Genomic DNA, 278,387 nt, shown 5'->3' with positions numbered 1-278,387 from the left:
CCATGTAACTAATGTCTGTGGTAAGCAAATAACTTTAATAGTAATAAATAGATCAAATACATTGCATCGTGATGAGGCTAGTTTTTAGAAACAGATGAAGATTTGCTTAAAAAAAGAACAAAATGGTTTAACCTTGGCAGTGAATAAAACTTTTAAGCCAGCCAGAGAAGATGGGCAAGAAGTTATATTCCCAGATACCTATGTCATTTTGTAAAATGCCTGACACGCAAGGGAAAGCTGTGCCAGCATCAAAGCATGAATATAAACCAGTAGCAGTTGAAAAGGAATGTACAGGTATATGTGCACATACTGATCTGGGGCTTTCTTTGGTCATTCAACTATATGAAGACAGGAACTTGAAACGACATCTGCTCCTGGGAATAACTGCTCTACATGGTGCTGATATTCCTCTGGATGCCCAGGCTAACCTACTTCACTGGACCACTCATCTTTTTATATTCTCCTTGAAGAGAAGAAGTCCTCTGCCACTTTTACAGGGTTTTAGTTTCATATGCCTCCACCTTCCTCAATATATGCCTGTTTAAATAAAATTTCTGTGTGCATTTCCATCTAATCAAAAATAAAAATCTCTTATCTTCCTTCCTACAGAGCGCTTTAAATGCTTCGTCCCAGCCCAGCATTTATTTATAAAGACAAAATCTACTGACAGTTTATGAGCCTCTCCCCTTCTCCTGGAAGATACTTTCTCTGAGGATGCACTAAGGCCATCTGGGTGGTCCCCTGTTATTGTATGCCCTCCTGGAAGAGAACGGACAACAACGGTGGGCAAAAAACAATGCAGAAAGAGAGCTCTTGTCCATGTTCCCCAAAGCTGCACAGCCCTATACCTATATCCCCATGTCCAAGGGTTCCTTCATGGGTTGTCCTCCCCGGGAGGTCTGGCCCACCACTTCTGTTCTGTCCCTTGGCCTGATCTGTGTTTGGATACGGTCTATCCCTCCCTGCTTCTCCCCACCCACGGGGCTGGAGTCATTATGTCCTATCTTTCTGCATTTTTTGATTCTGTGCCATGTCAACACTCTTTTCTGCAAATGGTTGGTATTTGCAGATTGTTTTTTCCTCAGCATATTGAAAGAGCTGCTAGCCTTGTGGAAGACATCAGCTCAGAACATAGGAACATCTGATAAAATGTGCTATTAAGTCCATTAAGCTTCCATCATGGTTTGTTCTCTGTCGTTAATAAGGTTGTTATGGCATCTCATGTTTATCATCACACTCTAGAAAGACCTGTCTGGAAGCACTTGATGTTTTTACAGCTCATCTCTAAGATTTTTTTTTTAGACCGTATTCATCAGCTATTCAATCCTAGTATTTATTGTAGTGCAAGAAAAGGGTCCTCATCACAATTTCCCAAAGGATAAGTGTAAGAATAAAAGTTGGATGTCAAAGGATATTCACCTCTAGCTACTAGGGAGCAAGCAGGATTTATTCTGTTATTAAGTTGGGTTTTCTGGTTCTTGGGTTAATGACAAGACCATCAGATCCTGCTGCTCACCAGAAGCTATAATTAGAAACAAAAACTAGGTGAGGCCATTTCTATCATTCTATATTTGTGTAAGGTAGTGTTTGTACTCTGAAATAATTCTCGTTTCATTTCTATAGGATTTTAATATCTTTGCCTCAATGTAAAACGTATTATATCCATTCACTGAATACCTTAGTAATTATGTTCTTGTAGCTTAACACAAAATCATCCACTTTTTTTTTTTAAAAAAAAAAAACACAACAAAGCTAAGGTAATGAATAAGAAAGGATAATTCAAGTTAGGCTTTTTGTTTCTTACTACTCTGGCATCCTGCCCTCTACTCTCTTCTCTTTAGCTTAAGTGACTTGACTTCCTAAGCCAATTCTTTAGCTAAAGTAGTGCTCTAATTTTAGATTTATCATATGGCTTACAAGACATTTTCTTTGTGTGATTCTGCAATGTGGTTTCCATATAGTCATTCTTGTGCTGGGGGTCAGAAGAAGAAAGAACATTTAGACTCGTTTTCTCATTCATCCTGTATATATTCACAAGGAATTTCGTTCCAAAAAAGCTCTAAATAATAAAATGTATGGCCTCACAACATGCTGCAAAGTGCTCATTATTTTGCTATCCTAATACACTCTGACTGCTTTTGCAAACAGATGCTCCAAATACTGTTCTTAATTAAATATCAAGGGCTGGATTCAAATGTTGGTCCATGCCAGCAGAAGATAGCACAAATCTTGGCACCAGGCCCCAGTCCAACAAAAGGATGGTTGTGAATGCTTGAAACACTTGCAGGCTCCCCTCTCTCATGGGCAGACTTGCCAGACATCAGGATATGATGCAAGCAGCCTGGATTTTGGGGTGTTTCTCAGTTTTCAGGGTGGTAGTGCAATCCAGATTGACAGCATGACTTTGGACAGGGGACATTTTGTACTCCAGTTAGGCTGGAGAGAGCTGCTTGGTCATATTCTTAACAGTCACCAGTACAAATCCTTTGAATCTTTTAGTAAATAGGGAAAAAAAAAAAAAAAAACAGCTGGAGGAAGAACTATGAACTGAGCTTTCATTTAATGCCTCTCTTTCCCTTATCGCCTTATGGGAATTTTTGTGTTTAATAATGGATGTGCAATAATTTTTAGGTAATAATGGAGATGGTAAAAGATTTATTTTGGGGATAGGGAATGGTTTTAACGCCCAGAGTTTTTGGTGTTCTGTCTTGTCAATGAGAGGAGATAAAACGCCTGGAAGGAAATGTATAGCACAGGTAGCAAAAGGACATTTCCTTTGAGCTGATGATTTCGAAACCACACTGACATTACACAGCATAACCTTTCTCAAGAAGACCAAGTAGCTTTGAAGAACACTGTAACTGTACAGCCTTACTGCTCTGGTATCAGAGGTTTCAGAGATTTCCAAACAGCCCCACACTGTTAGCATTTACCTGCGGTGTTGGGGATGAAGAAAAAATCAGTTTATTCAAAATTCCAGAACATAACAAGAAGGACAAGGACATAACACATTTGGATCATCCATTGCATTATAACTACAAATGTATACTAATCTGGCTGAAGCAGAGAGAATAATAATAATTATTATTGTTGTTGTTGTTGTTATTATTATTATTGTTTCAGATCATTTCTTGTCATGGGTTCACAGCTCTGTTGGAAAAAGATATCTTAGGCAGCTAGGCTAAACCCTTTAAGCAAGATGGACACACAAAATGAGAACAGAAAAGGAGCATGAAATGAAAATAAATAATAGAGAAAGAGGCAGAAACTTAATTTTGCTAGCTGTGTTGCTTCTTGGTTCCCTTCTCTAGCTCACTGGTCAAGTTATTTCTTTGGATTACCTGGATACCTTGGGCTCAAAGTCATCGATAGCCTGGGGCTCAGGAGCTAATAGACCTAGAAAACTTTCAAGGCTGCCTGTTCTCCCAGCCAGTGTCAGACTCTAAACCCCTCCATGGTCTATTACCTACATTCCAACACACATTTTAGTGAACTGATTAACACGCAATGCTTTTTTATTTAAAATTCATAGTGTTCCCACTGTCCTTTGTGTAGTGTGAGGTAGGGTTTTATTTATTTCTAGCTTTGCTGTCTTTTATGCATAACTTTGTAGAGCAAACTGATGCAAGGTTTTGTTTGCTTTGTAGGCCTATATCCAAAACTGGGGCCCCTCGGTCTACCACCTGCCTTTCCTTATCGTACAGACACAACTTCTAGAGCAGAGAGACCCACGTGGTGCCGCTTCTCCCCTCACCAGAGAGTCTTAGAGGAAAGCTCCCAGGAGGTGCCAGCTGGTTAGAGCAGCCAAAGCAAGGCGTTTGGGATGCTCAGAGAACATTTTACTTCTGTATCCCTCTCTGCTGTGCTGACGGGTTCTGGTACTGCCTCTCTTGTGACTGTTTCACTTCTGTATCTGTTCTTTTCCCATATTTCCTCTTTTCCATTCAGTCATCCTCATTTCACAATTTTCTTTCTGTTTATCTGATTTTCTCCTAATTCAACTCTTCACAAAGGAGAGAGGAAGAATGCCTGTGGAGCAACCATCCTATTTTTTTGTCATCATCCCAGTGAACTTCATTGCTTATCCATTATACCCCTTTCCTCACCCCACTTATGTCTCACCTACCTCAGTTTCAAGCAGTGTACAAAGCCCACGGATTTTCATTTACACAAGGATGCCTCACTCTTACTTGGTCCGTAGTCAGCATTAGAATGAGCATGCTTAACCCTGACAAGTAGACTCCAACAAAGTAGGACCAGCACCTCAGGGTTTCAAGACATTATAAAGAAAAAGAACTTGTGTTCTAATCCCAATTATACTTTATTAGCTCCTTAGTTCCAGGCACTGGGTAAATCTTCAGGATGCATGGCTGGGTATTTTCTTGCTGCAAAATTTGCACTGATCCAGTCGCCTTGAACAGAAGCATTCACAAAAGGCTCACAGACCATTCCTGCTTAGAAAAGGCATCTCTGCCTTCTCCTCACCAGATCTATTGTGAAGAAAACTAGAGGCATAGCACTGAGGCGGTCATCCCTTTTCTCCTGTATCTCAAGCATCTTTGAGCATTGTCCCAGGCAATTTTACCAAGGCCATCTGTTCTACTTTATGCCACTTCTCTTCAATGAAAGAGAACTGGAGGGCTTTGACTGGGAGACAAAGCAGAGTACAATAATCCTCTTACAGTATCTTCACAATAACCGTCTTCGGGTGCAGTTTGTTGCCTGGCATCCTAGTGGATTTTCCCCCTGGGTATGTGTTCAGTAGTCTTCAGGGCCAGCACACTGTCCATGGGTAACTCCCAAGCAGCAAAATACACGTGGTTAAGGAATGGAGGAGATCCATGCTTGGAAGACTTTTTACAGCAAACATACAAACGAATGTGCAGACCTGATAGATGGTGTGGAGGGAACAGCGACAAGACAGGCTGGGTGCCTGTCTTGTCAGCATGCAGGGCTGCTACAGCTGGGCTTGGACCCCCCGACTGAAAGGGCCTCCAGTATCCAGGGTGATATATGTCCACATCAGGTTGCAAATGCTAAGCAATATGAAGAGGGAATCAAAGCATAGACACAAATTTACAAAAATCCCAGTGTGATTATGCAAAATGGAAGGCACAGCTAGGTATATGTGTTTTTTCATCAAGATAACTTTCACGTGATTACAAGCAACCAGTCAGAGATAAATCTGTCATTGCACACTCCATTTGTCATACCTTTGTCCCATTTTGCTTGTGTGTGTGTGTGTATGTTTACCTGCAAAAGGGGAAAATTGAGTGAGGAAAAAAATCTATCAAAACTGACTATATCCCCTAGAAAAAAAATTCCCTTAAGAGAGAGAGAGAGAGAATTGTGTTGATATGCAGCTTATTACTACCACAGCCAGCCAAAAAATGGCATTCCTGCCAGGCATGACAATACCATCCCAGAGAGCAAACTCTTCTTCATATCCAGCTTCATGGTATCTTATCAGCAATAAATTGCATTCTTAATGGATCAATAAGGAGTTTTCAACATGCCAGAATCAGGACTGGTTTTTACAAGTCTACTCAGTGGGCAAGTAAAACCAAGACAATCAGTGCGAGCTGCTTTGAAGAGTCAATTATGTAATGATGAATTTTAAAATTGTGAGGGGTTGTTGTATGCACCTTGACAAAAATAAAGCTGTTGCTTTGTATGCCAGTTATTTCTGATTGTACTTTTATCCTTCTACCCAATTGGTTTGCATTCCTGGCAGAGTGCAACTAATTGCCTTTTTGACTATAAACAAGGTCTTAAACAAACACTGAATTTTTTTCTTTCTGTGCAGAAGTGAAGAAAAATACTTATTATATCAACTTGGAGTCACAAGAATAAACAACTTGACTGGCATAAAGTTTAAAATGAATTGTGACATTTTTGGCATCAAAGAGCTAAAGCAATCACAGAATCACAGCACACTGGAAATGACCTAAGAACTTTGGAAGGACTCAACACTTTCATCCTTGCAGTACATATCCAAAAATATTGAAAACCTGCTAAACAGACTCCTATTCATCTGAAAAAATGCATTACTCAAGTGGTAGCAACAGTACTGACAGAGTATTCAAGTGTTTTGTAGTACTGTCTCCAATTCTTTTTGGATGAGAAAAGTAAAATGTGATTCATTTAGTGTGTCCCATTCCCCAAATATATACTGTGTTATCCAGTTGTTTTTTCCAGTGCAATATATAGAAGACCTAATCCCAGTGAGGTAGTTTCAAGAATTTATCACTTGCAGCAGCAGATATGGTATATTGTGGCAATTAGCTGTTTGTAAGAATAAGGTTTCTCTCCTTCAGAGTGCCACGGTCATGACAATGCATCAACTATATGACTACATTACACACTTTTATAGGCACAATTAAAAGGACTGAATGAGTTTGCGGAGTGTATTCTCTGCATGGGGTAATGCTTAACTGTAATAATGGTATATTGAATGAAGCATGCAAGTTATCTTGCGTGACCTGATTAGTCAGAAATAGTACTTCCACTCTTTGGAATGAGATTGCTATCGGTTGCAATAAAGCAAGCAAGACTACACTTGATGTGAACTGTGTGCTGCTAATGTTGTTCAGCCTTTGAACATGTATAGAGAACATCTGAGAGGCTAACTCGGAGGAGCTGAAATGGAGGTAAAGCAAACAGTTTCAGAACCCGATTGCAATGACAGCAATGAAGGTGTGAGATAATTAACTAGTTTTAGGACAGCCAGTAGCAAAACTGTTTCTGAAGGAAATGAGAAACGTTGATTTTACCTGTATCCTAAAGCAGGCCAGTTTCAATCTGATTTCTCTGTCCCCCATCTGAATTGATTTCTGTAAGGTATATGGCACATTCTTCCATCAGGAATTTGCTAGACTCAAATGTGCTTGACCATATGACTATGTTTGCTCTATGGAGGTGCTCCCCTGCCAACCTCTGATCTTAGCTTTTGCTTTGCTTCAATTTATCCATATGTAGCAGTTACCAGAAGCTCAAGCCTACCTCCTGCAGGGGTTGGGGTGGTGCATCTCTGGCTGGGGCTTCCTCCTCAAGCTCTGCCTTCGCTGGAAGCCTCACACTTCTCACACCTGGCTGCAGTCCTTCCAGTTTCCCCATTCTCTAATTCCAGGGAAATGTTTATTCCTTGGAAGAGGCATGTCCGTCAGCTGTCATTCCTTCCTCTTGTACAGGGAGCTGGGCAATAGCAAGCACAGTAAGACACTTATTCTGCCCAGAGGACTCCTCACACGCGCTCCTTTGCTTCTGCCTTTATCCTCCTTTGAGGGTCTTCTATCAAGTCACCAAGGAGGCACATCATAGTGAACTCTGTCCCCTCAGATCAAACCTCTTTCCCAAAGTTGATGTCCGTTTTTTTGACACAGCTTCTCCAATTGTCTAGTTTGGTTGCCCTGTCCCCCTTCTTTCTGTCTCAGTCTTTCTGATTTGTGGGGTTCAAGTACTTTCTTATCCCAAAGGCTTTATCTAACCTGAGCTATTCTACAGTTTCACAACTTTTCAGCCGGTACTGCTGGTTTTCCATCCAGTCTGTCCTCCTGCCTCCCCAGATATCTTCAGGATTATCTCCAACCAGACTAGTACAAACACACACAGCATCTAGGATACCCAGGAATTGGACTCAGTGATCCTTGTGGGTCTCTTCCATCTCAGATATTCTATGTTTCTATGATACTGGGTGCCATATGTGACACTCTATCCAGGACTTCTCTTGTCCTTGATGCGAGGCAGTGCTTTCAAACTGATCAGTGAATGCTTCCAGGCCACTTTACTTTGCTGCCATTTTATTCCTTGGTATCTCTTTCCCCTGGAAATCCCTGCTGTGGTCACTATTTCTCTGTCTGCAGGCCCAACATTTACCACCACAGCTTCTTTGCTGTATTTCCTCTTACTATTTCTGCAATGCCACTTACATCTCCAGGCACATTTCTTTGGGTAGGGCTGACTGAAATACCACTGTTTGGAGCTATCCTTGCGAGCAGGAGTGTATTATTCAAATATGGTGCCCTTTGATAGTTCAATGTTTCAGTAAGGTGAAAATTCAACAGTTTCAGTAAAGCAAAGCCAGCTCCAGCATCACCTGTTCATTTTATTCCAGGATCCTTTTTTTTTACAAATTGACAAATCTCTCACTCTGTCGGGCTCATGGGTCCCAAGATTTTGCCTTCTGCCCATCTGCTTTTCCCAGAGTAGTGTGCCAAGGACCCAGCCTTCATTAGAAGTCCACCCAAATGTCTCCCAATTTCTCCTTCTTACTTGGCTTCTGACTATTTCGTTACAGCTCTTGACATGTGGTTGCTGTCAGGAGATCATGCAGCACTGCCTTCCTGAACCCAGAGTCCCACGGCCATGTACCTCTTACCTAACTCCTGGTCACACACTTCCCAGGGGTGGCACTGGAGTCAGGCAGCCACCTTTCAAGGAATCACATCTCTAGTGGAGAGTTTTCTGGCCCTGTTAGCAATATTAATAAACCAGTAAAGGAAGAGTCCTCTTTAAAGATAAAACTGATTAGAAAACTGCTGTCACAGATGTGTACCACAAACAAGACTGAATTCTCTGTCATAGGAAAATGGAACGCTAACACTTATTCACTAAGTTCACAAAGAATTGAATGAATGCAAAAAAAATAGCCAAAAAGAGCTAGTTTTCTCAGAGCCAGTCTGCAGGTGAGGAAGTCCCTGCACAGCCCATTACTGGTTCCTATGCGAGTATTTTGGGGAAACGGTGCAATATCGTTTTCCTATTACATTCACCCCTAGGACTGCATTATTGCCGGCAGTCAGGAAGAAGACACTGAGCCAGCTGGATCTTTGCCTGATCATCAGATAGTATTTTCATTTCGTATGTTACAAGGTTGTACGTACAAGCATTAAATACTTCCAGGAAGCTCTTGGATGTACTGAGAAAGCAAGAAGTTTCTAAGATGTCTCCTAGTTAAAACTTGAATGGCGGAGCTGTTGATTACACTGCCGATAGTGACGAAACAGAAAGGGCAGGTGAAGATTTTGAAGGAAGAACGTCACCATGTTTGGTCACTGTAAGCTGGAAAGTCATTTAGGAGTAGCTTCTCTATTTCTGGGTTCTGATATTGAGATCTTAAAATTTTGAGAGTTGCTTCTAATTAAGAACTTGAGCTAATACAGAAATAATCCCCAGAAATTGCAAGGGAATTTACGGATTTTGCAGCTGCCCCTCCCTTGTTACGTCCCTGAGACAAACTCAGACAGAAGGACCAGGAGCCTGATACTGAACAAGCAATGCCGCAGAGATGAGCGTGCTGTAGGCACGAACAAGCACTTTGTTCAACATGAACCGAATGAAACACAATGATGTCGAGAGGAACCCTTTGTTGAGAGGAAGAGACGTGGCAGTTTGTGACAGCCTGACAGCCCGGGTTACACGGCTTTGCCGGCTTAATTAACACACTTGTGCTCATGGGGAGGAGGGAGCCGCTGCGGTGATGGGGAGAGCCACAGAGCTGCCGGCTGGTCCCAAACCTGCCCAAGTGCCGTCAGCTCGGATGCTTTGCCAGGGTGCTAGCTGGCATCCCCAGCTACAGCTTTCCCTCCTGACTTATTGAGTGCCTCGGTGGGGAAAGCAAATCTGTTTCCTAACGAAGGATGACTCACGCAGGCTGTTTGGCTTCCCGTTGTAATGTGGGTGGTGGAGCAGTTGGCAGTGTGTTACGGTGCACCTTTTGTGTACAAAATACCCTATATACACGTGTGATTTGGCTTTGCTCTCACACAGGTATGTGCGAGAGCAAAGAGCAAGAGCTCATCAGGTGTTGCTAGAGATCACCAAAAGAAATTAACTTGAGGTCATGCATTCATGTCCCGAGTTCATGTATTGTCCAAGTTCAGGAGGAAAACTGGAAATGGGGGTTCCCAGAGCCTAGACCAGAGTGCTGCTATGTGCTTGAGCTCAGGGGTGCCTAGCAGAGGGCACAGCAGCCAAGGAGAGCCAAGAAGAGCCTGGCCAGCCCTTTCTGTCCCACCTGTGCACATCAGCTCTCCTGGGAGAGCCCCACGGCACTGGGAGGGGACCGCGGGAGGTGTGGGGCTGCCCCACCGTCTGGAGAAGGGGCTGCTGGTGCTGGCACATGGCTCTGCTATCAGCTGGGGTTGCCTGAATTAAAGGAATTTTATTGGGTTATTTTGTTTTTCTGCACAGAGGATGCATTCATTTGGTACTTTACCTGGGAACAAAACAAAGAGTTCATATATCCCTGCGAGAGGCCACTTGTTATGAAAAAAATTCCTTGATTGCTTCTGTGTGCTTGAGGCTGTTGTTGTGTTTTTAATTATTTTCATTTCAACAGCACCTCAAAGACCCTACCACAAACAGGGCACCATTTTCCTAGCAATACGCAATGCAAAACAGCACCTTCCCCAAACAGGTGACGATCTCAGTATGTCTTAGAGGCTAAGAGAAGTTGCAAGGGAGCAAAAGCACAATGCAACAAGGTGTTTGCTCACAGGCATCCATCAATTTAATAGCCAAGTGAGGACTGGACTCTGGGTTTCTTGATGTGGTGGCACATTCCCACTTTTCTAGTCACCCCAGTCATTATATCTGCCCATGTCTTTTCACTGTGAGGGCAGTTTGCAGAAATCTAATATTATCTGATGAATCTTACATTGTAATGTGTCAGCCATTGTAACTGCTGACACAGCACCTGCCCCTCCTGCTCTGCAGGTGTTGGAGCTGTGCTCCCCCAGGCACCCCTGAACTTCGGGTGATGGACATGGATTTGTCCTCATGCACATGGTGTGCAGGAAAGGCAGACCTTGGTGACTGTGCAAGCTGCCTTTTTGAAGCACGTCAGATTTACCCCACTTACTGCCAGGACATCACCTCCCATGCCAGAACCAGTCCAGAACTACCAGGAAAGAGAAGGAGCAAGTTAAAGCCAGGTCTGAATTAATAACCCTCACCAGATAAACGAGCCCAGATCTACAACCCCTACAAACTGCAGTGAATATCATTAAAAAGATGACAGCTAGATCTTGAGAAGAATTTGGGATGACTGCAGTGGAAATTTCCTTCCTCAACAAACCAGGCGGGGGAGAAGAGGAGATGTGTGGCATAGGCAACAACTCTCATTAACAACATTTCTGCCACCTTCTTCCCCAAAGTTTTGACCTCAAAAAGCGAGAAGTGCCAGACGCTCCTAAAATACTCCCCATATCGTGATTTTGAAGGAGTGCTCAAACACTGTGGTGACGGACAGCGTTGTAACATACCCAAGGTTGCGTTGTGAAATGAATTGCTTTTAAATGAGGAACCGCCGCGTGAACTGGCAATCACATCCCATTCAACATGCTGTTATTTATCTATCACCAGAACCACACATGGCGCTTAACAAACAAAGGAAAAAATAAAAGCCCTGGAGCACGAGTTTGCTAATCGTAATTAGACATAATCAGATTGGAAGATATTTTGTCAATTATTTTTGTTGTACTGTGCTGTGTTACATTTGTAATAATATGCCAATTTATTAAAAAGGAAAGATTTTGCAGGGAAAAATTTACATAAATGAATTTCCCATTCAACTGTGTTGAAAGAAAATGTCAATACAAGGAAACGCTGTAGCCATCTTCCAAATGAAAACATTTGCATGTCAAATTAACCTTTTGCTCTTACGTGCGGGTTTTAACTTATGTTAAAAATACACCATCAGTTTCAACACAGAAGCCAATGAAAGGCTGCAGAATAATCACAAGGGAGTGTCTTGAAAATTTCTCTTACAGTAAACTTTAAGGATTTCTATTTCTCCCCCTGCTTTGCTGTACAACACGTTCTGTAAACTCCTTAGTGCTGGAATTTTTTTGACAGCGACAGTGGAGCATGAAACCATATCAAGAGCGGGGGTCAGGCTGGTGCTCGGCGGCAGGAAAAAATCGCACAGCCTTAGAAATGCAGACAGGTTACAGACGGCACAGGTTCAGAGCAACCCAGGCAGAATATAAGAAGCATCTCACCCCGTGAGTGTCTCAAGGAAGGAGACCAAAGGAGCCCCGAGGCCGGGTGAATTGACGGGGCTTGGGGGGAGGCAGGCGGCAGGGGAGCACGGCGCGATGCAGAGTGTTGCAGAGGAATTGGCTGAGCCCAGAAAGGATTCACTGTAGGGAAATGTCAGCATGAATATTTCATATGTTGACCCTTTTTGTAGCTTCAGCGTCTTAAAAGGCAGCGACTGTAATTGACGGTAGACTCCGGGTAGGTAATTCCTATCCCAGAAGACTGACATATATTACCCCAAAAATGCAGCTCTTGGCTGTGTGCTGCAAGGTGACATGCATTGCCACACAGATTCACTGAAGAAGTATCATCATTATCTGCCTGAACCTTAATTTCCTATGGAATATTGCTCATGTGCTTTTTTTCTGTCTAGCTAACATTCGGTTTCATACAAAAGGGCACAGGAAGGTATAATAAGACTCAGTAGACGCAGGCTGAAACCAGACAAGTTCAGACTACAAATTAGGTAAGGCATTTTTGCCTATCAGTGAAGGTAAGTAAACATTAACGAGAGCTGAAGTGGGTTTTCCACAATTGGAAAGCTTAGCCTTGTAATCGGCTGTTTTTCCAGCACCAAACTCTGCTAACAAATTGTGCGCAGGAATTAAGAGAGGGGCATTCTTTGGTCTGTGCCCTCTCCGAGACTAGACTGGTCCCTTCTGGCCTAGGTTGCTGATTACCCTACAGCAAACTCTCCTGCCCTCAATAAGAGGAAATTTGTGAACTGAAAGCTAACTGCATATGCCTCAGGTTCCAGCAAAACCCTTTTATACTAAAAGCTATTTCCCTGGCTACAGCCTCTATAAAAGATCATCCTGGGCATAGGTTATGCATCGGAGCCCCTTAAATTATATACCCTCTGGTAGTCGATGCGGTGTCTAATGGACTCCTCTAGTGTAGAAGTGAAAACTATACATGCTATGAAAAGGTTTATGCACAGACCTAGGTCAGTATGGCTTCTTTTCCATGTTTCGAGATCTCAGTCCCTGCTGGCCTTACCCATGAAATCTCTGGAGCAGAGCTCCCATCTGCCTGTACCCAGGGCTCCAGGGAGGTACCAGCACCTCCTGTTTTTGGAGTGGAGGACTGGGGCTCCTGCTGCTCTCTAGGCTGACTGTGCCTGAGCCGTCTCTTTCTTGGAGAAGACTTTCAATGAGGACCTGTTACCAAGACTGGGCTCATGCCCCCCAAGGCATGAAGTTCATGTGCCAGAGGCTCCTAAGCCGAGCTCTGCATGCCCTGAGAGCGTGCAGCCCTCTTTGTGAAGGGCTGTGCAGAGAGACTCTTCCAGCTGCCCCTTCATCTGACCTGGAAGAGAGGGGTTTGCCAGGCCACCTGTGCCATGAAGGCATGCCTTGTTAACCACGAGCAAGGCTGTGTGCTCTTCCCAGCCACCCAGCGGGCCCTAGGTGCAGCTCAGAGACGAATCACAGAATCACAAAGCACTGAAGGACCTGGAGATCACTCTTGTTGCTGAAAGTAAGGCACTTATTGAAGTGCTTTCCTGGATCAAAGCCCTTGGACTAGAGACTTCTTCATCAAATAGTAAGATATCTTGGTCTCATGTGGCACTCTACACCAACCTGTACAGCCTGTTTCTCTTTCAGGGCTAGAATGAGAAGTCAATATGTATCATGTAGGAGATGGAAGAATAAATCCCAAAGTTTACCTTTGCTTTGCTTTGGTTTCTTCTGTTGTCATCAAAGGAAAGCTGTTCCAGGGGAATTTAAATATTAATATGGGCTAAAATGGAGGATAAACCAAAAAACACAAGGAAAACATTTTACTAATCTATAAACTAGACAGAGCAAACTGCCAGCTGGGAATAATGCTAAGTGGGCACTTTAAGTTACTCTGTGGAATGTGAGTTTGATCAATTCACTCCAAGCCACATTAGTCTCATAAAAGCTGAGAGGAGCATTTTCTCCCAAGGGTTTTCTTTGAGGTATATGCCTCTCAGAGTGCAGCATCACAGAGGCAATTAAGGATGATAATGTTTTTTGCATATACTAAGGAACTGATGAGTCAACATTGATCAAGACATGCTTTCATCATTTTTTAAATGCACTTCCAAGTTCACCATATAGTTGTTACTGAGCTGACAGAAACAGTAATGAGTAGTCAATATTATTGTATCATGACCCTGTGAACTATTTTTGACAAGCAAATACCTTCCAGGACACCAGTAGGGAAAAACAGTGTTCGCATTAATCGTGTGTGCTCTTATTCAGGTGGAAAAGAAAGTGCTTGGATATGTTACAAGACTTTGTAGCATCATTGGCGCATTCTTACTCTTCCCTCCCAGATTAATTGGCATTAATGTTCCCAGGTCTCAGTGACGGCTGCACACTCATTACAGGTGCTGCTTTGTTTGTATATCATTACTGTTCCACAAGCATGTAATTTATTGCCTAGAAAGGATTTCTGGATATTTTCCCAGATGTAAAATCACAGAGGCTTATATTTTGTGCTCCGACTGACAACAACCCTACCTGCATACATTCTCTCTCTCTCTCTCTCACACACACACTTGACTTTGAACTCTGACATTTTTCTCATGACATAAATTCCTTCAATTAACCAACACAATGCATTAGTACATTTCTTAGTCCTAGCCTCAATTCTCTTTTGGAATAGCTAAGCAGAGTTGTAGTAATGTTGTCATAGTTCATTTTGTATATATATTTTGCAGCTAGGCATTTCAGGAGTTATTGGTGAATGTCCTGCTATGGTAATGGTCTTAATTCAAGGTTATTTATAGGAAAAGGTGTCTAGTCTTTGTAAAAACTGTACTTGACTCTGTGCTTCCTGCACAACATGACACATTACCTTTCCCTCTGAAGTTATCATCATGCCTTTCCTATATAAATTTTCAGTCCATTAGTACAATGCAAGACTTAAAGGAAGTGAAATTGTACATTCAGTGGTGCTCTTGGAGGTGCAGGGCCATAAAATGGAAACAGAAAAACAGCGTGATCAGAAGCCTTATAGTTCTAGGCTCATTTGCTTATTTCAGACTTTTTCAGACACCAACTGCAATATGATCCACTATTAGCTAAAGCTTGGGAAACCCATGGCACCACCCAGAAGCGTGCAGTCTGGAGGAGAGTGAAACTCCCATCATGTTCCTAACTATCCTGTCCAACTTTGCAGAGAAAATTTTTTTTCCTCCTGAAATATGAGGGGACCTGGAAGGATCTGGGAATGTGACCAAGCATCACTGGATCACAAGGTAGGACTTCCATCAGCAACATTGCCTGTTGGCTGGTCCTAAATGGTCTGCGCTAAGTTACCATGCAGGACTGGAGTGCCCACACAGCTCCTCGGTTGTTGTTGGAACAGAGTGTACACCAGTTTTGTCACTTTTTTTGACAAGGAGCTGAGATATCATTCTTCACATTTGCTGGAGTGAGGATTTTCAGAGCAGCAGAGTTCATGTCTCCTGCCCTAACTCATGGCAAGGAGAGCCTCCAGGCTCATTGCAAGAGGTCTCCAGGACTCTGACTCTTCATTGTGTTGATCCCTGCTGCAGCAAACAGGGCAGGGAGATACCTTTAATTAAATGATCACCCATACTCAAGTCCATTGGGTGTTACCGAATTGCAGCTGTTTTAACACTAAAATGATGTTTTATCAGGTGTTCTCAACAGTCTTTTCCAGACAATCCAGCGTTGTTTTGCATGGAAAGGGCAATGGAGCTATGTGGTTATAGCGACTTATTCTAGACGTGGAGTATTCACACCCGTAGCAACATTTAACACTCCCTCGGAAAGCACGGAGGGCTGGGAGCCTTCCCATTGCTCTGGATAACAGCCTTAGTCACACTTTGCAGTACCGCGCCATTTCCACACATTTACCCGTAGCAAATCGCTTGTTTCTGGGGTGATTCACAGCCACGGCTGCTTCCCGTCCTCCCGGGGGCTTTCTGCAGCACGAGGCTTCCCACAGGCTCGGCAAGACCCATGCCCGAAGTGGGCTGGCATCGGCGTCCAGCCCAGGCTTCTTTTGTAGCAAGAGCAGAACAACGGGTGCTCCTCCATGAGCAGATTAGCCTGGCCCTGCAGAGCACCGTGTCTCTCCGAAGGGATGCTGTCAAGAAGAAAAAGGCAGGTCGGAGCCTCGGTGGGAGCAAATTAGCCCAGCTGCCTCAGCTGCACCGCGGTCGGTGGGGCAGTGCCAGCTGATGCTGGCCCGGGAGCTGACCCCGTCTGTCTAGGAAAACCAGCGTGAATCTGGGGCTGGAACAGCGCTTGAGAAGGGATTACCGAAATCAAAAGGAGCGCGGGGGTTTTGCCCACTTCTCATCACTCGGGCTCTTTCCCATACACTGCTGGAGCGCTGAGGCTGGGCTTTTGTGAATGCGTTTTTGGCACTCTCGGGGTTGCAAAATGTTGTGGTGTGGCTTTCTTACTAAGATTAGAGGAAGCTGCAAAAAGCTTCCCAAGCATGCTGAATGTCTGTTACGTGTGAGGCTGTATCCCATCCCTTCCATCTTCAGGTGATAGGAGCTGACACCTGGGAAGCAGCGAGAGCAGAATTTGCCACCCTGTGTCACCCCAGGCCCCTGGCACCCCTGGAGCCCCAGGCGAAAGTGATGCTGCCACGGTTCTTTTTTGTTTTGGTTTTGTTTTTTTTGGTCACTCGAGCCTTAAATAAAAGGTCCAGCTAGCCGGAACCTGTTGCTTCAAGCACAGCTTCATTTGCTGGAGTTTTGACAGAGCTCAAGCAGGATTTCTCTAGCTTTCATGGGTTGTGGCTAAACTTCGTGCACAGTTTGTCCTTCAGGAGTTCCCAGATGTCTCAGATGACACCTCCCTGGCATATATTTCAGGGGAAGAAAGATGTAAAAGAAGCTGTCACACATCTGATTGGATTTTGTCTTCTTGCAGTGTTATAATAGTGTTGGTAAATACAGAGGAAAATTGGCATCAGCTCCAGTTTTCTTCCCAAGTACCAGGACAGGTCCCGCTTTGATTCCCTGGGTGATCTGCAGACTTGGAGGATGGGTGGCCTTTATGCTTTTGTCCACAGCTTTGGCCTTTTCACATCCATTTTACCTCCAGAACCTCCAAGGTTTCCCAGATGTTACCTTTGCTTCCGCGCCGCTGGCAGCCGGTGCACTGGCAATCATGTCTAAATGGCAGGCTTCTGAGTAATGCTTCTTCCTCAGGGATCCAGTTGCCAAAGGCCTTGTTTCATTAATTCTGTGGGAAATCATCTTGATCATTTGCCCGGATCTGTTTGGTACTTAAACTGGGAAATCGATTTTAATGAGATTTAAGGTATGCATATATAACTTATCACGTGTCTCCAAATGTATCAGATTCCCGGACAAGCTAAATCAGGCCCATTAGCGTGTGGCTAACACTTAGCCTGATAAAGTAGACATCGTGCCGTTGTGAAACAGCCCAGGGAACAGAGTGCTTGATGCCCCTGTGCTTACCAAGGACCCTACAGGATAGCGTGGAGACACAGAGGCTCGTCCCACTGCATTTGGCCTAACATTTTTCTCCTCACTTTTGTTACCCACATATTTGAGCCTTGAACTGCTGGGATTAGCAACCACCCTCTGCTCCACTTGTGGCACTGCCCAGCACGACCCGGACTTGATGTCTGGCTGGAAATCTTACACCCTGCTACTTAGGTGCTTCCCTAATTTCCGCGTTGCCTGGCTGAGAAGCTGAAGCTGCCCTTTAAGGTAGTTCAGGATGAGAGATGCTGACAAACTGAGATTGCACTTGTTACACAGCACAACTGAGAGGGCTTAGTCAGAGGAAGGCACCCAGCTACAAGCGTAATTATTTTCTGTTATCTCTGTAGTCTTTGTGTTTGCAGGCTCTCCTGGGTTCCACGGTTACTTTAGTTTGTATGTGCTTCCTCCTCCAACATGATCAGCAGGAACACATCTTTTTTGGAACTGGTAATCTGGTTAGAGCAAGAAGGCAGGCAGATGCACACGGGTTTTCTTTTATCAGTAGCTTTTGAAGTGATCAGTCACAGTTTTCTTAAGACTGCCTCAAACGAGCATCAGTCCCACTGTTAATAATCTGATTTCAAGGTGAGCTCATGGGCATGGCAAGTCCCCAGCACAGTAATTATCTGGGGTGCTTAGAAGCAATGAGAGCTCCTCACAGAATACTAATTATATCAGAAAGGTTTTTAATGATTACTTTCTGTTCAAAGACAGAATAACAAAATATGGCATACTTTCCACATACATCCTGTGTACCTGTGAATAAATATTCCTTGTGTGGGGGCCACACGGATGCTCTGCTAAGAAATATCTCAACCCTTACAGGAAATCCAACAAAGTCAGGGTCAACATGCGACTGCACCTTGGTTGTGCCTGAATTCTGTACGTCTCTGCTTTCAGAGCCTCAGTTTCCCTCTTTTCATATATCAACACCAGCAGAGCACCTATCTTTTTTAAACAACAATTCCTATGCCAACTATCAACCTATCAACCTTCTAATCAAAAATGTTCATGCTGGTATATTAAGTATAAATGTGGACAGGCTTCCAGGATCAAGGGCAAAATGATCTTCATACTCCAGATGAAGATTACTTGTTACAGACTATTTTAAAATAAACAAACACTTATCACCCCAGTAGCACAAACTCAGGACATTTCTTTGACTCTTTTTACATTTTTAGTGCTTTGCTGCTACATGTTTCATATTTTCAACAGTTGAGAATACCTGGCTAATAAAACCAGAATCAGACTGCTATAATTAAAATGGAACAGTGGATATCATCGCGTAATATCAGGAAATGAGCCAATACTTCCATTTAAATTTTGCACTGAAATAAATGTATTCCAATAATATTATCAAAGGTAAACCACAGAGGTGCTTGGATGTGATGAATTTATTATGATACACCATGTACTTTTTATATGAAAATATCCTCTAAAATTGGTGAAGTTTAACACATTCTTGCATTACAGAAATAAATTATTCATAAATAATTCCACTTAAAGCTTTGACACTCCATAAAGCATAATTTCCAGTAAGATGAGCATTCTGAGAGGATCTTCTCTTTGAAGAGAAGTGTAAATAGTCATATGTTGACATTACAAAACTGAAAGTCTTTCATTATAATAGAACCAAGTATTTGCAGTCAAGCACAGAGATTTCTGCAACATAGAAATAGATATTTAAAAATTAATAAATATCTTTCTGAGTAATCTGAAATCTGAATTAAGTGTTCCTAAATTTGCCCTATGCTTCAGACGGATAAGGAATATATTCCTATCAAAGAAATTAAGATCTTATTTCTAAGCCCCTTTTTAAAGTTAATAGAACTCTTCCCCTGCCTGAGGACATTTGGAGATGGGTGATAATCTAGCCACTTCACATCTTCATTCCCCCCAAAACTCCTTACTTTGATGTGATGTTTGTTGCTGTGTTCATGGCATTTGGTAAATGGTAAGACCAAAGAGGTCCGCGCTCAGTCTCCTGTGCCCAGGTACCTCAATCAGTACGAGCTGCCCAACCAAACAGCCTCCTCTGCACTAGTGCTGAGCTCAATGTGCTGGTGCCACAGGCAACAGCAGCAACTCCGTTGCTTCAAGGCAATTAGGAAATATTGAGCCTCTTCTGAAAACTCAGACTGCTTGTATCCAACACTTATGCACAGGTTTGGACATTTTGGCCAGAGTGCCTGACGTTGTTTTATTCACCTGCACCTGATCTCATGTAACCCGTGAGATTGTGTCAACGAGCAGTGCAATTGCATGAGCCAGTGCACATTTGTGCAAGTACAACCACAGGAGGAAACACCTGGATACCACCACTCCCAGAGAGCCGTTTCAATACCATCTGTGGGTTTTTTGAGACTACAGATGGACTGTGATTTTTAACAGAGTTCCTTCTTCCCAGGCAACAGTATTTGAAATTCTGCCTGTAACAGCACTTGCTTGTCCACTGCTGTAGAGCACGTTATTGATCAGTGCACTAACATGGCCCTTGTTTCCTAGAGCAATTTTGTTTGTATGGACATTTCTGCCCTACCATCTTCTAGCAAACTTGGGCAATGTGCAAGGCAATTGTAGCAATACCCCCTAAAATTTAAAAAGCAATGTGAACTGCATGTTACAGCCACAAGAAGCCTGCTCATTGTGAAGAGGGGAGATCTGGCGCAGCAGGAAAGAGCAGACCCTAATGAGGTGCCCATTCATGCACCAGGGAGGGACAGACACCCGAGGGTAAGAAGTGGTGTCCTCAGGGCCTACAGATCTGCAGTTATTCAAGTAACATACTAATAATACATCTTTCTTCCTTTCTTTAAGACCAAACAATGTTATCTAGTGCTTAAACACTACACCTTTTATCTCTTTTTTTCTCACCTTTAATTAGCCTCTCTAAAAATCACAGCATTGGGGGCTAATTATCCTCAGTCTCTTTTTTCCAACAAAAAAGCTAATGGTCATTTTAATACTTTAGATACATTCTTATTAAAAAAAAAAAGTAGCAAAAAAGCCTCCAACATCATCCTAGACAAAAACATGTTTAGTATGTTGGTCTGCATTATTAGCGTGAATATTTTTTAGAAGTTGAAAAATCAAATTCCCACAAAAATAAAGCACCAGGTGCCATTTTCTTTGTGACTTTTTTTTCCTGATTTGGGAACTAGTTCACGTAGAACAGATGGGGCCAAATTTTTCTCTCATTTGCATCAACCTCACTCAGTTTAATTCAATGACAGCAGCTCATAGCACAGTTACTCTCTTTCACACAGATTACACAGATACCTCTCTTTCTGGAGCTCCATAGTAAAAAAAAGGCAAGTGAATTCTTTCAGACCTCTTCAGTTAAACATACAGGAAAATCAAACAATTTAGGGAACATATGGCAGTGTCACTTTTACAAAACATGTTATCACCTGCACAGTATGAAGACATGGTAGATAATGTCAGAAACCAGGGAAATACAGTAAATAACTCAGAGGCTAACAGTAGTACAAAGAAGAGCACTGAGAACAAAGAAAGAAGCCATAAAGACCCACCAAAATGATTCAGACAAAGAAGACATCTTGTTCAGTCACATTATGCACTCTAATTTTAAATATCAAGCAGTTTTTTTATGTCTCTTTAATATGAACACAATTTCTACCAGCGTGTCTGTGTCTATGCATGTGTATATATATATGTGAAATTATCACTATTTCTTAAATAATAATAAAGTAACTTTTTTTTTTTAACCTAAATATTATTTGATGACTAAATGTCATGAAACAAATCAATTTAACGTAGCAAAGTTTATGTGGCTGATCTGAACACAAGACCTGCACAAGGCTGAACAAATGCATTTTCTTGGTATTTTCTGGGCCTTGCTGTTCTACGCTTCAGGCTTGTCTGTGTTTAGAGACAGGATAGCCCAGGAAAAGGCACAGGGTCAGTGAAGGAACACAAAGAATTTGAGAGGTTTGGCACAGGAAAGCTGGGGAAATCTGGTAGATTGAGGATATCTACTGTTCTGGACTGGAAAAAACACTGACTTCCCAGGGGTGAAAACAAAAACATTTAAAAAAAAAAAAAAAGCAGTCAGTTGCAGTGAAAATACAGGAAAAGTCCCATGATCTCCATGTGAGCAGCCTTTAACCTCACACCACAGAAAGCTCTCTGGTCTTGCAGGATGGCCGACACCATCTCTCCCCCGCTGATATTTGTGCTGGCCTAGGCCCCTCGTGCTGGGAGCACCAGGCTGGAGCTCCACAGGCCCACGGCAGGGCACTGCTGGTGGGCTGAAAGAGCCATCATGCTCAGCAAGCCTTCCCATTTTTACTAGGGTGAGATTATTTGGAGAAATTGATTGTTCCTGGGAAGAACGCACTCCTGCACAGGAGATCTGGTGGCCAGGAGCAGGGGAGCCAGGCGCACATACAACTTGCCAGCCACCAGTGGATATCTTTATTCAGTCCTGGTTGGCAGCTTCTGCCTCACCTCCAGCCAGAAAACCCTCAGTCCCTGCACTTACGTGTCTAGGAAATAAAGGCACATCGTAAGGTCCCCCTTCATCTGACCCCGGCCGGTTTTCAGGTGGCCTGGTCAGTGGCTGTGGGATTGGTTTAAGTGAAAACACTTTTCCCCCATCACTCAGTTCCCCTTTGCCAGGTTTTGAGTTATTTCTGTCTATTGCACCAAAGCACAAATTATCAGTCGATGTGTCAGCCTGTAATTTGTTTCACAATGTGAGCCCATATGCCTGAGTGGTTCTGCTCCCCTTTCTTTCAACAAAGCCAGTCCATTCTTTAATTCAATTACAGCCCTTTTTAGCTGGCTTCCTCACAGATCCCCAGCAAGCCCTTCCCACTGCTTTGCAGATGATAAGGATACCAGCACCCTCAGACCCTTCAATTCGATTTTTATGCAAGTTACAAAGACAAGGGGACCACATCCAGACCCTGTGAGGTGCTGAGCTCTTGTTCCGTTCCAGAAACCTCCCTTTGTTTCCGAGGAATGAAATGCTCCTCAGTGTGTGCTCAGCACCTCGCAGGATCCCACAATTAAGTCATTTCCCGAAGGCCACTGAGTGAATCAGAAACGGTGCCAAGAATTTAACACAGCTTCCTGGATGCATCCCCTGCTAACCATGAGCACAAAACCATGCTCTGTTTACACAGAAATTGGGCACACACTGAAGTTGTAGTACTGCATGATAACATCCCATCCCTAATTACTCTTTCTCTCTGCTCTCTTTTCCACAGCCCCATCCAGAGCATTAATTCCCCTGTTGAAGTTGCATTTTTTCTAGAAGGCCCGATGGGAGCAGGGCAGCCACTGGCCAGATCTGGGCCCAGAGGGGCTCCCTCTGCCAGAGCCACCTCTCCTGCGGAGGAGATGTCACCTCCTCTTCCAGACTCTTCTGCCTTCTCCTGGACCCTGCAGTGGATTTGTCTGGGGTCCTGCTCCAGGACAGAGGAGCCTCTCAGGAAAGGATGACACCCTTCTCCTCATCTCTCTTTGCATTACAGATCTCCTAAAAATTGGGTCCAGGACTAAGACTGGGGGCTACTCTTAGGCAAAGTTTTATCTGCTCTGTCAAAACGAGAAAAGAGGAGAGTGCCTCAGCCTGGCATCTTCCCTTGGCAGGATCTGCTCCCTGGAGAAGGGCTGAGGTCTTGAGGGCTGGGGAGAGACTTAATGTTCTGCTTGGAGGGACTTTCGCTGTAAAGGCCGAGACACAAGCCACATAAGGGAACACTGCTGAGCCGCTGTGTATGCCATTTCTGCCCCCACCTCTCTAGCATATGGCCTTTCCTTCTCTTGTCCATCATCACAACTGACACTCGGTGCCTCACAGTCTCTGAGGGGCTTTTCTTACCACTATTAAATTTGACTTTTCCCTCCTATGGCTGCTCACCCAGTACTGTAAGATCCCTGCTCCTGACACCACACTAGCTGCATGACACCCAAGTGAAAATTAACATTACATTTGCCAATGCTCACTGTCTGCAGCAATGCAGCAGCATCTACACCCCTAAGGCACCCACAACACTGCAGCACCCGATGGGGTTGCTGCCTCTCCCCGGGGAGCACGACCCAAGGCACTACTGGTCTGTCAGGTCTGCTACCAGGCACAAGGCCTCAGAGCTGCCCCCTCTCTCAGAGCTCCTGGGACTTTCCTATCAGGCTACATTTTAATTATCCTGTCAAGGGTTTGGCCTTTACCGAGTGTTTTACTCTACTCTAGGCCTAGTCTAGTCTCCTAGTCCAGCATTTCTCCAAAATTACACCATTGGCTTATTGTGCCAGTCATGTCCTTCTCCGTGTTTTCACTGGCTTTTTGGCTTGCCACCTGAAATCACATTGCTCACATACCATGGACTGCCTGTACTATTCAAATTCCCATAATATAGTTTCACATCTAGCCACATTTTCGCAAATTAACTGGAAGCTTTCACAATCACTAATTGCTTTAGAAAAAGCAGTGATCACAAATGAAACTAACTTGGCTCAATTATCTTCATTTTGGCACCCACTACTTGCAGCTACGGACTGAATCACTGTGTAAACTCTCTCTGGTAGAACTGGTAGATCATTTCTAGAGAATTTCAGTCCTGGAAGGCAGAATGACTTTGTGCTTCCTTTCAGGGTGTATTATCATTTTCTTTCAATCCCAAATTGCTCACCAATTACTCCAAACTAAGAAGCCGGGGCTCTAGGGCTGTGTCATTCCCAGCCCCACTTAGAATTAGTTAGAGCCTTGAGCATGACATGAGGGGAATGTCTAAAGCTTTACATAGTTGTTGCAAGGTCAGCTTGGGAATAGAGTCCCCTCACAAAGAAAAGCCCTAAAAATATAGTGAAACTCCCTGAAAAACAGAGAGACTAACACTGTTACCAGTCACACGGGAGGAACGCAGGACCTTTCTTACAGATTAAATACAGAGCAGAACAGTAAGTAGAAATTATTAGATTCTGCACAAATAGTTGTTTCCTGCTCTCTCGGGGAGGAAAAAAAAAATAATAAAGTAATAAAGTAATTTCCATGGAGGATATGCCAATATTCACAATATAATCTCTATTTCAAAGAACCTTCCTAGGTGTCAATAAATGCATTGATAAGACAAAATTCAATGCCAAATGACAGCCTCAAATCCATAGATAGTTCTCCCCTCCTCCTTCAAGAAAATAAAAAATAGTACACACCGTACATCAATCTGTTTCTTGGAAAACTGGCATATTGCAACACCCAGGGTTGGCTCTGATGCTTCCATAGCAGCCAGACTCTTGCTAGCTTGAGGACTGGTTGCTGAGGATGGCATCAGGCTTTTCTCCATGGCAATGCCGACCACTTCTGCTCAGCCATCTGTCTAATCCATCACCTTTTAAATTTCACTGCTGTCCTTGTCCGTGCAATTCTGACATTTCATATGCAAGCATGCTGCATACAAATCCCCAGTGCAGAATTTCCCTGTAAAATTCCAGGTGTTGTTCAGAGATTTTATTTAAATGAAGGAATACATGTATTATTATCACTATGAAGATTATAAGAAGTTGCTTTTTTTTTTTTTTGCACTGCCTCAGCCAGTGCAATTTTATTTAAGATTACTTAAGGTATCAAAAATGACAGGCTTACTGAAATGTATTCTGGTTTTCTTATAGGCACCACTCAAATTGTTAATTCTGCTCCTGGTTGCTGAGGAGTTACATAATGATAATAATTAACTTGCATTTCTACGGTATTTTCATGTCATGAGTATGTTCTACAAGCTGTACATGAAAATAAATGGAAAAGGCACTATTTCTAGGGGGTTTACACCCATTGTCAATGCTACGCAGATAACAAGGAATGATAACCTATCTAAATGAAATACTTCGGACTACGGGCAGCTACAGAACTGCAATTTTCTTGTGAAAATTTAGGGACTAATGTAAAGATTCTGATCTTGGAATCGTGGGATTACAAAGTTTTTACTTGAAATATCTCTTTGGATCTGGAAGGTTATATGGAAAAGCTTGAATATAGCAAAGTCGGAAGCTTAAAAACAAATGAAAACAACCCCTGCTACTTTCACTTTAAGGCAGTGGTATGAGTTGAGAGGGAAGGGGAGGCTCCCCCTTGTTTTTCAGTATGTGCCATCAGCCATCAGTGTTTCTGACATTATGCTGACTGCAACTTGTCACAGAGAGAAGACACAGCCTCTATTAATTAATAGAGGCCTGGCAATCTCTACTCACACATCTTCCAGTGATCTGTGTTTTCTGAGTGATGAATCATGGAACACCTGAAACCTGGGAGTATAAAATACATGACTTAATTTCTTTCAGCTTGTGGCCATATTATTATTAATTCTCTGCTTTGCTGATTGTCCACATTAAGCTTCTGGACTATTAAATATGTTTGAAAGGACTTCTGGGCAATCAGGAAGCAAAACGTTCCCTAGATATGTTATAGTTGGGGTTTATCTATGTCAAGACATACAGGAAAATCTATCCAAGTTTACCACAGATGTAGAATTGCAGAGGATTCATTTAACTGTAATAAACTCCTGTGTGGATGTTCCCATCCAGAATTAAACTAGTTTAGTTTGACCAAGTCCACTTTATTTCTGAAGGACTTAAATAAAGTCATGGCTCAGCTACTTTATTTGAGAATGGGAGTGTAATACAGGGACTAGTTCAGACTTAAATCAGCCTGTATTTTTTTTCCTCTCCATGAAGAATGACCCTCAGTGTGATGATCTACATGGAAATCAATGTTCTTCTACAGCTCTTCCTCCAATCTCAGGGCTCGTTTTTCTCTCCATTCTGGGAAAAATAGTAAATGGACCAGGTAGCCACACAGTACTTGAACAGATAAAAATAAACATTTCACCTGCCTGTATCCCACCAGCTGACTCAGCAGTTGGAGAAGGAGACCTTTAAATTCACTCTATTTATTTGCAAAAGAGAGCACCATGTTTCTTGTCATGGGGAAGGTCAGAGAGCCCAAGCCTTTTGCAACCTCACTGTCTTGGACATCTGGTGGGCAGAGTCCAAATGCCATCATATCATTTACAGTCCTCGTGGAGGTTCTAGCCCAAAGGATATGCCAACATTTTTCATTTGATCCACCTCCTGAGTTTATTGACATTACTCCTGATTAAACAGGGTAAAGAGAAAGGAGGAGTAGAGGAAACCAGGATTTGTAGAAATACTGGCTCACTGTGCTTCACTTGCAAATGCTAGTCAGGCTTCAGAAAAATGCAGTAAGTTATGGCTGATCCAGCAAAAAGAGAGAAAAAGATGAAGATAGCAAGCAAAGGCTGTCCTCTCACCAAGCTGCTGGCAGGAGCAGCTCCTGTATCAGGACCACAGAGAAAAATAAGTGGGGAGTTTTTTGTATATTTGTTTGTTTGTGTCTTCTTTTTACATGTAAAGAATGATTAGGCAGCAAGGTTTGATTTTTAGAGAGAAACACAAGTCAATACAATCTAGATGATTAATCCTATACAAGCAATGGTTGCTTAAACTGGCAGGCTTAAAAATTTGGAGGGTGCTGCTTTATCATTTATAATTATCTAACATTGTAATGCCTTTGCCTTTACTCCATTTGATATTTGAATTAAACTGCAATCCAAAAATTCAAAGCTAAGCCATTTTAGGGGGAGAGGGCAGAAGAGTTGCGTCTGAATTTTTTATTTGTGGTCCAAACCAAACCTGCAAAGGCCCTATTCTGAGATTCCCATTTAAAAGGAACTGACGTCTTGCAAGAGCAAGACATGTTGATGTGTTCATATTTTTAAATCTGAACTGGAACCACAGCCTTTGTTTGACCTTGACTCTCAACCTTTAAAGCTTCTTTACCTCAGCCCATCTTCGTGCACTGCCTGTTTAGAAAGTGTCTCTCCAGACACAATTCTGTTTTTGTGTCACATTTATTTTGCTTTTCCAGTAAATTACCTTTTTTTTTTTTTTTTTCTTCCCCATCTGTAAAAAAGGTCAGAAAGAAGAATTACTGTGCATAGGAAATCAGCATTATTTTCTTCTGCATTTGCAGCCAGCTGCCAAGCACAATAAACACATCCAGTTGCAGCAAGGCACCCTTCCCACGGACTAGTCAAAGAAAGAAAAGGGGCAAAAGAGAAGATATTCTGAAAATTGGGAGAGGATGCCCGGCTGCAAGTGTGCTGTTTTCTGCGCTGAACAGCAGAGGGGAGCAGCAGAACGGCGTCCGTCCGGCTGCACAAGGGCTGCGCCGTCCAGCCGCTGGAGAAGCCCCCAGACGGGCTCCCTGGTGCTGGGAAGATGCTGAGACCTCTCTTGCACCAAAACCTGGCATTAAATAGGGTTAGTCGTTGGCTGTGGGGTGAGGAACCTCTTTGGCAGCACGTCTTCAAGATGGTGCTGTGAGGACTGCCTGCTGTTAAGGCTGTGTTACACCCTTAGTGGTCCAGATCTGCGGAGATGTCGAAACGTCTGATTCCCACTGGTTTGGTGCCAGACACTATTTCCCTGTGATACATCTGTATGGGCAAATGACACAGCCAGTTATATTCATTCTAATTGAAGCTAGCATACAAGAGGCTCCGGGAATAAGTTCCCACTGTGAAAGCATACCGTATCATCACTTGAACGCTCACACTTTGCTGTGTCTGTGGAATCTGTATATTTCATATAGCTGATGCCATGAGAGATGTGGGAGCCAACCCACTGAAACAGAGCAGAGGCCATTGGGATGGACTCTTACTGGGGCGGTGGGCAATGGGTGTGAGGTGTTAGGGAGCACTCAGCCCTGAGAAAGCTCATGGCAAGGGCTTAAATTGATGACACAAAGGATGGGGAGGCCTTCTAAGAAGGTTTGAGACTGTAAACTTCAGCTGCTTCCCATGTGATAGATACGCAAAGCGTAGAAGATTGCTTGCCTTGAAGATCACCTGGTCTTCATATGAACCAGTACAAAAGTCTCTTAGCTGCCTGGTGAATAGCCTTGGCGTGATCCCAAATCACGCAGGATTTGTAAGCAGATAGTCTGGAACATGGAACAGCCTTGCAGGCTGTCCAGAAGCAGGTCTATCACCGATGTGGCAGGGTTTGCCACGACTGCATCCACCCCGCATTGTGGTACATCCACACCTGCAGTCCAGCACATGGGGTCTCTTTCCCCATGCCCATAAGTTTGGAGGCATGGTACCAGCACTGCTGCTGCTTCTTTGGGATGGGCTCCTTCAGGCACAGGTGCAGATGACACGTCCCTACAGAAAGCCACTCCTGCACTGAGTTTTGTTGGGGCTACCAGGCAAAACCCCTGCAGATAGAAGAGCTCTGCAGAACAGCTATGCTTTCTTAGAAGACCCTCAACCAAATGCCTCATTTTAAACAAACGGAGATGAACATGGGAAAGAAAAGGGGCCCCAGTGAATGGTATTTCCTGGGCTGAGGAACAACAAAGAAACCCAGAGTCTTAGACCTGTCCTTCAGGAGTTAAGAAATAATACTGGAAGAATAACAAAATTTTGGGGGTCCTGTTTAGGGAACTTGTTGTAGGATAGTTGCTAAAAAGGCTGTTTTTTGAGACTCCCAGCAGTGCACAATCCATCAACTGAACTGCTGTAAACTGCAGCCAGGGATCAGGACTGAGATGCGAAGAGCAGAAGTCACAGCAACTGCAGAAAAACGGCTTTAGTTCCAATAAATATGAAATTAATATTTGGGAAAAAATATAAAATTACAGGGCAGATTGTAGGCTCCATCCAATATCACGTGTTAAATTTACAAGTTAAGGATGCCAGCACAAGAAGAGTTTGGAGTGAGAAGCTGTAGAAGTTCTCATCTGTGCATTGAGTCTGTGGAGTAAAATATAAAAGTTATTCTAGAAGAAGAAACATAGAAACCCTGAATGGTTTTCCTACACAAAACTACACTTTAGTAGTGGAAACTCCTTCAAACATACCATTCTGGAAACAAAGACACAAAATTTTATTAAAAAATAAGGAAAAAAAAAAAAGAGGGAGAGAGAGAAATTGCACTGCTCTTCCTGCGGTGGGCAATCTTTTCTTACCAAACTGCGAGATAATTTATTTAACAGAGAGGGGGACTCCACGCTAAAATCCCAGGCTCATTTCATTCATTCAGACCTCCCACCTTTTCCCCTGCAGCCTTGCTGGCCTGGCTTCCTGCACAACGATAACATTAACATCAACTTAAAACCTCACGTACATGACTTCAAGATACACTCGTGAACTCTGGAAGAAACAAACAGTCCTTACCACAGTGAAGTGTGGTGTCAGCAAATGTGAAAAGCACCAGTCCTGCTGGTAACAGTAGCTACGAAATAAATCCTGCGCAAACTGCCTTAGCGTTAAGGCTGCTGCTTTTGTAGTGGAGAGGCAGTGCCAAAGCAGATTGCATCAACGAGACAAATTGAACAGAGCAGCGAAATGATCTGCTAAATTAATAGTGAACTGTACTATTTTCACCATAGCAATTATCTACATTAATTCACCTTGGAAAGATAAATGTGGAGGGGCTGCCAAGGGATGCTGTCAGAAAGGAGGGAGAGGGAAGAAGAAGGGAGGACACGCTCACAGCCAAAGCAAGGTGGGCACGCATGCTGGGCAGAAGGTGTTGCTTCACAGAGGGATCCAGCTGCAGAAATGGTAACTAAAAAGAGGATCTGGAAGCAGACACAATGCTGGAAGGAGGCTGGCTAGAGACAGAAATGAAGAGCACCAAAACCTCTTTGTAAAGCTGGGCTGAAGGGAAGTGGGAAAGGAAGAAAAAGCTCTTCACTTCATGGGTGCCTGCTGCTGGCCACCACATCTTCCCAGCATGGGAGCACATTTACCAGGACCTTTTTTTAACAGAAATATATTACGTACTGGGTATTTTGTCACCTGCCACTGCAATGCTGGCATTCCTGAAGTCAAGTGTAGCTTGTGATGCTCTCGTATTAGCTACACGTCATGATGTAGGACGCAATCCCAGAAAACAAGTATTGACGTTTGACCAGGATAATGGGTCACGGTGAAGGATTTTTAATGATCGTAAGTAGAAACAACCTCTGTTTTATAGCTTAGCTAAAAGAACCCTATGAAACCAAACAGCCTATAATTACCTTTATAACAGCACCTACCAGTGCAATCACGCTGCTCAGGCTGCTCCCCTGTCCCCCGCCGGCAGAGTGCCAGCCCTCGCAGCGAACAAAGCAAAATTGCTTTCTTTCTCCCCAAATGGAAAATAAAATTACCCTGAAAAAGATGGAAGGCTAAAAGGGAAAGGAAAATTGAAAGATTTAAGGGGAGAGGACAGACAGAAGGGGAAAGAGGAAAATGACTACCGAGGACTATTTGTCTCGCTTCCTACTATTTTTGTGTGTTATGGCCCTATTTTGGGCTGCAGCGTTGTGAAAATTCCCTGCCCTTTTCCTACCTGCCATAAAACTGTGAGGACAGCCCGATGGGTGCTGCCAAAAGAGGCTCCCACCTCTGCTTTGACTTTTGCATTCAGCTGCGGTACACAGTTGTTTTTTCCCTTAGCAGATCTTTTGCAGGAGGGGTGTACGTTGGCTGCGCTGCTTCCAGCAAAGAAAGAACATCCAAAATCCATAACCACACAATAACATCTGGGCGAGGCTTGGCCAGCCGCGGATCTGGGAATGGATTTCAAACAAAGGCAGCAGGTTTTCCCTCACATATAACTTTTTTATTTGTTTTCACACTTACAATTCTCAGAAACGGTTCGACAGAAAGTCATGAAAATAAAGCGTAGTAAGCCCACATGGAGCCCAGGGCACAGAGCAAAGGGGGCGAGATTTATTAGAATTTTTCATGTAATAAAAGCATTTTAATTACTTGTATGTAGGAAGTGGCTTCTTCCTTCAGCTGGGGCAGACGGGGGCTTACTTCCTTGGGCCCTGCGTTGGGTGAAGCGGATGGACCATTTCCAGCAGGATCCCTGCCATCAGCGTGAGTTTCCCTGGAGCAGGGTGTAGGGCTTCGGTGCAAGATCAGGAGGATGTGATCCAGTGCAGTGGGATTCACTTGTGCCAAGTCTGGTTTTGCCCTGTTTTCTGAAAATGCACTAAAGAAAGCATTATGTGAAGTTATTTGTGGCGGAGGTTTGAACAGATACTATGCATGTGCCAGGAATAAATGGGGGGGATTGGCTTCCAAGGCAGTCTACTCTTTTCTTCTTTTTTTTTTGAGAGCTGAGCTAAGGTAATACTGAAAATTCAAACCGATCTGAAAGATCAGCCCCTGTGGTTGGAGGATTTAAAAGCCATTTCTGCCAATATTGTCCTCCACAAAAGAAGTCTTGCTGGTAGGATGGATGCCAGCAGAGCACTGCCAAAAAGATAAGAAACACCTGCCTTCTCCGGTCCCTTCCTGCGGTGTGTGTTACTGCAGCAACACTGCAACAGCACTGCGGCAAGAGAGCGTGAAGCATGCTACATCTAGCTTGCTCCTGGGGAACAACAAATGTGGCTGTCACGGAGGACAAAGCCGAGTCTGGGTAACCACACTCCTGGCAATCACCAGCTGTGGCCCACTGCAGCTGAGAAATTTCCTTGTGGTCCAGAAATGTTGGACAGAAGGACCTTGTTTGTTGAACCTCTCTCTCATTCCAGCACTGGTTTTGGGTTTCTAGTATCAGGAAAGCACGGCATAGACCGCTACCAGGCTTAAGGAGGAAGGCAGCCATGCAGTACTCTGAAGCCCTTTGAGCACAGCATTTACTGTGCTTTGCCATGGGTACAAAACCAGCCAAAGGTAGTCAGAAAAGGCCATGCCTCGTGAGTGCACAGGCTGCTGCAGACAAACCTACAGCGATTCAGCGGCAGAGCCATGGTTACATGTATGTCAAGACCGATGTATTTCTCTGTTGAGGCCTGGGAATTTTTCAAGACACATTCCAGTGAGTCCATTTGAAAACCAAGTCAGAATTTGAAAATACTTCTTTTCATTGGCTTCCAAGCAAAAAACATCATGTCGTCCCTGTGCTGCAAGTGTTTAGGAAATCCACTCCACATCTGGACAATTAAACTGCCTGGAGATGCTCCAGCTCCGGGCTTTGAAGAAAACACTTTAAATGTTGAAAGAAAGCACTGATAAGCCAAAAATAGGGAGATGGGTGGGTTCTATCAAATGAAATCTTTCGTAAATCCAAGATCATGTACATATGTATTTAATTGCAGAAGCAGTTTCTGTTCTGCTTTGGATTGCATTAATCTGAAACACTTCCATTGCTCCTCACATTTACACTTTGAGATTCCACCCTGATGTGCTCTTTTTCTTTTCTTTTTTTTTCTTTTTTTTTAATTAATAGGATTTCAAACTGCTGAGATAACTTCCAGCAAGATAATTGTTGGCCTGTGCCACTACATACCATATTCTATCAGTTTATCTTTGAAAGGCTTAAAAAAACAGCACAACGTTTCAGAGCTTTCCTCCCTGTGGGAAATGACTTTGCCCCGTATTCCTTCCTGTCCCCTTTTTAAATTGCTCTTTTGGCTTCTCAGTTTTGCTGGAGGTTTGTGAGTGCTTGCTGTGGTGAGAACGTTTTTCCACTCTCTTCAGTGTGAAATTCCAGGTACAGTATTATGTCACATCAGATCTTTGTGAAAAAATGTATCTTGGCTCCAAGAGAAAAGATTAATGGAAAAATCATTCTAAACCTGCCAGGAAAATATTTTTTCCCCTTCAGCATGAAAACAAAGTGTAGAGTCAGCTGAGGGATCTAAGGATTAAAGGAAAAGTAATGTTCCCAGCTCTTCTTACCTCTCTCCCTGAATTATTTGAAAGTTCTTGGAGGAAATGGAACAAAATAAAGAAAAACAACTTTGTTTATTCCTATATAACGAGGCCCCTTATTACTGGTGTTTCACTTTGGTATAAACTCTAAGGTTGCTTTTACCAGCAGTGCTATTTTCAGCAATTACCTCTAGCAAAAAAAAAAAAGCTTTAAAAATAATGGGATAATACAAAGCTATGCCTTTGGCTCCAGAGCCACTCCATCCTTTATCTGTCTAGCAGTCGCAGGAAGCTTCTAGTGCTAAGTGAAAGCAATAAATTACAGCACAGGCGAGCCTGGATCTTTGCTGTCACATTTTATTAAACCGGCTAGAGTGCATTAAACTTCAGAAAAGACAAATAAATATGAGGAAGGGAAAGAGAAAAAAGGACCAACATGGCTTATTTTATGTTCTGACACACAACTAGCAAGTGCGTGGTCAGAATGGGGTGTTCCACTGAGGGGCACTGGGGTGATAAGGCAGCTGACCACTTGCCTGGCCCTTTTGTGCCAGTCTCTGCTTCCTATTAGCAGCAAAAACCTCCTGGTGCCTCCAGCAATTTTACAGAATTATGGACTCATAGAACGGCTCGGCTTGGAAGGGACCTTAAAGATCATCCAGTTCCAACCCCCCTGCCGTGGGCAAGGATGTCACCCATTAGATCAGGTTGCCCAAAGCCCCATCCAGCCTGGCCTTGAACATCTCCAGGAATGGGGCATCCACAACCTCTCTGGGCAACCTGTCCAGTGCCTCACCACCCTCTGAGTGAATTTGTCCCCAGAGAGCTCAGTGGCCCTCGTGCGTCACCGTCCCCTCTCTGCTGCGCAGCCCCAGGGATGGGGCAACAAACCTCCCTGTGGCTGAGCAATGCCTTGGGAATGATTTCAAGACCCTTCAGTGCCAAAAGGAGGGAAGTCAAAAGTCACGGAGGGGAGAGTGAAGCACCAACACCAAGAGAGGGGCAGACAGTCCTCCAAAGGCTTTCAGATGCAGGGAAGTAAAGGCCCGGACTAACCTGCCAGCATAAAACAAGGGGAGCAGCCTGGCATAAGGATTCCCTCCAGCACTTACTGAAATCCATAGGAACCCGAACACACCTCTTTGAGGGGGAATTTGATAAATGCCCAACGTGGAGCTGACCAAGGAGTAGTCAAGTGCAGCAGCCAGTTTTCTTTTCAGGGAAAATGAATGCTAAAAAGTGTGACACAGAAGCAGAAGACGACAAAGACTCAGAAGGCTGGACACACCAGCAGGTTGAGAACACACCCAAGAAAGCAGCCCTGCACCCTACTACTCTGAAAACGTCTGTACACTGAGTGGCTGCAAACTAGGGGAGCAAAGAGGGGTCAGACATGAAAAACATTATTCCAAACCTAAGAGAGATTCCCATCTTAGCATGCCTTATACTTCTGAACAATTCAGTACAAAAAAAAAAAAAAACTTGGCAAAAGCATGAGCATTTCAATTGGATAAATTACTTCCACATTTAATCAGCCAAGACTGAGCTGTATTTATTAGTGAGTGCAAAACTTCTGGCAATTTAAGAAGGCTGCTTATGTCATTGTCTTCTCTAATGCTATTAAAACACTGCTACATTGTCACTATGGAGCCTGAGAAAACTGTTGTGTGGAACAGGACCCAAAAATGATGAATTTTAACCAAATTTGGATGTAACGAGAACATTTTTCATAATTGAATTCGAGTGTTTTCTGCAATCTGTCGATCCAGTTCCATCGCTCAGATCCTAATGAGGTCTCTTCCTGCTGGTTGACTTCTCAAACTCCCAGAGGAGATCTGTGCAAATAACAGACACTTTGAGCTGACTAGTGAACCTTCAAATCAAAGGCATTGTTTTAGAATAACCCAAATTTTAAAATATTACTTTTTGACATAGAAATTAATAGCCATAATGCTTTATCTTTGGCCAAACATACTGTTTTGTTCAGCCTTACATGAAATTTTTCATTTGGGGAGTGAAGGACGTGGCAGACTCTTCAAAATGTTCCCCAGGTATAAAATCTGAATTTGCTTCAAAATAACAAATGGATTTTAAGAGAAAATGCTAGTATTAAACATCTAAATTTCTCTTTCAGAGCTTAGAAAGCTGGTTCTATAAATTGACAAATTCAAAGATAGTTTTGTTTGCCTCAGATCTGCATTTTTGGTGATATTTGACTGAAAAATACAGATATGTCATCAAGATTCACCCAGGAGAAGGCTCTGAAAATAGAATTTAAGTCAAAGGGATCCTTCATCAGTGATGAGAGAAAACCCCTAAGCTTATCCTTTTTCAACTCAGTCACTTGCTTCCATGTTATTTGAAATAGTAACAGAGTACTTTAACAAATTTTCAAGCTAAATTAAGCCTCAGTAACTCAGAAGTTCTGCTGGGTAGTGAAGCAATGCTGTAATTGATAGATCAGTCTCCATTTAAATTAGCTCTTGAGAGGATTAGCTATGCGGGGATTAAATCCTTTCATATCTGACCCAAATCCAAAAAGAAAAAGAAAAAAAAAAAGAAGAAAAAAAAAAAAAGGAATATTAGCTCTGTAAGTCAGCTGGTTTAAAATGGACTTTGATCACCTGGGAAACTTGTCTTTACTTCTGACTGATTGGATTCCTGTTTTAAAAACAATCTAATTGCTCTTCTCTACGACCTGTCCCTGAAAACATGACATAAGCCTCATAACCCCAGACAAATGAAGAGACTCATGTTATAAATTCATTAAGGTACGTGTTCTGTATCATCTGCAAATGAATGCTTTTCATTTTTCTTTTTGGTTGATTTATTGGTAGGCCAAAATATAAGATTCTTTTTTAAAAAAATATATAGTAAAAGCAACATATTCAAGGGTGGTCCTAATCTTCTCATCTTGAATTTATATTTTTTATATCTTAGGGATGGAACATATGGGGAGAGTGGAATGTCAGGCAGGCAGGGTATTAGGAACAGACAGCACAGCATAAAGCAAGCAACCTTCATGTAACTAATTTACTATGTGCTAAACTGGATCAAATTCCTACAAATGTGATGTTAAACACTTACGTATGGCCGTATATTTTTATGGAACAGGATTAAGAAATGATGTAAAGTTCCAAGCATAAAATTCTGGCTAATCAAAATCTTTTGGCAAGTTAACCATTTTCATTTTGAATGAACGGTCTATATTACCATTTTGTCTCCAGAAAAAAACAACATATCTTCATATAGATCCCCTGAAAATTGAATGGATAATTTCTTTTCCTGACTCAAAGAATTTTCCTGCACCACTAGCATCCCAATTTATTTCCATATATTTTATTATGTACAATTTTTTTTTTTTTTTTAGTAGGAACAAACCTTATATGTGAAATAGAAGAATAAAACAAAGTTTCCTTGACTTCTGACCTATTAACTGCAAAAACCTATCAAAAAGATCCTGCAGTAGAGGAACATTTCTGTTTAAAGAGGAATGCTAGAGCCTGACAAGATTTTGGAAGAGAAAAGGTTAAAGTGGCATATAGCAGGTTATAGCAGTTTTTTAAGTTGAAGATTGTAGATGGAGAGTCCATCATCACCTAAGTCTCCAATAGTATGTCTCAAGAGGGAGAAAAAAACATGGTACAGCACAGCTCTGTCTATGCTGTTCCCTCATCTTCACATTACTTGACCCTCAGCTGAAAGGCCGTGACACAAGTTATCCCTTTTGGTCTGAGTGGCCAGGTGAAATTTCAGGACCTTAGAATTGGAGATGGACTGAGACATCACCAGGGTAACTCCCTCTACGTACAACTATATTTAAGGTGTTATTTCTTGCAGGCAGGAAGTCTTGAGCCACCCTACTCGCAGATCTCAGCACCTTTCAGCCTGCTTTTGCCTCCAGATAAAAGTTCTCCAAGTCAGGAGTGACACCTCTGGTAAAGCAGAGGCCCGTAACTCATAATTCAGTGAGGTTTTCCTCCTCCTAGCAAGAAGTGCTCATTTTCTTTCCGTCCATCTGTCACTCTTCTTACATTTACATCTACAGTCCAAATCACATTTTTTATTCTGGCCCAGTTTTCTTTCTGATTACAGGAATGAATGCCCCTAGTGGGAATCTGAACTTAAACTTTTAATTTACTTTTAAACAGAACTAATTGAGAGAAACTATCAATGGGAGAATCAACTCTGAACCATCAGGCCCATGTAAGGTAGCTAAAAAACTTATGTATCTGGGCTAGAATTTTTTGAGGTATTCTTGCCCTAAGAAAAAGGGTAGGCAAAGGAAGCGCCTTGAGGTTGGTGTGATCATGCTCATGGCAAGACGCAGCGGAAGCCACCGGCTCTGTGAGGCGCACTCGCCTGTCATCACACTGCTGGCAGCAGCAAATACAGGGAACAACGTGAATGCCACTCGCTGCACTGGCAAATTAGTCTCTTTGAAAGGTCTCATCCAGCTAGTCCAGCCCCGGCATCTGGAATATGGGCACAGAGACGCAGCGCCCTGCCACCCTGTTTGGCAGAGCTGCTTTCTGGAAACGACGTCACGAGCAAAAGGAGGAATGTTTCTTTGTTTTGGAGGAGGAGGAGAGATGGCGGGAAGAAGGTGGCTCTAAGGAGAACCATATGAGCGGGAAGGAAGGAACTGTTTAGTTTTCTTTACAGCCTAATTAAAAAAGCATGTTACGGAACACACAGATCACAAAAAGGGCCGTGTCTCTCGGACTGCCTATTTTGACTTGTGGGATGCTCTTGAGCATGAAGGATGTACTATGGACGAAAGACTTGGTGACTTAAAATCACTCCCCCCCCCTCTGCTTGATGACCCACATCCAGATTGGTGACATTCTCCAACGTTTCTGGATGTGAAGAACATGCAAACGCGAGGTGGCTGCACAGACAGCTTGTTCATTTAAGCCCAGCGATGGGGAAAATGGAGGTGGGTGGATGTGCAAGGAAAAGCTGCTGCTGTGCAGAAGATGTTTCAGCCTGCTCACATGGAGGCTTCTTCCAGCTTGCAATCAAGGAGGCCAAGCAGAGGGGACACAGATTAGTTCAGGAGTTCATAGCCTCGTTGAGTAATTTTCTACTGGGGTAATGCCAGGGTGCATTTGCTTGCACTTTGGGATGTCTTAGTTCCCTCCTATGATGATTCCCATCCTGTAAATGCTTTTTCTGTTGCCAGTTAATGAATTCTCTTAGCCTAGCAACTTATCTCCTAATGCAGTTTGAGCAGCAGATAGTTTATATTTACCAGGCTGGAGTTAAAAATAATTCACGTGTTACATTCGAACGTTGAATCTGAGGTAACCAGTCTACAAGAGCGTAGCCCCTAAGTAAGAACAGATGCAAAATTAATCTGATATAATTTTGTTTTGTTTGTTTCTTTCCCTGTGATGTTTCTATTTTTTCTGCTAAAACCTGACCCTTCCCATCTTTTTCCTGCTGCACAGAATGGCACCTACATGCCAAGCTCATTGGCAAAACCACTTTTAATGGTCTTTATGCTGACAAACACAGCACTCAGCCATGCTTGCAGTCCCACAGGCTGCTGTAATGACAACGTTATGTGCAATCAAAGACACACCAGGAGGTGCAAGCTGCAGCATGATGGGAACAGGACATCCCTATGCGGCTGATGGCCAGAAAGCTGGGAGCACACACAAGAAACACCGCCATACACCTCTCAGTACCTTTGCTTTCCTCACAACAGAAAGATTTTTGTTCGGCCTACCACGGCAGTTCCTGGGGCTTGTTTTATGTTTTTATGTTTTCTTAACCGCCTAGTCACATAGCAGCGCTCACTGCCAAGGGGGAAAGCCCTAGGGATTTATCTTAGTTGGACTGGATTAAAAAACCTTTCAAGCGCAATGCTGCCCGAGTGCTTGTGGCTGTGCTGCACGGGGAACTCAGCGCAGCAAAGCAGCTAAAAACGTCCCCGACATCCCCACCCACGCCCCCCAGCCTAGGAGCCTCCATCATGTGGCACAAGCAGCAAGGTGGGCAGCAAGGATAAACAGGATCCATCCTGCTATCAAGAGGCCTGTCGCCCCAAACCCTTCAGGCTTGACACTGTGCTCGAATTCCTGCTGGCTGGCTGGGCTGTGCAACCGAGAGTCAGCCAGCCAGCGATGGGATTCCTACGTCCACAGCTTTCCTCGCTCTGCTGCCTCTGTTAGGAAGCGTTTAAAAGGGTTGGGGGACAGGCTATGAATAGGTTTTATTCTTTGCCCTCTAGCTGTACCCTAAAGGCAACTGAGAGAGGTGCATTGTGGCAAGCTGACCGTGCTTACGCGGGGCCCTAATAACATCCTGGGAGCAGGCCTGCCATTTTGACAACACAAGGCAATGGTTTCACAGTGCAAAAACATAAATCAGCATTAGTTACCTTGGAGACTGTAAATGGGCTGTAAAATACACGATGTGCTTGGCTATCGATGTAAGAGCACCAACAAGCCACCCTCCATGCTGCATGAATCAATTGCACATAGGTGGGCAGCTACTAGCAGCCAGGGAGGCGGAAAGCTTTATTGGCCGGCCTGAATTTGGCAATCAAGAGCCAAGCTAGTGTCTGGGGCAGCAAACAGCAACAGCAGTGATGGATATCTCTTCGTAACGCCTGTGAGGTTGTGTACTGGCCACCCTTGTGTAGGTACCAGGCACAGGCTTCCTGGGAGAGGCTGGGCACCCCTTCAGTGACTTCCCCCAGTTACACACCTTGTGTCACGCAGCTGGATCTTCCCCCCACCTCTTCTCCAGGACACGCAGCCCTTGGAGGTGAGCAGGACAGGGAGGGATGCCCTGGCCCAGAGCAACAAGGCAAGTGAGGAAAACACAGACTTTCAGACCAGCCTTTCTCTCTGGTAAATGCAAACAAACACCAGGAGAAAGAGGACAGCCCTGAGCAGACCCTCCACGTTCACGGCCGTGCTGTGGTTGCTGCTGATCTCCTTGTGGAGCAACACCCTCCCCTCACTCCTTGGGCTCCTGAACATTTACAGCACTGGTGTTGGTTTGTGGCTCATTCCCTTCCCTCAGGAATACACAGGGGCAAATGAGGATGGATTTCTTCTTACAGGGAACATCATCTAGTTAATCCACCTTCTTAGCTCAAAACCACCAAAACAAAGGCCAGCTACAGAAAGAGTTCCTAAGCCTCTTGCAGAAGGTGTTTGCTAACCTTGGGGGTGTCAGTGAACACCAGAGCCTGTTAGCATCAGAGCAGCCTTGCCCCCACATAGGACTGAAAGGCTGTGTATGGCACAGGAATGCCAGGGGCACTTGTTCCCTGGAGGGAAGCTGGCCTTCCCCTCGCTGCCCCATCACTACACCTGCATGGGCCTTCAGGCACTGGCGACTGTTCACGTTCATGTTTGGCTGAGGGGTATGAGGACTTCCCCTCCACGCTTGAGCCTTGTACCCAATTTATTTCTCTTTATTTCTATCCTGCAATATGGACAGATAGAAGAGGTACTTATAAGTGTCTCAGATAGCTAGTTTAAATAAAAGGCAGCTGTTGTCTGTGAGGAGATGATAGAGGTGGCTCCGTAATGTCCAAACAGAATTTCAGCGAGTGCTTGAAGGCATATTTCCCTCATTTTCTATGACATCTATCTCAAAAAACACCCACTAGATATTAAAAACAATAAACATTTGTTAGATAATAAATCCCAGCCTCTGTTTTCATGATAAACTAGATGATTTTGTGAGGACTCTTCCTTGACCAATAGTAAGAGGTGTAAGAGGTCAGTGCTGAAGGGATTTCCAGTCCTGGGTTCAGATTCTTTTGTGGTATCATCATTTGTTTTGTACTTCACTCTTTGTTACCTGGTTTTGCCTTAACCCTTCTCTGTGAATGAGAAAAAAGCCCTTTAATTGCCTTTTGTGTAATCTTGAGGGAGAAATTCAAGTAACTGGTAAAGTAATAAATCCTTATTACAGATCATCACTCACTTTTCTCATGAATATATCTAAGATTTTTACCACTAGTTGGAGAGGGAGAAAACAAAGGTTAGTGCAACTTCTCTGCTTTGTTACCAAAACAGACTGCAAAAAATATATCCTCCCCCTCTACCCAGTTATTGCCCCAATCTAAGTCTATGCAGTGGGACTGAGAGTCACGTCACTGACAACTCTGCAAGCACAGAGCTATTTCTACATCCTAACAAAAGCAATTCTGTAGCTCAGGATGACAAATTCATGAAACATCTGTGAAAGGTCATGGAACAACAAGCCACTTTGGGACAAACAGACTTTCTTCTGAGGTCCCTTGTTTTGGTGAAAATCTCTGATTCTCAGCATGCGCTGCCAAAGTGTTATATTAAAAATAAGATACCATAAAAAATATATATTAATATAGCATAGTGCTGCTTTTATTTACTTTCCTAGCTACCTCAGAACAGCAGTTGTAATATTTTAAGAGGACAGCAAACCAGCAGCCAGGTATCAGTATTTTTCACACTATACGGGTCTATACAGGCATTTCCCCGCGTTAAAGCCAGACCTGCTTTTTACCCCATCTCTGCTGCCCCTTTCCCTCTTTGTGTAACCTTTGCCGGGAGGTGGGATCAGCCCCAAGGGCTGGAGGCTGTGTAGTTTCCATCTCTCTCCCTTTTCCATTCTGGAGACTGTTCCCAACAAACCAACATGCTACAAGGGTGTCTCCAAAGAAAACAGGGTAACTGGGAGGAGGAGCGAAGGAAGGGGTTGGATCAGAAAGAACTTGGGGCATGACCTAAAACAATTTAGCTCATACATCTGCATGCCCACCTGGAAGGGAAAATTTACTCCTTTTGGGGAGCAAAAAGAGAGATTGCGCCTCTGGGATGTGTCAGTCCAGGAGAGGTCTGTGGATCCCCATGTGGCTGTTTCCAAGCAGAAATCCCCTCCTGGGTGTATTAATGTGGGAGGGGACAATCTGGCCCAGGTTTAAAACAATCACTTGGTTTTAAATCACTTGGAATGTGGTTTTCCTTTCTGTTTTGTCACTTACAACTATAATTATAGGTACCACTACTGCTCCATCCATTGTTACACCAGACTAATACTTTCCATCATACACACCATTCCCAGTTGCTTGTAACTCTGTCAGACCTTTAACTTTTAAGGGCTGAAAACTTCCATGCCGCTTCCTCTGCCTGAGGTTGACTAGGAAATATCCCCAAGAGGCTGGGTGCTTTCCAGAACAAAAGCGAGGAGCAGAGGCAGCTTTCCCTACCGGCTAGCGATCACTGTGAAGGCTTGGAGCAGGAGGTTGGAATTTGGCAGCAAGACAACAGTGAGGCTGGAAAGGTGCATCACAAGGTCTCATTGATGGTTCTTTTTGATTCAGTTGGCATGGATTTGACGAACAAGGTACCAACACCTGCCCCTCCTGCATGCACAGTTGAGTTCGATCAGTTCTCAGTTACTGAGTCACTGAAGGCAGCAAGAATGGGTTGAAGCTCAAACTCCTGCCACGTGTCCCAGACGCTGGTGAGGCCGGTGGTCCTCAGAGGGGTCCTCTCACCATACAGGGACAGACAACATGGTACACACTGTGCCAAAATCTCTTTTAGGCTGACGCTGTGGTCAGTGACGCAGTGGTGGAGCAGCTCTGTGTTCCCAAATCACCAGGCAGATATGTCCAGATGATGTGAACCACATTATTGCCATACTGACAGATCTGGGAAGATACGTCATGATAATTTTAGCAACCTTTGCTGTGGGCACAGTGGGAAAGTATTTTGATTTGTACTCATACAAACTCTGCACTGTTTTTCCCCACTGCACATTAGGGGTCATTTGTGACAAGCTCCCTCAGAGGACTGGACTTCTGTGTGGCCTTCCAGGTCCGGCTCCCATCCCACAGAAAGTAGGATACGGCTGTACCTCTGACTGCGTGCATTCTGCTGGACAAGCCAAGCAACAGTAGATATTCCTGGGCAAGATTTCCATGCTCTTGTTTCCCAAATGAACCTGGTGACTAGCAGAGGATCTGTTAAGGGAGTTATCACCCATGTTTTCCAAATATGATTTCTCCTACAAGCCGACGATGGGATATGTCTTTCATATTACTCAACGTGAGTAAATGGAAACTGTAAGCAGGGCATTGTATGGTTTAGAAAAGGAACCAAAAGCACCAGGCAGCCCCCCTCTGTGGGTTTGTCCTTTGAGGAGCTACCTGCCAAGCCACAGGAGCAGAAACAGCCAAATGGCTCCCGGTACCTCCATGACATCTCCTGAATCCCTTTGACCTGATGAAGGGCAAGGGACGACTTTGCTGGTGTCCCTATCAGGCTGCTGCAACATTTTCACCAGGTTCCAGGTAACCTGCAACTCCCAGCATGGATCTTTGAAGCTCCCCAGTCTCTGCTGTGTTCAGGTTGCTTTGTGCAACTGAGATGAGGAGGTGGCAAGGTCAAAAAAAATCCTCAGGTAAGAGATGTTCTTAGTATTGCTTCTTCATGCATGTATATTTTGATTCATCACTCATTTTTAAACAACATTTAAATGAGTGTGAATAAATTCCCTTTGCAAATGGGAATGCTCCAAACATGTAGGACTGTATGCTCCATTAACTTTCAATGAAGTAAAGGCTCGTGAGTGCCAATGTTATTTTTGAAAACAAGATCTAAGGTGCTTAGATCTTAGAAAGCCTTATGCACAGCTTTTAATTACATACTTGAATCATTAAAACACATGCAAAAATAACACTTTAAATGTATATAAACATCTACTTAGTGCACACACACATCCACATGTATTTAATTTTAAGGTGGATTTCGTATACTATTTCCTTCCTTTATTCGTGACTAGAACCGAGCTAAGACACTGAATTGGAATTTCCTTGTTTTCATCTTCTTGTAACTTTCTTCTTAGTATAAATTCTACTGTTTTCTCACACCTCAAAGTTACAACAGTACTTATCATAAGTAGGAAAAATTACATGCCTTCAGCTATCATCTAGAATTATCCAAGCATTTTTAGAACATTACACTGAAAAACTGTTTTTCTAAAACATTTCCTTTTAAAATTAGGGCCTTCCCCCCCCCCCCCAGGAAGAGATCTGCTGAGAAAACTGTGCTGTTTTAACACCCAGATATGTGGATCTACACTCAGTAACCACATGGATTTTAAAGGAACTGCTTGGAGTGGTAGGCTTATGCACACAGTGCCTGGGACACACTGTTGATTGCAGTTTTCCCAACTCTCAGCATTTAGTAGAGATGTAATTTTGGTGTTTCCTCACCACTTGCACTGTACTTTTGTAGAAAAAAATACCAATAATTCTTAATTCTTAATACTACTTTTAAAGATAATAGATCTTAAAGTTTGTGAAGCAAAAAGATTTTCTGTTCAGTGTTTGCCTAACACCAACAGTGCTACAATTCAGGTCAAAAGCTAAGCCTTTATTTTGCAATTACACTACAAGTAAGATACAAGATACAAGACTAAGATACACCTGAAAATTGAGAGGCAGGTATTTGAATACCAAAGAAAAATGGGATTTTTCCCCAAGACACTCAATTCTTTATATCATTTGATGTCTTCTCCTGTATCAAAGAGGTTAATAAGTTACACCAGTGACATATACTCAGATATTACACCTACACGTATATTAGACAATTACCATGCCAAGAGAATATTTTGCTTTCGTTTTTACTTCTGGCCCTGTGCTTGTTCCTGGAGACTGTACTGATTCAAAAGCCAGTGACCTTGGCTAATTTGTGAAGGACAATTAACACTCAAGCAAGAGTGTTCCAAAATCCCTCTCCTGCTAACTTGCCAAAAGAAAGGCCAAATCCATAAAATGCACATTAAGGCTGGAGAGAAGGGGAGAGAGAAAGAGAGAGAGGAAGAGAGTGCCGACTTCAATCCTGGGAAAGGAGTGAAAACCAAGAGAAACATAAGCAGAAATAAAATACACTGAGTGTCTAAGTAGTGAAGTGGTTTTTTGAACCCTTGGCAACCTTATGTGGGAATCCAGGAATCAAAGAATATAGGAAAAAATAATAGCTCCCTATTTGTGGTTGCTTAAATAATAAAAAAAACTCCATATATGCAACAGAAAAGAGCATGTTTGAATATGAAAAATAAATTACTATTCAGCATATGATCAATGTATTCAAAGTATTAGGGGCCTAAGCATTTTCTCACTGTTTCAGCTGCAGCAAAACACAAATGGATCTTCAGAGAGAAAAGAAGGTTACCCAAATCCACTTCTATTTCTTCTAGGACTTCAGTGCAGTGAGACGAAGAATTATTCAACAGAGCCACAGCCTGGCCCCCACTTTCCCAATACTAAACGCCTTTGGAAGCCTGATCTTTAACTTTGCTGTCTTCATGTTTGCTAAAATCATTCCACGTACTGTTTTGCCTTAACTGCTCAATTGGAAGTTGCTGGTTAAACTGAACTACCTTACAAAGTATCTAACCACACACATACATATCCTGTACTTGACAAGGTCTTCAAGATCATCTCACTGTTCACGAGGTCAAACTCAAAAGTTTCAGTGGGGGGTGAGGGCAAAGGAGAGGGACAACATTCTTTGCAGAAGGAGGACAACAATTTGAATCATGACTTGGAAGACATTCATTTCAAGGCCTGTTATTACAAACAAATCTCCCTGGATGACAAATCCTCCTCCTATAACCTGTGAAAAGCACACCCACTTTGGGAGTATATAGATACTCTGAGACTGGTTATAGCTACCCACATATTATCATCATATATTTCAGTAGTTTAGAAACAAATGAGGATTTCAAATTACACTTTTTTTGTTTTTTTGACAGGTGTTAGTAGTAGTGAGCTGGAGATAGACCTTGAAGAGCAGACACTTCAATGGAGAAGGCTGCTGTGAAGAGTGACCTACCTTTACCTTCCTTTCTCCTTTTCATTGTTCTCCGAATGAGCAAAATTATTAAGATCAGCACATTACAAAATGCAAAGCAGAAAATCCATTCATCCAGCGCTCCCATACAGAAACTGAGACCCGTGGGTTTCAGTGTACTCCCCAAAGGAAAGTGAAGACAAGCTTTTCAATCTGTAGGCCGTAAAGGGCAGCACAGAGTGAAATGACTTTCCCCAAACTGTGCAACTGTCATAAATGGAAGCAGAATCCATATCCCTTTACCACACTTTATTCCTTCATCCTCACCCAAACAAGCGAGCTAGCTGAAATGCAATGGAGAGGAGCTTGCAGAGGCCACTATTCCTCATTAAGTTGTCCCCTTATAATTGTCCATTGAATTTGGTACCCAACCAAATTGCTGCAGCAATTGGAAGGGTAAGAAATCAACTGCAGTTTAGGGTGTTGATAGAAATAAAGTAAAACAGCAAAGATGTCATGACTTATCTTTAAGGCTTCCTAGACTGAATTGCAAAATAGCTAGGACTTCAGTAAAAACTTGTCTCCAATGACTCATCATGTACGATAGCTTTATTACCTTGAAGAAAAAAGCCACCAAAAAGCTTTCTCACAAATCTCAAATCATAATGTTCATAACCCTGCTGAATACCAGTTCTGATCTGCAGCAGTGTTCAAATCATGCATGTCAGAACAAGAAGAATGGAGGATCAGCAGAATGAAACATTTTCCAGAAAAAGGGTGTGAAAGTATAAGCAACCTTACTTGGTTTGTTCATACAGCATGTCTGTCTCCTGTTTTCTCTCTTTGGTAGGCTATCTGTAGAGCTTGAAATTCTTCTTTAAGCATGGTTGAACTGCTACTTGATTTTCTTCACACCATTCTTGGGAATTACCTGGATGTTGTAAGAGAAAAACAAACCAAGATTTTCTATGTAATCCCAGCATGGAAAAACTACAGCAAGGTTAATATTTTTTTCATTTGAACACCTGGACTATTTATAATTCCCAATTTATAATTCAATCTTATGACAACAATTGCAGAAATAGTGACTGAAATTAAAATTATTCTGAATCTTTGCTTATTGTTCAAACTTTGTGTGGTCAAGCAGAAAATAAAGTGTGTGTTAATTTTAGTGTACAGTACACAAGGTGAGGGTAATATCTTAAGACTGCATGCATATGAGCTTGTATCTGTCATAATATAACTACAGACAGTGCCATTGCCTTCCCTTCCAAGGAGTTGGTGGTATCACTAATCCATACAGTAACAAATGTGTGCCTAAACTTATTTTTTTAATCTCTAAGCCTTATCCATGTTTTTCTATGAAATACTTCCTCATTTCAGTCTCTAGTTTTTGTGCTCTAAAGGGCTGAAGGAGTTGATGAAGAGCTTGTTCAAGTTAATAAACCAGTTGGCTAGCACAATTTAAGACCAAAGTCCTGCAGCCTTACGCAGCGTCTTCAAAAGCGTAACCCACTTGCAAGGACAAGAGCAGTCACAAAGCAGAAACCTAGCTCAAAATAGGTATGCAAATGCTGGCTGTACTGGATAACTAAGCCACCTGCTAGAGAGTCATTTACATCTACTTACGCAGAACAGGGTTTACTGTAATACAGACTGCTTTTTTAAAATGTCTCATATGATCTAGGCAGGACAAACCTCATTTTTTTATTGCAAAAGGTCAAATTTTGCAATCCACACCACAATGCAGTAGCAAGAATTTTGAACAGCTAGAAGTGACAGCATTGAGAGATACTGCGTTCACATAATCCCATGAGCCTCCAAAACACATGCCAAGATCACTTTAGAGGAAGATGAGTTATCTAATGAGCTGGTACGAGGGAGTGCAGCTCTCCCTGCACTAACAAGTTGAATACCAGAGCATGAAGCAGGCACTCTAGGTGAACAAACTTGCTACAGAATTTGAATCAGAAAGCTTTATCAAAGTGAAGATGTTTTTCTTCCTGGCAAAGACAGTAGACACCATTCAGGAGTGCCAAGCCTGGCAGTTTCTATAATGAATACATCTGCCTGTCTGTGATCACCCCTCCAAGACCTGAATCTACATGCTGTCAACAAACAGCTGTACCACAGAACGTGTTTGATCAAACCAAAGTATTTTCACTATGCATGATTGTGTCTGGCTCTGAATCTTTTCCAGCACTGGTTCACACCAGCCTTGGAGTAAACCCATTTAAAACAGTGGAGCTTCAGCAGCATAAAGCTGCCATCTCTCCAAAAGAGAAGTCACTGTCAGTCGCTATTGAAACCAACAAAAATCTGTACCTGCTACTGAAGTGAAGCCAATGCCTTCGCTTTTGAATCTTCAATCAGATGATCAGAAAATTACAGAAGTGGCTAGACAGCTAGGGCAGAAACAGGCTGGGCATCAACAGCTTCAGAGCAAGTACCCCTTTATATAAAAATTTTCCATAAAACTAACTTTAATAAACTTTCATTGGAGATCACCTGATGTACTAATCTATAGAAATTATAGAAATATCTCAGCAGGAACTGATTTTAGATGATGTCTGATGAGGTGGAGGAGGGCTATGAGAAGGATCCTGGACACGACCAGAGCTATTTGACACTTTGCACTTCACTTCTGACTAGAGATTTATGATGAGAACACTGCTACAAATTTCAGCATCAGTGCAGTGAAAGTATACGGAAATAACAACAGTAAGTGCTAAGAAAAAAATAAATGGAGGTATTTCAAACAATCCTTATTTCTGTAGGCGTACTCATTAGGTGGTTCAAACATTTACATGGACTGTTTACATACCAGTATTGTTTTCCTTCTCTATCAGTGCTTTTTCTGCAGCATAGATATACCTGTAGGAAACCTGTTCAGCACATAAAACCTAAAGGTGGAACATATGCATCTGATAAACAGCCTGTTACAAGCTTATTGTGTTTCAGGATTGTTCCACTTCAGTTTACGATTTGTTTTATGTTCCTTTGAAACTGTTTTGGTAAAACTGTGACTAATTTAATGCACATTTTATTAAAATTGTTTGCAGTAGGATATGACAAAAATATGAAGTACAGGCAACATTGAAGTGCCGAGCTGCCTATGGTGTTTAGGCAACCAAAAATAAAGCATGTTGAGCTATGAATTCCACAAGTTTCCTGATTTCCTGGCCCCAGTCATCCTGTCTCAGATTCATGTTAGAGTGAAAGGTCTTTTATACAATTCAGCCTTTTCTCAGACAATATGATAGGTATATCAAATTATTTCCATGCAGCCACTGTGTTCAAACAATAAAATTCTCAGTCCAACTCATTTTGTAAATATGCCATAGCTGTTCAAGGGCTCTCTGAGCTCATGTGATTGGATTGATGGCCCTCAATGGTCAAAAGAAGGGAAAATTATCCTGTGGGATTTTTCCATCTGGTTTACATTGCAGTTCAAACTCTATGGATCAAAGGAAAAGCATTTTCTCTTTCACTGTGTTATCTAACATGAGCCAAAGTATTTCTGGGTCTGTTCAGTGGAAAAGCAAGAGAGCACCACTTCATGGAAACTACTCTTATTTTATTAGTTTTCAGTCACTTTTTAAAGCCATAATGCATAGTAATAGATAGGGGCACCAGCCATAAGACTCTAGGACAGGGAGCTGAATACTGAAATCGTTGCTCAGTTTTTATTTTGTCCTTGAGAAAAAGCTGTGACACCCATTCCTAAAAAGCTAATCGGATGCTTGCAAGTTTAGATGAAACAAAAGCAAGTTTGGGCTTTTCACATTTACAAATCAATAACAGAGTTACCCTGTTCTATTTTAAGTTGTAAGGCTGCCCAGTCTTCAGCACTCAAGCTGAAGTGCAGCAGTCTAGAAGAACCAGTTTAGTTAGCCATGCAGATCTTTGACTTGAAGTTTCTGAAGGCAAACATGCTCTGCTATCTCTCCCTTTTAAATCACTTTCTTCTAGTGTTTCTTAGTTATACCAACAGCCCATCTTAGTCACACGTTCTGGTGCTCAGTTCTCATGAGCCAGCACCTAACCAGACTGCCTAGTTAACTGATAGGATTTTTCTATTTGGGGATAAAAATATAAAAAACTTTTTAAAAGACAGAAACCAAAGAAAAGACAATGTGCAGGGAACATGGATTCTTTTACATCCTGAACTTTTCAGAAATACAAGTAATGGAAGAAGTTTTGAATACAGACATCACAAATCAAGGGAGCAACATGAAACTGCACCAAGGGAGGTCCAGACTGGATATTAGGAAAATTTTCTTCACCATGAGGGTGGACAAACACAGACAGGTTTCCTAGGGCGATGGTTGATGCCCCGTGAGTCTCAGCATTCAAGAAGTATTTGGATAATACCCTTAAAGCATGCTTTAACTTTTGGTTAGCCCTGAAGAGTTCAGGCAGTTGGTTTAGATGATCTTTGAAGGTCACTTCCAACTGAACTATTCTAATCTCTTCCTGTCAGGGTACAGACATATAAAAAATATCTATATTTTTGTATTTTTTTTTCTGTATCTTAGACATCCAAGACTTTGAGATATAACTTCACAAGTAACCTATATCAAATTATAGTACAGAAAAACAAAGGATACCAGCTGTACAGTCAAACACTTCGTTCTCAACCACTTATGAAGTATTTTAGTCCTTTTAGTCATGTCAGTATTTTAATGGAGACCAGATATCCAAAAGTTCTTTAAAACTTTCTGGATTTAAACTTAGAATCACAGAATTGAAGGGGTTGGAAGGGACCTCAAGATATCATTGGGTCCAACCCCCCTGCCAAAGCAGGTTCCTTAGAGGAGACTGCCCAGGTAGACGTCCAGACGGGCCTTGAATATCTCCAGAGAAGACTCCACAACCTCCTTGGGCAGCCTGTTCCAGTGCTCCGTCACCTACACTGTGAAGAAGTTCTTTCGCATGTTGGTGCGGAACTTCCTGTGCTCTATCTTGTGGCCATTACCCCTTGTCCTGTTCCCACAAACCACTGAAAAGAGGTTGGCCAAATCCCTCTGTCTCCCACACCTCAAGTATTTATACACATTGATGAGATCCCCTCTCAGTCTTCTTTTCTCCAGGCTGAACAGACTCAGGTCCCTCAGCCTTTCCTCATAGGGAAGATGCTCCAGGCCCCGTATCATCTTTGTGGCCCTCCGCTGGACTCTTCCCAGGAGATCCCTGTCTTTTTTGTACCAGGGAGCCCAAAACTGGACACAGTACTCCAGGTGAGGCCTGACCAGGGCGGAGTAGAGAGGGAGGATCACCTCCCTTGACCTGCAGGCCATGCTCCTTTCAATGCATGCCAGGATCCCACTGGCCCTCTTGGCCACGAGGGCACGCTGCTGGCTCATGGTCAACCTGTTGTCCACCAGGACCCCCAGGTCCTTCTCCCCAGAGCTCCTCTCCAGCAGGTCGTCCCCCAGCCTGTACTGATATGTCCGGTTGTTCCTTCCCAGGTGCAGGACTCTACACTTGCTCTTATTAAACCTCATTTGGTTTCTTCCTGCCCATCTTTCCAGCCGGTCCAGGCTTGCTGAATGGCAGCACAGACTCCTGGTGTGTCAGCCACTCCTCCCAGAAGAAACATTAAGATTAATCAGACATACACAGAATATACCCATCACACCACATCAGATTTTTCTGGGAAGGCCGTCAGACAGCAAGTAGCACAGGCAGCTCAATGAGCCTGTTCTACAAAGCCTGTGAACAGACCAGCCTTGCAGAAAGCAAGGAGCACAAGTGGGAGCAAGCACAGGCATGCAGTTTGTCCAGTTATTGGGAAAAAAACCACTCTTCTGGCTGTAGGAAAATCAGGTATTTTAAATTAGTCTGCAAAAATGAAAAGAATACACCCAAGACCAGTCCAAAGTGCACACATTCTGAATAAAAGAATATTCATCCATGGAAAGGAAAAATTATCTGAGTTCAAGAGGTAGATAAATCTACTGACTGGAATATTATGTTGGACTCAGATGAGACGATTACTACAAACGGGACATGACTATACTGATTAACGTGACATCTGAATCTCAACTGATTTACGTGACATCTGACTAAAGAATTTGAAGAGAAAGTTGAGTCATGGGGAATAAAAATGGGTAAACCTTAAGGTGAACACAGGGCAGATTATTCCCTATAACGAGAAAGCAAAATCTTAGGAAAAAGTTTGCAATTGCCTGAGGAAATGGAATACCAAGTTTCAGAGCATTTATTAACTTTAAAGACTTTACAGTGTAAAGGACATTAAAACCTTAAAAATGCAAAGTGCATCTATAGAGAGAAAGAAGAAAGTACAAATCTGCATGAAAGCTGATTTGCTGTATTGTGGGGAGCCACCAAGAGGCAAAGGCCACCTCCTTCCCTATCCCCCTTTGGGGCTGGGATGAATGCTGTCCTCCCAGGCATTGGTTCAGCTGTGCAGGTCAATCTGCCCAGCTTGATCATCTCCCACAGCATTGCTTGCTGTTGCAGTGGGTTGATTTGGTGTTGAATCAGTTCATTGTTTGGGTTCCTGCCTTGGCTAGCCACATAGCAGCCATTTACCATTCCTGGGCTGAGAGAGGGCTGCCTGGTATTGTGGCAGCCTGTGGATAGACTAAGTTCGACATGATGTAAAACTCAGCATGAGCAAGAGTACGCCAACGTAAGAAACAAACCTCCTGCAAGTAAAGAAGTACCATGGATGCTCCATCACCTTTTTTTTTTTTTTTTAAATGTTAGAAAAGTTAACAAAATCAAAACTGTTAAAACCACATGAAGTAAGAGGCAGAATGAAAAGAGTCTGAATGCAAACACAAATACATGCAAGCAAATGTTAGAACCATGGTACAAATTTGGCCTGGTTGTACTTGTTGTTATTAACTCTGGGTAGTAGCTCTGCATTCCTCTTGTCACTATCCAGATCTCCTTAAAGAATACAATACATGATCTCATGTATAACCTCTGTATTTGGTACCTGCAGCAAACTAGCTGAGGGTAATGACAGCAGCTGGATCACAATTTGATTATGTTTTGCAACAGCTGTGATTTGAATGACATTACTTCATAACCAGGCAATTACAACTAAGTTGTTGTATTGAAAATGGCTAATCTGACATTTTAGAAACTTAAGTTTGTGTAGATAGGGAGAACTAACTTGGAGGGCAATACAGCTTAGACTATCACCTGTTAAAATTTGTGTAATAAAAATCTTAGAAATAGGCCACCAATGCTAGAGTAAGAGTTTTCTAAAGTAAGAGTTTTAAAAATTCTTACAAATACAATGAGAAGGTGAGACAAAGAAAAACATGCAGGCATAGGTTTGTGCACATATATAGTATCAAAACCATAGTCCTAGTCCCAGAGTCATCTGTCTCTAGCGAAGCTGCTTATGTGAGTTGATTGCTATGGTCCTGAATACAATCCAGAGCTCAGTATCTTAACTCTTGCATGGCAATGGATTTTAGCTTCCTAAAGATACTGAGTAAATTGAAGCAGCTTTCCAAAAAAACTAAACAAGGACTTGAGCCAGAAAATTGTTGCAGGAAAAAAACACCACACTTAATACAGATGAGACTGAGGGGGAAGTCAGTGTGGCATCGAAGGCTTCATGAGAGTAACAAAGCCAGCATTTAAACTCTGTGCATCACTGACAGGAGCAGAGGAACATAATAATACGGCCTCAGGTTTCAAGTCCCTAAGCATACACATATTACATGTTAAAAAAAAGAGCATTTCACTAGCAACAACAGCATGAGCTAATTTCTAAAGCAACTCCATAAACCGCAACTGAGATGTAGTGTGAGCCAAAGGAGAAAGAAAATATATCTGGGAATGGCAGTGAATGAAGCTAAAACTAAGAAAGTTTAACACGCTGCTTTAGTATTGTTTCCCAGTAGGACACAATCAAGATCACCTTGGTGTGTGATGTTTCATTCAGGTCTAGAAAGAATAGGATATGGTCAGAGAGGAAAATGGAGTTCTTTGCAAACTGCAGGATTAGAGGATTTAGAATAATTCATAATGCATTTAATGTAACCTCTGCTGCTTATGGAACAGCTAGAAATAGATTAAAGTTTAATGTATTCATTTGTCATGCATGCAATTAAAACAAATTCTTTTGCTGATTGTGAATTGTTTATAGAGACTAATAATTACCTGATATATCAGTTTGAGAAATGCCAGCAACTACATAGTCTGTCTCTTGGCTAGATACACAAGCATAATTTAGTGTCGGAAAGAATGGCTTAGGAAGCTTTATTCTCTTGGAGAAAAGTTGGCAGTATATGGTGAAGCAGGAGATTAAAAAGGTTTAGACATTTTAGACATGTAAACTTTCCTTGTGAGGGCAGTTTACATTGCCTGATATGTCCTTTTATAAAACATTAGCCTTATTGGCTAGAAGCCCAATTCTCTGGTCACATCTACAAACAGGATTCATGAACAGCCCTCCAACGAGCACAGGATCAGATACAGGAAGAGAAGCAGTTCCTGTGGCTGCCATGTTACCAGCCAGATGGGCTTACATACACTCATCTGTGCAAGCACATGGATTTACCACAGGTGAGCAAACCAAAGCAGCTCAACCTGCGAGGCCATGCTTGTGACTGAGAAGAAAATGATACTTTTTTATTCCAATCTGGAGGAGAAAGCAGAAGGACCCATTCTCTGATTTGACTGCTGCTGTGCAGGAGAGCTGTCACTGTCACAGAACAGGTCTCAGTGAGAAGCATCCATACAACTTACCCTACAAGAGCAAGCTGGCAGTCTGGTCTCCCCAGGTGACAGAGCAGATGCTCTCCGTCAGCCCAGGACCAGCTCCTCTGTTTCACTCCACCAGCTCTAGAGGTGACCTAGGAGCAAGGTCTCCTCCCTTAGAAAAATGTTGGCTGCAACCACCATCTTTTGTCTTCCATGTGTTCCCTGGATTATCCCACCTGGGTACAGCAAAACACCACACTTGAGCAAGGTCCTGTTTCACAACTTCAGAGAAGGGGTTGGCCACCATGAGCTCAACATTTCCACCCCAGAGAAGTGCTGAGGGAATCCCTTCCTCTACCAGCCGTGGGACCTGGCAGCACATAAGAGTTGAAGCGGCCCCAGCACTGAGGTAATTTCAAACACTCTGAGCAAGAGACAAGGCCACTTTTGTGAATTGTTAGAAGCCTGGTATGGGCGGAAGTTTGTAATTTTTGCCTGTCCTGACTGCCGAGCACAGTGAGGCAATAGATCTCCTCACAAGGTCAGGCACACCCCCAGAGAGCATGGAGCAGGCCTGGCGCCAGCACCATTCGGTGTGTACCCGTGCAGGCCAGATGCCTGTGTTGTATGGCCCACAGTCATAAGGACATGAGGCCCAATGACTGCAGACCATAATTCCAGATCTCAGCTCACAATTAGGTTTTGTTTTCAGAAGACATGCAAGGTGTTTGTGGCAATTTTCTCATGTCTCTTGAGGACAAAACCTTTTTCCCCCAAGAGATCTGTTGATCAAGCCAAAATACCTAATTTGGCCGTCATCCTTAAGATAACTTTTAGCTTGTTGAAGCAAAGGATTTTTTTTCTTTTGGGAAAGAAATCAATAGAAACAGTTAAGCTCAGCCACATGTATCTACATTAGTAATATATTTTTACTACATCATTGGAACCTGGTGGATTAGAAAGCCTGCTGTATAAATTACACTTTGCAATTCTTTGCCAGAGACTCAGGGGGAGACTAATTTTAAGTAATCATCATCCAATCTCATCCTTTTGGCTGTACTAATTTTCAAGGGATAAATTTACCACAGCACTCAGGGTTCTAGTTTCTAGGTTTACTTTAAAAAAAACAAAAAGCACAGAGAACTGTATGATTACATAATGCAGAAACACTTTCGACTCATTACTATTATTAAAAAGCAAATAAAAACCTCAAGTTTAACACGCCCAGAGTTGTTGCTCTGGGAAAGGGCTTGGTAAAGCCATGCAAGAAAAGCCCCTTTGGGCCTTGGAGCTTGACTCAGAAGCCATGAGATTTTCTACCAATGTAAACTAACACCTGGTGCAGCACTCCAGTACCTGCCCTTCGTACTGTGGATGCAGGCAAGACTGGCAGCGAGTTCAGAATCCCTTCAGTGAAACCACATCAGGGAACGAGCCCACGAGCAACCCTGAGGTCAATAAAGCACGTAGAGGTGCCCCAGGATGGTCCTTTCATTCCAATGGATGGTTGTGAATCGTGGCCCTGCTGAAAGCTTTGCTAGTGGTTTCATCTGCTAACATCAGGAGAAGAGGAAGAGATTTACACACACCTGCATGGGGAGTTTTTAATCCCTTTTTCCCCCCACAAGACAGACTCTTAACTCACTCAGCAGGATATGCTGTTTGTCTGGATGCTTTGGCTGTACAGTTTTCCACGTGAACACCCTGTGTATACAATTTGTACTGTTTTAGCTGTACTTGTTACCAGGATGAGACACGCAGACAAAAGAGCAGAGGTGAGCCCATATGTTAACTAGTTTTTTTTACTCACCTCTGCTTTTAACATGACCTTGGAGAACATCCCTTTTTTTCTTCCATATTATATATACACAGTCATGCACATCTGTGGTGTTTTGGCTATTTTCCCCTTTTTACTCTCAAGAACTGCTTTGTTATTTTTGTTTTAAGGTCTATCAGTTTTCAAGAAGCTGTTACTTTTTGAATTTGTCCCCCAGCTCACAAAAATGAAAAGAAAAAATCATCTGCATTGATCTCGTTATCTTCTGGCCACAAGAGAGATCTGTTCTGCCACAAGAAGCCATTTTCAGATCCTCCATAATGAGGAAAGGTTAGGAAGGCTCTGCATTGTCTGAAAAAGAATACTTCTGAGCTGGAAGAAAGTCTGAATTGCAAACTGAAATCCTTTCAGACACGATACGCTCGGTGAGTGGTGTTATAGCTTGAAAGTGATTATTTCATCAACAGTTTTCAACTAAAATCATTACCACCACATAAAACATACCTTTTTTTCTTTTGTTTTTGTCATTGGGAAAACAAGAACTAACAGGTGGGCTGACTTAAATCATATACCTCTGATTTTTATTTATTTATTTATTTTTAAATCAAACTAGCCTGTTATTTTGAGGTTTGGGGAGCTGTATTTAAGACATTCATTCCCATTTTACTCCAATGTATTTCATACAACTGCTGGTTTATATTTCCCAGGAAACATTGGGGTTTCTTCTGTGGTCAGACCAATGCTGTGTTTCATGGGAGTCTTGATCATTAGTAAGCACAACAAGTGCAGGTCTGCCAGAGAGCAATGCTTATACAGACCTGAACTGTGGGACTGCCAGCCTACCAATTCCATGAGGCACTGCAACAGCAGAGTGGATGTAGGCTCATTTTGACCTGAGCTAGAAACAACATACTTCAACTCTGTACAACATCCTATTCCAAGATATTTTGATCATCACCATAAATATGAATCTGAATTAATGCTTTCCTTCACTTTGCATTCTGTGAAATAGAATTTCGTGCTTTTCATCTTAAGTGGATATTTTTACTTCTGAAATAAGAGGCCGCTACTCCATGAGATCTGCTAAGAGCAGCTCCTTTCTCCCTACTCAGCCTTGTGGCTGAATGACAGACTCAGTGTGCAGCTGGGAGGCTGCTCTCCAGAGCAGCTGGACACACTGGTGTGTGTAATTCAAACAAGCAGGCAAATAATGAACCTTTCTTAGTACACTTCTTTCAACATGCTTCTAATCCCTACAGTCACATCACACAGCAAACTTTAGCAACATCACATTTACAAGTGGAAATAGATCAAATTTTAAGGAAAGATGAAAAAACACAGCCAAAAGGTACAAAAAGCAGTAACTGTAAACCAGTTGCATCAGTAAAAAGCTGCATTCCCTCTTCTGGGAGAAGTGGAGCTTTCTACTGAGGCTAAAAGCAAGTTCTTTGTGGAGCAGATGAGAGGTGACACAGTTAGGAGTAATGACTCCCATGTCCTCAATATTGAGGAGGAGCCACCCAAGCAACTAGGTGGCACGCACTTAATTCCTCTGGGAAAAAGCCTGCTGAGAAAGGCATTGTACAATAATCACTAAAGGGCAGGGATGTTAAGGGCTCAGTGAACAACAGCAAAACTCATCCCACCAGAGAGTTAATCCCGTTATTTAGGCCTTCATGAACCAGAAGACTAAGTTTGGTCTCAACTCTCCAGTGGCAGCAGAACGAAAGCACAGAGCACTAATACAGCTGACCCTCTCCATATGACTAGCCAGCAAAAGGGAATTTTTGTGTCACAAGTTTGAAATCAACAGAATTTCAAGGATTGTTAGGACCGGTCATATAGAGATGTTTCTTCCCTCCCTTTGCTTTAGTTTCAACACAAAGCAAGCACAGAAGCTTCCTGCCTGAAAACAGTAACAAGTACACAACATGCAAGGGCCTGGCTAGGAAAACAAAATAATTAATCACTTGGGTTAGAAAACAGATTGGTGATCTGACCAGCCATAACAGCAGAAAATGAATGCTTTCTGACCTATTTCCTTTTGGGGAATCATGAGCAAGGACAACCCACAAAGGTGTCCAATGATTTCTGGGGAAGAGCAGTAATAAAACTCCACAAACAAACATGATACAGGCTTTTCTCATCAACTGAAAAAATGAGACGAAGGTGGATATTCATATGAACCAACTGTTGATACTTACCATAAGTCTTTGAAGTTCTCTGTGTAATAGAGGGAGAGACATACACACTTCCCTAGGGTCAGTCCGTATATCTAAATTACACTCCTGCTATAAATCATCTTCTGAATAGAGGAAGCATCTCTGTGTCTCTCCATTAACAATGTTAAAGAGTCTGGTTCTTGACTTAGGAGCATAATCAGTGCCAGAAGTTTGGTGTTGTTAGTACCGTGAGGTTGTCTTTTCTCTTTGTAGTGTCATAGCTGTACAGCTGACTGTTCTCTGATCTTTTCTAACAGTTCCTGCCTGCTTCCAAAACAGAGGAATCACTTCACAGCTAGTTTGGGATGAGATAACAATATGCTAATACTAGATACAGAATCATAAACTTTGGAAGAGATCTCCAAGGTCATCTGGTCCAACTGCCCCCCTACCACCAATGTCACCCACTAAACCATGTCCCTAAGCACCACATCCAACCTTTCCTTGAACACCCCCAGGGAAGGGTGACTCCACCACCTCCCTGGGCAACCCGTCCCAATGCCTGACTGCTCTTTCTGAGAAGAAATGTCTCCTCATTTCCAACCTGAACCTCCCCTGGCACAGCTTGAGGCCATTCCTTCTAGACCTGTCACTAGTTACCTGTGAGTAGAGGCCGGCCCCCAGCTCCCCACACCTTCCTTTCAGGTACCTGTAGACAGCAATGAGGTCTCCCCTGAGCCTCCTCTTCTCCAGACCAAACAACCCCAGTTCCCTCAGCCGCTCCTCACAGGACTTGTGCTCCAGGCCCTTCACCAGCCTTGTAGCCCTGCTCTGGACACGCTCCAGGATATACACATAGAAAACAACAGTTTTATAAAGAAATAAAAACTAAATATCAATAAACATCATAATGTCTTCTTCATGGGAGTCTACTCTCAGAAAACAGCTTATAGGACTACGCAAGCACAGCAGATCACTGAGTGATCTTTGACAGCATTCCCTAGCTGGGATAACGTGTAGCCACCAGGACACAAACACTCAAAATAAAGGTATCAGAATTCATACACACATGCAAACAAAACCATCCCACCTTCTGCTAAAAGATTATCACACTCCACCAGATGGTTGGCTGGATGACAAGAGGTAGCCCATCTCAAAAAAAAGCAAGATATAATAAGAGGAGGCAAGGCTGTAACAGCCTCTCATAGACCACAGGACACAGCAGATGCACTGGTCAAGGTTTTTAGGCTGCACATGCCCTTCTCTATGTCTAAAAAGGCAACTACCAGGCCAAGAGCTTTTGGAAGCAGCCCGAGTTATGAGCGTAACAACTACACATACACAGTCTTACTGCTTGCATGATGCTCCCCGGTTAAAGCGTTCAGCCAAGGACAAACATAATTCAGGCCAGGTGGTTCCCTTGCCACCACACTTGGAGGTGCTACCTGTCCCTGCCTAGGCAGCTGTTAATACAGAAGAATAGTGTGCATTAACTGCCAAGATGGTAGAAAGATGCAAGGTAGTAGGTAATTTTTAAGCCTAAGGCAAAAAAAAAGCCCAACGGAAACATACTCCACAAACCTTTTCTCCTTGGAGCTGCCTTATTCCTAAGGATAAACAAAAGTCCTATTCTGAAAAACACTATGAATGAAAACTGCTGAAGTATTTCTATTGTTAAAGTTTCCTATGTTAGATAAAGAGTTAATCTTTTTTCCTAGTTTTAGCCTACTTAACCCTAAGATATTTAAACATAGAAGAAAAAAATTGTAAAAGGGTCTTTAAACTCTAGGAACATTTTTTCTGCAATGAACTTGGAGTGACTGAGGTTCGTAACAGAAGTTGAGCATGTAATATTTTCCACTGCTTACGGTTCCCTTCTGAACTTCCATTTTGTGGGAATACACTTGGATCATTGCTGACCTGTCTCTGGAAAAGGCTCACTGTGTATTTTGGCTTGGCTTCTTTCCATTTCTACTCCTCTAAGTCTGTTCCCCATTTCAACATCTCTTATTGCCACATTCCCAAACATGTTACACAACCCTAAAGAAGCAATTTATAGGAATATTAGTAATTCAGCTGTGACCAAACAAGCACTTTTCCCTTCTAACAGATCATTGTCTCCTGGGAACCATAGTTATGTGGCTCTTTGCTCACTTGTTTACAGCATTTCTCTGGATTTGATATTTAGACAGGCAAATGACTCAAAGCAGTATAAATCCATGAAAGCTAGTGTTTTGCAGCAGCTTTCAAAGCAAAACCTGGCTGGAAGTATTCTGCGAAGGCTTTTCCAAAAGTGCCTGGAAGAGCCTGGTATGTGAATGCGTATCCTTCCTATAGCCAACCAAATCGTGCCAAGTGCATGTACACAGAGATCCTGCTTTAATGTTCATAGCTTGAGGCAGCACCATCCCAGGAATGTAACCTGTCAGAGTACAGGGCACTTCCATAATGCCAGTAGATGCAAGGATGTACAACTGCTAAAGTTGCCCCAAGACTGGGTTTACTTATATACTGTATGTAGCTCAAAGGCAGCCTCACCAAACATACTGAAATTTCCAGCTATTGCCAGATCTTGCAAGTCTTATCTCCTTGAACTCTGGCTCTAATGGGATATATCCTACAGGTTGCTTGCCAGGTCAAAGATCATAGCTTTCTGTATTTTGCCAGAAAAATAACACTGAGTTCAACGTCAGCTTGTCTGGAAAAAGAGGACCACTATTTTGTGAACTTAAAACCCAAGCCACAATCAAGACTTTTTCATCTGCCTGTCCATAGAACAAAAGCCTTCGATTTTTAGCATGAAGTGGATTGTGTTGACCCTCAGCTTTCCTTCTACCCTGTTTTAAATGTTGCCACTCATGCAGAAGAGCTTTCCAGGTATAATATCTACTTGCCACCGTTTATGGCTTAACACAACAACATGAACTAAAATGACTGACTTCAAATTTATGCGCGCTCATTACAAGCTGCAGCTCATCACCACATTTATTTCTGCTTGGCTGTGCCTCCAGCAGCGATAAAGGTCTTTGGGTAAAAAAAAAAGTTTGTGGCATGAACTAGGGGCAATAACTGCTCAAGACATCTCCATGAATTCCACCTTCAAGTCAACCCAAAGTCTGCCCTACAGCTAATACTGTGCTCTACCATGACTATATTCACCCTCCATCATAGTCAGCATAACTTAACTGTATTTATACTTAACCTAAGTGGAAAACTGTTAAGAGATGCTCAGCCTCTCACAAAGAAAAAAAAATAATCCTACAGACCCTCTGGATTTGGGCCAGGGAACACAACCACAACCATAAACAAAGCAGAAAACTGCTGATGCAGTGGTCACAGGTGACAGCTGCCTGACACCCACCTGAAGGTAAAGCAGGTCTGCTAAAAGCAACCCACCCAACCTTGCCTGTGAGCACACAATGAAGTGGCCGCACAGACACAAAAGGACATTTTTCCACGTGAGGCTAGCCAAGTAACCCAACACAGCCTGCCCTAGCTTCAGCTATAAGCAGATTTCAGGCTTCTCTGCCCCAAAGTAGTGAGCTCTGCAGTCTGCCAGATAATGACACCATATGCCACCACAGTTCTTAATCAGAAAGAGTTAGTCAAACATAGACAAAAATAAAACTCAGTCACTGGTTCCATGCAGTTACCAATAATATCCTCAGCCTGTGAATGTGGGTACAGGCTAACACCCACACACCTGCACCTAAAGCGACAGATATCATCCTCACCATACATCGTTCCCTTTCTGCATCCTACTGATATCACTAATATCGTTTTTGGCTTCAAGTAGTGCCTACCAATAGGACAACACAACCAACATCACTACGGGGACACCTACCTATTGGGTGACCTGCTAAGTACTCCGTACACAGTAACTGTTCCAACCAAACATTTCACACATCACCTTCCCATTTGATAGTAGGTTGTCTCTGGTTATGTGCAGTTGTTCTGTGCATTTAGGTGGAGGATCACCAGGAATGAGCATGTATGGACAGAGCCTGGCACAGTCAGCTCAAGGCAGCTAATCCAGCTCTGAGTAAACAAGAGTTTGTTATCTTGCATTGCACCACGGAATCCATACACTTGGGCTTGTTGGGCCCAGCATTCTTTATTTGGCATCTGAGCATAGATACAAGCTCTTTATCTGCCAACACTTTATAGGCAAAGTGCGAGGATCAAAAGATAAATAAATCTTATTGGTAAAACTGAGGAGCAATGATGAAGCAGCACAGGACAGAGACAGGAACAAGAGGCTGGGGAAAGCAGGAGTGTCATAAGCTGCTCCCCCCAAAGCTGACAAATTGTGTAATACACCCCCAGCTCCTAAATGTCAGCACTAACGAGTGGGCTTTCTTCTGCCTCTGTGCGTTTTCCATTTCTTTCCAGGGCAGAACTGAAGGCTATGTAGGCAGTAACGAGGGAATAAGTAGGCAAACCAACTGACAGGTATTTGTCAAAAATGGACAGAAATTGTCCACATTCTCTACAAGGATTTTGGTTGCTATAGAACCACAAAAACAGCATTTGGCTATAAAGACACTATAAACCACTAACTTTCCACTGTGCAAACTGGGAAGGGGTAAAGGGTTAAACAGGAGAACACAAGGTGAGAGCTAGAACCATAGCAAGTAGGAGCCTTTGGGACAGAAGAAAAATAGGTTTGAGCCCTCCTGTGTGAACTTTCTGGGAAATAATAAAGTTAATGGAAGACTGCCATATCCAGACTCAACGTAGAGATTTAGTGATGGCCTGTGCCAGCGCAGGATGATCTGTTAATTTGCTGACTCCCCTCAGCAACAAATACTTGTATTTCAGCCTGAACATGGGTAAAATGTCTTTAACAGAGGAAGTCCATTATATCCCAACATGCCATAACCTTATGAGGTGTGCCGTGGAGATACCAGGGATGAATTTGGAATTCCAGCTCCCGTTGGAATTCTAACTTGTCAGTACTAAAGCAAAGACCAGGAGAGAGACACTGTGTGATTTTTCTAAAGCACTTCAGAAAGATTAGCCTAGAACATGGCCTTAATAAGACCACCTGCACTGACATTTATCCTTCTAAGGACAGGCCAACACATCCCAGGGCTGGCAGTCCCAAGCCGTAGGAAAGGAGAGGCCTAGACCTGGACAAATGCCTGGTGCCAGGTGGCCATGGCCAGTGGGACCCCACTGGTGCCACCAAGGCCTTGTCTTTTACAAAAGGCCACAACAGCAAGTGGTGCCTGCAGGTGTTATTTCTTCATTATGCTGGTTGCTTTCTTTGCTTTTCTCCTCATGTTTTGGAATGGAAGCAAATTTTAATTAGAAAAGAGAAAATGCTGAAAAACAGGTCAGACTTTTGGTTTTCTCTGTAGTGAGGGTGATGGCACAGCAAGGGTGTTTGCAACTTTTCGTTCTGCTCCAAGACACTTCCCACATAATTAGTCCTCTTGCCACTGTGAAGCTATTCAATATATACCTTCCCTAGCGAACAGTCCCAATCTAACCACAGCAGTCAAGTAGAAAATAGTACTTTGATTGCCCATGCTTACATTTTCCACCCTCAGCAGAGCAGATATTTTATTTCCATTAGATTTTCCAAATACTCCTCTCCCAACCGTGACAGACATAAGAGAGGACAGTTAACTCATACCCTTCCTGAGTCCACCTCATTTCAAAGCCTAGTAATCTTGATTCTCCAGAAAATTTTTCACATCCTCTAGAATGGGGCGGGGAAGCATCAAATGATCATTTCTGTTTATTGCAATATTTATGAGTTTGTGATACTAATACAAGTGAGAATTTCAGGCCAGCATTGCATTAGTTCTTGAGATGATTGACTTAAATGTGACTACTCTGGCTCAATGGTTTCTTTGCTTCCAGCTCAATTTATAGATTTGAGGTTGTTCCCTCTCCTCTCCCCGCCAAAACACTCAATATATTTAAGTAGCAAGTAAGACAAGAAAATTGTTGAAAGAAGTTAAACCTGTGAGTGTTCCCTTTCTACTTTAAGCGCATTGATAGGAGTATGAGAAATGAGAAAGGCAGAAGCTTCCCCAAAAATACTTGGATAATACAAAACCACAACAACAGGCTCTGGCCCTCATATGGCCCCAGGGAAAGAATGCATCTATATTTACTCCTAGAGGGCTCTGAACTCAGATAAGTGAGGATCACTCGGTGGTAGAGTGAGCTCAGTCTCTTCCATGTCAACCTTCCACCATCACTGTCCAGGATCAAGAAAAATATTACACAACTGTGAAAAGACTATAGTATTTTAGCTTGGCTTTGCACTAATTTATGGTCTTTGAGACACCTGCTTTAATCTGGATTTTAACTTCCTCTAATAAAAAATTTTCAACTTGTTGAAATTATCCACACACACAAACACAAAAATTCAGAGTGGACAAGTTGGAGTTATTTATGCCCGTGGAAATATGTCGTAGGTAGGGCCAACTACTAACTGATTCTCTGCCATAAGCTATGTGCGAAAGAAAAGAAACCCAACCATAGCAGTGAGAATTGTTAACATTGTCCTCCAAGAGCAATGTTAGTTAGTCCAAGCCATGCCAGTATAAAGAAGCCAGTAGTTTATTAATAACATCTTATCTACATCATAGTAGTTATATTTTCCTTCATCATTTAAACTACAACAGGTCTACTGCTTGAGGAAAAATAAAATCAAAATCATGGTAATTATCCATAACTATGCAAGCCAGAATTTTATTCTGAAGTGGATAAATAATTACTTGCTTATTTTTTTGGCAAGTTAGAAGTTGGAAAGCACTGTGTCACACCCCAAGGGCACCAGAAACTGGAGAGCTGGAGGGTCAAGAAACACAAAAAGAAAAATTGTTCGGAACTGTAATGTTTAAAGATAACACCAGATAGTACAGTCAACACTATGGGGATTATGAAGCTCACACTGTAGAAAAGCAATAAGATAACCACACATCTTTTTTATTTTAATGCATATCATAAGGGAGAATCTCTCAACTGGACTAGCAGAGCTCCCAAAGAAGCATACTCCCCTTTCTTCTAAAGGATAACTTTCATTTTCCTTCACTTACAGTTGAGTAAGCTCAATTTCACACCAAGCTAAAAGACAAGTAGCTCAAATGTTGTCTGAAGATCACTAGAAGATGTGAGGACTGGAGCTTTTTATAAATGCAACATTCAAAGATGTATTAGTAGCTAAGAATTAACATCCTGTACTATTTGTATTGTTTGCTTGCTATCTCACAACATGACCAGGTTTGCTTAATGGGAAATTAGGACACCACTGATTTCAGCTTAAAGCGCATCCAGACACAGCAAGTTATTGTTTTTTTTTTATCAGCTGTGTCTCAGGGGAGCCATTGAACCAAAGAGGCACTTCTCTCAGAGGGAAAAGAATCAATGGGTGAGAAAGGTAAGAACAGCTATAGTAGGCCAGAGCACAGCTCAATGTCCTCTCTTGGGCAGTGACTAGTAAGAGATGCTGTAGTCACACCATAAGCACACAGCAATGCTCTGCCAGCATGCGCTCCCAGCAATCAGTGGCTTCAGAACTTCCCAAACCAGAAGCCTATGCTTATGTACTCTAGCTGGTAATGACATTTTCTTCCATGAATTTTTGAACCCCGGCAGCATTTTGGTTCCTACAGTGCTCTGCAGCAAAGGCTGCCAGAGCTTAACTATGGACCATGGAAGAAAACTCCTCTGCCTGTTCTGAACTTTTGAACCTTTTATTTCACTGGGCATCACGTAACAGAAGTAGAAAGAGAAGAAAAGAGTGTATGACTGTTCTCTGTCTATCCTTTCTGCTACTTTTTGATAGATCTCTAGCATATTGCTCCCTCCAGGTCATTTCTTTCCTGTACTGAAGAGTTGAATCCACTTAGTCATGCCCAGAGGAGTCACTATCTTTGATCATCACTGCCTTCCTTTTTTGTGTTTTCTGGTTACTCATCCTTTCTGAGTATGGAGGATTCATGATGTGGATGCACCATCGGCTCCTTACAGTGACACAATTGTGTTTTACTGTTTTTCTGCTCTTTTCTTTTTCTAAGAACAGCCAGTATCTGTTGATCTCTTTGACCCTCACTGGGTACTTAGCTGATACTTTCATACAACTGTCCAAAAAAGCTCCAAGATCTTTTGTGATTACTAATAACTACTCCACAGCCCATCATTGTATATGTGAATTTAAGGCTTTTCTCCAAAGCACACTACTTGCTTTTATCAAGTGTCAGATGGCATTTTATCACCTAGTTATAAACTGAGGTCTCCATTTGGAAGATGTTTTTCCTCTGAAGCTTCATTTAATCGTTCTCTATCCCCCTTCTCCAGGCCACCCATGAATAATTTGGGTAGTGCTGGCTCTAGCAGTGATCTCCAGGAGACTCCAATGATCTCCTTCCCTATGAAAATTCATTACATATTCCTACACTTCCACTGAAAGGCAGTGTATAAAGAAAGGCATCTCATGCAGTTTGTTCATGGCATAGCCTGTATGTGCAGATGAGCACACGCTTCCCTTAAACCCCAGGTCACATCTGTCAGCTTTGTGCTGATGTCTTGGACATCATTGAGCACCCCAGATAGCACGAAGTGCCTACTTTTAGGCCAGTGAATCCAACCCTTTGTTTCCTGTTTCTTAAATTACAGACTCATAAGAAAAATCATATTGCTCAGTTGTTTTGTTTCTTTTCAAGTGTTTAGCAAAAGCTGTTTTGGAAATGTAGACAGATTGTATCAGCTTTTCAGACATGCTAGTAACTACTCTAGACAAACAAATCTAATCAGTTTGCAAGGGATGATAACCTTCTGAAAAAAAGCAATGACTACTCTTTCCTTTCCTATCACACCTTTTTTAGGTCTATTTTTTGCTATACTTTATATAGTTTTCCCAATACAGGTATTTATTTGGCCACTAATTCCCAGAGCCTCATGAAAAGCTGTTTTATATACTGAAACCACATTTACTACTTTTTAAATCTGTCAAGTACCAAGGTAATTATCATATAAACTGAAACAGTCCTACTTCTCCACACTAAGTGGCGATGCAAAGACTAACCCAAGGGCTGGCTCAGCATAAACCCATGAATTAATCTGTAATTCACACACCGTTATCAGCCCTTAGCATAAATGAAAGATGTGCGTCTTATTCTTGGTCTATGGCCTTTCTGTGTTTAAAAAGCTATAGCCATACCAGCAACTCCTCCTACAGTAAACAATTAAGAGTTGGCCAAAGAAAAAAAGTGTCTCTCTCCATGTGGTTTGTATCTAGTCCTTAAGCAAAACACACTACAGTAGCAAATTGCTTTCTTGGCCAGCATTTGCACTGGGGCTATACTACTATTGCCACATCAGCAAAAGGCTCTCACTTCTTACTGATATTTCTATGCCAGCAAAATTTTAAAGCGTAGGCTGGGACTATGTTTTAGTACTTTCCCATGGCTGCCCCCAGGGCCACAGCAAAATCTCAGTTCTCCACAGCTCTGTGGCACTGTGCCCAGTTTCAGCCTTCTTTTTGTACCTTCCCCTCTACCTGTGCTTTCAAAGCAAACCAGCCCCAGCAGCTTAAACTGGTCTGCCACTCTGCCCACACTGAATACATGCCACCAACAAGTAGGCAAAAAAACAGTGGGATATGGATCATATATTTGGATTTTCAATGGTGATACAAAGGTGAACGCTTCTCAGGGGGGATTTAGTCCATGAGTCATCATCTTTACAAATCAAAATCTTCCTGTGACAGCAAAGCATGAAGAACATGAAGAATTGCTTGAATGAATTAAGTGTCTTTTACATTAATGAGTAGTCAAAACTAAGGTTAAAAATGTGTCTGAGTATACTATCATGTAAAGCTTTTTCAGAGAAATTGTTGTTTTTGTCCACAATGGAATCCAGATGGAATTCACTCCTTTATAGGTATCTTATTTCTCTGTAACATCAGATGCAAAAATCTCTCTATTCTCTCTTCTGAAGAGATTTATTCATAGCCACTCTTCTGGTAAGATACTTGAATCACATGGTAGTATTTAGACAAGGTCAGTTTCTGGCTAAAGCTAATGTGTTGCTGTAGATTATTCCTATCCTTAGCCAGTATCATATCACACAGATGCATTAGGACACTTTCCTGGACTATGATGTCTTTATACCGACTGGAACAACTACAGAATAAACAAATGGAAAGGCATTCCTCATGGCTGACCTACAATTTAGAGTTCTCTCTAGAGTCCTTGAGCTTTGTATTTTCAGTGCATGAAAATAAGCCCAAACATCAAAATTATACAACTATCGCTTCCTTCAATGTTTGTGTATGGTTACCTACCTGAAAGGAGCACAGTGTGCACAACGTTTACAGATACACAGGTATCAATACACCCCCCATTCACGTCTGTGCTTGCATCAGGTCTAAGGGTATCTTCAGTTTCCATCCGTCTCCACCCTTTGCAAAAGAAGGAAATCAAGCTGAAAGCCAAGCCATGCTGACCATTGGGAGGGCTTCTGTGGCCCATCTCTGCCTGCAAGGTGCATACGTGCAGGGGCTAGCTCCAGGCACTTCATGCCAGAACAGCAAAATGCAAGAAAGATAGTACTACCAAACACTGCATGGGCTAACACAAAGCCTTACTTTGCTCCTTCAGAGTTTCTCAGATTCTGGGATTAAGGTTACTTTTGTGTTGCACAAAGAAATAGCTTGGCATGTGTGACAATAGACAGAGATAAGACCTAATATTGACTACAAAGAGTGGGAAAACTTTGGAGTCAGACTGGTCAGCAAAAAAAAAATTTACAAGATGTTCACACAGCATGTTTTCAGTTTTTAGGGGTACACACAACCTCCAAAGGTGCATCCTGAGAGAGGCACCGAGCAGGCAGCCAACATCCACTAACCAGCAGCTCCATAGAAGGCTACACAGCAACCTTCCTGAAGCATATGGTACTTGAGGTATTATTTGAACAGGTGGCACAACTCTAATTTCCACTCAGTATTTCGAGACTAAGATTATAATTCTTCACCATGGGAACACCACGGAAACGCTGGGCTATTGTGGCTGGAAGAAAGCATTAGTTTAAGAGCATGGAATCAGAGCTAAGCGTGAGTGCAGGTATGGTTGTCAGGATGTTATGGTAGGTTAAAAACAATGCCCAGCCAGCCATGACAACCAAATACCTCTGGGGGAAGGGTTGAGGACAGGGTGAGAGATTCAAGCTAGGTAGGTGCTTTAGCTCAAAAGTTAAAAGGAAGACTGCAGATGTTTCAGGGCCTATTTCGATATGCAGAGCTCAATTTAAGTTTCTATATAATGGATGACAGTTTGAGACTTTAAAAATTATTATACGGCAATAAGCTTATCCTCTCAACCGTTTCTCAAGGGATTCTTGCCACAAACTGCTGTGAAAGTGATGCACGTTCTGTAACATTTTAATTGCAGAGTTTCTAAATCAACAAGTAGAGCTCAATGCAACTGCAGATGTAAATACACGTTTAAACAAAAGATCTAAAATACACTTGGAATACATTGGCCCCAGTCAGAGAAACCAGCCTGGAGCCTACAGGCTCACTTTTTTTCTTCTGTGTATTTCTTGATAACTTATGCTTGCTTGCACTTCATTATCTCCAAACAGATCAAATCATTGAACTTCAATTTTGAGTTTTAGGAAATTTCAGTAAATATAAGAAAGGAATTAAATTTTAACATCAATATCTCGTACTTAAAGTGACTATTTTTAAGGTACCTTAAAAAACACTACGTATATAGGTTGATTCTAACAATGCTCCTATGAATATTAAACACCCCAATGAACCTATAGATACAGGCTTAGAATATCAGATACACGAGGAGGATCCGAAGGATCCAGGTACCCAAATGCTTTCTGATTTCATTTAGTCCAATTTTCGTGGCTTTTGAAGTACTAAAACATTTTACAGGATCTGGGCCTGTGAATCCTTGCAAGACTATTGGAGGAATTACTGTCAGGGACAAGATTAAGTCCCAGCTCTAGTCTCATCCTCAGTTTATTAGGTTATAGCCTTTTTTTCAATTGCATCAGAGTTAATAGAAATAGCATATGACCTTTCTGCGATAAGACTCTTTATCACAGCAGCCTCCCAGGGAGGTAGTGTCTACTATGCAGAGCTAATAATAGACAACATTCCTGCAGGGTCGTAATTCATGAGACTGTATGCACAAGTCATGCACCAAAACCTCATAAAGCACCAAATGAATCATGCTCTGAATAAAAACAAACTGCGCCCATTGTAGAGTGAAATGTTCAATGTAAGTTATCTGTATAACAGCTATAGGGCTTAAATTCAAAAGGAGAGCGAAACGGTAGAGGGTAAGCAATAGCCAAATGATTGTGTATCACATCTTGGGCAACGAGGTCGATATTTTTGACTCTGTGCTAACTCCCTCTGCCTATTATGTATTTTATTCCTCCTGCAAGGATTGTTGACTAGGAACAGAGAAAAATATGAAAGACAATTGCAGAGATTATTCATATTCATACAATTCTCTTAAATCTGGGAAGAAGAAATACAGAAAAGGGGAAAAAGATCACTTAAAACAAACATCCTCAAAAATTAAAGCACCTCTTTCAGAAGGAACATCCTTTTACATTCCTCCCCTGTACAATGCCATGTAGTTTTTATTATGTGAAAGCCTGCTGTATGAAATACATTTTTCCTCAGCAATGCCACAATGATTTCTATTATGAGCGGTTCTAGATCTCAAAGCCTGCAGCCATATTTTGTAAACATCGTTGCTTGCTGCACATACATATTTAGAAAGTGATGACTCTTCAGTGTTGCCCTTTAAATCATCATTTTGGGCACTAACCTGCATTTTTGAGAAGGATAAGCAAGGCATCATGTTACACAGAAAAAGAGACAACATGTTCTGATCTGGAAAGATGCTTTCCATTTCCTGTGTTTTATCTATCAAAACAGAGCTTTGCAACCTTAACATTCTTGACGGATGTCAAGGTGACTGCTACCATATCCTGTTCACAGGCATAACTACTAAAAGGAAGCACTAAAAGGAAGCCAGTCTATCATACAGATGGTAGAAGGAGTTTGGGAAAGGAAACAGTTAAATAGTAGTATAAGCTATGGTCACATAAAAAATAAAAGAGGAAAAACAACCCTTGCGGGTTATTGGCATATAGAAGCCTTTTAGATTTAGCATTTAGAATTCATGGTTTTCCCTACTTTCTTTATGCATACTGCAGTCTTATTTTGAGACTGTGATCATATAATCATAGAATGGTTTGGGTTGGAAGGGACCTTAAAGATCTGGTTTCAACGCCCTGCCATGGGCTGGGACACCTCCCACTAGACCAAATTGCTCAAAGCCCCATCCAGCCTGGCCTTGAACACCTCCAGGGATGGGGCATCCACAGCTTCTCTGGACAGCCTGTACCAGCGCTTCACTGCCCTCATAGTAAAAAAAAAAAAAGTCTTCCTTATAGCTAATGTAAATCTACCCTCTTTTATTTTAAAGCCATTCCCCCTTGTCCTATCACTACACCCCCTGACAGAGTCCCTCCCCAGCTTTCCTGTAGGTCCCCTTTAGGTACTGAAAGGCCACTATAAAGGTCCCCTCCCAAGGCCTTCTCTTCTCTGCAATGATTTATAGGCAAAACTATGTTTGATTTCAAGGAACAACAAAGCTATTATAAAGGCAACTCACAGTCTAATCTGCATTAAGAGTGTACAGAATGAAATCCTGGTCCTTCTGAAACACACGAGTTTCCTTGATTTCAGTATGGCCTGGATTGCACCCATCAACAAAAGGTATTTCTAACTGGTAAGACAAGGCAACCAGCGTAAGAGCACATCAGTTAACACCAAACTGTGGTTTGACAGAGGAATTTTATGTTCACATAGTTTTGCTGTTTGAAAGGCTTGCAGTGAATGCACATCAAATACATATCTAGAGTCAGGCTTCATAAACTTTGTTACTATAGAGATAGAGCCAGCCCTTTGTGAGCTCTCTTCTCCTGTAAGATCTGTTATGTGACAGATTCCCTGGTCAGCAAAACATCCAACTCTAGAGACAATGGTTTTCTGACTTTGCTTTGTACAAGAACAGGCAGTAACAGAATGAAATACTCCTTAAGGATTTAAGCTTACCAAGCTTTCTTCTTGTCTGTGTTTTGCACTCAAGTAAATGTTGATGTCCGTGCATCTGCTGGTACCTCACCTTGCTTGTGACCTTTAGCTAGAAGGAATATTAGCAATAGTTCTGCTTGTAGTGACCTCACTTCTCACCATTATTATTTTTTTAATTGCTTGTTTTCATCAAGTAGGAAACAAAAAAATTAGTGACTCATAGGCTGAAATGGATGCCCAAGTCCAGAGAAGTCTTTGAAAGGAATGGGTGTTTTCCTCCCATAAGACAGGCTACATAATGTTTAGCATATTCTTGTGCTAAGTAATGTTCCATCTCACTTTAGAAAGAGAAGAATTCCAGAGCCCCATCACCTTTTTCCAACAGTATGCATTTTATGGTTGTTCTGTTGCTGCTTCAGATATTGTAAAATGCACCAGTTCAGTCAAGTGCTGCTTCAGCCTGCATGAAGACAGACATGAGAAAGGCAACACCTCTCATTGCTTTCCTTTCCCAGCTCCCATCAGCCATCGTTCCAACTCTTCACAAACAGCATCCAGATGTTAATAAACAGGTCAACCACTTGTTCAATGGCACCGTCTTTTCCTATTTAACTTTTTCTAGCGCTTTTGCTTGCTGATCTTTCCAGCTCACCACAAAATATGACTCCCCTTGAGTGTCAAAGTAAGAACTCCTATCTGAACTGAAACCACATCAATTTGCTTCAAATCCAGGGATTTATATCCTGCACATAGATTTATGCTTGCTGGAGCTTCAATTGTGTTTTTTTTTCTGGATGGGAATTTAATACAGAGCTCCACTGAGTGTTCCAGTTGGAGTTCAAAAGCAAACTTCTATTTTCAGAGTTCACAACAAAGACTCAGTATTTTTTTTGTATGCCTCATTCAGTATAAAATAGGTCCCTAGCTCATGAGCTGCTCTTTGCAAATCAACCCAGACAAGGCTGACAAGTCATGGAAGTAGAGTATAAAGCACCACTGAACACACTAGTTCCTTTACATTTAAAAAAGCCTTTTCTTAAATTTATGAGCATGCTGATCTTGACTAGAGGAAGTGTTTTAACGGGTATATGGGGAATATGTGAATACTATATGTGCTTTCTATAGTTCCCGTAACTGTGTGTATAGTGTCAGTTACTTACAACTTGAATTGAACGGACTCCAGAAGCTTGCAGATAACTTCTAAGAGGTCTGCCTAAAGTAAAGGATAAAAGCAAGGGCATCGTCTCTGGGTTTAGTTCTGTTAGGACTGCAGAGTCCCCATCCCTATTGATTGGAAGTGCCTGAAATGACTGGTACAACCTAGAGGAGAATGAATGAGGTTACTTCTTCCAGTGGCCTGACAACAATGAAAGTGGGTAAGAAATATTGCTAAAAAGTAGCAGCCTATTTCCAGAGTCTTGGTACCGAAGCTGAAGCACAGGAAATGCAGCAATGGATTACTTTTTCAGGAAGGATTCCTGCAGGGAACCTGAAAGGCTCCAGGTTCTTAAAGAGGTTAACAGCAAGTCTGAGGGCACAGTTTCTCAGGCAATCTGAAACCTACTGATACTAGAGGCATTGCACCTCTTAAAACCAGCTCAGGAACTGAGATGCGTTACAAGACTGAGCTGGACTGGCTAATTCAATCATGGCTCTCCTGTGACATAGCCTGCCCTGCAAAGATGAGGATAATCTTGTTTACTATTGAGAAGTTCACTTGTCTGATCGCTCCTTACGTCAAACCTCATGCTTCATACAAGACTCAAATTAGTATCTTTTAATGAAGATAACATGCTGTGCTCTCCAGCCCACGATGAGGAGCTGAGAGGAGTCAAGGCCATACTCTATCTCAAAGCCATGACAAGGGCTCAAGGGCTGGCAGCATTGACATGACCTAGGAAACATGGAGCAGAGACTGCGGACAGCCAGAGCTCTCCTGGCATGTGGAACCATGACAGTGTACAAACACTGCCCTTGGTCCTCACGTTCAGACCTTCCCTCGGGAGAACCTGCTGCCACAGCAAGTGCTACTTGCTAATACTCAGGGAGAGAAAGCAGTCTCTCTGCCTCCCTGGTGGGACTGCAAAAAAGGGGAACTGAATCAGACCTAAACATCACCAAAACAACATTCAGATCATTGTTTTAAATTCAGCTTGCACCAGCCTTCTCAAAATGCTTCTGCTAATCAGAATAGCAGCTTAGCTAGTGCTCAACAGGCACCTATCTGGAGACACTGGCATCAGGGTTGTCTGTACCTGTACAGATCTACAATGTTGCATTATATCCTGTTTCATTATAACCTACATCCCAAAATAAATATCCATGGGGCTCACTACCAAGTGCAGCACTGGCCCCTGCATTGCCCACAGGAGTGCTTGGTGCTGCTCAGGGTCCCTCTGGGCATCTGCTCATTTCAAGAACTATCATACAGCATACTATCACTGGCTGGTTTCCATCCTGAGACGGTCTGTTTTCCTACTCAAGTATATTTCAACTGGTTTAGGGTTACCAAAGGGGTCAACAGCCCCCATGTAATGGTCTGCATGAGAGCAGAACCGGAACAAATTCAGCCAGAGAAAAGTCCATCAAGAAAAAGAGTTATGGTTCACCTTTCTGATTTTACTTCTCCAAGGACTTTGCAAATGAAATTGAGAAAGTTTTAAAGGAAAGAGAATGAACACAGAAAATGAGAATTATTACAAATACCCTTTGGAGTCTCCTATCAATTTTGAGACCTGTGGTCTAGATATTACATCAGCACCATCCTCAGCTCAAACAAATTCCAACTGAGATAAACAACATAAAAAGGGAAGAAAGACAAAAATGGGGGAAAGAAAGATAAAGCAGGGTAACGACAGCACTGCCTATGAGTGCAAGCCCTGTGCTGTGCTCCAGGTGAGATCCTTTCACAGCAAGGTAAGAGAAGAACCATCTACAGAAAAACATCTTTGTTACAACCCTCAGCTCATGCCACAGTTTCAAATGCTGTGGATTGTTTCCCTAAGAAGCAGCTTACTTTCCCAGGAAGCTTAGATTACTTTTCCCCCCCTCTTATCTAGACAAAATTTCATCAGAAACATGAAATGAGAACAACTCATATGTGGCAGATGCTCTGTTATGACAAGCTAAAAAAAGGCAGTTGTGATGTGTGCATGATTATTGGAAAGGTCTCCATTATTTTGGTCTAAATCTGTGGTTTACAGCTGCATATTTTTTTCAAGTAAATTATTGGTATAAAGTGATCACTGACTGTACACAGCAAAGAACCAGATGCTATCGGGTTACACTTCCCTGGACAGGCAGCACTAGAGTTAGAACAACATTTCCTCAATAAAAAAAAGCAACAAATTGAAAACAACTTCATGCTCTAACAGTGCAGTCACTGCTTATATTCCTATGCCCATTTGTGTAATGGTTTGTTTTTTTTCCTTCCCAGGAGCAATATTTCAAATAATTGACTACCCTTCTCACTTACTGTCTAAAAATTGTTATTTTCAGGTCTTAACAGAAAAGGACAGGACTTCATAGAGCTTTATTCCATTCCTATCCAATTGCAACATCTTCTGCAAACTTAATCATTAATACCTAAGAAATGCCTCCAAAAGAACCCCTACAAGGAAAAGTGTTGAGAGATTATTAGCCATGCCTGTAAAAACATTCAGGGAAAAGCTTCAGGTTTTACTTCTGATGAGAGAAAATACTGAGCTTTTTCCTGAAAAATTTATATCAGACCCACAGAGACTGAGCAAGGTCCATAAGATACTCCCTACCTCTGTAGAACCATGCAAGGCCTGACTATAAACATACCTACCTCAGGACTTCCCAGCAGTGCAGGCAAAATTGTATTTCACCTCCTGGAATAAGGAGCTCAAATCCAAGGTTAAGCTGTTCTTACCATGGGAAGGATGAAAGAAAAGGGGCACAGGTGTGCATAGCCAGAGAAAAAGACCTGCGAACCTTTGAAATCGGTTTATCTGCAAAGGGGAAAATTGGTAGTCCTTAACTCAGTCACACCTCAGATACCCTATTGCCCTTCCATCAGGGCAAGCAGACTGGCTTCTGAAAAGTCCCAAGCAAGCAAGCTAGGATTATAACTCCCTCCTTCCCCCACCCCCCCCATCCCCACCCCAGTAACTTCAATATTCAAAAGGGAAGATCCTGAGTACATTTTTTGAGACATTTATCTAGTTTCCAGCAATTACAAGAAATGTTATTGCTTTGTTAACTCAGATACGCTTGTGATCCTTTACAACATTAGTATTATATCACAGTTTGAGAACTTTTCATATGCTGCACTTTCCTAAGGGACAAAATAAATGCAGCCTCAAGGAGTGTTCTTCACATCACTTGCTACCGGGATGGATCAGCTTATTCTGCTGCAGCATCAGAAAGTCCACTTTGGGGCAACATGTAGGTGGAATACCAAGTTAAGATAAACTCAGTAGCAAAATATTAATATAATCAGTTGTTGTGGTGACTCAACATATGCTATTTTCCAATATAACACAACAGTAGCTCAGACCTGGTATCTTCTTGTGCGGGGTGGAAGGAAAGTAAGAGCTCTGTGGCATGGAGAGCTTCCATCAGAGAGTGCTCTACAACAGCCTGTCCACTCAGTTACTTGAACAATTTTAAAGATCTAGCAAATCTGGCACAACTTCAGGATCACAGCCACACTAGAACTAACCAGTGCCAAAAGCTACATAAGAATTTGATACAAAAATCCCACAAACCCTAGAAATTCAACATTCATTTCATAAAATTCCACCACCTGGGATGAACTCAACTAGAAAGTCAAGTAACTTAGATAGGAAACTGCATGTATTTGGGGGGAACATAACCCCCCACATTAAAAAAATGATTTGATCAATTAGATTTAGCTTAGTTACTAAAATACACTTACCAGGAATTTTCAAGCCAATGCAGTCAGAAAAAGGGGAGAAGACTGCTTAGGTAGCTTCTTCACAAAAAGTTACTCTCCTCTTGCACACAATAGGCCTGATGCTAAGATATCAGTTCTATTACATGTTTAAAAACAATATAAAACACACATTCTTCCAGGTCTGTAGAGGTAACACTTGGTATAACCTCTTCAGCTGCACTTTGACTCCCCTTTCAACCCATCTTAATGCCATTTCTTTTGCTCCTTACTGAGTACTGGATGAATCTTATGGGAGAAGAAATATCCTCCACCAGCAGGAAAAGTCACTTCTCAATAAATCAGTAGTTGACCTGCTGAGTTCTGCATGTGAAATTGTTAAGCCAGTTCTTTCCCCATTCTCTATTATCTATTTTGTATAAATGATTCATGAGGGCTTTTTTTATATACATGAGCATGCAGTAATTCTACAAAGGATCATATAAAATATTTATCTGGTTTAGATAAAATACACCTGCTGTGTGAATGCATTACCTACCAAGCCTTGCCTCAGTTGGACTGAATTTCTTTATTTTGGCTCTCTCTTTTTGTAAAGTTCCCCAAACTTTCCAGCTCTTTCAAGCCACATAATCTTCTAACCAAGGAACTTAAGAAACTAGCATCCATGAAGTCTGCCTAAAGCTTTTGTATTTGCTGATTTTATCTTTCTAGATACTCGTAGATCAGAATTCCTGATCTGGCCATAGCCGGATGTCATAGCTATGCCTAATCCATTGTGCTAATGGTTTTGAAGAGGATTATGCTCACAGTAAAAAGCATGCAAAAGAAGAAAAGTTTCTCTTGCTTGCACAGAAAGAAACAAAACAGCACTTAAAGCACTCAAAATTAAGAAAAATTGACGTCTTCTCTTTCTAAAAAGGCAGTCATTAAATAAACAAACTATGTCAGAGTACATTCATAAGGATACCACAACACAAAGACATGAATATCTGAGTTTTGCCAAACCCAAGTTTCATCTCTGCGTATCAGTGTTCCCAAAAGGGAACAACTGTGCAGTTATCATTCCATTAAGCTGATGCATTGCTTTGGCTCCTTCTAGAGTGAAGAAGCTAGAAGCCTCACCAACTGAAAACAGTTTTGCTCATAATAAAAAAGATCATTTTGTTTCTCCAGTTCGTATTAGAACAAAGAACTTGCATGAGCCAAGGGCTTATCACTACTTCTTGGTGAACTAATCTGTTAGGAACAATTACTTCAATATCCTTTTGTTATTATCTGAACCAGTGAAACAAACATCTTACCCTGCAATATTTCACATATGTTTCCAACAAAGAAAAGTCTTATATGCATCTCTGCATTAAAACAAGTATCCTGGAAGCATGGTATCAGATGTGATCATTTTCTTTTGCACTGTAACACCTGGTGGTTTAACTATTCAAAAGAAGGTTTCTATGATCAACAAAATAATTACATAACAATTTTAAATAATATTAATATAAAAACTGTTTTTGCAATATAACCTGAGAAAGCTGTTTTAGTGAGTGACCTGCAATTTATCAGGAACTGGGGAACTAACTACTACACTAGCTCTTTGTCTTACGAAATGGAAGGATAAGAGATAAAAGACAGCTTTGAATAATCAATATATTCCCTACTGATGGCTGCACATGGCCACAAGCATACCAATTCCACTGACAGCAGCAGGAAGTAGAATGAAATGCTGATGAGCAAGTTGTAGCCCAGCAATGCACTACCCTCTCTTGCCTGGCAGGCTACGTGGTTTATTCTGGTCTCTGGCAGGGCTGCATGGTGCAGTCAGCCCACAGATGTGCTGCACCTCCATTGCTTCCTATATGCACTAGTAAATCCTATGCCATCAGGAGAGAGAGCGACTTCAGTCAGGTCATATGCCAGAAGTCTTCACGGACCAGTTACAGACCACTTGATCTGGATGGTCATCCTCTTTGTGGATAACGCATCTAGCGGGATGAAAGAATAAACCCCTCTAGGCGCGAGCTGCCTGCTCTTAAGTTTTAAACTTATAAACAGAGTTCAACTTGTAAACACTCCCTACATACTAATTCTGGGAAAGATTTTTGGAACATCAGTCCACAGTTGGGGTGGAAGAAGTACAGATGAGTCACACTTTTTATTGGTTGCATAAACTTTCATTTCTATTCAACTGTTTCCTGAAAATGCATTTTGTTCTTTTTCTGCTTGATGTTGATTTGGCATTGGTTTTGTCTGCACCAGAATAACAGTGGTTGCTATTTTTGTGGCAAGATGTTTTACATATTTGTTTACAAAAAAAAACACGCCATTTTCACAGCATTAATAAGCCCATTCTATCATGACTCCATAGCCGACAAATTGTGACTTCTCTATCGTTACACTTAAGCATATACTTTTCAGTTAAGTATAATATTAATCCTGCCTCTCAGCTGGATTTTTACCAACCATATACACCACCTAAATCCTTGTAACCAAAGTCAGAATCCAATCCAGATAGTTAATTCAAGAAAGGAACAAATATGCCATGATAGTGTTCATTGTGCCAAAACCAGCATTGTTGTAACATACTAGATAACGGAGGTAGAGAATCTATAAGTAGGTGAAGATTTCAGGTAAAGATTTTCCACTTTGTGATGCTTTGATGGGACTCAGCATATACAAATGTTTGGAGCCCCCATGCCTTGCTGGGCCCCTTGAAGAGGATGGAATGCCCTCACGAGGGCACAGCCTGGGACATCACTGCAGGGACAGGGACTGACAGCTCAGTTGTCCAAGACACCTCCTCCACATCCATTCCAGGCAGCAGCACATTGCTCAGGGCAGCCCACACAGGCAAGGTGGGATGGAGGCCCCTGGCCTACCTGAATGCCTTTCAACATATATGTTTTATCCTGCATTCTTTATCCTAATACTCTTTAAACACTTACCAAATGCCCACAGAGCACCAGAGAAACAATAGGACAATTGTTGTCCTTCATATCAACCAAGCAGCCAACTTATCTCAGCATCTTCTATCAGAAATGGGGGCCAAGTACTTCTGCATGCTTGTAAGCTGATTTTAAACTTCAGAGGCAAATAACTGGGAATTCCATTCAATCTGGGTATTTTAATTCCTCGCCTGCCTGACGCTCTTGGTCCCTTCCTATCATTTTTTCCAATAGTAAGCCCTTAGGCCTCCACTAACTATGCTGGAATTTGTGGGTGGTATTTTGACTCTCAACTATTTAAAGGTATTTAGGATTCCCAGAACAGCTGGAAATAAGAATCAAATGAATGTCAGATGAAAGAATGAATAAATATCTAGTCTTGTGTACTACAAGATCTGCTAACGATTCTAGAGGGAGTCAACAGTTTACATTGAAGCAAAGCTTATTAGTCCTCTCCATGTGTGACTGACTGCGGCCACTGGTTATATAGAGGGATGGGAAAGGATGGAAAACCAGAGAGCTCCCAGTGTTATCACAGGGGCTAACCAGTAAGGGAACCAACCTCCTTCACTCTAAGTCTAGCCATTACAGCCCATTCCCCCTTTCGTTCCCTCTAACCAGTAACCAGCCATGTCTCACCACCCAAGAATGAAACTGCCGACAAATAGGTTACGTTCTAACAAAGGAATTCACATTTTTTCCACCATCTCAACTTTCCTATTTTAGAAGGTTGGTTTTGGCTTCCCCCCCCATGCCTTCCCAGCAATACTGGGAAGCAATACGTATCCCTCTTTTTCCCCCCCTCCCATTTCTTTGAACGTATTTCAGAGGCTCGTGTGGTCCTTTTCCCCTTGCCTCTTGCACACCCACCCACCTCTTTATAGGAACTATAAAGAGAAGAACAAGTACGCTTTTCCTAAAACAGGTTGCTGTGGACCAAGTGATAAGCAGCATCACCTTAAACACAAAGGCAACATTTAATGAAGTAAGTGGACAGGAGGCAAACTCCAAGGAGACAAAATTGCTGCTACACAGCCCACACTGAGGAATGTCTCCAAATACTCATGAATAAACAAGATACAAGGGAGCAAGGGCATTCAGTCACAAAGATGGATGAAGTACCAGTTTCTTCTCAACTGCTTGACATTTAATATATCAGTGAGATGGCAGCAAGCCTGGGCTTTAGTACAACTCGAGCCCGCCAGGATAACAGTTTTTCTGTGCCTTGTGGGTGCCACAATTATGCCTGGTCAAACAGTAGTGTGGGAACATTTGCAGTATTTTGCCTCCAGAGTTAAAGAAGCAAATAATTATGTCAGAGACATTCCAAGGCTTCACTAATAAATATTATGATATGAGTTTATAATTGTTCTTGTTTCTCTAAGTGGACACCAGTTGGCCTTGCACTTTGCTGACAAAACCTTTCCATTCTGCACAAAATGGGATCTTTGAACGTGCTTTTTACACTAAAGTAATACAACTCAATGTACCCAAATGTACCTCATGAGTCACAGCAGCTGAGTAAAAGGTAGAGACCAAGCGTTGGCATTGTGTTCCTACAGTTATGAATACAGACAAAGTTGTGAAATTTAAGGCAGTAAGGAACTTACTACCTTGCCATAACCCATGTGAAATTTTCTTCTCAGAATGCATTAAAAAATGTGCGTTCAGTTAGCCTGATATGAACAGTACATAATTTACTTTAATGTCAAGCTGCCTTATAAGTCATATAGCTTCAGTCAACTACCTGTACCTTAGCTGCTTTTCTTACTTCCATCCACAATTTTTTCTTTTAATGCAGTGAGTGCCGTCCCCCCTGCTCCCCAGTTCCTGTGAACTTTGATTTTTGCTTTGGAAATACATCCAGTGAAATTTTCCATCCTTCTTCCCCTGTAGCTCCTATTAGAGGGAATGAAAGGGAAAAAAGGAGATTATGAGAGGAAGAAAAGCAGAAGCAGATCTGAATGTCTCTTTACTGTGCCAAGAAAGGAGGGGAACTATTTCCAGTTATATTCCCCTCCTCCAAGCTCAGCCACTCCACAGGAGAGGAGACAATAGCTGGCTGGAGGCAGCAAGGGGCTTATCATGAGCAGCTGCTGTAGGAGACCTGGCAGCATCCAAGTGGTCTGAAAGGTTTCCTTTCTCAGCAAATCAGGATCTCTGATGTAAAGCTCATTTCTTTCTCCCACTTTGCTGCTTACAGTGTTATCCCCACTCCACTCTACATTACGCTTTGAGGAAATGTTTTTCTCAGTTGATTCTCCAGAGTTGTCCACCTGTGGTAATACCTGAATACCACTCACGCAATTCATTCTTCATCAGCTTTAGTCAAACTCCCATCTTCCCTCACAGGGAAGTGAATGAGATAAAGGCTCATCACAAACAGCAGCTTTTCACTGATTGAACAGATCTTTGGCAAAGTGAAGCTGAGCACAAGTTTGGTGGGATAAGAACTTCTTACAAAGACACTGGACATTCAGAAGAAGCCAAGAAGATAGATATTGAAACATATAGAAGCCTTCATAGTAACTTAATTTGTAGTAGTAAACAAGACACATCCAGAGCATAATCCTTAACTACTGGCCTAAGATCAACCTACAGTGTTTAACTAGTCAACGTGGTGCCCAACATGGTTTTGAATTTATCAACTCAAACTATGCCTAGACTGCATGGACCACAGAAAGCTCCTGATAGACAAGGTGGTCAGAGGCACCCTACCTGGGGTGGAGGGTCTCTAGCCATTCAGCTGGAAGTTGAACCATACCTTTCCCCACCAGAGGGGCAAGGTTTGCTAGTACAGACATACGCACAAGTCTCAGGACAGGAATAGCACCAAATACATGAAACAGGAGAACTTTTCCCAGAGAACAGGGCCCGATTCCTGATACCACCACACTGAGCGGCGTGCTGTGTGCCCTGCATAGAACCACAGAACCATTTAGGTTGGAAAAGACCTCTAAGATCATCAAGTCAAACCATTACCCTAGCACTGCCAAGTCTACCACTAAGCCACATCCCTAAGCACCACATCTACACATCTTTTGAATACCCCCAGGGATGGTGACTCAAGCACTTCCCTTGACAGCCTGTTCCAATGCTTTGCAACCCTTTCAGTGAAGACATTTTTCCTGCAATAGCAACAAGATTTTGTACAGTCACCACTCCCAATTTTGCTTGCTTTCATAGACACACTCTACCCCAGGGACTGCTGGTTGTCTCTTGTCAGATACTCTTCTCAACCCAGCAGACAGATGGTCAGACAAAACATAAATCACCCATTATCCAGAGGCAGCAAGTTTTGCCCTTTCATAAATCAAGCAGCTGAGCACTGCTATCAGCTGGCAGGTCACTACAGCAGCAAGCAATGCCTGGTCATCCAGCCCAAAGCTCGCAAATCCAGACCTCTGCCCCCTCTGCACCACAGGGCACCTCCTCATGATCAAGGCTGCCTGCAAGGAGGCTCAATTCCATCGTTCAGTAAAGCAGGCTGTCAGAGATGATTATCTGGGCATTTAGCCTACATTTTTCATGTTTATACTACTTTATGCATATAAATAAGCTACATGTATACATTAGCTATTCTACATTTTAACTGCCAAGTATTTCTGAGTGAATATTAAGGAGCTGCTAATAACATGGCAAGGCTAATTAGACATTGAACATGTTGCTATGTAGCTAGCATTTTAAGAGGAACTACAGCTGCTGTGACAGGATTTTATTTATGTGCAAGAAAACACCCTCTTAAAGTAATCAGAGATATTATTCTAAAAAATACAATCTCAAATTATTTCAGCTGTCAAAATAATAAAAATTTGATGGGAGCAAAGCAAGCCATTTAACAATTGTATAAGAAACTCCGATTTATGGGAAGAGATGAGGCTTGCTTCTTATATCCTAGATGATTGTGACTACAATAACACCATCTATTTATGATGGATTTAGATGAGATGATCTAATCTTAAATAGAATAAAAAGAGATAAATACATATTAATGAAAGAACAGATGAAAAAACATCAGCAGGTATGCTACATATCTCTCAGTTGTCAAAGAGATATCAAATATCTTTTAAGAGTTCAGTAAATAGTTGCTCTGAACACTAACAACAAATAAAAACAGTCAATTTAAACAAAGACTAAAGCAGCAGGCAAGCCATACTGCACTGGCCCAGCTGGATCTCCTACTAAGTGTCCTCTATCATCAGAGAAAGTATTATTTTCCTATTCTTGATTTACATGGTAGATCAAAGTCTGAAATATGCCTTTCCATACAAAGTGCGATTGCCAACTGTTAATGTGGCACAGCAAAGTTCCATTTCTTTTGCCATTCCTACCCAAACCACCATTGTTCTTTAAGGATTTTTATTTTTTATTTTTAATTACAGTTCCTATAAGCACTCTTGAAATATGAAAAACCTAATTTAGCATAGCTTGTAATTCTTAAACACCACATCAAATTATACTTCTCACAGCAGTTGTATATACTGTCATTTAACATTGTGCCTTCTGATAGCTGTGCAAACTACAGTGAGTTTACACAAGTGTTTGGAAATAAAGCAATTCAGCTGATAAGATAAATACCCAGTTGAATGTCTCCAAGCAACAAATTCACATAGAAAGAAATTGTTAGTAAAATGAAGTATCAAGAGCAGATACAACTGTGCACAGAGGAGTCAGAACTGATAAACGGCAGAGTGGCTACATTAAAATGGAGAAAAAACTCATAATTTAAAGTCATATTGGTTCTGCAGTAGAAAGCTAAATCAAGTCTTTGCAGCTACAGCAATTGCATACAAAAGGACATACATGGGTCCCACGACCTCACAGCATTACTGAGGCATTCTGAACTCTGAATGATTTTAAGAACTGGAACATATCCAAACAGGCTGAGGTACAGTATTCCCAACTCACGCAGAATTGCCCTTGAAATAATGAAGAAGTTGGCACAACATCTTTGAGCAAAAGCAGACTTCCATAGCAGGACGAAGCACTGAACCATTTAGACCAGCAGGAACAGAGATTAGATGCAGCTAATGATGATGTTTTACATAAACAGGATCAAACAGGTTATCCCCTTGCATTTCAACAGCTTTCTCTCTTCCAGACAATCTGTAACCCCTGTGATGTAATAGGAAAATATTTCTCCTGTCTGGGGGTTTCCCTTTTTATTATTTTTTTTAATACTAAGGTGTAAAGGTCCACTGCAGGGTTATTTTAACAAATTGTTTCCCATGGGTCAAACCTATCTATTTAAAATCATGCATCTAAAACAAGATAAGTAACAACTGTCACATTCTTGAAGGCATCAAAACATAAGGAAGATTTTGCCAATATTTAGAACAAACAAAAAACCCACCAAGACTGAAGGTCAACAAGCAAAATTGGCTAAGTAATAGCCCTGCATTAAAACACTGGCATGGGCTCTACATCCCAAGACTGTGTAAGTTTGAGGTTTTGACTGTTAAGTGAAAGAGATTCTTCATTAACTACTCTAGGGAACAGACAATATAGTGGCCAGAGATAGCTTCTTGCATTCAAAGGATAGCACCTTCTGCTAGAGAAAGCTACTATCTTCCAGGAGGAATAACCATCTGAGAGCAGCTACTGGAATAACCCCAAGTGGACAGCAAGGATGTCCTCTTCCACAGAGGAAAGAGGACAAGTGTCGTGCCCTGGATAAGCTGAAACCCTGTGGAAGGGTAGAATGCTCTAGTGACAATTTCATATGGAACATTTTTCTCAGACCTACAGAGAATATTATACAGAGACTTTAACCTGAACTATAGTCACTCTTTGTAATCCTCTCTCACTCCATACTTGAGTGTCAGACTTCAAGATTCCCCAGTCTGAAACAGGAAACTTTACCTAAGAAGCAAGCAAACTCCCTGGCACAGCACATTGGAGTGCACAGGAGCCAGACTTGAGTTCTCAACTCTTCTGAGGCCTGCAGAAGAAACAAGCCTAAGAACTGTATGCCCAAAGAGGCAAGCAGCTCTCAGACTTGGGTAGGAACCAGACAAACTGGTTGATCTAAAATATTAGAAAGTTTGGGTGTCCCTAAGCCTAGGCGAGTCCCTAGCAAGTATAGAAGATTGTGCCTTTAAGACCTAGATGATGCTCTAAATCCAGTCTTTCATTACAGTCAGAGAGAATCAGAGCTTAGACCATGACTGAAGCAGAATTATTTTGGACTTAAGTGGTCTTGGTCTTAATTATTAAAAAAGGAGATCTTAATTATTTTGGACTTAGAGGTCTTTGAAACTTGGCAAGGTTTCTTGCAACAACAGACCTGCTGAGGTAAACAAGCCCATCTTCACTTCAAGAACAACATGGGCAAAGATTTGTTTATATTTTAATGTGGGGATAAAAAGTACTTCTCTTGCAGCTTTGTGCAGAACATTACAAAACTGACCACTCTACTGTAGAGTGTAAAAAACATTTTCTTTAGACATGGCACAACTAAGACTATGTCTGACAGCAGGTTACATCTTCACAAGTGTGAGTTTAAATCATTTGCAAGGAAGTCTGAATTTGCAACTTTAACAAGCCATTGCTACTAACCCCAACTAAGGGGTTGGTAGAAAACAGTGTCTACTATAAAAGCTATAGAATCAGACCATGACCCATATTTAATACTCTTAAAAAGACAAGTTGAGAATGGACTATTGCCTGATTATACTTTGCTTGCTAGAAAGCTGAAAACAGGTATTTGCACTGTTACCACTTAATGTTAGATTTTGTGGACTTAGAGCTGTAAATACACAAAATAAAGCCCTGGGTCTAATTAGGAACCCCAAGACCTCTGTGTCTGGGAATGATTCTGTACATATCCATGACAAGACATTCTCTTCTTTTTCCAGAAGACATAACACAATAGTCACACAAAACCACCACTGTAAGTGAACTTTGTGTTGAAGTAGTAAGACATTTTCATCTTGTTCCAGAAAAGGTGAGATAAACATGCACACGGTCATTCATTCTTCAAGATGGGCGACAACAGCAGGCCACTGCAGCCAGCCATCCTCACATAGCATAAATGGACTTATTTTCTTCAGCAACGCTGCTGCAGATGTTCCTGGGGCAACAAGAAAGTCATATAATAAGTAGCAGAGCACACCTCAGAGACTAGTTGAATATAAGGGGCCCTTAGGTTGTTCTAACACATCTGGAATTCTGTATTGCATCAATGGGGATTGTAAATTACCATCATTCAGATGTCTATCTGAAGAAGCACCATGCAGTAAGTACATTTCTGGTTTGAAGAGGAAGACCTGGCAGGAACAGATCTTCCACCGGACAACATTCGTTAGCAGGGTGCAACCCCACCACAGGAGTCCTTTTGAGCACAACAAGAACCCTATTTTCACCCTCAGAGGAGGGCCCAGATGGGTGGCAGGTGATCAGGGCAAATACCTCTGTCCATTGCCAGAGAACAAAGTAGACAGGGATATTTTCCCCTATTCATTTCTGACGAAGGTAGCTACCTGTTCCATAACAATCAGAGCAGAAAATATAGGGCCAGTTGCCTAGTTTTAAAAATAAATTCACCCTCAGAACAGTCAAACCATCTCAGAGAGATGGTGATAGCCTCCTGCTCTAGGAGGAACACCATTACAATTCAGGCATTTATTCAAGGCAGGAGAAAAAGAAAAAACACACCACAAGACTGAGATGAGCTTGGCACAAGCAGAAGACAAAGGTATATTTTGCCTGGCAGATGAGCCTGTAATGATGCCCAGAACATGATTTGGCTGGAACCTTAGAGTTCCCAGGTGGAAACCAGTTCTCACATCCACTGAAATCAATAGAAACACTTTGAGAGATTCACCTAGGTGAGATTTGGACTGAACCCTTACTGAACACAAGTGAACAAATGAAGCAATATTGCAATTGTTTTCAGGGAGTTTGAGGTTTGTTTGAAGCAAGAATTTCCAGATAAAACCTCCCTACAAAGAGGAATTTCTTCCACAGTAAGAGATCTTTCATTTCCATTATAGGTTTCTGTTAACTTAATTTGCCACTAGATGAACTCCACAAGCACTTTAACAAAGGCACTTCAATATATCTGAGTGAACAGAACATATACCATGAAACACACGCTCCTTTAGCTAGTTATTGTTAGAAGAGAAAAGGCTTCAGAACTGGTTCCTTCCCCCATCCCACCCTTTTCTCTTTTTAAAATTAATTACAAACAGCGCAACTCTGAGGGTCATAAGTACCGCTTCAGAAAGTATTTGCTTCAATGGTTCTGGACTTCAGATTTGTGGGTTAAATACAATTTAGTTATGTCTGCTTGAGTCTTTGGTGTTCTTTACAAAGAGACAGTGGCAGCTCCCAGAAAAGCTGCTTTGCACTTCAGAACAGTAAATTTTACCCATCAGTAAGTTATAAATTGACAAGAAAGAGTATGAAGAGAAGCTGAAAGGTTATCAGCTGTCACCACTGTTCAGACAAGGTATGGTCAGGTAGCTACTGGGGTAATAACAGTATCATTATGTATGAACAGCTTGGTCTGTCTGGGCAGAAACATGAAAGGCCTGTTATACTCATGTTAAAAGAAACACTCAGCCCATGGATCTCCATCAACAGCGATGCACTGAACAGCTGTCTGGAGATGTGTTAAGTGACCATAATCTCAGCACTGTAGCTACAACAGAAACCCTTGCGCATAACATAAGGCAAAAGGCACACTCCAAATCTTGAGCCCCATCCAGGTTTTGCAAAAGCCATTCCTTACAAGCCACCCTCCTTCCCAACCATGGCAATCTCTAGTACACACACTTGCTTTGAACACAGGAAAGCAGGCCACCTTTAGGCAGGGGTGGCATAAAAACCTCACACTAATTCTGCCTAGTCCAGCCAGCCACGCCGCTGACCCCACCAGGAGAGGCCTACCCAGAAGCTCCACATCTCCTCTCCATATGCACCAAGAACAGCCTGCTTTTACACATGGCTGGGGATGTTCAGCTGTCCAGGGGGCACCTGACTCTCCAGCTTTCTGATTTCCGCTGCATCGAGGCATGTCCCATGACAGGCCAGGCAGGAATCACATCCCCAGTTCTCTGCTAAGCCAACAAAATTGCTGTGCACATGTTGATGAGGCAAGCCAGCTACTGCTTGCACCACCTCACTGCTACCTGCATGGATGGAGTAACTGTGGGTAACAAGAGGCAAATCATGCAGCCACGGGCAGGTTGTTGGCCTGAGATAAAGGAAATATAGCAAGACCAGGATGGCAGGGGGTGATGAGGGCATATAAGGAGCATAAGGCAGTATGGATGTGGAGCACTTCAATGAGCTGTGGGGCCAATATAGGGCACCAGTAGTGACAACACTCACCAGGATTCAAACCATTTGCCCCCTCACTTTTCACATTGTCCCCACCCAAAAGTAAACAAGAATCCCTGTCTGTGAGCCTAAAGAGCTGTCACCACAAACATAAGATGTGTTTTCCATTTGCCACATCACCACAACTGTAGGCCTCAGATGCTCGGCCTGGCATCCTGCCACTGAACACTCCCCTCCTGTCAACTGAGGTACCAGGTCCAGCCAAGGAAATTTACAGCTGTTTATTTCTTTGTTTCTGACTCATTCTTCTGCCTCAGTCCTCCCTTGGCACCACACAATAATTGAGCAATAGTGCATGCATCTCAAATTTCCACTATCACAGGTTCAACACAGAGCACAAACCACAGAGGCAGATGTGCCATGGGTGCACACCCCTCCAGGCATGGGCTGCGATTCCTCAGTCTATGAATAGATGTCTCTCAGACTAGCAGGCAGCCCATGAGTCAAGAACTGCAAAATATCCAGTATTATTTATTGCCAACACTCAAACTCATCTCCTGGTTTGAAGGCTGGCATCTTCATCAGGTCAGACACTTTTTCCATGCCAAATATTTAATATTTGGAGACAATGGCAAGATCCTCACATACCTCGGATCTCATCTTTCTACATCACACCAGAAGTGTGGAGCAGCTGAGGTAGCCTGGAAATGTGCAGATTTGTTTTGAGCTCAGTGAAACCAGGAGGTGGTGTGGGACTAGCAAACAGACACAAATCTGTTAGGAGACAGTGGAGATGACAGTCCTGTGGCAGCAGTTGCTGTCTGCAGAAGGAGAGGGGAGCAGACTGTGCAGTCCTCTGATCATTTGCAGGAATAACACCACTCCACCAACAAGTTTTCCACTTACGAGGAATCTGTCACTCAGAGGTGCTACAGGTGCTTACACCACTCAGTTCCAGCTACATCCAGCTATTGGGGTACTTTTTCAGCTTTGTAAAATATCCTCATTACATATCATATATATGATACCACACTATTGTAACTGGGGATAGACACAATATCCTGATCTGAGCAAAGACCAGCTTCCCCTGAACTTAAGCATTTTCTTAATTTGCTGTCCATAGTAACTCCAGGGTTTACATGGCCACCATTAAGGTTAGGCTGACATTGCAGAGATGCTGTAGGAACATTTGATGTAACACAGCTCCCATCCGGAGAAGGTGGTAATCTAAACAGACAGACACATGGGAACGAAGGTAAGCAATCTGCCAGCAATGGCAAAAACAGGGGGAATCCATACCTCCTCCTGTCCCACTTCATGCAGTTTCCAGGGCATTGTCATCATTAGCTACACCTTTGAGGCAACTTTCAAGGCATTTGCTGACTTCCTCTACATCCCTCCATGCACAGACAGTGCAACAAGGCATACGCTCTAGTGTTGTTTACAGTACGACAAGTAACAGCATAGTCTGTACAACTTCCAAAGGAATTCCTGGTCGCTTACTCTGTGGTTATCATAATACTCATATGGTTTCCTGGTTACTTCTCTTCGCAATGTTTATATGCCAAGAACAGATGATCATTTCATAGAAACCAAAGAGCCTAAGTGCAGAGACAAATTACAGTATAGAGACAAAAATTTGGCACATTATACTTACAAAGTAGGTTAAATCAAAGCATTTTAAGCGTTTAGGAAATATGTGCAAGCTGATATTTATTTTTAGGAATATCTTTTTTCCATGCTGGACAATGGCCACCCATGTTTTTGTAAATTAAACTCTAAAATGTAATTTGAAAGATAAGGCTGGAATCCATTCTTACCACACAACTCTGTCATTAAGGTGGAACAGCACAGTATTTGCAGGAAGTCCCACACTGACCAGCTACTTTCATATGGGCAGTAGTTTTTCCACCAGGAACTCATTTGAGTCATATGAAATGAGACCAATACTTTTTTGTTTTTAAAAGAATCCCATCTGCAAACTATGAAGATAGCTAGCAATGAGACAACCTCACATCTAACTTGAATGGTTCTTATTCTGCATATTGCATTTAAGCACATAATATAAGTTTATTCTTTTCCTTTGCTAGTGTTACTTAAAAAAACCACAAAGGTGTAGCACAGATTAGTCACATCTGAGAAACTCCAGCACATCAGTTTGCCAGTCATAGTAATCTGAATCAAGTTCTGTGTAAAGCCCCAACTTAAAAAAAAAAGGCAGGACAAAGATTTGCCAAAGCTTGCTCAGATAAAGAGGGGATCCTTGAACTCCTTAGCAGGAGCCAAGCAAAATGCATTAGCTTGCACTCCCAGTATGTAGGGCCAAGGGGAAAACAAACAGAAAGCTAGACTCACTTTTTGGCCCTGTGCCCTTTCCACACCGTAAAATGACTAAGGCAGCATGGAAGAAATGTTCTCTGTACCGTGCTGAACTGTACAGGCCAGCTTGCTTGTATCCTTGTGTCCCAAGGCCTTTGCTTTAATAGAACAGGAGTAAACACAATGCTTCTTTTTGGGTGCCTGCATGATGTCCAGTGATTTGCCTTCCATAACCTGAAGGTTTGACAGCTTCCATATTGTCGAGGAATGCACTGAAAGTGATGCTGCGCAACAGGGAGAACGAGGTGCAGCTTTGTACTTAACATGATCTAGATTTCCACACTGCGTGCAGTAGGAATAAAAATAGTCATTAGTGAGATGAAGTATAAATTTTACACCCCTGTTGTCAGTTGCTTAACTGATCTTTCCAGAAACTTGGCAAAAGAAGTGTACTGCAGCTATGCATATATTATACTTAATGGTGGCCATTAAGCCTGCAGTCACAAGATTCAGTCTGCCTTTTGCTGCTAAATTTGTACCGCAGCCTCACAGATTTTGTAATAGTTACTGACAAGGTACAAAATAATAGTCCTGTGAAACTGTGACCCTGATTAGTAATGGGGTAGCTGCACCCCCCTCTTTAACTTCATTGGTCCCAGTGGATTTATACCAACAATAAATTTGGTTCGCTCTTTGAAGATGAAAAGTGCTATAACATACACTTTATTAAAACTGCTATAAAGACTTGTTATTTTTGCTCATATACCTGCTGAGTGATGGTTTCCAGAAGTCTAACAGCACCCCCTCCCCACCCCCCCACAAATACACTTTACTTTCTGGCTTGGAGCACTTCTCTTTAAAATTGTAGGCCACTTTTCCAGCTCTTGATGTACAGCTTCTTGTATACTTCAGGGCTATAGATCAGCCTTTCTATAACCCAGACAGCTGTGCTGAACTGCATCTTTACCATAACTTAGAAGTGATAGAGCATTTTAATAGGTGGAGATGATCCAGGAGCCCAGGTTCAGAGTCAGATGCTGATCTTGACTCTGTCCAGATTGTAGGCTGGTGAATTTGGGTTCAGATGTGACAATGCCAAATTCTCACAGTCTTTGATCCCAATCAGAAGTCTCCCTTTCACTTACGATATCTACTCCACCATGACAACTTTCTTTACACTGTAGAAATACTTAAAAAAAAAAAAAAACCCTGCAGGGCTTTCTTTTAAAAAAGAATTTCTGCTTAAAAAAATTGTCCTTTGGTACAGGTCTCAGTCACTGGGTGAAGTATCAAAACTCACACAAGTTTACTCCTTTGAGGTTTCAAAGGACAGAAACATTACCGCTAGCAAAGCACAGCCCAGGTTTCTACTACCTGGTTGCAAGCATACCACGACATAAGTCTATGATCACCAGGCTCCTCAAAACCATCAGTCAGTCCAGATAAGTGCCTTTAAAAGGGGTATTCCTCTTCTAAAATAGTCTGCTTAGCATTTTTAAGCTCCACTGTATAAATGCCAATAGCATTACTTCTGAGCAGTACTTAAGGACTTCAAAAAAGGCCTTGTTCAGATTATTAACTACAAACTTCTGAACTTTTCCTCCTCCCTATTTAACAGCTCTATCATTTGTTTCAGTTTCTGCGAGCATGAACCAGCCAACTAGCATCTCAGACTACAGATGCTAACCATCTTTAAAGTGTCCTGTTTGTACCTAGAGTGCCTCTCTCCTAAATAGAAAATACGCACACCAAGACTTCACATGAAAAGGAAAAGAGTTGGTGAAAAATATCTGGATTGTCTTGCGCTACATGCAACTATTAAATAAGTGAAACCAGCTTATACATCAGCCACAAGCACTGAAAATGAACTGGAATAGTCAACCACATATCTCATTTTGAACATGCTTTGAGCTGCACAACACAGAATCTGATGAACATTACTTTTCCAAGCATTTGACAGTCAAGAATCCCTGCCTCAATGACAATTCAACCTGAGCAATATTTGCACATGTCTTAAAAGATCATTTCATGTCTGCTAATGAAGTGTCTTGCTTGTGATCAAAGCAATAAGAACTGTTCAGGTCTATTCTTTTTGGTTTTCTTCTGGCAGTTAAATGACCACAGCCTGGTCATGCCACTACACCTGCCCCTTTCCTAAGATGCCAAGAAGTCAGAATTGTCACCACAACAAGTTCTCTCTCTGAAACTTCTATTTCTTACAAATAGATTTCCAAAACCCCCACTCCTGCCTAAGAGTTTCTGTTAAGGATAGAAAAAAGTTCATAAAACCACACAGAAAACTCCTCCAAAGTGTAGGCATACAGAGGTTTTTTTGGTAGCAAGTGTCTCTTGCCGCTCCATGCATCACTTCCTTCAAAGGCTATACTTGGAAGAGGATGCTCTTTTCCCTTCACCCAGAGGGGTTCCTTTGGAAAGACAAACTTGCATAAGAAATGTGTTAATTTAACACATATCCTAGCTGTCGCACCGCTTCCTTCTATCCTGTTATACTTTTTAATGGTTTGCCAACGTGAAGATATTTTCATTACACAGTAAACAAAGGAACAAAGGGATCTGATGTCCCTCTGCAGATTTAAAAAAATAAAAAGTTGTTAGGTCCTATTTTAGGATAGGAGAAAATAGCTGATCCAAAACAAACCAGGACTCAGTGACTGCCACGACATGAAAGTAGGTCTGCTTCTGCCAAAGATTTTGCTTTGAATTGCTTCAGCCATTATCAAGCAACTTTCCAAAGCATCAGCATTAACCTTCTGCCAAAAAATATATATTGATGGTGAGATTTACAAGTACATACATATTAAAGCCATATACTAAATTCAGCTACACAGAAGTCAACTCTGGACTGCTAGAGTGATGAAGATACAAGATTCTTAATCTCTTCCAGTTAAAAGAAAACAAACAAACACAAAAAGAAAGGAAGCATCTCCAGTAGCTGCTTCACCCCTGTCTTTAGTTTCCTTGCTAAACTGAACAGGTCAAACAGGCCAGCAAAGTAAGAGCAGTTTGATTCAGGGCTTCATCCAGTTGGGTCTCGAAGACCTCCAAGGATGGAGACAGCAAACCACCCTGGGCAGCCCCTTCCCATGCTGAAATGCCCTTATAGTGAAAAGGGTTTTCTTCTTTATATCTACAAATATAATTATTTTATGTTTATATTATTATATATACAAACTAGTTCTATACACATACACACATTTTCTTTATTTCTTTTTAAATTCAATCCTGCTCTTAAACATAGGCCACACACAGCTCCCACAGATATCAGTGGTAGTGCGTGTGTGTATCTTTGGGCTAAACCTAGCTTATCTAGAACATCTTAGGCATACAGCCCAGATTCACTTTTTAATAATACAGTGCCTTTGAAGTCCATCCACTCTACATGAACACTGATGTAAAGAAAAGCACAGGGTTTATTTTGGATTCTTAAACAAAGATTTCAAGGTCTACATCACTATACAACGCTTCAAGTCTTACAGACTATCTATCCCATCACGAGCTGCACTTAAATGGAGAAGGGAAAACAAATAAATAAATAGCACCCAGGCCTTTAATACTGAAAAGTAACTTTCACATACACAGCTGAATTGCTTCATAACTTCAGTATTAATTCTTATGAATATAATGTATTTTAAAACTCAGTTTCTAAAAAGAAAACAAAAAAAATACAAGCAACAGGCTAGCAAAAAAACAATATTCTCCATGTTCTGCTTTCTATATGTTTCTAAATAACACAAGTCCTTGCTAGAAGATATGGAGGGAAGTCATAGGCCCAACATGCACGTGTCCAATATCAATATAACTTATTTCTATTTTCTCTGTATTTTCCTCACATTAAAAATTAAAGCACAGAAAAATACCTTCTACTATAGCCTTACCTCATACATCCATCATACATTTATTGCAGCTCTTCCCTTGCAGCAACATTCCAAAACCAGCCCTCTGTGCTCTCCATTTATGCTCACCTGCTGCCCAAGTGCAGTTCATTAAGCTGTACACCTGCAGTGACTTAACTTGGGCTTTACTCAGCTTTTAACTCAGCCCAGAACCAGCAAAAGCATTTACTCTGCATGCTGTCATTAAATATTGTCTTCTCCTCAGGGTTTTCACACCTATGATACTCTCTGCTAATTTCCTTAACTCATCAAACTCCTAATATTCAGTAGGTAGCTGAAAAACAGCTATTTACTCTACCAAATACACACAAATGTGTAACAATTTATTTAATTAAAAAAAAAAAAAAGTAAAAGATACTTTCCAGCTTAGGTGATGTGGGTGACAATTGCACTAAAACAGGTGCAATCAGTTGCATAACTGCAAATCATTTGATACTTCAGTGTGTCAGAAGGAGGTGAAAGGACTATTTAAAGCTTTTTCTTTTTCACATAGCCTAAACACCATTTTAACTAAAAATACCTGTTATGGGGACAGCCTCTCCATATGAATATCGTGACTTTTAAATTCTGTCTGCATTTAAAGCTTGTGGGAAGCATACGCTGTTTATGATCTTCCATATATACAGAAAAAAATAGAGTAGGTCTGAAGTTAGGGCTGCACACCAGGGAAAGAGCATGTAGTGAGGAAAAAGGCTTTTCTCTCTATTCCTGTAGTATCTCCCAAATCTCTAGAGATGCTCTGCTCACGAGTGGCTTCGTGGCCTGTTCTGTAGAAAAAAAGTGCATTTCCAACCACAGATGAGATGCTTAAGTTTCCCAGGGGGAGCTCATGGTGGAGATTGCCTTCCTGTGACCCTGAACCTTTAGGGCTGAAGTTATCCCTGATGTAACTTGACTGACATTGCTAATGTTATGTGAGCGATCCAATTCCCTTACCTCATTTGTTTTACTTTTAAAACCAAGGATGCAGGGCCAGCCACTCCAAAAGAGTAAACCACCTTATTTCCATTTATACCTGTACAGATACAACAGTTTAGAGCCAGCTAAAAACCTGCCCCATAGCCACTAACGTTGGGTAAGATCTCATGGTCAACATGGGATGATTTTCAAGTGAAGGAATGTTGACACTAACATAGTCCCAACCAGTTTAGAGCTGGACTCAGGTTATCTTGGGTTGGTTTACTGGGGGTTGAAGGTGTACAGAACCCTCTCCAGCTTAAGGGTATATATAAACAGCAGCTGAGTACAACAGGCAGGAGGTTGTGATGGCATCGCCCACAGTGCTTGGGATGTATCATTTCTAGGTGGGCTAATGATGATCAGAAGTCTCAAGCCTCCAGTGATCACCCCTCGCAGATAGCTGGTAACTCTCTGAGGTTGTGTTAGAGGTGAGCTTTCACTCAGGGAGTACCGACTATTGATCCATACAGTCCTGTAAGCTATTCTTTCTGATTTAACCAGCGGCTGCGGTGCAGTAAATCCAGAAGCTGTCACTCCCGTGATAGGTTCCCTTACCTTTCCATCAAGGGCTGCTGACCTTCATGTCCACACAACTGCTTTTGCAAGGCAGTGCAGAGGTCAATGGCTTCCATGCTCTGTTTTGCATTGGTCACATGATTTATGAGCAGAAATCCTGTAAAAATGAAATTTCAGCTGCATTTCCTTCACTGACAGGTTAGCAAACATCTTATAAATCACATCGCTAGTGCCAAAATCCCTGCCAGTGATCAAACAGATTTTATCAAGCTTTGATAGCCTCTAAAACCAAGTTCCATAATATCCTGTTCAAATTCATTATTAACTTGCTATTGGAAAATGTCATTGAACTAACAATATTCATTATAATGCCAAATACTCAAAGTACCTGAAATACCTGCAAATAAGATAATCTAAAAATATGCATTTATTATTGTATCCTGGAAAGAACAGGCAAAGTAATTTGATTATAAAACCCCCACAAATCCTGTGCACCAAGTAATCAGTCACATTTTATACACTGACTTTCTTCACATCTGTGCAAATAAAGCTATTGTTAAAATGCATGAAGCACTGCGGCACATAATACACACAGCCATGAAACCATGAGTGCTGTTACTTGTTGAGTCTTTAAATGGAAGGTGGCACATCTGCTTTTGGCATAGAAGCGTAAATCAATCCAAGATGTTTATTAAAGAGTAAATAACAACCTGTCCACGTGCTCTTTCTTCCATCCAGCCTTGGTTTTGTTCTTTGTTATTTTCCTGGCAGTTAAACACAGGCTCTGCACATTGAAAGTATGCGTTGTTTCTTCACGTACGGATAACATAACATGTCCTGTAACATTTAGCAAGTATGTGATGGGGAACAGTTTGGACAAAACTGCAAGACAAAAATGAGGTGGGGAGGAAAGGGTAAGTACAAACAGATACACCACAGTGACTGAAAGGCTTATTACTCTGGATACTCCTAATATATTTGAAATGAATACCAAGACCTAGATTTGATTTCGTGTCCTAGCTCTCATCAATTAGTGAGCAAAATTTGCAACAGTGAAGGATGGTGAATGTTTTCTTCCTTACCAGTCAGAGGCACAAGCAAGCATTAGAGAATGGAGGAGTCGATATGACTTGACCTAGTATTTAAGGTTTCTTTACCTTCTACAACAGGGTCTGCCTGAGCAGGACTGGTTAGAAGCCTGTCTTTCACCATTTGCATGGGTTGCCCAGCAGGACAAACAACATGGTATTGGCACTGGTCGATATTGGCACTGGTCAATACTGGCGCTGGAGGCTGGCCCTTTCAGGAGCAGCTGCTGATCTATTTGGCACAGCTTGTAACGTGTTTCTCTCCGGCTGCCCCTAGGTCTACTGTACGAACAGCAGTCCGAGGACAGCAACGTCTTTTGTGGACAGTCTGTTCTGTGGGCTACCTGTGTGAAGCAGCTCTTAGAGAGTGGAAGTGGTGAAGACAGCTCTACCCAGGCTTTGACACACTGTCTTCTTGACATGGACTTCATTACTGCTGGGCGGGGAGCTGATAAGCAAGCGATGCTGTTCTTCAAGTGCAATTCAGAAAAAGACGTACCCTCCCAAACACTAAAAAGCTCACACATTGGAAAGTCAATCTCTCTTCTGTATGCTGGCAGTGGGAAACCACAGGACTCTCCTGGCTCATTTTTAAGAGGTGAGACATACTTCTTGGCAGATGATGGTTTAGGAAGGCTCGTCTTGCAGCATTAGGGCTGGCTGAGGGAAACCTTCAAAGGAGAAGTCCATGCTGGACAGGGAGTAAGGTCTGCTGGAACAGTGCCATGTGGTATTTTATGCTTTTATAAATATAATTTACTAGACTAGTCTCCAAACATCTTATTTCTGCAATTGTTTGCAGTTGTTCATTTCTTCTTCATTAAAATTGTAAGGATATATTCAAAGGTAAGATTCCATATGCATATATTTCAATAATAACATTACTGATCAGCTCTGTCCCAAAAGTAGCAAATATTTCTGTAAATTTGTTAATTGGATTTCATCTATAGCTGAAACCTAGTTGCATGAGAGATCCAGGTGGATTTGTTCAGCAACACAGAACACGCAAAGACAGAATTTATACAGCAGTTACCACTGCAGGCTAGAATTATCTTGATCAGAGTTGTTAAAGCATCCTGTTTTAATATTTTAGTCAGGGAAAAAAAATATTAATTAAATCAAAATACTTGGGTAGATCAGAAAAGAAGAAGGAAAAAACAAAACACAATACTACTTTCTCCTATTTAGTCCACACAAAATCTTCCTTAATTTCTCCTTTTCTTCCATATGCCTGGTATTAGGACTCCATGTAACCAAACATTTTGCAAGTCACTGGTGCCAGATTTTGCAGAATATCTCGGACAGGTCTCTTCATTTCCATTTCATTTTGTCTTTCTATGTCTGACACATATTGTTATTTAAATGAATGCTTTTGAACTCAGATTTTTTTAATGCAAATGTGTACTGCTTCCCTATTGAATTGAAAACATCAACACTTTTTTTTTTCCCTATGAAAAGAAGGATAAAGAGCAATATTCTCAAGACAGAAGGTGGGTCGGGATGTTACTTTTCTGTGAATTTAAGCTAAAAAGGGAAGGCATGCACAATGGTGAAGTATCAAAATATTGGCTAAATCTTCCTTCTACCCAGGATATAGCAGTATTACATCATTTTAACAACAGCTGAGGTAGGGAAGGTGCCAAGGCAGGGCAGACTGGTCTTTCTTGTTCAAGGCATTCTGTATAAGACAGGGGAGTACACACAAGTGCCAGATGCTACGTGCCTCCAGCAACTGTAAGGTGCTCTCTCCAGTCCCTCCTTTTGAAACCAATTTAGTTGAAAAGTTGGTGTCCCGTCCTTTTTAGCTTTAAGCAAAGAGGCTATAGGGAGGTAATGGGCAAGAAGGAAAGAAAGAATGAATGCCTGGCTCCCTTTAGAGTGTACTGCATTTATGTCTTCAGGTTTTTCTTTTACCTATAATGTCTAGAAATTTACTTTTTAACAAAAGGTGAATGTGGAAGTTCTCCAGTAGTCACATGCCTCCTAGAATTGGAGGTTGGAGCTTTTTGATCATCAAATGCTACAGAATATTGGGGGGGGGGGGGGGGGTGAACATATCCCAAGTCCCCAGCATCAAAAAGGTTGGTAACACCTGAGTGTCTTCTATATTTGATCTCTGCCAGACCAAGAGGCATGTGATGCTGAAGCATGTGGACTGTCTCACCCTTTTCCCATTGGACAATCATCCGTCTCGCAGCAAAAAAATGCCACAGTCAGTGCCCACTAGCACCCTTGCCAGCAGCATTAGCAAACAGACCTCAGAGACTGAGCTCCCCTTTTACTCACAAAAGTTGTTCTCTTTCAGCGTCAATAGTCGTTGTTCCAGCCCAGGCTTTCTACATGTTATTCCTGGACTATTGAAAACTTGAAGTGCTGCTCCCCGTGCAACACCAAATTTATGGATGAGGAGACAACTTCAGTCTGCCAGGTGATAATTTGGCATCCTTATGTCAGTGTTAAAATCCTTACAGCTGTAAATATTTATTGCAGATGAAATATACTCATATACTCCAGCTAGCACATTACCATATGAATAAATCTAACACTAAATAAATCATGCGCACTCCATCTTTTATTCAGTTTATGAAATTCTTGCTTCTCACTCTGAGCATTCTTAGCTTAATAAGGTTACTCAGAAGTCGGGTGATTCGTGGTATGCCTTGACTTGTTTTATAACACAGCATTTTGCTTCTTATATTTCTCCTCTGACAGCTTTTGCAAAGTTTTGATTTGATAGGACAAGAACAGTGAGGGCATTAGGACCAAGAGAAAGACGCACACATTGCTCTGTATTATGTCTGGCAAAGTGCTTCCTGACTGAGTGCTGTAGTTATGTGTGAAACAAAGTCAGGGACTGACTAGTTCTCTCATCTGTTGATCACAGTGAACTTGAAGCCTCAGAACGGGGGAAAGCTGTCAGATCTGCTTTCAGAGATAAGGCACATCAGACCAGGCAGCAACGGGAAACTTTGAAGAAGCAGGAAATACTCTGCAAGGAAGCTATAAGAAATGGATTTTCTTTTTAATTAGAATTTAGAAGGGAAAAAATCAAAACTTTAGCTACTTTTTTCATCAGCTAAACATGCTCTTTCCTAACTAAGCTGGGACTGTATAATAACGGATCTACTTTATCTCGCTGGATCCATGCTGCCTTTTACTACAGTAAGTGCAATATTAATAGGCATTTTTCTATTTTGTCTGTAAATAGAGAGGAGAGCATGAAACGGCATCAGTGAAATGTGAGGGGAACAGAAAATCCTCTTGGCAGATAGTGAAAACCAGTGCTTTGCTGCAACCCGAGGACTGGAATCTGAGCGATATCCAAGTGGTATTTAACATGACCATCTGTATCATTTTGTCACCAACAGTATGTTCTTGAGGAAGAAATGCAGATATGGATCACGTAAGCTGCAGTTTCTCTTGTTGCTGCTGATGCTGGGCTTTTTGCTACTGATGGTTACAACGCTGAATCCACCACCCAGCAACCAGAGCAAGGACGGGACTTTCCAGCCGGTGGAGTTCAACCCCCGGGAAGGGTATCAGATGGACTTTGCGGAGCCCCAGGAGATGCTGGACACCCAGGAGGAGAGCCAGCAGTACTACCCCTTGGACGGGCTGTCGCCGTTCATCTCCCTGCGCGAGGACGAGTTGATCGCGGCCGTCGTGTCGCCCGCCGGGCGAAGGAACCACAGCAAGGCCAGGAAGGGCTATCGCGTGGTGAAGCAGCAGAGCAGGCGGCCGGAGGCGAAGGAGGGGGACCCGGAGTCCCAGCTCGTACCCCTTCCTCTGCAGGACGGGCAGGGGGCTGCTGCGGGGCAGCGGCCGCTCGGCCTGGAAACCCACGGCTTTAACGAAGCGCTCAGCGAGCGGCTGTCTCTGCGCAGGGAGCTGCCTGAGGTACGACACCCGTTGTAAGTAAAACAGCCTATTTGATCTCGGGGAGAAAACCCGCACCTTCCCCTGACGCTGTCCCAAACCCCCGTGAACCTCTCCTCCCTTAAACCCTACGTCTCCCTAACCAAACTGTCCCCCCGCTTTGGGGCAACGCTTCAGGTGCCGCGGGAGCCGGGAGAGGCGAAAATCTGACGGGGGGGCAAAAATGGGGGGCGCCGGGGGCAGGGTGCGTGTGGGGGGGGGGGGGGTTGCGGCTTTCTGGGGGCGCCAGGTCGGAAGGGGGAGGACGGGCTCCGGGCGATGTTTGCCGTTATAGGGCCCCGTTATCCGGTCCCCGTTATCGGGTCCCGTCACTCGGTCCCCGTCCCCTCACGGCGCCGCGGGCGGGCGGGCGGGCGGCAGCGCCGCCTGCTGGTGGCCCAGGGGGCTCCGGCCGCGGCAGGTGCCGGCAGGTCCTGAGGGGAGAGCGGGGGGCACGGCCCGGCCCCGCTGAGGAGAGGCGAAGGGCAGCGCCGTGAGGGAGCGCTGGGAGCAGAGGGGAGCGAGTGGCCACCCCGCCGCCTCGTCCCCGCTTGGGTTTGTGCCCCCGCTGCTGAAGGTGGTGGTGTTTGTGCTTGCTGCGCTAGGCAGGGCGTTGCCAGCAGGTCAGGGGAGGCGATCCTGCCCCCCCCTCCCAGCAGTGCTGGAGCCCTGTGTCCGGTTCTGCCCCCCAGGACATAGACATACCCAACAAAGGGCCACCAAGGGGATGAAGGGGCTGGAGCTCCTCTCCCATGAGGAAAGGCTGAGAGAGCTGGGACTGCTCAGCCAGGGGAAGAGGAGGTTCGGGGGGGACCTTATCAACATCTAACAAGTGCAAAGAAGAGCCAGGTTCTTTTTGGTGGTGCCCAGGGCTGGGACAATCAGAAATGGGAGCAAACTTGAATACAGGAGGTTCTGGCTGAACATAGGGAATGCATCTTTGCAGTGCAGGTGGCAGAGCACTGGCACAGGTTTGTGGGGTCCCCCCCTTGGAGATCTTCTGAAGCCACCTGGACATGGTCCTGGGCAAGCTGCTGTAGGTGTCCCTGCTTGAGCAGGGGTTTGGGCCGGCCGAGCTCCAACCTCAACCACTCCGTCATCCTGTGAAAGGAAACTCCCGGGAGGGAGGCAGGAAGGTGCAGATCAGGGTGTCTGACCGGCCTTGCCAAACTGCACCATAACGAGCAGCAGCCACGCTGCAAGGCCACATCAAAGAAGCTTTGCATCTGAAGTCCTACATGTTGCATTTGAAATGCTGTGTGTTGTGTTTGAAGCTCCACATACTGCATTTGAAGCTTCATGTGTTGCATTTGAAGCCTCATGCATTGCATTTGAAGCCCCACGTGTTGTGTTTGAAGCCCCACGTACTGTGTTTAGAGCCTGGAGACTTGTGAACCAGTTATTCTTGCAGCCCAGGAGGAGCAGTTCATCCTACTTTAAAAGGGGCTGAGGAGTATCTATGCTCCCCTGCCCACTGGAGAAGGAATAAGATGCAGGTGGCTATCTTTCTTTCTTGCCTTCTGTAACAAAAGCGATTGCAGCTTTCCCCTAGGACACAATGGAAAGATGTGCCAGAAAACATTTTAAGACAGAATTTATATAATCATTTTTCTAGCAGTCATTTTCCCATGTCTAAAACCAGATGGTGGTGCTAAATTACGAGCACAGTCTTAAGGAAAGAGAAATGAAAGACAGGGACTGTTTTCTACATTCACTGACTAGATTCAGTGTTAATTTGAATAATTCCATTGAATAATGATATGCTAATATTATTTCAGTTATTTTTCACCATGCTTCACTGGCAGCTCTTTGAACTATGTAATGTTCAAAGGAGGAATGATGACCCTGTTTTACTGCCTGTGATGTAAGCCAAAAAACAGTTTTATTTTGGCAGCTGAAGGGCCGTCCAACAAGAGGCGGTTTTAGCTAATATTAATCTCAACTCAGATTTAAGCCATGCTCTCAGAGCTCTTGGATGAGTTTTCCTGTCTGACTAGTGACAGCCTAAGGACCTATCAACACCACAGCTTATAGAAGCCCAGATTGAAACCACAGATCTGAACATCTGAGGCTTTGCAGTTGTTCAGATCTAAATCCAGATCATAAACCTGCAGCAGAGGTCCACCTCTAAGCCAGTCCTGTCCTTCATGGCACAGCACGCAAACCACAATGATATTTGTTGGACATAATTTACTCTGGGGGCCTATCACAGCTGTGTCAGTCCTGTTTCATACTGATGTAAAAGGAGAGTGAAACAGTAATGAATCAGAATGGATATTACCCTATTCTGCTTGAATCGTGTTGCTTGTAATAATGTTTATTATTGTTTATCGGAGAGAAACTAACCAGTTGGAGAAATTTCAGCAGGTTAGCTCCACAGACTCAGTTTCTCTCATTTCACTTAAAATGGCAAACCCTTCAGACCAGATGCTGTGCCTACCAATTGCGAAGCACTTCTGGATACTGTAAAATAAGGCTGGCCAGGCTTCACACTTACATACTGCCTTTTTACTTTTAAACCAGAGTGCAAGATGTAACGTAAATGCCATAAGATATACTTAGCCGCTGTTCCTTAGAAATTCACACAAAAAGGTCTGTAGTGCTTTGCATTGGAGCACTGAGCAGCATAACTACAGTTTCTTTTTATACGAAGAGTACAGAGCTCTGATGGAAGTAAACCAGAGCCTGCTGGCTGTGCTTTGCCTTGACAGCCCTGGATCCAACCTCCCCAGCTGGCAAGCGATACCTCAGACCTCTCTCACCAGACCGCAGCTTCTAACGTAGCCCGCACCTCCTTGCATGCCTTTCCAGGTGAATGTTTTATGCTACCTTTCAGAAAGTAGATGCATAAAACTGCATCTCTTCCAGCATTCTTACTGATCCTGCAGTAAAACACACCTCGGTGGATAAATCAGGTGCCTGGTTTAGTCCCATTCCTTCGAGTAACTGTTCTGACACAGCTAGGGTCTCCCGGTGAACAAGCCTCATAACTTGTCTTGTGCTACAGAGTTTTTCTCCCACACCAAAATTCATCCTCTAAGGTACTTTCATCCCTCACGGTGCTATCAGTTTGTCCTGCTGCCATTGACACCCTCCGGGGACTGTGGACCTGAAGTAAGCCTGTCAATGTATCTTCTTTGAATTCTGCCTGAAAAAAAAAAGGTCCATTTTCCTCTCTTGGCCTTGAGCGTCAAACCATACGTATGCGGGCAAATGCAAACACACAAGTATCTAAAAAGGTTTTGAGTTTTGTTACAAATGCGCAGCTTCCACTTGAGTGCAGCTGGGAGCTGAATCTCAATGAGATATTTTCCTGCAGGTGAGTGGGAGTCCTCACTGGCAGAGCCTGTGCCCTGTCAGAATTGCTCTCCCGTTCCCTGATGCATGTGACAATTCCTTATTTTTCACAAATTGGTTTCAATCACTACGCCTTATATCAGTCACAGCCCCGACTTTCTGAAATGTCAATTTATGACAGACAGCCTGTGGACCTGCTCCAAATTACAGGGAAGGCATTGCTGTACACCAGTACCCTTTCTCGTTTTTCCGAAGATTAGATACCCACATTGCAAGCCTTTGCCAATCTCCATGGCAACTAGATACTCGCCACCTAGGCTACATATTCAAGTACAGTTATTTTCAATTATTTTCCAATTAAGATTCCACAACAGCCTTATTTTCTTGCTATAACCACAATACTAGCAACACAGCGTTGCAGTATGATGATGGAAAGCACAGGTGGTTATAGCTGTATTGTGTATTCCTGTTTGGAAGCTGCCTGTTAGTGAAAGGACAGCATCAGACCTTCGCTTTTCTTAATTATCTCCAGATTATTCTGCCTGAAAAGACAAATACTGCCAAGTCACGAGAGCATCCTTTTCTCCATCCTGCTGAAAAGTAGACAAAGTCTCCCATGTGCAATAATGAAACAACAGCATTGTTGATTATAGACGATTAGTAACACAAGAAGAAAATACATTAGTTACAATGTAAAAATCATCAGGAAAAACGTTTCTCTCCATAAAGAAGATATTAGTGTAAAATATTATAAGTATTGTGGCATTTTAAAATCTATATTCCCAGAAGTGTATCTGTAGTATTCATTTATTTGTATTTGTTATTAAATCATTCAGCCTGTGGATTCTATTAAATGATAAGCAGCTTTGTGTCTGGGTGGCGTCTAGCATGATAGGGCCTCAGCCCGTGAACTAAAGCGCTAAGTAAAATGGCAATAAACATAGCAATTATTAAAATGATATCCCTTACATGAGCTTCTGCTGCAGCTGAGCTAGCTGAGCAGCTAATTGTTTAATAAGCACTGTAAATCTATATGGTGATTTGCTTGGCAATACGAGAACGCTGAAATAACAATGGGCCAGATTCGTGCGATGGGTTTTCATGAACTGACACCAGGGACAAAGCTGGATCAGCAAACAACCTTGGAACCAAAATCACATACCACCATCTCGTTCACTTTTTGTCATGTTGGCGTTTGATGTTTTGATGTGATGGGTGCAATCCTGGCACCAGGGAAGGCTGGGGAGCCATGGGCCCCAGCTGGCGCTCTGCAGCCTCTCCAGAAATGCCACACCGTGCCCCTTGCAGCCAGGTTTCTTGCAGTAGACTGTAGCAGTACCTGGATTGTAAAGGAAATAGCAGAAAAAGGCATAGGGATAATCCCCCCATCTGGGAGCCTCTTTCATCAGCGACCCATTTTTGTCAGAAAGAGCAAGGTGTACAGGCTCTATAGTCTGTATATAGGATATACTTTCTGATTTGTATCTGTATTTGTTTTCATTACCTATGTAGGGGTCCATTTCTTTCGTGTACCGGCATGAGATGTTGGCTTCATTCACTATGCTCCTGGTCAGGCAGGCCACAGACACACTTATCTGTTGTGCAGATGAGTTTTTTTAATTGTTAGCCTCCGAGGTACTGCATTTCAACTTGCTCTTTTCTCTGTTATAGGAGAAATATGGAAGGGTTGTGGGGGGAGGCTGACTGATCTGCTTTATCTCCCTCTTTGCTTTGCTGTAGTTGTCTTCAGTTTCTCTTTCTTTGCCTCAGCCAGAACACAAGAACCCCAGAATACAACAAAATATTCCTATATTTGTATTTCAATTATTGTAATGTCATTCTCATATTTTTACTTTGTGTTCCAGTCTTGGGACACTTTAGTACTTCCTTTTCTTCCTGAGCCGAGCTCTTGAATTTCTTTCCATCCCTGAAGATCAAGGTATAGCCTGTAACTCCGGTCTGAGATAGAAGTAGCCAGTTGTACCCGTGTTACTAGTGTCTCCCTCATTTGATCCCATGCAGGTGCCTGCAGCAAGAATATGACTCCAGCCTGCCTACTGCCAGTGTCATCATCTGTTTCCATGATGAAGCCTGGTCGACTCTGCTGAGAACGGTGCACAGCATTATGGACACAGCCCCGAAGACCTCCCTCAAGGATATCATCCTAGTAGACGACCTGAGCCAGCAAGGTAGCCCACACTTCTTTGTATGAGAGCACTGCTTTCCAAAGCTGCAGGGAGGAAACTGTCCTCCTCCAAGAACTGCATGAAGAGAGGAGAAGGCAAATGGGACCTGCAGGAAGAGAGTTAAGCAAAGCCATGAGTTGACTGCCAGGTTTCGCTCTCCCATCCCCAGAATTCAGCTTAGCCTTTCAACTTTGAAATGTTTCTTTTTTTCTTTCATTTTTTTTTTCCCTATCACTTCCAATCACTCTGAGCTTTCTTACTTTAAAATAAGTTCACAGTATGCAAATCTTCCCACTGGACCAGATCTGCTGTAATAATTTCCAGACGTGGACTTTGGCTGAAGCATGGAGTGGAAAACTCCACATTGCTAAAGTAATCCCAAGTGCTTTGGGAAGCCAAACACCTGTAGTATCTCACTCTGATCTGTGCCTTTTATGAGATGATGAGAGTATCCACCTTTTGGTGAAAACAGGAGAGGAGGATATTAAGTTTCCCAGAGGAATAGCTTCACACCTAGTGAATCTCAATTTCCATTAGTCTCTACTTCTCTTTGACATTACGCTGCTGTGGGAGTGTTTGGAACACGGCCTGCTTGGCCATATAAAAAAAATGCCCCCCAAACATTTTACCAGCAAACATTTGACATCTCCTACTATCTGTTGCTTCCCTGTAAGAGCTTGTATCAAAGCTAAAATGACCCTTCTGTTTATGACAGGGCCCCTGAAGTCAGCCCTGAGCGAATACATTTCAAAGCTGGACGGTGTGAAACTGATCCGGAGCAACAAGAGGCTTGGAGTCATCCGAGGTCGGATGCTGGGAGCTGCACGAGCAACTGGGGACGTGCTCGTCTTCATGGATTCGCACTGCGAGTGTCAGAAGGGCTGGCTGGAACCCCTCCTCGCCCGGCTGTCCAGCAACCGGTAAATACAGAACCATGGGATCCATAAGATCACGGAATGGTCTGGAATGGGTTGGAGGGGACCCTTAAAAATTGTCTTGTCCAACACCATTGTCCTCATTACTTCTCAGCTCTCTGCATTTGCTAATTCCTGTTGAAAAAGGTGTACTTGGAAAGACTTGGATTTTTTTTTCCAACCTTGCTTGGTTACCTTCTTCCTGCTGGTCACATTGCTTTTATTTTCTACTTTAACACCACATACATCACCATGGTATGTGGGAAGCAGGGTAGGTCACGCAGCTGATGACCCTCATTTTACACCCAGAGTCACTAAACTGGCAGAGTTTGCATCTAGCCACTGTTAGAGCTATGAGAAGGCTTCCTGGTGGTCTGAATTAAAAAGGCTACAGTCTCAAGCCATTTGCAAATTGAGAAATGTCCACCAGAGAAACTACTGCAACACTCCATTATTATTTTTGCTTTTTAGTTGTCTCAGTCATGAAGCCAAGGATAAAATGGGAGTGTTTCCTTAAAGTACTTTGTCCTCCTGAGCCTGCTCGGTTACATGCCAATCTCACCTGCACCATCTCTGTTCCACAGAAAGATAAGACTTTACAGGCAGCCTCGACAGCTCTAGTTGACCTCATATACTTTCACTGACACCAAACTCACAGAAAAAGATACAGATTCGTATTTTCTGAGTGTTTCAGATTTAGGTAGGTACTTGGGCCTCCTCTCTAACATACAGCTGAGCTCATCTGTGTAGTCCCCAAGTCCTTCAAAGAGATTAAATCACTGAAAATATTTCTAGAATTACATAGAAGTAAATCCTTTATTAAAGGGACTTTTCTGAAAGAAACGTTTGTACATTAACTTGTCTATCATTACCCATAAGCCACTTGAGAAAAAATGAATAATTGCTTGAGGGGGTAAAAGAAAAGTACATCTTTAAAAGTCTTACCAGACCACTAAAGAGTAGTAATAAAGACCTTCAAAGGCCGTTCCCAGGCACTGGAACAAACTGCTTTTATGGCTGATTATGTTTGCTCATAAGAGAATTAATTTGAGCTTTTAGAAATGATTACATCATTCATATGAAAACATGAAAAATACTACAAGCTAGTGGAATGCAGCCCTGGGATGTCATGACTCTTCTTTTCTAAACGATTCTCATTGGAAAAGCAGATTCTTTTTTGTCTGCTGACTTAATGGATGGCTTATTAAAAATATGCAGATTTTTCTGCCTTGAGCTCTAGCCAATTGTTGATGTTTGTGCAAAACTCCTGTTTGTATCAGTCGGTCAGTCCTTATTTAAGGTTATATTGCTGAAATCACAAGAGCTGCAAAAAGCCTTAAAGCAGAGCTATAAAGTATTACTTCGGGAGAATTGCAATGGCGTAAGAGAAGCTGGGACCCTGAGGTCTCCAAGTGTAGTGATTCACTGTCAAGAATTCTCCCTGCCAAGGGGATGCCAAACCACCGAGCTTACCAGAGCTCTGAGATTTCTGTAACACCTGCACTAGGGGGTGAGGAAGAAGGATTCCTTTTCCTTGTAAGGCCCATATGCTCATTCGTTCCTCTATGAGGGAGAATTTAACACTGAATTAGCTAATGGCTAATTGGACTAATGGGGAAAAGGTGGAAGGACTTTTGGATAATAGTATGGGCTAAATCATCCCTTTCTGTTTGCTGTACCAGGCATTGTGTCTGCTGCTGGAAGTTCTGTCACCCTAGTGTGGGGAACCTGTTCCACTCTCCAGTGCACAAACAGGAACGCTCAAAGGCATCTGGCAATCAGTTTCCCTCACTGTCCCTGCTTCCCTAACTGAAAAATGGTGATAATAACACTGACTTGATAAGGAGGTTAATTCATTATTTTTCCTAAATTGCTTGCAATGCTTGCGTGGAGATCACTATGGAAATGTAAAGCATTAGCATAGGCAACTTGGCTTCATTTAGCAGTTGAGGAGCTGTTAAACTGAATCATGTCCACTCCCTAAGACTGCCCAAATGAGGAAAGCACAGTGAAAAAAAGTTTACAGTGAGTAGTGAAATACCCCCCATTCCTCTTCTTAATGTACCAATCAAGCTACTACCTGCGCTCTTGTGCTGCAGAGACAGGATGGGAAAACACTTAATCATGTAGAGCGAGTGAATTGTTAGCTGGCAAGGACAAATGCAGCCTTTCCAAATCTCAGTCCTTTGCCAGAGTTTAAGGGAGCTGGGAGAGAGATTTTAGCTTTGAAAACTGTGAACAAGCCCAATTTTGAGATGCCTTAGCAAGTCTACCACTATTGGTATGACGTTAGTGATGCACAGAGATCCTTGGGCAAACTGAGACCCCACTGCGGGTTGAACATACTCACCAAAGGGGAGATATTGCCAGTTTTGAGCAGCCTGTAGTAGTAAGAGCCATGAGAAACATGAGAAATATTATCCCAATTTTACAGGTACAGACATATTTGTCAGACATTTGACTGCTCTGGGTGAGTGCATTTCATCTCCCTGCATGAGGGTTTTATTCATTAACCCAATCAAAATTGTTTTCTCAAGAAGTATTAAGTCTTTCTAGAATCATTACATGTGCATTTATGGACACCTTGCCTGGGACCTGCTCTTTGAACCATGCCTAACAAATTGACTGGGATGCTGTGCATCAGCTTAGTGTATCACCTGAGAACGGTTCAGTGGTTTGTTAAGCATCCCCTGACATTTCGATTATCCAAGGATGAATACCACAGTCACCTGGACAACATTAGAAAACTAGATGAGACGCCCCACAGATCATTTCATTTGACAACTGTTTATGTTCCAGCCTAATTCCAGGTGAGTAGCATGGTGCGTAGGAATGCAGCTGTGCAATTATTACAATCATCTTTTGAGGCTTTTGCCTTTTCCAGGAGACAACTGCTATTCAGTCCAGGGGCAGTGAAAGGCAGGGGGAGCATATAGTGAACTGAAAAGCATATAGTGCCTGAAAAGGTTGTTGCTTTAACTTAAAAATAGTGACCATCATGCTGAAGCGTACGGTTCCTTTCTTGCAGCAGGGTGATTTAAATAAAATAAAAAAGGTTCAAATTGTGGTTCCTGAGAATACTGCATGGAAGCAAAATAAGGCTTGATTATATTCTTGAAAAGGAATTCCAGCTCTAAAAGAGGCATGGGCACCATAATGATGCAGGGGGAGATGGCTTGCAAAGGGGTAGCTTGCCCTCAGGACCTTTCCCCTGCTCCTCATCACCAAGGCTATTTCCCTCTGTGCTGGTGCACTCCCTATACCACAGCTCAAATATTACATTAGCAAACTGGAGCCTTTAATATTATTAAAAGAAGCCTCTTTGGTTTCTAAAATACAAAGTGCCTCTACTTAGCTCCACAATTCTAGGTCACTAGATGCTGTTAAACAGAATAAGAAATGAGCATAGCAATGGAAAGCTATCTCATCAGCTCAGGAGTCAAGCAGAGCCTCTGCAGATACAGGAATAGATACAGAGTTCTGTTCAAAACATTTGTGAGTGGTGCTGGTTTTATGGCAGTGCACAAGGGAGAAGGGAAGTATCTTGCACTGAACACTTCCATCCTCTTTTTTTGCCCAGCTATCCACTTCTCTGTGGCCCACACCCCAGCTTTTCAAGCTATCACATCCATAAGCCATCTGGTTTCTGCCTTCTTACGGGCTTAGGGAAGCATGATGTTCTCCATCCAGAGGACACGCAACCCCTTCACGCATGTCAGCATGCATTTCCATGCTGCCTTCCTTGTTTTGAAAACCTTCTATATACTTCACATATAGCAGCCTGCTCCCTGGGACTTCTCTTTTTGCCTGATCTTTTTATAGCCTGATCCATTTGTCGATAACACTAATTTCAAATTCAGTAAGATAAAGTTCTGCACTTACACGGTATGTTATCTGAAGATATGTTATCTGTTTACAATCTTTCACAGTTGATCAGTATCAGCAGGTGACCTATTTTAAAGATGAAAAGAAACTGGAAGAGAATCTAAAGCCAAAAGCAATCATTATTGGCAAAAGTAGGAGCAATGAAGATTTAGAGATTTAGGCATGATTCACAGCACAGTGCCCTGACTGCCCGATATTAAAAGGTACTGGCAGCTCCTACAGATTTTGGAACCTCACATACAGATTTGAATATTTTAACATAAAAAGCAGGTTTAAATATATATATATATATTTTAATAAAGCATTCTCTTAGGACTCTGCCTAGCTGAGATTTGAATTACGTGCTTAGTGCTTAGCATGTAGGTAGTGCATCAGTTCAAGGATATTGTCCTTATCTTTCAGTCAGCCAGAAGTTGGTCTGCAAGGCAATACGTAAGTAATCCTGTATCCCACAGCTTTACCATTCCTGATCACTACATTTTCTCTTTTTATTAATCCCACTAAATTTCAAGTGTTTAGAATTACTTTTTTTCCCTGAAGACTTCAGCAAGCAATGTGATTTCAGTGAAAATGAAGTGTGCCGTGGAACAAGCTTGTGTTCTCAATTACTTGCTGAAGTTTTGACTATGTGCAGAGCCAGACAATTCCGGCTGCCTGGATTTCTGAGCTATCTTATTTTTGCAGGGAATGATCCACTCTGAAACTGGCTGAGGAAAACATAGTATTTTCATGTTTGTTTTTGTTGTTCCCCCTTATTTAAAGAAGGATTTAAACAGATTAAAATCTGTTCCCTTCCCAGAAAAAAAAAAAAAAAGATAAATCGATAAAAAACACTTTCAAAATATCATATCTAAAACTTCAAAACAGATGTGTTAATTAACTCTTCTTCTCATGTTACTTATTCTAAAAACAGAAAAGAACATAATGTCCATGGCGACTGCAAAGGGTCATGAGAAGGCATTTCATTTAAGCTGTATTTGGTTGAGAAATTCCAAACTAGGAAATTGTTCTTGTTTGGGTTGCTCTTTTTCATGGAATTGTGACCTTTTGTAGATCCTGTGTGTTCCAAGCATTTGAAATATTCACAAATTAGTATCACCACAGTCAAACAGTTCAAAGCCTCGCTGCCAGTTGTATTTGAGTTTCCTGTTTTTTTCTTTTTCTTGGATTCCACAGAGTAAAATTAGCAGTAGTTTGCCAGTGTGTTTCATTTCAAAGTGCCAAGAAGCTGCTGACTGTCTGCCAGTTACTCAGTTAAAAACAAAAAAGAATAGCTAAGAACATCTTCCAGCTTTCAATTACCTTCTGCTGCAAATTTGCATTTAGAGCCACAGAAACACTGAACCATCACAGAACATGCAGAAAGTAGATCTTTTATAGAAAAAAAAAAGCCTTAATACCAAATGATGTCATAGAATCATAGAATGGCTCGGGTTGGAAGGGATCTTAAAGATCACCCAGTTCCAACCCCTCTGCCATAGGCAGGGACGCCACCCACTAGATCAGGTCTTGAACGCCTCCAGGGATGGAGCATCCACAACCTCTCTGGGCAGCCTGTTCCAGTGCCTCCCCACCCTAAAGCACTACTTGATTAAGATTAAAATTGACCATTGACCACTTTTCACAAAAGATAAAATTACTCAATTCCTCTATTTCAGACCAGAAAGGTACTCCCAATATTTAAAGTTTTAGGAAGCTGTGGCTCTACTGGTTTCAGCAGAGCTACACCAGTTTATCCTAAGGTAAAGGATCTAGCATGACACTTGCAAACATATTCTTGAGAACTGTTAATCTTGGTATTCTGAAAAAGCTGCTAGAGTAATAGCTTTAAAACACAGTAACCAGTTCGTACTGTATACTTTTATGGGAAAGGATATTCAATTTTATTTTGTTCTAGTTTATTGTTGAGTTTATCCAGGTTAGAATATGACCAATCTGGTACTGTAATTTCCATGTCGTAATTTGTAGACATTTTGGCTAATTGCTTGGTCTCCTAACCATCAGAATCCCTGACATCAGTGCAGGTATTCTTCTTGAATTACATTGAATGATCATGCCCACAAAAAAGCAAAGTAAAAGCATGCTTTAAAAATTAGGTGTTCTTTCAGCTGGAACTGTTACTGTGGTGCTGACTCTTGTGAGCAATTGCAGCAATGCTAGAAGCATCACTGGGGTTTGGAGTTTTACAGTGGCAACTAATTTAAGGTGGATACAAAAAGAAGGATGGGTTTGAAATAGCTGGATATGAAAATGTGGGATCATCTGAAATGTCTGGAATATTTGATCCAGTATATATCTGAGCATAGCTCCGAGTATCTGCGTTGTCTCTCTCTGAGCTATACTGGATACACACGTGGCCTAGTCTTCATGGCCAAGGGTTTTGAATGGTTTAGTCTGCATTGCCTGCTCTGGCTTCCACTCAAGCATGCCATCCTAATCTTTCCCGCTTGACTCGGAAACTGTAAAATAAACTTCTCCGGAGTCATTAGTTCCTCAGTCCTGTCTGGATAGGAATGGATAGACAAGCAGCAATAATATGCATTTCAGCAAGGAGCAATAAAGTGAGGTGGGAAATGTCCAGCTCCAAGTACGCTCCTAACCAGACAGTTGTCAGTGATGCCTACACTGGAGAATGCAGCAGGCTGTAGAAATTATAGTGATTTTTCATTTTTTGAAGTTTAGTCTTATAAAATCCATTTAAATTGTTAGCGCTATTTTTCTCAGCATGTCAAAGAAAAAAGCACCTGCTTGTGTGAGTCCAACAGAACACTACCTTTTAGTAACTTTTAGAAGTAGTTAGTTTCCTTTTCATGCTGTTAGTGAGTAAAGGTTAAATACTGCTTTCACTAGAAAGACTCCTGTTGGCTTGAGATTTCAGGTTGTTCCTGTCCTGGATACAAAACTATATCACTGGGTTTTCATCAAGAGAATCAAGGAAGGCTTTCAGCTTTATTATTTTTAAGATCATTTCTTTGCATTTCTTCTTGAGTCCTGCAGAAGAATGACAACAAACCACCTCCTTGATGTATAAACCTACAGATGTTGCAGGTGACCATAAAAATGTACTATCTATTTATAAACTCAATGCTTGTTTCCAAGAGCACTTATAATAACTTATCGCAAGGGCTGGCTTTATACCTGAATGGAGAAATATAATCACTTCTCTATTTTAAATCTTTCTGCCTTTAGCTCATCATAGGGCAGTCTGCTCACATTAGGAGACAAAGGAGTAACTGAATCTTTTTAATGCTATCCTCTGCACAGTTCATTTTCATGCAATTCACTGAAGATCAGTAATCTCTTTTTCTCCGTGGGGTTTGAAAATTCTCTATGGGAAAGGGCAACAATGACAAAACAAAATGTTGAGTTCCCCTCACCCTGTTACTGAAATAAATAAATAAATAAATAAATAAATAAAGATATTGTAAAGGCAGACAAGATATGTCAGGGTTACATGAACATCACCGAGGGCTGCCAGCTTCCTCAGTTGGTTCTGGTCTCTGCCATGGACAAGAACATATGGCCCACTGCATTAAAAAATTGTGAGATGACCTTCCTCCATTGGCTAGAGTATGTTTCAAACATATTCTCTCAAGAGTAATCTCTGACCAACATATATATCTTTAAAAAGGGGAGATAAAACCTTTTACTTTTTGCCCTAAAACGGACCATTTAATTTCCCTCTGTTTTAACAGGAAGTTATTTTCTAAGGAAAGAGCTACTCTGGAATAACTTCCTACATAGATACTCAAGAATAAAAGTATTTTTTTTCAGTGTACTTTGGTTCTTAGTGAATGTTACTTATTTTTCTTCAGTGCATTTGCAAGAACACGTTAAGGTGTGGTAGAAGGCAATACAAACAGAAACTGTTTTACAAATGCAGTGATAAATGTTTTTGCAAAGCTACCAGCAGAACAAACTAAGGGTAAGTGCATGCTTCATTGTCCTGAACTGACAAACTCATGAAGTGTGGAACATCTAGAGGACAATCAAAGGATGGTAAAGTGTGTGAGCCCAGAATCATCTTTCAGTGTAAACTTTGCATCCATACAGAGCCTATAACCTCAGAGGTTGAGGCCTCTGTGTGAAAGAGCTTTAGAAGAATATTGATGGTAAATTCAGAATAAAATCCTGAATAGCTTTATAATGGCAATGTAATGTATAGGTTATCATTAAATTATTGATCTTTAGAATCATTACTGCAGGCTCAGCATTCGCATGCACTGAGCATCTGAGCTCTGTCAGGAGGGAAAAGGAGGGCACTCAACATCTAAAGGAGTGTTTGTGCTTGACAATATCAAAAAGGAGAACCACTGTTCACTAATGCAGTACTGAATTTATGCTTTGGCTTTGAAAAGAAATGATATTGTTTTTTTCAGAAACAGTGTCGTCTCCCCTGTCATAGATGTCATAGACTGGAAGACTTTTCAGTACTATCACTCTGTGGGCCTGCATCGAGGTGTTTTTGATTGGAAGCTAGATTTTCATTGGGAACCAGTGCCAGAGCATGAAGAGAAGGTACGACAGTCTCCCATCAGCCCTATCAGGTAACAGTTCATTAGCCAATATGCCTCCACTCAGCTCAACAGCAAAACTGTACAATTTGGGAAAGCTTCCAGCTAATAAAAGTGAGACACGGTTACTTGCATTTGCTTGGTTAATGTTTTTTGAAGGGACAGGTTTTTGGTTTACATTGAGTTTATTTGGCCTTCAGCATTCATTCTAAGTAGACTGCAGTCATACTCTCAACATGACAAATGTTTTCCACACAACTGGAAGCAACTAGTATACAACCTGACCAGACAAGATACTGAGGTTTGTAGGGAAAGCAAAAAATGGATGATACAGAGTTAAAAGAGATGTCTTAATCATTATGTTTGTCTGTTGTTTTGGGTGTACATGGATGTAACACTTCTCACTGTTCTGAGCCTTATTCAACAACACAGTGCTTGGCCCTCTTTCCCATGCAAATCCTAGAATTCAGTTCCAGTTGTTCTTAATTTTTGTTGGTTAAACACTTAACTTGAGATTATAAGGGGCATCATTCAATCATTTTGCAATATTGTCATCACAGAAATGGTGGGGTTTTCATCCTTCATATTCTCTACCCAAAACAGTTGTTCACTTCCGAACTATTTTCTACCCAGGAGTCCTGTGGTAGCTGGTGCAGTAGTTGCCATGGATCGACATCACTTCCAAAACACTGGAGCTTACGATTCTGACATGACCATGTGGGGAGCAGAAAATCTAGAGCTATCTATAAGGGTAAGAAACTTAATTAAAACACCAAGCACTGGTAACTGTTGGGTTTTGAAGGGACTTGAATGAAAAGGCAAGAAGTGATTTATAAAAGCAATTAAGTGCAGAACTTCTTGAGGTATGGAGAGTATCACTTGCAGAGTTCTACCCCATGCTCCATGATCTGTCAGGACTATACAGGAATATGCAGCTGCTGTGGGTTAGGAGCATTATGGCAGGACAAGTTTCACTGACTATTACTAGACGACCTTTAAGGTCCCTTCCAACCCAAGCTGTTCTACTATTCTCTGATTCTATGATGAGTATCTGCCTGAGGACAAAGTCACTGTGATTTAGGCACCTTCTGAAATCCACCTCTTCTATTCTGGCATGTAACAAGCACCAAAGGAAGAGTAGCTTTAATGTCTTTGCCAACATGTACTTTAAATATTAAATCATTTATATTAATTTGTGTGCATTAGATTTTGCTCAAAACAAAGAGTAACTGATGTTAAAAAGCAATGGAAATTGCAGACACAAAGGGTACAGAGCCTTTTTTGTCCAAGGCAAAAGAAGGTATGCCCCCAGGTCTCTTCGCTATACTGCACTGTTTGTGCACAGGAAAACATAAAAGCATATATAAAGGTCTATCTTGCCCAGTATCTTTGTGTCTCAGTGTCTGTGGGGAACAGTGTATGAAGAAGCACATAATGATGCTCTTTCTGTTTCTAGTAATGTGCAGATTAGGATTTCCTGAGGTGGAGTCTGTAGTAAAAGAGCTTCTCCTTTTTAGATGCTTTTGAACTGATAATTAACATTCAGCCACTGCCCAGAGCAGGATTTAACTCAATGAGTGACTCTCATTTTGCTTTGCGTTCTTAAAATTGCTGGTCTTTTGCTCAGTGCTGCTGATTGTGCTTTACCAACTACGTAGAAGATAGTAAAAGATGATCTCTTTTTGCTCCTTCACCTGTGTTTCAGACCTGGCTCTGCGGTGGCTCTGTAGAAATAATTCCATGCTCCCGTGTTGGCCATGTCTATCGAAATCACGTTCCCCATGCTTTCTCCTATGACGAGGCCATTGTGAGGAACAAAATCCGAATAGCAGAGACCTGGCTGGGCTCTTTCAAAGAGAACTTCTACAAGCACGACACAGTGGCTTTCCTAATCAGCAAGGTAAAGACATCAGTGGCAGTCTGTTTATGAGGGAAGGAGTGTGTGTTGAGGTAGGTGAAAGAGGTGGGACGGTAGTGTGGGTGTCTCTGTGCAGTCAAACATTCAATGGGCAAGGTGCCAGGGATAGTTTTTCTTTTGGTAAAACCTGCCAAGTAGAAGAGCTCTTAGATCAGGAAAGAAAGAGAGAAACCTGTTTTTGCTGAAGCTGTCAAATCTCGTAGAGTATGACTCCTTCTCCAAATGACTCCTTCTTCAGATTGTCCAGCAAGTCGTGGTTTGCTTTTCCACCACTGATAGTAAAGGGGGGGTCATCTGAAATGGAACCCAGTTGCACTGTGTGTTTGAAGGGGCCTTCCAGAGGATTCATTCTCCGTTGCTGACGGTCTTCCTCATGTGATTCAAGCAACATTCACTGGCACATGGCAAACTGTGGTGTCTCTCCTACTGTAGGAATATCAGAAAAGGCAATTTCTTCCTAAATTGACAGAACTAACTGTCTGTAACAGGAAGTCAATTCTCACCATAGCTACTGTTTACAAGACACGTTTTCATTAGAAGGATCACAAAGACAGCAATCCAACCTCCAGAGATTTGGATTGCCAGCAGCTTGCACACCAAGACAAGCTTGCAGCCAGGTGTGTGACACAGCCCTGGCGTACAGCCACACTTGAAACATCTGCAGGCTGCACACTGCCCAACAACTACAGAACAGCCATGCCTGTTTTTATGCCACTGTGTAATCCACTGTAGGCCAGGGTCAGTCAAGGAACTGTATATCCCATGTGTTACAAACTGCTGGGTGCTGTATTAGAAGCTATGGCAGCGAAGTTGTTAATGTTGCTGCAGCTTTCCAGAATTCTCTGGCTCCCATACCTTTCTTTGTAAAAATATCCTCTTCCACGAGGCAACAGAAATACTTGTGAGTAGTTTTGAATGAAAAAGTGTTGTTCACCTCCTTGTTCATTGGTCAATACCGTGCTTTTCAGGAGAAAAGATTCCTGAAAACAGCTAGGCATGGCATAGGTAGGTGCTGTGCAGTTTTCCATTCAGTTTTGCTCCTGCATTTCAGTCCTGCGTGCCTCAGTCATTGCAGCTCTGGGCATCATCTAAGAAAGCAGATCCAGCAGGAGCTGCATTACAGTGGGGAGAGGAAAAGGGCTGTGTGTCAGCATGGCTTTTCTCTTGTCACCTAGTCTGACCTCCTTAGGATCCATCAGATTTGCCTCTCCAGTCAGCCTGCTATGCTCATCCTAGAGCCTGAGACACATTCTTTTTTTTTTTTTTTAATTCTATTTTCACTTTCTTAAAAAGCTTCTCCATTCTTGTCTGTGTAGTATATTTTAACTCCACTGGCCAGGATTTCATCGGTTGACTCGCAAGGCTTACAGCCATGTAACAGGAGAATGAATGCTAGGCCAGGTCTTTTAAGATGGGTAGATAGATCCTTAAATCACTTAATTATTTCCTAAAGGCCTTTCTTTTCAACTCAGAAGCAATCTTCTGAACTAAAAACTACAGCCATCAATGATTCAGTTTACTAGCTATAAGTACGATGACCTTTTGCCTGAGAGTTTGTTCTAGCCAGGGTACTTTTAGTACTCCTAAGTACGATGCTCCTTCAAGTGACCTATTTTACGATCTCTGTTCAACACACCATAACATAAAAAGCCCTTTTCTCCGTTCCTTTCTTTCACAGCCAATATTTTCAGTATGTCAGTGCAGTGGGATGTTATTCAGAAGACACAAGCAAGCAATGACATTACTGCCGCTCAGCTGCCATCAGCCCTGCGGGGATTTATTGCACTGCAAGGGTGAGCGGAGCCACCTATTGGCCACTACAAAAATCTCTGCAAGCCTACTACTGAAAATAAAAAATGACCCCCGTTTAGATTGCTTTATAAGTCTTCCCGTTTTATGGTCGAAATTACATCCTGCACAGGATGCCTGTGGCATGAGCATTAATATAGATGAATAAGGTTCTTTGCCAGTCTCCACAATTTCAGCCACCGTCTCTTTTTCTCCTTTTTTTGTCTGTGTGTGTGTGGTTTGTTTATTTAACCTACAAGCGCAGTTTCCTTTCAGCTTGGTTTACAGGGATAATGTCTTTCTTTACAATATTTACACCAATTATTCAGCATCAAATGCATGCTGTAACTAGTATGACAAAATGTGATTTACTGCCATTGCCTTCCTCAGCCAAAGCAGAGTCTATCGAGGAACACCTCTTTTTAGGGGAAGCATTTTATTCCTCTATTTTCCTGTTCCAAGAAAACCTCTCGGGGCCAGGCTTGTGTGGTGCTGAATTGCTGAAGTTCATTGTTATTCTTATTGAATCTAGGACTGATATCAGACTATAAGGTTCTCTTTAACATACTGCAACTGTTGATATTTGCCTGTGAAGCTTACAGGGGCTGGCATGATTGATACCTATCTTTAGAAACTGATTCCTCTCCCTTCATCTCCAAGGCTCTTTATTTGTCAGTGATTTTTAGCCACGTGGCAAAGTTTTTTTTTCTTTCTTATGGATGCTGAGAAATGATTGGGCTGAGGAAAGTTATTTGCAGGCAATTCTTTGCTTATGTTACCAATTTTAACTTCTGACATAGGAATCCACACCAGTGTCCTGGAACCTAAAACTGCATTTTTTTTAATGTAGAAATGTGAATGGGGAAATCTATTGCTGGCAAGAAAGAGGAGAGACTCTTAAAGGTGGTGGGTTTTTTTTGTTGTTTTTTGTTTGTTTGTTTGTTTTTAGCATTTGAGCAATGAGAGATTTAGAAAAGTGTTTTGCACGCTTTTGAAACCAAAGGATTAACCACTTACCTGCTTAGGAGGTTTTCAGAATCCTGTTAGCCATCTTGAGGTGCTAAATACCCTCACATACTGAGACTCTCAGTCCTTTGCAGTGATGATGCCCATAGCTGCAACGAGGTTTGATGGCACCTGTCTCTTTTCAGAACAAGAGTTGGTACTAAGGAGGGTGAAGAGTTAGGATCATGTGTATGTAACTTAAGAAAAGACATAAATCATAGCAAAGTTTTCTATGCCTTTATAGCCACAAAACACATTCACCCACTAGATTTAGCAACTGCCAGGTAATAATTTGATAGGCTTTATGTTAGGCCAAATTCTCCTTTCACTTACATCTCATCAGGGAAGACTGACAATGACTGGGTAATTTGGACTCTTAAAGGTCAGGAAATCTGACTTTTATCTTTTGGGGGAGGGAGGGCAAACTCTATACTTAATGACAATATGATACAATCCCACTGATTTCAGAACAACAAGTATCAAACTTGACCCAGACTTTCTTAATTAAAAAGATCTGACTTATCTTGCAGGATAACAATAATTTTAAAGGAAATACTAATTTTCACAGTGTGTGCTACTTCTGAAACATTAACTTCTGTCACAACACCAGAGTAAATACTGTTTTAACACAAAGTTGGAGAAAGGGTACAGCTGGTCCTCCTCCTGTGCTTGATCTTGAGAGATATGTATCAGTATCTATAACAAGCAGGATAGGAGACGCGGTGGAAATAATTCCTGTGCAGTCATTTTCCTTTCTAGCATCTCTAACACAAATACACTAGTAACCTTGTTTGCTCTGTGCTTCCTCCATGAAGGCAGAGAAACCAGACTGCAGTGAGCGTCTTCAGCTACAGAAGAGATTGGGCTGTAGAAATTTCCAGTGGTTTCTTTCAAATGTGTACCCTGAACTCTCCCAGACCGAAGACACACCGAGATTCTCTGGCAAAGTAAGAGAAAACGCGCTAAAAAAAAAGGATTAGTGTTTTTGTATTGATCAAAGACCCCAGTATTGCTTCCATGTACTAGGTACTCGACGAGTGTACGGTAAAAGGCTGTTCCCACTTTGAAAAGCTTATTGTCCAAACAGGCTACACAACAAGAATGGAACAAGAAGCAAAAGGACTGCAGAGACAAACAGCTGGTCCAAATTCTCACATAAGCCTTGAACTCCAGCCAGGAGATGAACCCAGATTTTCTGTTTCAGTTTGGTGTCATTGATCAGAGGATCCTAACCGTAGATTTTTTAGGTGCTATTAGCAAAGAAAAAGAACTGTGTTGCCTCACACGGATGGCAACTGCAACAGCAGCTGAGATATCTCTATGCTGATCCATGTGCAAGAAGAGAAAGCAGTATTTCTCCAGTCCTGCACTTTCCCCAAAGGCAGAGGTGGTGGAAATAGCAGTTACCTGGCAGACTGAGTACAGGAGGTGATATTCTCAATGATTTTTAAGACTATGTAAGTGGATAATTATCATCAATTAAAAATACGAATTTATTCCAGGCAGCCTTACTGGAAGGGATTTCCCCCCAACAAGGCAACAAGGTCTACTGATTAAGTCACATCCTGGTATCTGCAGACAGATTTTACTATGTCCTTTTACTATTTCGTCTGTTCCTTATTATCAAAGTTTGCTTGAGAAGTGCATAATAACTGATTGTGGATCACAGGAAATGTTTTTTCCCTCTGGAACGACTTGATTTTTTCTCATTACAGTGTCAGGATGAAGTGCAATTTGCCACTAGCAGAAAAGTAGTTTGGGCTGATTTCTTTGAAGCATTGCAATAGTTAAAACCAGAAGTGGGTAACAGTAACTTAAACAAAACTCATTGGGTGTCACTGACCTTTGGTGAGACTCTCCCTTGTATATCAGATCACTTTGCAAGATCAAAATGCAAGATCTAGTCTGAAAGAAAAAAAAATCAGTTGTTTGAACTGGAAGCAAAAACACCTATTGTAAGGGGATGTAATCACAAAAAAGTTAGCTGGAGGATATTTTCTTTGTATCTGACTGTGCTTTATTTCAGTATAAACATTTATTTACAGCTTTACAATACTGGTGTTGGCTTCTGTGCAGATTACAGACCTGGAGGGGCCACTGCAGACGGCTCCATCGAACTCTCTCCTTGCAGCGACAGCCCCACCCAGGTACCGTACGCTTTAAGTATATGGGTACTCCATCAGATTTAAGGAGCCACTAAGAAAATAGTGAGTCCAACATGTAAATGGCTGGGTTGACATTAGGGGAAATATTGACCCATCAGATGTGTGCTAAGGCAATGTTGCCCATCCTCGTGCAGCTGATTATCATTTACAAAATGGCAATGTTCCATGTTTCACTGAGGCCTGATCCCCGCACTTTTCTCCAGCAGACATCATTAAGTGGTTATTTGTTAGTATATTTGATAGTGCCTGGAGAACAAAAAGACTAGGCATAAAAAATACGTATCAATTCTAGAATAACAGGGGTGGTTTCTCCCATATTCTAGCGTCTAAACTGCAGTCAAATACAGGAAGAAAATTCATGTAGATACCCAAGCTGGCATTAGACTAGCAAGTTCTTGCGCTGAGAGAAGTCAAGCCAGTACAGACTGACTGCAGATATTTACTCTAAGTCCCAAGCAAGTTCCACTGCTTACACTGAGCTCAGGGTAGCTGCAGGCACATTTTTAACTGCAATGTGTACAGACAATTTCAGAAACTCCCTTCTGTTCAAATATTTATTAAACTAGAAAATTTTCTTGTAGGGTGGGTTTACTTTATGCGTAATTACAGCCCACAAAGCCTTTCCTCAAAAAAATAGTCTCAGGTATCTATGCCTAAACTAGCTGGGAGGATTGCCTCGCAGGATCAGGCCTGTTGGTTCTCCTTCATTCATACTTGGGTTGCATATTAAGAATCACAAGTGGGAAATTTTGGAATGAATGTTTAAAAATGCATTAGGATGTCCTTCTGTCGTTGTTCAAACAAACCCTCTTTTTTCCAGCACTTTGAATATAACAGCATGAAGGAAATCCGGCTTGGGTCCGCTCCGCTGTTTTGCTTTGATGTCAGACACGGGAAGGTTATCCCTCACAACTGTACGAAGGAGACAGACAACAGCCAGCAGCACTGGGATGTCCAGGAGGTCCGTACTGACACTGCCATGAGGGGAGGGCTGCTGATGGCAACTGTGCCATCACTGAGTGGCTGACAGCATTCATGTGCAGGGAAGGGGCGATATATTTGAAGGGCAATTTTCATTTCTGGACCATTTTCACCCAGGAAATTTAGGATGCTGTTTATGCATTTCCACTGCCTGTGCAAAATAAATTTTGTTTAAAAATACAAAGTACAGAAATCCTACCTAAATTCACATGCCCTCGTTTTATCTGTTTAATTTACCGGCCTTATCTGAATAGAATCAGAATTGTAAGAGGTTGTGTAAGTAAGAGCAGGACAAATCCTTGCCCACTTCTTTTGGATAGGGGAAGGCACTGTGAATCTGAACTCTCCCAAATAAGAGCACCTTGGGAGTAGGGGAATCTTTAAAATTCCTCCTGTATTACAGAAGGGCAAACCTCTTGTTAGAAGAGTTCGGTAATACTCAATGGACTTCACCCAACGGAGTAGAAACTCCTCTGCAAGACTGAAAAATGTCATGCTCTTGGACAGCCTGGGAAAACAGCAGTTACAGTAGTCATAGGCAGGCTGCAATCCTTGGGTACAGTACCTACTGTAATATGCTTTGATTCCTAAGGGAAGCACTGGTCCTTTTGAAATTTGATGCCCTCCAATACTGTAGCTGTTTGATGACAGCATTTACCTACAGGAAACAAATAGTGTTGGAAAAGACAGAAAGTGAGCTCTGCACCTCTGCAGCCTGTCAGCTTCCAAAGGAATTACGTGTTCTCACAACGTCCTGGGCTCAGAGCTAAACCTAGTCATCATGTTCAATACGTTTTTGAACAACCAGTCATTATTGATGACCTATTGTACATTAGAAGTTTCAGAAACATGGCCTAGTTTTCACTGGAAATCCCTCATTTTTTTATTTGTTCTTTTTTCCCCTTCTCTCATCTCGTAGAATGGATTGATCGTCCATGTCCTTTCTGGCAAATGCATAGAGGCAGTGAAGCATGAAGATGAAGAGGACTTGTTTTTGTGTGTGTGTAACAAGAATGCAAACCAGCTGTGGCAATTCGAACGTTCCCATGGGCTACGTCAGAGATGACTGACAGGTCTGTGGAGAAATCAAGTCACCAAAATTTAGCATTACTTCTCTTTGGGATTCAAGATACATTTCCCACACAGAAAAGAAAGATGTTTGTGTTTGCTGTAGCATACAGGGAAGTTAGGAAGGTCTCTCCTTCAAAGCGTGGCTCAACTAGTTGCTGCCAGTTCCTGGTTTACTCACCTCGAGCTAAAATTTCCATTTATTCTGTGAAGCAAGGAATAAAGATACTGTGAGCATCAATAGATTCTCAACTCTGCTATTGCAGAAGACAGTTAAGTTTGCCCTTTGAAGGAAATGTGGAATATTGGCTGCCAGACAACTTGTCTTTAGCATACTCTGTGACTTCTGAGGATACAGGAAAATGGATGTTTTTGAAACTTTTCAAACTGTAAGAGGAAGTCAGCCAAATCAGGATGAGAGTTTAACCTTGTTGTACCGTGCACTCAATTCATATAAAACAAAGTAGGTCTTGTATGCATAAAAGTAGTAGATCTTTTAATATGTAAGAACTAGAAAAAGAATTTTCCAGCCTGAGACAAATTTCTACCCTCCACAAGATAGCAGAGGGCATAAATTAGCACTTAATTAGGCACGAACTGCTCTCACCGATTTGGAAGACCAACAGTCTTCAGCGTTTGGCACACCCTTCCTTATGTCCTTCGTCCAGAGTCTAATTTGGATGGGAGAAAGAGACTGAATTATTAACAACTTTTTTTTTTAGTGTTCACGCAACGTAAGAACAACTCTTCAGGAAACTTTTGTGGAATATGGTAGAAGGCTGAATTAGACATGAGAGAAAAGTAACAGCTCCCCTGCTTATTCTGAAATGGAAAGAATCAGTGGCATCCATTCACTCTTAAAAAGCCGTGGGATGAGCTCATTACTATTCCAGTGACAAAAATGCTGGCTGGAAAGAGCAAACGAAGGGAAACAACAGGTTTCAACAGCGACTACATAGGAAGAAAATACTGGTGTCTGCTTCCACTTGCTTGCTGCCTACTACACTGAGTAAGTCTTACACTGTCAGTTTTCGCCAAGATTTTTAGACTCTTGCTGTCACGGGTCTCTGAGCCAATCCTCAAAAGACACTAACACGCATAGTTTTCTAAACAAGCTGCTGTATATCCTGCATCCCCTCTGACCTCCTCTCTTTCGCAGAAGTCAATGAGAGTTCATGTTAGGTAATGAGAATGGCCTCAGTGTGCACCAGCAAAGCAAACTTCTATCAGTATTTTGTTCCGGCACTTTCAATTTTGGAGTTAAAAGAAACAATGAGGACACTTTCCAAGAGCCCTGTAAGACAGAAGAACAAAGATCTGGGAGTTTTCCCATGTCAGCTCCACACCTGATTTATAATATAAATCAATCGTAGACACATATATTTATTAAAGGGGGATAGCATCATTAATGAAACCTAATTTGCTATTGATATTTCTTTCAAGACAGAAAATAGCTTTTTTTTGGAAAATGTACAGCATATTGTGTGTGCTTCAGACAACGGAAAGAATAACAGAATACTCTGCCCAGAGTATTCCAGTCACCGGCTCTTAGTAAATCATAATAAGTTTGTTTCAAGCATATAGAATTAGTTACAATAGAAGACATGAACAGCATTCCGTGTTATGTTGTCCAAAAAATTCCTCGTTCGGGTCCCTGTTTGGTTTGAGTGCTGCAGTTTCCATGCCATGTTCGGGCATCACTCCAATCACCCTAATCACCACCCACTCCTTCTTTGATAGCATCAGAATCTAACACCATTTGCTGCTGTGCCATTTAAATTTTCCTGTGACGTCCTTGAAAACGCTTCAATTTTCAGCTGAAAGGATGGAAACAACTTCTTCCAGAATAAGTGATCACTGATCATTGCCCAAATCTAGGGTGAGAAATGAAAATTGCTAAAATTGCAGAAAAGCTGCGATTGAAATGTTTTAACGAAATGTGATTCCTTTTTATTTTTTAAATTATAAATATGCCAGATTTTTAAATTATGTATTATTTATTCTATTTTGGACTCTACACTGGGAATATCATTCCTTCAGCATTTAGCTTAATGCTTAAAAATGTTTATACAAATACTATAACTGATCACAAGTGGGATTTATCACCAAGAATGAAAATATTTTTGTTTAGAGAGGAAGAGTTTGGAATAAAACTTCAGAGATGTGGACACCCTCATCTTATACTGCTTTTTAGCATAATGATACAAGCCTAGAAGATAAGGGTTGCTGTAAATATATGTACAATAGAATAATATGTTACACAATACCTCTTCCAACAATAAAATGGAAATATATAGTTCAGTACAATTTGAAGAATAATTGTTATTATACTTGTTGCATTTAGTAACCGTGTAAATATGTGTTTGGTTTCCAAGGGAACTAATCTCCAGAGCACAGGACAGAAAGGAGCTACAGCATGGTGCAGGGGGTCTCCACGTGGGGCCAGCAAGGGGGCAAGGATTGTGGCCCATACTGTGCGGAGCACTTCCCTCTAATATAAACGTAACCTGTTATGGTGCACACACACACAAAATAAAACATCTATCTCCTGTTTTTCCTGGTTTCCTTCCTGTATGCCCTGTATTTGGTTGATTGTTTTCCCATTGTGGTGATGTACGCTTTGCCCCTGTTGTCACATCTACGAACAAGACCCTTCTCCTCATGTAGGTTTCACAGAAAGCTCAATAAAGGGTCTCTGTTAAGAGTGCTAGGTTTTTGTTTGGTTTTTTTTTCTCTTCACTCTTGCATATCTTTCACATAACACAAGCAGAAAGAAATGCTCCGAGCATCACAGAACATGGAATTACTTTTAGCTCTGTATTTAGACAGGGACAACATTTCTGGTTCCTCTAATTCCAATTGACAGGAGAGAAATGTAAGAACAAAATGTTTCAGGCAAGAATGGAATAGCATTGTTAACTCTGACGACATCGCAAGTAGAGCCTCAGGCAAGAGCAAAGGAATTCCAGCATAACACGAATAAACACCTTATAGTCCAACTCCACCTGTTCCTTTGAATTTGGCAACCCAGGCATAATGGAGGCTTGGAGCCAAACCCACCCATGGAGACGAGTTACAAGGTCAGATTAAAGACCAGGTCACCTCACGGTTAACAGCGCTTCCTAAATAGCCTGGTCAATTCCTCTTCCAGCTAACTGGAAATGGAAGAACATGAAGGCCTCAAGTATTATTCAACTTATTTTAAACCTAGACCCAATGATGCAGTCAGTAGTGGCAGCAGTCTGGGGCTTGTCCTGTTGGGTAAGGACATCACTAAGACAGAGAAAGAGAACGGCAGCATTTAATCTGTGGATTAACCCGAAGTTTGAACAAGGGGATGGTTAGAGCAAGCTTTTGGCTAAATCCTGCAGTACAGCAATGTTCAGGGCATCTCCCAGTCCATGTGCAAGTGCCTGCAGGTCCTCCCTTAGAGACCCTGGCTGAGCTGTAACACTGTCTGCTTACTAAAATGCAACAGCCGCGAGTACAGATTTCCCCTGGATGGAATGGGGCTATGCTGAGGCAACCAAGGCAACAGCAGCAGCCTAGATTTCTTCTCATGACATCTGGATGGTGACATGCGAGTGAGAGCTTTCAGTCTCTGCCTTTGCACCTCATATCTCATTTTATCTCCAGCAGTTTGATTCAGATTATAAACATACTGGAGAGTCTTACACAAGAGAGTCAGAAAGGAGTGTTTTGCAAATATTGGTAACTTCTTGGCTCACGTTTTTAAGCTGTGCAAACTGCACCAGTTCTGCCCTCAATAAAGTATACCAGTGCACAGTGAAATGCTGTATTTTTATTCTTTACTGTGATATGATATTGGCTAATGCCTCCAGCTCAGGGGCGTTTCTCCACCAGGTGGCTTGGAAGGGCGCTCTGCAAAAGCAATCTGGCTACACCGCTATGGATGGCAGGCACAACATTTTTGCTGTCTTTCTAGCTGCAAATGGTGGATTTTGTAAAACAGCTGCCCAGCTGGGGGTTATTGTGCATCAGACACAACAGAATTTTGATGACAGAGGACAGATACAGGCGTCAGGATTGTTAGCGAGGTTCTCTTTTTCAGCTTGACCCTAATTTATACACAGACCAACCTAAAGGCTGAATACATCATTCAGTTTCTAAGTAGCTGCACTATGACCTTTGGTAAAGTCCGTGACCTTTGATAATACCATCATGTTTATTTACACTGAAGGTAGTTTGTGTTACAAATTCAGAAGATGATGAAAACCATCCATTTTTTAAAATATTCATTAAACACTATAGCCTATTTTGTATAATTATTCAGAAGATTGCTAACAAATCTCCATTCTTTGCCATTTATTTATTACTCTGTCAGTCTTACAGACAGATAAGAATTAATCTAATAATGTCCTTTATGTTGTTATAGGCACAAATGATTTTCAAAGGATTACATCCTTTGGTTTTTCTATGATTCTATGGTTTTATGTTTTTCGCAGTATTTTTTCTTAAGTTCTTAAGTTAATATCCTATTAAGTTAAAACCACTGGTTTTTTTTAGAGTCTCTTTTTCATCATTTTAATTTGACATTTGCATGAAAAATTTCAGAGCAGATATGAAAGAAAATCAAATGGTATTTTGATGTATCAGGAGCTCATCTCTGTAGATTCTGAACGTCAGATATTTATATCTGAGTACAGTCCATTGGGAAGCTGCTTCAAACACAATGTATCTTGTCAATCACTCTACATACATATGGTTTGGGATTACTAAACAAACCAAAAGTGGTCGAAAAGCCGTGGGCAAACCGAAATGTTTAATGCAGTACGTCGCATTAACATCTTTCTCTTTTTGTGTCCTTTTCATTAGCACACATTGCTTGCTTTGCCTGCTTAGAAATCAAAAGCCAAGCAGCGAACAAAGAGACAGTTTCATAATCAGAATATTTCGAGTGGGCAGATGCATAAAACTCATCACGTCGATTAAAAATAAGCCTTACATAAAAATTTTCACTGGCCAAGCTGTCTAGCTGAAACACGGGCTTTTTGTCTCCTTACCTAATCTGCATACATGTCACACCCATGGAAAACTTGTCATCGGCGGTGCCAAGAGATGTTTTAACTTACAGATCAGTCAACGAATCTTACTGACTGCTTATCTGACTGCGCCAGCGACGCTGGTGGAGCCTCTGCAGGTCAGTTGATCCCGCGCTGCCACAGCCAGCCCACAGGCCGTGCCTTGATGCGCGTGCGTTGATTCCTTTCCCTGCAGAAGCAAAGGAAACATTACTTTCCTAGTGGAGCAAGCCACGGTCAGCCCGTGGTGCCTCTGTAGATAGGCACGCACGCAACCTCAAGAACAGAGACTGGTGCTGATGTAAAGGAAATAACTTTTAGTTTGACGTAAACAGCGAGCTGTTTCGGCTCCGGTTCCTGCTAGCGGAACAGCCTCACGCGTGCGGCCAGCACCGCGCTGTAAAGATCCCCTGGTGCCAGGAACAACTCTTAAATCGGTGGTGAGAGGGGAGGCTGAAACAAAATAGGCCTCGACACTGGAAAATAACTCGGTACGCAAAACAAGTACAAGGAGACCATAACTTGCCAATTACAAGAAAATTACAGCCGTTTCTGAAAAATATAGTATTTTGTACATTTGCATTCAACATTAGAAGTCGTAACATGACGCTGAGGCTTGGCAGCGCACGGGAATTCCTTTCTGCAGAACTTCCAAGGTTCCTGGGTTCAGCTTGGTCTCAGCGTGGAACAAGAACAGACGTTCCCTTTACTCTGAAGCAGGGCCGGGGCTCTCCCCAGGGGCACGGTGAGAGAGGTGGCGGGGCTGGGCTGCCCATGGCAAGGGGCCCGGCTCTGCCTCCTCGTCGTCCCGGCACAAGAAAGAGCATCTGCCTCCGAGATGTCTTGCTTTCAACAAGCTGGCAAATTTTGATAGAAATTGGTTTGCTGGCATTTTCGTAGCCAGCTCTAGCGAAAGTGTTTATAGCAACTACGTGCTAGCAAAGACTGCAGACTCAGCAGAACGAGGAAAATCAATATTCATTTCTTATGAGGGAGAAAGAAGAGAGAGAAGTTGAAAATGAGAAAAGCTGAGTTCAATTTCAGTTTCCAAGTACATCCATCCATTTCTTTTTACAGCCCCACAGCGCAGCAGAACAATCCAGCATGGCCACGACAACAGCAGCAGCCCGAGGTTTATGTTGCAAATCCTGGCCCCTACCGCAACGCCTGGCAGGAAAAAGCTTTTCTGTACGTTTTCATGTGTTCAGGCCATTTTCTTTCTCTGTCGTTCTCCCTGGCACCTGGAGCGATTTTTGTCTCTCTGTTTGCAAAAGCAAGCTCTGGAGGGGAGAGGACGAAGTAGGCGGCTGGGGATTAAGGACCCAGAACCAAGCCCTCGAAGCTGTCTCAGCTGGTGGCAGCTGCCCAGCTGTTTAATACCTTGGCAGTTGATTCCCTCCTGCATTTCCCTACCGTTTCCCTTACCAGGTCCATCTGAGCAGCCTCGGGGCCTGCCTCCGCAGCTCAGCCCTCCCTGCTGTCGTCAGGCACACGGCGCTACGGGATGCACATGGGTGGCATGACAAATTGGCAGAGCATTGCTGGAGCGTGAGAAGAGCCTACCTCCCACTCCCTAGCCCGCGCCAGCAGCCGACACGGGCACAGACCCACGGGAGGTCTCACAGACCCGGCTCTCAGGTCCACTTTGTGAGAACGTTCCAGTGTCAAACGCACGTGTGTTGTGCCCCCTTTCCTTATTGTTTTTAGGACCTCTAGTGGCAGAAAAAGAAAAAAAAAAGTGTTTGTAGAGAAAATCATCTTGGAAAGCTCTTCATAAGAGGACGAGACACGACATACCGGTATGGCTATGAGCTCCAGCCAGTCAGGAATGGATGTCCAAATGCCATTTCCTTAATTAACATTCTGGGTTTTCTCCAGGAAAAGTTATTTTGTGTTCTCCTTTCTCATACAGAATACTGCAAAAGAATAAATTGAAACGCAGTTCTCTGTTTGTGGAGTGATGCTTTCTTGGCAACTGAGGAAAATTACTGTACACTGATTTCAGAAAAGCTATCCTTTCTTCCCTCTGCCACCCCAAAAAGCATCCTACTATTCTTCTGAGTACAAGTCGTCCAAATCCAGAGCTGCTACTGCGTAACTCAATGAAAGACTAAAGTCTGCCAGGAAAACATTGAAGGCATAAAATACACTTACAGCTATCGGTGATCATTACTGCCTGTCAGTAACCTTTTTAGCAAACAGCTATCCTCCATTATTGATATTTCAATATGGGTTTTCAAGGCGAGTCTGTAGATGGCAGCTTTAAATTTTCTGTTTCTCAGCAGGAATACCCTTGGCACGGTTAACACTGAAAATGTAGTGCAGACAGTGAAACTCCTCCCCTGCAGATAACCCTCATTTTGACCAGTGGCAACGCAAAGTGCACTACCTCGTCTGATCGCTCCAGTTCTGCCAGGCCACCAATTTCCCTCTCTGAACCGAAGAAAATATTAAGCTGCACAAGGGGAAAGAGCTGTTTACACCTGCTCCTATACTAGGTCTCGTCAGTGCAGTTACGTTATTAAAAACGTTTTAAACACACCTGAAAAACAAATAGTGAAAGGAATAAAACCCTCGACGTGGACAAAGTCCACATGCAGCAGGAACACAGGAGAGCCACATCCTTCTTTTGTTGGCAGTAGAGAGACAAACCTAATGGAGAACACGGGAGGAATTTACAGCAGAAGCGGCAGGACGGAGGAGGTTATTTCTGAGACTGTGACAATGCGCAGGCGGCCGTTTGTTCCACCGAGACCAAGAGCTGTCTGTACCCCGGGAAATGACCGGACGTTTCGGAAATATGCAAAAATCTGCAATCAAGGTTTCCTCCCTGCCTTAGGGGAGAGGCTCATCCCTCTTAGCCTTCTGGTTGCTTTCCGCTGAACTCACTACAAAGGAAAAGCGATGGAATTTCCACCAGCAAGATAACGGTGCTGCGAGCTACGGACACCCTTGGACTTGTCATCTCTTGGCAGCCACAAGCAGTGACTTACAACGTGCTGCACCTGGGGGAAAACGCCGGGAAGAGCCTGCGTGGTAGAGACCTGGACATTGCGAGGAGGAGCAAAAGTAAGCAGAATGTCACGTAGATGAAACACACTTGACAGTTTAAAATATGGCAGTCAGCTCATTAAGAAAAGAGAATATTAAAACTGCATAGTTTCAGATTTTCTGAAGAGGGTTCCTTCGCGCTCACTGTGCCTGCAGGCACGGACGGAGCTCTTGCAAACCTCAGGAAGGCATTTTGCTCCTCGGGTGGTGCTGCACCGAGCGTGGGACACAGCAGGGGTGGGTTCGAGGGCATCCAGCGGTGGGGCCAAAATCCCGACCTAATGGAGTGAGTTATCGCGACGGAGGCTGATTCTAATCAGGTACCTCACGTCTCGACAGGACTGTAATAGCTGCTGAATGACACAGAGTAACACAAAGAGTTCAGCAGTGATGTACAAAAAAGAGAAACCAGCCTCATCACTTAAAGTCCTCCAAAAAATGAAGCTTTGGAGGAACCCAAACTCCTCACAGATTGATGTCAAGTGCCAGCCTGCACGGAGGGACCGCGCCGGGTGAGAACTACTGGAATATTTTAAATTGACTTCTTCAGAATTAAATTATTCGCTTCCTAAATGCTGAAACGTCTCAGTTGACACTTTTGCACAGGCCTAATTTTTATGACTTTAATACTCCTTCCCCTCTCTCTTCCCTATTTCTCAGTTCAGCAAGAGATAAATAAAAGAGACACCACCCCTGACCATGCACGGTCACAGAAAGTGCCCTGTGGTACTTCAAACAGGGCACCGGTCAGGACAGTCTCCCTCTTAGAAATCAGTTTTCTGTGCTTCTGCCTCACCCCAAGCCCTAAGAGCCTCAAACACAACTGACGCTGAAACGCACTTGCCCAGCCTGAGCTTCTGGCTGACCCAGCGAAGCAGAAATCAGCTGCAGCCTGAAATATTTATGAAAGACAGCCGTGAAGGGCAGAAAACCCAGAAATTTATTATTTACCGTACATGCCCTTTATTCTCCATTCATGGGTAATTCATTTAAATTCTGCTCTTCTGTATGATGGAGTAGAGCTGGAGTAACATCACCAAAGCAGCCCGGGTTACTCTAGCTTTACTCTGCTGTGCTGAATGGCAGGATCCACCCCAGAGCATTCTTCAGAACGCATTTTACATGAGCTGTCTGCGTGCCTACAGCTCACGATATCCCCAGCCGCTTTCATCTCCACAAGCTGCCCTTGCAAGGCAACCTGCAATTGTGTTTACAGATCTAATACGATAATTTCTTGCTCCTCGGGTTGATTAACCTGTCAGCGATGGATCTGTCTCTTCAGAACTCTATTTTTGCAGGTGTTCCCAGGACAAACGCCTTAACTGTACAAAAACGAACTAGACAAAATGTGCAGACGCTTTATTTGGCATGGAAAGAAACCAAGGACACGGCCCTGCTACAGTTGCAAAAATAAAAAGAGTGTGGGGAACTTGGCCTTCCTCAATGGAAACTCGACGTTTGGGTGGCCTTGCTGCAATCTGTGTGGGACCAGCAATCGCTGTCTCTGAATGGAGAGGCTGGCTGAACCTGGAACGCTATCAAATCCTCCCTTCCTCAGAGCTGTCATTTGGCAGAGGTACTGACAGAAATTCTCTGGCCGAGAAAGCACAATCAAATCCTGCTATGCGGAGTATCTCGAGAAGGGGTCTACTAGTCTGAAACACTGCAAGTTTGACTGGGGTTGGCTGATGTTCTCTCCGGTTGCTGATTTATTTGAATTCGCTTTCAGTTTGGAAAATCCCAGAGTCATAAAAAACTATAAGGAGGGGGAAAAAAATTGCAAGGATCAGATTGTTTTATAGGGATTAGATTAAATTCTCCCACTGCACATCTTCCGTACGCCACCCCCGTTTGTTCTATGCCCCAGGGATAGCCACGCAGCCCAAACCTCGAGGTTATTTGCTGCTGAGCAGGGAACAAGTTCTGAGATCAGCACCTGGAACAAACAGCTGGGGTGGGGAGAAAATCCTTCCTCGTGCAAGCAGGAGGAGGGGGGCCCTGATATAGGGGCACATCCCCACACGCTGTCCCACTGCCACGCACCCTCCGTGTGTGTACGGAGTCCACGTGTTACTGACTTGCGTACCAGCCACCTTCCTGCTCACCCTTTCCTCCACAACACCGTCTCATCCCTGCATGGCCAGGCAGTTTGCGGCGGAGGCGTAGGAGCAGGGCCACGGACACACTGTGATGCCCGACGCAGGGTGCCAGCTTGGTGTGCCACCACCTGCTCTCCTTGTGCCTTATGTCAGAGGACATCGAAAACACTGCCTTGGTGCCAGTTAACAGCGGTGCTTGAACTTCAGGAACCATCTCTGGCAGGGAGATGCTCTGCTGCTTCCCGTGCCCTTTTCACCGCCCCGTAACAAGGGCCTGCGCTTGCCTCTAAGTGTCCCCCCGTGCCCCACCCCAGGGTTTGGGAATTTTGCTGGTTGTCTCAACAGCGAACGGACTGAGCTCCCCCTTCCGCAGCTTTTACTCGCCCAAGGAAAGCCTGCAGGCTCTGACCCCGGGCTGTGTGCAAAGCCTGTCAAAAACTATCTGTGTATAGAGATCGCAGCAGCGAGTATCACAGTTCAGGCTAAAAGGCAATCCTATGCTAAGCTCATTCTAGGTCACTAACTTCCTAAGGGTATTCTTCCAAGAAAGAGCTTTATCTTGAGTAGTTCTGCCAGACGAGACAGACTGAGTTACAATTAACCCCTTCTTCAAAAGGAAAGCAAGAATTATTCACTCCATGACATCCGACATTTGTTATTTATTCATGATAAGACTTTTTTTTTTTCCAGGCCAGCATTAAAAAATAAAGTCACAAGGTAAGAGTACCTTCAAATGGAAAAAATTATTCACCCTTTCAAAAAGGACACTGTTTTAAATGTACATCTTGGGCAGTATCCACATTCCTTTGATTAAAGTAAATACAGTGTATTCAACTTTAAAAGATATCTCACCCTAAAACACACCATCAGCTCCAGCCAAGGGCTTTATTGCCTGCAAAATTCAGATACCCATCAGGAAAGTCACTACAGCAAAGACTGGGAAATACAAAAGGCACACAGATGTGGCTTTGAAGAAGGAGACAAAGGCGTATAAGAAATGCAATATGGCTAATTAAAAAGCACATGGAAAGGAAGTAAACAAATTATAAAATTAAACAAATAAAAGTCAGCTAAATATTGGAGGAGAGGAGCATTAACCAGCCTGAAACAGTCCTACTAGAATGCGTGGAGCTTGCACCCCTTCATCAGCTGCCGTGAGGAGACTGCAGCAGAAAGGCACCCCAGCTGGAGCAGAAAGGCCGTCTGAGCTGATGGTACCTGACCCAGATCACCTGGCTTTCTTCTAAAACCTGCCTGAGCACCAACAAGGTTATGTAGGAGAAGGTCATAGCTACTCGGAGCTGAGATTCTAAAAGGCCTTAATTAAACAGCAGTTCTAAGATGACAACAGCCCAGTGCTTGGCAAGTGTCCAAAAAAGCCTATCAAATGTGAAGTATTTTGTAAAATGGAGAACAGAGCAGAGACCAAGTACCATTATGCCAATGTATGCACGATGCACCTACCTCCCCTCCTCTCAAAAACGATGTGGGAGAGCTGGGCAAGGTTCAGAGAAGGGCAGCAAGGGACAATCAAAGGCATGGAACAGCTCCTGTGTGGAGAGCGGCTGAGCAGACAAGGACGTTACAGGCTCAGAGAAGAAGTGACTGAAGGGAGATGATAAAAATTCCTGAACAGTCATCAACAGGATAGAGAGAATAGGGCACAGAAAGGTCCCTTCCTATCCAAAAAGGGTCTTCAAATGAACCAGCAAGCAACGGGTTCAAAACAAACAAAAGGAGACAGCCCTCCTAACAGTGTACTAACACCGTGTAACTCCTTTTCATGGGATGCCCTGGGTTATAGATTGTGACCCAAATTCAGCAAGTGATTAGCTAAGCTTATGGAAATATATACTTATTTATGAGACTGTGCCCCTAGTGCATCAGTCTCAAGAAGCCCATAACTTACGAACTGCGTGGTAGTGTTGTGGGGAAGCATCCCCAAATGCTTGCCCTGCTCTTTTTTAGGCTCTTCCTCAGCTGGAGGGCAGTGCTGCGGCTGGACACCAGGCTAGGCAGCCCCATGCTCTGATCTGGGACAGCCACTTCTGCTGATACCACACTTCATCTCACCCCCTGGGACACAAGTTTTCTTCGTTGGCTCTGAAATGGCACTCCGACGGGTGGTTTGTCTGTATCTCTGCCTCCAGACTGATTTTACATTTAAATTCCAAGTCTGATCCTCTTTACCAGGCTACGGGATGTACACCAGAATCCACCAGTGTGATAACACCAGCGCAATGCACTGGCAGTTACAGAAGCCTCTGCATGATACAAAAGCAAAGCCAAGAGTATTCCATCATTATGTGAAAAAAAAAAAAAAAAGGATAACGTAGGGCTCATATTTTATCTACTTTTTTTCCCCTCTATATTTAATTAAATCAAACTTTAATCTTAAAATCTGCCACAAGCCACAATATCAGTTCTAATCTGTTATGGAGTGATACAAAATGATAAACTTTTGCCGCAGTGTACTGTTGGAGCTCACCACTGTCTGAGAGATACAGTAAGTGCCATAAGATGATTGCATCGGCTTTGCACGGGTACAGAATTTCCCCAGACAGACCCAGCAACAGGCCCATGCTCAGAGATCTGAAGAAATGAGAACAGTTAGGCAGTAACTATTTCAACGTACTTAAAAAAAAAAAAAATCCTCCCTGATAAATGTATTTTATTTTCCTAGAAATAACAACTATTTCACACTCTCTAAGATTACATCAGCAAACTTGCATTGTGTGTAAATACTGTTAAGACTACACACTAGTCCTACAGATGTAGGACTAAACACCGTAGGACTACATCAAGCTCAGAAACACCGTAGCTATTTAGACAGCTACTGGGCTGGCATAACTTTTACTTCAAACAAGGCACATGTCAACAGTTGTTTACCAACTTGTCCAGCATTTGTGAGGCCAAAGCAAAATCATTTGCCAAGGGAACAGAAAGAGCCTGAAGAGGGCACCACAGGAATGACTTACGGGATAGCACGTTGCCAGCTCCTGTTGATTTCACCCTGAGACGCGTGATAGCTGGAGCCTTCCCGAAAGGAACAGCTTCTGCACTCAAACAGCAGGGCAAGAACCTTCACTTTGACTTCGAATTAAAAAAATCATCACCACACAACAACAAAAAGGGAAATCACAGTAGCAAAATGAAAACACGATCCCTAAAAGCTCCAATAATTGAGAATTAGTTTAAAATACATTTTTAAAACCACGATTTTAAGCCTAACTTACAATTTAGAAATCTGTGAGTCGGGCCCCTGTAAAGCTTGGTTTCAGCAACGTCAATGACCTAACTGAAAAAGTGTCATGGAATTGAGTCAGAGAAGACTGCAAGTTACACTGTATGAATCGCCCCACAACTGAAAGCACAGAGAAGATGCTTAGTTAACAACGTATATAGGGCAAATACTCATGAATAAATTGGTGCCCTGTGAATCCACATTGGATTACTTTTCCACTAGAAGGAAGAAAGCAGACAGAAGATTATCACACTCATAGATCAGTCTAGCTGCTGTTCAGACATGTTTCACAACAATGACCTTGACAAGTCAGTGACCCCCTGACAAGTCTTTATGAGACTTTGAGGGTCCCAAAATTTTACTCCTCAATTGCACAGCTGCCAACACCACTACCATGTACATTCTGAATCATTCCCTTACATCACCTTACACTAGCAGAGCTTCTTCCCTCTCTATAGTAAGGAAAGTAAAAGAAAGCCAAGAATGAGGATGGAAAACAAGAAACAAGGAGAGTTCAGAGGGCCAGGCCTCCCTCAGGGTACTGGTGGACAGCACAATCAAGCTTTTGGCTCAGGAAAAAACCCACAGGTACAGCTCAAAAGAACTCTACTTTCTGCTTTACCTGGTGTAAGAGCTAGATTTCCATGGCACGGCACATAACCTAAAGCAGATGATACACATTTGCTGTTCAGGGTTTTTCTTTGTATTTTTGTTTTTTTCCAGAGCGAATCCTTACAGTAGCTACAGTCACTGCCTGCCGGCTGCATGACGGCACTGCTGGATGGGGCAGCTGGCCTCTGCACACCACCTCGTGCCTCCAGAGCCATCCACTCTTCGCTCTGAGTGCTCAGTGGCAGGGTTCGTGGCACAGCAACGACTTTCCATAACATGGTGAGAAGCCTACGCCAGGCGGGTGAGCTGCCAAGATTTGTGAAGAGCTGACCTGATACGCAAACAGCCCGAAATGGGGCTGTAAAGGGGTAGGAAGGAGTGATGACAGGTCTTAAACATTTACCCTCTTCCTTAGTCCCTTTTGACCCATTTCCTCCCTGACAGCAGGTGACACTGAAAGCTGTTTTCCAGCTTGGCACAGCTTCTTTCAGCTGCTGCCGCCGTCACTCAAAAGCTTTGATCAGTTTCAGCATCCCCAGGGTTACACAGGGTCCTCCGGATCCTCCCTGTCTCCTCTGTGCCATGGCTACCACAGAGAGACATGAAGAAATTAGCATTTTAAGTTACCATGAAGCAGAATCAAAGCTACATCCTAACTAAACGTACAGAGAAAGGAATCCACAAGAAACTCACGGCCAACATTTGTTACTACTTTAAGTACCCTGATGAAAACACTTCGCTAAGTTTTCAGCGAAACAAATACCTCTCCCTGCAGTCAAGGTTGATCTGAATGTTAAACCGAAATGCAGGAGGGATGGAAATGGGATATGGGGAAACTACTTTTCTCAGTGACAACACACAGCTGTCAGCTCACTTTAACTTATATGTTGAAGGTTTATTTGAAACTAACCAGAATCTGCCTCTTGGTAGACGGACCAGCTGGTCTACACAATCTACAATCTTTATTCACAGGATGTTCTGCAAAGGAGATGAGTTTTTTCGGTGGTGCTGAGAAGCAAAATTAAAAATTATGAGGGAAGGAAGGAATGACAAGGTATTTGCCTGACAGCCCTTCAGGTCACGACGACTTCCCTGCCACACAGGCACAGGGAGCAAGTGCAAGAGCTGTAATTGGCGACCTCCAGACCTCAGCTCTTAGAGGTCCAGGGTCTTTGTCACAGCCTGCCAGAGCAGCTATTCAGAACTAATCATGTATGCCTGATACACAGGCACAATGAGTTAGCAGTACATGACCTTCTCAGCTAGTTTCTTTGAAATGCAAACAAGAACCTGACTGTCTGGAGGAGCAGAGCCTCTTCAGCTTAACAAAGAGCAAATTATTTCCCATTTCTTCCTTTAAAATTGTGGCAACAGTGTATTGCTTGTTTTCAACATTACATGGGAGTTTAGCGGTGTGTAACGGCGCTAACGGCATTAGCGACTTCAGAGCTTGGCCATCTGAAACTGATCACAAGTTTTTCCACCCCCTCTAACCCCCAGTAAGCACGACTTACTCCAGTAGTGTCTACATTAACGCTCACACAATGCTGTTCTTTATCAAGTACGAGACTCCTCCGTGCAGAGTCAAGGACCTAATCAATTACATAACCGATCTACTCGTCGGGCACAACCAGGAAGCCAAAGACTTCTTTGTGTCCCACACAGCTGTCTTTTGAGAAGACAAGTGAGCCACTGGTTTCCAAGAACATGCAGCACGCAAGGGATGGATGAGGGGCCTACACACTGGGCAAGAGCCCACGGTGGTATGAGGAAGTCTTGTGACTGAATTCCAAGAAAGGAACATTGCTGATGGGTTACTCAGATCGCCCTGCCTGGTGCTTCGGACTTACACAGCATGGAAGAATTCTTAAAAAGCTGTCTGCTATCACTGGAGTCAAAAGCTTCTTACCAGTAAGGAAACACAAAAATGGGCACCTTGTTACCATCACTGAGCTTTTATCAAGGCTCCGCTCCGTCGCTAAAGAACTCCCTTCTGTTCTGCAGAGAGGGCTGGAAAGCAATGAAACAGCTCAACACTTTCTAAACATCTTTCTCAGACTCCCAAAAGGCAACGAAGTGGGGAGAGAGCTCATTCATCCTTGCTGCTTTGTCTCTCCCCTCCCTCCTCCCCCAGGACAGCAACCGTTCTCTCAAGTTCTGTAAGGCATTGCAATGAAACCAAGTTGAAAGCAATTTCTGCAGGCAAATGTGAACGCATCCTTTTCTGACAAAGTCAGACACGATATTGTGCTTTTGTTATCCTACTAAAAAGCTCTGGAAAAGGAAAAAAGGAAACCAAATGAATAGCTGACTGAAGCATTGATACGTACTAACTAACATAACCATAGTGCATACATAACTGGCATTAATAAATAAATGCAATCCAAACAAGATGCAGCTGATAAACACTTTTGTTTTACAACCATGTAGGAATTCAACCATATGGAATATAAATAATTTTCCACTTAAGTTTCAAAAAAAACGTATCTTCATGACAATGCCTTACCTTTATTAAAAAAAGAACAACCCCCCTTGAAATCTGGTCAAATTAATTCTGTAAAATGCTTGCACATTCAGATATCCCACATGAATCACTTTGGTTCAAGATAATTGCTTCCGAGTATACATTCCCTGGGGTTCCTTTTTAAACCTACCCTACATGGTTTTATTTATAAGACTTGAGGGAAATAAAACAAACAACTGATATTTATGCAGTATAACAGGAACTTAAATGGGGTTCCTGTAGATTTCCTTTGCAGCATCTATTGCTAGACTGACAACTTAACCACTTTTTTAGCTAACCTGAGGAGATTTCAGTATCACAAGCACCGCAGCAGCAGCAACTCAACACCTTCAGAAACCATTCTGGCTGGAGCACAGACAGAATAAGCAACAGCTCATTATAACCACCGGTGCAATTTCAAGAATCTTTATTTAAATAACAGTCAAAATAAATATTTGCTAAGAAATAGCTAACCAGTTACCACAGCATTTTCTGAAGCACAGGTATGTAAGTGACACGAGTGCCACCTGCTGGTTTCGGCATAAAAACACTTTGGGTTGTGCACGGTGCCTTCAAAACTTCTAGCTGAAGGGCATAGGGTTTGTTTGTTTTTAAATAACTAGAATGTTCATTTCCAACATTCACAGAACGTTGTAAGAACAAAAATAATTAAAAGAAAGATATTAGTAAGACTTGTTTATCTCTAGTGCCTGGAGTGAAGTAATTACATAAATGCTGCACAAATCTTTTCCCCCAAAATTCACATGATGTCAAATCCAACAAAACATATGAATGATCGTTATTTTCAATAAATACTTATACGCAGTGGCCTGTAATACAAGCAGTAGTCTTGGAATCAAGGTACTTCAAAGTATATTCTTCCAATTCTTTTCTATCTTAAGATTCCTTTTTATTAATAAATCAAGCAAACTGTGGGCATCTCTTATCCAGGAAGTGACAGAACCTTGGCAAAGCGAGACCAAAAAATTCAGGAAGTGCACTACTATAAATGAGACAGAGAACTGCAACCCATTTCATATTTGCTGCAACAGTCAAATCACTGAGAAAATATGGGTATATTAAAATCCGTTTTTGAGTTCAAGTCCAGTTCCACATTACCAGCTTTGAGGAGTAGAAGACTTGGACTCCTTCTGTTTCATTTCATGGAACAAAAGTGTATTGTTATTTCAGGTATCCAGTTAATACAGCTACCAAAGCTGTTTCTAAGCAACTGCAATTTATCAAACAAATCTGCTTCAATCCACGTGCTGCGCCTTCTTTGCGCTTGCAGTAGCGAAAACAATTTACCAGCAGCAGCGGTTCTGGGCCTCCTGCTCTTCCTAAACTCAGCACAAGCTGGAAGCATGAGCGTCCACTAGGTGACACCGAGCTGCACCAACACAGTAATTCTATATGGCACGATGCCCCACACACCTTCACGTTTTGTCTCCCAACATTTTGTCTCTCTGTGCCATTTTGCCCTCATATATGCTCACTGCTCTCTACCATATCCAACTGTACTGTCGCTGTAGGACAACTCTGCACACTTCTAAATATTGATTTGAAGTCAATCAGGATCATATTCCAAGTCTTCCAGAATATGTAACCCAACTATTAATTTCTTAAAATGTGTAACATTTTAGAATAAAACCCCTTCATGTCCCAGAAAATTCTTATTTGTGTCATTACGACAGCCACTTATTGCACTCATTTCTCACAGCAGCAAGAACTTCCAGGCAGAGCACCACATCTCTTCCCAAAGTTGTCACTCCCATAATTTTTTATCCTAAAGCAGCAACAGTTCATGACGCATTCGTCAGCACTTAATCAGTTCCTTGTTTGTCACAGGTTCTGCAATGACTTCATCACGCATGAACTGTTCCTAGAGACAGAAAGCAGAGTTTTAGTTGGATTTCATTATTTTTGGATCTCCTCTCCCACAAAAGACATCAGATCACCATTTTGCTTTCTGGTCTGGATATAAGCAGCATGAAATTGTCTCCCAAAAGATGAAAGCTGTAGCATGCCTACTACTTATGAAAAGTAGATTAGAAGACTGTGCTGCTGGAATCACAGACATCTTAACATCTCTGAGACTGTTTTGCCCGCGTTTCACCCCATGTTCACCCACAGCAGGCATGATGTAAAGCTCAGCCACAGCAGCAGGCGGGCACCAGAAAAGAAAATGAGGCAGGAGACGGAGTCACAACGGAAGGGACGCTTCAGCTGGCTCCCTGCCAGCCTCACCCCACGCTTACCGGGGTCTTTTAAAAGCCCGCAGCAAACCCCAACCCCACTTGACTGAGGTAGCACCGGACGACGCGTGGAGGCGCAGGCTGCCCTCCCGCACCCACCTGGTCGTAGATGACACGCAGGATGAGGGAGCAGCTAGGGCAGGTGGCCACATCCTCGCCGTTCTCCAGGTCCTCCTGAAACAGACCCAAGAAACGCTCAGTCAGCGGCCTCCCCTCACCCAAGGACCCCCCCTCACCTCACGGGGGGGACCCCCTCACCTCACCTCACCTCAGCCACCCCCTCCACCTCAGCCACCCCCTCCCCCTCAGCCCCAAGGGCCCCCCTCAGCCCCCGTTACCCGTGTGATGAGGAAGCGGTCCCCGCAGGGGCAGGGGTAGCTGTACGTGCCGCTCTCCGCGTCGTACTCGAAGTCCTCGATCTCCACCTCGTCGTGGAACACCGCCATGATGGCGCCGGGCCGGAACGGGCGGGACGCGACCGGGCGGAAGGGGAGCGACGGCGCATGCGCAGAGCCCGCCTGCCCCCCTCCCTTCTCTCCCTCCCCTCCCGTCACGTGACGCGGCGCCGGGTAGGGCAGGGCTGCGGCGCGGGCGGGCGGGGGACGTCTGTTGGGGGGGGGGGCGCGCGCGCGCGGCCGTTGGGCAGGTAACGGCCGGTAACGGTCTTTAACGGTCTTTAACGGTCTTTAACGGTCAAGGGGTCTGAGGGGAGGCTCCCCGCGGGGCTGCGGGCTCGTCCTGAGTCTTCTCTCAGGGCACGGACAGAGCCGGGAAGGGTGCGGGGGTCACAGCCGGGGGACGGGCTGGTCCCGGTCTGTGAGGGCGCGGCTCGGAGCGGGGCACAGGGCACAGCCAGGACTCGTCGTGAGAGGTTCTGGAGTTCGTTAGCTGCGGAGCGAAAACTACAAACCGATTTTATTGGGGTTTGCAGCGTTGGGAGGTGATTGATGATGGTATCATCCAGGTCCGGCGGGGTCCGCACTGGGAGAGCTCAAGAGTCAGTGATTTAGGGCAGTCTCACTCTTTTATTTATTTATTTATTATCATTTTTCTTTTTTTTTTATGCGTAGAACTGCACATATTTATATCCTAAATGAGCAGCTCTCAAAATGAGGCTAGCTTTAATGGCCTGCCAACGCTAGCAGCACAATGATTAAGCTAAGCCAAGTGCGTAAATTAAGCAGCTGATAATCTTTCTACTGGATTTTAAAGTTAGGCCACTTGTTTGGCCAGCAGGTGTCGCCATGGTTGGTAGCAATCCCAGAAGAGGTTTTGAAGGGTGCAAGATGCTTTAAAGAAGAAAAAAATGATTTAACCTTCATTCTTAGTTCTTGGCCTCCAAAGCAAAACGTTGGACTTCTTGCTGTGATGATTTAGTTAAAGTCACAGGTATTGGAATAAACTGCTTACATAAAAATGTCCTCTTTCAAACTTCACTTTTAATTAATTGATGTGATAGAGTGAAAAGCTCGAAAACAGGAATCAAAAAGCAGGTGGAAGCCTAAAATGGGAGATGCAGATGAATGTGAGCAAGCTGCAGTATCTGAACAACTCTAGATCATAAGCTGATCTCGTGAATTTGAGTAACTCGGTGCTTTCTGAGCAGGGTTTACAAACTGAACGTGCTGATCTCGAGTGAGGGGTGTGATTTCTTCATGAGATGTGTACATTGTCTCAATAGACTACTTAAAGAATGATAGTACATGTTACCAATACCTTTTCCACATTTGCACGTAGACGGTACGGAAGTATTTTGTTCAGTAAAGTACTCAGTATGTACGGTGGCAAAAACTTTTTACCGCAATTTTGCCTGCTGGTGGTGGAAGAGTTTTTAACAATTCCGCTTTGAAAAGTCACAAGCTGCTGTGTAATTAAATGCTAAAAGGCTATCACAAATTACGGACAGGAAGTATTTCTTATGCTTGAAGTGGGCATTTTAAGCAGTTACAGTAAATGTATTCCGTTTCTGAGCAGCCTCATTTACGAAAGCTCTGCCTCCCATTTGTACAAGATTACAAACAGGACAAATTACCGAGTGACCAGCCAGTGCAGCTGCTTGTGAAAGCCCAGCGTATAGGCCTGATTAGTTAAACAAGCTGGATCATTGCCATTTAAAAGGATTCAAAGGGAAAAACAAACAGTTTGAAAATAAATTATATGCTTTAAAAGAATGCGGGAAAAGGGGATTTAAATTGAAGTAAAAGAAGCAAGGGACAGCTTCATAGAACCAGTATGATAACTTGCGAGGTGAGGATAATATGGTAGAGAATTATGTTAATCCATTTTAGGAAAAACAAAGGCAGATTTACAAGCAATGAGAAATATCTTTTGGCTCACTGTGAACCTTTTCCTACACTTGATGAGTGAAGGATATTTCTGATGTTTTGAAAATTGTGCGTCAGCTCATATTTCTCTGTCAAAGCTCCATTTTGGTACACAGTTCTGAAATGCACCCTGTGTCTCCACAGGAGTGTGTGGAAGTCTCTTCTACCCGTTTAACTGTTTAGAGGTGTAAGTATTTTGTAGGGTGTATGATTTGCTGCGTTGACATATGTATTTCTACATCAGCCCCTTAACCGTTCCAGAAAATAGGGGGCATGTACGTGTTTTTAACCCATAAATGGTTTTATTTAATGTTTATAAATGTCTATTAGAAAATAAATTCTGTCTGGGAAAAGGTAATACATATTCAGTGTTTGTCCAATCTTTTTTTCAAACACAAATACTGTGTGAGCACTTGGAATGACAGATACGCTGGCCAGGAGGGACTGCTGGGTGTCATCTGGTCAAAGTCCTGCTTGGAGCAGGGCCGGTGCCAGCGCGGGATTAGGCCGGCCCCAGGTGCAGGCCTTCACGCTTCAGTTCATTGTGTTTCTGTCGTCCAGTCCTGCAGTTTCTCAGTGCCCCCTGGAAGGGACGCCGTCCCGTTCAGCAGGCCGGCCGGCCCTGTGACTTAATACCCCCCACACCCACAGGTTTGCCGGCGGTACGTTCCGTCACCGTCAGCCAAGCTCTCAATGAAGGTGACGAACATCAAGTGGCCACCAAGCCTTCCCGTCTGCGCCCAGCCACTTTTCAGCCGCTCCAGCAGCCCCTTTGTCTGGCCTCAGCTTCCTAATGCCTGTGGTGTGGGAGGCGGTGTCAGAAACCCCAGGGAAGTCAAAGCACGTTGCGTCCGCCGCCGTCCCTTATTGCACGACCACACGCATCATCGCAAGGAGACGGCCTGCGTTGTCAAACACGGTTTGCCCTCGGTAAATCCCCGCTGAATCGCCCTGATTGCTTTCCCGGCTTTCACGCAGGTTCCAAAAGGGCAGGCCCTGAGCATTTTTCCGGTGACACGGGTGGTACTGACTGGACACGGACACTGCTTCTTGCTTCTTAAAGATGGCCGCGCGCCTGTCTTTCTAGTCAGGTGAGGACTTGCCCTGATAACTGTGGCCTCTCACAGATGGTAGACAGGGGCCTCACAAGCATGGCTACTGTGTCTCATAGTGCCCTTGTATCCTGTCGGGCTTTGTGCATTTGGGTACATCCAGCTTCTCTAAGCAGTCCCTAAAACTGTCGCTGCCCCGCTTTTACCTGTCCTCCTTCCCAAACACTCGTGGTACAGGGAGAGGTCTGGCGGCAGGCTCTGCGTGTGAGGACAGAGGTGAAAACGGGGGGACTTCATCATTTTATGCATCATTTGCGACTAGGCTGTCTTTCTGTTCTATTCGTGGATGCATAGTTTCACTTCTTTATTATACTTTCATATTTCTAAAATTCCTTCTTGCTGCCTTGTACGTCTGTTGCTAATTTTAGCTCCAGCTGAGCTTTGGCCTTCCTGGTTTCATGGAAGTAAAGGGTGAGAATGAGCAGTGCCAAACAGCGGGTATTTTACTTAATAAATATTTATATGGATTTTTCAGGAGCTGGAGATTCTGAAGACAGCCCGGCCATCATGGCTCATGCCACTATTTACATGGGTGTGACGATTCCTCAGTTCCTGAGAGGTGCTGGCAGAATTTGTCCTGCTCATTCTGCGCTGACGGTGTTGAGGCACTCTGCTTTTTGTTACTGCACAGTGAATGGGTAGGTTATCCATCTACAAACGCTTTTTTTTTTTTTTTTTTAAGGAGAACGTCACGATAACACTTCAAAATAAGTCTGACAAGTTATTACAGACCTGTAAATACTTAGCTAGCTCCTGATTATGTTTTTCCATTTAATTCTTGCTTAGACTTACGTCATCTGAAGTGTAGGCTGGATTACACAGGCAAATCATTGTACTAACAGAAATTCCTATCAGTGAGGGACAGTAGCACAGTTGTCAAAATGACAATTTGTTTGCTTTTTGTTACAGCACATTAAAATCAAAAAGGAAAATGGATCATCTAGAGAGAACAGCAAGAAATTTTCGCCAGGAGGTTAGTGTTCTGTTCTTTGGGATGTTAGTAACTTTTTTTGTCTCGTGTGAAGAAACTGGATAATTGGTTTTGATTCTCAGGATTCCTTTTCTCTTCTACTAGAGTACATTTCACTTTTTTTCCCCTCATTTTTCATATTTGATACTGTTGTAAAACAGGTGGATTTTGTGGTGAATGGATGAAATGTAAGGAGGAAGAAAAAATTGTCAATACACATAATTGTTTACTTCATGTTAGACAAGAAATTTAATTGAATTCTAATCAAGTATGGACTATGATAGGTAATGAAAGCACACCCCTGTCCACCATTTATACATCTGTTTCTCAGATTTTTATGGATTTCCACAACTGTGATCCAAATTTGAGATTAACAAAAAATGTGGAAAGTGTAATTTTATACCATGAGAAGAAGGATAGAGGTGTAGGTGTCTTGGAGGGAGAGTTGTTTGTTGTAAAACAGATCTTGGTTTGTATGTGCTTAAATTCACAGGTTCAAGGAAGATTGGGCATTGTTCTCCATCGCAGTCCAGAAATGCTTATTCTGGATACAGTTTTGCACGTTTTTTCCTAATGTTCAGAGGGGAACATAGTCTTGTATTTCCTTCCTTTCCTTGGGTATTTCCTTTCTGCAATTAGCTAAGTAGGTGTTCTGAAATTTTAAATATTTTGAGAATATGACTGCAGTTCTCAAAAATATTTCTCTAGTGAAACAATTCTGAATTTTTCTTAGGCTCTTCCAGAGAATGAGAGTACTTTTTGAAAGTAAAGTGGGAAAAATCCCGTCCCATCCACATACAGCTGCTCAAGTGGGTCCGATTTATGCTGAATTAACTCAGCACACGGATGGAGTGACTGTGTAGACAGGTGTAGATGGATGCATGTTCTTGTTTGCTTCAGACATGGAAAGACGGATTGCAATTTTACAACCACGTTTTTATCTTGTATATTTCTGATTGCTTGCCTTGCTTACTTTTTCTGGTGAAAGCAAAAGCTGGGTAGCTGGAAAATAAGTGGAATAAGTGGATACTCAGGAGCTGGGAGCTCTGCGGTGGTGCGAAGAACTGTGTAAGGTCTGAGGGCAAGAAGGAAGCTGTATGGCTAGGGTGGAAGAGCAGGGCTCAGTTCTGCTAACACAAATTCTCAGCATGTTAGAGGATTATGTTGTTTCTTTTTTAAAAAATGCTTGATTTATATTTGGTTACTTTTCTTCTGACCACTTTAAAATAAGTTTATTTTAAATCCTCCACTTGGTTTGAAATTCCGTGTAATCAGCAGTTTGCTTCTCGCAGCCTGTATTGCCTTATTTGGCCATCACAATCCTTTAGAAAGATGAAAGAATTATAGGTCTGCATTGCATTAGCGTACATGCCACACTATCACCTGCTGAAGTGTGGTAATGTGAAGGGCAAGGGCAAGAAAAAGTGCCTGACACTTTCTTGAAATACAACGGCAAAGTCTAGGGTCTTCCTCTCTTACTGCAGCCTTGCTCAGGGCTGATCGGATACACTTGCGATGGGCTGAAATACTGGCTGAACATCCTTGGTCACCCTGGCAAATTTCATTTTTGTAATAACTTCATCCTGATTATGAAGTATGTTTCCAGTGCCCTGTCAGATGTATTGACCAAAGAACAAATTAGGGAGTGTACACAAGAGTAAAGAAGGGAAGAAAGAAGATCCAGAAGATCCAAAGTCCATTTCCTGCACTTACAGTTCCTCTGTTAAAACAGCCATTTAAGTCATGTATTTGACATTTTGGCTTGTTAATGTAGAATGATCACTTTTCCCATTTAATGCTATCTGTTAATGTGGAAAAGAAACGTATGCTACTTTATTTTAAATTGGCAAATGTCCTGCTGTTTTGTGGGACAGCGGATGTGTTCAGATGTTGCTTTACAAAGAAATTAATTTCCTGCCATGTGTTTTAAATTAGCATAGTTTCTTTTCCTTTTTCTCTTTTTCCTCCTTTTCCTTTTCCTCCTTTTCCTTTTCCTCCTTTTCCTTTTCCTCTGCTATTTAGTCTTACACAAATAAGAAATGATAAAGTTGTGGTGGCGTTACTAGTATTTACTAATGTGGCATTAGCTTTTTCTAATAGAGTTATGCATATTGGCCTGTTTAGAAACTATGTAGGGTACAACTTTTGTTTTAGAGGTAAAAATTTGATAATTATAAGTCAAAATACCCAAAGAGGAGGGACAGGGAGGGGATGATAATCTGTGTTGTACTTACGGGCATCAAAGAGTCTAAAGTTATGTGGGGCAGTCCTCCCCATGTGATTCTGTTGCTAGATTTGCCTTTCATTTAGAAAAGTACTATTTTTCATCATTTGTATTTGGTTTTTGTTGTTGGGTTTGTTTGGTTGGTTTCTAACTCCTTAGAAGTGGTATCAGATAAATAGCTGTGACTTTTGCATCCCCCCCCATCTGGTTGCAAAATAAAAACTCCTACATTGACCAGTAATGAACGCTTGTGTCTCAGTTTCCCTGTGTGTGCAGGTGACACACGTGGTCATATGGGTAGGTGTGTAAATGCAGTAATGCAAGGCATTCAATTACTTCAGTAGAACTAGATGCAGATCCCAAATTCTGTCAGTGACTTCAATAGCAGCTGATAATTTTGCAAGTTTCCTTTGTCAGTCTTCACATCAGAGATCTTTTTATTTCATTGCTGGAAAGATAGGGGAGTGTTTGCTTTGTGCAGGTGTCAAGAGAATCTGAAAAGTGGTAGTTGGCAGCTGCTTCTCTTTAGCTGAAGTAAAACAAGTTGATACACAATCTTAGATGAAGCCTGACAAAAGTGACAGACGTAGTGGTCTGTAAGTAGGAAACGGTTTCTCTCTTCGCTCTGTAGGCCACTGTCTTCTTGGTTCCCTACCGCAGTGAAAAAATGTTGGTGCTTTAGGTAATTAAATATTGCGGGTAATGGGAAGTGATAGATATCTCCCCTACAGATCCTTAAGTACTTTCCCTGAAGATGCTGTTTACATAACGCAGTGACTTACTTTCCTTTTGGTAGGTAATTTCACAAGCCAAAGTGTGTGGAATCACCAATGAATCGGAGACAGTCAAAAGACTCCGTCTGGCTATTGCAAATAAAGATTTTACGTTCAAAGCAGGACAGTGGTAAGATTTTCCGATATTTAAGGGGAAAATTACTCGCAGAAGTCCACTATAACAAAATGGTAAATGGCCTCTGATAATTGTGCCTTGGAAAAATTTAGTAGTTTATATAAGAGGATGTTTAATTATTCAGGGCTGAGAAAGTGCTGGTATTTTTTAAAAAGCCATTATTAAATATGCTAATATTAATTTTAAATGTTCAGTCCGATTGTTTCAGTATTTTTCTCTGGTTTATAAGTGCTACAAGATTTCTACAAGAACTTCAGAATCGAATTGTTCCGTTGGAAGGGACTCCCAAAGACCGCTGACTCCAACTGCCTCTGAAGTACCCTGCACTTTATTCTGCAAGTTGTCTTTACAGCTTGTATTTACTGGTCATTCTTACAGTGGAGCAGGGACTGCTGCTGCTTTGCAAGTTATTTATTTTTTGGTTTTAACTGTATAATTAAACCAGAATTGCCTGTTATCTTTTATTCTCCCTCCCCCCAAAGCTTCCTCTTTGAAAGGAAGAGCCTGTTAAGTCAGTTTCATACAGAACTACGTATCTGCAAACTTGAAAATAATGTTGAATTATTAAGTCTTTAAAATTGGCTGCTTGTTTAAGCAACCTTACAGTGCTTTTGTTGTTCTCTCCCCCCCCCCAGAACACACTGGATTTTCATGTTTGTCTTCCTTTCTTATTAAAAATGCTTTCGCTCCATCAATGTTTTTCTCTCTTAATTTAAAATTATGAGTAGTTGCTTTTGGCATTGGTCATTTAAATGGTTCTTAAACTTTTTATTGGCTTAGGCCATCTGAAAGCGGTTTTGCTGGAATCAAAGTATAGCTGTGAGGGTATTAACAGCATATGTTACTCTTGTAGTGTTAATATGCTGGCTTTTAAATTTAGAACCAGAACACAAGATGTTGATTGCAATAATTTGTATTTGTGGAGTAATCTGCTGCAGTTTTTGCACATGTGCAGTGACTCATATTAAATTCTTGCTTGCCAGTACTCAGAAAGTGCATTTACCCTCCAAAAATGCTGCAGCAATTATCCTGCTGAAAACTGAAAGCTTTAATTATAATTACTCTTTTTCATTTTCTTCTTCCTTTAAAGTGTTCTAATGCTATTGTAAGGGATACAACAAGTTTTCTATACTTGTAGCTATAAACTGTGGTAACATTTTTTGATGAGCCATACAAAATACCAGACCACAATTTCCTGAGTAGAAAAGGCTAGCTTGTTAGAATTCGCTATAGATGTTACAGCCAAAGATTATCACTAAAAAATATATAGGTATTTTTGAAAGTGTTTTAATCACCCAGTTTTTCAGAAGCAAAGCTTAATTTGTTTTTCAAGCATGCTGGTAGATGTTCGTCTTCATCTGACTTCAAGTAATAACGAAAAGACTTGTTCTGTTATCTGTTTAGATTTCCTAAAACACACGTTGAGGTATGTGTGCGTTACAAATAACCTACAACAAGTAGCTTTATGGTTTTGTTTCTAATCTCCAGCAACCATTAGTAACTGCTAATGGTTGTTCTTTTCTTAAACACTTGGCCTAGGTAGCCTGTAAAATGAAGGAAATGAAAAACAGCGGTAAGGTCTTCTCTGAGTTACATCTTTTTGTGCCTCTCCTTTTTGTGAGGCTGTAACACTGTGTTTTTTTTCTCTTTTCTCTACAATTCCTTTCACTTAAGCTGTCACAGATAGTATTTCCTCTGTCTTCTTACACTCCCTATGCACAGCTGAGACATGTCATCAGAAATACAAGCTAGTCCACAAATTATAGTATCCTAGGCACTGAAATCTTTCATCATGATGTAACTGGGAAAGAAATACATAGAAGGAAAAATACACCTGCATTAGTACTATAGAAGGGAAGAACTACATTCAGTTTAGGCTTTACAGCAACGTTTGCTTTTGTATCTAAGTTTCTCCACCAGGCATGAAGAATTCCTCCCTTTATAGATCAAGGAGAACATTATAACTTGAATGTAAATTGTTACTTTACAGCATAAATGTCATTTCTTATTCATTTCGTTAATCTAAATAGTGAGATTATTTTCCACCAGAGGGTGGTAAAGAGCTTTAGTAGCTTATTGAGGTGTTCTTTGATATGATACGCGCTGCAACACAAGAATCATCCTTCCTCATCTCTCGATCCTTACTGCCAGGGATGCTGAGCCCCAGTTAGTGGGGCTGCAGAAGCTGAGGACAGCGAAATAAGCGAAATGACCGATTTTTACAGATCAGCCAGCCTTCTCAAGTTTTGTTGTTTGTTGACCTTTCATGTGCAGTCAGATATAAGCCATCAAGTTTATAAGCATAAAGTAGAAAAGTCTTTCACTGTACTACTGTGCACTATGCACTCTGCGCATACTGCAAGAGAAAGAGAATATTTTTCTTCAAAGGCTGAAGTTTCGTGGGGAGCAACCAGGCAATGTTTTTTATCCAGTAGTAAACCATTCAGAGTGCATCTCACCTCCCTCAAGATTCTAAAGTCTCCATGCAGAATACAGCCTTTCTGTTTAAAGACAACATGCAGTGGAAACTGGTCTACATTTCATGTTGCGTTCCCATTTAACTAATACTGAGCCAGCTCAACTGAGGCTTGAATTGCATAATCATTATGAAGTACTTGGCATTGCTTACCAGTGCGGCTGTTCCCTAAGCGGAGCAGCACAGTTGGCTTTGAACATTGGTTTTATTTTGAAATACAGGGATATTGTTATGTGCTGTAGAAAATTGAAGTATTTAAAGATTTGGCAACACGGAGGAGTTTAAATGTTAGTTCATACACTGACGTAAAACTTTTTCAGATGCTATTTGAGCATGGAAGCCTTACGTTTATGAAAATGAATTACAGCTCGCACGTAATAATGACTCGCCTTCCATATTATCTAATTGCTGGTGTTGCAAAAGGTTGGCCATATGTTACCTGCTCATGTGTAGAAACAACTGATGCATGGTTTACTTTTGCTTAAAGGAAATTGTAGTTAACTTATTTCAGCCCCAATTTCTACCATATAGAAAAAGATATCTGCCACCAGAGGGCACTGCAGCTCAACAGGTAAAGCAAAGCTGCTTATTCTAGTAACTGACTTTTTACATAAAGAATTTTTTTTTTTTAATTCAAATATTTCATCTTCCAAAGAAAAGTGTTTATTCAAAACCCCCAAATTTCCCCCAAGTGAGTTTCCCACCCTTCCTTTGTTTCAAAATTGAAGAGAGCAACAAAGGCATTGAAAAGAGCAGGATTTAAGCTACTCTGTCAGGCCATATTGTGTTTTTGCTTTGTTTTAATATGCAAATAATTTATTTAAACAGTTATAATTCTAGTCTGTTGCAAGACATTGCATCTAATGCTCAAGGCAGAACAGTTTAAAGACCTGCTGGTATAATAATGATGATGATGTGTTTCTAGATGACAATAAATCTAAGAAAATGATGTTAGTCAAGATTAAGTCTACTTATTGGAAAAGTTATGTTGTGGAAGTGAAGATGTTTTTGTAAAGGTTGGGTAATAGAAATAAAGCCAGCAATTTTGTTTTGCCTACTGTTTTCCATGTTTTGGTTTTGTTTGTTTGCTTGTTTTAACTTTTGGTTCTCATCAATTTTTAGGGTTGATTTCTTTATTCCTGGAGTATCTGTAGTTGGGGGATTCTCAATGTGTTCAAGTCCTGGTCTGTTGGAACGAGAAGGAATATTAGAGCTGGCAGTTAAGTACACTGCTCATCCTCCTGCTCACTGGATTCACACTGAGGTAAATGAGATTAGTTGTTGATTGTGAGCTTTAGCATTAGTTTTTCATTTTCTTTTCTCAGTCGGGGAGGGTGGGGGTGTTAGACTACTTTCTATATTGACTGCAAAACTCCTGTTGACTTGTTTGAGCATTTTTAATACCATATAAATGTTAAAACCTTTATTCAGTGAGAAACTGAAATAGGATACTGATACGGTAATTTAGTTATTGTGATCTTTTTAGTCAACTTGTGCTTGGTGGGCTTAGTGATATTGCAATCTTCATCTAAAGGTTCTTGGTCCTTTGCAATTCATGCACTGAAATCCAGAATTTGCATAGTATTCTTTTAAATATGCAGTATTTTTGTAATATTGACATAATCTAAGACTTGATTTGTTTCCTATATTAAACGTAAGGCCTGACACTGGCCTCCTGCAGTGTTTTGTCCATCTGTTTACCCTGTTTAGTAAGAACAGTACTATCTCTGCTGCTGATCCTGTTTCATTGATGATCATTCTTACCAACTTCTGTGCTTTTCACAGTGCTCTTTACTATGAGCTGTCCTATTTGCTATTTCCTGTCTGGTATTTAAATTGCTTAAATGTGGCCGCAGGATTTAAATTGACAGATTCTTTCAGGTTTACAAATACCGCAGCAGTGTTCCTTGTACAACATATACAGTAAAGATTAATGCAACTTTACTAGAATTGAAAATATCCAAAGTGATGCTTATCTAATACTTAATCTAGTACTAGCCCATCCACAATATTTCAGTTGGTGCCATATCAACTTATCTCCACTGGAACTTACACAAAATAACCTTTTTGAGGTGTTGTGTAGAAAGTGTAGTGGGCATGCCAGCAAGACCACGTAATAGTTAAAAGAGAATTGCCTGTTGTTTTGGTAATGCTCTTTAAAGAGAACGAGAGCCTAAGTCCATAATAGCCAGTCTCTGAAGACTCTCTTTTAGGATTTCTGATGTCATAATTCAGTTTGCTGCTGATGAATTTTCTGGTTGAATTTATAGGAAAATCTTCAGTGAAAAGGTAAGCTAGTTCACATGTGATGCTGAAGAAAAACCTGCAGGGTGTCTATTGACTGTTCTACCTAAACAAAAGTGCATGCTTTTTCCTTAGGAAAGAAGAAAAAAAAAAAAAAAAAAAACAATCTAGCAACCTAGAGTTTGAAAAGGTTGTATATAGGGCGAAAAAAAATCTGGTACTTAATTGTTGAAAAGTTATTTATAAGGGAAGTTAATATCTCAGGGTAAAAGATGTCATGGGACCAGTACAGATTCAGAGGTATTTAATTTTTAATATTTCTGTATATAAAATCAATAATTTTAGTACAGTGTACCTTATAGCTTTTGGAAAATATAGCCTTTTATTTTAGAACAACGCATGTGTAATGCATTGCCTCACTTCTCTAAGGCATTTTAGATCAGACAGGAATGAGATTGTTGCACTCTAAAAATGCTTATTTCCACAAAGAATATCATACCCAATTTCTTGGGAGGAAGTGCTTTTTTCTGTAAACGATTAACTTCTAATGTTTCAACTTTTCTTTTTCTCTCTTTTTTCCTGCCTTGTTTTGCTTACCTCTCCTTTTTATTTTTAAAACCCTGTATACTGTCTGAAATGAGTTCTGTTTTCTGCTGCTGTTGGTTCTGTTAACTTACAGAGAGATGTGGGAGAACTCACCTGGCTCCTCTGTACTGCATTCTCACTCTTCTTACAGAGAAGCACTACCAGTTTACCAAGAAGATACTTACCCACGTTTTATTTATTGTACTTTAGTTTCCCATGTATCAAAACAAGCAACAGCAACAAAAAACATGCTTTGGCAAACTTCTGTAAGAAATTGTTTTTTTCTGTACAGAGATTTTCCCCCTTTTTCTTCTTCTGCAACACTGAAGCTGCAAATGCAGAAGTGGTCCTGCAGGAGATGTTCTTGTGGATACTGACATCACTTCTGGGTTGTTTCTTATTAGAAACAACCTTGAGTCTATGAAAAACCTTGAGTCTGTGCAACTCATTCTGACTTGCTATGAGGCCTCACAGCAAGGCCTTTTTTGACATGAGACTGGGATTGAGTATAATTGTGATCCTTGCATGTTAACCTCGGGTTTTCACAGCCAAATACTGCTGTTGAAAAACCATCAGGTGAATCATTCCTCTTCGTCTCTTACGTGGGTGGGAAGGGGGAGTCACCATCCTGCCTCAGCAGAAGACTGAAACTTCTGAAAGTACAACTAGATCTCTAGAGACACTGTGTAATAGATGACTTCAGATAAATGGAAACTGCATTTATTTTAAAATACCTTATTTTTCCCTCATTGGTCAATAAGAATAAAAAGCTGAAGTTCAGCAAGTCTTGTGACGTTGAGGTGCGAGAATGATTTCAGCCTTTGCTTTTAGTTTTGAAATTAAATATCTTCTTTTCCATCCTAGTGTACTCTTGACTCAGAAGTGGCTCTGCGAGTGGGAGGTGATTTCTTCGTTGATCCTCAGCCTGGTGACTCCCCTGTAAAACTAGTGCTGATAGCAGGAGGTGTTGGAATTAACCCATTGTTTTCTATACTGCTGCATGTAGCAGATCTTCATGGATACCAAGAGGGTAAAGGAAATGCATACAAAATGGGAACGGTGAAGCTGTACTACAGTGCAAAAAATACAAAGGAACTCTTATTTAAGGTAAATAACAACTAAAAAAAATTTGAACTCGGATATTCAGCTATTAGTGTGTGTATCATTCTGTTGCCAAATTACAGAGAACTCCTCTGTGTAGGACACCGTACAGAGGCCAAATCACTTCCTGCCTCAAATCCCACGTGCGTTTTAATTACTCACACCAGTGTACAAATGTTGGATGCTGTTGGATATACCTATTTTCATTGACTTCCCGATCAATTGATTAGCCCTTCATGTCCACAGCGTGCTATAATCTTGTAAGAGCATCCCAGTATACCAGAGATTCTACGTACGGTAACGTATCTGTGTATATACACACTAATAGTATGAATTATGCTATACATTGTGATAGCATAACCACATAATTGCAGAACAGATTGTATTGAATGTAAAGACTAGCAAGAGTAATTATATCAAAAGGAAACGCTTTCCAAACTCATAGGGAACCTTTGTTGATAAGACGGTAGTTGTTATTGGGTGTTTGAATGAAGGATTTTATAAGCAGTTCTCATAAAATTGCTTCTAGCAGTACTTCGTCAGCATTTACTTAGCAGTTTAAGATCAGTTATCACACACTCAGCCATTAAGGGTTACTGACAATGTTTTATGCTCATGTTAGCACAGCTTCTGTAATGAAGCATCCCTAATGATTTACGTTTCTTTGAAGAATTGAAAGCTTTTGATTGCAAGATCAAGGTGAAAATTTATGATGACTCCTGAAATTGTACATAGGATCCATCATGAGTTTTTCCTCTGTACTCCTACCTTATTTCTAGACCCGAAGATGTTTGCTTTCTTGAAGAGTCATTTGTTTGTTGTTAGAAGCAGCATAACAAACTGGAACCTATCTATTCTTCCATCTGGCCCTTCTAATCTCCCATTCTATTCTGAGCCTGTCCGCTATTTTTCAGCGCGGGAGCCAGCATTTCTTGGGTTCCGGTTCAGTAGCGTTATGACAGCAGAGCTGTATTAGAGCTTCTGGAACAGAAGAGAACACAATGATATGTTGCAATGCTTAAAATAGATTTTTCCCTTTGTTTTTCATGTCCCTCCAGAACACTTAAATAAAATTCTTTATGTCTGTGCAGAGGATTGAGGGAATAGGATCACTGGAGTCTTTATGTTGTGTGAGATACATCTATATAAATCGCCATGAGGAATTCCTAGGGTTTTGCTGGTGTTTTGGAGGACCTGTTTCCTGCAGCAACGTACATTCAGTGTGGTCCTTCATCCCTGCCAGCCTAGGGTAACTGGTCCAGCACTGGTTTGGGATGTGCTCTGGTTTCACAGCTATACGCACTGCTTTTGAAGATCTCATTCTTTAAAATGGTGGAAGCAGTCAATCTTAGAACAGAACTACAAAGGACAGCATATTAACTGCTGCTTCAGGGTGCCATTCAGCTGGGTTTTCCTCATTCCATTAGGACTGAATGTGATCCTTATTTCTTTATTGTGGCTGGGATGCTGGGATAGGTGTTTTCCCTTAAGTGTATATGGCTCAGCTGCCTGCTTTACTAACTTACCAGGCTGCAAAGATCCTGCTGAGCTGTTCAAATTCTCCTTCATTCAGTTAAAGAGAGCCTGTCCCTTCCCCTAGGATACCACAGGAAAGTATTTTGGTGTTGTATGCCACATGTGTGTGATACCTGCCACTTTCCATGTCTCTCAATTTATGGAGTGGTAGATGTACAAGTAGGTGCTGTGAATGACTGCAGGATTATTTCAGCAGGTTAAGTCCTGCCTTAAAACTGCTTAGGCATGCCTTCTGGCTAGGTCTTAGGACTTGGACTCACCAGGACAGGATTTGTTTCAAAAGTGCTATCAAATTGTACATGGTTCCATATGAAGGGGGTGGAAGTTCAGAGTTGCATTCAGAACAGTGAAAGCAGGACAATATTAGAGGTACTGGTACAGCAGTGTCTTACGTGCTGCTCTGTATTCCACGTCTTTGTAGGGAATCAGAAACAGGTTTGCTATGGAATAAAATGTCTGCTTTTTTTTTTTTTGCTAAGCAGTCCATGGCAGTCTGTTCAGTGCAGTAACGAGTTAGTAAGGAAACCCGTAGCAAAATGAGCTAATTTACCTATTCACAGAATATAAATTATTTCCAGTGTCCATTCCAGCAGTGAAAATCCCAGTTGGTACAGAATCTAGACAGTAAACTAGTCTTAGTTTCAGAACTAAGTACAGCATCTGACTGACAGGGTTTTTTTGTTTGTACGTTTCTGTTGTTTTGGTTTGGTTTGTTATTGAACCAAAGCCACTAGGTTTGTGGTGCTAACTACCACAGTTGTGAATTACCAAACTCAAAATCAGAGTTTCTACTCTGGTAAAAATAGTGTGAGTACATTACACAGTAGTTGGGTTTACTTGGGGGAAAAGAAAGAGTAAAGGACCTAGAAGTTTTACCAGATAAAGCAGCTGAGACTTAAAAAATTAGTAAGGGATGATAAACACTTGCTTCATGATTTTTTTTTCTGTTGTTTTTTTTTCTTTTTTTTTTTTTTTTAATGGAAAACCCATGTGGAAGTGGAAGAAACCAGGAAAGGACATACCTGGTTGTTAGATTCAAATCTTAGAAATTACAACCTGTTGTAAAAAAGGAGAAAAGCTCTAATAACATAGCTGGTAGTATATTCAGATTCCAGGTATAGAAACTCTGTGTACTTCTGCAGATCAGTCCTTTGAAGTCGAGCCCGCTGAGTCCTCAGTGCTGAAAAGCAAGAGTCCTGGTACTGACTAATAATCACTGGTGCGCTGGGACGGTATGCGTACATCTGCTTTGATTTAATGGCCTGTGGTATAAGCAAGTGTGTTTAACATTACAGAAAAATATTCTTGGTTTGATGAATGCATTTCCTGGAAAGATCACGTGTCGTTTCCACGTTACCCAGCAGAGCTCACAGATCTGCGAGGAGCTTCAGCCGTATGTCACAGGTAAGCGTCATGGCACTGCACAGCACCCCTTTCTACACTTCGAAGTTTGATTGCCTCCTTGGAGATGAAGTTTAACGTAACTACTTCCAGCGTATGTTTACATACATAATTTCGTATTTCTAAAGTTAAAGATTTAAAATGAGATGCAAGTTAAACCCCAAGTAATTTCAGTGTACATACTATGCTTTGGAGAAAAATTATACTTTTGCAGTGTTTGTTTGCTTTTCTACTGAACCACCTCTATTGAATCTAAACTTCATACTGGTATTTCCCACTGAAAATTTATTCCAGAAACTAGTACTTACTTTGCTTAAGGCAGGACTGATGAAGGATAAGATGACTTGCAGGAGGTACTTCATCATGTTTCCATTTCTGTTGTATTTGTCTTAGAGATACTTATCTATTTTTTTTCATCTTAATATGGGATTTTTAGTTGTATGTAAGCCATGTTTCTGTTCAGTGACTAATATCCCATGCATTCCAAGCTGGAAGTACTGATCTAGATTCCCAGAAGCACAAATGGGTTTGGAGGCCTCAAAACTTGATACCTATTACCCTTAACCGGGCCTGACATTTTTAAGAAATGAGTGGTTAAAATGCCCCTAACCAGTGATTCTTTTTGATATTACTACATGAGTAAATATCTCTGTTCTCATTTCCTACTTTTTTTTTTTCATCAGAGGGAAGAATATCTGAAAAGGATCTAGAAAAACATGTATCTAAGGATACTTTATGGTACATCTGTGGTCCACCTCCAATGATAGAATCTATATCCAAACTACTGTACAACGTTGGTGTTCCTAGGAACTGTGTTTTCTTTGAGAAATGGTGGTAGTGAACAGAAAATAATTTGTTTTCAGCGTATTTTGATATAGTGAAATGTACAGAAAATGGACTTTGAATTATTTGGGAGATTTTACTTCATAAATGAAGCTGTCTTCAATCATAATGGTGTTCTTTTAATTTAACAGTAATATAACTGTAATACAGTGCTGCTGCTTTTGGAAAAAAAGTGATTTTATATTAAAGACATTAACTGTTCTGGTTTATGGATGATTTGTTTATTTCTTGCGGGTAGCAGCATATTTTGACTTTATACACTTGTTGTACTAGTCACCTTTTAAAAGACTGTGTCCAATTCCACAGTTGTAGAGAACTGATTTTACAGCAGTGCCCAATCAGTTTATAATAAATAATAATTCAGGCCATAACTTCTGAAACACTTCTGAACTGTTGTGCTGCTGAGTAAACACACTCCCTTCCACTGTTCTAGATATTGAAGTAATAGTTTTACAGAAGTAGAGGTACTGCATTGTGACTTCCTACACCTGCCCCTTCTTGTTTAAAAAATAAACCAACCCTTTTATGGGGTTTACTTAGGTCATTGTCAACTGTGTTGACAGTAGGAGACATTTTTTCTTAATCATATTCAGACCTGCATTAAAAATACTGGTGTGTGAAAAATCTGTCAGCCCCCGGCAGCGCTGCACAGAGCTACTCCTGTGAACCTGTATCCCTTTGCTGGTGCTGAGGCAGGCCATCCAGCTCGTGCTTACAAGCGCCGTGTCCTCAAAAGCAGCAAAGATCAGCAACAGCTGAGACAGGAAACCTCCTTAATCCCGCTTCAGTGTAGAGTTTTAGAAGGTTGCAGGACATACCCATTTTGGTTGGGGGAAAAAAGTGTCTGGAAACCTTGCTCTTTTAAGGTGTGTCTGTGCCACGAGGTGCTGATAGCTATGTCCTTCTTGAACAAAGTCCCCTCCTCCCCCAGCTTGTAGAAAATCTCATCATAGAAATGTTGAAAATAATAATTTAAAAAGCTATAATGAGAGAGAATTAATTATCCGTACAGACAGTTCAAATCCTTAAGTGGTAGATTCCCAGTCTATACCTGAAGACCTCAAAAAAGGAACATTTAAATTACTACAAATACTAAGTAATATTGGATTATTTTAAAATCTGAAACAGATGAGGCCTCCTCTTTGTTAGTGGTTCTTTTCCTTGAGCTAAATATTTCAGAGAGTGGTCAAATAGATAATGCAGCAAGCTTCCTGCCATCAACAGCCCTGTAGTTTGCCTTAAAGTGAGGTTGCAAATATGCTGATCCCATCACCTGGTTTTCAGCCTGGAACAGCACTGTTGGTGTCAAGTAACTTTTCAAGGATCCCTTCTTGGTACTTGGGTAAAAAGGCCTATCACCAGCCCAGCTGTAGTTTTCTCCCAAGAAATTGTTTCAGCTTCAGTCTGCCGAGTCTTGGCACTGTTAACCTCTTTCATCAGTCTCAGATACATTTTACAGGTTGTAGGATGCCTCCTGCCCCATCTGCACTCATCTCGTCCTCAGAAAATAGTGAGACAGCCGAACAAGGAACCTCCTGGCCCTTGCTTTGAATGCAGCAGGAGAATAGTGCTGGTACGTGTGGTAATTGTTGCAAAGTTGATTGAACAGACAACTAACTCAAATAATCCTAGAGGTTTTAGCAAAGTGAGTTTCAAAGGAGGAAAGCTGGGCTTCCTGCAGTTCAGAACAAACAGAACTTAAGGAAACAAGGCTGCACGTTCGATTGTGAAGAGGTGAATAGTGCATTACGGATCTTAAAGATCTGTCTCAGGCTAGGCTTTTGGGGAACAGCACCGTGTTGGGGGTTTGCTTGCAAGTCTGCATCTCCTGGTGAGCGCAGGCTCATATGCTTGTGCTTCGATACCTTACAGCACTATACGCAAGCTGCAGTCGCTTGTCCCCTCAGCAGTCCCTGCAGCCCAGGGGGAATGTCCCATCAGATTCCCTCCTACTGAAACGAGGGGAAGGATTCTTTCTGAGTTCCCCTATTTCAAGGAACGGTTCCTTGTTCAGTCACTCCGGAATGTAAATAGGACAGTGTGCTTGTCACAAAGAATAAAACCAAGGGGTATTGTGTTCATGAAGATCACAACTGACAGGTCAGAGCTTGATGCTTGAAGGAAGCAGGGTTTTTCCCTAGAAAAGTGCAATAAACGGGGCTCTTGGGAAGTGTGGTGCCCTAAAACAAAAACCCAGCGAGGTTCCTCTGTGTTTTACCAGTGTAATGATAAAAAGATTCTGAGAAACCTTTATATGTTATTTTCCTTATGACTTTGAAGTTATTAAGTGTATTATAAACTGCTTTACCCTTTATTTCCCTTAATGCACATGCTTTCTTCAGCCCAAACGACATCTCTTTCATAAACCACTCCTCAGACACGCACCAAAATGGCCATTTAACAAAAGGCATCTCAAAGCCCTTTGCTTCTGTAATCATCCTCATTCCCTCTAACCTCTTTCTGTCATCCCCGGTTACACTCAGACGGAGAGCTGTGGGGCAAAGACACATCTCTCTAATCGTACGGTTTCACCCGCTTGTGTAGGGGTATTAAAAACTCACCCACGCTCCCCTCTACAGCAAAGGTGATACATACACACACACACACACACACCCTGCCGTACCAATCGCCTCAGTTACTGTTAACAAGAAGTTCTTTTCTTACCTCGAAGTTATCCTGCCAAAAGGCCCTGAATATCTTAGCTCCATAATGCATATAACGGTAATAAATGTCAGCATCCCCTGCCGCCATAGCTTTTTCCTGTTGACACAAAAATACCTGAGAAGTCTCTTCTTTCTAGGATTTAATGGTCTTGTAGTGAAACATCGGTTTCACCTTAAAAGCCTTTTATTAGATCCTACTCCGTCATAATTGAAGCAGAAAAAAAAAAAGGAAAATTAATTAACCTATATAAACATACGCTGTACAAATAATTAAATAAATGTGATGCTACTCTAGGCTGAAGGAAACAGAAAGCAACCCCTGCTGTTCTGAAGCTACTGAGTTGGCGAAACATTCTCTTCACACTGTCAAATCGTAATATATCATTTGAGAAAAATGTTTATTCATCTCATGTTTGTGCTATCATCTACGGAAAGACTTAAGCAGAAAAAGTAGACTAACGGTTACTTTCCTGAGAAAAAATGGTAGAATGAGGTGTGCGTTCATCTCCACACTTAGATTTAAACTTCGTGAGGTGGTCTGTGAGTTACCTGGTGTTACAGCTTCATTGGGCTGAATCGTTTTTGTCCTCTTGTGACATTTACTTTAGCAGTTCGCTGTGTGCTCGTCTGATACAACGAATATGAAGCATTCCTATTGGATTTGCATTAATTAACTGGAAAATAGTGACTATTCCGTTATTACATCATTTTAGTTAGTAGGGTGCTTTTAGAGGGAATAAAAGAAAGCACTTACATTGAAAGCCTTTTCTTCCAGCCCTTCAGTGTATAGGTAAGGTACTGATTAGAGTCAGCTGCCACATTGAGCACCACAGGCACCTTTCTGCTGATGAAGGCTTTTGCGAGGATAGCCTTTTAAATCCTGAAGCACGTTTCCACTGACAACCTTGGATACAACTCTTAATTCATAGGTGCGTTGGTATTGTTAGCCAGCACTCTTCATGCCTTTGAGAAGCATTTATTGGCAAGAAATTAGTATCTGCTCTTCTTATGCTTTTCAGTTACAGGATGATGAAAATCCTGCATGAAAATCGAAAAGTGCTTTATTTCTGCCCTATAATTGGCTCCCTGAGGCAAACGTACCGAGTCACAGAAACTACAGTGAAAAAGCAGAGTCTCCACATGCTCACCTCAGAAACTGAGGATGATATAGGAGCCAAATTAAGAAAAAAATAAAACCAACAATGTATATTGTATATTGTTTTCTGCTTCATTTCTAGCTTCATTTCCATGCGTATGTGAAAGCAACTGTGCGCTATGATTTCAATGAAATTGTTTGCAAGTACACAGACCAATTAAAGAAATTATGCAAGATGAAGCGCCAGATACAACTTCTGTGCGTTTGGCCTCTCTTAAACTTCACATAAACTATTTTGACACCTGCACATTTTGGACTTTCAACCCACCTTCAACCCCTGTATCCTGACCCCCTGGTGCTGGTTTCAATATCCAATTGTATCAATTTCAATATTCTTGATTTCAAAATCAAGGGATTGTTTCAGCAATCCCTTTCCCATCCTTCACTTAATTTAGCCTGTTCCATCCTCTGTTCCATCTTCATTCAGCCTTTACGTTTCCTAAGTTGTCTGTGTGCCCTTGGAACCCATCCTCTCTGACACTTGTCTCGTTCAGAGGCCCGCTTGCTCTAAGCACCACCGCCTCCTCCTGCCAGCTTAACCTGCGTGCTCTTCCTTCGAGAGGCAACTCCTGCGACTGGTCTGCACCTGTGAGTTCTGTGGTCTCACAAGGAAGCGTTAAAACATGTTAAAACACACCAGCGAGCCACCTGCCTGTGCTGTAGCGCTTCATGGTCACTCACCAGCCCACACGTGTGTCGCACCGTACCGCCGCCCCCAGGCTCCAACCCGGGGTGTGCAGGCAGCACTCGCCGGTGTCTCCTTCCCTTGCAGGAGGCACTGGGAGGCTCTGTCTAGCTTGGGAAAAGCACAGCTTGGGCTTAAAAGAGTTGGTCTCCATGGCGAAGGAAGGGGCCTGGCTTCTCGCCCTGCCGCCTGCTGGGGGTGACAGAGCCTGCGAGGGAGCTGGGTGCTCGGAGGAGCTGTGGCTTCGCTGGCAGAGGTCAGTAGAGTCCTGCCCCTTCCCTGCAAGCTCCAGGTAGAGGCAGTGGCTCCGCAGCCAAACGTCCCTTTCAGCCTCTCCCACATACAGCCCCTCCACTGCTGGCCAGGTTTGCAGACACGGGAGTTAAGCTCTGGCCTAGCCATTTCCCTTCTCTGTTCAGGCTTCAAATAAGGTGCCGACTGCTTGCCTTCATTTCCTTGGCCACTGTGGTGGTCGTGCTTTTTCAAGCCTAAAATGGCAAAGAAGGCCAAGATGTAAAAAACACGTTAACAGATCACTGCTGTACCCCCAGGCCGCCTTTGCAGCCCTCCTCACGCCTGTATCATGGCTGCACGGTGAGCTAAGCTCACACGTTGACTTGAGATGGGGGCACGGTGAAGGTACATGCACAACTCCGGAGAGCCAAACTAACTCAGACTCATTCAGAGTCACAATTGGAATTGATTACATGAGTATAAAACCAAAACAGTTCGCCCTTTTTAAACTGAAAACCAGCAATTTTCTTGTCAAACCTGCCCAACCCTAAGCCGCTCCGGCAGGTACAGGAACAGAGTTTGGTATCAGACAAGGAAACCTCCTCACAGAGCCTATGTGCCCTGCCAGGCCGGTGACAGAAAACCAAGAAACCAAGAAGTCGTAGCACTCAGTGACTACAGCTAACTCTGAAGTTAGGAACTTCAACATCGCGCCGAGACCCCAAGTTCCTCCTTTTGGGGACAAACAACTGGCAGTTGAGCAATTACCACAAATAGAAAAGCTCCTCATGAACTTTATTTCTCTTCAGTTTTGTAAGCAGTTGGGATCCAAAAGAGGTCGAATTGCAATCCAATAAATGCTTTCGCTATTCAAAAGTATTTGCAAAGTTCACTCTGTTGCAACACTTTTTGCGAGTAAAATGTTCATTAAATACAGGATTTTTTTAAACAAGGTTAATATAAAGCTAGTCCTTAAAACAGAAACCATCAGTAGAAGTATCCTATGATAGTAAAATTTGCAGACAGCTACTTTAAACTGTCCAGAGCAGAGACCTTGTCTTTATGTGGAACAACTGAAATAACAAAGTTTTGACGTTACTGGAACTTCAGCCTAATATCAAGACACAGAATGAAATAATTGAAAAATACCGCCAGAAACTGAATTTACTTACAGTCCTGTGGTTAAACCACAGAATTCAAAATAAATACTCTTCAGTCAATCGATGAAAAAAATATTACAGTACTTTGTAGGTATGAAATGGAATGGTTTGAGTGCCATCATCCCAATTAAATGACTATTCAAAATGGCGTGATTTTTCCCTTCTCTGCAGTGTTCTGCCAACTGTACAATTTTAAGGCATGGAAGAGGCTTTTGAACCACGCTAGGTGTGCATTTGATGCAGAACACGGTTCTTCTGTTGTACAGCATTTTGGTTAGAAGAGTAAGGAAAATTATCAGGCAGAAATCAGTCCAGGGAAAAAGCAACAAATCACTTACAAAGCTTTTGCTTCAAAAAAAAAATATGAACAGGGAAATTCAGAATATATTTCTCACCTTTTTTAGCAGATTGCGTGACCACTTCTGAATAGGGATCAAGGTGGTAAAGAAGAGAGAAACAACTAGTTCCTACATTTTTAAGAACACTGAAGTGCTTGGAGAATATTGGTACAGAAATTATATTACACATGTACATTCACTTGTAAATATTTTAACATAGCTCCAAACATAAAAATGTTGGTAATGTTACAGAATTCTGTTAGGTCCCAAAATATGGTTACTTGTATTAAAACAAAACAAAACAGAACTCTATTAAGGTATTTGTATTCCGTAAGGTCATTTAGTGACACGTGTAGGCCACTGACCCCTGCTATTTGTGTATCATTTTAGTTCTTTCCCACAACATATTTCATAGCAATGAGGAAGTTGGGGAAAATCACATGGAAGGGGCAGATGGTGACATCTAATTCCTATTTTAGTGAAGAGCCACTGAAACTACTCTTAACCAGCTTTGCCATTTTATCTGCTTTTCTGTCTTCCAAAACCCCCACAACTATTGCTGAACTTGATTGGCAAAGAGAACGTAAGCAACGGGAATAGGAAATGTCATTTTATATTGGAGTCATCTGCCTCACACAAGTGTATCATGTGGCTTGTTTACCCAGTGTGCCTAAAATAGGTATATGATTTGCTTATTGCTTGAAGATCTGCAAGAGTTAATAAAATTCAGAAGAGAGTATCATCGGTAAATATGCTGTTTGAGATAAATACAGATACGGCCTTCGTATCTAAGCCTTCCGATTTCAGCCTGTTTAAGCCCAAATACCGTTTTCATGACACTACAAGCTTAATGACAAAATAACATATGGCACAGTAACTTCTCCAGCTAAGATACGTGGACAAGAAAATATTACAGAGTAAAATCTGAGCCAGTGGAACGTTCGCCTTGAACTAGATACAAACCTATTTTGCTACGGTCAGTCACAGAAAAACCCGAGTATATCTCTGTCCCTACTTTTCAATTTCAAGTGTACCTTTAGAAGATGGAGTAGGGCCTTTCCCACTCTGTAAAGTGGATGGAATTTTGGCATTAATTTCTGTGGGTTAGAAAGCCCCGTGTAGTTAAAACATCGAGACAGCAGTATGCAAAGGGGCAAAATAAGTACAATGCCAAAGAAACGCTGAATTGAGCAATGGAGTTAGTGATGGCAATTAGCGAAATCTGTTCTTTTGTCTTGGCAAAGTATCAGCAACTCACAGGATTCCTGAAAACTCGGTCTTTTACTCACAGCAAGAGTCCGCATCCAGTCCTGCCCCCTCGCTCCCGGGAGCGCAGTCCTGCCCCGCCACTCCCTGCTCCTCGCACACCCCGGCGCCGTCTTCATGGGTATCGCAGCCAGCGAGACACGTTTCCTCCGACAATGCCCCATCGTGATGGGTACCTCTGTCGTTGCTGCCGCCTACCTCATCTCCCAAGTCTATCACGTCACCCAGCTGCTGCTCTGGGTCAGGCCTTGCTGCTGCTGAGATTTGCGCTTCTAAGTTTCTTGTGTTCTCCGTGACTTCGAATTCCTGCTTCTCCGACGTCTGCTTCTCCCCGCTGCTCAGCTTGGCCTTCACAGATTTCTTCATTTGTTTGTTGTGCATGTCATCTTTGGAGAACCTCCAGTGAAACTACAAATAAGAGGTGCAAATGTTAAGGGCCACTTGAAATAATCTCAAGCTGACGTTTGCTTTCCTGAGTAGAAATGTTTTTGTTATTTAGTTTTAATTCAAAGTTAGCCTGCCCAAAAAGACCTAAGATGAAAAAAATTGCGTGACTAAATCAGACGGCCTTAAGATCATTTGTGCCTACATGTATGCACCTATTGCACAGAGAAAAGAGACTGTTACACATTCTGCTTCTGCTGTTTTATGTACCCAGTAGGTTCCTTTCTAAAAGATATTTCATCATTGGGGCCCAGGGCATCCTGGCAGACAGTGTGCACTGCGTGGAAAGCAGGTCTGGAAAGCTGCACAAGTGCTGACAGAGGAAGCAGTTATGTGGTATTATTCCGTCTTCCTCCACCAGGCTAACAGGGGAACTGGCACTGTATCCAAAACTATACCCAAACAGTAAAATACTCTGCTTTTTGAAGAGACAATACAATACTGTCTCTTGCAGCATTTGCCACAAGACTTGCCACAGCTGTTAAAACAGTGTTTTAACTACTATTGAAAGAAAACAAAACAGCCGTACCTAGAAACCTTGAAATACTGACTTAACTGGTCTAACATAAGCAGAGTCTGACAAATATGTCATTAATACACAGGCTTCATTCGTCAGAAAAAAAAATGACTTCTCAAGAAAAGGCAGACCAGGTTCCAAGCCACAGCTGAGCCATCCTACAGCACGCTAAGTCCATGTGGACACGCACGGCCATTTCACCAGGGGCGTCCATGCTGAGGCAAATTCAGGGATGGGTTAGGAGGAAGTGCTCAGTATTTTCCTTATGTCACAAATCAAAAAGCTGTTTTTTCCCCTGCGACCGTGGCTGTGTCAAAGTTGGTCAAGAGAACAATTTACATTCATAAATGTTTGATTTAGCTATTTATTCCTTAAGCACAAAGCAGTTCAAAGCCCATTAAGTTTATTAGATTGCAAAGACGGAGCAACGCTCTTTCCTGCTGCTTGTCAGAAGGTAGTATTAAATAAAATAATAAGAAAATGAAAGAAACTGGCTTTCACAAGATTCTTGGTTTAACTTAGAGGAAGCTTTCTTTCCTTTTTCTATAAATTGTAATGGTATTTAAGTGAAAGATAACTTCTCAGTTCTGGAGCTCAATTGTTTAAAATTCACAGACACCTGAGTGTTTTCCTCTTTGATTTGCAGAAGTGCTGGACACCCACAGCTCCTTTGTAACTCAAAAGCTCTCTCTGACAGAAGACAAGATCAGAGCCCTGAACATGATAAAGATCAAACTGTAGGAGATTCTGCATATGTATATGTAGTTATTCAGGTATATGCACTGTATTTCACCAAAAAAAAAATGTATACAGCTAGTTTCTGCTGAAATAAGCACCACTTTTTAATGAAGTAAATGAACATGATTACCTCATCATCAGTTGAATATTGCACCAAGAAGAGTACTTGTGTCTTACCAGAGAGAAAAAGAAGTTCTACCAATCCTTGCACGTTTTCTTTCCTGTTCACGTGGCTAAACTGAACAGCAGCGGGTTGGTAAGCACAGATAGGATGGATCAGTTTCCAACACTGCAACATCCTTTTAATCTCATCAGTGTATTTCCCTCCACAAAGTGGTTATCTACAAACATTTTAGACATGCCCTACCTAAGCTGAAAAAAACCCTGAGAGCTTGTGATGTTACATGTGCAGAATATTCAGCAACTTAATCAAATGCTAAGCTTGGTGTCTTTGAAGTGACTCATAACAGCCATTTACAGACGTTGGCCAAGTCTCAGAAATATCTATATAATTATAACCAATGTGCCCTATTTTCCTTGACCTTTAGGCTGAAAATGCATGCTAGTAATTTTTGCCCTCAAGTGTGTCTGTATATTTAATACTGCCAACAAGTGAATCCTTTGTTTTGTCAACCAAACGTTGTTAAATAAGTTTTTACATCCCCGAATGAAAAAATGTAAGCAAATTATTGAGTCATCTGGATGGCATGCATTTGTTATTACAATGCAAGAAAATAGCATCATACTGTTTTCTCTATTCGAAGGCTTACAATTGATTACAGCTTCCCGCCCCTTCAATTCAAACCACACAAAGTGGTAGTAAAAGAATGACCGAGTATGGGCACCCCAACCCTTATCCCAACATCCCTTTAATCACTTGAAAACAAAGAGAAGAAACGGGAAAGACGGGCTTTGTAGCAAGTTCACAGTGTAATTTGGCTCCAGCTTCACTAACGAGAGGGTAAATCCTAAATCACAGCCATACTCCCAGCAGTTCTCTCCTACTTCGGTCAGTTCAAATAGTTTCCTGTTCTCCACTGTACCTAAAAGGTGACTTTCACAGAACCAGGCTCCAATCCATGGCTTTTTAGATGAAAACTATCTGTAGTTACCCAAACCACTGGGTAAAATGCTCTTAGTGCTCAGCTCCGCTTAGCAATCCCAATATCCTGCTCCAGCTAAGCTTCGGCAGGGCCTCGAGCACACCAGTCCTTCTGATGACATTTGGCTAGCCAACACTCAGGCAGTTGCACAGAGCTAGAAAAAACTGAGGCTGTATTAGCAACCTTTTCATCACTTGGTTTTGGAGATCTTTTCCACACTTCACCTGGCTTTCCGTTCACTCCCTTCTATGCTGAAAGGGCAAGGCAAATTCAAACACGATCGGAAGGTCAGCACTTGCCCAGTTTCCAATTTAAGGCAGTCCTTGTATTTCCTCCTCAGCTGTACAGCCTGACAGGTTTGGGCAGGGGTTCCCACAGCTACACTTTCAAAAAGGGAAATGTGAATACGTATGTGTATCCACAGATGTGCATTGTTAGCTGTCAGCTACCTTCTCTGATCATTTAGGTGGATGCAGGGGACTTTTTTGCTTACATTCTAGCAGGATTTGTTAACCCTCTAGCACTAGATCGAAACATTAGCCACGATCAGGCCTGCACTGTGCTAGGCTCTATCAAAATGTGTAGCAAGAAAGAGAACAATTTAAATAGAAAAGCCAGGGAATGGGTGAGAGACAGTTGTACCAGTTCCACCTTGCAAGTCAGTGCATATGGGCAGAGAATTGTTAAGTCACGTATGCAGGTTTATGACAGAGCTGTAAAGAGAAATCTACCTCTGTTCTGCTGCCATGAGTTCAACAGAGAATGAAATACAAGAGCTTCCACATCATCTGAGCATTTTCTTTCATTTAAACAGTTCAATTCCTTGTGTCTTGCTACTGTTTACCAGGCCTCTTTATCACAGAAATGTTGAATAGGCCATTTTTACTTCTATGGGAAATCAATTACAATATTAAAATTCTGCCAACAAAACACAAAGAAACCAGGAACATAAGGTTATTTACCTTGGATTCTTTCTTCTTTGCTTTCTGGGGCAAAGAAGGTCTCTGAAGAAATACAATTTGCTTTGTAGATAAATTCCCTTCCCTGAAAAGAAACAAATGCACACTCCTGAGAATGAATTAAATCCACATGCAGCACCGTTCAAAGTGAAAATCCATCTCAGTCATTTATTTCTGCAGGTCAAAGAAGAACAAAATGAAGAATGACCTAAACATTGCCTGTCCCCAGTGTCTTTGAGCAGCCTGGTATTCTGGGGGAGGAAGATTGACTGGTGAGCCTGATAGTCTGTGACATAACTTTGCTGAATGTTTTAGCATTAGAGTGTAACCAGAATAAATTGTTGCGCAGAAAAAGCAAGAAACCTGAGTCCCAAGGTGCGTGTGCTTAGCAGAGTCTCAGTGACACAGGAGGGCTCCCTCCCTCCCTTGTGGGGCACACATCCTGGATGGGGCTTTGCACGCCCCTACAGGTGTGCAGCAAGGCAGGAGGCACAAGCAAATGCCACCTGCAGCTGGATTTGGGTGCCTTCTGCGCTGTCAACCTGACCCGTGTCACTCAAGTTAGAAATGGGACACAAAAAGCCAGCAGAAAAAAAAAAATATATATATATATATAAACATGCCTTTAAGGGAGGCTTAAAAATCGTAATTATGATTTTTCATTCATTCCTATATTTAAACATACATGAAAGACTTAAATCCTATTTTTCCACCAGCACAGATGGCCTCTACTTTTTAGGCTTTTATGTGTTGAAACAGTCTTCATCTATATCTCATAAAGAACTGGGCATATTTTTAATTTTTTAAGATAAAAAATAATGAGCGATCATATTGGTTTATATATAAATATATTCCTGATTAGTTTAGATCCAGAATGTTTCATCTTTGTGATTAACAAGCAGGCCGACTGTTTTTCACCACCATTATGAAGAGTATTCTTAAGTGACTTTCATTTATGTCTAAAAGCTCCAAATATTAGTAACAGCAAAGTAGACCCCACAGCGATTATATATGCAAACAAAGCTACTAGAGTAATGATGTACTCGTCTCACATGGTTCTGCTCAGCTAGACTGTGTACACCAGCAGCATTAGACAGATACTGATTAAGAATAAAATAAATTTTCTTCAAATTGGCAACATCTCACTACAAACCGAACCGCAGGTTTTGGTTCTGCTCTAAGTGGAGCTTTTAGGAGATCCAGTTCCGGGGTATCTTTTTTTTTACACAGAGGCAAAGCTAATACCCAGAAAATAAGTGCAGAAACCACAGGGCCATGCTGCATTATTTTGCCCACCAGACATGTGCTTCCTGCCCTCTGTGGCTTGTGATGCTCAGGAAACCCAGCGAACAGCTGCAGGTTTGCGAGGGTAGCTATTGTGTGCAGGCAAGGAAATCTCTGCACGGAGAACTGCTTGTGGTGCACAGACAGTGCCTTCACGGCCGAAAAGCAGTGCTCGCCCCCCTCCCTACCTGTTTGTCTTCACAATTGGAGTAGGAAGCACACACGTCAGCTGCCAGCCGTACATGGCAAGGGAGTTCAGCAGTGGAACGTAGTCTGTCTGCACCTCGGCTCCCTAGGAAAGAAAAATCAACGGTTAACATCATCGCTTGGAGCGTGACAGTCATTGTGACAAAAATAATAATAATTAAAAAAAAAATGCACGTAGGTTTTCTGTGAGGGGGAGGGGGGTTTTGTGTTGAAGTGAATCATTTTGCACGTTCTGCTACGCAGGAAGGAAAACGTGAGGCACAGGACCAACCACCAGTTCATCCCAAGTGTTAAATGAATTTCCTTAAAATGGTAAACATCTGTGATTTTTTTTTTAATAGTGCCTAAATCATCCATAAAGCTTTCTATGTTTCCGGATCTGCAGAAGACAAACTCATTGTATTTTATCAATTATCTCCTCCCAGGCAAAAAGATATTCAAGAAGATAAAGGCAATGCGGCTTTGCCCAGATTCTGCACTCGTCTAAGCTAAAGTAAATCCTGAAGATCTGTCCTGAGATCTGTTAGGTGACACTGTAATGGTGCATCAAGAGCATGGCCAGAATGGCCAACAACAACAGAAACAAAACGTAAGTGCACGTCTGTTCCTTTTATCGCCCAGGAGCACACATCGCCTCCTTGTTATTTTGAATCAGGAAATCCGTGGGCGAGACCGAAAACATTGCCGTTCTGTGTAGAAGTCTGGCTTTAGTCACAGATCCACACGACAGAGTCTTGCTAATGCTCCTTCTAATAAACGGCAAAGCCTGCAATTCACACATAGAGAACGACTGGTGATTTCAACAAAGATTGCTCCAGTGAGGTGTCTAATTGCCAAGACTTCCACTAATTTAGCGAATAGATGCTGCAGCACATTTACTGGTTTTTAATAAATGCAAAGCAGACAAGTGGCTACCACTGGCCTCTACAAATCCAGCTATATTCCATCACAATAACAGTTGGATTGGCCAGAAAGCTCAAGCGCTTGCACTGGTTTCACGTGCACGCAAGGAGTTTTAATTGCCAATTCTCAACACTGGGTAAAGCACAATACTTTCCTCAATGTTAATCAGAGCTCTTCCAAAAAAAAAAAAAATCCATTTATTCTGCACAAATAGTCATTTGAACAGAATTAATCCAAATCCTGCTTTAGGATTTCAAAGTATTTGGGTGATTTCCAGCCTCTGCTATTCCTTTCTTCTAATGCATGTACTACAGGTCACTTGATGTCTTCATAACTGAATAACTGCCTGACCATACCTATTCAAAACCTGATCTTGGTTGCAAATAGCTGAAGAAGCTCTACCACTCCTGCTTAAAAAGGAGAACATTTGAAAAATCTACCCCGGAAAGTGCCTGCAAGAGAGCACTCAACTAATGTCACCTCTGATTTCTGTGCAGAGGCTTTCAGGGACTTTTTACAGCTACTTTACTATATCAGCATGTACAGACCAGCACTGCTAACTCCAGGTGAGGAAAGAGATGTCCTGCAAGAGGGGAGCAATATCATGTGGCCTCTGACTCCTTTCCTCTGAAGTGATCAGGACGGATCACATAGCTGTGATTGTGGTGGATCCAGAGTCCGTCCAGACTCCCATTTTCCTCCTTGCCCTCCCCTCTCTCCACAACTGTTTTTTAAAATAGAGATTTCAAGGGTAGTGCAGAAAATGATGACATATCTAGATGCCTTTAATAGCTAACAACTCAAAAACAGATTAATCACACACTGAGATTTATCAGGTTGGTCAACAACGCCTTCCAAAAACGCAGATGAAAATTGGAGCATTAAGAATAAGGTCAGAGCACCCGGCATCACCAGCCCACCACGAGGCACCTGGAAGGACACGTAATAGGATCTGACCTATCCCTGTCAAACAGTGTTTGTAAATGAAAAACCAGAGGGAGCTCACTCATTTAGGGAGCGTAAGAACAGCAGGTCAGGAAAGACTGGCAAGGCAGACCTTGCTTGTGCCCCGAGCAAGTTCCTGTGTTGCAAAGAGGACTTCTATTTTGAATTCATTGCCTAAGGTCAGTGATTACCAAGGAGACCCTTCTCCTATACATCAGGATGCCCAACAAACACGTCAAAAAACAGACAAAGATTATGGCAACGAGGAAGGACGTGGGCACCACGCAGAGTTCATTTGGCTGCTGCAGAAGCCAGCTTGTCTCAGGGATGTGCTGTCGCTCCTGCCGCAGCCCGGGGTCCCTGCAGGCTCTGAGAGGCGAGGCAGGGCTGCGGGCGGACCTGTCTGACCTGTCAGGATTAAGCACCAGCTGCAGCAGATGAGGTTGCATTGCACAGTGCCAGTGCTGCAGAAGGGAAAAGAGAAGGTAAATCACATCCAAAAGTGTAAAGTTATCGGAGATTAAGTCGATTAAGCTCAAAGAAAATAAAAAGAAAATATGGAAAAGGGAGAAAAAAATCTGTTGAAAGAGTGCTGTGCGACTGCTACAAGAAGGTGGTTTATTGCTTTTTGTATGGGCTGGTGGCTGACACCACGATTTGCATGATGGACTGCTTGGAGGAAGGATGTGTGTACATTATGCAGAGGTACACACCTCCTCCGAGCTCCACAGGCCCTTTAACAAGCCCTCACCAACTGCACGACGCTTTGGTGGAGTCCAGCACTGCACCTCTTCCCAGGTCCCTGGGGGAATGAACTCCTCCTAATAATTGCCTTCGTTTGTAGGTGACAGACAAGAGAAAGAGTCGCTCCTGAATAAACAGGTGTAATTAATACGGGCTTCTAGCTCCTTCCTTGCAAATACAGGTAATTGCAGCTTTAAAACCACAAGAAATGAATTATCCGTCCCCCCTCCTGAATCAGCAGCCGTAATCCCATCCCACAACCAGAATTCGCCTACCAGCAGGAGTCATGGTGGTTATACAGACCTCAGGACAGCTAGACAAAGGACTGGTGTCATACTAAATGCTTTCCTGGGCAAAAATGCTCCTAAATAACAATATACTGGGGGCTGGGAGCAGAGGAAAAGAAACACCTCATGTTTATTTTATATTTAATACAGTATTAAAATTGTTTTATCTACTATTATTTCAGATGGTGGTAATTTCAAGCACACGGTTTCGTAAGAGGAAATTTCCGTGCTCTTTCTACCTTACAGATTCGGGTCTGAAAACCACCAGGAGCAGAAAGTAGATGCCAAGGCTCTCTCTACTGAAAAAGAAGTGTTCAAATAATGTGCCTCAAACCGGGAGACATTTCATTCAGTGAGAGGGTGGAAAATTTTAATTAACTTGCTTCCCACTCTCCTGTAGATGATAAGTAATCTCTGATCACACCTTGAGTGTCAAGAAGCCAGAGCATATTGAGCTAGGTTTTTCCCTTGACTTACACCACATGAAAAGAATTCATTTTATTTATAGTTGTATTGTGTGTTTTCAGGATTTTTTTTTCCTTTCACAGAAGCTTTTGCTCATTAGAAAAGAATAAAAAATATGATTAAAAAATGATGAAGATAATATCTAGGGCAAGCCACACAAACAACGGCATTAACATTTTTTCTTTTCTTTTTTCCCCCCTACTGCGGCAATTTTAACCACAGCAAGATAATAAACACGACAACTACTAAGCTCTTCTGAGACTGAAAAAAGTTCATTAGAAATCATTCTTTTCTGGGTTAAGTGAATGTGATTTAGTTACAAGGCAGCTATGGATTGTCACTATTTAATATTTTTTTCCAGCGTGGATTAAAGAGTGGAAGATTGAAAATCCCATTAAATAAATCTTAATAAAAACCTTTATGAGCAAATCCTAACAGACTGCACGCTAAGGTCTATGGACAGATGGCAAAGAGGATGGGAAGTGAGAAACGCGGCCGCTTTGCGAGCAGCAACCTACTCGTTGTGGGGGAAAACAGACAGTGCGTGGCATCCCAGTTCCTTACAAAAACACAACAGAGAGCAGTGGCTCCACTGCCGCCAGAGCCACAGCTTTTGCTATTTCACTGCAGGAAGGAAGAGGGATTGGTGAAGGTAAGGAAGGAGACAAGGAGACTAAGTCCAAGCTCCAAATTGGCAAATGATTTCTCCATTCCTTTTTCAAACTTGTTCCATAAAAGAATTTCTCGTAATAATGTAACACTATCGATCCATTAAAACCATTTATTGCAAGCAAAAGAGAAGTTCCACAAATGTTTCAGCAATAAATGTTGGACTACACTCTTCTAGTATTGTGCTCCTTCTAAATTTCAACGTGTAATGTATCACAGAACCTTGTTAGCAGACGTGCAGTGAGAAGTCCGCCAGCTTTACAGCACAGTGCCGTAGGAAAACAATCGCCCCCCCCCCAACCAAACCAAACCAAACCAAAAACACAACAAAAAAAAACCCCACAACAACAAAACAAGCAAAACAAAAAACAAGAATAAATCAATCTATGGGCAGTCTTTTGCTCATTATCCCAGGTATATGTACTTTAGACTTCTTATTAATGACTACTTGTTATATGTGAATTCATGCACAGTGAACTATTTTTGAGAGTATGATGAGGCTTCAATACTACACTGGGTAGCGTCCTGTTGAGGCAGTTTTTCTGAGATTCAGAGGTACCCAATCCCAATTTCAGTACACACATGCACTGCCGAGCAGTATTTACATCTGTCTCCGTGTCAAAAAAAAAACAAAAAACCCTCCATGTGTATAAACTCGTAAAAATAAACGTTTGAGTACTCCTGATATTGCCTGCACATTTGTGTAGCAGCACTGTTTTGCATTTATAAAAGCAGAGGACAGGTAGCAAAAGCTCCTTGAGGTGAATGTATTGACACAGCGCGTTCCCCTCAAAGGAAGCGTGGAAACATCTTATGAAATGTGTTAATCTTAATATTGCACAGGGAGCATCCACATGACAGGACAATTCCACATAATTGGCCACGGAGCACAAGAAATAAATATGATTTAGCAGTCCATTAATACGTTTTCTTAAATAGCTCTGGTATTTTTAGTTTCCCAATTCCTGCAACATTTGTGCGCTATATCTTTAGGTGAGTGCTATTTTTTCCATTTATCCTTCAACTGGTTTTGGACCAAAAAACAAGCCAAAATAAGCAAAAAAACCAACCCACTATCTGAGAACCTGTATAATCCAGGTTGCCTTACCACACACAGCTTAGTCTCCTCCACACAGCTTCCCCGGTGTAATTTCCCTCAGTTATACCTTATTCTCAGACAGCCTTTGGCTTCTGCAAAAAGTCTTTGTGCACCACTTCACCCTTATGAAACTAATAACCTATTTCCAAGCAAGAAACGCAGCCAAAGAACAAACCCTCCACAGCCCCAGGTCCAGTCAACGGGGGAGGAGACCTTGAAAAATGCCCGTTTCTAACTTGCAGGGTTGCGTGCGTCCCAGCGCCTGCTTCCTCTGCTCCCCTAAAATGCCAAGGCCCATCTTCTACCTGCCCAGCAGCAGCACGGGGTCAAGGAGGTGCATAAGCCAGTGCCCTACTGCCTGGGTGAAGATGACCTGCTGTGAAAAAGACTTGCGCCCTTTGTGAGACTTTATAAAGAATAAAAGAGGTCTGAAATGCCTCTTTACAGCTGCTTCTTAAGTGGAAGGATCAGATCTGGTATGCTCACTTTTTCCTGAAAGATTTTATGGCTGAGTGGGAACTAATTCTTACCTGTGATCATGTCACAAACCTAGGCAAAACGTTACAGATAGGAAGTGAATTTTATTCAGACTATTTTAAATCCTGTGCTTTTCTACCCATTTAGCTCGAGTGTCCTTTACTCAAGTGGAAGAAATGTTCGCGTTGTCAGATTTCAGTACTTTGAGCACCACAAGGAAGTATTGGAAAGTTCCAAATTCATATGGCTAAATTTATCCAAAAAAAAAAAAGGATAGATTCACCTGTGCATTTTAATCCTATATAGAGCATATGTCTACTGATTTCAGTAGACAAATATGTAGGTATTTATGCTGCTTTTGGATCTTACATAAAAGAAAGAAATAACAATTATAAAAACCTGTTAAAGATAACAGGCTCCTGAAGGTTTTGTTCAGCTTTACTTAAACAACAACAAGGGGCAAAATACTGAAATACTATGCCCAGACAACATAGATGTCTTTTGGATGGTAAAGAGGGTCACTCACAGAACAGCATTTCATGCCCATCGCCATCAGCTCCTTTGCTGACCTCGTCAAGCCTTTCTTCTATGCCTAAAACAGAACTGGCTTAATTGACGTATGACCTAAGTCGAATCTACAGTCAAATCAAATCTTCATGTCCAGCGAATTTTTCTAAAGGCTTACATTAAGGCAACTTGCAACCTAGGCTCAGCAGAGATCATTTTTAAATCTTTTGACATGTCACATGGTAAAAGATTTACCATGTCTACAGAAGACACTGACCCCAATCAGTTTTGAAAGGGAAATGGCAACACCGTGATATATTTGAGATTTTATTCATGCTGGTGTACCAAAGATATGGTACAGCAGAAAATAAAAAAGTGATGAATCGCAAGCTGAAGATCTTCAATGAGAAAATATCTGTAAATTAAGGACAATATTTTCAGAATGAACAAGACTTCAGAAGAAGAACAATGAAGAAATCAAAAATAAATATTATAGCACTACTTTAAAGACAGTACTAGCTATTTTGTCATGGCTAATGGGGGAGAGAAGGTGACAGATTAGAGTTGGGGAGAGGGAAATCATGCAGGCTTTGATTAATCAGAGCTGTCTACACACATTTGCCTACACAAGCAGAATTAAAACCATCATACAAGTTTTAGGGCTAGATCTCAGAGACGGCAGTGGAAATAACATGCCCTGACATTTTTACAGTTAAAATGACAGGGATGAGAGCAGCATTTTGTCATTAGAAGTCCTCTGGTCATTCACAGAGGATGTCACAGCTCTACTTAGCTTGAGAAGAAAGAGTTAAATTACTCAGAGCTATTACATCCTGTCTGCTGCTTGGCGGGACCACATACTGTGACAGCTGCAAGCTTTACATCCTCTGCAAACTGACATTTTACACACAGACCCAGTGCATCACACTGTTCAGCTTGTTTTTTCTATTAGCCTTAGCAATTAAAAAGGCAGCACTTTCCCTGCTAAGAGGTGTGCCAGCCCCTCTCTTTTGCCTTTATGATTAAACAGCAAAACTTTATCTTTTCAGTGAGAAAGGTTCTCTCCATATATATATATATATATATATATATATTATTACTGAGGGCATCAGTACATGCTATATGTCTTCCTGTCTTAAACAGCTTTCTTTTGTTGTGGCTGGGATTCTATTCATTTGTTTCTTCTTAACTGGGATACAGCACAATAAACTTGCACAGTTCAGACCACATCTGAACAAGTTCACAGCTCATCCAGACAATCAGATCTGATGCAAATTTAAAACCAGAATCCATTACACACATTCATGTCATGCTGTCTGTCAGTGCCTCTACTGCTGCCTTGGTATATACAAAAATAACAAACAGAAAAGGTTAATCTAAATCACAGCTAAACCTGTATCAAAAAATAAGAAATTCCACAATAATGAGGCATTCCACTGCTCCAATACTCTCTCTGATAATATTTTGAACTACCCGTAATAGAAATAAAGCATTTACTGGATTAGGACATATTCTGTCATTACCGAACTGTCTCCTTCCTCCCATTTTACAGTCCCTCCCTCTGCCCCTTCATTATTCCATGCTTACAGCAATAAGGGTGAATTCCAACAGGATTTAACAGAGAGGCAACTTGGTCTTCTGGTTTGGACACTGGGCAAGTGCCTACAGATTCTTCCGGCTCCCAGTATTTATTTCACTCATTTGATAACTTTACTTATCTGTGCCTGCTATCTCTCAGAAAGCACGAGGCATGAAATATCCAAGAAGTTACTTAAATCTCAGGGGAAGAAAACAGAGGTGGTCAGCTCTGCTCTGTCTCTATCTGGGGAGAACCTTGCCAAGAGTTCCTCAATGCCTCGGCCTCCTTCAGCAGGCTTTTTCTCCTCCATTTTCAGATCGGCGTGTAATGCACTCATAATATCCCCAAAAGACGGGCACCTGACCTCAGAAGAGCAAAATTGCCAGGAAACAGCCAGCATCCAGATTTCAAATTACAGCAGAGAACAATCTGATCACACCAGCAAGTTGTGTACATGCTGCCAGTTTCTGAAACTACACACAGACCAACCAAATCTTGTGTCTGGAACAAGAGGTCCTCCACGTTAGCCCTCACACAGACACGGTATGCAGCATTACAGCATCTCTTGACACACCAGATGGGTTTCGTTGCTTGGTTCCTTAATCTGTTGACCAGCTGTGCCTCCACCCCGGGACAGTTAACCAGGAGAAAGGCATTGCTCCTACGATTAGGGCAAATGATGCTCTACCTTCCAGGGCTCTCACGCTTCAAGGGGCCCTGCCAGAAGACACTCCTCGGCTGTATCCTAGCTTTCAGTCACTGCCATCACAAGGTTCCCTTTATCAGATGCTGTCCTTGTCATGTAGCTTGAGGCAAACTTTCTTATGTCCACCGAGAGCAAACTACGAGGTACATCGGGAGCATCATGTGTAACTACATTGCAATATCCTTCTGAGTCTCACAGAGCCTCTCGCTGGTTGTCTGAGAAAAGCCAAACTGATTCAGAGCAAGAATCCATTTAACTCAGAAAGCTGTCTCCAATGTGGCTCTGCGGGACACCTACGGGAGAGTAATATCACGGCAAGCACGTAGGATACCTGCCCCAAATATTTAACATATTTCCTCAGCACAGCACATGGTTCAGTTTCTACTGAAACCAGTTGGTGAGGTGAGGTGAGGTGAGTGGGGAGGACCGGGGGGGTTCCCTTCAGAAATGCACACCTCATTTGAACTAAAATGCTTGTACAGATGCATGGATAGAGGTGGAGAAGACAGGAACTGTGGAAGAGATGACTTTCTCTACCCAAACTCATCTAAATTTTAGAAGCCACAGCATTCTCCAGAAATGCGATCCACAGATCTACCTTCTGCTGCATAAAGAATGACCTAAATTACCTCCTTTTTGCTTGTTTGCACCTGGCCCTTCACTAGTGCCATTTGAGGGCTCTCATTTTTTCAGATGCATATTAGCACAAGAAAAGCTGCTGTTAACACGTTACACTGTTCTTCAAAAAGTTTCTAGCCATTATTATATGGCCATTTCTTGCTACACTACAAAGTCATCATCTAATAACCAAACTCTTAACCCTAGCCTCTTGGAATTTCACACATTTAGTCTAGCATCTGTCCCAATTTTCCTTACTTTTAGTAATCCATACTTTTGGCATGTATGTGCCTTGCTTAAGTCTCCCTTAGGATTTCACACCATTTACGATATGTTCTAAGCTGGAAGATCAAGCATTGCCTTTATAGATACCTAAAATATATTTCTGGCAGACCAGAGTAATTTAACAATAAATCAAAAAAAAAAAAAATCTGAAAGTTAGCCAACAATTTCTTCTTTACCCCTGTGATCTTTTTGCTTCTTTCAGCAAAGTATTTTAAGACCAGTTTTTTAAATACCTACCTGTGTACCAAACTTGCTGTGGAAGATCTGTACTGACTGATCTAAACGGTGGTTTTACTGATCTGAGTGTGCATTTAGATCAATAAAAAGTCAATCTATGACACGCACAGTTTGTTTACAGGGATGTACCCAGAACATACGTTTTTTTCAGCATATGAAGGAGGCCAGACAGAAGAAAATGTGATTATTTTTGCACTCCTACTCCATATAAGTCTATGTAAAGGGCCACAGCCTTTTTAACTGCAATACTACACTGACCCGCATGGTCATATTCCCCTTGCAACCAATGGAGATACTCTACAGTTAATCTAGCAAACACCTGTATTTTTGGGACAGACAGCCCTGAGATTCATTGCTCGCCACCACTCGCATTGCCCTCTCTTCCCACCCACCCAATGAAGTATGGAAAGCATCAAAATAGTATCACATATCAAAAATATTTAGGACAAGAGGGAATGGCCTCAAGTTGTGCCAGGGGAGGTTCATGTTGGAAATGAGGAGACATTTCTCCTCAGAAAGAGCAGTCAGGCACTGGAACGGGTTGCCCAGGGAGGTGGTGGAGTCACCGTCCCTGGGGGTGTTTATGGAAAGGTTGGACGTGGTGCTTAGGGACACAACTTATTGCATAATATTGGTGGGAGGGGGAGAGTTGGACTAGGTCATCTTGGAGGTCTCTTCCAACCTTAATGATTTTATGAAAATCAAAAGAGCATTGTACAAAACCAGAGTGTGGTTAACTGACATTACTAATGCTGATCCCTTTACCCCAGTCACCTGTGTGCAACTGCTGAAGGACAGGTAAGTATGTAAGTCTGCCTCCATCCAGCAATTTGATTTACAAAAAACAAAACAAAAAAAATCTAAGAAAAACTGCACACATACCTTCAGTACAGTCCACTGTTCTACAACAATAGCATCGTAGCCCTGCATGGTTTTACTGTCTTCCACAGCAACATCTTCAAAGAGAAATACTCCATCCGTTGTTCCATGAAAGGAATCTGTGAAAACGTAGGGTTATGAGTAAGCTCTATGGAAGACAACCCGTGTGTAATGAGGCATTTGAATTTATTAACAGCATGTTGTTCCAAGCATGTTAATAGGAGAAGTGCATGGACTTCCATCTGAAAGCCCAGTTATATTAAATGAATGAAACTAATATCTCTAGCAGTTTTTAAGAGCAGCCATCACTGTCCACTCTGTTATTCCAGAGTCTGTCATCAAAAAACACAGCTCTTGCATTTTGAGCAGGCACGATGAATTCAGCCCTCAGTTCAGCAGTACTGTTCACCTAAATGAAGTTATACAAACATTTACAGGCTGAAGACCATGTATTATGTTATATCAACTTCTCAAGGGCTTTTGTAGGTACGCTGATATTAACAACATTATGCATTCATTCTCCCAAGTCAGAACCCTATATATGTATTGGGCACCACAGTTACAATGATCTACGCGGACAAAGGATGATCTGGCATATTTGAATGCTGTGAAAGAAAAGATACATTCATAACTATTTCATCAATTTATAAAGGCATTTTGACCATCTGGCTTAGTGGCTCTCTACTCTCATTTGTATTCCCAGCATGTTCAGCTTTTTTTCAGAGTACACATACTATTCAAGTTACTTCGGCACCACTTTCTCCTTGAACTTAGCTGTATACTTGATTATCAGCAGTCACTCCCATGGGCAAGCCCTCATTTTTTATCAGCTTCATGACACAATAGACTCCAACTAATTGAAAAAACTGACTTACCTTTCCTTGCTAAAGTAAGATAAATGATGAAATAATAGTCATTTCTAAAAAATAGTACATAAACAGTATTGTACTCTTTATCAACACAGAGAACTCCTGTCACATTGTCATAAGCATGTTCCTCAGCCTGCCTTTCTGGTTTAAATAACACATTTACCCTGTACAACTGATTATAAAGGCCTTGTTCATCCCTGGCCTGAGTGTTGTATTTTACACAATAGTTTCTTTGCATTTTTAGGAAAACAGTGTTCCTTGCAGCACGCATGTCAAACTGACAGATCCTCCAACTGACTTGTAGGTAAGTCTGCTTAGCTGTTTCAACAGGTCCTCCTACTTTCCCTGGTGGATGTTGGTCAAGAAATGCTAGCAGGGTGGCATCACATATCAAACTCACAACCAGTTTTCACAAAGGAGGAATGAAGAGGATTAAAAGGCTTCTTACCCTTGTCAACACAGTCTTAGTCAACACTTTATATAACCTATACTCAGTTTATTACCTAGAAATGCAAAGCCCATGAAAAACTAGACGACTGCACTTGAAGGCTCGTGTCTAGAAATACATGTGGCAAGACCGTTGTTGCAGGTGTAAGGCATCTGCACACCCCCTTGCTTCGATAAGCATGGTCCACTACTATTTTTGCTGGTTTCAATCAAGTCATTCAGTTATAAATGAGCAGATGCAAATACTCATAGATAACATAAAACCAGATTAATTAACTATTTCTGTTGAGGAGGAGGAAAGTTGTAAACCATTTAATAATTCCCACTCTCTTTGGGATTCTGTTAGGAGACTCAAAGAACTAGAAAAATACACTGTATACCTTCATGCTGACAACCTCCCCAGACAAGATTTCTGGTAACTCCATTTAGACTAATGAGGGAGAAAGACTCCTCATCACTACAGTGATTAAAGCCATTATTACACGGTGCTCAAAAGTGGATAAACTGGACTACAAAGCAGTACCTCCTGTCATCTAGATAGATTTCTCATCTCAGTGAGGTGAACATTCATTTTTGCTGTGAAATAACAAGTAAGATCACTAAAGAAGCTGGGTTACAGGTTGGAAAACATAGGGAGAACAAGCTTGTCACATCCAAATGGGCACAAGACTCTATTACCATATTTTATACAGAAATGGCATTTTGTTAGGTCCTACATTTCAAAGCGGGAACCAACCCAACTTCTGTGCAATACATCACATTCCAACACCCCAGCCCACACCCAAATCTATTTTAGGATGCACAGCACGCAAATAACCTTTTACTTTTCTAAAGCAGGGTTCACAGGACAGCACCTAGGGCTGAAAGCAGAATCCCATTCATCACCACTACACACAGATATCCGAGTCTTGTAAGGGAAGCTTGGTACACTAGCAGTGCTCTCGCCTCTGTATAGTGAGTCCTGTTAATGAAATTCTATGTCACACTGTTGGCACAACTGCAGCTTGAGCTCTGCCCACACATTTGCTTAGCGAATTAGTAAGCGATCAAAACACAATCAGCATGCGTGTGTTTACACTCTCTCATAAATCATCCTTCATGCTTCGCTCCGCTGTGCATTCCACTTGCACAGTTCACAGCTCCCACATATGTGAACGTTATGGCACATATGCAACATTTTAGAAACTAATAGCTGAGATTGTGAGACCCTACAGGGAGCAGACAAAGTTGACTGCACTTCCTTGTTGGGTGTACAGTGATTACGGTCGAAGGCTACATCCCATCAATCCTAAGATCCATTAATTTTTTGGCTGGGAAAGAACCAGATAGGAATGAGAAAACCGGAAGGGGAAAATTGATGAGGGAGCGACAGCTGCTGCATACTGGTGTCTGTTCAAAAGAGTGATGCTGGTGAAGGACTCTGTAAGAGAAACTGCTTGATGACACTCTTTAGAATTTCCCACCTTAACTATAACCAAGTCTTCCCTCTACCTGTCATTCCACAACGCTTAAACTTTCAGGCCATACATACGTGTCTGCCAATTCTCACACCTTGGCACTACACCTTCCCTTTTACAGGTCAGCTACTACCTTTCCAGCTAAAAAGGGGAGGTAAAGAGTAATTGGACCATGAATTTCATCCCATATGAAGCATTTGGGATGCTAAGAATAACAGGGAAAAGAGAAATCAGAACGAGAGATACAAGGGCTGTCATTTGGAGAAGAGGCACACAGAACCCATGTTATAGTGTCAGGATTAGCAGGAACTTCAGGGAAACTCTTACACAGAGATGTTGAAGGGCAAGGAGTTAGATTCATTGAGCCTACCTGCAATACCTTTATCCCACAGATGCTGTAAAGTCTGCAGCAACTTAGGCCACAATCATGTTCTACAGGTGAGATTCGTATCACCTGACATTACATATTTATGGCATAGGTGTCAACAGTTGAATTAGTCATCAAGGCTCTCTTTTACAATTGATGCAGAGAAATAACCATTACTTCATTCAGTACTTAGTTTCACAGAATCACAGAATAATGAGGTGGATGGGGACCTCAGGATGCCTCCAGTTCAATCTCCTGCTCAAAGCAGGAGCGGACGAGGCTGCTCAGGGCTTTACCCAATTGTATCTTGAAAATTTTCAAGGGTGGAGACTGTACAACTTCCCAGGCAGCCTCTTCCAAAGTTTGACTGTTTTTATGATGAAAAAGTTTTTCCTTATATCCAACTAGGACATGTCTTGTTTCAATTTACCCATGTTCTTTCTCATCCTCCAACCATGCACCTCAGCCAAGGGCCTGTATCCATTTTCTTGATAATCTCCTCAGACACTAGCAGTCACTGTTAGGACCGACAAAGCTGACCCTTTTTCAGGCTGAACAAAGCCAGCTCCCTCAGTCTTCCCTCACAGGACAAGTGCTCCAGCCACTGACTGTCATGGTGGCCTGCTGCCAAACCAGCTCCAGTTTGTGAATATCTTCCTTGTTCCTTTGGGGAAGTGCCCAAAACTGGGCACATTATGTGGTCTACACGCAGCCTTACTGGGTGCCAAGTAGAGGAGGATTTTACTACTTGCTGTACTCTTGTCAATACAGCCTGGTATGCTGGTGCCTTCTCTACGGCCATGGCACGCCGCTGGTTCATGCTCAGCTTGCCACCTACTAACATTGCCCAGGGCCCTTTCAACAGAGCTGCTACCTCGCCAGGCAGTCTCCAGCCTTCGTGTGTGCAAGGACTTCTCCCTCCCCAGAGGCAGGACATTTGTCCTCATCGAATTTCAAACAGCTCCTGCTGGCCTGTTCTTCCAGCCTGCCCAGGTCCCTCTGAACAGCAGCCCAACCCTGACGCACATCAACCGCACCCTGAGCATGGGATCATCTGCAGACCTGGCAGAAGCACACACCCTCGCCTCCTCTGCAGCACTGCTAGCACTGTAAGACACAGAAGATGCCAGGACAGAGCTCTGTGGTACTCCACTTGTTACTCCAGGCAAAGCGTGACCTATAATTACTACCCTCTGAGCCCAGCCATGCAACCAGTTTTTTTTAACTGTCTAGTTGGCTTCCCATACAGGCTGCTGGGTCCTAACTTGGTACGAAAATATTGTGGGAGCCACTGTAAAACTTCCTTCCTGAAGTCACCCAAAATTACATCCACTGCTTTCCTTTCATCTACAAATCCAGTCATTTTATCACAGAAGGCAATTGCTTCGGTGAAGTATGATTTACCCTTGTTAAATCCATGGTGACTGTTCACAATGACTTTCCTCTCCTTCATGTGTCCAGAAATGTGCTTCAAGGGCACTCAGTGATTTTTTCAGTGAAAAGAAGTGAGGCTGGATGGTCTTTTTGGTCTTTTTTGAAGACAGGTGCAACCTTTGCCTTTCTCACGTGTTGGGGACCTACCCTGATCTCCAGGACCTTTCAGAGACGACTAAGAGCGGCCTCGTAACAACATCATCCAGCTCTCCCAGCGCCCTTGGATGCAGACCATCTGGTCTCAGAACTCAAGCAACCTATGTCTCGATCTTCATCCAATGCTGCTAGTCCTGCACCTCCTTGAACCTTGCCTCCAAGCTCTGAGGCCTAGCAAAGGAGGCGCTACATATCTCAGCCTTTTCTAGATCTTCTGTCACTACATCACGTACCCCAATGTACCCACCCATCTCTTCTACATGTCTGACGTGGGATAAGGTGAATCACAACACAGACTGTATTGGTCTAGGCCAATTTTACACCAATTGTAATGACACTTTTGAATTCCAACTCATGCAGACACCTGCATGGCAGGTTCCAACATTTATTTGGCTGAATCTTACCTAACCAGCCTACAAAGATCAGCCATCCAAAGCTTTAGATGGTGAGTTGGTCTTTCCAGTTTCCACTGTTTCTCACACAAAGTATTTATTGATTCTGGTGCAGTTGTATTCTTTTTTGGTAATGCCTTGTTTAACAATATTTATCTCCTGGAACTTAGCCTGCATTAAAAAGGTCATTAATAATACCAAATATTAGTTCATTTGCAATAGGGCAATAAGTAATGCCAATAAAAGAAGCTATTATAACTTTGCTGTTTATGGTATCATTTCCCAGTCTCTCCTCTTGAACTGACATAACTTCACTCTTTCTTAAAGAAAGGGCTCAGAACACAAAGGTTACAATCATTGTCCTTCCTCTGAAAATGTTCTATTGCCACTGCATTTTCATTAAGGTATCCCGCTGTGCACAAAAAGCTATTTTCACTGGTTGTATAAATATTTGATGTAGCTCTGTTGACAAAAAGCTATTTTGATGTTCTGGCTTCTGATTTACAAGAAGTATATGGCAAAAAAAAAATCTTTCTTTGCTATGACAGCTTTTCTAGTGTGCAACAATTTTCACTGTGTTGTCTTTGAACTACAAATCTCCCTCATCTAGGAAACTAACCTTTAGGCTGCTGGTGCTCTCAGAGATGAAAACTAGCTATCTGGTTCTATGATTCTATGTGCAATGTGATCTGAATGTTGGCCTTTGCTTCAAATTTATATTCCTCCCTTCCCTTGAACCTTTTCACCTTCACTATGCGCAGAAAAATAATTCCATATGGATGATAAAAATTCCAGCCACTTCAGTGGATAAGGTGAAAATAATTGGCCAAATACATCACTGGTTCATCTCTGTCAGCAACAGTGCAAATGTAACACAGACAATCAACTTGCTCCTCTAAAAACCTGACTACTTTCCTCTTCCAACTGACTCATATTTTGTTTAATTTACTTGCTCTGTCTTTAAGTCCTGTCAACTTTTTATGGCCGGTTGGCTGGCTTTTTCTAAGCTTGAAAGCCACGAAATTCACAGACAATGGTAAAACAAATACAAGAATGCCCAGTATTTAAAGAACTGTAGTTCAAAACAACTAAAAATGAAGAAGATTGTAATTACTCTGTTAATGCATGAAAGTATAACCTTAGCTTTGATTCTTCCTCCCTTCTCATCCTCACCTACTCTTACACTGCCGACTGAAAACTTGCTGTTAAAGGAAAGAAAAAGATCCTTCCTGTTACATCTTTTCCATTTTCAGTGGTATTCATTTGTACCTGGCTGCTACGGTCTTTACTTCTCACTAGAAGAGGGAATGGGTGAAGTCCTACAATCACTTCAGATCATTTGACAGCATCAGTTACACCTGGGATTACAAGCAGCATTAGCAACGACATGAGTTGGATGAAGTAACAGCAAGTAACAACTCCAAATTTAAATAATTAATGCTGCTGTTTCTAACTTACTAGCAAAATCTGAAAACATTTAATATATGGTGTAACACTCCATGGTTTACATTTTGTAATTTGCAAGTGTGTTGTATCTCTGTTTATTATTATATGGCATGACAAGCAAAAATAAACAGTTGCTATCAGTGAACTTTACAATTCTTTTAAATACAAGTTATTAAACTGTTGGCAGAAGAAAGAAACAAATTATGTCTGCTGATAATCTGGAAATCTTTACTACATTGGGCATTCCAAGGACAAGGGGGAAGAAGATAATAACCCTGCTTTTAAGTCTAATAAGCAAAATAATGAATTCATACTTTAAGGCAAAGAGAAAACCAGTTCCCAGAACAAAGAAATGTATATAACCAATTAGATAAAGTATGCTAATATTACCTTGATTTGGAAAGGGATTAATCAGTGAATACAGAGATCAGCTGTGAGGAGATGGATAAGCTGCCTTAAAGGACTAGAAAAAAGTAAAGACAAGAAGCCTTCAGCCTCCTCTTTCTTCCCCCCTTCCTACCCTGGTTGGTGTAAGACTGGAAAATCTGTTTTACTGCTCTGAAGCATAGGAAAATGTTAGGATTGAAGTCATAAACACTTAACTGCAACTGATGTTTGACTTACAGATGTTCTTAGCAAATACCCTTCTAATAGCACGGGCATAGTCACAGCACTTTAACTAACAGTTTTAACTGATACCCTTTTAAAAGCCTTAACTCTGAGCTTTCTGACTACTGAAACTGTTCTTGAAACTGCAAGATGCTAAAGAAAAAATGTTTACTAATTGCTCATCTTCAGTCTCTAATCTAAATTAATCATGAATCTGTCTACTTTCATATAATTCATTGTCCTGTTTGCATAGAAACTTTCATGTCATCGTTCAAGCTTACTTTATCTATGTCTGTAGGCAGTTATCCAGCACTCCTCACTGGGGTGTCCAAGTACATGAACTTCCCTCAGAGCTGTTACATAAATGAACTTTAGAACTTTAAATAACAGAAAAATGCTGTGTTTAAAGCATTTTAGAGTACATTGATAAGCAGATTTTATTAAAGAAAACACTGAGCCTGATACAGCCAATTAGTTTTGCCTCGATGAGTTGCAATTTATACACATAAAATAAATGACCGTGGCTTTAAATAAGTTAACTAACAATTAGGCTTTCCAGGAAGCTGTATGAAAGCATTCCATCAACTGAACTTTAGACCTTTTTTTTTTTGCTACTTGCTGCAAAACAAAACAAAACAAAAAAATAGGATTGCTTATTAATTTCCCAATTGACTTTTACCAGAACCAACTAATATTACTGTGTTTTATCACGGGCCCTGGAATTCTAACTGGCAGCAAAATGGGAAGAAGATGCTCTCGAAGCAGTTTTCCTATAATTTTGTGGCACAAACCCATGTTACTTAGTAGCAGGGCCCAATCTATGGGTTACCACATCCCTTTTGAAGAATGCAAAACAAACCGAAATTAGGTGAAAGATTCATAGCATTTACAAGGATTCAGCCATAAGCATTTTAACTGTGCAGTATACTAGTGACGTAATTTTCCACTAAAACTAATTTGGCTATAAGTTCAACATTTCAATGTTCAAGTACTTCCCTTGGTTTGTTCTCATGGTCCCCTGGTTATGTCTCCAAGATCCCTATTATGCACCAAAATCTTTCTTTGTGCAACAGGCTTGTCTGCAGAGACACCACTGTGGCCAGGAATGTAGCACAGATTGGCTGCATACAGTATTAAGTTGAATTCACTGCTACATTTTCACAGCAAAAATCTGTTTTTTAGTCTTTTCATCTTAATAATACCATCACTGACCCATCACACACATGAAACTCGTATCACTAGGACAAAACAAGAAGCACAGACGATTTTTATAAAAATATTGTGCCATAAATGTGAAAATATCCTGTACAAGAAATGGGAGTAACAGGCTAGATACTGGCCAGATAAAACTAGAGGGTCCTTATACCGCCCTAGCATCAGACCCAGGCGCAGCATGTGGCCAGAGAGCTAAGAAGAAAGACGCTCTTCCATTTATGTCATCTGCTTTACAATCTTAGTAATTTAATTCATTTTACTTGGTACTGTTGATTAAGTCTGTGTATTTCTGCAGTTACAGAATCTCTATTATGTTTATAAAATACATGATCTCAGCTTTCCTTATTCAAATGCCAAAATATTTCCTGTGCTTTCATTCCACTTCACTGAAATAGGATGATTTAAAACAAATACGCCCCAAGCCTATATTAAAAGCACCTCCCAAATGTCTTCTCTTCAAAGATAATGACCTCTATTAGAGGAGAAAGGAAAATAATCGCAACATAATGCTTTCTGTGATTTCCATACCATTTACCATTCCAAGGCTGAAGATGGCGTTTACCAAGGAGCCTCCTTTCCTGAAGTGATCTGTCATGTGCTCCAGCCAATTTGCTTCTAGGCTGTTGACAGTCTGCCCGTTCCTGGAGATCCTCATAGGGATGGTCACCGTATAATACTGGCTGCATCTTTGGGGGGTTTTAGGCTTGTTGAAGAGCACGAAGATCTCTGTCTCTACCAAAAAGTAAAAATTGGAGTAATGCAACAACCACGTTATGGTATTTCAGCTAAAACAATGCAGAACCCACTGTCTGCCCTTGCCTGACTATATGGTGCAACTGCAAATACTTTTGGACATTGTTTTCTCCTTATTACATTTCTGCAGTGTCCAACACAGGAGGAACCCCAAACCCAACACAGCACTTTGACTGCTGTTACAATATTTGTTACTAACAACGGATTCACTGTTGGTAATAAACATTTACAGGTAACAATACTTGTGTACTAATGGACAGTCCCCCTGCTACAATTACCAGTATAAACCAAGATACAAAACCAAAGAAGCTCCACAAACTGCATTAAGTACCATAGAAGTCTCAATATCACTAAAAATTAATGCCCAGAGTACTTCTTTTTGCCTACTAAATGCACTGTTAAAAGTCGTGTAACACTAAGGATGGTTCAAATGTGAAATCTTCTTGCAGATTTAGGAGAAACTGCATTACACAGATCGTGGCCATTAAAATGAAGTATCAAATAACTTGTTTTTGATAATGCTATGGCACGGAACCAGCAAGCAGTAGGCTCATTTAAAGAAAACACAATGAATCATAAATAGAGAGACAATGTTAGCTGGTTAGTTGATTTACTCTGGGTCTGAGCCAAGGCGAGACATTGACAGAACAGCAAATGAATCTTGAAAGTAGAATTGTGAACAGTCTTAAAAATGAGAACATTTTCTAGACTCTGTTCCATATCTCCTCTTACAATTGCAAAAAAGTCACTTGACAGCAAAGTTGAGCTTTCACAGCTCTCAGGTTGGAAGTAAATTTAAGTGCAGATTGACTATTGACTTTCAAGAGCCAAAAAAATCCCTCTAAATAAATACAAAGGGCAAAAACATCAAGTGAAATCCATTCATTCAACAAGCTCCTCTTTTTTCCAAGTTATTATATTCTAATCTCAAATATTACAGTAAAGAAAGAAATGTCAAGAGAAATGTTAAGATTGCTCTCTAACAGAAATGTCTCTGAGCATGAAGTGTGTAAATGAAAATAATATCAGAAAGGAGATGCTGGCAGCACTTGGAAGCAGGAAGCTCACCATATAACCAAACATGAGGAAGAGACCTAAAGATCTCAGACATGGACCGTGATTAAAATAGAATTAAAAGGAATAATTAACATGGATCTTCTTGCCGTTTGCTAATTGTTTAGAAAGAACAAAATGATGAAAATCCTAACTCAGAAGAGCATACACATAAAACTTCTGCACTCAGTTTGATTCTGACTCCCAAAACAAACTCATGTTGGAAATTGAGATCTTTTGGTGTATACGAAGACATTTTACTAACAATAGTAAATCGTGGAACAGGAAACCCATAGGGAGATGATAACTTGGATTTGACACTGGGCTGTTGACAACACATGTTTAAAACGTGTGGGAGTCTTTCAGTGGTTCACTTGGTTTTGCAACCATTACTACACCAGTCCTTCCCACTGTTCCGGTTACAACTGACAAAAGTTCTCACCAGACAGCCTGACTGCTCAAGCATGGCCAAACACACCTTCAATTTGGTTCTAGGTAACACGGGACTTTTGAACACAGCATTGGCATATTTGTGTCTTGTTCAAAAAATAATTATCAATGTTGTTTTCCCTTTAACAAAAGGGAAAGTAAATGAGCATTACAAAATATTCAGCACAAAAAAAAGAAGCAGCATAAAAATAACTGTTGAATAGTATAAAACCTAAATTAAAGGACAAAATTAAGATTCCACAAATGGTAAGAAATATCGCTCCCCCCCACACAAAGTTTAATGTAGGGAAGAAGGAGTTCAACAGTGATCACTTCCTATGGAATAAGTAGGGTAACAGGGAAAAAAAACACCTGGTACTTTCTACCTTCATGTTCCCAAGGAAGGATGGAGAATTGGTGCCAAAGACTGAAATACATTTTCCATGGGAGGAAGAGGGAGTGCTGTAATAACAAAAAGCCATACCAGAGTAATAAAGAAGTCAGCAATGTTGTATAGGCAATAGATTCGGGAAAATCCTACTGGAGGTGAGCTATTTCATTTTCTGTCATATAAAAGTGCCTTCTCAGACTTCTACTCTTGGAAAGTACTTGCATAACTCACCAGTAAAAATACATGAAAAATAAATAAGGCCAAAAAGCACTCAGAGAAAGAAAGATAAATAAGGAAACTAACCACTTTTTTTTTTAAATAAAACCTCTTATCTGGCAAATCAGAAGCTGTAATAAAATCAGCTAGGGTGTTTCAGACAGAAGTTTAGGAAGATTTGAGGTGGTCAGCTTCCCACTATGCAGAAATATTAAGAACATGGTTACTTGCAGCAAACGATTTCCACAGTTCAGTGGGGGGAGTAGCATCAAAAAGATAATTGCTAGGTTAACTATCTCAAGGACAGGATATATAAAAAGAGAAAGAACTGGTCTGATATGAGTTGGAGATATCTAATTTAGAACTATAGAACTCAAAGGGGCTCTATAATGAGTAAGTTTCTAGCATAAAACAAAATATTCAAATAATAGCAGTGCTTTGACCAAACCTGGCTGCTGCCTCGCCCCAAAAATTTGAGGATAGTACAGTGAAAGGTTACTGAAGAATGATCCAAATCTGGTGACAAAAACCTAATTACATGAAAATGCAACGGAAACCAAGACAATAGTCCAAGTCCAAATAGTCCAAGAATGCATATTCATTCTCAGTCCTACACTATAAAATCCCCAAAGGGCCAGGATTGTTTGACCGAATCTATGTGAAACATGAAGAATAGCGATAAATTGAAGTCAAGGACAGTACCAGCTCAAAGGAATGTAGATGGAATTTCCTTATGTAGATTTATAACTTGTAAGAAAAGTAAGCAAAAAAGTAATAGAAATAAGGGTACACAATCTCTCCTAGGATGTAGACAAATATAGGAAAGAAAGATTTAAAGTGAAGAGGGGGCAAGAATCTTTTTTCTGATGAATTTTGATTTTCTAAATTACTCTGGTCTACATCCTATTTTAAACTACAATTTCTGCTACTGAATTAACCTCTGAGAAACGAACACCTTAAGGAGGGAACTTTGAGACCTCAGCTGAGACTTTATTTTTTTTTTAGGATGATATAAAATGACATCTAAAATTGGAAAGCATATCTGAAGAGATATAAATCAAAGAAGAGAAGGAGAGAAAGAACAGGAGAAAGGGAGAGAGAAAGGGAGAAAGAGAGAGAAGAGGAAGGGATGGGACAAGAAAAGAAGGAGAAGGGAAGGGAAAGGGAAAGGGAAAGGGAAAGGGAAAGGGAAAGGGAAAGGGAAAGGGAAAGGGAAAGGGAAAGGGAAAGGGAAAGGGAAAGGGAAAGGGAAAGGGAAAGGGAAAACTAGTCTGTGAAAAATAACCTTAAAAAATATGAAAATCGGAAGGTAAATTATTAGGAGCACCATTATCACAAGGACCATTATTATGAATTAGCAAACATGAACCATTAACAGAAATAACTACTGATTTCCAGATATCAAATATCCAGAGTTCTCAGATTATCACAACAAACCCAGAAATCAACCAGTCCAGCTGAACAGCGGACTAAAATAAATCTTTCCACTGAGGCATAGGAACAGGACATAACACAGTTGCACCTGGTTATATCAGTTCTTCATTTGCCATCCGACTTACCCTCAGTGATTGCGAACTGCGTAACAATGCTGAAATGGGGCTAAGTGGTTCAGTCGGTGCACCCGTTCTTGGCTTTTACAGTGCTAAGTTCCCAGCCCCGAAGGAGCTGGGAACATAATTGAGGCAATTTTAAACTTGGCTTTTATGTATTAGAGGTCAGTGCCATACTTACTGCCGGTAAGGGGTTTTGAGCATCGTGCTGGCGCTTCATTCTCTGCAACTCCATTCTGCGTGTCTGTCGCTTCTCTTACACTCGGGCTCTCAGGTTGTTCTTCACTGCCCTTCACAGACTTGAAATTGGGCTCCTCAGTAGCCTGTCCTTCACCCCTCCAGCCTTCCCTGGACGTGGCGCATTGGTCAGCACTCTCTTCGCTTGGTGCTCGAGTATCGCATCCATTAATGCCATCTATTTTCTCGCCATCCAGCGAAGCTTGATCCTCAGGGCAATTCGAAACATTTTTATTATCTCTTGATTGCACAGAGTTGTTACTGGCGGGTGTCAGAGAGGAGCTGACAAGACAGTTCTTTTGGGAATGGTACTGAGGTATAATTCCAACAAATTTCAAGCCTTGACTTGCTGCATCTTGAATCTACAAGTCAAAGAAGATTAGATTTTAACTGTCAAGCTGTCTTAGCTAAATAGAAATACAGAAAATAACACCTTTCAAGGGAGCTAGCATGTCATTTAGCTACATTTGTCCACTACCACAAGAAATTGTTGTTACATTTACATAAAAAGTTAAATTCCACAGAAGTAGGATGAGAAATTCCCTACACTGTCTAAACTGCAATAATACAGAAGTGCACACATGCATGCACACGCACACACATAAAGGGAAGAAAATGCCTAAATACTTCTTCACAGGGCATAAAGGATTGCTTGAAAAGTTTATTCTAAATTATCAGAGGTTGCATTACTCACACGAAGTTTTAGCATCAACCTTATGAAGTCACAGACTTAATGTTACACCTTCTGCTGTATTAGGCATGTGATTATGACTTTCATGCAAGAAAAAGGTTATTAATTCTCTCTGTTATATGCACCATCATAACAACAGTTGTTGTTTTTCCTATTTTGGATTCAGACACAAATGGCAAACTTTCACATAACGAGTACATAAAAGCAAAGTTATTTTAATACATCACGTTTGGGAAGATAGAGAACTCCATAGAATAGCTGTGAGATGAGCAAAGAAGAAGAATGAAAACTAAGGGGCTGTATTATTAAGCCTTTACATTTTAGGTAAAGAAAGAACACTAAAGAATCAAATCACAAAAGGTCCTAAGAAAAGAGCACTGGGCTAGTAGTAGTGACAATCAGATAAAGCAGGAATTAGCCAAGGAAGGCTTGAGATGCAGCAGAAAAAGAAATCTATTGCAGAGACTCAGCACCACAGACGCACCATCCGTCAGAGACCTCAGCCTCACACTCCTGAAATACAGCGAGCCAGACTCTTGTGAAAAGGCATGAGTTCATTTATCCAAATCACCAACAGAAAAGGAAAGGTTTCCATGTAACGCATACACTTTGTATAATATAAAGTCTAAACACACATAAATATTTCAGAAAGAAACGGCTTAAGAATGGAAAAATAGTTTCACTTTCTGTGCATACCATGTAATTCTGCAGAGTTGAAATGTCTTAATTATTCTCTGAGGTTCAATTTTGTATGAACTTATGTGAAACAGTTCAGGCTTCTTTTCAGGAGCAAGTGAAATACAGTATTTTACATGAATCTTAACATTGAAAGCACAAGGGGTGGAACGGAATAGGGAAGAATTTTGTATATATATATTTAAATATATACACATATATTTTAAGAGGAAGCTCATTTCTGCATCTTCCCTACCTAGAATTATTTTTTTCTAAATGAATCATCTACTTCCTGCTAACGTGGTCCTGTTCTGAACATACAAACCTACAGATGATACCTGATCTACAAGAACTTCCTCTTTCAAACCACTGTTATATTTTTCATGTTAAATTAACTCCTAATGTTGTGATGGCAGGAACTTAAACAGAGCTCTCCAGGAAACAAATACAACAGTCTTCACAGGGGTTCAGCCTGACGAACATGAGATGCTGACTTAACTAAAGCTCATTGCTAAATGGGGATGATAACCTCCAGATAAAAATACTACCAGCAGTATCTTGATCAAATGGATGTGTACAGAGACCATCAGCATGTAACTGGTTTGCTCAGAAAGGTTTATGTTGCATTCATAACACACTTTCTGAATCCCTGAACAACACAAGTTCTGAATCCCTGTTGCAATTTTACAAATACATTTTTAAAAAGTCATTGAAAGAATTACAAATTCAGCTCATCTGTTATCACTAATCTATACACACATCACTACATTTGTTTAGCAGGTTGCAGGGCAGCTAATTATAGAAATTTAACTCGTATACAACTCTTAAGAGTGTGAGGATAGTACATATGTATTTTTTTTACTGGTCCTGGAAGACTGCTTGTCAGCCCATACCAGGCTCTCCCACACTGTGATTTGGATGAGAACAGCTTTCACAGCTATTGTAGCAATGTTTTACAGTCTGGGCACACTCAAAGAAAATATGTTCGTTCTAAGGAATACCTGAACCTGATGTTTTTCTTCTGAGGCTCTTGTTCTCAGTAATAAGGATGGAATGATATTCTAAGCTGTATTAGCCTAATAGTTTAGCACAAATACTACAAAAAGAGAACACGTCTGCACTTTCCAAACAAGTTCATTAGCAGTATATAGAATACACTATTTTATTTAAACCTACATTTCAAATTTTCCCAATCACATAAGGGAGGATCAAACATCTCATTATTTTCAATAAAGCCAATTTAACCGGAAACGTTACATCAACTGTGCAATGAAAGCTGCAGAAAAGCAAAGTGATGTATCAGCAGATGCAAACAGTCTGTCTTTCCAACTTTCCACAAAACGAGGAGGAAGCTAGCTCACGTCATAAATAAAGTATGAAGCTCTAACATTTTCAACCTATGAACGAAAGTAATTTGATTTCAAACAACAAACAAAAATAATTTGATTTTTTGGCACCCTCTTTAGAGTTTAAGTAGCGCAGAATATTAGTTGCCTTTACAGACAGAATGAATTATGCCATCCGGTATCCATTTCTATTTCTTGTTTCCTGTATTTGAAATATTCAAATTCCAAAAAACACAAACCCGGACTCAGACAAGAAACCAAACCTCAGTACCCTGACAGTCAGGAACAGGGCAACGTGCAGGAGAAAGCAGGGGTAAAGGTGAACTGAATGGAAAGAACATGCTGTTGCTTTGACAGGCTCACCCAGAGCATACCCCAGGTCAGATAAATACTACAATTAACTGATTTTATGTGCCAGCCTAGAGAACAAATGGGGGAAAGTCCTTACCATGCTACAATAAGAGGAAAAAGCAGAAAAAGCAGAGGAAATGCATCTCTACCATGTGCCACATCAAAAAAAAAAAAAAAAAAAAGACAATAGAAGTGCTTACACGAGTTGATCCACAGTAATTTCAGTGATTTTACTGACCTTTTTTATATTTTAAACATGCTACATAGTTGCTCTTTACATGTTGGGAAATTTTTTAAAGGGAAACTCCAACAAAGAAAAAAAAATAATATATATATATAAAACCACAATTCTTTGGTTCTTTCCCCAGATAGGAACAGAAACATTTTTAGTGCCTCAAAGTGCAGCTTGGATGATATTAACCACAAATACAAACACAGGTCTCCATCACAAAAGATGCTGTTTAACAACAGAAGCAGAACTTAACTCATTTATTTTAATTTGGATTAAAAAAAAACAAGTGGGTCCATCTAAATCAGTTTATAACTGGTTTGTATTAATCTGGAGATATGCCAGTTTAAAAATAGAACCTGTTTTAAAGAAGGGGTGAAATTTCATGTGTACAGAGGGCTAATGCCATTAAAGAAGTTAATGCCAACCCCGTAATTTGCTTGATTAGAAACCTGGCATTTTCCCTAGAGGGGAAAAAAGGACAGATTTAGCCTTTCTGAAATAAATATCAAATCTCCCACTAACTGCAGCAGGGACAGGGACAAGCACTGTGTCAAACCCCAGTGTCACTACCTTAACTGAATTTTTGCTGGGGCACTTGGGTTAACATTTCTTAACATTTGTAAAGCATTATTGATTATTTTGTGACTGCCTGACCACTATTTGTATGCTGCCTTTGGAAAAAAGGCACCATCAGAATCACAAAGAAGTGGCACTGAATGTTATGTTGACGCAGCAAATTTATGTCCCACCTTCTGATTCTCTGACAGGCTTCCTACCTAGTTAGAAAATTGCTGGTGGTCAAATGCAAAGGTCTGTAACAACACACCTTGCAATGGTATAAATGAACGATGAAATCCTCTTTTCTGAAAACTACTAGTTTTTAAACTATAGGCATCGCGACCATTAAAGAAATCCACAGACTCCAGGCTGAAAGCCTATTTTGAACAGTTACATAAAGATTTTCTTCTCGAATTTATTTAGAATAAAGACACTTTGAAATTCATTGCACATTTCACGTATTGTCTGCGACTCTGTGTTTCTTGTTGCATTATCAGCTCCAAAATAATCTCCTATTCCTAGAGAGCAAGATGGTATTACTTATAAATACAGAAGCTCAAGGATACTGTTCCCATGCTGAAGAGAATCGTAATTTGTCAGCTTCTGTAATTGCTCACAGTCAGGTTCTGTACGCCTGTCCCATGGGATGGCACACAGCAAACCAGACACTTCCAGGAAGCTCAGGATAGCATTCCACCTGCATCAATAAACACGGGAAATAACGCCAAGCCACTTAAAAATGAGAATCTCTCTCTTGGATAAGGATTTCCAAACGGTAGACTTAATAAGACAAGTGTTAGGAATTTCTCCTAGCTCTTGTATGCCAGAAGCTGGAAGCTCTCAGCATGCATGCAGAGCGAAAGTACTTTTATTACTGTCATCAGGACACGCCAGTTGGTAACAGTCCCAACTGGGCTCAAGACTTATACCTGATGATCTAGATGAAAGCTATCTTCAAAACTCAGTCATTTGGACTGAACATTTCATGAACAGGTTTGCTGTATGTTTAATGATACCACAAGGTAACAAAAAATGCCAGGTTAAATGGGACTGCTGCTCATACAAAAACAAACAACAGAAAAAAATTACAAAGAGCATGCATAGCAAAAGCACACTTGGAGAATGGACAACATTCTCCAGTGGCAATGGACTGATTTCCCAACAGCCAGATGCATGTAGTTAGCTCTGCAGTGAACTAAGAGGAAGACAGCTACTTAGTCCTGCTGATGGGAAAACATATGGCCTTTGAAACAGTAACTTTGAAACAATTTTGCTCAGAGCTATCTAAATTTTTTTAAACCAAACATAAGCTGTCTTAGCTAATAAAAGAAATGCTTGTCTGTCTGTTTGCTTGTTGTTTTTAAAACAATAATGTTAGAGGCATTAGATCTCCTAATGCACACCAGAAATAAGATTGCTGTATTCTTCTATCTCATTTTAGGATTCAGACAAACCTCCTTTGCCAACAGAGATAGCACCAGGGATCTTCAGGCAAAGAACGTTATCTTGTGGTTTGAGGAGAGTACTACGTACTGCGTGCCAGGAGCTGGAATTGGAAAAGGATGTTCAAGACTACAGTTCTCCAACTGTGTCCTCCTTCATTAACATTCAGCAGTACGTTTCATCACAAATACCGAACGTCCCCCTCCTAGCTTGTTCATTTCTGAAAGCAGATGTTTAAAATTAAGGCAGGCTTTTAGTTTGCCTCTGACATTTACTACGGATCTTGCATGCTCCTTCCTGAGAAGGCAGCAACACTCATCAAGAGTTTACTGCTTATTTTAAAACCAACTAAGCTTAGCTAATGTTCTGAAGAAGGGTTTAGTTATTTCTAAACAACTCAAAACTTCCATGACTTCGGCACTTTGCATCTCTAAGCTTACAAATAGGGATAATTCTACTAATCAAATAGCAAAGCAGCAACTGCTAATCATTTCTCTGTCCTTTTACTCTGAAACTCCGTTTCAGTATTTGAAGGCTTCCAAACCATGCAACCTTTCTGATTGAGATACTCTGACATTTAAGCATCTACTTCCCACACATTTCTATCCTTTTCCAGTTCACACTCACCTGTTCAATTCTGAGTTTGACATAGATAGTTCATGCTCTTGTAAATGTAAGTAAATATAAATGTAGCTCATAGAAGGTCAAATCCCAGTCTGTATTCAGACTTTCAAATTACCAATCATTTTCAATGTCAATTACATTATAATTGGTCATCGTGGATAAAACACTGGAGGGATGCCTTGGAAAGAACTGTAATCCCAGCCCACTGGGTCTTCCTTTAAACAGCGTTGTTGGCATTGTTTATATTGATACTTCCAATTAAAACCTTGACTGTAATTTTACCACTTAGGAACTTTAGATAAGACTGTTGGAAGTAAGTTCATGATACAAGAGAAGATAGAGTCCAAAAACAAAACCCGAAGACAAAAAACATCTTCGCAGTACACAGCTCCTTCAACAGAACCATCGATTGGACACTCCGAGCTCTCGCTGCGTTTGTGGCAGAGCAAAAATAAGGCACCAAACAGGGAAAAGAAAGCAAGCTTCGCAGTTTTGCAACATGCTCATTGGTAGTAGACTCTGTAAGTTGGAACTGAAAGCTACAAACAGAACAGGGAAAAACATAATTAAGCAAGAACCTACTGCAACCTACTGTTCTGTTGAATAAAACAGAAGATATGCTCTTTAGACAGCACTGCCAAGAGAGATTAAGTTACAGCAAGTTATATGTCTCCTGCTACCAGAGCCAAGAAAGGGTCTAGGGTAACAAGTCAAAATTTCCCTTCAGCTTCTGTTAGTGATGTATTCCTTCTTGAGAGCAATACAACTGGGCTATGTACAGTGCAGGGCAGTGCAAGCAGACGCGTTCCTTTCAGTGTGTATCCCATCTCAGTAGATGACAGGTCTTGAAACCACACTATCTTATCCTCTGTGGCGTTGTGTGCAGTGATTCTTCTCAAATTACCGTCTTACTTTAGCATGTTCCTTCTACAGAGGTGGCAAAGGACGAACATCACTGGACACAGACTACAAAGGTTCAGAGACTATAGTACCTGCCCAAAAGCCATTGTAACATACCTGAGTCCTCCCAGCTTTGCCCTTATCTCTGAGAAGAAATCATGAATTTATCCACAGCATTTGAGATATATTCCCTGAAAACTGCTTTAGGCCTGGGATAAACTGCTACAGAGCAGCCATCCGTGCTCATTCCACCCAAATACCTGATATACACTACCAAAAAAAGTCTGTACAAAATATGTCTCAAAAGCTTGATCTAGAGAACCAATATTTTTCAAATAGTTTTGAAATGAAGGCCATGCCTTGCATCTGAATCTTTTGAGAGACACTCATAACCTAATTGGGTGTACAAAGCAAGGGGAAAATAAAGATTTATAGAGATGGTTGGTTGAGCTTTGTATCTATCAATCATTTTAGCTGGACAAACACAGTTCAGTGTTTGTAGAACATGAGCAAACATATTCATTTAATTGTAATCAATTTGAAGCCATGCTATTCAAAACAGATATGCTGGTTTAGTGCATCCTTTTCCTAAGCAATAAAAAAGGGTTCATGATAGCTTTAAATACGAAGAATTCAGTCTCAAACTTATGGACTTGACATTTAATTTGCAGGGAATGCTTTCTTTTATCTCTATATAAACCAAAGAGTGTTTCTGTATAACCGCATTGTTACATCAAACCATCTGTTACTTGTAGCCAAAATTACAATTTCAACAATTTGACCATATTTTATTTTAGCACAGAATAAAATATTATCATGCTTATTATTAAAAAAAGGTTGTTTTTCCCACCAGACAGAAGCGGGATCATTAAAAACATCAGCTACATACTTTACAACATCTATTTTTATCTTGGTCAAGAGGACGACTCTAAAAGCTGCTGGGGGCAAAGGATTATAAAAGCACAACCAGGCTCCTGGGAGAGTCCTGAAAATAGTTTTGCAATGTTCATGGGAGATATATATCAACACCACTCTTACATGGCTTAGTCAAAAGAACGCAAGTTGAAAGAAGCTTAACCAGGAACAGATGTTTCCCTTCACACCAGGCTGTTTAAAATACAGTATATGCTATTTTTTACCATTTCTTGTTATATATACACTTACAAAATATTAACAAAATGCACTTTAATAAATATTATCACAGCGGATCACAAACAGCTGAACCACTGATGTTGAGTTTTAACTTCTGCTTCATGACCGTATCCATTTCTAAGATCCAAATACTTAAAAACAAAATAGGCGCTCTGATTGCTCTGAAAAAAATGCAGAAAACAAAGCAGTCGGCTAAGTGCTCAGAGATGGTTTTCATTACAAAGTGCTAAAGAAATAACTGGTGAATTGTTCTTTTGCAAGTACTGTGGAGAGTGAAGATTTCGGAGTGGGATTTTTTCGGTTTGTTTGAAGGATGAAAATGATTTTAGAAGAGGTTGAGCTCACATCTAGATAAGTAATCCTAGGTAATAAACAGTACTCTAGAAGGGTCATTTTCTAGACACAGAAGTAAATTTGAACTGCTTACTCATTTGAAGAACTATTGCTCACTATCCTGTGAGCAATATTAAAGATTAATTTTTTTTCCCCTTTCTATCCTTTACTGCCACCTGCTCTGACCATATCTCTTGCAAGAAATTTCTGAACAGGTTAGCTAAAATATATTTAAAGTAAAGAATAATGTTCAGGATTACAATATCCATGGTAACAAGCCCTGGAATTAACAGAGCAACTGGAGACTTCATAGAAAAGATCCTTGTAGGACTGCAGCAACACATTCAAGAAATCCACCAGCAGTCTAGAGCTCTTCAGAACGTAAAAGCTTTGCGCTCCTATCACAATGCAAAGATGAGGAGATGAAGCATCAGAAATGAGAAACAGAAAGAGACAAAAATGTGAGAAATACTGAAATCAGTATTTTTCTTGCAATGGTAAGTCCAAAAAATTGAAAGATTAGCAATATTTACATTAAATTTTCATAGGAAATTGTAGACTTCTGTCTTCTCATTTGCTTATCACATTATTACAAACACAAAAATACTTCTCTCTCTATAAATGATATATAAATACAATATAAATATATGTTGCTATGGACAAATTTGTTCTGTGACACTTCTCATTTTCCATGCCTTCAGCTAGTTGGATGCTGACGAGAGTTTTAAAACTTAGAAGGTGAGAGTTCAAAATCATTTACTATCCTCACACACACTGTATGGACATGTGAAAGTGCCCTGTTGTATCCATATGTGATGAATACTCATTGTGATGTGAGTAAACACACAGGAAACGAGCAGAGAGCCATATCTGGGCTGAATCACTCCAATCACTCCCTTGATTGAGAACATCTATGGAAAAGATTTTAAAAGATAATTCATATTGACATTAGGGTTTTATTTTATGGGAGAAACAAAAGTCCTTCTAAATACCCCAACTGTGCTTCCACCTAGCAACTAAAAGAAGCTGGAGAACTAACTAACCTCTCTTTGAGCAGCAATACAAGAATTCTTCACCCATCAGAACCACAACACAGATGACTCTCCAGAAAACGATGCACATGAACTAAGATAACAGTCATCTTGATAACACCAAAACAGCTACAAAAAAGAGAGCAGGAAAAGTAGTGTGTTGGTAGTTTGATAAAAGCATCAGACTTGCAGTGAGACTGACCTCTGGTAAATGTTCAGCTTTCTGGAGAAACATCTCACCTTCCAAGAATACACTGACCAAGTTCAACTACAGTTTAAGCTTGTTAGTAATAAAGTACATTAATAAAGTGCATTACAGTGCATGAACTAACACTCGAAATATATCAATTCTTCGTGCCAATTCTATTCCTGACAAAGCTTTTTTTTTAAGGACATTTAGAGACGTTCTAGTAAATACTCATTGATTCTATATTCCATACAACTGGCAGCAGGACTCATATACAGGAGATCCTTTCAGCAGTGTAGGATGCGAGTTCTTCCTACAGGCATTAGCATGCTGAAGACACTGCACAGCACTCTGAGTTGGTTAAGCAGTCTGGAAGAAGTCGAATGATTAGAAACAAGTAAATCTAGTTCTAAAACAGGGTAAACCTCTACCAGAGTAGTGCAGAAATTAAACTCCTTAAAAATTGACCTCCCATTCAAAGTAGTCCAACTTCCTACTCAGCCCTTAATTAGAGGCAACTTGCTTTTGTACCAGGAGGCCTGGTGATTACTGTGTCAGATGCCATCTCCTAGAAAAAGTAAATGGGCGACAGCATCCTTGCAATGTGTTTTGGTGGCATGTTCCTTCTTGGAGTCCCACTCAGCTGAGTCTGAGAGGCACCATCACTTCCTTGGCCCAGCAATCCTATTACTAGAAAACAAATGTCAACAAACTTATAGACTAAGTCACTACACCTGCAGGATTCACAACTACTTCTAGGGTACTCTGGACTACAGAAGTTGTTCAGCGGACTGCTTCGGAGAGTGACATGTTAGTGGCAGCTTCTGAGCTAGTGCAGGTGATAGCAGCTGAACATCACCGGAGTTCACCAAGACTGCGAACACAGGGAACAGCAACGAGCATCTTTGACAAACGCTGTCTCATACAACAGATTTAGTCAGAAGATTACACGTTTCAACATGGCAATCATATCCCATGCTAGATTGGTCTGCTTCTAAACCGTAAAACCTATTAATCATCTGTACAGCCTTGGCTTTGTTGGAAGAAGCTGGCTTCATTTCTGAATCATGTCAAGTAAGGACAGACCAGCAGGAAAAGGTCTTTTCTAGGCAAAAACACAAAAGGAAGATGCCTGCATTTGGATTTCAGTTGAGATACAGCATTTTTAAATGACACTTCTCCATGCTTACCGTACTTCCCTAGAGAAGGATAATGAGTCCACAAGGACAAAAAATTTGGGATCAATGGGATCAAACTGAAAAAAAAATAACAAATAAAAATTTCCTTCTGTCGGAACACTGTTAACCAGGCAGCCAAAAATATAAAGATGTGCTTCCTAAATTTTAAAATGTCAGAACTGGGAAGAAATGGCACAGAAACTTCTCCATTTCCTAACCTTTCACCAACACCACAAAGATGTGAACATAGAAGTAAAAGCCTTCTGTCTGCTGCAGTTCTTCTGGAGAATTTAACTCGGATTGATGTGAAAAGCAAAGGTCATGAGAAACATACTTGGCATTCATATATGACTATGTATCTAAAATAACTCTTTGCTTGGGATGTCAGCCTAGCTTCTCTCCTTGCTGCAGCAGATTCAGGAGAACATCCTCAGATGAAAAATATGGTAACAGAATACACAGAACTAAAGAGCAACTAAGGACGTAATTAAAGGCTACCCTATTTTACATGAGACAGAAGCCAAAGTATTACAAAATAGGGGAACTTTGCAGTAGCATTTCTGACTTGTAACAACTTTGGAATGATCTGAGCCACAGAGATCAGAAGTTTACCTCTGCTCATTAAAGACCGGATGAGCAAATCTTTAATCTCTCTTTTTCCCGAGAGCAAAAGACAGGAGCGCTGATAGCAATGCAGCAGTAACGTACTTATACAGCAGTTCAGCTGCTTCTTCCATTGCCCAGGAATGACATGACCAATACACCATGGGACTGTTTGAGCTCTTCAGGACATGTCAAGCTGCACGTCATTTCCTAAACTAGATCCACATTGATACGAAGGGACAAACAGAACATGGTGTTGGAAGCCTGTTTTTAAGACACAGGAATAGCGTATCCTATGCAGCTTTATGTCCCTGCTACTTAAGAGCCTCCTGTCTTCCATGGCTCGTGCCACGGTCAGAAACCACAGGGCTGGCAAAAATGTATAGAAAAGAACAGCAAATTTGGAGAGAGTCCTGAAGTGGAGAATATTCTCAGTACTGGCACACAGATTTGACCAGAGAGTCTTCTTTGGCATTTCTGAAATGTTTTATAATCAACCCAGTAGTGAGGCACTCAATGAGCTAGAAGCATTCTCCAGGTGAAAGAACTTCTCTGTTCCTACTTCATTTCTCTTATACATTTATATGGAGTTACAGAAAAAGAAAAAAGTTATTACCTATGCTGTACTCCATTGCAAGATTGTTTCGGGTTTGCCAGGAACAAGCGGTTACTAGTCAATACGACATACAGCATTTTCAATGCAACAAAAGGTCAACTGAGAAAATAAGCTATTAAAATCACACCCTTGTTCAAACTCCACGTAAATAATACTTGCTCAGCAGCGCATAATAAAATCAATAAAATTAGTTTTCCCAGCGTATTTTTTTCTAGTAAATTCCCAGTTGGAGAAAAATTTGTCTTGTTACTTTATTTTGAAAATATGGGTATTCTATGTGGTATCTTTTCAAAAATATATAGTAATTTGCAATGCAATAAGATGGCAAACCTGTGCTAAACAACTTTCTTACAAAAAGCTCTGTGATCAAGGATTGACTACTCAATTACAACACGCTATTAACTTGAATTGTATTCCACAGTTTGAGAATTACAGGGTTGTTCTTTTTTGAAAGCAAGCAATTGCCCTCCTTAACAGCTTTTTGTTCCGCTTTCTTTGAAGAACTTCCTTTATTTTTCATTTATTTTGTTTATAAACATCTGTTTTATTTGCCCTTAAAAGCAATGGACGTTTTTGTTGCTCAGACAAATTAGTTAGTGTTACAATTAATTCCTAGTCCCAAACAAGTCCTGTTTCCTGAATTATATTTACAAAAAAGCGTTGAGACTTTCATAATGTGTTTAATCAGATACAGACAGGGACACAGCACACACCTGACAGCAACAACTTCAAAGAACTTCAAATTCCTCCACATCAAATAACATCTGAGGATGAGCGACATACTCAGCCTACAGAGAAACTGTAAATATAGATTTCAGCTATTAAAATTTAAATTATTATATTTCAAAAAGGCATCTTCATAACCCCATAGTCAAATGACTTCTACCAACAGAAACATTTCCAAGTCTAGAAAAGCATTTTAAAGAGTCTCAGAATTGAATATTTATGGTAATAAGATGACTCCTGGGTTGTCATTTTGTTTTCATGTCAGCCATGCTCTTTCTGAAGATTCAACTGCAAATACATTTTCTCTTGGAATGATGTAAAATTTTGCTACCAGTTGTGACATATTTCTACTCTGATTTAAAGAACTGAAGAGCAAAATCAAACATATTGAAACTAATAGACAAGAATTACACCAGTTTTACCTAAGTGTGAATATGCTGAAATAATCCAAAATAGTGTAATAACACAATAAATAGTGCAATAGCACAATAAACCCTGAAAAAAATTAGATTCAGATTCAAACTTCTGAAAAGTAGTAATTGTTCAGAAAACTTCAGCTTGTTCTGATATCAAAATCTGTTTATCTGTTAAGTATGAGGATGATCAGATCTGCATTATTTTTAAACCAGTTTTTACTATTCATAGCAAATAGCAAAGACTGAACATGAGTGTAGTCTGTCGAGCTGAGTCCCTATCAAACTCATACAGCCTGTGCTGAAGTCTATTCTACAAAATTGTCTCCACTACCATCACGGCAAGATGGATTAAAGCTAGGGGAGTACGCCTACTCACACTATTATTACACCAGGTGGCTATGTCAACATAGTATTTATTGCCTGCTTTTATAACATGCGATAGGACACAACAGATGCTGCAAAATCTGAAGCATGCCCAGCAAATCTGTCTCCATCAAAATGGACATAACCTGCTAAATTTCAGTCTAGCAAAATATTACATCATCACAAATAATTTAAAAAAGAAGGCAACAAATGAAGAATTGCAAGGTTATTTTCAATTTCACCAATATATAGAAAAGCTAGTTGAAAGCAACACTATTCTGGATGGCAAAGTGCTTTAGTTTATGAGTACAGTCTCTAACTGCTAACATCATCATACTGAATAAAACTTTAAGCAATCTGGGGAATTCTAGGAGTTAATAGGCCTTTTATCTATTGTACTATACAACAGTATATTTGCACTCTAAAATGAAAACGATGATATTGTTTCAATTTAAAATATTTACACCACTACAGGACTGTCTTCTACATTGGTAACTTAGTTGGTATCATCTGTTGAGAGATTACTCTTCTGTGATACTACAAGTCATTTTCTCATAATAATATGATCAATAATTTGTTTCTCTTTGAAGTATAATTGCCCTTCAGGTACTTAAAATTACAAAATGCCAACAAATTCTAGTGAAGTGCTTCAACTACACAAAATTCATGCACATTCCTATTGTCAGACTGACAGAACTAGTAACAGTAACTGGTGCAGATAAAAGCATACTGTGGTGTGGTTTTTTTTCTTAATTTGATTTTTTACTCACTTTCTTAACAAAATCAGGTATCTCCTTTTTGTCTGAAGGTTGGTTCAAATAGGAGCAGGACTCTACCTCCAAGATATATCCTTCACTATGGATGTCACCTTTTGGAGACCTAAAGAGAGTAGAAAACCAGAATTAGTTTCTGTTGTTAACAGTGCAAACCCAGGAATCCCCATTATAGGTATTTCTCATGGAGATCTAACATTCAGACAAAACTTCAGTTCCAACACATTCTCTCCGCTGAGTTCAACACAGTTCTGACACCCTGCAGCTACAGCACATCACTACTTGCTAAGGAATAAAATCACGGCAGTGACTGGGGAATGCCTCAGGGACTTCCAGACTTCTTAATCTGTCCAAGAAACATTTTGTCAGTCTGGCGTCTAAGGCAAACACCAAGGGGATGCACAGGCAGTGCAACTCTCAGGACACGCAGAAAGCCAGTTCCAACAGCACAGACTGACAGCGGCACTGGGCCCATTCGGGCAGCCTAAAAGATCAATGTTGCTTGTATGGAAAGTGAGTCTCTTATTCCACCTTAAGTGAGAAAAATGGCAAAGAAATCAAACAGGTGTAGAACATGTTTTATAGCTGGTAATCAAAGGAATACCCACTCTTACCTACCATTATTCTAAGTCAGTATTTAAAAACTAGAACTAATCTAAGTAGTCTACCCTTCAGTCTTACGGCATGCTTTGTTGCTGAGAAATGTAACTATGTTCCTTCTCTTTCAGAAGATACTAACTCCTAAAATAATTCAAACCATGTAACATCTGCCACATATATTGCTGAAAAATGTGGAAACATGATATTGGTCAAAATACCCAATGGGAAAGTTTGGAAGTTCACCCGAATGACCTTGAGAAACAGTCCACAGGCCTGCACAGCAAAGCAGTGCCACCGAAGGCAGTTTTCATCTCTGGACTGCCATGGAAGGAAACTGATACGCTCGATCAATACAGGAAACATAGAGAATCAGTTGTTGCATCAGCTCTTTAGGAAAACACATAGAGAGGAATGTGCAAAAATAAAAGCCAGCCCGTAATTCTTGGGATTAGTAACAAAGCAGTTATCTTAACATCCCACGCAGAGCATCGAAAGATCCAGTTTGAAGTAAAGAAGTAATTCTGGGCAGTGGCTGCTTGATGTAGCGGGTACAGACAGGACAGAAAGAAAGGTGCAGAAGTTTGAACCAATACTGCTGAGGAAGCAGCAAAACACCAGAACAAGGGCTTTGCAGGCTTGCCGTGCTTGCGAAAGCATTTCTGTGTTAGAGTTCTGTTCTGAGGACTGAGACTGTGTGACATGTAAAGCACACGCTTCAGCTACAGATGCTCCCAGGGGCTTTCCCGAGATGCTAACAGTTACTCAGAGCCATGAGATGCGTGGGCTGCTGACTGCAAACTGGAAGTGCGTGTTTCCTAGGCAATACTGCAGAAATTTTCTAAAGCATCACATGACATTATATTTTGTACTTGTTCCTCCCATCTTTGGCCATATACCCTTGCTTCATTTCTCTCACCTCACCTATACATGAGCCACACAGTGTTATTTTGCAGATCATGAATTGTTTGGGAATGCTGAAGCCCTTTCCCTACTTGTTTTTCTTCTGCTTTCTAGGTTCTCCTCGTAACTTGTGGTCCTGCTCTTTTCTTGACTCTGGATAAAAATTGCTATCCATGGAAACTCTCCAGACATCTTTATAGGATTTACAGAAATCATTACTGGGGAACTAAAAGGGTCCGACTACTACCCGTCTGTAACAGGCATACAGAAATTCATTCAAGCAGCAAAGAACAATTTGTTACAAAGAAAAAGTCGTTTTGTGAGGGACAACACATGAACTACAGACAACCATGTTTAATCTTCTAGATAATGTCCTAGATAAAATAATCTAGTCTGTGCAGATTTTCCATCGCAGATTAACGGCTTTTCAATAAGATAAAAATACATTTAAGAAAGTCTCCCTGCTAGCGTACATAGTGGTACACTTAGAGTTTTTTTCTAAAATCTCTATATGACTAACTGGAAATGTAAGCCTGATGTTATCTAATCATCATTTCCAGATAGAAATCATGTTTCCAGATAAAAATATGTATGAGCTAAGGCTCTCTAATACCCTAGCAATCAATAAACCATCAAAACTGCCACTTGATAACACAACGCAAAGTCCATGCAACATCAAATGGTGCCAACACAATTCTCCAGTGCTTCAGTTGTGTATTATTCCAAACCACAAGCGGTTACTAGGAGCAGGTAGCAAGGCACCAAGCCTTTTTTACACAACAAATCCCATTGTTTCGAGACACCACCAGACCTTTCTTTAGCTACGTGAGGACCAAATGTCTCAGGCGGCTCCCTTGCTAGGAAAGCCCACCTCAGCCACCACAGCCCCACTCCGGCCTGGCTGAGGAAGTGATACTCCTAGCTCGGAGACTTTGAAATAATACAGCTCAAGTTCAAAGCTAGCATAGCAAACCCTGAAAATGAAGTATGTGCCACGCTATCCGTGCTTATTTAAAGTGAGGCCCAGGGACAGAACCAAACGGCACAGATCCAGAGGCCCAGTCCCTCCTGTGTCCAGTCTTTGCCAAAGTCGTCTCCACACAGCGGTCAGCTCTCAGTGGTGCTACAAATACTCATGACAAACAACAACTCACTACTCTAATCGTTCCAAAAGTACCAGAAACACTGTATTTTCATGTTTAAACTCACTGGCTCTCTGTAAAAATAAACCCTTTTCAACCTATAATGCTGAGGTTTGTACACACACATAAGGAGGGGGAAGTTGGCCCTTGAACCACTCTATCCTAATTCCTCTCCGGCACCTCAGCAGCTTCCTGGACTCTGAGTTTGTGTAGTTTTCAGAGGACGTACTTGCAACCCATTCAAAAGGAGTAAGTGTTACTTGAGATACAGATGATATCCATAAAAACACCGTAATTCTTACCGTAACTGCTTAAAATGACCTGTTTGTTTATTCCCCCTTTAACAAGCATATACTCCAAAACGCACTTGCTGCTGGTAAATATTTAAGAGAACACAAGATAATGAATTCCTCCTCTAAGAATCTGAGGGCTACCTCTGCCCTAGGGTTCACAAAAATAATTGCATCAAATACCACTGCAGTCTGCTAGGAACATTATTTTACAGAATACACGTAACAGATCCTGTTAAAGGCCATAAAATCTCTACTTAGCCTCATACAGACGTACCATATATTACCAAAAACTATTTTTCCATGCTTTCAAGTAAAATATGTCCATATATGTTAAAGGCAGGTCTTTGTCTATACTGGTCGCTTTTACCTTTTTAGGAAAAATTCAAGTCTTTTATTCTGTCAAAAACAAACTAAGAAAACAAAAGCTATAGCTTTTCATGTAAAGATAATAAATGGCACTGGATTTCACAGACTGCAAAAATAATTTTCTGAGCAAATCCAGGTGGACAAGAAATTATTTCCACTCTCTATGCAATAAACAGCACATTTCATATATGAATCACAAAGTAATTCATCAACATCATAAAAGTTTCTCATTACACTCTTTGAATATAATTAGTATAGCCAGACAGAAGTAGCTAAATACAGGTATAAGTAAATTCTATATGCAGCAGAAATCATTACGTTTTCCATTTTATTAATTTAAGAGGGCTACTTTTAGGACCACTTTCATTAGAGACGATGAAGTAGGATGCCCAAAATAGAAATAAAAATTCCCAAAATAGGAACATCTACCAAGATCCTTGCTCAATCAGATAATGACAGGACATGGGGGAATGGCTTTAAACTAACAGAAGGGAGTTTTAGATTAGAGATTAGGAGGAAATTCTTCACTCAGAGAGTGGTGAGGCACTGGCACAGGTTGCCCAGAGAAGCTATGGATGCCCCATCCGTGGAGGTGTTCAAGGCCAGGTTAGATGAGGCCCTGGGCAACGTGATCTAGTGGGTGGCATCCCTGCCTATGGCAAGGGGGGTTGGAAATGGGTGATCTTCAAGATGCCTTCCAACTCGAGCCATTCTATGATTCTATGAAGATCACAGAGGTCAGAGGAAATGTCCAAATCTCCTGACTTCGGTCTCCTCCCTGCACTCATATCCCCTTTTCTTCTGAAGGAGGACATTTGAGAAATAAACCAATAATCCACACCCTGGAGTCTGTTGCCAATATTACAGCACAGGAAGTTACTAGAAGGGCAACATAACACTTTTTTTTTTTTTTATTAAAGCAATGGTTTTATGTAAAGTTTATTTCCACCTTCCCATCAAAAAATATTTCTCAACAGAAAGCAAAAGAGAAATGCTGGGATCAGTTTATCTTTAAAGAAAATGTATAAGCTCCAACAATTTGAAAGATCTCCTTTTTCTTCTTGATGTATACTTAGCAATTTCTTCCTCCTCCTAGGATAGAAAACTGAATCTTCCTCCCTTCACTGTCTTCGGACATTCAAGGTTGTTTTTTTTATTACCTTTGCTCCTTTAATAAAAAAAATCCTTAGGCCAATTAAAAGTGCCTCAGCCCTGAAAAAAGCACACTGGGATACAGTCACGCTGTACGTTTCCTGGAAGCTAGGACTAACAGGAGAAGCTGGTACACAACGACCAGGGCTTGTACTCATTGTAATGTACGTAATGATGCCTGCGAGGGAGGAGAAGTGACTGCAAAGTATGCGGTCCCTTCGCATGCAGTGGGGAAGGGAACTCTACTGTCCACAACACCAGGAGAGAGTAAGTAAGCACAGGTTAATCATGGAGACTGACAGGAATTTTCCTGTCAGACTGTATCTTAAACACTCTAGGCTTTTATTTGTTTTTCCTCCTTTGTTATGTATCTCATGGTTTGTTTATCTTCATCGATTTTCCAGAAAAGGGATTTACTATCAACTGTGGGCATCCTCAGTGACTACCAAAAACCTTAACCAGAGGGTGGCAAACAGCCGGGAGGGAATTTCAGTCTACCTGGCACTGTTCAGAGGGATGGAGTTTGCAGGCACATCAGAGCTGGGGGTAGAGGGGCACCCTCAAGTGTCACTGATAAGGAGCAGGCTGAGGACTGCAGATCTGAAAGAGTGGGGTCTTGAATCCTAAACTGGTCCTCTAGTGCCACTAAAGAGGAAAACACATAAAATAAATAAGATTTTCACTTATAGCTGGAAGCTCACTGGTCCAAAATATTTTATGATGGTTGTTTCAGTAGGCTGTCATTTCCTGTACAGCTGTTTGCAGTTAGGCACCATTTCATGGTAGATAAACCACTACCAGCTGTAGAGTACCAGTAACTTACACATTAGCTATTAAAGCTGACACATCAGTGTCTGTTACAAACTGGATTTCCAATCCTTTTCAGACATAAGAAGAAAATAAGGGAGCCAATATTTGGTCCTAATCTTCCTGAATTTCTCCATACCCATGAATTCGAAAACTTGAAAGCACGCTTGTAAGCTGCAGAGATACTCCAAAATGATTGTTTATTTAACATGATGCGAGGAAGGCATGTGCAGTCTTGAGATTTTCCACTGCACAGAAATAATTCCATAGCAGAACAGCTTATGTTTCCAAATATATCTGCATATTTGTAACAAATTGATCTTCATTATGAAAAACTAGAAACACATTAAGAGGATTAACATTCATGGTTGATATCGGTATTAATTCCAGGTTAAAAAACTGCCAAAATTCAATTATCTGAAAGCCAAGAACTCAGCACTTAAAGATTCACAGGTTTTATGATGCCCACCTAAAAAATACATATTTTTTAGAAAAAATAAAAGCTGGTATATTGTATCATAACCAGCTCAACTCTGTCACACTAGACACTGCTTTAACTTTATTACCTAGGTATTTTCTTTACTAGGAATTTTCTTAAATAGGAAATCTTATCACTGGAGTATATATTATTTGATAGTACATATATACGCTTTTTAAATAGCAGCATATAGAGTTTCTTGAGAGAAGGTCAAGCATGTATGGATACATAGGCTTCTTTTACGTGCAGTGTTTATAATGTTGAGAACACTGATGAAAGAACATTTATTTTGGGTCAATGTTGGAAGTTGTTGTGAGGAAATATGTATTTCTTTGAACTTAAAACAAATAAAAAGATTTAAAAACCCTAGGCATTGTCTTTTGAGCTAAAGGAAGATATCTGTTGACTCTTGGGCGTGGAATAAATATTATTCTTTCATCAAGCTGAAATCAGCCTGCTGAGAGCAACAACACTTGCTGCATTTGCACACAAAACGTGTTTGATCCTAATTCTCATGAAGGCAGGGTCAGAAATTTGCTGTCTTCAGGCCTAAATCCTACATGAAAATCAAATAAATATACATATACACACACACGCATTTACATTTAAATTAAGAATATATTGTGCCAGTGCAAAGTATGTATTTTTGGCAACTCCAGCAAGCATGGGGTCACTAGAGAAGACCGCTGATATTTTTCATCAAACTGTATTATTTTGAAACACAGACTGGTGATTCTGTATTTCCACAGAGCTCTTTTGTAGAACATCTCAGGGCCTATGAAGGAGAAGGAGTTTGGAAACACTCAGCATGGATTTAGCAAGGGTAAATCACACTTGACCAACCCAACTGCCTTTGACAATAAAACGACTGGTCATCTAGGGCAATTTGAGCAAGAGATTTGACACTGGCTCCCACAATATTCATCAACTCATGGAACAGTTTGAGTTGGAAGGGACCTTAACGATCATCCAGTTCCAACCCCCCTGCCATGGGCAGGGACACCTCCCACCGGATCAGGTTGCTCAGGGCCCCATCGAGCCTGGCCTTGAACACCTCCAGGGATGGGGCATCCACAGCTTCTCTGGGCAACCTGTGCCAGCGCCTCACCACCCTCAGACTAAAGACCAAAGATGGCATGAAAATTTTCCACATGGAAAATGAGGAAATACCCAAGGAAATCAAAGAAGGGCTTGCCAGGCAGAGGTATCCATCAGTCATGGCTCAAGGCTCAGTCAACTAAATTCTATATAAAGTCAGAGGAAGAACTCACTGTTTCAATTAACTATCAAAAAATCTTGAATAAAAAAGCATTTGGGGGCTAGAAGGAGTCTCTGAGAATCATCTGGATGTCTTCAGCAATGTTATCATTGCCTCTGGAAGGTGAATGTGCAAACCCAAATGCTAGAGGACCATCCCAAGACTTCATAAAGCATCATGCTTCAAGAGGCTGCTAGTCCTTCCTAATGTAATTATGCCTTTTCATATTTCATCAGTTCTTCAGAATAACAGTTTTCCTTCCTTTCATGGAAAGAGAAGCTGTTTCATTCATTTGCATGTTTAAGTAATTTCAGTATTTTGCATTTATGTTCAAATAATACTACCTTAATTTTTCTAGTCTGTTGTAGAATCCAGATTTTAAGTGATGCAGAGGAAACAAAAGATTAGCTATTTCTCAGATGTCACTAACAGAAATAACTTGGAATTAAAATCACGTTAAAAAAAATGTAAAAATCCCATTTTACGATTAAACTTTTGAACTCAAGTCTGTCAAACTTCTTTGCAGATAAATAAAATTATTTTTGGCTAAGTGATGAAAGTTTGCATTTCATCAGGATTAATGGAAATGGGGAAATTATAAAAATAGAAACAGAATCATCTCATCAAGTGTATTAGTGGAGCACCTGACACCTCATTATTTTACAGTAAGGAAGAACAGCTGCAAAGTTGCTTGAGGTAAACATAGAAGTCTATTCTAGAAAATATTCTTAAATTATATTATTTAGTCTAATTCTTCACGGCCATGTTTCCTTGTTAACTACTTTACTGATTGGAGGGAAAACCAGTAGAAGGTTATGTGTTAAGAGACACGTGAAACAAAGAGAGAAAGACCTATCTGGACTTCAGATTATTTCCCCTGTTTTATTCTACTGTTGTAAAATAAACCATCTGCAAACATGTAAGAATTATTCTAAGTAGACAGTTGGTGAGTCTGGACCGTATATATTTCTTAGTGGAAAAAAAATGTAGTGCACAGTATTTAAAAAGAGAAATGCAAACATTTTAATTAACATTGAATTTAACTTCAAGACATCAGACAGGGGTGTCACACTACAGGGAGCTGTGGATAAATTAAAGCAGCTTTGCATTATGGTTTTGTTACAATTTTGTTTAGAAGCAGACTTTGGGATTTTTTTTTTCAGGAAACAGGCACAGACTGTCAGTGCTAGTGATTTGCACAAGACACCTAAACACAGATTCTGATATTGAAAATTAGAACATATGGAAAGAAAATGGGAAAAAGAGACACATGAAGAACTAATGACCTTTCTGTTCCTCAGGGGAACATACATGATATGCATGCTACTCTCCTTATTTTTGTTAGCCAGGGCCTTACAAATGAGCTGACCTTCCTCATTCCCTTTGCCAGGAGCAATACACTACCACAAATTCTCACTTTCCAGAATACTACCATATATCCTTTTTCCTGAGATGATTCTCTTCAAGTGTAAATCAGTGTGAATCAACTTTTTTCAAGTGTGAATCAATGTGAACCAGCAGGCCATGGGCTAATCTTCACACCTAGAGCCTTCCCTGAAGTCCCCTCCCTCCCTCCCCTCCCCCCCCCCCCCCCCAAAAAAAATAAATATTAAAAACCTGGGCTCAAAGATTCTTCTTTGCATATGTTTTAATGAAACAACTTCTCTGAGAAAAGCGTCTCAAACGTTAGCACAGTCAGTAAAACAGTCAATTACTTTTTATTTTAAAAGTCCATTGAAACTGAGATAGAGGGAGAAAAGGAAAAGTAATCACAGAAACATTAAAATTATTATTCCATTATTCTACTCTATTCTGTTCAACTTCCAAACCACTTCCAATCAATTGGTCACTGTGCATAATGCAATTAGGTGCTACATAAATAAATACAGTCAAATCTATTATATTAAATTTATCAAGAGCTATGGCAGAATCATTCATCTACTTGGTAGACTATGCCCAGTACCTCTAAAGAATTAAATGCTTCTACATTTATTTCATTTCCTTTAATTGAACGTGACATTTTGCAGCGATAATTTTATTGTTGATTTATATATGTATATATATGCATGTGTATATATATATGCATATGTATACACGTGCCCTTTACTTTTAAATTTTTCTTAACATTTCCAAGCAACAAACCTTGCTTTTCAACACTTACGGCTTCCATGTATGTTAGGAATGTGTTTCCTTAAATGTCCTAGAGCAGGAACGAGTCTTCCGTCCTTATTTACCACTACTGAACATAAAGCTAGGACAATGTAGTCACAGAGATACCAGTACAGATTAAAAACAGAACTATCTAGTGACTTTCAAAGAAAGAATGATATTGCAAATTCACACTGAGGGTTTTAAAACTCCAGGACAACGGCAAAACAGGAGGACCGACAGTATTAGGTACTTTTTCCAAGAGCTTTAATGTCTGACATGTCCAGGCACTCCTCTCTCCATTTTGTTCCTGAACAAACTAAGGCACCGCAAATTTTACAGTTAGCAGCAGATTGCAGATCCTGATGCACATCATCTGCTGCAGCTACTACTGCCTCTTATTACCTTTGGAGACGCAATGCTACCTCAAACAAAAAACTCAGAATGTGAGGCAACAGCGTATTCATTTTAAAACATAAAACTGACATCTAAAGGTGTAACTGATTAAAGCAGACACTAATTCAAATATTCAGCTTTATCTTCATACACAGAATTGATATTACTGCACCAAAAGGCACTCACACAACAACTCAGTTTCTGCTCCATTCAGGCAACAAAATCAGCAAGGTGAACAAACCGCACCTGGTATCTGCTGGACAACTGACAAGTTAAGCATGTGGTGCTGGAGCCATCTGTGGTGAAACACCTGCAGTAAAAGAGGAGCTACAGCCTCAAGGGTTCTGCAGAGATGGCCGGGGAATCCTGAGGGTGGCCCCACACCACAGTAAAGAGCTTTTTATGACTCCTTGGCTCCCCGTGCACGCCTGGCACCACCATCAGAGCGAACAGCAGGCGACCACGTCTTACTTCGCAGTATGAATGATGTTAGCAGCGAACCTACAACTGTAGCTGGGCTACTTACACTTGAAAATCTTATGACAGAAATAAACACTAATCTCATCAACAAATACCCCCAGCAGACCTTAACACCTGCCCAAGAGTTTAGCTGTTTTATACAGAGACAGCCTGCAGATGCCTGAGACCTGACAGTCTTCAGTGACAAAGGTAACATTTGTCCTTTATCAGCAGTGTAATGAGAAAGGTTAATTAAGGTGATAGGTTTTTTTCCTCACAGTTCTTACTTGAATAGGATAAACTCATGGTTCCAGTACAACTGGTCTCTCTACAGGCCATGGTCATGTGAAATCCATGCAATGTCCATCTCTCTCCCTTGAGCTTGACAATTCAGAGAGCCATTGCATTCACACGCTACGAAAGCAGTTTCTTCCACACTCTTGGCCAAACTCAGGAATATTTACACTACAAGAAACACCAAACTGATGTAATTTCCCCTCCTGATACTTCTCTGTTTTTTTTCCTACTGCACCAACTCTCTTCCACTTCCCCAGGCAGCCAGAAATGACAGATAAGAGAAGGCAAAGAAATGGAGTGTGAATGCAAAAGGAGATCTAATTGGTTCAAGACTCTCTCCTGTCTTTAATTTTGCACAGTCATTTACAGCTGTCTGAAGCGTGTGAAACACTGGCACCCAAGCGAGTGAGTAGGCAATTAGGATTTTGTACTCTTTCACATTCATTCTGCACAGATGTAAACTACTGGATATGGCACAAGACAGCAGCGACTGAGCTTTCTGGCTTGGCGATGATGTCCCTTACATTCTTACTGCCGAGGAGGAGGATGCTTTCCCCTGACACGTCTTTACAGCTTGGTCCTGAAAGATGCTGAGCCCTCTGACCCCATTGCAAACTCAGGCATGCAAATGCTTTGATTATCTGCAGCAAGGCACTTTGTAGGCAGGGAATACAAAGCCTAACAAATAGGTAAGCCCACCACAGTATTACCCTAGAAGTCCACTACACAGCCAAACACTCCGACCATAAAACTGGAAACCCTTTAAACAACATCAGGATGCCAGCATGAAGTTTTTCATTAATAAAACTAAAAGCAAGTGAAGGTAAGTTGAGAGTTATTTTAGAAGCTAGTGTTGGCTGTGATACCTAATGCCTGCATACATTTGGTAATAAAACAGAAAACCTTCCTTAGGTCACAGACTGAAGTTTGACTGTGTCCATACTTGCTCCCAGCTGACCACCAGGCTGTAGCAAATTGAATGGTGTTTTTCGGTTTTAAAGAGGTGTTTAAAACAATTACATCTTTTCATTCAAGCATCAGCAGAGAGACTGGAATCAGCAAACAGGAGGCTGAGTTATCCCCCAGCTTTCCGTAAAGGTTGCTGTAAAAAGGGACAGAGTGGGAAATGCAGTTTATGTGGAAAAATTGCACAACATGTCTGCAACAACATGGGTAGCTATGGAGTTGTGAGCATTCAAATAACACCAAGTTGTATTTGAAATAGTTAAGCAAAAATCCTAAATCTATGTTTAAAATATTCACATTTTAATTTGCTTTCAACTAGTTAACAGCACATTCTATTGATGTTATTAAAATCAGATTAAAACATAAAAGAACAGTATTCCTGTTTGTTTATTCATCTTCAGACTTTGATTGTGTAAAATATTCTTAATACATTTTAAGACTCTGAACAAAGCAAGAAAGTCATCTTTTAATTTAAGGAGCTTGCACTAAATCAAAAATTAAAAGAGCTTGTATTGTTTAGAGGAAAGAAGAGCCTAAAGTCTACAGATAAAAGCATGCATTAACGTTGTGGTTCTCAAATTAATTGCATTAACTGTAACCCGCTAAACACAAAATATGTCTTTACTAAGCAAATATTTCTTCTGCCTTAATTTATTCTAATAAATTATTAAAGGGTACCAATCCTAGACCATCCTCACAAACTGTTAGGCATACGGTTTGTTTGTTTGCCTTTCATGACAACATATCCCAAAATATAGAGCATATTTCAACTTGTTATTCTCTGAGTTGTCTGCCAAACTGCGGATGAATTTTAAGCACGAAGAACATGTTAAGCCTATTCAAGCCCACAAAAAAAAATTAAAAAAATCAAGTCTTGCACAGTAAACTCTGCTATAATTTCCTGATGTAGGTCAAAACTCAGCAGGAAATCACATTGTCTATTTTTATCCCAGTTCACTGGAAGTGCTTTACCTTTCTGTTTTCTTGATAAGCACAGCCCTGAAGATTTGTTCCTGGGGAGTTTTCTCTTTTTCATCAGTTGGCTGCACGAAGGGGTGGACAGCAGCCAAGACGAAGCCCTGCTGGTACAATTCTTGCAGCTGAGCTGGAAGATCACACAAGGAGGAGAGCTTGATTGCAGATGATCCTGGTAGCTCAGCTGGAAATAAAAAGTAATTGGTCAATAATCTTACACTGGACTATCAAGTTTTTTTTTTAAATTCCAGGCTCTTCAGTGTTAAACAAGCTTCACACTGGTCTACAATATTAACACAGAAATTGACCATTCCTAAGGCCCCTTTGTATGTCAGATTTTAAGCAGCCTGTCTTGGTGAAGGACTTCTATCATATAAAAGACTGGTGCGATTAAACAAGAAATCAGACACTAAAAAAAAAATCCCTACATAATCTGGGAGGGAAAGGGGATAGTCAGTGAAGGGAGAACATGTCAAATTCAAAAGTAATAAACAGAAGTAGACATCTACACAAAAGCTGTATTATTAGACTTGGAGATCACTGACAAAATGCTGCTGAGACCAAATATCTACCAATATAGATATACCAATATCTGATACCAATACCAAATATTCTAAAGTGTATGTTGGTAACTATACTAAGAGCAATGAATACCTGTACTGATGACAAACCCTTCAGAACAGACACTGAACCTAGTATCTCAGGGTTTAAACCAGAACATATTAGAGATGAGGATGAGACCTAATGCGTGAAAATAATCCACGTCCAATCTGCTTCCTGTGGGGTGTTATGCCTCCCTGCGAAGCATCTGATGATGCTGACTACTGTCAGACCCCTGACATATGAACAGACACTGCGGTCAGTACATGCAGTTCCCTGCATCTCCTTGGCATCATCTTGTGAGCTTCAAAAGAAAATCCCATAAATCACCAAAAACAACCTTCCACTCTCTGTCTCTCTACTTCCGTAATTCTTCGTATGTTTTTCACATCTTCTCTGAAAAGAGAGCTTCCTTCCCTGCCTTTGCCTCTTCGTTTCTATCTCTGTTGGGAGCTATTTATTATTTCACCTCTAACTATGCTGGAGCACATTGTATGGAGAGGTGCTGGATAGCTTCCCCTCCTCCTGAAACCAGGAGGGAGGGGATGTTGCAGGAAACACAACAGAGGTTCCCAGCACCTTGCAAGCTTGGGCCCTTCCATAAAAAAAGCACCGGAGAACAGTTTGTATGAAAGACACCAGCTATGCAAAATAAGGTTTCATTGTACTGCTTTTTTCATCAAATTATGTGGCTACCCTTTATGAATAATGAAAGAGGTTATCAAAAACTAATAAATATTCAAAACCAATAATACAGAAGAATAATTTAAATAATAATAGAATAGCTGTGCTTGGTATGCTTTTTCTTCATATAAGACCATACTCCAGAAGAGGATAATGGAACTTTTTGGCCAAGGACTGGAAGATGCAGTGTTTTTATTATTTTTGCAAATAAAATGAGAAATCCAAGCCATGAGTATGTTGACAATAGGTCTCTACCTTCTGTAACAGCTTACAAATCACATGAGAGTCATAAAAAGGGATACCCCAATGAATAATGTATAATAAATAACACAGCTGACTTACTTACTGGACCCTACTGGGGATCAACATAGGGAAAAGAAACCCAGATGTTAGAAACACCTTTTTCCTCTTGTGACACAGAGATCCCAACAATCTCCAAATATGCTTCAAATAATTTAATTAATTAAAAGAACATGAAAGCCAGAATAGTCTTCTAAATGAGGGTTTTACATGGATACAATTAAATGACTAAACACTATTCAACAACGTTAATTCTGGTGATGGTGCTCCGATTTTTAACAATCGTCTACGAAAACTCATGCTTGCCTTGCATATGAACCTTGTCTCTGGATTCTCCTGAGTATGCCTTCGTAAAACTCATAGAAAGACTATTCATTACCATTGGAGTGTGACTGCTTACCCCTAAAGGCTAAACATGAGGGGAAAGGATGAAAATGCATGCAATTGGAGCCTTGGGATGTACACCTGAGGATTAAAAAAGAAAGGTAATAGAAAACAGAGCTGGAACAGATCATCCACCTAGTCCATTGTAATTATTACCTAGAGGCGAGATCAGTTTTAGTTTTCTCCTCAACTAACAGTGGCCAGATGTCCTCAATGAACTTCATATTCTTTTTCTTTCAGTTCTCAACAGCCATTCTTGATTGTTACCTCCACAGTACTTACTGCACATCTCAGATTAGCAAACTTCAATAAATACACCCAGTAGTAGTCTATTGCTGAAAATGTTAATGAAAACAGTGAATATTAATAGACTACGGACAGAAATATTTTAAGTCTTGCAGTCAATACATCTTTTTGCTTTGATGGTGAGCTACTGCTATTTTCTCCTTTGACCAGAGATTCTCCAAAAGGAAAAGAAAGTTCCTGTTACAAAACTGATATACCCAAGGTCAAAATGGGTTTCCTGGGTCAACAGACCTGTGCATTCTTGCTATGCTGCCATGTGACATGGATTCCTTCAGAGAAATCCCTGCTACTCATCATCCTCCAGAGTATAAACGTGTTCCAGTATCTTTCTGGGAATTAAGTTAGGTTAAGAATTATAAAGTTCTATCTTGAAATTGGTTGAAAAAGGACATCACACCTTCCTGGAGAGTCACATTCATCCTCCAACCATCTTCAAACTGAAATGAAAAGATTTCCTTGATTTCTTACGCTAATTCTTCTAAGGTGTCTACATGTAGGTTCAACCTACATGAGTTATGAAAGCAGTCATGGATCTAGTCTGTCCTTATGTTAGTTTAAATACAGAATACTAACATTTTCATAAAGTCTTATACAACTTCAAATAAAATCCGTCAAACATTTTGTTTCAGTTTTTAAAGAGATTTCTAATCGTGTCTTTCTTTCACAAGAAAAAGGAAAAACAAAGTTGTGTAGAATAAGGACTTGAGCAAGGTAACAGAGCAAATAAATGACCAATTAAAACCTTTAATGACTCCAGTAGTTATTATAGTTGTGATAAGCCTCTGCTTCACCAAAAGATAAAGCTCAATTCTTTTAGCAGCATCCCTGTAGGTCTTGAAATGAAGTCACGTCTAAGATTTACATTCTGCTCCATGTTTCCTTATTTATTGTTGCACTTCACAACCTGACCTCAAAGTCTCTTTTGTTTATTCTGTCTGCATCTAAAAGAGTGCATAAGAAACTTGTAAATGACAGATGCTGTGGTGGTTTTTTTATTTTGTTAAAGCTAAAAGTGGAAACAGAAGTGCTGGTTGCTTTTGGAACTGATTATCAGACAGAGTAATTCGTTGCCTGACTGGTAACTGAAGCTGAAAATACTTCCAGCAATGCTTGGATACATACACAAGACTACAGCTTAGAGAAAAGTCAAAAAGAAAAAAAAAAAGTTTGGGTTACACAACTGATATTTATAAGGTCCAAATGACTTTCCTGGGTCTACTGACTTGTGCATTCTTTGCTGCTAATAGGGAAAACCTGCCCAAACACTCACTGACCCCATCTTCCCACAGAAAAAAAAAAATAATAATAATAAAAAGGTAGAGTTAAGATAAAAATCTACAGATTGAACCATGTACATTCATAGACAGTCGTTTCTGCAGCTCCAGAACGTGATTTCTGGGAAACAGAGGAAGGTGGTGCAGTCTGCCACAGGGATCCTGAGGGATGAGAGTAGGCTGAGAAATATGGTTGCGGAAACACATAAGGCTGGGGAGACACGTATGTAGGATAACTGGTTTCTCCTTCTTGTTTTAATGTGCTCCTCTTTCCCTGCAGGTCTTCTTGAGCTGCATTACTGTGGCAGTCATGAGAGATTCTCCCAAATTATCAACAGGACTGGGTGAGCAGCAGGAAGCATCAGCGGCACCTCCAAGAAGAGCCTCCATGAACCATCAAGGGCTGCTGCCAAAGAGATCAAACAGCCACCTACACCAATGAATCCTACAGCCAGCGAGGCCTTCGCAGTCAGATGATGCCACACAGTTCGTCAGCTGTCTTTTCTTGATATATGCTCATGCTCATCTTATGGTATTATATTGGAAGACTCCTGTTCTTTTGTGTTTGGTATCTCTGGAAGCTACCACAGGCTATTCATTCTGGAGGTGGTAACGTCTTACCTTACAGAAAGTTAAGATGCCATAAACCAACACTTTCAAATAATATATATATATATGTATATAACAGATAAAGTAAAGCACGGTTTCATCTATTAGCTTATGCTTAATAAAGACAACCATCAGCCACAGCACATCTTTTTACAATATATACTCTCAACAGAATCAGGTATTTTAAACTCTATTCTACTTGATAATCAGCAATTTTCCCTCCCTGCTACATACCTTTATGACAAAGCTAAGACAAACTTTATTGTTGGTTTTTTTTTTTTGTTTCTTTATACTTGCTCAGCAAATAATTGAATCAATGCTACGATCCAGGACAAGCAAAATGTTAAATGCCAAAACTGCATTTATTTAATTTCGCTTTCCTGAAAAGGTCAAATTCAGGTCTGAGTTTCTCAGTACTTATCCTTAATACTTTTTTAAAAAGGACAAACATACAGTTCTACACTAACTTCTCTTACCCTGTGCTAGGTGCTTACTTGGCTTGTTTACTCCAACAAAACAAATGTCAGAGTTTTCTGGTCTTCATTTTTTAACATGTTTTCCCAATTAGGCTTTTATGCTCTCATTCCAGTTACAGCTGTTAAAGACTGATGTAGCCCATAAAGACAGTTCACATTACAGATGAAAAAGTTCCACAAAAATTTTTGGACTCCTTTTACAACTAGTTTCTGTTTCTCGTTCAAGTTTTCTTGTTCATTTGCATTTTCAGATGAAACCATTAAGTCTTTTCCCTTTCCATTGAAGCGACCAAACATCAGCTGCATGCACTCTGCCTGTGCGGGTTATACAAGACATCACCTTGCCCCACCGCATGCCCAGAAGGTGGTGTACGATTGTGATCTGAAGCAGAAAAGGAAGACAAGACAACACACTGGACCCAAATAATGAAGCGATACAGCCCCAGTAGCCACAAGCACAACGCCCCTATTCGATCAGGCCTCAAACACCTCAGCAGGCTCAGTCCCTACAAGAAATCCAGTCGTCACTTTTCTTTTCCAAAACGTAGGATGAGGCAGTCCCCAAGCGCTGGGAGCAGGGCCCCCCACCTCCTCCTGGAGCTACGTGCTCCTTCTCCCACCTCCTCCTCCCAGCACCCCAGACCCCTCCGGCCTTGCAGGCCCTCCTTCCCTGCGGGCCCTCCTGCAGAGCTCCAGCTTCTGCGGGGGGCCTCCCGGGACACACGGTGTCTGCTCACCTCCTCTTCAGGACAGCTCGGGGTTTGTGGAGCTCTCCTACCAGGGCGATTTTTTTCTGCTGCCCTTCTAAAGCACCCAAATCTCCCTCCTGCACACTACAAAGCACGTAGGAGGCCACCACAAAGAACTCAGCTAGGGGCCAGGCACCAGCATCTATGGTCCTGAGCAGATCTAGCAATGAGCACGTAAGATGGAAAGAAGATACAAGCGAAATGGCGCTCATATGGTAATACAGTCATTACCCAACAACATCCACGGATTTCCTGCAGGGTTTTATAATAGATTTGACTATTTACCTTCTGCCTTTAGTGACCGCCTCATAGAAAATGGCATTAGCTTGCTCTGCTGTGCCTCATGAATCCCACCAAGCTGGCTGTAATTGCTTGTCTGCTGGCAGGAAACTAAATAGCAACAACAAATGGAGACAATAATATGGGAATAGAGCATATCACTGACCACATGTATGAGCGAACGCATAAATCTGGCCCAAGTCCACAAAATCTCCTACATTTTCACACAGAGCAATTCCTAGCATGTTTATGGTTGTTTATAACAACCTTGATCATTTCGTAGAATAACAAAGTAAGCACACTTCCTTTACTTAGTATGAGGATTCCTTTTTTTAAAAAATTAATATTAATTCCTTTCCAATGAGTTTAATTTAATTTAAAGAGATCAAATCTACAGCAGACCACCGTCTGGAAGAACAAAACACCACCTTTGCATTAGAGCTGGTCAAAAATTAAACTAGCAAGTTTACTTGCTAGAAGGTGCGGTTCCACCTACATTAAAACATTTCATAGGAAGATGTCAAATGCAGGAGCAGCTGTTGGGCACAGAGCTGCTCATTTGGCTGTATCAGGAAAGGAAACCCAGATTGCTGCTCCCACACTGCTGCCTGGCAGCTCCAGTTTTCTGGATAGCCCTCCGGCCATAAATAACTTTTGCAAGCTGAACAGTGATTGCTGGGTGAAGGACCATCCCACAAGGTGTCTTTTTGGTTTGCCAAACTCCTCACATTTATCAGCACAGGCCCTGAGGGCTGAATGGCACAAGCCCCATAGGGAGAGGTGGGCAAATGTCAGAATCCACCTGGAGGAGGGTGCACGGTAAAATCTATTGGGAAGTGCTGGCTTTTGTCTAACAACGAAGCACAGACTTGCAAAGATCCTCTCTGTTCTATAAATAAGAAAAATTTCAAGGTCCTTCACTGACATTTAGCAGTTCGTTTGGAACAGCTGAAGGAATCCAAACCATCATCCTTTCCAACTATTAAGTCTTGGTAAGACCAATATATTACTCTGGAGAGCAGAAAGCAAACTATTAATTGAATATTATCAAAACACTTACTGCCTGATTCTGGGAGAACACATCTATTTCCATCCAGTGTCAACCTCAAACAAAAAATTACAGAGGCATCTAACTGCAAGTTTTCATTCCTTGTTACAAGCACTAAAGAGCTTGTTTTGACACTGCACAAATTGTTTGCATGGCAAAGCAATGCAGTCATATTACTCTCGTTTAACCATTCTTTCCCCATTGAATCCACCAGTAGTTTCTTGTCATCAACAACAACAAAAATGTATCAAAGAATCAGAGTGCCTTCAGTGAAAATAAAGGCAAAAATACCAATAATACAACTTAGAAAAAGCAGAGAGGTAAACGGATTTCTGGTGAATTTTGCAAGGAGATCCAAATCTTTATTTCTGAACTCACACTTAGCAGACTAAAATGCTCACGCAGTATGACTAACACAGAAGGGAATGTATGATGTTTCTGACAATGCCACAGAGTTTTAATTAGCTGAAACACACTAATGCTAGAATTCAATGAGTTAAAAGCTCCACCTTTTGGAGTGAAAACTGTAGAAGCTGCACTATAGTCTTTTTTCCTTTCTAACAGAGCTCCCACGATGCGTACAGAGGTTCCTAAACTTTGAAGAAGCTGGAGACAGTCTCAGTGCATTATCGTGCCGGCTGTCATCAGAGGCAAGACACCAGTTGTTAATAATTCACATTGCTTTTTTTGGTTATGCTAAATGACTTTCTTTCCATTTTCAAGGCAAATACAATAAATGTCACCATCAAAGAAAGTAACAATGAATACACGAGAGAAATCGGGAATTTAAATGAAGGGTGACTGTTCAGTAAGCTCCTGGTGTTTACTTTTAGTGAAAGTAATAATGGAACTTTAAAGCACTCAAAACCATAAGCATTGTATCTCAAGAAAGGAGGTGAGAACAGAAAGGCTGAAACTGGATAAGTACCCTTTGAAAGTACGTATATAGACATCTCTATGCAGATATGTAAATATATGTATGCATACATATGTATGTGAGTATATGTGTAAGTACACACACAGACACACACAGACATCCTCTTCTTTCCTTTAGGAAATGGTAGGTATATGCGCTAGTCAAATCAAGAAAGAACTAAGCTAGCTCAAAGATGCAATGCGATCAGACAACTTCCTCTCATCAATTCTGTTGTCTAATCTCACAGCATCTGTGAGTTATATTCTTTGTCCAGTCAAGGCTTCATGCCTGTGTCTTGCAAGCACAAGGTAAGTATCTTAAGAACTGGGTACGTTCACTGCAATATGGTGGGTTTATGCATGGAATAGTTTTATTTCTGGTGTTTCGGAAAAAAATGACGTACCCAGGCTATCACATCCACCAGAGTGAAAAAACAGCCATGAAACAGACTCCAGTTACCTAAATAAATCGACAGGCACTTCTTAAATGACTCACCACTCACATATATTAGCTTGTGGGCAGAATTATGCAAAATAGCAAAATTCTGGAGACCACTTACTAGGTGCAAGGGTAACGACTGTGCAAAATACCAGATGAAAGAAGATGAAAAAGGGGAGGGCCTTCTCATTTAGACTGTGCCTAGAAAAAAAAGAACTAAATCCTATCCCTTCTGTACTCGAACAGCTCTTTGACGTGGTATTTTATTTGTCCCTCCTTCCTGCTCTGCAAAAGGAGAGGAATTGGTTCTGCTTCCTAAATTGATGCAGACCAAACGCAGAGACAACAAAGAGAGATAATTTACATTTCACAAATCCAAGAAAACTCCAATTACGTCTTACCAAATGGAGAAAGTGTTCAAAGTTGTAATATTTTATTCATACAGGCTTGTTATCTGTGTAAGCTTCCAAAGGCAAATATTACACTGAAATACAGACGGGTAATTCTGAACTACGGGAAGCGCTAGAACATTAATTCACGTCTCTATTTCCACTCCCAAAAAAGTACTGGTTCCCTGTGCTAAAGCCTTCAGACACCAAGTTAATCTACCAATGGTAATACTTTAGATGCCCAAGTCAAACACTGAATGCCGTTCATTTTAACAGCTTAAGAAGATGTGAAATAGGACGTCCCACCGCTCACACAGCGGTGCAGCAAGTTCCATGCTCTCACAGCAAGTAGCCAGGCATCAAACACTGCAAAAGGCAGGGAAGGAGGAGCCACCCAACAACACAGACGTAGTCAGAACTTACTGAAGAGATCTTCGGACGTCTAGGAGCCAGTGGCATCATACAATTTGAGGGCTGATGCATCTTTTTTGTTTTGTTTTGGTCGCTCTCTAGCTAACACGTTTACTATTTTTCTCAGCAGCAACAGCAGTTAACACCAGGGAGTTTCACAGCTAACCGCCAGAATCTTCCAATGTTCTCCTTCCCATACTTCTCAATATATCTATTTCTTTTTTCCTGGCATAACCCCCCTCTTTTTCCTTTTCCTCTCCTCTGTTTTATGCTTCACTTCGATGTTCTTTCCATATTTCTGGCAAATTTTCATTTGGGATTTTAGAACTGCAGAATATAGCAAGTAAGCAACACTGAACTCTACAAACTTTACAGTAAGCAAACCTGGGCTGCAGTAAAAGAGTGCAAGTAATATCCTCAGAAGCGTATAAAAAAAGGCACATTTCAGGAACTTCCAAATTATGCAGAATTTGTGCGTTTTATGCTATATTCTGCTAGATGAAAAAATATCTCTGAATGAAGTTTGTAGCATTTCTAAACTTTCCAATTTGCTGTATCCTGCTGACAATAAAACCCTGTGTGCGCTGACTCTTCAAGGAGTTAAAAAGCAGAGAAGTTCATCAATCTACATATTTCCATCCAAACCAACTGAGAGCAGTCTTGAAATTATTGGGGTTTTTCTTAATCAAGCACAGATGAACAAAGTAGGCTGCATGCATTAAATTAGGAATTTTTTCCATATTCACGAGATAATTAGTAAATATAAATCTGATTGAAGTCTAGTTCCCAAACTGAAAAATGACAAGAGGATTTCAAAACATTTAGGGAAAAGGGGGGAGAAAGAAGTCAACAGCAGTAACTGTCATTGAATACACGCACTATCATTTGACGTATGTTTTTCATGACACACTGAAAATTGTGATCAAAATCCCTGATTTGGCGCAACATTGACGATAAAAATGCCATCGAGGTACTACAATAAAGGAGGTCTTTCCCCACTTCACAAGATAATTACTGCATATTCTAAGCACATGCCATGTGAAATAACTGGACATCAGAGAGGACATTTAGAAGTCTACACTTTAAAAATTCAACCTTTAACACAAAGATCTAAATTCACTGACACATCCAGTAACCCCATGCGGAGAATGGTTTGGATTCATCAAGATAGCTCTAACTCACCAAGCCAACCTGTGTAACAGAGAACTGATAGTCTCCGGGGAAACCAAAATCCTCTTGGCAGGTCATGCCTGTATATATTTTATACACAGCACTTTGCTGTATATATACGGGAAAGGACAGATAGCTTTATAAATGCTTGAAGGCTTTATTCAAATGTTACCTGCTGGTTTCTGCTTCTTTTCACATTAAATCTCCAGTGTTTCACACGCATTTTCCCCTTCTGTTGTAATAGCTGTTTTCAGTCTTTCCTGTAAAATCTTATTTAGGATGATTCCGTGTGCCAAGTTTGTTTGATTTTTTTAAAAGCCTGAAATGGATTTTTTCCAATCCTGTGACTAAAGTCCATATATTACCCTATTTCAGATGTTCTCATTTCTTGCCTGCATTGACTAATAACATTCCTTTTCTTCAAAAGCAGCAGTACATACTAAGCATTTAATACTTTAAATTAGAGTAAGTAAAGTTTAGAAGTGACTTTCATCTTTTTATCTTTTTCTTGGCTTGAAGTATTTTGGTTTTTTAGATAAAGAGATGACATTTCCAATTTATGCATGTTTTTCATTTGGAAGAGAACATAAAGTGCAACTTTTCAGTGTTCCTTGGGTGCTCCTTTAAATCAAATTCCTTTATTTGGGAAATCCTGTGATTTTTCATAGAAGTCTGTTAAATTGTTTTCAGCTTTCCTGGCAAAACTAAACAAATGTTAGAGCAGCCAAAACTTGCAATGTGCGCTGTATAACTAAGAAAGCAATGTTACTTGAAGGTATATCCTCTGTTTGATTTTGGCCCTGGGTCTGGTTATGTTTCAAAAGGAAAGCTGGGTAAAAGAATGCGACATGATGAAATCAAATATAAACTGGAGATATTTGGGGAAGGGAAATTAAATTCAGAGAAAAGGGAGGTGTAATGTGTTTGGATTTTCTTTAAATACATCATCCTGTAATGAAGGTGAGACAAACACTTCCATGGGCATCGATACCCACAACAGGTGTTAGTCTATAAACAGAAATAAAACTGACCCGTCTAACGCTACAAAATTCTCCAGGAAACATCCCCTAGATTTTAAAAAGGAGTAAGAAGTAAATTAAGACTGTCTTCCTTTCCAATTATTAAGCATGCTTGGGAACTGCAATGAAAATCCAAATGCAAAACATCCTCCAGAAAATATTTACCATTTTCCCAGCTCTCCGTCCCGACACTTCTACGTTTTTGTTCAGCTGTATTGCTTATGGGAATGTACGCTCATCACCGCAAGTTTTAATACCTCTCTTAGGGACAAAATACGAATTTCATGTTAAGTCGGCGTCCGTAGATGAGCAAGATTTAAATTTTCTTGTGGCAGCAGATCTTGTAAGACAGCCACAAGACCTGCTCTCAGTGCCAGCTTGCAGCTGCACTCGGAGACCTCGGCCACCCAGCAGTGCCAACGGGAGCGATCCGGCTGGAGCTCAAGCTCTTCTGCTTCTCGCAGGAAAACAGGCCTTGAGAGGAAGATCCCATGATCCAAAACCTCACTCTTTGCAGATGTCAACGCTCCCTTCTACGGCATGCTTCACGTGCGAAGCTTTGTGTGGGAATGCACGGAAATGTGGGGTGGCAGCGATCCCTGCGAAGCAATTTCCCCACCAGCTCCTGCTTAACTTGGCATGTGGAAGAGGCATGTGTTACCCCATTTACGGTTCTTCGAATGACCACATAAACTAAAATTAATTCCAGAAGATGGGAAGCTAGGAGGAACAAATGGATGGCTTATTTTGCAATGAATTAGGCAATCACGTCCTTTAGAAATGAGGTAAGGGAGAGTTACATCTACACCAAAGGCGGCCTGCTTTACAGTCAATACGTAATCGGATTTACCACTTCTACCAGGACACACAGCTGGTCAAAGATCTGATGAAAATCAGTACTAGAAAAAAAACACTTTTTGCTGAAATGTGGTTTTGCTACCTGTACCGCTGCTCATACAATGCTACGATACAAATTCCTACTCAAGCTGTTTTCCATGAGCGGCACAACTAATGACGAGTGATTCCCACTGATGAGTCTTTTGTTCTCCAGCCTCTTACTGCCATAGCCTCAAATTCCCCTTTCTTTTCTTCTCTCCCTACCCCATGGATTCTTCAAACTGATGAGAAACAGCAATTCTGTGGCTCTGCTGGAGCGAAGCACTCGCTCCCTGGCCAGCGAGCTCTCACCGAGGAGCACGTAGGTGGCTCAGCTCTCCTCACCTTTCCCTGGTTAACGCAGGTCTTTGTCCTCGACCCAACTGGCAGCTTTCACAGAATTAGGAACAATGTAATCATCTCTCAAAATTTCTAGCAAATTGGTTTGAAATTGACCGGTACCAATTATTCGGAGGAATGAGACAGACAGACTGTGAGCCTTTTTTTAACTCTCGTTTCCCTAGGAAACCAGTTCAGAAACAAAGCAGAAAAACCCATCGCACTACCACCTCCAAACCCTCTGGAAAAAAAAAAATGAAAAAAAATGAAAAAACAACCCACACCTTTAAAAATAAGGACCTGAAAGCAGAACTCTGCAAAAAGCACTAGGGGATACTGCGTTCTCTAACTCCTTTAACGGCGTATTTAGCAGTGATAAGGCTTTCACAGAGCACTGAAAACGACTAGCAAGCAATAGCTCACCACTGGCACCTAAAAGAAGTATGTCACTGCCAAACACACCACATCACTTCAACTTGGCAAGAAGGCTTGATAGAAAGCCAAAGAGTAGTGGAAAAGGCTGTTAAAAGTTAACAAAGCACTTCCCAAAAGTACTGTTTTGTTTTTTTAAGCAAGTCTGCTAGAGCATGGCTGATGGATTTACTACAGAAAAAAAGTTTTTCTTGGCAAAAAAGCCCTGCTTTTTTTGCTTAGAGCAAATTTTCCTGTCACTCTCCAGAATCTGAACTCCTACTCCCTCGTTTCAGAAAAATGCGGCCGGTTTCTGTTTTTAAGTGAAGAATTCCCACACAGCGATACTGATAGCATGCAAATCTATTGTTTAATGTGGGTCATGGGAAAATGGCCACAAACTCGCCTATCACTGGAACGAAACAACCAAAGCAGAATTATAATTATTTTTCATTTTGCAATAAAATGGTTGTTGTTGCAAGTTTTTGGAAGAATAGCCGAGTATTTCCCCCAAATGCTTATGAGAAGGCATCATTATAACTTTATTTCTGTGTCAAAGAGTCAGCGTAATTGTCAGGAAAAGCACATCTACTAGAAATGGAAGACACAGAGACACCTTACCTTCACGGCTGCCGAAGAATGAGTTAACGAAGTTATTACCATCTAATCCCAAAGTAAAAAGTGCATGCAATAAAGATGTAACAGATGTCCTGTCCAACAGGGACAGGATTCTTTGATGGTATGAAGGTGGTAATTATGAAGCATTATGCAGACAGTCTTAAGATCTAAACCTTTCCTTACCCCCTGGATAGGGTCCCTTTGGGGAGGTTAGCCACAGCAAAAAAGCTTGTTTCATAAATGCACATTCCTACTGATAAAATAATAAGTACACAAGCAAATAAACAGGTCAAATCCTCAGTTCCCTTTAAAAAGTATATAAAGTATACTTCAAAGGTGGCTCAGTAGTGTATGAAAATGAGTATTCAGAGCCAGCATGCAACAACAGAACAGTTTGCTGTTGTTCTCGTTAGCCACCGCTGGCACGGACAGTGCCTCAGGACCAAACCTGTGGGAGTGGGCACAGCACTGTGCCTCCGTGCCTCAGCCAACGCCGTCCGCCCCCTGTCCCTAACAGCGCAGCCCAAAGAGGAGTCACAAGCGGCCTCAAGGGGCTCTGGCTCCTAACCCTGTGACAGCCCACATTCGTGATGCTTTTGCTTCTATCCACTCCTAAACGTATTTTGCAAAACAGAGAATCATTTCTAAGACCTTCTAGGTCAAAAAGAGCCAGACCTGTTACTCTCTAATAATGAAATGTCACTGATAAAATAGTCTTCCTACATGGTTAGGACCTTTAAATAACGACTTACAGCGATTTAAAAAAATGCAAAGAAGTGGCCTGAGTTTCCATCACTAGTTCTGGAAGGGTTCCCTGGAAGTATCTGTTGATGAGCAGACCAATCTTTCCCAAAATTTACAATAACAGAAAAAACAAACAACAAAGCCGACAAGTAGTGCAAGAGTGCAGCTTGACAACAAAGTCTTAGAATTATAAAGTATTTTATTCAGTGAGCATGTGGTGAAGAACAATGGAAATAATCCCACAGAATATGTACAATTTTATCTATTTGATCATTTGAAAGGCTTCATCAAGGCATTCAACCCAGCTGGAAAAATCGGGTAGAAGAAGGACTGCAGAGAAAGACAGATGCTGCATCTGAGCTGAGCATCCCCAAGTAAACAAACAACAAAACCAAACCAAAACAAAAAAGCGATTCTGACACGGTTCCAAACTTTATGAGACAATAACTTAACAAAAGACCATTTTTTCTGTCACTCTTTTTGTTCTTTTGTTTTGTGATTTGAGATAAAAGTAGATGCTAATTTTTTTTTTGCTTACTAATAATCTGTACAATAATTGCTAGTGAATTAACCCATGCAATTTAGCACTATTTGTCAATTCTTGTATCGGTTGTTATTAAGAAATTCAGGAAACAATTGTTCAAATAAAAGAACACCAATAAAGGGCTTAGCAACTGAGGAACTACAGCAGTGGACTGATATTTATTTATATTTCACCAGTAACTATATCTTGGCTTATCTCTAACTTTCTCAAAATTCCATCTATTTATTTGTAAACCTCATACCTCATTCTCTTTCAGATTTAAGGCCTTTTATCAAATCACTCGGAAACATATGGCACCTTTAGGACTTCTCACATCCTTGATGTCTTTAATTTTTTATGTGCCACAGTATGCGGAAGCCTCCGTATTCTCAGAATGAGATGAACTCTTTCAACTGATGACTGTTTAACTGAGACAGGTAATATTTTTGCAGTTCTTAACTCATCTGACGACTGTCAAGCTTGTCTTTAGTGCGCTGATCAAGAGCTGCAGCTCCCACCAAAGGCTTAATGAGATTCTCCTCTCCTTGAAAAGGACTGTTTCTTTCAGAAAAGTAGCTAATCAGTGCAAGTCTCAAGTTGAGAGGATGATTATTTGGGGAGGGGGGGGGAAAGGAAAGGAAGGAAGCTGAGAGGTCCTTACAATTTTAACTAAACAGAGCTCCATTTATATGAATAAGCAGGCTTTAAAAAAAAAAATGGCTGGAAAGCCTTAAGCTTGCAGTTCCTGTACAAAACCCTACCACAATGCCAGGGTTAACATTTACCAGTAAGAGCCACAGCAGCTACCTACAGTGGCTGAGTAAGCATTGGACTCAGCTGAAAACTCTTGCGTGTCACCTTACATTTGGGAAACCCCATCACACTGCTGCTAATCTTAAATTTATCACATAGTACAGCGTGTCACAAGTATAAAGTCACTTGCAAAAGCATGACTGCACACAAACCAAGAGTTTGCTGGGTGTGCAAGTTTTATCATAGGAAGCAAGCCTCAATTTCATGCAGTAATTATGTCACCGGGACTCCTCCCAAGTCCAGTATATCCCAAATTTGTATAGCTGCAGAAAGACAAAACCAAGTCCTTGAGACTTGTGTTTAAGCTACAGAACAAAAACATGCAACACACGCTAAGGTTTTGCCAGGACACTTGAACTAGCGGCAAAGGAGTTCACCTGGGAACTGGAAGCAAGACTAGCACAGTGCTGAGCAAATGCTAGTGAGTTCTTGTACTCCACACGAGCCATGGCAATTCTTCCAGACTGTGTTCCTCTCCTTAAATGATGAGGCAGTCTGGAGGCCTGCATCAATGTTTATCAGCTTTGTAATACGTCACAGGTGTAAGAGTAACTTTTAAACAGGATTTCACCAAGAAATTACATCACAGAGTTATGAAATTGCTGCAGACTGGCCATGAGTGGTAGGCAGGAGTCAGATGTACCTGGAACTCCCTCAACATTAAGCTGAAGCCTAATGGAGAAAGGCACGTTACACCAGGCCCAATACAAGACATGTACTTGGCAGTACACTTACACATTGTACAGACAGAACACTTACTAAACTACCTAATGCACAGAGGTTTTGAAAAGCAAAACAGAAACAATGGTCTTGTGTAGGTAATAGCTACCACAGACATTGTCTCTACAAGAAGTCAAGGTAAAGAAAGCACAGGTCAGGCGTTCACACACAAAACCCACACAGATGCCATAAGAGACTAACCTCAAATACAATTAACACTTGAAACACAATGATTAAAGTTTGCAAGCTACATTATTTTGCTGAGTACAATATTCATAACCTTAATTTAAATTGTAGTCACAATTATGCTTGTTGCTAAAGCAACAGTTCTACCTATTTACAGAACCGGGCAATGGAAATGCAAATTCTGCAGTTTCCATGCACAATAGATGCGATAGATTTAAACTACCTAAACGTTCTCAGGTTATTCTACAGACAAAATGAAATTGAATGCTGAACTTCCCTAGAAATTATAGCATTTTAAGGTTTAAAGTAACCTTTCACTGTTCAGTAATAAAACAAGTCTAGTACATTCAGGGGCTGCTTTTCATCCCACTTTCAGATTTAAAAACAAAACAAAACACAAGTTATCATGAAAGATCCAAAAGGGATCTGAACCCAGAAATTCAGATTGTCTTCTTCAGTCCAAGACCACGTGCCTGCCTGCACACGATGCTACGGGTCCTGTTCAGGCAGTGCTCGATAGCAAGCCTTGTCAGAATGACAGCCACAGCCCCTCGCCGGGTGTCACTTTTATTAACACAACACTATTAACCCAACATGAAGGCATACCTCCGGCAACAGAGGTCTCAAAACACTGAAAACCCATGCAATGCCGTGTCGTCTCTTGTCACTTAACAAGTCAAATGATATCTGTCCCTCCCTTTTTACTGTCACCCATCACCCCAGAGGGTTTGCAGTTCGTGTGTTCAGCTTTGCCTGTCTCTTAATATTCTTTCCCTATTTTATCTGCTCTGCTTCCTCTAGATGACCCCTCCTTTCTGAAGACCTTGTCTCCTCTTTCACCCCCTTCTATTTTATGGCACATTCTTTCCTCCTGCTGTCCTTTCCCCACGGTGACATCTGCCACTCTGAAGATCCAGCGTGGTGCCACCCAGGGCCTTAAGGAAACAACATTGCCTGTCAGCCTCTACCAAGGGAAAATCAAAGTTTCTCAGTCACAAGGTAACTCAGTGACATTATCCGGAGCTGTCAATGTCACTGCCTTTGTGTACAAAAGGACCAGCAGTCATGTAAAGCTTAAGATGATGAAGGCGGTTTCCTTGCAACCAAAGGCAACAACCACATTTGGACAGGTGGCCCAGCTTCTATTACTGAACAGATCTTCAGGTGAAAGCACTTCACCAAATCTGCTGCCTAGTTGGACCTTCACCCTCTGAAACCCAGCTTCTTCATTTGGGAGAGCCAGGGAAGACTGAAGCCTCAGGCACCACATCTGGGAGCCTGTCAGTGAGACCTGCAAGGGCACACTGCGGGAACCATCCTGCGCCAGCTCCATGTCATGGCCAGCATCAGATCTCTTTGCCACAGCCCATGACTCCAACCTGGAGAACTGCTTCTCTACACATTGTGTTAAGGTGGAGGGGAAGAATAACATTCATGGTGGATCGCAGGCATGAAGCCTCAGGTTTGCACAAAAAGCAATGCATACCATCAGTCTCACCACAAAAACTATTTTACAAGACATTTCTTGGGGCCATCAGCTGCGAGGCCCCTTCCCTGCCCAAACGCAGGGGATCTACTGGCTGACATCACACCACTGGCTCCACACAGTGTTTGGGGTCTCCTGACCCATGACCTACAACAGCATGGGTCCAGGCCGGGGTGGCTCCAGCTCTCTGAATACAGACCTCCCAAGCTCCTCTGTTTTCGGGGGTGCAGCAGCAAGAAAGCTATGGCAGGGAGAATGGGCTAGGGATGTTAAGGCTCACGACACGGCCAACACAGTTCTTGGCTGCTGCATTCTTGTGCGGAAGAGTGTGGAGGCACTTCCTAGGATTGAGGGATTCTGGTTATGAAGACCCTCTGGAGCAGGTACAGCCAGAAGCCTAGGGACAGAACTGGCAGTCCATTTCCTCTGCAAAGGACAGCAGAGAAGGAATAGATGCTACCCGTGGAGAAATGAATGCTACCTTGCTAAGAATAGGGAAGAATTATTCTCCATACTGCAGGATTTAATCAGTCTGCATTGCCTTCCACATCCTTAAAACTGTCTCCTCTCCAAGCCACGGAAGCAGGGCAGACTTTACCACTCCTCCCTTTGTCAGTTCTCCTTCGTCATTTCTCAGAAAAGCAGGGTATGAGCAAATTCACCCTTCCCCCTTCGTTATCCTGTGTGGTGCACTGCTGGTAGTTTTCAACTACACTTTTCCCTAACTCAGTCCCAATCCCCAGTCTTGAGGTTTCCTGAGGGTCATTGAGACAGCTGCCAAAGCCATCTGTGAACAGGAAGAAAAGGTCAAAAAGGGCATTGAGAGAAAAGAGAGAGAGTGACTTTGCCCATCTAGAAGGAGTAAGTGGTCAAACGGCAGTAGGAAAGGAGTGAATCTCCTCATTTTTAGACACAGCTCTGCTGTGCATCTGTGAGAAGGCAGGATTTGGAGGATGGCACTGGAGACCTTGGTCATGACTTAACCCACTATAGATGTACTCTCCCTCCCCAAACTGGTTAGCCACAGACCAGTAGGTACTGCAAGCATGAGACTCCATAGGGCAACAGCCATATCTTTGAGAGCAGGTTTAAACACCCGAAATTCATCCAGTCATGGCAGTAGCTTGGAACAGCTGCGAGTTCTGACCCACCAAATCAACCTCAGTGCAGAGAACCAACCCTACCAGTCCAATCTTGTGCCCCACACCCTTCAGTGGAACAAGGGCAAAGCACACACACAACAGGGAAAACTCGAGAAAGTAACACACGGTCCATGTCTTTATCCTCGAACACAAGGAGTTCAGCTCGTCTGGTGTGTGCTTACATAGGAGCTGCCACAGCTGCAGAAGGAAGCCATCTTTATGGCCTCAACTCCATCTTCGGCCAGTGGGGAGAAAAAGTCACATAGCATGTGTGAAAAAGCAGGAACAGAAACAAACCAGGAACAGAAGTAAGAACAGAAATTAGATTGCTTTCTGCACATGAAATCTCTTTACAAGCATCACTGGTTCAGACAATGACAAGCTACCACTAACTGCATGAAATGGACACGGGGACAAAATGGCACCTGCTAGACTGGCCCCCAGAAGAAGGGCTCGTGAACCAAAAAGCAGACATTTGTCACAAGATACCTTTCCTTCAGATGGCTTTGAGGCACATGTAGCAGGATGTTCCGTTGACAGGAAGAGCACACCACCTCCTGTCCAAAGTAAAACCCTCAAAATGCAATTAATGAGGTCCAAACTCCTCAGAAGCACCTGCCACAGCCCTGCAGCGACCTCCTCCTGCGCCACAGTACTTGCTTGGGACATGCATAGTCTGACACTGGCCAGTGCAGAGCTATGGATCCAGGGGTCTGACCCACCAAAAAACTGTTACAGGTTCTGTGAAATAGCTGAATGTCCACAGTTTCCATGACAATAAGATTCTTTATCCTGCCTATAGGAATATTAGAAAAATTAATGCAAACAGAAGAAAATACCACACAATCAAGGTGTATCTACTCAGCGTTTTCTTTTCAGTACAATTAAGAAAAGTGACTTCCCACAGTAAAGAACAGGTGACACCAACAATTCCTCTCTTCTCTCAAACGAGGTGTCCTCCACTCACGATAAACCAATTCCAAACTTAAAATTTGCATGAGCTTTTAGCCAAATAGCAACACTTATTTACAAAGTCAATGACTGTGAACTGCATTAAAATTAAAAGATTGCACAGATTTTGTGTATCATCTTTTACCTTGCTGATGTCAAGAAATTTGTAGTAACAAGACATACGAAGACTAAACAAGTTACTACAGAGATCGTGCCTCATCACTTCTGTCCCATAATAAAGCCACAAGACATTTATTATTTAAAGTTACAAGCCACTGTGTGTCCCAGTTAAACACAGGGGAAGTTCTGTTTCTTAGAAAACAGGATTAGGCTCATCTGGCTTGAAGAATCTCATCATTCCACCAGAAACGCCTGTCTACCAGCCACGCAGACTGCCAAATCTGGTTCCTTGGCTCTTGAACAGCATCAGGAGATGAAAACCACATGAAGATTGGAAAAATGTGCAAAGCCAGAGGCAAAAGAAAAGACAAGACCACTCAGAAAGATCATGTGCAATTCCTTAGTTGCTGATAGGATGGAAAAGTTTCTTGGAAGTTCAGAGCTCTTTTTAGACAGATCTGTAACTATTTTTCCGTGATGTGAGTGAATTACAATTAGCATTCATTTATGTATGACGTATGGTATGTATCTATTGTAAGAATTCGGTAATTGCATTAAGAAGAAGCTTTAGCTAACGGAGTAGATACAATCGACAACTACATGGTAAGAATGGAGTATTGTAGCTACCCATTCTTCAGTCTAAGAATGGATACAGACTAGGAAAGCTAACACAAACATGACTATTGCAGCACCCATATTTTTTCCGGAGTGGAATCCATGAATAGAAAACATCTTGCAGATGTTCCTTCCCTCCCTTGTCCATTTTGCATTTGCACGCACCCGTTGCCGAACCACAGAGGCAGAATCCACGTAGAAAAAGTGGCTGTTACACTGCTCGATGTACTTGGGGTGAGATTCCGTAACAGTACCTAAAAGAAATCTTTTTTTTCCAATCACAAGCTGAAAATATCAGTCCAAAACACATCATATGCACATTCTTTGACATATTTGATACTTCTAATACACTTACCATATTGTATCTAAGCTTCCATCTAGCCTATTCTAACACAAAATAGCAGTGCCACAGTTCAGCTGGGTCTTCAGGAGACAGGCAATACCTGCAACTTTTTTCTATTTGAAATTTGAAAGGTACACGTAAAGGCTATGTAACTATTAAGATATGGGCTTGGAAACTTAATTCATAAGACCGACCAACTTCTTGCTTTAGTTTCTGTGAGAAGAGTGTTATTAAGGCCATGATCTACCAACTAGAGCAGTGGATTGAACAGGATCTATTCCCAGTTCTGTCGCAGTCGTTGTATGACTTTAGATAAAGCTCTTCATACTTGCTGTTGTGGCACAATTAAGTGTAGCCATAAAGCAAAACCTAACAGGCTGAATGTTCATATCCTTATGTATTACCCATCCCAATAATATAAATGTCATACAATACATATGTGGGCACATACATTACATACACATTCTCTCTTCTGTATGTATAAGCATATCTATATCTGTACATCAATAACATGTGCATATGGTCTCCCGTAACAAAAATCTATATAAGATAATTATGGAAAGCAAAGCCCGTATTTAGAAACTGGAATATCTCTTACAGATTGTACTCAAGCTATGGATCCTTAGTTAAAAGCCAACAATAGTAAAGAAGTTCAAGTTATTTCTAACAATTCCATAAAGCAAATACATTTATGATGTAATTTATTATATTTATTAAACTACTAACATATGGAATGCTCCTTTTATGTCAAATTGCAAGTTTCCCAAGACACGCAAGTAAGTTTTATAAACTGCTACAGCACAAACATTTCATTTTGCTGTGACTTACAGTGGCAAGCCCTGAAGGGTTACATATTACTAGACTGCAATTCATTTGAAACAAAATACCTGCATGCTTTAGAGAAGCCAAAAAAAATCATTTCTTTACATTTGCATTAATCATAGAATCATAGACTCATAGAATATCCCGAGTTGGAAGGGACCCATAAGGATCATCAAGTCCAACTCCTGGCACCGCACAGGTCTGCCCAAAAGTTTAGACCATGCGACTAAGTGCACAGTCCAATTGCTTCTTAAATTCAGACAGGCTTGGTGCAGTGACTACTTCACTGGGGAGCCTGTTCAAGAGTGCAACCACCGTTTCGGTGAAGAACCTCTTCCTGATGTCCAGCCTAAACTTCCCCTGCCTCAGCTTAACACCGTTCCCACGGGTCCTGCCACTGGTGATAACGGAGAATAGGTCACCTGCCTCTCCACTCCCCCTCGCGAGGAAGTTGTAGACTGCGATGAGGTCTCCCCTCAGCCTCCTCTTCTCCAGGCCAAACAGGCCCAGTGACCTCAGCCGCTCCTCATACGTCTTCCCCTCTAGGCCCTTCACCATCTTCGTCGCCCTCCTCTGGACACTCTCCAGCAGTTTAATGTCCTTTTTGTACTGTGGTGCCCAGAACTGCAGACAGTGCTCGAGGTTGGGCCGCACCAGTGCAGAGTAGAGCGGGACAATCACCCCCTCGACCGACTAGCGATGCCGTGCTTGGTGCATCCCAGGGTACGATTGGCCCTCCTGGCTGGAAAGTCCTAATGGAAAGGACTGAAGCCCAGACCCAGCAAAGCCCTTATGCTGATTCTTTTTATCATATGCATATTTTCATGTGTAAAAAATCTAAGTTGAATGGGATCTGCATATGCACAAAGCTGAAATGAAGGGGAATCATTAACAGAATCTGAGATACACAGAAATAATCCATTGGCCTCTTCTGCTCATCGTCTTACTGCTCTTAATATGTTATATATTAATATCCTCTCAAGCAATGTTTTAGTCTGTCGTACATGATCGATATACAGTCTGGTTCAAGCTATCACATCCCATTAATAACCTAACAATATTTTGCCTTGCTAATTTTATTTCATCACTCCTGAGGACAAAATGATGGTAACTAACCCAGGCAACTGGAAATACAAAACTGGAATGCTAATTTCATCTATGTTCCTTTGCTTACAAAAATGAAAACAGGAAATTAAATAACTTCACCAATGGAGAAACAATTGCTTTTACTAGTCTTAAATCAAATAAGAACACCTGCAAATGCAGGGTCTTTTTTCAGATATACAGCCACTTGCTCAGAGGTTTTTTTGTTGTTGTTCTGCTTTTTTCCCTCTCTCAGATGAATGGTGAAGAGAAACAGAAAGCAGAAACAAGGCACAAATAACTACTTAACGTAATATAAAAATTACCAGTAGGAAAAGATGGTAAGCACTGAAGTCGACAACACATATTACATTTTGTAGCAAACAATTTCCTGATAAAAATGCATACAAATTCTGTGGAAAAAATGCCTTCTCTCTCCCCAGCTTGCACACTTTCCATTGTGTGACACTTCCAAGTTCCAATCAGATTATTCTTTCCCCTCTCTGAGGGAACAACTGAGGTTTTTTTGATTAAATTAACTACGTAGACTACACACAACTGAAATTTAATCCTATATTAAGAATATGTCCATATTGAAATGCTTCTTTACATTTTGATTCTAATATAATTATATCTTTTATAAAGGTTCATTAACCCATATGTGCCTTTATTAGAAAAAAAGCAATAAAAGCCCAGCCATAACAATTGTAATAAAGCTCTAACTACCCTTTTTTTTTGAGCAGCAAAACTGGCCCAAAGCATTACTGTATAGTAGTCAGAAGCTTGCCAGAACTTGAAAGACAGATCCACTTACAAATTTATATATTTTTTATATATACATATATATGCATACATATAAAAATGCCTCAAATCAGAAAGCTTAGTAAGTGTGTAGTAAGTTTGTTATTCAAGGAGCATTGGCCTGGTAATACAGTCCTTAGGCAACAACAGTTAAAACACTTCAGCAAAAAAAATAGGGTGGAAATGTTGAAATATAACTAATAACCTTACTTTTAAAATATTTTTTTTTTTCACTAAAGAGAAGAATTATTGACAATAAGGATAAAAACCATATGCCCTTGTATTCACATTATGACTTCAGAACTTCTCTGGGACATGTGAAGTATTGTTGTTTTTCATTCCATCAGTCAAAACATCTGGATTTTAGTGGGTTTATAGCACAAATGGCTTGTTCAGACTATAGCCTTTCCCCATTTAAAAAAATTTATATCCCCATTTCATTCTCATCACATGGCTAGCATATGTTTCATGCCAACTTTATTCAAGGCCAAAACCTGTCATAACTCATCCGGCCAATGCATTACTATAGGAATCTAAAGCAATGCAAAAAGAGATCCAATCAAGTCAGTAAAACCAAACCAAACAACTCTACCCTAATCTGAGAAGAAACCCAGAATCCTTGTTCTCTCAGAGGGTCATCAAAACTGAAAAGAGACAGAAGAAAGGAAATACAGGATGAAGAAGAGGCAGAGTTCAGTTTCTGTACGATCTGTCATTCTGAGTGAAATTTTCCAAAATAAGTAGATTAGATCCTAACAGGGCAGGAACGCAGATTGTTTAAACATTTCTCTTACAAATCAAATAACAAAACAAACAAACCAGCTTGCCCCACAGAGTCACTGTTGAAAACGTGCATGCTTTATATTAAGGCTAGTCCGTTTGTTGGCGTAGGCCCTCCTTAGGTACACATGCCATTTACCTCCTATTTCCAATAAAACAGAAATATATGGCACCTTGGAGGTAAGAGGTGCAACAAGATCAATATTCACTTCCTTTTATTATATAGTGATGGATGCAAAATAAGTTTTTTTTGTTTGTTTGTTTTTTAAACTTAAGACCGTCATACAGTGTTTGTGTGTTGGTGGTTTTTTTCTAGTTAAGTATACACACACAGACACTAATTTGCCTCTCCTGGCTTTGCAGCAAAAGGATTTACTGCAACATGAATCTGATGCAACTGTCTCTTACTTTCCTCAAATTCTTCATCGTTACGAAATTCAATTATTGTCACTTAGCATTTGTCTCCCCTCAACGTCAGCGAGGAGGCATCCAGTTGAGCAGCTTATTGCTGAATAAGGTCTTATTATTCTGAAGCAAGGACTAGCCAGCAGAGAGCTGGGAGAAGACTGGGCCTGCAGATAACGCTACTGAGAGCAGGTTTTGGAAGAAATGTGTGCCCTCCCTGCGGCCTCCCCTGCCGCCGTGGCATGTCCCCACCAGGAGGGGCAGGTCTCTCACACACGGTGTGGCCCGGGGGCACGGCAGGAAAGCGGGCAGAGGAATGACTGGGGGTGAAACCTGTCAGAAGAAAGCTGGAGAGAGACCTGACACAGGGCACAGTGATAAGCAAGACTGACTCAGTAATGGGATGAACTTTGTAAGAGGACGGTGAGGTGGGTTCAGTTCGGGAGCTGGATGAAGCTCCACGCTGTAGCCGGGACAACCTCACAGCTCACTACTGCCACAAAGGAGAAGGCCCCACTCTTTCTCTGCACCTCCTATGGCATGTTGCTACCCAGCAACAAGCCATCCAAGTTAGAAATCCGTTAATGGCTTCTTAAACAAAATCTGTGCTGATTTTACCAATTTAACTCAGGTGAAATCTGCTGTGATCTCACCAGTGGGAGAGCAGCAGCCCATATAAGCTTTGGGCGGTACAGACAACTGAAGGGTAGCACACAGGATAATACTGTCATGGGACGACACTGAAGATGGACTGAGACTTCTTGCAAGAGGCTACCTTAATGGAAGGGGAAGGCTCGTGAGCAGACATTGTACAGCCAACAAGATAAAACCCAGCAAACAACAAGAGAAAACCCCTTGAGGGGGCTTCCCTCAAGGTTCTGAAATGTGCAAAAATGTGCAAAGTGCTCCTTGTTCCTCAAGCGCTAACCTGCTCTAGATGAAAACCCTACATCGCTAGCATTTATCACACTTGCTCAAACAGTTTGGCAAATCTAAGGGTTTTAATTCTGAACAACCACAAAGATTATCAGTGTTGTGGCACATAATGGGAACTGAAGGGTTCTTCATACTCTGCTTTTCTTAAAAGCGTGGCAGTCTTTCTGTAGACGCTTTACTTTCCAGTGTGTCAATCCCTTAACACTGGGAAATGTCAGAATGAAGGTTACACTTGCAACCTTAATTCAGTCTTTTGCATGTATGCGTTATTTATGCAGTACTTAAATAAGCCATCTAACACTATTTGCCATTGGACATCTGCCTCGGTGTACAGCACGGCTCGAGTTTGGAAGTGAATAAAAATATGTAATAAAGGAGCATACTGCCTTATCTTCCTTCAGCTGTGTATGTCACGTGTATGTATGTAAACTAAACAAAGACAGAAAGAAAAGCTAAGTTTCTGGCTAACACAGCAAATGACCAGCAGGATGGCATTTTATCCTGCTTCCAACAGAGCAGTGCTAATGTCCTGTATCTTCCTGGCTGCATACTCTCACCGCTTACACCAACTCCAGTATTTTCAGAGCCTTTCACAAGACATTGACCACTGCATAGCCTTCTGCCAGACCGACAGATTACAGAAGTTCACAGAGATGACACAAGGTGAAACAGAGCACCATCTCCCCACTTTCAGGCAAAGAAAACTTAGGTCCTCTTAGCTGCGTATAACACTGCAGCTAAAACATACACAGCACTCTGGAAAGCGGTGTCTGGTTTTCTGGATTTTAGATTTGCGAATACATGCAGTTCCAAACTGCAAATGTGATCAGCATCTACACTGACGTCTAAAGTTAATGAAAGCCGCTTTTGGAACACATGAAAAAACACTAAAGACTTGGAAAACTTCTGGCTGTGTATTAGCTCCCATTTGAAAGTGGAGATAATCATATCCCTCTCACTATTAAGATTAAACGCTTGCAAGAGATACAGGTAGCAGAGCAGTAAATATTACAGAGAAGCTTCAGAGAAAAATGAGTAACCATCTTCAGAGCCAGATCCACTGATGTTCTAAATAAGGCCTCGAGTAACGATACAGTAAAATACCAAGCAGCCACTCATAATTTAGCCTGGCTTTTTCTAAAAAGCATACGAAGCAGAAAACCTGTGGAAAAGATGATGTCAGGATATATATGCATTGAAAGGGCTAAAGTAGATTCACAGAAAACAGACTTCACAATCCAAATGTTCTTTTTACACAGCTGTGAGCAATTCATTTTTAGAAACATCTGAATCCACGCAGGCGTAGGTGAAGCATTCATCATTAACTCTGGTTATCTGCAGAGGTTATTCCTGAGCAAATAATACAAAGGAATCAGAGATTCTCTTGCTATTGAGAAAAACCTGGAACATCCTAACACTATGTAGTGGGCCAGGAGCCTTCATACAGCTGGTGACATGAACAGGGGGGAGCTGCAGAACCCCGAGAGCTCACAGTCATGGGTGATAGCTACGAAAAACAGCAAGAACCACAGCTTCGTGCCCTCCTCAACTGCCCACCTGCTGGTATCTTCAGAGACCAGAGTGATGGGGATACAACATGCCAAATCAGAACTCAGTAGGAGCTGAACAGCTTATACTCACTGGAAGACCAAAGAATTTGATAAAAGTACTTCTATTCACAGTCTCTATAAAACCACGTCTCCTAAAATCCTAATAAAACAATCAAGGATGAGTGAGAAAAGCGTACAAATATGTTTTACAGCAAACCTACCCACTTAACTGGACGTACGAAGTCTGGGTTTAATTTTTTGCTCTGTGCCAGACATCCTCTGTGCCTCAGGCAAGTCACATGGCTATCGAGCGTACCGGTTTCACCCACACGGTGACAGAGATACATCCTTCATGAGGAATCACGAGAACGCACACATGAAACCCTGTGAGGCATTCAGCCAGAACTGCAACAAGCATCACAGAGGAGCCCATACAAGCGAGCCCTCGATACTAATTCATTTCCACTAACTCCATCTCTCTGAAAACTGTCAAACTGTCAAGCAATAGAAACTCAGACTGTTCGCTCTGAAATAAAAATAAATAAATGTGGAAACAACAGTAATACATACACATGGAAAAAAAATCTCTCCAATTTGTTTGGTGCTCTCAGTAACTGCAGTGCATCCCAATTAGTGTAACAGCAAATGGAAGAGTATGAGAGACACAAAGTCTGCAAAGACAAATTTCTCAGCTCCTGCACTGCCTACAAAAATCACACTCCTGTCCAACCACCTACTCCAAACCTCCACCTTTTTCAAAACACAAGCTCGCTTGCAACAAGTTTTAGAAAACAACAAATTCACGTTACCCGGGGTTGGACATACTGAACTGCACCGAGAGAGGTGTCACATAAAACAATGTGCTAGCAACTCTTTGTCTCACACAGAGCGAGACCTACCGCTTTGGCTTTTCCTTTGACCTGACTTGCACAACACGAAGTAGCAGCACACTGCAGGGCAAAAGCAGACAGGCTCTAGCTGGCACCCAGCCAGCTAGCTGTAACACATTTTGGTGCTGTGTTGTTTTATATATAGCAAGAAGCAGGTCCCAGCCTTCTGCTCGAGCTTCAGATTTCCAAATGGTGTGAGGAGTAATTGCTGGTAGAACAGGCTAATTTTGAAGTGAATGAGGGCACAGGCGATGGTGTGAGCAATACTGGCAGAGATGCTCGATGTCAATCAGCAAGAGAAAAAATGGAATATCTACGGATCGTCATGAGAATTAAAGCAAACTACTTCAGATATCAAAAAAGGTAGAAATTGCATGAAGCTGGACCCTCACTTCTTTGATATTTTAGATTTTCAGGGTCTTCCATTACTCTGTTTCTACCCATGAGTACAGCTATAGGTATTTGTAACCATGTGAGAGTTATTTAAGGTAAGTTTGCAAAACTGAGAACACTAACTTTAACCTCTCAAATTACTCCTGAGGGAGCACAGAGAGCAGAAGAGGAGGAAGAAAAAAAAGAGTAGTAAAGTATATAACCTGCCAGACTTGAATCACTTTACCAAATGAAACCTGGACAAAATGCAAATTAAGGAAATGAACTTACAGCCTTAGAATAACAAAAAAAAAAAAATGTGGGTAGATAGAATCTAAAATCTGAGAATCTACAAATACTTATGGTTAAAAATTCACAGAAAATTCTAAGATCTCTGCATGTAAACACTACGAATGAAGAGAAAGCATTTACTTAAACTAAAAGACATTTTAAAAACTTTATTACACACGCTATTCTAAAGCCATTATAGAGCAATTAACTTACCAATTTGTACAGAAAAAAAAAATTAAAGAAAAACTTTGTTTACTTACCATCATTTAGTGTTGTGAAGTCCAGGAATCGATATTCATAGCTAACATCTATCTTGGTTTCTACCTGGGGCCTCTTCAACGTTGAATAGATGTTACCAGGTCGTTTTTCATCATGCTTCTCTAGTTTGTTCAACCCACAACCCATTTCAGCAGCTCCTGATGCAAACAGGCAAGGAAAGGGAAAAAGGAAAATGACTAAACGTGTTTGTTTTTTTTTTCTATCCAGTTTCATTCACCATAACATTATGATGATTTTTAGTTTTTAAATGCAAACTACCTACAAACTATATGAAATATTGTAATTGAATAAATGCTCAGATAGTAACTGAAGTATATACCATTCATATCAAGCCCTGGGCATGCTTTCATTATATTGGAAAACTGACAGTTTAATGCATGTATTTTGCATCTTTCAAATGTATGCAATAATATACTCTGGGAGACACATAGTGCATTATAGAAAGTGGCTGAAAAGGCAAAATAACTTGCTAATATATGGGCTGACAACTTAATAGCAATTTTTATATGAGCAGTTACTATGCAAGCATATAGTATTGTCTTTCAAACAGACCTTTGTAACATTCAAATTAACAAGATTTATAATTCAATAGACAAAGCAGGTTTGCAGAGAAATACCAGCATCTAGGAAACCACCTCATTTCCTTCCACCTCATTTTTTCAGGCTAGCCACAGGAGATAATGGCACTTTGTAGAAGACTTCTTCAAATCAGAAGAGGCACACGACCGCAGAACTGGACTAGATAAATCTGGTTGCTTTAATAAGCAGCCAGTCCCCAACTTTTTAAAGGATTACTCCTGACAATCATTTCGGCTGCATGTTAAAGGTTTCTCGGTAACCTGCACGTTGTGGCTCATCCGAGTATGGCAGAACTCAGTGAAAGTACCCATGCTACAAGGAGAAACCAAGTCCTCTGGTTCCTCTTCGACAAGGCTGGCGTGACTGGGGCAAGTTGTTTCAAGCAGCAGTCAGTACGAGAAGATGAAGATGTACCAGCCAGGCACCTGAGGTTTTCATTACAACCCACTGAACATCCTGTCTCTGCCTACAGAGAAGAACCAACGCTTCTGGGAAGGGAACAACCACCACCTCAAAAGCTTCTATCACAAACTACCACTGCCTTTTCCTTGACACACAGTACACGGGCCTGAACTGGAGAATGAAAAGCTAGCACGGGTTCCCCGTCTCCAAAGGTGTGCTTCCACAGCTTCGTTCCCCAAACGCTTCAAAACTTTCACCAAATTTCCAGCACAAACATATCTGGAATCTACCTGCGTACTTATTTACACTCATATTGCACTTTAACAGTTTTGGTCCCTCCCTCATTATTTCCCTGTAAAGCCACCTTCAAGAAGAAACACCATATTGCTTCCTGTTCTGCTAGGAGAAACGTGCTCGAGCCTTTTCTGCCACTCTTGAGACAGCAGCTCTCTGTTCCCTTCATCCCCCCACCAGCCCTCGTTTGCATCGTTCCTGTTTTCATTTCTCCATTTGAACACAGGTGACCGTATGCTCAGAAGGAGATCCTGCCAATGCCTACTGAAAGAGCGTTAATGCCTCCCCGCCTCTCCTGCAAATGACGAGCCCCCTGCGCCTCAAATTGGGTTAGCATTTTTCACAGCCGAATCACACGCACGGTTTACTGTCATCTTCCTATTAGCCAGAGAGCCCATTTATCCTCATTTGTATCCAGCGCAGCTAATTGCAGAGTACCCTATTTGCAGCAGAGATCTCTGCTCGTTCCCTGTAACTTTGCTCTATTGCTTTACGTTCCCACTACCTGGCGATAAAACCCACGGCCAGTCCTCCCCGCGCCCCAAAGATCAGCAACGCCACCCAGCGCCGCATCACCTGCTGATCCCATACGTGCCCATCCACACCTTAATACAAAGCCACTAGCAAACATACCAAAATGAGACTGACCAACACATCAAACCTCAAAAAAAACCCTACAGTAGAAAGTGGAAGCAGAAAGAACATTTGCTAAAACGGCCTGTAGCAGCAAGAAAAATGGGCATGTTGTTTGTGCTCCTGAACTTTGAGCATTTTGGGATTCATCCAACAGCAAACAACCTCGCCTGGTTGTTTAAGCAGAAAAGTAAAAACTATGGTATTTTAAACACTTCTCTGTCTGAAAGCAAGGTCTGGGGAGTTTTTCGATTCTGTAAATTTAAGGCTAAAAAAGCTCAGGATCCGCTTTGTTCCTCCATTCGTACTTTCTGCTATTATTTTTGAATGCTATGATTTTTTTTTTGTAACGACAACTACCATACTACGTTAAAAAATAATTATTTTTCTTATATACAGCAGCTTCTTTCTTTTGCCCGTGTAATGTGATAAGCACAAGTCTACACCATTATTTTCATGTACAGATGTATGCTGTACATTAACGTGCCTAATGAGATACTAAGAGGATCTTCATAGACTGTCATGGGCCACATCTATGCAACGCTTCATAAAGATGACTTTACAAGGAAAAACGAGGGAGGGACAAAAATTATAAGAGATAAAGCACAATATGAGTATAAATAAATAATAAATGAATATGGTGTAGACTAGGGGACTGAGGTAGCAGTGTTAGCAGCTGCATCAAACTCCCTCAAGTTCCAGCGACGCCCTGTAACTCTCGCACACTGAGTGTTTGGGACAGCGTTTCGTAAGGAAAAAATTCCATCCCAGAGGTCGCGAGGCAGCAGCGCCTGCAACCCGCAGCCACGCGCATCCCCGGGATTCCTTGGACAGCAACGGGGGCCGCGGGAGGGGACCTTGGGGACTCGGCGTTTCACATCACAGGGAGTTTTGCATTCCTTCCTAAATTGGGGTTAAAGTGCTGGAACATACGAGGCTGCTTTTCCAGCGCTAGCTGCGGGTGCTCTCCCTTGCTCCTCCACCAGACCTCGCTGAGAAACGTGGCCTGCCTTCTCTGCCCATCCGAGTGCTGATCTCCGCAAGCCACGCCAACACGCAAGCCATTCCCTATGGAGATACCACACCTCCTCCCTTGGGACTGGACCAAAAGCACATTTTTCCTATTAATTCACAGGGGGAGTGCTTACTACAAGACAGTGATTTTCACCTTCCCACCGCCTGGCTAAAACTTCAGTTAATATCCTTGAGGACAAACACTTGCCATCACTCTTTACGTATAGACGGTTGTATTTATGTTACTCACCCAGTGTGAGGGAAAGGATGTTTTCTTTCAAATCAAAAAGAGATTTCAGTAGAAAAAGTGAGTTTCACAACATCACTATCTTCTCCACAGTAATTACGATTCAAGTGCTTCAGCAGTAAGAAATAAATCTTAAGAAATAAAGTTCAGCCTTTGATAGAGGAGTCAGTTAAAAAAATCCAGAGGCGTATGAATACTTCAGGATTTCTAAAGACACTGATGATGGATGGGTGACAGATAATCACTGAATCGCCACATTCTTCTCAATGCTGTCCCACAAACTTCCTAGTGGGACACTTTGTTTTATCACCTTTCGAAATCTTTTTACAGTAGTTATTCTCCTCCTCCTCCCGTTCCTTTGCAGCAAAGTCACTCCTGCTCAGCGCCCTTCCATCCTCAAGTCTGAAAACGTCTCTTTGCTTTTTAGTCAGAGAAATCTAGTTGTCAACGGGACACAATTCACCTTCCTTAATTTTCTACATTCAAGGTATTGAAGAGCGCTGTGAGAAACGTTTCTTCATTGATGCTTTCAAAGTAAATCTCCACCCACTTTAGTCCCCTTTTTCAGCAGCTGCATTGTTTTGCTATCACAGAAGTTTAAAGCTACTGTACTACCTATATTTATCCTGGCTTTCTATAGCTGCATGTGGTTCTACAGCTTTTTTCAGTATTAAAGCAAAATATGATCACTGAATAATACTCACTTTTCAGTAAAATAATTAGAAAATCTTCAAAACCATCACAAAATTGATGAATATTTTCGTTCTTCAGTAGGTTCTAAGACAAATTTTCTCATTTTCGTTAACTTAAAAATTAATTTATCAATCCACTAGTTCCGTATTTAAAACAAATACCTTGAGCGATAGAAAAAGCAACAACTAATGAAGAATATTAACCACTGAAATGAAAATTTAAGTACAGGCTCTTGCAGCTACACATGCAAGAAAAACTAATCCCATCTGCAGACTCACTTTTTATTGTGAATTAACCTTACTCGTGCTCAATTATCTTGACGATTTCTAAAACTATTCTTGCGTTCAGGCACACGGTAAAACTAGAACTGAAACCCCGATCAAACAACAGATTTTTTAATCTGTATCTCATTTCCATTTTGCAAAACATCAAAAATGGAAGCTGCGATGAGTCGCAGAACAGCAGCAAAGCCTACGGTCAACCAATTCCCAAGCTTGTCTTCTGGAGGGCAACAAAGGCCCCACCGGCAATAGGGAAAGAACAGCTTGCTTCTGCAAACTGAGGCCAAAACCTCAATCCACGTTTTGTACATCCCAAGGGAAGTCCCTCCTTGGAAGACAGGGGATAAGCCTCTTGCTGCCACCTCTTCCTCTCCATCACTGAGCAGCGAAGAGCCCCACTCCCATGGCAAATGACCGACCCCTGAGCGCTGCCTCCCCATCCAGGTTTTACTGAGATCGGCACCACCTCCTGCCGTGAAAAGCAGTCGTCAAAAAAATTACAACAATTTGTAGTCAGCAGAAGAAAAAACAGTATTTCCATTTTTAAGCACCTCCGTGATCCATGAAAATGAGTGTGTTTTGAATAAAACATCGAAATTTTTATAGCTCTTCTAGAGACCTGCCAAGTTTTCAACTCATCATCTCTGAACCTAAGCTTTGTTAAAATACTTTCAGCAGCTTGGGTTTGCTTTCTCACTTCCCTAGCTTGTGTTCAAAATAGATGAAACACAGCAAGTTCAGAACCACCAGAGAGCAACAACAAGCGCAGGAGAACACCATGTGGCTAACCATTTATTTTCTTGTTAATAATGGCTCGGGATGCCTCTTCAGTAGAAAAAGGACACAAAGAAGGGAAGAAAAAACAGCTTAACTTCTGTCTGATCTGGGGGGGGCAGCACAAACAGAGCTAATTTTGTTGCATGACGTATCGTCCCCTCCTTCCATGCAACTCCTAACAATTTATCTCCAAAGAATAATAATGAAAATTACACTGAAACGTAACAGAGCCACATGGCTAATGGAAGCTTGAATAGATTACCAGACCAATTTAAGGGATGCTTATCAGCTAAGTATATATTGGCCAAACAGTTTATTTCAACTCTATATCAATATTATGGAATGACTACTTACAGGGATGATTTGCAAGGGCTTCCTAAACACTTCCTTTAAAGACATATAGTAAGGGATTCAGCTGCTTAGCATACTGTATGAGTGCATATGCAAATATTGCCCAACAAAAGGAGAAGCGCAAATACCTGAAATTTAAACAAGGTGACTTCAATATTTACACTCCAATGGCATCCATAGGAGACATGCTGTACAGGCAGATGACGTTCCTGACAGCTTGTTTTTAACCACAATTAGTGAGAATAAGCTTGCTTGCGTTAACGCGTTTTAAATGTTTATTGTCCAGAACTAGCGACCTCATTTTGTAAGCTTTACCATAAATGATGATTTTTTAAATGCAGATCCTAAGTCACTGCTGAAGTTCCTTCCACAAACTACGGAACACGGCGTTCTTATGGCGAGTTTAGCAGCTGGGAAACCAGATAACTGCAATGTATTAATAGGCTTTCTCTCCTGATTTTGGTTAAGCCCTTTCATCCTGATTCTCCCTTCCATGGGTAATACTTAGCTACCTCACAGGGATGCTAGAAGGCTTTTACAAATAATTACAGGACTTCACATTTGTTGTGCAGTAATGAGACACACTGATTTCCTTAAATCCTCACTCCTGCAATCCTGACCTTTCCATTTTCAAAATAATAAGCACTTCATGCTCAGCTCAGTTCACTTGCTGGCATGTGGTCACTTAATTCTTGCATCCTCCGCAGTCTGCAAAACACTGGAGTGTTTAGTCCCCCCTTCAGCCCCAAACAAACCCTGAGAGAGCTTGCAAATTATGGCTGAGTACCTTTTCTAGCACAGTTAAAGCAACGAAGCAGAAGATGAATAAGAGGGCAAAAATAATCAGGCAGAGAAGCATAAATGAAGCAGGGGATTGGGAACACCAGACCTGACAAACAGGCTGTGCAGATAAACAAAGGAAGGAGCACAGTACGCTAAGATGGCCCTTGAGAGGTTCCCAGGATAAAGCCCGGCTCCTGTGTTTTCCCCTCTCTGGTCTAGCACTGCACAGGCTTTTTGTGTTACCTCACGAAGGGGGAAATTCCCCACCAAGGACCTTGCTGGTCCTTTTTCCCCAGTATTACCGTTCAGGTAACAGCGCAAGCATATATTCAATATTTATCATGATAATTTTTATTTGTGGGGTAGGAAAAACTGTTTAACTAGCAAACGTTTACAAAGTAATTTGAAAGAACCTGTATTTGTTCTGAAAATACGAGGAACAAGTACCATAAACCAGTCCTATCTATTTCTGGATGTCAGAGCTGAGCGATTTTTTCACCATATAGTTGCAGATTTGACTGGCGATATCAGGATTTTACACTTGCAGTTGATGAGTAAAACTCTTCTTATAGAAAGGCTGGTGAAAACATAATCCCAGAGTTATTCTTTATGATTGATTTCATTTAAATTAAATGGCAGAGCAACCCAAGTAAATCTGCAATTAAGGTTTTCGATTTCAAAAGGCAAATCTCAAAAACTAAGGGAACTCATTAGTGAGATGAACGGGACTGAAAAGTTGGAGGACTTGAACACAGGGGAGGTCTGGAACATGTTTAAACTACAATATGAATATCTGCTGAATTTGTAACCCAAGGAAGTGACAAGAGAATTCCTAAGAAGGTTTCCAGACCTAGTGAGATGAATTACCTAATAAAGAAGGAAAGGTAGAATAAGCAAAAGGCTTTCAAGGCACACGAAAAAAAGCTCAGCAGAGGAAACTACAGACTCAGATCAAGAAACACCAGCATAAAGTGAAATGTGCCAGAAGTCAAGCTCAGTTAGACAGGCTAAAGATACCGCAACTAAACAGAAGCAGAACTCAAATCAGGAGGAGTAATTTGTCTCAAACCAAGAACTCCGAAAGAACTGTCGTAATGAAATGCAGATTCAATTGCTAGAATTAAAAACAAACAATTGCACCAGCTATGGTACCGTCTCCCCCAGAGACGAGAAAATGTAGTGCCTATATGAAAGCAGAAGGAAAACATCATTTGGTCAGTTTGGCCCGTTGCTAGTCTAGCCTCAGGAGTTTGCTATGCTTTGGGAAACTTTAAGAAGAAAACAAAATAATCTGTGGGTAAATACGGTATGGATTCAACAAAGTTAGAACTGAGAAGTATCATTCTCGAGTCAGGAAGAAAGCACAGTCCCAGCATGCAGCATATCAAATAATATGCCACGGTGATAACGTGACTTTAACAAGATATTATGAGGCGCTATTGGTTTTACCACGGCGTTCACAAGGCTGACCTCACACACAACTCTGCTGCCCTGAAGAACGCCCACCACTTTCCTTTTTTTCCACCACCCCTGGGTCTGCAGGTACCCGGGCTACCTCCGCAGGCTCCCTGCCCACCACCCGCCAGCTCTCTCCAGAGAACCAACGCTGCTTTGCGCGTGGGAGGAAGGAGAGCAAAGGGGACAGAGGTAACCGGCAGAGGTGTAAGACAAGTGCTGTGCTGGTCTCGGGGAGCAACCTGAGAACAGTGGGTTCACGGGAGAACCTTGCTCCTAACCCTACCCACATCACCCGATGACGTTATCCAAAAGATTTAATATTCACTCGTATCATGACGCAGTGATATCGTGATGTTTTCTTTCAGTACAGCAAAAGATCCAGATGGTTCCTCTCACTTCTACAAAATACTTCTAGGTGGGGTGTTTCTGGTAACGATAAAGAAGCGTTAACAGCACTGGACAAAGTACTGGTAACATTTCTTCTGAAATACCGCGGCTGCAAACGTTCAAGCTGCCTTCAGGTGAAGACGGAAGGCTGCTGGGATGCTACGAAGGACTAGGAAACTACTCTGGAAAACTTATAAGGAAACCAAAGCAGCTAACGTCTACTGCCTAGAAAATTAAAGACTGAATGGACCTGACAGAAGCACGCACAGGAATGTTAGGTACGAATCCAGCCCTCCTTTGAAGTTAATCCCACAACACCCTGAACCCACAGAAATCAGACAGTTAAAACTGATGCGTACTGCGATGTATGCACAACAGCTTCAAGGACAGTGAGTAAAACCATGGCGAAACACAGGGCTACACAGACCTGACAGTCCCATGCCTACTGCCTCAGGCTAGTTTGCCATGGAGCATGACCTTGGCAAAGTGATTTGGGGTAAAAGGTGAAGCGGACCGTGGAGCTAGCTGGGAAGTTGCGGGATCCCAGATGAAGCTGGGGGAAGAAATAAGGGAAGTGTGATTTTTTATTTTTTATTTTTTTAAAATACAGACGTCACCGATTTTGATTTTTATGCTTCAGCAGGCCGTGGATCCTGCTTTTCGGCGTTTCCACCCGAGGTGCTGCGGTCACTTCGTTACCAAGACATCACACGCAGCGTGGTGTCCGTGTTTCCCTGTGGCGCTGCTCAGAACTCCCCCGGGTTTTTAGTCACAGCTGTACGCACTCATCGCAGGCCACGCTCTTGCTCTCACACCGGGGGAATGCCAGCGCTCGAGTGGTGGAAAGCCCCTTGTCTAATGTAACTAACTTGAGGTTAAGTTAAATTCCTAAAATAACCGTTCAATCTGCGACTATTTTTTTTTTCCTTAGAAAAAAAAAAAAAGCAGAAATTAAATACACAAATGTGACCACTGGTATTGCGAAAAAGAGTACCGTTGCCAGTAATTTTTCCCTTCAACACCAAAAGCTGAAAGGAATGGATTCCTTACAAATAAACCATAAAAGCAAACAGACAAAAAGATTTCCCTTGTACACTGGAGATCGGTTACGTCCTGACAGCGTCCTGTGCTCCTGTTAACTCAAAAAGCATAACTGATTCCCAGGGGAACGAGACCCGAAGGGGCACGCAGCCGTCACACGGCTTCCAAACTTCGCCCGAGCACCCCGGAGCTTGGCCAGGTGCGGCCAAGCCCCCGCGACTTGAGCCCTGCCAGCTCCACGGGTGGCCGAGGAGCTCTCAGAGCCCGTCCAGGTGAATTCTGCTCTTCCAGCCCCGCGTGGGCTGTGCGAAGCACACGCCGTGGTCCTCCTGACAGGAGCTCAGCCAGGCGGGAGGGGTGCGCTTGGTGGTTCACCGCCGGTGGAGACCCACCACCACCCCACCTGCCCTCACACCCTACCGGGCAGCACCGCGGACCCCCAAAGGCCGCCCCTAATCCCGCCTTGGGGCACAACCGCGGCCGAGCCCAAACCCCCCGGGCACGCCGGCGGCTTCCCGGTGCCCTGAGGCGGCGGGCACGGAACGCGCCCCCCTCCCCGGCCGCCCCCCGGCCGCCCCGGAGCACGGGCGGTCCCCTCGGAGCCGTGTGCCCGGCAGCGGGGAGGCAGCGGCGGCCGCAGCGGCTCCCCTCGCCCCGCCGGACGCCCCGCGCGGCCCCGCCGTCCCCTCGCCCAACTTCGGGAGGCAGCGGGCGGAGAGGCGAGGCGCACCCGCCGCCCCTCGCCGCCCCCCGGCCAAGTTTCCCCCCACGCTCCCCGCCGGTACCTGGGACAGGCGGCGGGCGAGGCGCAGCCCGGCGGTGCTGAAGGATGCCCGGCGGGCGGAGACGGCCGGCCCCGCTGACAGCGCTTCCTCCTCCTCCTCCTCCTCCGCCTGCCCGTGCCCGCCCGCCGTGCTCCGGGGCCGCCCCCCCCTCGGCGCCGCCACAGGGAGGTGCCGGGGCAGCGCCGCTCCGCCTGACGGCCCCGCTGCCCGGCGCGAAGTTTGCGGCACGGCTCGGCCCGGGGGGGCGCCTCGGCGGGGCCGGGCAGCTCCGCTCCGAGTGCCGGAGTCCGGCCCGCGGCCGCGGCCACTTCCTCTTCCTCCGAGCCCCGCCGGGGCAGGGGCAGCGGCGCCTCCCGGCCCGGCCCGGCGGTGGCAGGGCTCCGCCGTGCGGCCGGGGCCGGAGGACCCTGAGGCAGCGCCCGCCTCCCCTCGCCCCCCGGCGGGTCCCCTCTCGCCCCCAGCCCCGCAGCTCCGAGCCGGGCTCACCCCTCGCCACACGCACACTTTTGCCAGCCGCGGCATCACGGGGTAATGGGGGCACAAAGGGGGCAGGAGGGCTCCAGTCCCACCTCTCCCCACAGCAGGGTCTGCTGCGAGAGCCCACGCAACAGGGCTGCGGTGTGGCAGGTCTTGGTAAAACCTCCGTGGACTCGCTTAGCACAACCCCACTGGGCAGCAAAAACCCTTCCTTACACACACAGCCTGGACTCTGGGCACCGAGAGGCACCCCCAAAGCCCTCCCGTCCAAAGGTGGCACATCTGTCTGTCTGCCCCATTTCAACAAGTCCCTGCTGGCCTGTTCCTTGAGCCCGGCCAGGTCCCACAGGACAGCAGATCAGCCCTAAGGCTTGTCAGCTGCCGCCCACTCTTCAGGGAGCAACAGCACATCTTGTCACCTCCTCCAGGTCCTGAGCAAGAGATTAAATAGAGCAGCAGGCTACATGCCCCTGGCCTCCAGGCCAACTGTCACGCCCGCCTCTGTAACCAGCTTTTTACCCATCTGGTTGTCCACCCACCCAAACTACAGCCACCTAAGCCCATACCATAACAGCATGGGAGCCACTGTCACCTTAACTAAAGTTGCCATGGCACCATGGCCTCGGTCTGCAATCCAGCCACGCTATGACAGAAAGCAAACAGTTGGCAAGCTGTGACACTCTTCCCAGGCACATGAAATACATGAAAGCAAAGGTTGTTCCAAGAGACTCAATGATTTTTCAAGGGATTGAAGTTCTTCCTGGTTCCCCAAATTGTCCTTGCCTCTTTTTTGGAAATGGGTGTAAGATTTGTCTTACTCTAGTTTTGCAGATCCTCTTCAACCTCTTCAGAAGAATAAAGCCATCAGTCTGATCTTCCCAGCACACTCAGACACGGCCCAGCTGGTCTCAGATCTGTACAGGTCAAAGTCTCTGATGAAATCTGTCTTGACCTTCATCCATCAGGGGTAGTTCTCTTCCTTGAAACTCACCTCTAAGCACGCAGGACAGCAAAACTGAGGCGAAGGCAGCTTCAGGTTCATCAGCCTTCCTTGTGCTCACATCCTGCAACAGGCCTGTATGTTACCTGTACGGCCTTTTACAGCTAACAGCTGTCGAGAGCAACAGGAGATGCTATAAGCCCTTGTATGTCAACACTATTCCTACATGCCATGGCACCATTTCTAATAATCCTTCTTTGTAGCCTGTTCTTGCTTCTACCATGATAGTTTTTGTAATGAAGTTCAGTCACATGTTGCTGGTTCAGCCAAGCTCGTCTTCCAGTTCAGCTCCTTGTTTTCCTGACAATGTGGATGTGCCATGCTTGCATATGGAAAAGGTTCTCTTAAAAATCTGCCAGCTTTCCAATGCTCCTTCACCTTTCAGGATGCCACGGGAGGCAGCTCTACCAGTTCCCCAGATAAGCCAAAGATTGCTCGCCAAAATCCAGGGACTTGCTTGTCCTAATCCCTTCAGGATCCTGAGCTTCACTAGATGACCACAACTACAGCCAGAGTTGCCATTACCACATTCTTAAACGTTTCTTCCTTGTTACTGGAGATCCAGTTGTACATTAACCATTTGGCCCATTCAGTATCTCTTTCATGACAGCTTCTAGAGATTTGTTGGATTGTTTGCATCTCACCGTGTTACCCTTCCAGCCATTAGGGAGATTAAGTCCTCTGCATAAATCAGGGATCTGCGGCCTATGTGCTTGCTAATAATTTAACTGACCTTCCTCCTCATAACTGGCTGGTTTGTAATCCCACCGACATGTCGCCCTCCATGGTCTGTCCTTTGATCCTTACCATTCTCACCCAGCCTGTCATCCATCTAAGAGTGCCGTACCAGAGAGGAAAAATATCTGCCTTCATCTTCCTTGTCCTTCCAGAAAAACTTGTATCCATCCCAAATATCATCCTTGTGGGCCAAGTCTGGAACTTTGCTTGCCACCTTGATCATACTTCCCCCTGTGAGGCCAGAAACCCGTTCAGTGACTCCTAAGACACTCTTCATTAACTCTGATACTGCTTGAAGCCTTTCTGCCCTGCAGACGACACAAAATACATCTGCTGTACTTCATCCACTTATGACTCTCCCTGCTGCGTAGGTGTGTAAAACAAATCCAAATCACTATGTAAAAATAAATAGGCAAACAGTACATTAGCACCTCAACGGCAGACTATTTCTGTATTTAAGGCTGCTGTCGTGATGGATGAAGTATGTTTGAAAGTATCCTCTTCATTTTTCCCTCAGCTGCTATGAGGGAACATGAGAATTGCCCAGCGTGACCTTTGTCCACATTCGTGTTCTCCTAACACACAACTATCAGCGCTGGCTAAACAAGCCAGCAGCCAAAAGCATAACATCATTTTCCCACCTCCACTGTTCTGAAGTGACTTCTTTACCAGCACTGAACTATAAAGCAAACACCAATAATGCCTTGTGTGTGTTAACTTCACCTACCTCCTTTTTCTATTTCCTTTTGTGTGTTCCTCCCTCACCCCCCAATTCCTTTTAATTATTTGCACAGTTTTTCCTCTTCCCTTGTCCCTCATCATTTTTCCTCCACTCATTACTTTCTCTGGGTTTCCAACTGTGTGAGAAAGCAGCATGCATGCACATCAGGGTGCCGTGTAATTGAGCTGTTTTTCTGATACTACTGTTAAAGCATATGGGGGAAGGATTACCAAGTGTGTGGGGAAGAAGCGAAAGAGCAGCTTTCCCTGTACTATAAGCACATCAGGTCACGGATGGCTCCAGAACGAGCATCCTGAGCACCAGACCTTGCCGACACCATAGGATTTTCAGATCAACACCTCAGGGGTTGAATTGAATGGATGTCTGACAACATTAGAGACTTTTGCTGGTGCAAAGTCTTCCCAGATACAGAAAGGGCCATCAAAACTAACAACATTCCTGGATGACCACAGACTGCTGCGAAGTAGCAGCCCTGCACAGATGAAAAGTATTTCAAATTAATGTTTGCAGTGGGTCACAGTGCACAGACCCAGACACTACAGGCTGTCTTTCTGCTACCCACTTCCCAGACTATTAGACACATCTGGGAACGCAGAGCTACTAGATACAAGGTATTGTGACAGCTTTCAAACTGGAATTCCTCCACCACAGGGTTAAACACGCAAACTGTTAAGACACTTCTACACTTTTTTAATGGGGTCAATTCCAATTAAAATTATTTCACTGGAAATTTAACGTGAATACGTTTTTTGTGACTACAAATCTCATCATAAAACCAGCAGATTAATTAGAAGAAGAGTATATAACTAGTCACCTACTTAAGTGTGTCTACACTGACAGGAAAATAAACAATCCAAGTGTTTGATATCAAGGCACATAAATGGGAGCTTAACATACAATCTAAACTGATGGTACGCATCTGAACTACTGTTTCTAGACTATCACTGTGAGAAACTCCAGAATTCCTGTGTTCACGTATTAAATATGCACTGTTCCCATATTTGGGGATTACTTGCCTCTTTCAGAACCATTTTAGAATAGGTTTGATTTGACATGAGATCTAAAATTTATTCAGAGCACCACATGCCGTACTTCTCATAGTCAAAGAGGCAACAACATTCTCCAAGAGAAATCTGATTAACTTGAAGACTAAGCATCTGAGACATTCAAAAGTGTTTTGTTTTTTTTTTAAAGATATGTATATACACACTTCAGAACAATAAACTACTGCTAGACACAAGATGATTTGGTAATTAAATAGTAAAATACTGCTCTAACAGCCACCTAACTATAAACAACTGAAGGACCCCACTACTTTGATCAACGCTAAGATGTTGCTCCTAGACACTCTACTACTAGGGAATATTAGTTTTACCTTAGAGTGAGTTAAGAAGTGCTTTGATGCATTTTATTTCTGTTTCTATCCAGTGTAATCTCTCTTGTAAATACACACTTAGAAGTGCAGAGCTCTACAACCTCTTGTATCAAGCAGGAGCGTTCACATTTTCCATTTGCACTTTGTAGTGCTGGGTGCAGCTGGGTAAAGCAAGTTCAAAGTAGGTGTAAATTGCTATTGGTAGGGCAAGTGAAGCTCTGCCAAATATCTGTACTTATTTTGGCACTGGCAGAGATGATTACACATTGTGAAAAGTAGCAAGAAATCATATGCAGTTTCTCATGTAACATGTTTTTAGTTATGCCCTCAGATAACCTCTTGATTGGTTAATCCAAGCCTTACTTGAACCACTGCTTGGAAAGATCCACATAAGCATAAGCAATTCATTTTTATTACGAAACTCAGCATGATGCCAGTTACCAATATGTTCAGTACCAATTCGAACTCCAGCACTCAAGTTAATCCCATCCCATTTTCCTATTTTCACATCCTAGTATGAAATGTTTACACCTAATTTAGGACATATTTCTTCGTCAAAAGGCAACACTTACCTGCAACATCACGTTGAACAAGATTGAGCAAAACTCATATTAAGTTAACCAGAACTTGGTAACAAGTCTTTAGACAACTTTTCTGTTTTGTTATTCATCTACCACTCTGCAAGAACGTATTTAGCATCTACTGAGATTTCTGTTAATAGAACTATTAGAAAAGCCAAACCTTCAGAAACAGAAGAGATACTATGACCCGAAGTGGTTGTATATAAATGAGTATTGTCCAAGGAGCAAAGAGTCCAAGACTCATTGCTGCAATAAGTTGGCACTAAGGAAGCTCTTGCTCTAGGTGGTCAAAGCAGGGGTCAAATTCTCCCTGTCAGGAGGATTATGCAAGCCATTTCTCTTGCATTTCTGTTCTCAAAAGCGGGAAAGAATAGATAGACAAACTGATCTGTGACGTGCTTCAAAAACCTGAAAGTGAAAAGCATACATATAAAATATAAAAAGGTCATCTAGTAATGGTAGTAATAGAAGCCAGCCTGAGTGAGGCTTAATGCTAACAAGAAGCACTAAGTTCCCAACAAAGTTGGAATGTCTCTCTTTTCCTTTCTTTGGCTATCCAGACCAAACACTACACAGTACCACCGGTAAAGAGGAAGGTGCGTAAATCCAATCCCACAAAATTCAGTGCTTAATGCAATAATCTGAAATTTGATACATTTGATAAGTACAGTTCCCAACCCACAAGAAAAAAAATACTTCTGGGCAGTGGAAAGGGAGGAAAAACAGCAGCTTGGTATAGCAACATAGAGTAGAATCTGTATGATCCAACTGCATTTAATTCTCACAGTTCCAGGGTCATTTTACAAGTTTAACCAAAACCCTTGAAAAATACATCCAACAGCAGCTCTGGTCTCTTATGTGGCCCTCAGGCCTCACTCAGACAAAGGAGGATGACATGAAGCCCTACCCTAAGCAGTTTCAGGCTTGGTACTGATGACTTTTCTGGAATTTAAGAGACACTTAAGGCTTCTTAAAACAGATTGGATCTGCAGCAGTTCAGTGGATGCGCTGGACCAAGATCCAGCCTTAGTTGCCAGGATAAAATATTAGTAGAGAATGAAAAACAAGAAGCCACAAAACACGGCGCTCTAAACAGTCTGGTTTACACTAGAATTAGTATCTCAAATGCTGTATTGTTGATACACCTGAGCAAGCTTTGGTGAAGTCTCAAACAGAAGAAAGAGGTTGTACAGCTGCACAAACACCCATACACTCAGTGCAAGGTATTATAACATAGCACTAAGTGACAGCAACTGGGACTGGTGACTTGGATCTAGGTGTCCTGTAAATACATCCTAATACTTCAACACTCTTGGAGGTATCTGCTGAAGAGTCTCAAGCAACTAGTTGTAATTAGTGGCAAAGGAAATCTAAAGAGAAGTCCAGAAACTTTCAAAATTCTCTTTTAAAGTCAAGACCTTCATCAGTAAGTATGAGGAAAATTTTTGTACATGCTGTAAGACAGTTAAAAATGCACAGCCAAACCCCCAATCACACAAAGTCACATACTCAGCAGAAAGAAATATGTACAGGTCCCCGATTTGCACTTGAAAAGGAAGTTACCTGTATGACACCTAAGGAAATAATTGCTGAGTATGGTAAGCTAACCTCATACATACACAGTCGGTCCATCTCCAAGCTGGTCTGACTAAAAAACCATTTGAGTGACACAATGGTTATTGAATGAGCAAGTTTTATGAATTAGCTCTTCCCCCAAAAAACTTAAGATCTCAATGAGTTGCAGGTGGAGTGTGTAATCTGATCGCATTACGAGGTTTTACACACCAGAATTATCATCTTGGCCTGACTTACCTTCCTCTTAAGTTTTCTTTTAACTATCCAGACCTAGAAGTCTTCAAACACCACTTTACCCACCACAGTAAAGTGGGCACGACACTTTTCAGATACCTTTGTTGCATCACTGGATCAGGTATAGACAGAAAGTTGGCAAGAGATAACAAGACTACTGATCACTGAGCACACTTGTACAGGACCTACCCCAGACTCCTAGGAAGCAGTAAAAGAACAAGGATCAAAAAGCACTTTCTATGCCAGACCTAATTAGAAGCAAGAGTTCAGAACAGGACTGGCCTTCCAGAGACTGCTTAGGTATGAGGAGAAAAGCCCAAGTGGGTTCACTATTTCAGATTTTGAAAACTAAAACTATACTGATCCAGGCAGTTCCATTATGAAAGTGACTTAATTATGTATTGAACAGCTTTAAACTATCATCTGTGACACTAGAGACAGAAAGCAAACAGCATTAACAAGCAACTGCGTGAACGCAGGACAAACTAGCAAAGCAAGGGACTAGCATTAGAAAAGGATGCATGCGGACTCTTCATCAGCATTTCCATATAGGCACAAAAAAAGCAAAGCTTGCACTTTTCTACACCCTACTTTAGCTTTCCAAGATGAAAAAAGGTATGAAATCTGCCACAAGTCTCTAGAAATCTTACTGAGCTATGCAATGCACCCAGGGAACAATATTTGCTCTCTGAAGGAAAAAAAAATTGTTTCATGCTTGACCTTACAGTTAAGTGCATTTGAAGTATACCCTTGTTGTCATAGTTAACAAGAGCAGTAAGAGAACAGTAGCGGTGCCATTTGTGGCTAGCCACAGCAGCTGTATTTTCCCAGATAAGCTCCACCTCCGCTATCACCAGCGATGAAGGACAGCACACCAGGTGAAAGAGCGGATCCTAAGACTCTTTAAGTAGCATAAAAATCAAATTTGCAAACTTCAGTTCCTGACCTGTTAGGAATCTTAAGTTCAACTCTCCATGTGATTTAGTTCAGATGAAAGCAGAATCAGCTTTGCTCCTGACTACGATCACGTTCATTCCCCACTCTAGCCCTGCACCCTCACAAGGGGGCACTTGAAGGGGACATTTGAGCCAAGCACCCTCTTAACAGCTCCGATATTTAAAGCTACAACAGAATCCTGTCTTCAATTAGACTTGAGATTTCTGCTTTCCAAGTTGGAAAGCATTCTTTCCAAAATAATTAACAGTACAATAATACAATTCAGTTCCATCCTTAGCTCATACAGATGTGGAAGAACAGACAAACATGAATTTTATAGTTTCTGAAGCTGCACACTACAAGCCAAACAGGCTGGCTTGAGATAACATAATTCATCATACACTGCCACAACAGAGACCCCTACCACTTGGATTAAGAGACCACTCTACTAGCTGTGACGAGATCTGCTGCAAGAACTCAAAACACAGCAAGGGTCACCTTTCGAGGGTCACCTTTCGCTGCATATGTCCTGTACATTTGTTACAAGAATCTTATTCAGACAATAGTTTATCATACCCATCAGTTTCCTTGTCTGGACACTCAGTGACCTCAGAAGCAGCTTCCAATTCTGTATGCAGGAGATTTCAGGATGCTTAGGCAGCGTGTGTACAGCACTTGAAAGCTACCATGCACACAACAAATACAGAGTACTTCTGGAAAGTTACAGGTGTAAAAACATCTACTACTGCCTTCTTTAAGGCACTTTTACCACAGGATTGGTTTTTCTTTGTTTGTTTTAAATACAGAATTTAATTTAGTTTCAAAATACTGAGTATGGCAGAAATCTGTTGAAGAATTCTATTGCTTCATGGGTTGGTTTTGTAACATCTTTGTTGCAAGTTAATGGATTGTTATTTAAGCTAAAACATTACCAAGTCTGTAGAGGCAAGGATGAAAACATATTGGACTCATACAGCAAACAGAATTCCTTTATTTATTCCTGCCCTCTCTGATGTTGTGGTGAAATACTCTAGTATAGCTGCCTTACTAATCCATTTAGTATATACCAAAAGGATGGATAAAAGACGACCTCTCTAGCTCTGAAATCTTGAGCCACAAGCTGCTAGAAACTGAGCGTGCTTTTGGGAATACCTTCTCTTGCCTTTTCCTTTTCTGTTTACAGATAAGATTGCGTTAACGGCCTACAACACCGAACTAAACAAACCTTGATCGGGCCAAGTATAATGGTTCTTAGTGAAGACTGTGCAGTGTTTATGCAGTGTAGAAAGTCAGAAAAACACTTGATTTTTTGCTTCTTCAGTGGTGCTTCTTAAATAAAAAAGAAAATATGCAAGTGAATCCTAGTTCTTTCAGAGTCTGCTAACCGTTAGCTTCACAATGTGTCATAATGTGGGATTTATATTGGAAAATGTCACCCAAGAAAGCAAACATTTCATGAGAGCGCTCAGTTCCCTAGGGAAAGCAGACACAGCAACTGAAAGTGAAGTAATCCAGAATTTCTGCTATGTGTCCGTCCCCCCCCCCCCCCCTTTCCCCTCTTACCAACCTAGAGGGATGCAGCCCTAGGAAACACTGAAAATAGCAGCAAACACCAAGCACTGGTAACAAAGGTGAACTACACAGCTGAGTTCCCATCCACTGCCAACTGCCAATTACCGGGTTCCATTTATGAGTGAAAAGAGATCCAAAGTAAGCAGCAAATTTAAAGTGTTCCATGTTCTCACGTTCTTATTCATTTCAACCCTGCCTGAAAGTAAAAGGGAACAAACTCTGATGAGAACGTTCAGATTATAGGAAGATTTTTCAAGTTTCACTACAGGTTTTTTTTTTTTCCTCTTTGAAAAAAACTTGTGTTTCACAGAATGGTTGAGGCTGGCAGAGACCTCTGAAGGTCATCTAGTCCAACCCCCCTGCCAAGTACGATCACCTAGAGCACATTGTGCAGGATGGCATCCAGGCAGGTTTTGAATATCTCCAGAGAAGAAGACTCTACAACTTCTCTGGGCAACCTGTGCCAGTGCTCTGTCACCCTCACAGTAAAGACGTGCCCCCTCATATTCAGCAGGAAACCTCCTCTGCTTCAGTTTGTGCCTGTTGCCTCTCATCCTGTTGCCGGGCACAACTGAAAAGAGACCAGGCTCCATCCTTTTGACACCCTCCCCTCAGATATATACAGAGATTGATAAGGTCTCCCCTCAGCCTTCTCTTTTCCAGGCTAAACAGGCCCAGCTTTCTCAGGTACTCCGGTCCTCTGATCATCTGCATCGCCCTCCTCTGGACTCACTCCAGTAACTCCATGTCCCTCTTGTACTGGGGAGCCCAGAACTGGATGCAAGACTCCAGGTGTGGCCTCACCACAGCTGAGCAGAGTGGGGAAGATCACCTCATACTGTATACTGTAAAAAAAAAAAGCTAGATGTACCTGAAAACAGAAAGGAGAACTAAAATCTTTTCTTCTAACCCTTTAAAATACTGTAGAGTTCACTTAAGAATCGAGGACTGATTTGTGTGAATTTTACAGAGGAATTGAGAAGAGTTGCAAGTGAACTGAGAGGAATTCGCCAGCTATAGAATACAGCAGTGGTTTAAGCTTCCCTGTCCTGCTTCCCCACAGAAGGCCAGCCCTGTCCTGACAACACACTCACGGAACCAGTGTCAAACCTGTGAAGTCCAGCCTTTCCAGCAAACGTACCATGTTGCAATTCAACCAAGTGTTCTGAATACATTTTCTACAGCTCTATTTTTAAATGCAAAGATCAATTCACCTTCAGCAAGAGCTGCTACTTTCTGCAGCGGACAGCTTTTATTATAAAAGGACTGGCTTTAGTGTTCCGCCAGAAACATTTTGGAAATTACAGCATTGGGTAGGGTTTTGTTAGCTTAATGCCCCACCTGCTGGCTGATGACTAAATTACATTGTGACATTTATCGAAGCCACGTGTCTATTATTCTGTCTCCAGTAGGTAGGCATCTGCTGCCATGGCAACTTGTGCACAATTTAGGTAGAAGATGGACTGCACAGCTGGCTCCAAGAGCACGAAGATTAAAATGTACGGCAATAAAACCTCGATGGTTATCCAACAGTCTGAAGTTCACAGTCTCCATCCCAAGTATTACACAGGACAATGCGAGGAAGAAATACTACAGAGCCAGCAAACTCCCTGAGCATCTTTACAGGAATTGGTACGCCTCCAGCTGCACCCAGCTCAGCCATCGTCCTGGGCTCTGCAGTACTCACATGAACAGCTTCTCAAAAGCAGTCTGTAGGAGAAGAAAACAAAGTCAAAGCTTGACATGTAAAAATATTTCAGCCCCATTAGTTTTGAGAAAGCTGTTCAGGAGAATAGTTTTAAAGCTTGGATTATTAATTCACTGGCTTCCTAGCTTAAGCCAAAACTTCTTGCAGAGGTTCCTGAATGGAGCTAACTGCCTAACATTAGATAAAAGCTGAACCAATACAATCCAGTTACGCATAGCAAGATACATATATTCATATTCAGGCTTCTGTTACCACGGTAGAAGTGTCTGGTACTATTCTCAGCATTAGAAAGCATGCCCTGCATGTGCACTGTTGAGCAGAACAGCAACTCCATCTTCTAGTAGCCTCAAGTTCCTGAGCGTTCTGTACTCAACCAAGTCCCCCAAAAGCACACAAAGCTACCCAGCCCAGAATTCACAACCTAGTACTAGCAAACAACACTAATGAAGTATTTCTGAAACTCCAGCACCATTGAACCTCTTTATCTTACTTTAAAAAAAAAAGTCTTTAAAACTTCTTACAAGAAGTTGTCCATGTGCCTTAGCATAGCTTCTAGGAGGATCTGCTCCACAATCTTGCCGGGTTCCCTTGGGTCTTCCTTTTTTCCCTTTTTAAAGATGGGGGTTGCTTCCTCTCTTCCGGTCAGTGGAAACTTCAGACTGCCACAGCTTCTCAGATATGATGAATAATGGCTTTGCAGCTACATCTGCCAGTTCCCTCAGGACCAATGGATGCATCTTATCAGGTCCCATGGACCTGTGCACCTTTAGGTTCCTTAGCTGGTCTTGAACTTAATCTTCTCCTACAGTGAGCAGTTCATTATTCATCCAGCTCCTGACTTTGCTTTCTGGGGGCTAGGCTATGGGGCTAGAGCTCAGTGAAGACTGAGAAAAAATCCTGAAGTAGGCTGAGTACCTCAGCCTTCTCCATATCCCAGGGGAGCAGGTCTCCCATTTCCTTCTGCAGAGTCTTCCAGAGATCCATTGTTGAAGCTTTTTTCTTTAGAAAAGATTCAGTAAATAAGTTGCTTAACTTTGTACATGAAGATCTCTACTCTAGTGAAAGTATAATCAGCAACGCTAACCTAGCACCCTGTTAGCATTCCCAGGATTTACTGCTCTATTAGTATGTTTATTTCTCTTGTTCATCAAGTTAATATGCAGATATTTACCAACAAGGAGATCTTTTGTTTTGAGAGATATTTACTCTGGTGTTGTAAGCAAATAAATTCTGTATGTTTGCTTAACATAAAGACAATAAACAGACTTAAGTCAACAACAGGGAGAGTAAGAAATCTTATTCAGTGTAACGTGTGCATATATACAGCATTTAGACTAAACCTACCTCATCCAAAAATATTTGCAGCTAAACTGATGTTTGACATCCCTTAACTACCTAAAAAAAGATGTAGTATAAAATGTGAGCCCTCTAATGGCTATGGTGAAATCATCATCTGAGGCAGACTTGAGACCTACCTAAGTCACAGTACAGCTGCACAGTTTAATGGAGTATTGAGTCCACAAGAGTCTGAAGAGGACACTCTCCCAGTAATTACAGATATTAACTTCAGCAGAGATTTCCAGTTCAGTAGGTGTGCAGAAGGGAGATACTTCAGTAGTCAAATGAATTACTCAGAGGCCCTATACTAAAGCTCTGTGACATATCCTATTACCTGTCTTAATATCCTCCGGAAAGCCACAGGTGGAAATATGTGCCCATCCCACTCAACTGGGAACATGCTCCCAAAGAACTGCTATAGCATGCGCATGTAGGATTCCGTTATGTTATAAAGGAATCATTTATCTTACCCATTCCAACACATAGAACTCATTAATACCATTTTAACTGCTTTATGTGTTCCATTTAAATGTACCTTATGACAAGAACTGGATGGCTGCACTGCCCAGCTATGTATGATCCTATTAACCGCTATAGGCCAAAACAACTTACACTTCCAAGCTCCAATAAAAATTGGAAACAAGTGAACAACCTCGTAACTGTGGTTCTAGTCTTAAGCCATTCTAGGAAGACTTTGCACGAGGTTTAAGAGTTCCATAAACACATTCCTAGTGTACCAAGGGCACCAACACAGAGTAAAGGGGAAAAAGAACATTTGGTTAAGTTCATCCTTAAGCTTGCCCTAGCCCAAAATGGGCATTACTAATTATTATTGCTCTTAATTTGATAGAGACAGCGTATCAATTAGAAAGCTAGACTTAGGCATCTTGAATTGGGAGAAGGAAGTGAGCTCCTTGATAGATCAAACAATACTTTCATATTTGAACAACTGACTTACAGAAGTACCAATAGGAACAGGTAAATCTAAAAGCTTATAAAGCATGAGGAGTGCAGCACTGTTGCAGACCCATAGGGAAAGTACTGTCTTTTAGTCTTGTTTTTTTTAATCTCTAGCTAACACTTCACTGTATCAGAAATCCATGTGTTTCATCACTACTGACTTACCACCTGATGTGGGGTAGTCTGAGACAGATGGTAACTCTCAGGAACACCAGAGCTATGTGCTGGTATGGACTACAACCCAAGTGAAGCAGGACAAGATACTATCTATGCTCAACCCCTACGCAGACAAAAGCTACAACTTGCTGCAGCATGCACCCTTACTGTACCATGTATTTGGAGGTTCTTGGAGGTTCTGAGCACATTTGTCACTTTATGCTACTAATTCTGGAACTGTTACCTATATGGATAAATATTCCCTCATTTTTAGCTCTAAAAATACCTTACTGTAAAATGTCAAAGTATAAAAATCTGTCTTCCTCATTACAATACTTACTGTAGCCCCCCGTACCCTAAGTTAGAACTACAATCCTTTCTCGTCAGCTTATCTTGAGCAATGTTTTGAGTACCAAGTACAGAAGCGTTCACACTACAAGAAAAACCTCTAAATTTATGCAAAGTAGCTAAGGCTAGAATAGTCATTGGGTTAGGGTTAATACAAAGACCTGTGGTAACTCAAATGGTGCCTTCTTAAAATATTGCCAGTGAAACTACTCAGTCATGTTCTCCCCCCCCCTCTTTTTATGGGCTTTAAAGTTCACCCTAAACTTCATAGTAGGAATGAAGTAACATGAAATAAATATGAAATAAATTCATCTATGTTGAAAAGCTACATAAGCTTT

General features: G+C 41.7%; 4 protein-coding genes and 2 long non-coding RNA genes across 13 annotated transcripts; 3 read left to right on the top strand and 3 right to left on the bottom strand.

Annotated features, from left to right (window-relative positions):
• Positions 1-41,099: 41,099 nt before the first annotated feature.
• On the bottom strand, positions 41,100-96,199 carry LOC310894689. Of its 2 annotated transcripts, none has more exons than XR_014580091.1 (4): positions 96,078-96,199; positions 68,971-69,087; positions 46,833-46,962; positions 41,100-42,883 (listed from the first exon to the last, which is right to left on the bottom strand). It is a non-coding gene; the product is annotated as an uncharacterized lncRNA (long non-coding RNA). The 2 variants fall into 2 exon arrangements; XR_014580092.1 differs by lacking the exon at positions 41,100-42,883 and adding an exon at positions 43,191-43,596 and having other exon boundaries at positions 96,078-96,198.
• Positions 96,200-100,913: 4,714 nt separating this feature from the next.
• On the top strand, positions 100,914-128,998 carry GALNT15 (polypeptide N-acetylgalactosaminyltransferase 15). Of its 4 annotated transcripts, XM_083825122.1 has the most exons (12): positions 100,917-101,087; positions 102,028-102,570; positions 107,894-108,060; positions 108,773-108,977; positions 117,236-117,403; positions 118,004-118,121; positions 119,076-119,270; positions 122,897-123,028; positions 124,127-124,228; positions 125,067-125,207; positions 126,147-126,300; positions 127,018-128,998. In XM_083825122.1, exons 1-11 carry the CDS (start codon positions 101,062-101,064, stop codon positions 126,291-126,293), a joined length of 1,944 nt encoding a protein of 647 aa, XP_083681248.1. In that variant the 5' UTR covers positions 100,917-101,061; the 3' UTR covers positions 126,294-126,300; positions 127,018-128,998. The 4 variants fall into 4 exon arrangements, 3 of the variants coding, with proteins under 3 accessions (XP_083681248.1, XP_083681247.1, XP_083681249.1); XR_014580089.1 differs by having other exon boundaries at positions 100,914-101,087; positions 124,158-124,228; positions 126,147-128,998; XM_083825121.1 differs by having other exon boundaries at positions 126,147-128,998.
• Positions 106,493-145,645, bottom strand: DPH3 (diphthamide biosynthesis 3). 2 transcript variants are annotated; one of them, XR_014580090.1, is made up of 7 exons: positions 145,440-145,645; positions 145,201-145,275; positions 131,320-131,527; positions 123,925-123,986; positions 119,461-122,241; positions 112,854-112,922; positions 106,493-108,163 (listed from the first exon to the last, which is right to left on the bottom strand). XR_014580090.1 is itself a non-coding variant. In XM_083825134.1 (3 exons), exons 1-3 carry the CDS (start codon positions 145,545-145,547, stop codon positions 144,663-144,665), a joined length of 249 nt encoding a protein of 82 aa, XP_083681260.1. In that variant the 5' UTR covers positions 145,548-145,618; the 3' UTR covers positions 143,257-144,662. The 2 variants fall into 2 exon arrangements, 1 of the variants encoding a protein (XP_083681260.1); XM_083825134.1 differs by lacking the exons at positions 106,493-108,163; positions 112,854-112,922; positions 119,461-122,241; positions 123,925-123,986; positions 131,320-131,527 and adding an exon at positions 143,257-144,728 and having other exon boundaries at positions 145,440-145,618.
• Positions 131,542-139,184, top strand: LOC310894690. The gene is made up of 2 exons (XR_014580093.1): positions 131,542-134,900; positions 135,687-139,184. It is a non-coding gene; the product is annotated as an uncharacterized lncRNA (long non-coding RNA).
• Positions 145,592-163,035, top strand: OXNAD1 (oxidoreductase NAD binding domain containing 1). Of its 3 annotated transcripts, XM_083825131.1 has the most exons (10): positions 145,592-145,670; positions 148,404-148,516; positions 149,013-149,175; positions 149,447-149,510; positions 152,528-152,634; positions 156,239-156,380; positions 158,810-158,846; positions 158,952-159,052; positions 161,878-161,986; positions 162,667-163,035. In XM_083825131.1, exons 3-10 carry the CDS (start codon positions 149,045-149,047, stop codon positions 162,819-162,821), a joined length of 846 nt encoding a protein of 281 aa, XP_083681257.1. In that variant the 5' UTR covers positions 145,592-145,670; positions 148,404-148,516; positions 149,013-149,044; the 3' UTR covers positions 162,822-163,035. The 3 variants fall into 3 exon arrangements, with proteins under 3 accessions (XP_083681257.1, XP_083681255.1, XP_083681256.1); XM_083825129.1 differs by having other exon boundaries at positions 145,598-145,670; positions 158,810-159,052; XM_083825130.1 differs by lacking the exon at positions 145,592-145,670 and adding an exon at positions 146,090-146,490 and having other exon boundaries at positions 158,810-159,052.
• A 5,303-nt stretch (positions 163,036-168,338) lies between these two features.
• Positions 168,339-264,636, bottom strand: RFTN1 (raftlin, lipid raft linker 1). The gene is made up of 10 exons (XM_083825120.1): positions 264,310-264,636; positions 254,566-254,721; positions 225,434-225,620; positions 213,197-213,305; positions 198,946-199,363; positions 194,901-195,104; positions 185,984-186,099; positions 175,562-175,665; positions 174,093-174,174; positions 168,339-170,736 (listed from the first exon to the last, which is right to left on the bottom strand). Exons 2-10 carry the CDS (start codon positions 254,708-254,710, stop codon positions 170,344-170,346), a joined length of 1,758 nt encoding a protein of 585 aa, XP_083681246.1. The 5' UTR covers positions 254,711-254,721; positions 264,310-264,636; the 3' UTR covers positions 168,339-170,343.
• Between the last annotated feature and the right edge of the window lie 13,751 nt (positions 264,637-278,387).

The sequence above is a fragment of the Anser anser genome (genome assembly GCF_964211835.1).
Source record: "Anser anser genome assembly, chromosome: 2".
Classification (NCBI taxonomy): domain Eukaryota; kingdom Metazoa; phylum Chordata; class Aves; order Anseriformes; family Anatidae; genus Anser; species Anser anser.
This window is presented reverse-complemented; position numbering and strand designations above follow the sequence as displayed.

Coding starts and splice junctions, on each gene's coding strand:
- DPH3 (XM_083825134.1), bottom strand. CDS start 145,547: ATGGCGGTGTTCCACGACGAGGTGGAGATCGAGGACTTCGAGTACGAC. Junction 145,276..145,439: donor ACCGCTTCCTCATCACACGG/GTAACGGGGGCT, acceptor GGTCTGTTTCAG/GAGGACCTGGAGAACGGCGA. Junction 144,729..145,200: donor TGCGTGTCATCTACGACCAG/GTGGGTGCGGGA, acceptor TTCTGTCTCTAG/GAACAGTTCATGCGTGATGA.
- OXNAD1 (XM_083825129.1), top strand. CDS start 149,045: ATGGCTCATGCCACTATTTACATGGGTGTGACGATTCCTCAGTTCCTG. Junction 152,635..156,238: donor ACGTTCAAAGCAGGACAGTG/GTAAGATTTTCC, acceptor ATCAATTTTTAG/GGTTGATTTCTTTATTCCTG. Junction 156,381..158,809: donor CTCACTGGATTCACACTGAG/GTAAATGAGATT, acceptor TTTCCATCCTAG/TGTACTCTTGACTCAGAAGT.
- RFTN1 (XM_083825120.1), bottom strand. CDS start 254,710: ATGGGTTGTGGGTTGAACAAACTAGAGAAGCATGATGAAAAACGACCT. Junction 199,364..213,196: donor TACCTGATTTTGTTAAGAAA/GTGAGTAAAAAA, acceptor TTTGACTTGTAG/ATTCAAGATGCAGCAAGTCA. Junction 175,666..185,983: donor AACAGTGGACTGTACTGAAG/GTATGTGTGCAG, acceptor TTTCTTTCCTAG/GGAGCCGAGGTGCAGACAGA.
- GALNT15 (XM_083825122.1), top strand. CDS start 101,062: ATGAGGAGACAACTTCAGTCTGCCAG. Junction 118,122..119,075: donor ATCTAGAGCTATCTATAAGG/GTAAGAAACTTA, acceptor CCTGTGTTTCAG/ACCTGGCTCTGCGGTGGCTC. Junction 123,029..124,126: donor CACCGAGATTCTCTGGCAAA/GTAAGAGAAAAC, acceptor ATTTATTTACAG/CTTTACAATACTGGTGTTGG.